General features: G+C 31.9%; 26 protein-coding genes and 1 long non-coding RNA gene across 59 annotated transcripts in view; 11 read left to right on the top strand and 16 right to left on the bottom strand.

The window, feature by feature from the left end:
* The first annotated feature begins 2,342 nt into the window (after nucleotides 1–2,342).
* On the top strand, nucleotides 2,343–19,297 carry LOC148230190 (trehalose transporter 1-like protein). Of its 3 annotated transcripts, XM_088198658.1 has the most exons (9): nucleotides 2,343–2,604; nucleotides 9,662–9,730; nucleotides 13,540–13,784; nucleotides 16,522–16,680; nucleotides 16,758–16,897; nucleotides 16,966–17,198; nucleotides 17,386–17,527; nucleotides 17,600–18,056; nucleotides 18,255–19,297. In XM_088198658.1, exons 1-9 carry the CDS (start codon nucleotides 2,597–2,599, stop codon nucleotides 18,407–18,409), a joined length of 1,608 nt encoding a protein of 535 aa, XP_088054784.1. In that variant the 5' UTR covers nucleotides 2,343–2,596; the 3' UTR covers nucleotides 18,410–19,297. The 3 variants fall into 3 exon arrangements, with proteins under 3 accessions (XP_088054784.1, XP_088054785.1, XP_088054783.1); XM_088198659.1 differs by lacking the exon at nucleotides 9,662–9,730; XM_088198657.1 differs by lacking the exons at nucleotides 2,343–2,604; nucleotides 9,662–9,730 and having other exon boundaries at nucleotides 13,347–13,784.
* Nucleotides 13,147–13,571, bottom strand: LOC148230191 (uncharacterized). The gene is made up of 2 exons (XR_015811501.1): nucleotides 13,433–13,571; nucleotides 13,147–13,348 (listed from the first exon to the last, which is right to left on the bottom strand). It is a non-coding gene; the product is annotated as an uncharacterized LOC148230191 (long non-coding RNA).
* Nucleotides 19,298–20,253: 956 nt separating the features above from the next.
* LOC148230192 (uncharacterized) lies at nucleotides 20,254–22,845 on the top strand. The gene is made up of 6 exons (XM_088198691.1): nucleotides 20,254–20,386; nucleotides 20,460–20,512; nucleotides 20,572–20,635; nucleotides 21,195–21,274; nucleotides 21,575–21,602; nucleotides 21,671–22,845. The coding sequence occupies exons 1-6, from the start codon at nucleotides 20,359–20,361 to the stop codon at nucleotides 22,789–22,791; spliced, it is 1,374 nt and encodes a 457-aa protein (XP_088054817.1). The 5' UTR covers nucleotides 20,254–20,358; the 3' UTR covers nucleotides 22,792–22,845.
* Nucleotides 22,846–25,337: 2,492 nt separating this feature from the next.
* Nucleotides 25,338–30,616, top strand: LOC148230193 (traB domain-containing protein). Its single transcript, XM_088198693.1, has 10 exons — nucleotides 25,338–25,488; nucleotides 25,728–25,994; nucleotides 26,765–26,848; nucleotides 26,916–27,061; nucleotides 27,173–27,297; nucleotides 27,365–27,491; nucleotides 27,561–27,700; nucleotides 27,768–27,919; nucleotides 29,932–30,040; nucleotides 30,108–30,616. The coding sequence occupies exons 1-10, from the start codon at nucleotides 25,395–25,397 to the stop codon at nucleotides 30,223–30,225; spliced, it is 1,362 nt and encodes a 453-aa protein (XP_088054819.1). The 5' UTR covers nucleotides 25,338–25,394; the 3' UTR covers nucleotides 30,226–30,616.
* Nucleotides 30,341–33,058, bottom strand: LOC148230194 (formylglycine-generating enzyme). The gene is made up of 3 exons (XM_088198728.1): nucleotides 32,263–33,058; nucleotides 30,995–31,154; nucleotides 30,341–30,891 (listed from the first exon to the last, which is right to left on the bottom strand). The coding sequence occupies exons 1-3, from the start codon at nucleotides 32,958–32,960 to the stop codon at nucleotides 30,748–30,750; spliced, it is 1,002 nt and encodes a 333-aa protein (XP_088054854.1). The 5' UTR covers nucleotides 32,961–33,058; the 3' UTR covers nucleotides 30,341–30,747.
* A 1,247-nt stretch (nucleotides 33,059–34,305) lies between these two features.
* Nucleotides 34,306–37,091, bottom strand: LOC148230195 (protein arginine N-methyltransferase 9-like). Its single transcript, XM_088198639.1, has 2 exons — nucleotides 36,769–37,091; nucleotides 34,306–36,624 (listed from the first exon to the last, which is right to left on the bottom strand). Exons 1-2 carry the CDS (start codon nucleotides 37,019–37,021, stop codon nucleotides 34,667–34,669), a joined length of 2,211 nt encoding a protein of 736 aa, XP_088054765.1. The 5' UTR covers nucleotides 37,022–37,091; the 3' UTR covers nucleotides 34,306–34,666.
* A 1,204-nt stretch (nucleotides 37,092–38,295) lies between these two features.
* LOC148230196 (phosducin-like protein 3) lies at nucleotides 38,296–39,611 on the top strand. The gene is made up of 6 exons (XM_088198743.1): nucleotides 38,296–38,339; nucleotides 38,530–38,608; nucleotides 38,673–38,772; nucleotides 38,849–39,050; nucleotides 39,115–39,250; nucleotides 39,321–39,611. The coding sequence occupies exons 2-6, from the start codon at nucleotides 38,544–38,546 to the stop codon at nucleotides 39,454–39,456; spliced, it is 639 nt and encodes a 212-aa protein (XP_088054869.1). The 5' UTR covers nucleotides 38,296–38,339; nucleotides 38,530–38,543; the 3' UTR covers nucleotides 39,457–39,611.
* Nucleotides 39,612–40,532: 921 nt separating this feature from the next.
* LOC148230197 (uncharacterized) lies at nucleotides 40,533–45,560 on the bottom strand. The gene is made up of 2 exons (XM_088198697.1): nucleotides 45,404–45,560; nucleotides 40,533–41,915 (listed from the first exon to the last, which is right to left on the bottom strand). Exons 1-2 carry the CDS (start codon nucleotides 45,418–45,420, stop codon nucleotides 40,724–40,726), a joined length of 1,209 nt encoding a protein of 402 aa, XP_088054823.1. The 5' UTR covers nucleotides 45,421–45,560; the 3' UTR covers nucleotides 40,533–40,723.
* A 1,519-nt stretch (nucleotides 45,561–47,079) lies between these two features.
* Nucleotides 47,080–49,087, bottom strand: LOC148230198 (uncharacterized). The gene is made up of 2 exons (XM_088198683.1): nucleotides 48,965–49,087; nucleotides 47,080–48,703 (listed from the first exon to the last, which is right to left on the bottom strand). The coding sequence occupies exon 2, from the start codon at nucleotides 48,669–48,671 to the stop codon at nucleotides 47,190–47,192; it is 1,482 nt and encodes a 493-aa protein (XP_088054809.1). The 5' UTR covers nucleotides 48,672–48,703; nucleotides 48,965–49,087; the 3' UTR covers nucleotides 47,080–47,189.
* A 647-nt stretch (nucleotides 49,088–49,734) lies between these two features.
* Nucleotides 49,735–85,617, top strand: DPCoAC (dephosphocoenzyme A carrier). 7 transcript variants are annotated; one of them, XM_088198726.1, is made up of 12 exons: nucleotides 49,735–49,866; nucleotides 50,130–50,190; nucleotides 50,256–50,424; nucleotides 52,558–52,657; nucleotides 52,858–52,937; nucleotides 53,004–53,146; nucleotides 80,604–80,744; nucleotides 81,318–81,459; nucleotides 81,525–81,713; nucleotides 83,581–83,700; nucleotides 83,774–83,919; nucleotides 84,020–84,126. In XM_088198726.1, the coding sequence occupies exons 7-12, from the start codon at nucleotides 80,660–80,662 to the stop codon at nucleotides 84,055–84,057; spliced, it is 720 nt and encodes a 239-aa protein (XP_088054852.1). In that variant the 5' UTR covers nucleotides 49,735–49,866; nucleotides 50,130–50,190; nucleotides 50,256–50,424; nucleotides 52,558–52,657; nucleotides 52,858–52,937; nucleotides 53,004–53,146; nucleotides 80,604–80,659; the 3' UTR covers nucleotides 84,058–84,126. The 7 variants fall into 7 exon arrangements, 6 of the variants coding, with proteins under 6 accessions (XP_088054852.1, XP_088054851.1, XP_088054847.1 ...); XM_088198725.1 differs by lacking the exons at nucleotides 49,735–49,866; nucleotides 50,130–50,190; nucleotides 50,256–50,424; ... (1 more) ...; nucleotides 52,858–52,937; nucleotides 84,020–84,126 and adding exons at nucleotides 84,206–84,305; nucleotides 84,505–84,588; nucleotides 84,651–85,071 and having other exon boundaries at nucleotides 53,020–53,146; XR_015811496.1 differs by lacking the exons at nucleotides 49,735–49,866; nucleotides 50,130–50,190; nucleotides 50,256–50,424; ... (1 more) ...; nucleotides 52,858–52,937; nucleotides 53,004–53,146 and adding exons at nucleotides 69,765–69,982; nucleotides 84,505–84,588; nucleotides 84,651–85,617 and having other exon boundaries at nucleotides 84,020–84,305.
* On the bottom strand, nucleotides 54,179–56,483 carry LOC148230200 (uncharacterized). The gene is made up of 2 exons (XM_088198690.1): nucleotides 56,338–56,483; nucleotides 54,179–55,806 (listed from the first exon to the last, which is right to left on the bottom strand). Exons 1-2 carry the CDS (start codon nucleotides 56,352–56,354, stop codon nucleotides 54,423–54,425), a joined length of 1,401 nt encoding a protein of 466 aa, XP_088054816.1. The 5' UTR covers nucleotides 56,355–56,483; the 3' UTR covers nucleotides 54,179–54,422.
* On the bottom strand, nucleotides 58,654–59,599 carry LOC148230201 (uncharacterized). Its single transcript, XM_088198738.1, has one exon. The coding sequence runs from the start codon at nucleotides 59,451–59,453 to the stop codon at nucleotides 58,713–58,715; it is 741 nt and encodes a 246-aa protein (XP_088054864.1). The 5' UTR covers nucleotides 59,454–59,599; the 3' UTR covers nucleotides 58,654–58,712.
* LOC148230202 (uncharacterized) lies at nucleotides 62,482–64,257 on the bottom strand. 2 transcript variants are annotated; one of them, XM_088198712.1, is made up of 3 exons: nucleotides 64,113–64,257; nucleotides 63,479–63,581; nucleotides 62,482–63,403 (listed from the first exon to the last, which is right to left on the bottom strand). In XM_088198712.1, the coding sequence occupies exons 1-3, from the start codon at nucleotides 64,127–64,129 to the stop codon at nucleotides 62,504–62,506; spliced, it is 1,020 nt and encodes a 339-aa protein (XP_088054838.1). In that variant the 5' UTR covers nucleotides 64,130–64,257; the 3' UTR covers nucleotides 62,482–62,503. The 2 variants fall into 2 exon arrangements, with proteins under 2 accessions (XP_088054838.1, XP_088054837.1); XM_088198711.1 differs by having other exon boundaries at nucleotides 62,504–63,581.
* On the bottom strand, nucleotides 65,826–76,294 carry LOC148230203 (uncharacterized). 2 transcript variants are annotated; one of them, XM_088198641.1, is made up of 3 exons: nucleotides 76,068–76,294; nucleotides 68,470–68,595; nucleotides 65,826–68,194 (listed from the first exon to the last, which is right to left on the bottom strand). In XM_088198641.1, the coding sequence occupies exon 3, from the start codon at nucleotides 68,161–68,163 to the stop codon at nucleotides 65,971–65,973; it is 2,193 nt and encodes a 730-aa protein (XP_088054767.1). In that variant the 5' UTR covers nucleotides 68,164–68,194; nucleotides 68,470–68,595; nucleotides 76,068–76,294; the 3' UTR covers nucleotides 65,826–65,970. The 2 variants fall into 2 exon arrangements, with proteins under 2 accessions (XP_088054767.1, XP_088054766.1); XM_088198640.1 differs by lacking the exon at nucleotides 76,068–76,294 and adding an exon at nucleotides 69,275–69,417.
* Nucleotides 85,618–86,964: 1,347 nt separating the features above from the next.
* Nucleotides 86,965–95,076, bottom strand: LOC148230204 (zinc finger Y-chromosomal protein 1-like). Of its 9 annotated transcripts, none has more exons than XM_088198645.1 (8): nucleotides 94,834–95,076; nucleotides 94,634–94,765; nucleotides 94,027–94,572; nucleotides 88,625–88,827; nucleotides 88,388–88,501; nucleotides 88,126–88,326; nucleotides 87,421–87,637; nucleotides 86,965–87,362 (listed from the first exon to the last, which is right to left on the bottom strand). In XM_088198645.1, the coding sequence occupies exons 1-8, from the start codon at nucleotides 94,963–94,965 to the stop codon at nucleotides 87,060–87,062; spliced, it is 1,848 nt and encodes a 615-aa protein (XP_088054771.1). In that variant the 5' UTR covers nucleotides 94,966–95,076; the 3' UTR covers nucleotides 86,965–87,059. The 9 variants fall into 9 exon arrangements, with proteins under 9 accessions (XP_088054771.1, XP_088054772.1, XP_088054776.1 ...); XM_088198646.1 differs by having other exon boundaries at nucleotides 94,471–94,572; nucleotides 94,834–95,071; XM_088198650.1 differs by having other exon boundaries at nucleotides 93,765–94,572; nucleotides 94,834–95,049.
* A 2,233-nt stretch (nucleotides 95,077–97,309) lies between these two features.
* On the bottom strand, nucleotides 97,310–117,982 carry sosie (oogenesis-related protein sosie). Its single transcript, XM_088198745.1, has 4 exons — nucleotides 117,709–117,982; nucleotides 102,491–102,631; nucleotides 97,603–97,764; nucleotides 97,310–97,532 (listed from the first exon to the last, which is right to left on the bottom strand). Exons 1-4 carry the CDS (start codon nucleotides 117,839–117,841, stop codon nucleotides 97,453–97,455), a joined length of 516 nt encoding a protein of 171 aa, XP_088054871.1. The 5' UTR covers nucleotides 117,842–117,982; the 3' UTR covers nucleotides 97,310–97,452.
* A 10,809-nt stretch (nucleotides 117,983–128,791) lies between these two features.
* Nucleotides 128,792–143,019, top strand: LOC148230206 (uncharacterized). Its single transcript, XM_088198655.1, has 12 exons — nucleotides 128,792–128,908; nucleotides 128,978–129,100; nucleotides 129,173–129,256; nucleotides 130,505–130,705; nucleotides 130,763–131,053; nucleotides 131,111–131,227; nucleotides 131,285–131,452; nucleotides 131,905–132,033; nucleotides 132,595–132,855; nucleotides 132,932–133,078; nucleotides 135,294–135,425; nucleotides 142,818–143,019. The coding sequence occupies exons 1-12, from the start codon at nucleotides 128,845–128,847 to the stop codon at nucleotides 142,910–142,912; spliced, it is 1,812 nt and encodes a 603-aa protein (XP_088054781.1). The 5' UTR covers nucleotides 128,792–128,844; the 3' UTR covers nucleotides 142,913–143,019.
* mtDNA-helicase (mitochondrial DNA helicase) lies at nucleotides 142,924–149,182 on the bottom strand. 2 transcript variants are annotated; one of them, XM_088198685.1, is made up of 9 exons: nucleotides 148,967–149,182; nucleotides 147,984–148,499; nucleotides 147,483–147,913; nucleotides 147,145–147,301; nucleotides 145,146–145,295; nucleotides 143,961–144,070; nucleotides 143,817–143,895; nucleotides 143,548–143,742; nucleotides 142,924–143,277 (listed from the first exon to the last, which is right to left on the bottom strand). In XM_088198685.1, exons 2-9 carry the CDS (start codon nucleotides 148,494–148,496, stop codon nucleotides 143,017–143,019), a joined length of 1,896 nt encoding a protein of 631 aa, XP_088054811.1. In that variant the 5' UTR covers nucleotides 148,497–148,499; nucleotides 148,967–149,182; the 3' UTR covers nucleotides 142,924–143,016. The 2 variants fall into 2 exon arrangements, with proteins under 2 accessions (XP_088054811.1, XP_088054812.1); XM_088198686.1 differs by having other exon boundaries at nucleotides 146,994–147,301; nucleotides 148,967–149,159.
* Nucleotides 149,183–151,668: 2,486 nt separating this feature from the next.
* LOC148230208 (uncharacterized) lies at nucleotides 151,669–153,309 on the bottom strand. The gene is made up of 2 exons (XM_088198710.1): nucleotides 153,038–153,309; nucleotides 151,669–152,964 (listed from the first exon to the last, which is right to left on the bottom strand). Exon 2 carries the CDS (start codon nucleotides 152,952–152,954, stop codon nucleotides 151,836–151,838), a length of 1,119 nt encoding a protein of 372 aa, XP_088054836.1. The 5' UTR covers nucleotides 152,955–152,964; nucleotides 153,038–153,309; the 3' UTR covers nucleotides 151,669–151,835.
* A 1,479-nt stretch (nucleotides 153,310–154,788) lies between these two features.
* spn-B (X-ray repair cross complementing protein spindle B) lies at nucleotides 154,789–156,252 on the top strand. The gene is made up of 5 exons (XM_088198735.1): nucleotides 154,789–154,841; nucleotides 155,020–155,142; nucleotides 155,208–155,642; nucleotides 155,702–155,802; nucleotides 155,870–156,252. Exons 2-5 carry the CDS (start codon nucleotides 155,088–155,090, stop codon nucleotides 156,176–156,178), a joined length of 900 nt encoding a protein of 299 aa, XP_088054861.1. The 5' UTR covers nucleotides 154,789–154,841; nucleotides 155,020–155,087; the 3' UTR covers nucleotides 156,179–156,252.
* A 2,375-nt stretch (nucleotides 156,253–158,627) lies between these two features.
* On the bottom strand, nucleotides 158,628–165,835 carry LOC148230210 (protein MEMO1). The gene is made up of 7 exons (XM_088198730.1): nucleotides 165,625–165,835; nucleotides 161,048–161,129; nucleotides 160,125–160,193; nucleotides 159,931–160,043; nucleotides 159,423–159,859; nucleotides 159,308–159,357; nucleotides 158,628–159,240 (listed from the first exon to the last, which is right to left on the bottom strand). The coding sequence occupies exons 1-7, from the start codon at nucleotides 165,722–165,724 to the stop codon at nucleotides 159,162–159,164; spliced, it is 930 nt and encodes a 309-aa protein (XP_088054856.1). The 5' UTR covers nucleotides 165,725–165,835; the 3' UTR covers nucleotides 158,628–159,161.
* LOC148230211 (uncharacterized) lies at nucleotides 161,221–163,393 on the bottom strand. Its single transcript, XM_088198729.1, has 2 exons — nucleotides 162,711–163,393; nucleotides 161,221–161,693 (listed from the first exon to the last, which is right to left on the bottom strand). The coding sequence occupies exons 1-2, from the start codon at nucleotides 163,253–163,255 to the stop codon at nucleotides 161,246–161,248; spliced, it is 993 nt and encodes a 330-aa protein (XP_088054855.1). The 5' UTR covers nucleotides 163,256–163,393; the 3' UTR covers nucleotides 161,221–161,245.
* A 660-nt stretch (nucleotides 165,836–166,495) lies between the features above and the next one.
* orb2 (cytoplasmic polyadenylation element-binding protein orb2) lies at nucleotides 166,496–190,539 on the top strand. Of its 10 annotated transcripts, none has more exons than XM_088198671.1 (11): nucleotides 166,496–168,174; nucleotides 174,490–174,580; nucleotides 180,687–180,737; nucleotides 184,552–184,653; nucleotides 188,577–188,702; nucleotides 188,779–188,891; nucleotides 188,963–189,173; nucleotides 189,247–189,332; nucleotides 189,412–189,513; nucleotides 189,588–189,692; nucleotides 189,769–190,539. In XM_088198671.1, exons 1-11 carry the CDS (start codon nucleotides 167,749–167,751, stop codon nucleotides 189,883–189,885), a joined length of 1,530 nt encoding a protein of 509 aa, XP_088054797.1. In that variant the 5' UTR covers nucleotides 166,496–167,748; the 3' UTR covers nucleotides 189,886–190,539. The 10 variants fall into 10 exon arrangements, with proteins under 10 accessions (XP_088054797.1, XP_088054798.1, XP_088054801.1 ...); XM_088198675.1 differs by lacking the exons at nucleotides 166,496–168,174; nucleotides 174,490–174,580 and adding exons at nucleotides 175,990–176,069; nucleotides 176,479–176,626; XM_088198672.1 differs by lacking the exon at nucleotides 184,552–184,653.
* Nucleotides 190,540–195,611: 5,072 nt separating this feature from the next.
* On the bottom strand, nucleotides 195,612–200,272 carry FeCH (ferrochelatase, mitochondrial). Its single transcript, XM_088198706.1, has 9 exons — nucleotides 199,852–200,272; nucleotides 199,572–199,779; nucleotides 199,291–199,512; nucleotides 199,115–199,216; nucleotides 198,888–199,053; nucleotides 198,656–198,820; nucleotides 196,029–196,145; nucleotides 195,836–195,963; nucleotides 195,612–195,771 (listed from the first exon to the last, which is right to left on the bottom strand). Exons 1-9 carry the CDS (start codon nucleotides 199,871–199,873, stop codon nucleotides 195,705–195,707), a joined length of 1,197 nt encoding a protein of 398 aa, XP_088054832.1. The 5' UTR covers nucleotides 199,874–200,272; the 3' UTR covers nucleotides 195,612–195,704.
* Nucleotides 200,273–201,155: 883 nt separating this feature from the next.
* Nucleotides 201,156–203,359, top strand: Galt (Galactose-1-phosphate uridylyltransferase). Of its 2 annotated transcripts, none has more exons than XM_088198716.1 (9): nucleotides 201,156–201,270; nucleotides 201,639–201,678; nucleotides 201,753–201,919; nucleotides 201,981–202,108; nucleotides 202,166–202,243; nucleotides 202,304–202,456; nucleotides 202,521–202,596; nucleotides 202,658–202,877; nucleotides 202,955–203,359. In XM_088198716.1, exons 2-9 carry the CDS (start codon nucleotides 201,657–201,659, stop codon nucleotides 203,161–203,163), a joined length of 1,053 nt encoding a protein of 350 aa, XP_088054842.1. In that variant the 5' UTR covers nucleotides 201,156–201,270; nucleotides 201,639–201,656; the 3' UTR covers nucleotides 203,164–203,359. The 2 variants fall into 2 exon arrangements, with proteins under 2 accessions (XP_088054842.1, XP_088054843.1); XM_088198717.1 differs by having other exon boundaries at nucleotides 201,644–201,678.
* Nucleotides 203,360–204,617: 1,258 nt separating this feature from the next.
* On the top strand, nucleotides 204,618–221,604 carry Orp8 (Oxysterol-binding protein-related protein 8). Of its 2 annotated transcripts, none has more exons than XM_088198635.1 (22): nucleotides 204,618–204,996; nucleotides 207,760–208,053; nucleotides 208,125–208,200; nucleotides 208,399–208,490; nucleotides 210,067–210,231; nucleotides 210,305–210,391; nucleotides 210,457–210,601; nucleotides 214,210–214,330; nucleotides 214,404–214,501; nucleotides 215,694–215,857; nucleotides 216,222–216,400; nucleotides 216,469–216,746; nucleotides 216,842–217,038; nucleotides 217,098–217,223; nucleotides 217,299–217,439; nucleotides 217,504–217,618; nucleotides 217,683–217,749; nucleotides 217,818–217,941; nucleotides 218,002–218,063; nucleotides 218,129–218,305; nucleotides 219,085–219,266; nucleotides 219,769–221,604. In XM_088198635.1, the coding sequence occupies exons 2-21, from the start codon at nucleotides 207,805–207,807 to the stop codon at nucleotides 219,257–219,259; spliced, it is 2,838 nt and encodes a 945-aa protein (XP_088054761.1). In that variant the 5' UTR covers nucleotides 204,618–204,996; nucleotides 207,760–207,804; the 3' UTR covers nucleotides 219,260–219,266; nucleotides 219,769–221,604. The 2 variants fall into 2 exon arrangements, with proteins under 2 accessions (XP_088054761.1, XP_088054759.1); XM_088198633.1 differs by having other exon boundaries at nucleotides 204,618–204,724.
* A 1,027-nt stretch (nucleotides 221,605–222,631) lies between these two features.
* Ude (Uracil-DNA degrading factor) overlaps nucleotides 222,632–225,541 on the top strand; it is a 4,223-nt gene continuing 1,313 nt past the window's right edge. The window contains exons 1-3 of one of the 3 annotated variants that reach the window (XM_088198718.1): nucleotides 222,632–222,716; nucleotides 223,271–223,438; nucleotides 225,490–225,541. The exon at nucleotides 225,490–225,541 is cut by the window's right edge and continues 260 nt beyond it. In XM_088198718.1, coding sequence (XP_088054844.1) covers nucleotides 223,285–223,438; nucleotides 225,490–225,541 — 206 coding nt within the window. In that variant the 5' untranslated portion in view covers nucleotides 222,632–222,716; nucleotides 223,271–223,284. Of the gene's footprint in view, nucleotides 222,717–223,000; nucleotides 223,096–223,177; nucleotides 223,198–223,270; nucleotides 223,439–225,489 lie in introns of those variants that run through there. The other 2 variants (XM_088198720.1, XM_088198719.1) reach the window with 2 other exon arrangements.

The following is a 225,541-nucleotide window of genomic DNA, read 5'->3' on the forward strand; positions in this document are numbered from 1 at the left end:
TCTCGCGTGATCTTGCAGTTTTATATATAGCAAAAATAAATATTTACGTCATACGTTATTAAATAGACAATATAAATTATAAATTATTCATAGACTTCATCTATAATTAAATATATGCCAGATGAGAAAATGACATGTATGTATCTCTCGGAGAATATAAATATATCTAGGAAAAATAATAATATAAGAGAGATGCAAAAACTGGTTTTACCCGCAATATTTTATTAATTAACTTAAATAAATGCATATTTTAACAATAATATAATATTTATTTTCGGATGATAGAAATATTATTATTAAAATAATAAGATAGCAAAAATTTCAGAATTGTGTCAATTACATTTTCATTAAAAACACTTTAAAGCAATACAAACAAGTTTTATTGTGTTTGTTATCAACGATAGCAATATACTTTTAGAGATCGTTGATCTTTATTGTATTGATTGGATATTGATATGTATATTAGCAATTAATATACACTCATTACTAATATAAAATCATCAATGGTTAAAGGTATCATGTTTTTAAAAAATCTTTATAAAATTTATATATCTATAAAATGGATTAAAAACATAATCGTAATAAAATATAATATATAAATGAATATATACGATTTACGTTTTGTTAGGGTTATTATATATTTTAAAACATATTAAATCGGATATTTGGATCTAATCTCAGGTATCTCATTTCACGTCTTTTATTTAATTTTTTTATAATTCTAATTCGTTTATCACAATTCATTTAATCTTGCAATCAAAATTTGTATTTATTAGTATTTATAATAATCTGAGTTTATATTTATTTATGTGATTGAGAAGATGAATTGAGATTAACGATTGTATTTTATGCATTGTAACATTTCTCGTTGAGCGACTCTAGCTTTATTTTTTAAATAAATATAAAGATAATTGGCTCTTCTAATTCGGCTTCAAGCATTACTGATCAAAGTAAAACTAAAAAAAACAATCTCGAATTTAAAATGTCTATTAAATTCAATTTGACAGTTGCGAAATGCGTCCATTTTCTGTTCAAACCCTACCCTACTCACGAAGTTTTATAACTTTCATTAGTTCAAGTCTAAAATATAAACTAAACCAACATATCTCTCAAAGGAAAATAAGCTGAAGAAGAAGTACAGACAGACGTCGCATCTCGCATATTGCTCCATAGTTAGTCTGTATTTTAAGTCGTAATATTATAATAAAAACTTGGACAAAGATAATGACGTCCCTGTTCATCATCTGCCGAGAAAAATGTATTTAAATTGAAACGTTATATAGAACAATTTTCCTAGAAATCTAATAAATAAAAAATTCTGGGTCGGTCGTATAAATGAAAAAAGGTAGCGCACTATTGCCAGAGAGAGAAACGCAACTAATGACTCTCTATTCTGGGAATCTGTCCCTATTTCTCATATGATTGGACACATAAACCATAGCTACTAAAATAAAGGATTTTTAACATAAGATTACAACCATATCACTTATGTTCTTTTTATTGACACAATTATTACAAACTTATGTGTATTACCAGTCAAAATATATTTTTACTAGCAGTTTCAGTAAATCATATTGGAATACATTTTCACCTTAGATGTACATATATACTGGATAAAATATAATTTATCTAATATTATATGCTGCTTTAAAGTGTAATTTGACAGTCAAAAAAGCAATGTAATTAACGGTATTACACTGACAGTTGTAAATGCCACTTGTTAAATCATATACGCCACCGGCAAATTTCGTTTAAAAAAATATGTGTAGGGCGAAATATTACCTGTTAAGACCAAAATATTCCGAGCTCGGTAACGAGCGTTCCCACTGCGACGGCAACGTCACGATTTTGATGCTTTTGACATCCTTGACTTCTGAGAAGTGGTTATTATTTTTTCCCCTCTTCATTCGATTCTTACTTAATTTAAGTTGTAATATTATAATAAAAATCCTGAAATGACGTCCCTGTATAAGTAGTTATTATTTTATATAATACCAGCAGGATATACCAATAGTATTAGTTGATGATTAATACCTGAAAGACCTGTGTTCGAATATCATACGAGCATATAGTGTTTCTCAGTTTTTGACATATCTGAAAAAGATGTTTGACGATATTTTTATAGATTTTCTTAATCTAACAGATGAATAATTAAAATAAAAAATATGAAATGAATTTAATATTCACATTTAAATAAATTCTTCCTCCTTTAAATCTTTGCCTGTGTTTATTGAAAATATTAAACAATAATCTATTGTTGAACCTAATATAAAAGTATTCACAAACATGCGCGGTGGTGGGAGTATAAACTATAAAAGTTTGAGATATGTCAAGAGATCATCAGTGCGACAGCGGTCGTCAACGTGTCGCACGCGAAACACACGCATAGCCTTATCGCAGTTCGTTGACAGCCGCAAAACTTTTTTAAAAGATAAGGTCACAATCAAAACCCCTATACAGTGAGTTAGACCTTTAAATTTAAGTCAAAAACAAACCTATCAGGATGCTGAGTAATAAATGATAACAGCGAAAACTAGTGATTGTGATTTAATAATAGCAATAATAATTTTAATAAACAATAGTGATACATCAAACAATGGCTGGGTAAGATTGCACTTATTATAACTTATTTTAAATTATTTTTGATAAAAGTACAGAAGGACGATTATTTTATTACAACCGAATTCTACTGTATTTAGCAAATAAGTTTGTTTAATATTATATTTCATTGATAAAAATTTTGCATGCCCTTTGCGATTGGTTGTATCGTAACAGTTTTGTTCTCATTCCCATGGAAAGGTTCATTCATATCAGTATCAATGAAATGGTTTTTTTTCACCCTCACTCACTTATGGGTCGCATCTGTGTAAATATTGCTGAATGTGTGTTATAAGTCATAAAACATCTGTACTAATTCTGTTCAATTGCAAAAAGTAATGTACGTATATAACATATAATACATATTTGATACATCAGTCTCTTGACAACAAAAATAATTATATAGTGAATTTATATATTAACTTCTGTAGTAAATTATATACACTAAAACATAAATTTACTATAAAAAACAAACATAAAACTAGGCTATAATCTAAAATATAAACATAAAATGTTAAATGTTTTATGTATTAAACACATGGATTAGAATTTTTAATAAAATGATATTAAGTAAATCATTTATCTAATTGTCTATTATATATAGAAACTAATCATTAGTCTAATGACTCAAAATCTTGAGGCAAAAATTATTATTATTGTTGTTAGTGGCTTTAATAAAAGGTCAGATGCTATTAAAAGATCTGTTTTGAATAATTATGTTATGCTTAATTGAAATTATTAGTTATATTTTATATACGTTGCAAAACATGGCTCATAATATTTCTAAAGTATTTAATTAAAATATTAATTATTTTAGTATTGTCACTATGACTGGTTAATATTCGCAATCAGAGCCTTACTGACTATGTTTCAAAAATATACTGACCATTTTGACCAAATAACTGAACTAGTGTCTATATTTATTGAATCGGTAAATTTGTTTGTTTTTTCCAAATTTAAATTAAACAGTTAATCAGTAATTATTAAAAAATAATATTTTTATATATAAATGGTAATTTGTATGTTTATTAAGCCTTTATATTTTTACACATAAATAAAAAAATAAAAATAAATCTTTATGACCAGTTAATAGCAAAAATCAGAGCCACACTGACCATTTATTTAAGAAATACTGACCGTTTATGACTAAGTTATTGCTTATTGATATTTAGACATGATTACTGTGGTATTGTCGATGTGACGGTTTAATAGCAACATTCAGAGATTATATGAACATTATAAAAATGTTACGATTTATTGGGTCAGTAATTTTATTTGATTTTGGTTAGTATTTTAATTATACGTTTAGTAGTTGCAATTATTTAATAAAATGTTTTAATTAAACTGTCATATTTTTAATAAATACTGTGATAAAAAAGGTTACAAACAAAGTATAATTAATAACTGAAAATATATTAATAATATTACTGACAGTCATATATAAAAGTATTTATTCCCCGCAGAGTGAAAATTTCTGTTTTTTTTGAACTAATGAAACACATTCATTAGTTCAAAAACACTTTTTAGATTAACTCAACGTTGAAGTAAAATACTCACCGCTTATTAAAAAGTTACTGATAATTAATAATTACTATAAATTTTAAACAAAGCTGAGCATTTTTATCTTTTACTTTAATTCATAGTAAAGCGAAAATTTCTATATTTTTAAAAATAATTAGCTTTTAAATACCCAGCAATAAAATCTTTATAAAAATATTTACCTTTTTTTTGTACAAAGTTAAAGTTCAACTATTTTTTTTTAATTTGTGTTTGATTTGGTCAGTATTTTTAATAAATGGACAATTTTTAACCTGTCGGCTGCTGTCTGTCGTGTGATTACTCTCCCTATCACATGTGTCTGGCTCTCTTAGAATCAGACCTTTTGTACCGACGATTGGGGACGTCTCCGCGACCAACGCCTTGAAAGAGTTAAATTTTCTATATGAACACATTCCAAATATGGTGTGAATATCAATGGTGCTTTTTCTAGCGCCCGATGGGCAATTCCTTGTGCAAACGATAATGCACAAAAGTGTATGAATTCTTTATATTTACGAGAGTAATAATGACGTGATAAATTAACGTGTTTTGACACATTGTTTATGCATTTCTTTATGTACAAAAGGATTGTTTTTTCTTTACATTACATTACATTACATTACAAGAGTTTACCATGATGGTTAGTTTAGTTTCAGTCTATTGAGTTATTTATCGAATTCTTTCTTGTAGATTATCCTTTGTTTAAATTACGCAATATTTTATTATTAACTCTTGTAAGTATAATTTAGTTAACATTTGCATTAACTGCGCGAGGGTATGAAGAACCACATAAATAATAAATTGTTAGTTATATTTTTTTAATTAAATATTAATAATTCATATATAATGAAATGGTTTTATAAAATTTGTAGATAAAAATAGCATATACTATTTCGAATAGTGTTATAATAGACGCTGGCGAGTTAATAACCACAATTGGAGATATACTGACCGTTCGTTAAAAAGTAACTGACCATTTAAAATTATTAACTGTATTATTTAAATGTTATTTAGTTCGTTGCCCTGAAATTATAACTATCTAAGTATATCGTAATAAGACAACTAAAAACTATTTTTAGATAATCTGACAAGAAAATAAAATATGTATATTTTTTTTGAAAACGACAGGTACATCTCTGTCGAAGCCCGACTTTTAAAAAATATAATGAATACTCGCGAATTTCTAAAAATATACATATTTTATATTATTGTATAATATCTACTGATTGTTTGATGGTATATACTCCTGTAAAGAGTATTGCAAAATGCTTAAAATTGCTTATTAAAATATGTTTTTAAAAAAGGATAATGCAATAATTGACAAAATTAATACTTTCAAATATTTATTTAATTATTGTTAATACTAATATTATAAATTAATTAATACTAATTACTTCAATTTAACAGTTTTATCCCCAAAAAAATATGATGAAATACAAACAAAAGTCGACGAAAGACTATTACATGTCAATAACCAAAACATTTGCACAAAAACATATGCATGCTTATACTTATTTTAACAACTGTCCAAATAATTATCACTAATAATGCACCGTATGACGCTTCCCAAACTTTCAAATCGAATCCATATCTAAGCTTTAATATATTATAAAAAATAAACGCAATCAAACCGCAAATAAAACACAAAAACCACAAGTACAAAAGTGTTCAATAGAATACAATAAAAATAAAATGCCCTTGAACATAGTCATAGCTTCTCGAAAGTTATCGATTCGCCACGCGATTTGCAAAAAATCATTGATCTACTTTAAAATACGTGTGAAGATCGTGGTTGTAATTTTTATTTGGTTTTATTGATATAAACACACGTGGCGCCAATCATACTAACTTTGAAGCTAGATAACGAATCAAAAGTATTTAACTATTAGCCTTATCAATTAATAAATGGGTTGTATATGGATTATGTGAATGCATGCATTAAATTAATGCTTAATTAAAAAAATATTTATTTATTAATGTGAAAATTCAGATAACATAGTAAATATATACACTATATTCTTAAAACTAAAAATCGTCGATTATATATACATATATAATATTAAACAATAGTATGTTAAGTCATTATATTGTATAATAATTATTAATGATAATATAATGTTGCAACGCCTCGAGGAAAGTATCAAAATTACTAAATAATTGCTATATTTACCAAAACTATATTAATTAACAAGAAATATATATATTATACCTTGAAAATGGACGTTTCGCAACTATCAAATTGAGTTTAGAGCAAAAAATATCCTAGAAAAGCTTATATTTCTTGATATTTTTTATTCAGAAGTTATGCATTAAAATAATCTTTCTATAGTATGCAAACGTGGTGTTTGGATTAACTCAGACTATATGTAATATTTTTTGCAAATCACCATCTTACTATTATATATATGTATGTGACGACCTTCTTGATAAAATTTGCGTATAAATGCATTGTCAATCTTACACAGCAATTCATTAAATATCCAGAGATTATTGTATTCATTCCAGGGCCAGATGTCAATTATTAATAATATTTATTTACTCAATACATCATACTTTACTATTGTATACAAAATTATATTCAAAACAGTTTAGAGATTAGTAGTTAAAACATCGACATTTTAAACATACATAAAATAATCCGGTTTTGTAGCATTTCGCGATCGTCGCGAATATTTCATTGGAAATTTCGCAAACACATCTGTTGCTATACACTCGAGATAGTTTTCCTATTCGATAATAATTTATTGTCATCCAGACACGCCCGTGGTAATTTTCCACACCACATATGTATTATGCGAATCGACCTTAATCGAAAATTGACAGTTTGTATCGGTCAAGTTCACATTTTGTGTGCAAACAAGCTACGTGCGATAGCTTAAGTAAAGTGCTTCATAATGAAGCAATACAATCGATTTTTTTTATTGTTATTAAGTTTGTTAAATTGACAGAGATAAATCGATTTTACAATGGTGTTGCGATAAAAACGAATGTTCACTATACAAATATGGAACTATTAGCTAATTGTAAGGTAAACACTACAACTATCAATGTACTTATGGTTTCCTAGCAATCATCAGATTAGAATTACTTGTATGTTTATTCATGTATTAATGATACAATAGTAAAGTTTTAGTTCAAACTCAGTTCTTATATAATTGCATTAATTATTTATTAAAATTAATTGTATTTATTGTAAAGTTTATATTGACAGCTCAACTCAATAATGCTTTGATAAAAGCACTGAACAACAATATTTTTGCCACAATGATAATATATTCAATGCATATAAAAAATACACGCTTATTCCAGCTGTATCATTTATTTTAAAATACTTATTATGCGTAGTACATTTTTAACTCTAAAATTGAGTTTCATGCTCTACACTATAAAATAATTTACTATTGTAATGATGTATAGTTTCTACTTATGTAGTTATTTTTAAGTTGTAGGCGTACACGCATGTTTGATAGATAACATTCTTTACCAAAAAGTTGTTATTAGTTAATTAATATGTTAAAATATACACTGATTGCAAAACTAGCATTCTGATATTAGTTTTTTCCCCATGTATATTTTATCATTTATACAGTTGGCATTCATTTCATTTTATTGAATCAATATACAATATTAAACTGTTGTTAACATAAAACGACACATGCTAGGAGAAAACTAATAACATATTTAAAATAAACATTTTCGTGACAAAATGATTAATGGATATGAAAATGTCAGAAAAGTAATGTATCCATCAGGCGCGTACGGTGAGATACATTCCTTTTCGCTCGCTCGCGTGTTAAGTGACGAGAGTGAGTGAGAAAAAGTGAGCGTGCGTAACGGTGACCGCGCCGGACAATCCCGCCCCGACTAAGCCGCGCAAGACAATCCCGCGCAATTTAACCCCGACATTGCCGCGACTTTTTTTAATTCTAATTATTTTGTTTTGTGAACAGCTCTATCACTAGTGATTCACTTTTTGAACAGTTAGTCATAGATTGGATGATGCTGGACAGTTACAAAATATACCGAAATGAAAATAAATCAATACAATATCATTAAAAAAAGGTTAGGTTGTTTGGTTCTACAGTGAAAGTCGGCGCGAGCGGTAGCGAGACGCCTCCCTTTTCCTATATATATATATATTTGTAATTATTAATAAATAAAAACCATGTTATAAAATGAATTTTGTTTTGACTTTGCGCGGCTATGACGGCGCGGCTTAGTCGGCGCGGGATTGTCCTGCGCGGCTTTGTCGGGGTGCCGTGCGGAACGCATGTAACGCATTATCTCTGTCTCACCGTACGCGTCTGATATCCATATATCAGGTTATTCCATTAGTCTTTGCGTTTTTTTTTTTCATTTGCAAAAATGTACAACTTTTTATAAATTTACAATAAACAATGATGCTATTTAATAACGGGATATTTTTTGTTTTGATATTTTCAACTCTAAATCAACAATGGCAGTGAAGTTAAAATAATCTCAATTAAGCTATATTATGCTTTGAGTTTCAACTCGATCATAATGCGATAATAGCAATTAAAAATATCTGTAACGCAATGGGTAGGGATGCCATCGAATTTAATAATGGCAAATGTGCATCTAAAAATTTCGTTCCGAGAATTTCGTAAGGGTGGGGTAGTCTTTATGGGTTGTTAGTGAGGATATTAGGTTTGACATCAAAGCAAATCAGAGATTAACGATACTGAAGCTAACACAAAAGCGTGTCGCCTACATCATAAAAAGTTAGGAAGGGTGTAAATTTGCAGAATATGTGCATCTCATAAATTGTCTGAGTAAAATGTCACGCAGTCAATAATTAATGTTTATAAAACAAAAGATGTATTTTTTACTGAATTTTTTTTACGCGAAGGGCGTAAACCTGCAAGGTAATACGCCTTATAGATCGTACTACCCAGTGGTAAGAATTCGTAGTGGATTTTACCGTTATAATCAAAGAAAAACCTTGATATTTTATCAAACTTGACGTGATTTTTTTGGTGATAGTTTTTCAGGGGGTTTTATTGATGTCATGACCATACAATTATGATTATAACGCATTGGAGTAATTCTTGGTCAACAATTTTCTTATTATAAAATATACAGTAATAGTTTAGGGGCACTGTGCCTTTAACAATCTCTCAATATGCAATTTAGATAAACAAGAACATCGTATATACGTAGTTTTCAAATAACGTAAGCGAATTTTTGATGACAGAGAAAGTGCAACTGTATGCTTGGATTCGAATCTCTAGAGTTGCGACGACGCATATATGATTTTGCACAAGTATGAGATTATAGAACATACGCTAATAAATAAACGATAACGCGCCAGCGTAAATGATAAATAAGACATTGTTTTCGTCGTCCCCTTATCACCACGTGCTGCGACCGTTTCGCAATCATGCATAAGCGCATGCAGCGCGCGCATGCGCACGAAAACGACTGGGGTGTATTTCTGTAACAAAAGTGCATGGGGACGGAGGGCTTTTGCCAGATTAGACTCAACGTTCGTTTCGATTGCAAGGTGTCCGGTGCCGAGCGGAAGCGGAATCCAGACCTTCACGGAATTCACGCCGCTGCTCAGCCATGAATCGTGAGTATCCAAATCGAACTAATCAAAACGACGGACGATTCGATTCATATTTACCGCCGACGTGCGAAAAACGACAGCGCCCTTTTGTTCGTGCGGAATATTGAGAAACTAAATTAAATACCATTATACACAAAGTGATTTACACGATACGGTTGTACGATCCGAAATAACGAGCTAATCAACCCCTATATGACATGACTTCATCAAATGACTAAAACATCTACAATATAGGAATAATCATTACAACAAAAATACAGACATAAACACAACGGGACTTTCCATCTACTCATGTACTGCAAATATAAGAAAATCGCTATTTGTTTTTTTGTTTTAATAATATTAAAACAATGTGTCTATGACCGTAAGACTATGGCCAAAAATACACAATATGTATCAAATTATATAAATATTATACCTCTTAATTTAGACAATCTAATAAAAATAAAAAACTTGAATGCTAAATAACATTAAATTAAACCGTTAAACTAATTAACTTCAGTGATTTTTTTATATTTTACCCATAAATTAAAAAATACTAAATTAATATCTAACTGGATGTTGCCACTGATATTGGTAATAACATTTGCTGGTGATAATACTTATTCTTTATAAATGCGACTGAATGGGTGACAGTGACAGGGTTATTAAACTCCTATCAATGATTTTAATAATTAAGGTCTCTAAAAAACTTGCAGAATATTTTTTTTTTATGTTCAGCTTATATTTAACTGGTTGTACAAGAACCCTTGTTACAAATTACTTTTAATGGATAAATATTTTATATTGCGTTAAATTGCTTAACAAAATAATCAATAAAACGACGTAAACACACTAAATATAGAAAACGTATTTAATAGCCATCGTTTATTCTACGTTTTACTGACACTATCTTGTGCTTTGTATTTCAAAATAATTACAAGTAGGTTAAAACGCTTGTTAATGTGAATCACATGAATTCAAATTATCAGTATCGTGTATATCGGAGTTTTAGAATTGATCAATTAGACGCTCTGATTTAAAAAATAAACATATTACTCATTATAACGAGCGTCCCAATAACTGAAATTATGAGCGTTGCAACTTTTTATTAAATTGTTTTGATGCTATTATTATTATAAAGCAAAAAATGATAATATAATAGCCGGCAAAAGATAAAAGCACCACGTGCTTGAACTTTGGTCACGCGTCTGAAGGTCGTCGCAGATGCATCTGTAACAGACGATGCACTTTAATTAATTGTTCCATTCGAAAAGAATAACAACAATAAATCCAAAGGTCAGGGAAATAGATTCCCATAGAAATGTATGAAATTTTTACTTGGCCCGCATCACGTGCTACTATTAAATTGTTTTATCGCCTCAAAGGGGGAGCACGACGATCATAAATCGTATTAATTTTTCGGCATGGCAACAAATACCGTTTTTTGGCCGTAACTATTACGAGCATGTAAACATTTGCGCTTGTCAAACAAACAATTTATGGCATCAATTATGAACGTAAACAAAAATATACTGTTATAAAACGCCCTTTAAGTGAAAAATGATAACGCAATGCATAATGCAAAATAATCTTAGATTATTATAAATAACTTAATATAGGAGATAGGTGTAAGCATAACAATCAAAAGATTTAAAGCAACGATTATTATCAGTAAATACTTCTGCCATTGTATTGTTAAACATAATCAATTGCTTTATAAACTATACCAAATTATGTTTCTCAGAATATGATCATATGGACACAAAAATATTTGGTTAAAACGACACCGGGAGCAATAAATATTTTAAATATTTTTCTGCAGGGGGTATATTAAAATTGTGTATACATTTTAATTTTTAAATAGAGAAACTCTCCAAATATTGCATGTCGTAAAAGCGTTTTAACTGCATTTTGTAAAATACTTGTCCAACTTTAGTAGCAGACGCAACCTATTATTTATTTTTTAATTACACGGTTAATCTGCCTATTTATTATATATAGTATGAATTTTTCCTGCACTCTGTTTTTGTCCATATAATATGTCAGAATTTGTCTTGAGATAAATTGATGAGTGAGTAAGAAAAATCAAAAAGTTTAATAAATGTTGTCAACGTAGTAATTTAGTCATTTACTTTTAGTTTTCCATCGCAACTTTCAAAATCATGGTACTGGCATATAGTATGACTTTTTTCGGTTGATCATAACGAATCTATAAATAATGCTATACAATATAATAATGAAAGAGTATACTTTCTCAAACTTATCGGTGCTTTTCTGGTGTATATAAAGCAATTTGCACAACCGCTTTCAATTATTGTGCATCACATGCCTTTAATTGTCACCAATTATTAATTTATCGAATGCACGCCGATTGATCACGACGATGGTCCATTAAAGCATCTTGTGACCGCGTGATGAAGCGAAGCCCTAAAAAAACAGTTAATGGATGTACCTTCAAAGCCGCTGCGAAATATTTCAAAACCTTATTTGATATTTTTTTAAGCCCTTGAGGTAGTTATTATCTCACTGTAAAGGGTATTTTTTAGATAAAGATATTATACCATTATTATAATTGAAACATTATTCAAATGCTATCTTTGCTATAATCCGAAAATAACTTTTGGTATACCTTTAAATGCAAGCGACAGAAAACACAAAGAACAGGTCTACGTGACATTGAACACAAATCTACATTATCGCGACGAAAAAAATACACAAATAACATCTTTGCCGTTGATTAAGAACGGAAATCGCAATCAAATAAAACCATACAGTTTCAAAACAGCTAACAAATCAATTAGGAATGTAGTTAACATTAAAGAATCGGAATTATGAATGAACAAAATAGCTAATGTTCGTAAGGGCGGATGTGGAAAATTTGCGGTTATTTTACATATTATTGTAGTCTGTAAATATGACAGTTTTCCTCAAACTTTTAAACAATGTATTTTGATTTTTTATTATTTACATTTTTTGTAGACATTAAAGAGTCAGAATTATGAATGAACAAAATAGCTAATATTCATAAGGGCGGATGTGGAAAAATTGCGGTTATTTTATATATTATTGTGGCTTACAAATATGACAGCTTTCCTCATACTTTTAAACAATGTTTCTTGATTTTTTATTATGTGCATTTTTTTTTGTAGAACACTTTACCTAAAGAAAAAACTAATTTACAAATCATACTATGAACATTATTATCAATATTTGTTAAGTCTTAAATTTTAATTAATTTATCGAAGATAAAGTATTTTTAATATATTCAATTTATTTTAATAGTCACCAAATTGTGGGCGAAAATGACATGTGGTATTTTATAGTTGTTTAATATAAAACATCAAAAAAATTCTCACTGAGCAGTTAAACGCCCCTATTTTATAATTAAAATTAAACTATCGTCCATTAATTTAATTATATATATTTTAAATACTACTTGCCTTTATATTGTATTATACATGTTTCTTCGCTTCTGCTTTTTGACGGCAAATAATTACTTTTAAGAAGCCATCTCCGTGCTTTATCACATATTCTCCGCCGATTGATAGTCTTAATGTCACATTGCCCTCTCGACACTTGGACACCATTGACGTTGTCGAAGAATATTACACAATTGATATTATCGAAAAATAAGTATACCTGTAATAAAAAAAATATTATATAAAAGGTTGTAAAATTATGGTTAAAATAACGATTAAAAAAAGATTTTTAAATACTACTTGCCTTTACTTTTATATTTTTATTCGTGCTTTATCACATACAAATTATCTCAATACTCTCTCGACACTATCGACGTGCACGCCTGACTTTTTACCTTGTTTTTCGGTTAGAAACGACACCAAAGCCCTGATGGAGGAGTCGACAACCCCCAAGATCGTCATCACCCACCCAGTGAGCGGTAAAGAGGTCAAGGGCGGCAGAGGCAAGTCTTTGCGCCAGGTCTTGGCTGCCTTCGTGGCCAACTTTGGATGCATCAACACCGGGCTGGTCTTCGGTTTCTCGGCGGTGGTCATCCCTCAACTGGAAGCAGCTGACTCGGTGATCAAGATCGACGAGGAGCAAGCCAGTTGGATCGGTGAGTGATTATTTTGTACTGAAGTTTGCAATAACGCGCAAATGCTTAATCTTTGAGTTCAAGATCGGCGACGAATCAGAGGTGTTGAATGTGTGCTAGGAAAATGTTTTAAAAGTTGAAAATAGCTCAAGAATAATATATTTGATGAGTGTGGTGCTGCATTATCATCCAAGAGAACTGACCCTTTTTAGCTAAGTTGTAATAGTTTGCTAGGATTAAAAAAATTAAGTGGTTGATAAAAGATAATCTGTTACCAAACAGTTAACATGATTTTCTTTTAGTTCAATTTCATTGCGGCTCGTATGAGATTCGAATCCGCTTCTTTCAATAGCAATACGACTTCATATCCATTGTAATATTTTATATAATTAAAAGTATAAGTTTAATAAGAATGAATAAATCCTATCCTAATGAATTACTAATACTTTGTCAAAACCCATAGGTTATTATTTATTTTTTTATAATACTTTTTTAACGACATTATTATTTAGATAAACATAATTAATAGTCTTTGTTAATAGGATGCATTATACTGACCCATAAAGATATAATAGTTTTATTAAACGTTTTACTTTTAACTTAAAGTTCTCGATTGATTTGTACAACTGGTTTTCTTGTTGTTTATTTTGTAGTCGTAATTTGTTATTTTTACCGCCATATAAAGGTGTTTGAGTCTTTGAACCCAAAAAAGAAGGGAAAAACGTGAATCGAGTCATCGTCGACGATTATCCGGTCATGTCTAAATTTAGTAAGTATTCGTTTCTGCTGCTGCCAATGCTTGTCGCCTGGGCTGCCAAATTGCATTCTTAATGCACTAAAGGTTCAAGTTCGAAACCTTGGAAACAATGCCATTTTGGGAATCACCACAAGTTTATAATATATTACAAAATTAACATCAAGTCGCGCATCGAGATTTTTTTTAAATTACCCTATAAATAAACTATTTAATAAGAACTCTTAATTTTTTTTAAATAACAACGCACTTGTAATTTTATTTTATTTTAATAAAGTTGCAACAATGTGTTAATGGCCGAAAAACTATGGCCAAAAAATGCACGAAGTTAATGAAACACTGTATTGGCCATAACATTATGACCAATACGCTAAAAATAATATTTATGAGAAAAGGTTGCGCTACACAACCAATTAAACATTTTTATTTTAAATTTTATTTACAAAATTAGCACGGCGCGACGCTCAAATACCACAAATTGTTACTACTCACTACGTTTTATGAGCTGTTTAAACCCAAACCTAACCTATGCAAATTAACCATTATACCATTATATTCGTTTAGGTTAGATTTGGCTTTGAACGCAACTGTTAAATTTGATAACTATAAAATATTTTCTTATTTATTTTCATTCCATATATTAAATTCATAAACGCACGAACGCTAATTAACTAACAGGCACGCATGCGCACAGCAGAGTAAGAAGTAACAACTGGTTGTTTTTGAGCCTCGCACCTAGCTAATTAATAAGTACCAAAAAAAATTATAAAATATTAGTAAATTTAATTGGTATAGATTTGGTATATAATAATTATGGTAATAAAAATACATTCAGAAACTTCCCCCCCCCCCCTAAAAATAATTTTATTTTTATTACAATGTATCTATTATAAATTATCTCTCCAGAGATATTATGATTAAAACACAATCTCGACATAATACATATTATAAAAACAACATTAATAAAGTAATATTATAACGTTCATTAAAAAAAGTTACTGGTTTGTAAACTAGTCCTAGTTTATATTAAAATCAAATAGGAGAAATAATTTAAGGAAAATGACCAAAACTAAACATACTAAAAATATTGTATACTTGGAATAAACGGAAATTATTCTAAATATAGTTTTTGGTTTAATATTAACGTATCATATATATATTAAACATAAAAAGTTAAATTTTGGTCGATTTTTTTAATGTTTGATAAAATTTTGGAATAGTGCGCCGTTAGCATTCTACAAGTCTCATATTCATGATGTTTACTGAATCGATTTCACACGTTTCTCTAAGGTCATACAAATGATATAACAAAAGCATTCAATGAATGAAAGTATTGAATGATTTAATCAATAATAAGATACTAACTTGAAAATAATACAGTATTATGTTAGTATCTTAACATTGTTACACAATTTTAGTCATAGGAGTATTTATAGTCATAATGCAACTTTTGATACTATTGTAAATCTTACAAATAATTTTAAGTGATAATTTGTGAGATTTACAATAATTATTAAGCGTGCTGCTTAATTATATTTGTTATGATATAATTAAAAATAACATCTCAATGAGAAATTTTAACATTGAAATGTTAAAATGTGATAAGATTAAAAAGTGAATGAATAAATGTGATTGTATTATCAACTGCTCAGGTTCAACAATTTCTGAGAGGATCCTTTGTTTTATACATGTTATTAACCTAAGTTTTTACAGTTGTAATTATTTTAAATCTTTTGAACAAACTTTTTAAAACATTACAATATTTCCTTAAAATAATTAGTTTATGATCAGTCAATAAAAAAAGCTTATCTTTAATTCATAAAGCAAAGGGTTTGGAGCTATTGCTGGACGACCTAATTTAGAATAGTTTTTCTAATAAAAATCTAATCTGGTATTAGTAAATTGCAGTATTATTTATGATTATGTATCATATTTTGACATATAAAAGTTGTCTCATAGCTTTATGTTATCTAAATCTTGACCTATTCCCTTTATACTTTACAGCGAGTTTGAGCTCTATCGGTACACCACTAGGATGCATATTAGGAGGTTATTTGATGGATCGAATCGGAAGAAGACTTACATTAATTCTGACTGAAGTACCATTAATATTAGGATGGATTATTATAGCGAGTGCTCAAAATGTCCAAATGATATATGCAGGTATCAATTGTATTATATTTTTATTAATATAAATATATATATATATAATGCGTATTAACAATTTATTATATTCCTAGGTCGTGTATTAGTTGGTTTAGGATCTGGAATGGTCGGAGCACCGGCTAGAGTCTACACGTGCGAAGTGACCCAACCTCATCTCAGAGGAATGCTGGGTGCTCTAGCTTCTGTTTGTCTATCACTAGGTGTACTCATTCAAGTAATATTACTTTGACTCTTAGTATATTTATTTAATGAATGTGATTAACACTCTATATTAATTTGCAGTATGTTTTGGGCAGCTTTTTAACTTGGCAAGTATTGTCCGGTATCAGTATTACGGTGCCAATCTTAGCTTTTATCAGTATGATTATAATGCCAGAGACCCCCAATTATCTATTGTCTCGAAACGATAACGAGAAAGCAAGGATAAGTCTGGCAAAACTGAGGGGATCAACTTTCAACGTCAATGGTGAAATTGATCAAATGATTAATTTTAAGCAGACAAATAACGTGCAACGGTATGTTCTATAACTAACGTTTAACTTAGAATTAATAATACTGAAACAATTTAGCTGCAAAGATAAAACACTTAGATTTATATGTAAAATTCGACTAAAATATTTTTTCCTGTACTTTCCTTATTCTGAATTTTCTCCATTTTTTTATAAAAAACTTTATTAATTAACAATTATATTTAATTTATAGGTTAACTAATCCAAAAGAAACAATACAAGCTCTGTTACGTCCATCATCATTGAAACCATTCGGCATCTTGTTCTTATACTTCATGATGTATCAATTCAGCGGTGTTAACACTATAACATTCTACGCTGTTGAAATATTCCAAGTAATTAATTTGTTCTATACCACTCTATTATATTATTCTAATTTCATATTACTATCTAATATATAATTTCAGGAAACAGGAACGCAGATGAACAAGTATTTGGCAACTATAATCTTAGGCATAGTCCGTCTTGTATTTACAATTGCAGCCTGCATAGCTCTACGTAAATGTGGACGAAGACCACTAACGTTCATCTCAGGCTTTGGGTGTGGTTTTACGATGCTCGGCTTAGGAACTTACCTGTACTACAAACATTGGTGGACGGCCAACAACTTACCTCTACAACACACATGGATACCTGTGACTTGCATATTCATGTACACCATGGCTTGCACTATGGGTTTCTTAGTGGTGCCGTGGGTCATGATAGGGGAAGTGTATCCTACACAAGTTCGAGGAATCTTGGGTGGAATGACCACTTGTTCAGCTCACTTATTCGTCTTCATCGTCGTTAAAACATATCCTTTCTTATCACATCACTTGGAAAGGCATGGCACGTTTTGGCTTTATGGTTGTATATCATTAATTGGTAAGTAATTTATAGTATTCTCCTTTTTCTCAATAGAATTCCCATATTTTATGCACCTTAAAACATAGTAAACTTCACCGTGGTTGATCAAGTGCTAGCTCGTCTTATTTTTATCTTTTGTAGAAGCACAATAGTAGAGTTTCCAACTTCATATTTATATATTAATATGGATTTAATTAATCTAATAATACATTTTAGGTACAATATTCTTCTATTACTGCCTACCTGAAACCAAAGGAAAGTCTTTACAAGAAATAGAAGATTACTTCAGCGGCAGAACGGGAACGTTAAACAGCAAAGAGAAGTTAAAACCAATAATATTAACCGCCGAAAAGGGCAAACTGTTGCCTTAATGTAAGACTCGCACGAAGCTCTAATCAAAGAAGTCTTCTTAATTATGGCTATGATGAACAGCAAGAGATGCTGCCACCGATTCGTTCATAAACGATTGGATATTGATATTGTCTATTCAAAACTACTAGAAGAGGTTAAGTAGAAACTCAACGGAGTTTAACAAACGATTCCTATCTTAATTATATTTATATATTATCTTTACATCTGTGATTAATACAGCTACCAAATTCAATGAATCAGTGTGCTGTTTTATATAAAATATATATTTTAGTAGTCTAATATATTTTTTATGTATGTACAACATACGTCACAAAGAGATATGATGATTAATGTATAAGTGTACTATCGATGAAAATAGTCAAAACTATTCAACAAGTATAAAAAACTTAATTAATATATAATATAATTCGCATAGTGCCTATTGTTGATGATCAACGTCACCTCATAAGAGTGATACCAATTTACTAAAACTTCACAATGTCTAATATAATAGTTGAAGTATACAATTAAACAATCATTGTTGACTTATTTTAAATTACTGTGTACAAAAATGTTCTTAGTTTTTTATTACCACTCGCTTACGTAGTGTAAATATTGTTTTATATAATTGACTCTAGGCAATGTTTCTCATAATTATTAATTTAATGCATTTATTACTTAAAATAGTTATATTTGAACTAGATGTGTGTGTAATTTATTGGTTAATGAAATGATATTGTAAATGTAAGTACATTTTCTACTCATACTACAATATAAGAATAACTATTAGTAGGATATTCATGTTTATTTATTGTATAGAAAAAATATAAATGTGTAGACACAGACAATGAATGATAAAGCTGGCTTTATATTCTTAAAATAAAATATGAATTATGATATTAGCCAAACACGTGTTTCATTTATATAATAGTATCAAAGGTGATAAAGATTTTGAAAATATCAAAAAAGGACACTAAAAATAGAAAGGCCATCTCGGAAATTTTTGTTCGAAGAGGATAAATTTCTACAGGAGTTAAATAAGGTCATTTCGGATTATTTTGTTCAAGAAGAACAAAAGGAGAACGTCTCGAGGAAATTTTTCTCTATAAATGCATAAATTAAATGTTCCAAATATTTATTTACAACAATAATATTGAAAAATCAATTTTAAAACCTTGTAATGAACATCATTTCCATATAAAGCAAAAAAAAATACTGTCGACACTCATATTGGCTGTATTGACGAATTGATATCCGATTTTGTCAGTAGAATATTTATTATTGGTACTTCGGATAATTGTTATTGAATTATAATTCTTTAATTTATAATGTAATTGTATCGCAGAGAAAAACTTAAATTGTGAACATTTTATTCGACATATTTATAAATATATTCACATAATAAGATGACGTGTACATTCGGTGTTCATCACGGTGAAGGAAAGATTAATTATTTAAAGTGAATCAAAAACAAAACTTTTATTTTAGTTAATTGTTGATTTTTTACTTTCTCGAACCCATATCGTCACAAATAATAACGATATATAAGCCTCTCCCGTTCATTTCACTATGATGTAGTCATATATGGACGACCCCATTGTGAATTTTTTTATTTGATTTATTATTACTTTAATTTTCTACCTGTAAAATAAAAATAAAAAATAGATTTTTTTCTGGAATTTAGAAAATATGTATTACTATTATTGCAAATTGTTAAGAAAAATGGGTATAAAGCCAGCGAAATTACATCATTATTAGAAAAAAGTATACTAAATAATAAAAGTGTATTTTACAGCTTAATAATTTTATTGCTTATATAATATTAATATTAAAAATAAAAAACATGTTTTATTTTATTTTATTAGTGTCTCACGTAATGGCCGCATGTATGTGGTGTTAAGACCCCAAGTTGAGTTTACCACTTAACGTCAAGGATCAGCTGGATTTATCTTCTCATCAAATCGCCAATATGTCGTTTTCATATTTAATTAAAAGCGGTATCATGAATTTAATAATGTTTTTATTTACCTAAAATATTGATTCGTATTTAATAAACACATACTTTCTTAGAACCGGATGTTGAAACTTTGGACTGTGATAATACAATCAAATGCGAAATGAAGGTAATATAAGTACCATAAAACTAAAGTCATTATTTATTTAAAATGCTTTCTTTTTTAAGTCCGAAAACTCTAAAGAAGAATATGACAGTTGTGATGAAGAAGAAGAAAATAATATTGAAATAGGTTTGATTTTTTATTGTACATATAAATACATATATTTTAATATAGTTAATATGCAAGTCCAAAGGTCAGTTATCACAGTTATTTGTACATCAAATTAAGTTGAGTTGCCACAACTAGATGAATATGTATACAATTTTTATTATTTAAATATTTTGTATTGATTTTAAAATTGTTAGATAATTATATTTTTCTGTTATATATACATTTACTTAACATAAATATAATGAGTAATGATGTATAAAATAGTAATAACTTAAAAAAATATTATAAATAGTAATCCAAGTGTTTCGTTGGTCTTTCGATGCCCTAAAAAACGACCTTACTGCAAAGGTTAAGGTTAGTCTGGGTTTTCCTAAAACCTTATATATGTACATGCTGCCACAATATTGTGTCGCCCAATTAATTTTTATCCATCTTTAGATATTTTACTTGCAGTTCTGGTAAATTTTGTATGGATAAAATTCAATTAGTAAAATGTAATTCACCCGATTATTACTAAATACGATTCGACTGTAAGCAAAGTGTTGTTAGCCAACCTTTAGATATATTATGTTTTCAGAAATTCACGACATTAAAGATGAACTTAATACACGTATTACAAATACTGATTTCCAACAGCCCAATAACTCAGTCACACAAGTAATTATACACATTATCATATACGACGCATGTTTACAAAATTCTAAAAAATTTGTTCTGCTGAATCGAAACGTACATTATTCTGTTGCATCGACTGATTAAGAAAATAATCGACCTAACATGGCAGTCGATGAAAAAAATATTTCTGCTATGGAAAAATTAGTAATGGGAAATATTCTTTTGGGAGAGTATTAAATTTACAGGCAAATTCCTATAACTTTGTAAACATTCCTTGTAGTTTGTCAATTTAAAAAAAAATATGTTACTATTCTAAAACAATTGCTATTCAACTATTTTCAGAATCAAAAAGAAGGAGATAAACATTCAAGTAATGTCTTATTTACATATTAACTTAATTATGTTTTTAATTATAAAATAACATCAATCTTATTGTAGGAGATAAAGAAAACAAAGTGAAATGTGATAACTGTGGTAAAGTATTTAGAAACAAATATGCCCTCGCAAATCACATACGAATACATAGCAGCTCTTATAACTTTGAATGTGAAAAATGCGGAAAAGCATTCAAATGGGAAATGTATCTGAAGCTGCATTTAGCCAAGCATTCCCACGTTTTTGGATGCAACGATTGTGGAAAATCTTTTCTGAAAAAAAAATACCTCAAACAACATATGAACATTCACAATTGTCCAGAAAATTATGTCAATATGAAATGTGATATTTGTGAAAAGGTATATGGAAGTAAACGTAACTTATCAATCCATATGTATACCCATAGAGATTTTAAAATATATAAATGCGATAAATGTGATAAAACATACAAAAGCCAACACTCATTCATGAAACACGTCAATCTCCATAGTGATTCCAATAGATTAAAATGCGATAAGTGTGGAGAAGAATACCACGATAAATATAAATTCCTACAACATATCAAGATTCATAAAGATTCTTATAATTTTGAATGCAAGTCGTGCGGAAAGGCGTTTAAAAATGAACATATTCTCTCACGGCACATGATTTGTCATAGTAATACAGTCTTTGAATGCGACAAATGTAAAAAATCCTTTAAAAGTAAATATTATCTTCTTCGTCACATGAACGTTCATATCGAATCTATGGAATATAAATGTGAGATTTGCCTGAAAACGTTCCAGTTGAAACAAAAACTAAGACGACATATAGGGCTTCATAATGATTCTTACAATTTTAAATGCGAGAAGTGCGGAAAGGTTTTTAAAAAGCAACAATATCTAACACGGCACATGAGAATCCACCTTGATTCTTTCTCATTTGCATGCGAAATTTGCGGAAAAGAGTATAAATTCAAATATATATTGACACGCCATATGTTTACCCATAGTGATTCTTATAGTTTCAAATGCGAAGTGTGCGGAAAAGCTTTTAAAGGGAAACACAATTTGGCGCAGCATAATGTCACTCACACTAAACAGCATTTCTACAAATGCGTAAAATGTGGTAACTCTTACAAACACAAACAATCCCTTTCAAGGCATTTGACCAATCGTTCCCAATGCGCTAAAGTAATTGTATAAAATATAAAAATTTTATGTTTATAAATATGTGTAAAATATATGAAAATTTAAATTTAAGTGTATTTTTATTTAGATATATTAGGTGTACCGGAAAAGAATGTCGTTTTTTTAATAAAACAATTTTGTGCATTTAAAGATTAGCCAGTGCAGGTCTTTTTTTATTTATTTCTGCATCTAAACGCTCTAGTTGATCACAATGCATTTGGGCGTTAATTGTCTGTCCGGGTTTTAATGTTTCAAAATAAATTATTCCCTTGCAGTCCGACAAAACAGACAAAATAACTTTTTTTGCAGTGAGCCCGGGCTTAGGGGTGGGTTTTGGTACCTGGCCCTTGGAAAGCCATTGTTTCTTGCGTCCTTGGTTTGAATACAACATCCATTTTTCGTCACCAGTTACAAGATGTTGTAGAAATGGAGTTTTGGTATTTAATTCCAATAACTCAGTGCACGCGTTTAGACGCTCACCTAGATTTTTCACTTAATTCATGAGGTATCCATTTTCCTTATTTCCACCTCTTGCTGATTTTTTTGATATGCTCTTGCACGCTTGACCATGAACATCAGAGTTGCTCCGCGAGTTCTTGAATCGTTGAAGATGGATTTTGCTGAATAAGCTCAGTTAAAACATCGCTATCCACTTTAACAGGTCGACCACTTCCAGGGTTATTTTTTAGATTAAAATTGCCGGATTTAAATTGTTTAAACCACCTCTGGCATCTACGAACATTCAAAATATCTCCCAGTAAATCACAAATATTTTTTGTTACACATGTTGCACTTTCTTTCTTCATGAAATGATAAAGCATAAAATTTCGAATAAATTTCTCATTCGGTACAAAGCTCTCTATTGTATATAGGGTTGTAATTTTTTTTGCTTAAAAGTCCCAATACACTCCATGTATACGTAGTCAGAGAAACAACACAGAACACGTTGTAAAAGTTCAACTGATGAAGCACAACTGACCACTTAAAAGCGATAACAAAAAAAACGACATTCTTTAACATTTTCTTATTAAGGTAAAAAGATTAGTTAAAACCTATAAATCATATTTATTAAAAAATTTGATATTATACATGTAGGTATTTATGACTAATTACGTAAAAAATTCACAATTCATGAAAAATGCAAATCCATTGTTTATTCATGAATTAGGCAAATTATTTATCTGCCGAATACGTAAATTAAGCAAGAATTATTTTGCTTATTTCGAGCATTAAGCAAATTTGATGTAGCGCTCTTGTGGGTTTTTCGTAATTATACCAAATGTGTTTTCATTATATAAAAATAAATCAATCATTAACTGCAGTGATGTTAATTTTATTTAGAATACAAAAAAGTCTACAACTCACGTATGTATGATTTTATTAACAGATATTTTGGACGGGTTAGGTACGAACGAGCGTTGGTCAGAACAGTGAACACCCCATAATTCGCTGCAGAGAGATATTCATATATATAACTATTTAACAGTTATATGAAAAAGTTGTAAGAATTAATAACTATTTTATTTCATTAAATTATAATATATCTGCCAATCAATACATGAACCACTATTTGTAACGGCAATACTATTCATACACTTGACGAGAACAAAAAATTTGGATCCTTTAATAAACTTGACGTTTCGCAACTTTTTTGCCCATTTCATGCTATAATTAATTTCAAAATTCGGCGTAACATACATAAATATGTATACTATAATAAATATTAAAGCAATGTTGAAATTGCAGCATGGATGTAATTTAAGGGGTTTAGGTGGGATCATTTATCCCCTTTGAATTTAGCCAGAAAAATGCATATCATTCAAGGAAATACATACTATGAATCTCAATGAAATTAAAAAATTAAAAAAACGACCAATGACTGGGCAACTTTTGCCTCTTTCGTGAAAAATTCTTAAATGCCATCCCTAATTCTAAACCAGAAATTCTCAGATTATCCTTCAAAGAAAATCTAAAAAAAAACAGTCGGCAACGGCACTATTTTATTACTTTTGACGTGGATTTTTGGCTTCTGAGAAGTGATAATTGTTTTTGCGCTCTCTTATTGGTCAAAATTCGGTTTAGATATGCTTTATTCCATTCTCACTAATTGCAAGTCATAATATTGTTTAAAATGTTGTGGGAGGGTGGGGTAGATAAAGGCATTTATTTTTCAATTAATTTGAATTTGGTCTGGAAAATGCATTGAATTTAATGAAATACTATGAAATCAAAATATTAAATAAAATACCACTGACTTACCAACTTTTACTTTTCTCTTGAAAAAAACTGAAATGCGTCCCTGCTTGAATCGAAATCGCAGCAAGCGGAGTTACGCTAAATAGACCAAGACGACACTTAAAAGCCCGACAAAGGCAATCGCTTTCACTGAATATTTTTTACAGTTAGATATATCTTTATTGTATTAAAATTATAAAAAGCTTCCAGCTTTTATAACACAAAAAATAAAAAAAAAAATTTTTCATCGAAAACGTTTTGATATGGCAATAATTTCTATACAAAAAAGTTATGTGCCGTGTTGTCAAATTTACCAGAGTGGCAACACTTTTGAGAGTGACAGTTTTCAGCAGTGGCGCATTGGCAAATTATCTGAGATAAAAATGTCTGGTCCGAGTCCTGGACACAAACCAGACCTTCCGGAAACTAGCGAATCCTCGTTCGACCTCAGCGGGAACCTCACTGACATCACAGGAGGTTAACTTTTACTCGCTTTCACAACTTTTTTTGTAACGTATGTTACTTTTTTCGACTTGAATTCAAACACCAAAACAAAATAAACTTTTTAAAACTGCTTTTAACATTACTTGTATAAGCCAAAGCGAATATTGTGCAATTTTATCGTTTGTGTCGAATATGATCAAATTTCATCATAATAAATTCACTCGGATATGACGATTCGATGACATAACCTCACTTTACTTAATAATTTACAGATAGGTCTTTTCTGATCGATCTCGCGTCGGACGCCACTCCCAAAGATTCGTTCAAGAGTATTAACAACGAAAGCGATTTGATGGACAAGGAAGAGCAATTGTTCGGCAATATAAGTAACAAATTTAATAGCACGCCTGAAAAATGCGACGATTCGACCTTTTTCATAAATAAAGAGACCGGCAAGGATCCATTATCTGATGAATACGGCAAGAGAAAACGTTCAGACAGCGACGATTCTAATAAGATTGCATGGCAAGGCACTACTGGTATGATTACACCATAATCGTTTTTCATTTTTTCTGCTACAGATACGAATTAATTCTTATGTAAAATCATAAATTGTAAAAGTATCGTTATCATAAACTTATTGACCATTTAAAACACATTAGCTTCCTTTAATATAATATTTTTAATATATGATGAGTATTAATTTTTAACAATATGTAATTATATTAAAATTATTTTGAAGTGATTTTTTAAAATTACTCAATATATAAAAAAAGTATATAGTTTTGAACAGCCATTTATGTTAAAAAAAATTATGACGCATTTTTGAGTCAACGGCTTCTAACATTAGTTTTACAAATGACGCAAATCAAGACTATGTACAATAAAAAAATATAAATAAATTTGTTTCTGCCGCATCATTTTACTAATTCAGTTTATTGAATTTGTGTAGAATTTCGCGTAAACCTGATAAAATCGACTATAAATTAAAAAATAAACTTCGTATTTGTGGCAAAAATATTGTAGCTTTATTAGTACGAGTCGGATTACAGATTCTTTATTTTTGAACACGAATACTATCTAATCTAAAATTTCCAAGACGTTCCAAGAAAAATAATCTACGATCCGACCTTTAGTTAATAGACTGGTATTGATTTAATACGTGTACATATTTAAGGCTTCTTTGCGTTGAGCTAATATCAATACAGTCACTACAATGGTTCGCAACAGAAGGCTTGGATTATTCCCTTGTATGTCCGTAATTGTGTGGTGTTTGAAACTTTTTAATTTTTATTAATTATCTTTATAGACGAATCAGTCAATTCGGCAGAGCAGAGCGATAGAGACACTTCTTCGAAAGATGAAAGTGATTTTTCCGTCGAAGGAAATGAAGGTATTATTTATGTTTTTATATTTAAATATTAAAAATATTTAAAAAAAAAATTGTATTTACTTCTTAGTTGAAAAAGTAAAAAATGATGCTAAGAAAAAGGCAAACGATGATTTTCCGTCCACCGTGAGTGTATTAAAAACGAGCAACGGCGCTATGGTCTATGTTGTTGGTACTGCCCACTTCAGCGAAGAGTCGCAAGATGATGTTTCCAAAGTAAATATAATTTATTCTAAAAAACTACTATTAGATCATTTAAGCTTAATTCGACTGAAATATAATGGTTTGCCAAAATATATTCTGTACCTAAAAAACCGTATATTTCAGGTTATAAAAAAAGTTCAACCACACATTGTCGTCGTTGAGTTATGTTCTCAAAGAATAAACATTTTAAAATTAGACGAGAAAACAATATTAGAAGCAGCCAAAAATATAGATTTTAAAAAAATCAGGTAAGACATAAATCTAGTGATGAAGTTTATTTAATATATGTTAATTAATTAATATTATCATTAATAGGATTATCATTGAACAAAACGGTCTGTTCAATAGCGTCATGTACATACTATTATTAAACATGTCTGCTCACATTACGAAACAACTGGGAATTGCGCCCGGAGGCGAATTCCGAAGAGCTCTTCAAGAGGTTAAGATAATTCTAGTTTATAATCTATAATTTATAAAAGTATTCGTTATAACATTGATAATTTAATAGGCGTGCATTATTCCCAATTGCCTCATTCATCTCGGAGATAGGCCAATACAAATAACGATGCATAGAGCGTTGTCAGCTCTATCGTGGTGGCAGACAATAAAACTAATATGGAGGCTATTGACCAACAAAGATTCTGTCAGGTAATAAAGTAACTGTTTAATCTGTGTTGTATTGATTGTTGTTATTGGTTATTTACTTACTGTATAGTAAAGAAGATGTGGAACAGTGCAAACAAGGTGGATTTTTACAAGAGATGCTAGCCGATATGGAGAATGAGTTTCCTGCACTAAAGAGAGTTTTTCTGGAAGAACGAGATATATATCTCACGCATTCACTTCAATTGGCTGCGTCTGCTAAAGGTACCTATAATTATATTTTATAATTTAATTATGAGTGGGCTAGTACGTTGATGTAAAACAGGCCTGTCAAACCCGCTGCCCACAAACGTTTTAAGTCATTCTTATCTCGTGGATATTCAACGCCCTGGACAAAAAAGGTCACCTTGAAAATTATTCGAGATGTAGAGTGAGGCTAGTTATATAATAAATTAATGAGATTCAGGGGTTCAATACGTTTTTATATAGAAAATATTGATCATATAATCTAAAAAAAAAAGAACTGTGATATATGAAAACACAAACCATGCCGTGGGTAACAAATTGTGCATTACTATAAAGGTGTTCTTTTATTTGAAAAATGCACAATATCTACACATTACAAAATATTTCATATAAAAACTATCATTTGATGCTTAATGGAATAATGATTGTCAAAACTGACATAAACAGTTTTACAATTATTTTTAAATTTGCTATACTGTCTTCAAATAAAAACGACTAAATTATCTATATTATCGTTCTCGATATTTGATGACGTATTTTTGCGTCAACGGCTTTTAACGATACTTTTCAAATGCAAAGTGTTATCACAACCATGTGCACAAATTTGTGCGTTTTGTCATATCAACTTTATGTAAAAAAAACATGTTAAACTACGTATGTACTATAACGTATTTATTTAGCGTTTAAAAAATCAATATCTAAATTCCAGAGACTCAAGACTGGTAAAAAAAAAATACGTTACAAGGAAATTTACATACACATGCAGATTTTTTCAAATCAATATATCTACAAATTCTACAGGAGTACCACATCTCACTCCCTAGTTTAATTTCGCAATTCTAAATTGCTAGGGGAGGAGTACTTTGTGACCACCGATTGACGGTCACATTTTTATTTGGAAGCGAGAAATAAAACATTTTCGCATGTCTAATCAGCCCGTTTCCACCAGCTTCCAGATAGAAATATGACTGTCAATCGGTGATCCCCTTAATATATTGTATTAGTGAAATCAGTTAGCATCAAACTATAAAATAAAAATGTATTTAAATTTTTTTTAACACTTTACGGTCAATATACGTGGTGATATTCGCACGGCATACAACCATGCAACTTTGACATTTTATTTTATATTTGCACAATGTAACAGATTGCTTTCAACTATGTACCAATAAATACAATGAAAAACTCAGCTCCAATAAAGATAAACACTTATTCTAAAATTATTTATACAGTAGACCCCCCAATAACACGATAAATTGGAGACGTGCTATTTGTGTGTGTAGTTGGGGGACTAGAAATTACTAATACAATGTCTTGCAATACAAATCAGGCGTGTGTGGTGAGATATCCTGCCATTGGCTCGCTCACACAAAGCAACGGGCATCCAAATAGCACATCTCCAATTTTCCGTGTTATTGGGGGGTCTACTGTACAATTAAAATTTTAAATATAATATTTATTTTTGTATTGTTCTGCACTTATGTGGACTTTTGGCCTTAAATCTAATTCAGAATCACTGACGTATTCTTTATTTTTTTGTCTTTAGTTGTAACAATCACAGTAAATCACTAAATAAAATAAATACAATTCAAGTCAGTAAAAAAAGAATTCTAACCTATATTACTTATTTAAATTGTCCTCATTGTTATCAATAGCAAAGTTGAACAGTCGTGTAAATATCACCGCATAAATCGACCATCAAGGGTTAAAAAAAAAATTATTGCAGAGGTCGCAAAGCTTGATATTTGTTGTTTTTATAATGAGTAAAAGTATTTCACCATCATTTTATCATAAGCTGTATCGTTTTTATTTTATTGGTACGCGATCCACAGTTTGACGTTTCTATAATAAATAATCATTACAAAACTATATTTTAATTTTTATGTTAAAACATTAACTAATTAAAAAGTTATAATTTCAAAAAAATTAAGTTTATGTTCTTATTTTCGCAAATATAATATGTCAGATGTTTTTTTTATTATGAATATTTACTACGATTACTTCATTAATTACATAAACATATTTTATAGTTGGCGATGTTCCGACTCGCGTCGTCGGAGTCGTCGGCATCGGACACGTCCAAGGAATCCTGGCGAACTGGGAAAAGGTCACCGAAAAAAACGTAGAGCCTATTTTAATGTAAGTATTGAAAGGAGTAAATATTTTGTTAAAGTTAATATTGTAATTTATCTTTATTTTAATACAGAATTCCACCAACGTCAATGTCCAGCCGAATAATTAAAGTATCGTTCAAAATAGCAACAGTCGGCTTGATCATCTACGTCGGCTACAAATTCGTACCAAAAAAATGGCTTCCAATGTGATTAACTATCAACTATTTTATCCGTCGATACAAAAAGACTTAAAAATGCCTTTTTTATTAGATTAGTAGACCTCTATAAGAATTTAATACAGCAATAAATTATATCTTAAAAATAATCCAATTATAGTAGTGCATTTATTTTTTATAACAATACAGATTTTAATATATATAATGTATACATATTTATGTGTATAATAAAATGTTTCAATTTTAATGCTTCATTATGTAATCTAATTTTAATAGGTGTTGGCCGTTACTTTAAAAATGCTGATTATTTTATTGTTAATTAACTTTAATTGTTTTTCTCAAATTATTATTGCTTTCATATAAAAATTGTGCATAAATAAAACTCTTATATATATAAGGAAATATAATTTTTTAAATTCTATTTTTATATTAAGACTTTTATTTGGATCCTCCTTATTAAGTACGATATATCGAGGATTACTCAGTCTTTGGCGAATTCAATTTGTATAATTTCAGTCTGTTATATAAGTACGAAATTATAGGGATTTTAATAAAATTATTTAGCGCTTAAGGCACATCTGAAACCCAAGTTGCCGGCTGAGCTATCTGCCGTGTTTTGCGATCTGGCTGCACATCTGTATCTGTAGCAGTAAGACTGGTGACACAGATAAGATCCGCCTTTCTTCACGCGCTCCGGGCTCTAAAAATACAAAACATTTCAGCGATGTTAGATATAAAGATTATATGTAAAATCATTAGTCACGCGAATTAATCAACTAAAAAGAAGAGAAAGGAAAACTTACGTTTTCATGGGTCCAATAATCGCTTGTCCATTCCCATACGTTTCCGGCCATGTTGTATAATCCATATTTATTCGGTGGGAATTCATCCACAGGACACGTTCCTACGTGTCCGTCTTCAGCGAGATTTTCATCTGGGAACGTGCCTTGCCAGATGTTAGTCCTGTAAGATCATTAAAACATGCTATATGAAACATACTTTATAAACATTTTTTGTAAATAAAAAAATCAACCTAAAAAACATTTAATACCTTACTATAAAAACTCATATATTCAAAATAAGTTTTAAATTTGATAATAATTAGGACATTTTGAAGTGTTTTTGATGATTCAAAAAAAGCCAATATTGATTTATAAGAGTTAATATACAATATGTGTATTATTGTCAACATACTAATTTGATGAACATACTTATTAAAATTTGCTTAAAATAAAAGTCTGTTTATTTTTTTATTTGTATCAACAATCTTTGTATTTTTTCCTATTACTCACTAATTACATGTCAATTTTCATATGAATAAAATTTATTGACGTCAATTAAAAAATATTCGAGGCACTTAAATAAACATTCCGTCAGATAGAATACACAATAACATTGTTTATAAAAATCAGTTGTGTCCATAAGATGGAAACTAAATCATCACATAGATATTTTAATAACAAGTTGTCATCAAAAATATGTTCTCGGAATCGGATATAAATAGATATTAAATTTCAGCCTACCATATGTGAAGTGAAATATACAATAAACTTAAAAGAAAATTCAGAAATTTTATATCAATAAGGTAGAATACATATATTTATAATTTGTATTTTGATTAGTGTTTTTTAATTACTAAATACCGTTGCCGGCATGCCAAAAAAAGAAAGAGTAAATACTTGTGCTAAATTATTGGGATTTAGATTTTATAGCCCAATGGTAGTACGTTTTAATATTTTATTTCAACACTTCTCCATTAATAAATTTCGTTAATTTATTTTATATATTATTCGACTTTTTTTATATCAATTTAGAGGTTCTCAATATTTTTTTATAAAATGAATATAAAATATTTGTTGTTATGTTCATTTATTTCGTACTCTAATTTATTGACATTATTTTATTTAAAAATCATTTATAGTAAATGAAATTAATTTTTTTTATAAATATTTTTCTTATTTATTATTTCTTCAGATATATAAGTATCTAGGGAATTTGAAAAGAGTGAAAGATCGAACACTCGAAGGGTTAAACCAGTCTATAATTGCTATAATTGAAGATTAAAACTTACCAGTGCTTATCCTGTGGCATCAATTTGTCGCCCCATGGAAAAAGTTTATTCTTCCTTCCGCCTCTGCAAGCCGTTTCCCATTCAGCTTCAGTCGGCAAACGTCCGCCTTCAACCTTCCAATTGCAGTAAGCCAAAGCGTCATTCCACGAAACATGCAAAACAGGGTGATTCATCCTATCTTCGATATCCGAATCTGGACCTTCTGGATGTCTCCAATTCGCTCCGGGAACCTTATACCACCACAAAGCTTGCACCGGCCTCAATCCCTCAAACTCTTTTTTCTGAGACTCGTTCAAAAACAATCCAAACACGAAACTATCCTTAAATCCTTCAGCTTCAGTTTTATAATTAGTATCGACAACAAATTTTTCAAAATCTGCATTGGACGCCTCGTATTTATCTATGTAAAAAGCTTCCAAGTTAACTTTCTTGACAGGTCCTTCCCTATCGGCAGCTATTATCGGTTGATCTGTGCCTATTTCATATTCTCCTGCTGGAATAAGAGACATTTTCGACAGCACTTTTGCGAAATCTGCGATGCTGTGAGTATTAGGGTTGAGATTTTCGTTTAAATTTGGGTCTTTCGAGCATTGTCCTTCCGCAGATCGATCGACGGAGCATCCGCAGGATTCTTCGTGTGTTTTGACATCGTTCAACATCAGCGATAGTAAAATGAAAGTTGTCAAAACGAGATGCATCTTGTCTTTGGAGATTAGACAGTAACCGGCTTATCTGTCAAAACAACTGTCAAGCGTGACAAAAATACATGTGATTTTATACTTTTTTATTTGGCCATAACAATATTTTCCCTGTTGAATGGATAAATAATTTTAAAGCACGGGGTAATACCGAACAATAATTAATTATTTTTACGATTTGTATTTAATGCATTTATACAAGTACAGAAAATTAAAGATTTGCGATAATTATTTATAAAATTTTTACTTAAAAAATAATATTGTTGATAAATATAGTTTCATGAAAAAAAAAATAAGGTTGGATTGTACATCCATGGCAACCTAGGCTCAAAGGCACTATTGACATTTATATTTTAAGTGTTGTAAATGCTAACTTTATATCTTATGCTCTTTTTTGTTCGGATTGATTCTATGAAATTTATTTTTTTGTTGACATCTAATACTTTATGTTAAAAAAATTAAAACACTGCAATATTCATTTTATGCTGTATTTTCGCAAGTTTTGTTGTAATAGTTTTCTTCGTTTATTGGTTGTAAATCGTTGGTCTGAATCCTCACAAATATTTAAAAAAATAATAAGGATTACACTCCCACCATTTTACACCAGTGATCTCAAAACTTTTTTGATCGCGTACCCTAATACAATTTTTTTCATAATTAATATTTTTGATCCAAAAACTTTTCATAAATATGTATACATGAACAATTTTTAGATTTTACTGATGTAATACAGAACAAAGATATATTACAGTTTTCTTCTGATCGATATAATTCGTCGGTATTAACAGAACTAATATATTTCCTTAGAAAAAGTATTTAAACTTGAAAATACAAAAATATATTATATATACTATCCCTAGTAATTTGGCCATCTACTGTATATATATAGGTTGATATAATTCAAGTTTCCTATCTTGGTAGAACTGTAAATCAGACAGTTGTTAATAATCACGCGTGTTCAGGTGTTAACAAGTGTCAAACGTTAGTTTGCAACAACACATTTATAAAACGGATCGCTCAACCACCGCTCAAAATTGTTTAATTGTTCTACAGATAGAATAATTGTGTACAATTTCATCGTCTTACTGAGAGAAGAATTCGCAATGTAGTGAAAGAGAGACTGGAAGCGAGTTTTTTATCATTTATTTGTGCTTCGGGAAGTATTATTTTATTATTTAACCCACTTTTGAGACTACAGCTTTATACGGCTTTCTATTTAAGTATCTGTAAAAGACATTATTCACACACGTGTCGGGAAGAAGAGAAAGAATTTGCCGAATGTCCAGAAACGCAGATTGCATTTTTTTATTGTTGTTCAAAAAAATTCTACGAAAAAACAAGTCAATTATTGTCACACAATATTTATTAAGAGATCCATCGTTATACAATATCATTTACTATCGATGATACATTATATTTTGTTGAGTAGATAAACATTTAACATCTATTAAACACTCATAAAGCTTGGGTTACTTGTTTTTTATAATAATGTTAAAAATCACACACATCATTATTTATACATCAAATTGTATATATTGTATATATTTATAAGGTTGAATTTTCTATGGTTAAAAAACACTAACTTACATACATAGTTCTGTATACATCAAATTGTATATATTATTATAGGTATCAATATATAAATTTTTTTGTCCGATAAAAAATACAACTTTGAATATATAAAATCACATTGAATCACATACAGTTTAATTACTATCCTCGTCGAGGACCATCTTGACAAACTTGTTGTTCTCGCTGAACACCAGAATGTTTACTCGGTCGCCCTCCTTAACCGAGAATGCAGGATCGATCAGGTGATAAATGATGTTGACGTGCGAATCGACCTTGTCCGTCGAGACCTCCTCGGCGTTAGAGATCAACTCTATCTTGTAATAAACTTGGATGGCGTTCACGAGTCCGTCGCGGGACACGACGGCCTGTACGATATCGGAGTCGTACGGTTTGAGACATTGCCCGAACACTACGATCTCGTCGGATAGAAACTCTTTGTCGAATTCGACAGACGGACGTACCGAGTTCTGCGTCACCTGATAGTTGTTTATGTACATCGATATATTGTATTGAGACTCTCCGCTTTTCACCTGCGACTCTTTAGATACTTTAAATAAATTATGATTATTTACCCTGTTTGTGCTGTTCAGATGATTCGAGAACAAGAGCTTGGCGCACATCTTGATTCCGAAAGGCATCGATATGCCTTTCCGTTCCAAGACTTGCATCTTCATCACCCTCGCCATGATAATGTCGGACTTCCTCAAGAATCCCAACGGTTCAATGAAGTAATTGATGACCATCTCGTACTTCTCGTTATGATCGAACTCCTCGATGAACGATATCCTATCCAGATCAATATCGTTATCTTTAGCCAACCTAGTGACGAGTTTTTCGCATTTCACGCAGCAGACTAGCTTGTGAGCGCCGCGCATCAACATCAGAAGACCGGCGATCGGAAACGGAGTGTAATCTAAAACGCTGACGGCGTCGAACGAATACAATTGAGACAGATGGATACAAGAAGCTCCGAGAGCGCCGATCAGTGAATTTACGTAATCGGTATCGTTCAGTATTCTCACGATCGCTTTAGACACCGGTACTATCTCTTCTACGTCGGATCTGTTCTCGATTAATTCCACCAAGCCTTTATACCATCTCATATCGACGCTCAACTTCTCTTTGGCTTTCTCGAAGGTATAAACTTTGGGAATGTGAAACACGGCCGTGTCCCACGCCGTACATCTGTCCGCCGATCTAGGATCGGTCGTGATCACTATATCTTCGGTCAAATTCATATCGAACCACATGATGAACGCGTCGATCTTTCCTTTCTCTAATACTTGGAAAGAAATATTTTTAGACACGCCCTTCTCCGAAACGAGCTCTTCCAATTGGGAAACATCCCTAAAGTCGACGCTCAATACCTTTTCAACGCTCGTTACGTATTTAAGATCTTTGATTATGGACAAATCTTCGGTATCGTACGGTTCTCTGATGCTCTCCAATACGTTAACGTTGAATTTCAATTGCGATAATATGTGGTGATTTTTGGAGTGAACGAACCGGTATTTTTTAGCGATGGTTTCAGATCTTATGGCACACATGTAAAGATTCGCTCTCATCGGTACCATTTTTCCGGTCGGCGTCAGCAAGCGTTTATTGGCGTCCAACAGCGATTGTAGGGCGCCTTCTCCGAAAAGACCGGCGTCGAATATTTCGGCGATCAATACGGTGAATCGCTCTCCGAACGCTTTCATGTCTATAGTTGTAGACGAGCTTCTCACGATGGCGACGTTCTCGAATTTGTTCTGTCGGAACGCTTCCCTGGCCATCCTGAACATGGGGATGCTGGAATCGCACGCCAAGACTCTACGAGCGCCCGCCTGCAGGGCGTAGACGGTCAAGAGGCCCGTTCCGCATCCTATGTCTAAAACTTGATCATCTTTCTGGACAATTTGGAATATGGCGTCTCTGTAAGACGAATTCCTCTTGACGTCATTGAGCATGCGGTAATGCCAGCGCTCCACGAGCAAGCTCTTGGCTCTGTTGAGGTCGTTCTCGACCTCTGCGTCGGTAGGATCGTTTCGTAAAGCTTTCTGGAAGAACCCGCACGCCTCTAGAGGGTAACTGGACTTCATGAGGATCCGACCTATAGAGAAAAAAACAGTATTTTATGAATATTTTCTAGATGGAAAATATATAATTTATTAGAGTAGCCCTTCTTCTAGCCATATGGTTATGAGCATTATTTAATAGTATGAAAATATTGTTGGTTATAAGAAAAGTTTTATACCTATGTGGTGGAATACGACGCAGCTGTCGGGGTAAAAGTCGGCCGCGCGCTCGAAGTAGGGAAAGATCTCGGATATGTCTCCCTCCGCTTGCAACTGGTCGGCGAAACCCTCGAACATTCTCGAGAGCATCGATTCGAAACACTTGGCGTACGAGGCCTGAACCTGGAACGCCGTGAAAAGATGCGAGATGGCATCCTTGAAGCGTCGCCTCTCGGCGCACAGCAGCCCGCGATCCAAAAGCGCCTCGGCCATCGTCAACTAATCACATACTCTACAAAACACCGTTCTATTGTCAGACGATACAAATGCGACACGACGACTCAAATCTTATGGCCAAATATTAAGAAACAAACATAATCAATATAGTTCCTAATATACAAATATTGCTTCATTCCTAATTACAGGAATATGTTACTTAGCTCGATCTTAATAAAATGCAAAATAAGGGCGAGCGACAAAAAATATATTCAATTTAACCAATTACTATTATTAGCGAGTTTAGTAACAACACAAATAATACATTGTACATAAAAGGGGAAAAAATCGTAAAATGGCAACATTTATTCTAGAACAGCTCATATCATTTTTTGAGCATTTCAGCTACTTTTTACAAACAAGTTGCCACCAAAACTAAATTGAACGTCTCTGCTTTGATTTCTTACAATACAAGTTTGAACATTTTTTAGGAACTATATGCTCGCAACCGAAAAATCTTGGTGCACATAAGCAGTTATAAGAAAAAGTTTTTATTTTGCGAGGTCGCTAAAAAAGTTTACTTACCTGGGATTTAACCACTACTCATCGCGCTAAAGACATGAAGAATTTCCTTTCAGAGAGAAAAATTGAGCAAATAATGATTCTCGCAGGAGTGATTGCCTATCTACGGACTCTTGACTCTTGCAATGAATAAGTCATTCGAAGATCATTTGTGTATGGAAATCAATGAGTGCATTTAAAATATAATTTGTGAAGTCTGACCTATAAGAGATCGTGAAGTGAGTGAAAAATTCATAAAATAAAATCACTGACAGTTGTGTTGACAATTACATTTGGAGTTGCAAGAAAATCAAGCCGGAATTCATCATTTGATGAGTTGTGACAAGGTTTCATAATACTATATGACTGCCAAGATTCAACGAGACTACTATATAAAAATCAAGACCCGGACTTCTAGCTCGGACATCGTTTTCTAGAGAAAACTAGCCGACTAAAAACACCACAGAATAAATTTTGTTTATTGTACATATATGATAAAATAAGAGATATCCTTGAAATAAGTCCTCGTGCGTATTTAAAAGTTAAAATTAAAATAAGACTCAGTATTATTTTTGCGAAAACACGACATATTTATCTAATTTAAAAGTGAAAAATATGTTAATAGTATAATAATGTATATGTTGATTTTTTAACGATTAAGATATTAGTAATTGAAAAAATAGGCTTATTAGTCATTTTGTTGAAATATCATTTATTTATAAAACATGTGTTCGTAAAGTATTGTAACGATCATGGTCGCTACGTTCGACGTTAGGTCTTTAAAAACAACATAAACAAGGCGTGCGGTTAAAAGGTTTTGACAATTTGCTATATAAATATTGTTATTTATTTATAATAAATGTTTTATTTCAGTAATAATTAGCTATTTGAGACTTAGCGATTTGTAATCTATTATATAAACAAGTTTTTACTCGTTAATATACGATTAGTCATATCCGCCCACATTTACTTTCTAAGGTTAAAACTATGTTATAAAATTTTAGAATAAGAAATCAAAATGGATCAAGTCATTCAAAACATTGCACAGACAGTCGAGAGGCAAATCGATGCCGAAATTGAAAAGTATGTATGAAAAGTTGTTTAACATAATTATTGGTAATAATGTATTGTATATGTGTTTAATTAGACTAGATCAACTGGACACGGACGATTTTGAAAAGTTGAGAGAGGCTCGTCTCGCAGAAATGAAGAAGAGAGCTCAGATGAAACAAGAATGGATGGCCAATGTAATTTGTGTTTTTTACTATTATACTTAATTTATGTCATGAACGATGTGAATGATTAGATATAATTGTATCGCAGGGTCACGGAGAATATTCAGAATTGACCGACGAGAAAGAATTTTTTGCCGTCACTAAGAAATCCACTAATATTGTTTGTCACTTTTATAAAAACGGCACTCCTCGCTGTAAAATTGTAGATATGCACTTAAAAATTCTCGCTCAAAAACACATGGAGTGTAAATTTGTGAAATTGGACGTTGAACGCTGCCCGTTTCTCACTGGTTTGTATACGTTTCGTTTTATGATTATGTATAATCCGTTTTAATACGTGTTTTGCTTTTGTAGAGCGTTTAAAGATTCGCGTTATTCCTACCATAGGACTGGTGAAAAATTCAAAAACTAAAGATTTCATCGTCGGATTCACCGAACTCGGTAACTGTGATGACTTTTCTACAGAAATGTTAGAATGGAGGATAGCGAGGTATGTATCCTATTATATACAATATAATAGAATATTATAATATTAATTAACATGAATAATTTGTTTATAGATCAGAAGCTATCGAGTACAACGGAGATTTGTTAACTCCTCCAGACGTAGCTAAGAAGCAAAAGCAGAATTATATTGCAAATAATAAAACAATTCGCAGTACCAATTATAGCGACGACGACGATGATTTGGATTGATTAATTGATTGATAAAAAAAGGCTTTTGATTAACATATTTCTATTTATAATTGGCACAATTAATTGACATTCCTCATTTAATACGAATAACATCAAATCTTACACGCAATCTTATTTTGTATTACATTTTTTAATAAATTTTACGCTTAATAAAACTTTTTATATTTTAATAAACGCGGCACACCGAACCGCCTTCCAAAAAAGAAACAAAATACAACCTATCAAAGTAAATTTTGACAAATCATCCAAATCCAAATGGTTTCATATTTCAGATTAAACGATATTACTTCAAGTATCTGCAATTAGGCCTGCCGAGAGGAGGGGGGGGGGGAGATAAGATAAGTTTCCCGGGCCTGTTCTCCTTGAAGGATAAAAAAGGTAAAAACTGACCTCAAATAATAAATCTGAACTAAACTAGTAGTTTGAGATGTATATATTGATGTATTTTAGTTATAAGTTCATTTAGCCCTTTTTTATACATACAAGAAATAAAAGGAGCGGAACATTGCCTTCAAAACCACACACTTTCTAGGAAGTACTTTGATAATAAACATTACTATTCAAAGTGACAGATTGTATTTTTTTGACGTGTTTGCAAATTATTGTTGATTTTTGAAACTAAAAAATATTAGACATGGGAGGAAATATTCAATAAATATAAATTAGTAGCAGTAAATTTAGTATTCGATCTGAATTTTCAGATCGACGAAAAAGAAGAAATAACAAAAGCATCAGCTGATGATATAAATTCACAAATATAGTTGGACAATATTCGATACCCTCTACCTTTAAAAATACAATTGGTACAGATTCACTAAAAATGGTTGATGCTTCGTCGATGATAATGCAAAGTTATGATTTTTTGCCATAAAAAAATACCACATCTTCTGATATTTGTTTTCGTTTTTGAACATTTTAAACATTTAATTTTCTACGTATTGATTCTAGTTTCATGTTATAAGAACCGGCTCTACGAACTAAAATTATTTTAGCAACCGGATCTATGGAGCCAGTGCGAACCTATCACTATCATATATCTAACGGATTGTGTATTTGAGATAAGACAAAAACTCCAAAATTTCAAACATTTATTTAATTATCAAAATACAAAACATCACATTTTCTGACACGGCATGGTAGGCAACTGTAAATGCAATTACGTCTCTATGATTGCGATTATCCCAAGTACAAAAACAGAGAGGATTTGAGCAAAGTTTCGTTAATCAATGGGTGCATCTACAGAACTGGTAGAATATATGCTTTTAGTTTAAGCGATGGTTTCGCCCGTAAAATACAGTAAATACTCCGGATAAAACGTGTCTTCTCTATACACGTTGACAGACATAGGCTCGATTTTGCCATAGTCGACAGAATTTCCTGCGGAAGCGGGCGGTTCACTTTGACATCTGTCGCAAACGATGACAGAAGATACTATCATGCACTTCCATTCACCGATGATCTGGCTCTTGTGACATTCGTGGTTCGATATCTTGCTGAACTTTACGAATCCGAACCTATGGATGTTGTCGAGGAAACTGCTCTCGGCTAGCTTTTGCGGATTTATTCTGAAAGCGCGATACAGCAACATCTGTCTCACGCCTGCTTTTCCGTGGAGCAGCTCGTGCTCCTTTTCGCGAAGCATCTTCATCGCTCTCAAGTGCGGATTGTTAATCTTTTGCACTTTATGCACCTGAAAATGCTTCTGCGCAGACTTCATGAACTGCTCTTTGACGATGTTAAACTCTAGTGAATCGCAATCGATTATCAAATGCGAAGGCGTGAGACATGTGATGGAGTAAGTCAAATTCTTTGGACTCCATATATTCATCATTACATCATCAGACGACAGATTCTTATTCAGCTCGTTTATCCTGCGTAGCATATCAAATTTTTTATCATTTAATTTATCAATTTCTTTTGATGCAGCGCTATTTTTAACATTGAACTCTTCGAGCTGCCCTGATGATACCGCTTTCATTTTTTGCAATTCATCAATCTCTCGTGATAATATATTCTTAATTTTCATAAAATCAGCGATCTCAGTGGTTAAATTGGTATAGTCGATTGTGACTGATTCTTTTTGTTTGTTTAATGCATCAATCTCTTTTAATATGTTCTCTTTTTTAAGATTGAATTCGTTCAGATTTAATCGTGCATTATTTGCGACATTTAGGTATTCAATCTGTCTTTTCATTTCGTCGATCTTTATTTGCAATTCAGTGATCTTTTTTGTGAAAATGTCTTGTTCTCGTTTAGCAAATAATACTCTGTTCTGTTTATAAATCTCGAATTTCTGTTTTTCCAAAGCTAATTCGTCATTTGTAGCATTGGCTTGATCAAGTTGTTTTTTTAGACTATGTACCTCGTGTTCTTTAACGCATAACTCTTGGCTTCTCGTCTCCAAATATTTTCTTAAATCTGTCAAGCTTTCCGTGTTTATCTGCCTGCCAGTAGGTCTTCTGTGGAATGAAAGTTCAACATATTATATAAATAAAAAATTCGGATGACTAACAAAAAAAAATGTCCTCAAAATTAAAAATACATTTGATTTTAAATTTTTATTATTATTATACATACAACATTGGACATAATAATGGGGCACCCCTTAAAATAGTGTGCAACTCTTTATGCCTCCACTACATTCTCTTGAAGTTGGGCAAGATTGGCCAAGGACGGAGAATGTAGTAAGTTACTTCGGTCGATTTCGGTTCTGCCTGCTCTAAAATCTCTCGGAAGTTATCCGAAGTTTACCAAGAACGGGGAGTGAAGTGGGAGTAATTCAGTCGACTTAGTCGGCATTTGTTCCGAGTCAAAGGGACAGAGCTATTCTTTCAAGCGCGAGCGGTGAGATACTTCCCCTTTCGCTCTCTCGCGTGTTAAGTGACGAGAGTGCGAGAGATAATATCATGGTGGTTCGCATACTGAGATAGAACGAGTACCTCGGTTCTAATTAATTTTTATTTCATTCATTATTATGATGGCGGTACAATGTAGTCACAGGAGTAAACGACCTGTTTTTAAAACTTCTTCAGTCGGAACTATGTATTTGGGACCCTAATAATAGAGGGCACAAAGATAATAAAGATCCACGATGTGCAAGAGGTAGAAATCCAATTAACAAATAAAATTCCGGTGGAGGAATTAAATTAAATTAAATGTACAGGAGCTATAGTCGGAATATAGCATTGTAGCTAAATTCTGGATCATTTGGTTTTGATTTTTTTTGTGTTCAAAACACGCAAATAGTTATATTACGCATGGTTATAGAGCAGTGACAGCTGCCGCCTGTACATCATCCCATATACTGGGAAGCGCGCGCGCGAATGAAATCCCCGAGATTGTGGAGCGCTACTCGAAGCAGGGCCGGCAGTACAGGCGATCGCCTGGGGCGCTAGATCTTGTGAGGCGCCGTGATACCAAATAAAAGCGCAATGTTTACTTGAGATTATCAAACAATATTGTTAAAGAATATAACCTGATATAAGTTTTTTTTGTATATCCTACTGTGTATTCTTTAGATTATTTCTCGCGCAAAAAATCGCGACGAAAAATTAACTACAAATTCTTAAATACCCACAATCGCAAAAAAGAGTATGGTCTGAAATATAATATTAAATTACTTTAATTTGAATTATATTTATGCGTTCATGTAATCAGTTATTAAAGTATTAATAGAGGGGGGAGGGGGGTGGCGCAAATTTAGTTTTTGCCTGGGGCGCCAAATAACCTAGGGCCGGCCCTGACTCGAAGTCGGAGATCTCGGCCGATTTCAGTTGTAGCTTCGGTTCGGACAACTTCGAGAGAGTGTAGTGGAGGCATTACAAGTGCATAGTCAGACCTAAATATTTTAACAGGTACTTTTAACCGTAATTCTGAGAACTATGCAAAGGAATTTGCCGTTTTAAATTGCTCACTTGAGTTTTACAAATAAATTGCAGGTCTAATTGCTTAGTTTTCTTCAAGTGGCTGTTATGTTCAGTTACGTGATTTCGGCCTTTATTTATCGTTCTATTTTTTTTATTTAATAATTTATTTAGAATATTATATAAACATTTAAAAAAATCCAAAAAACGCGAAATAAGTGAAGCTTAAAGAGTGAATATAACTTTATTGCAATCGCATATTGCATAAAAGTAAAAGTTAGCTATTAATATAATAAATTAATAATAAATATTATTGACTGAATATAACGGAAATTACTAAACAATTATACTGTTCACGACACGCTGTTCAATATGCTTTGAAATGGTTCAACGAATGTGGTTCTTAAAAATCAAAGGCAAGAACTGAAAGAAAACGAAAGACAACTGCCTAGGAGGAACAAATGTTGGTTTGCGAGTCCCGAAAAAAAATCGTCGAAAAATGTCTTCAAAGCTGGCTGCTGAAGTCTCTGTAAGCGGAGGGCCATCCATTTTTTCTCAGACGGTGCGTGTGTGCCAAGCACACACGCACGGATCTGCCCGTCGGACATCCGACGCATCTGTCCGTTTTAAAGGTTTTAAAGCCTTTCAGAAATAAATAAAACTCAAAGGTTAGAGTGGGCCCGAAAAGACCGAGATTGAACATTTGAAGATAATGCGATAGTCAATTAGTTCAATAAACTTTAATGTAATTTTAAATTAAAATTGGTTAATATAAAAAAAAATTTAAAAGTTAATTTATTAAAAAATTTTAAGTCAATATTTTTTTTAAATAATTATACTTTTTTGTATTTTTTTCAAGTTTTGGGACCCCTGGTGTAGTACACGTGCGTCGAAAAGTCGCAGAAGAATATCTAGCCGATTGCGTACTACCCAAAGTCAAATCCCGTGGCGGAAGCGTTATGGTCTGAGGTTGCAAGCAGGTAGCAGGGGTTGGAAACATTACGAGGGTAGTATGAATTTTAACATTTATATTTCAATGTTGGAATCCACTTTAATGGATTCATACTGAAAAATATTTTCAAACGGACCACGCTTGGTGCCATACTTCGCTAAAAAGCAGGGGTTAATTTGCGTCAAAGGGGTTGACCCTTGTAGTCTACACAGTCTACACAGTCACCAGACCTAAATCCTATAGAGCATTTATGGGCAAAATTAAAAGGAAAGGTTGCGCGACACAAAAATTGCAAATCCAAAATTGAGCTGCGAGAAAAATTGCAGATGGAATGGAGAAAATTGTTGCAAGTCCTAAGTTGACAGTATGCCAAAAAGGGTTGTAGCTGTAATTAAAGCTTAAACTAAACACTATCAGTTTTTTATTTATATTTTCACGGTTTTTTAAGAAATAGAGCTAGGGCTATATATTTATATAAATATATTTAATAACAAAAACATAAAATAATATGTTAAAAAGTGCTTCATGTTATTTTGTTGATGCAGAGGATTTTTTTAAATGTATACATGTATTTTAGTTCATTTGTTGCGTAACGAAAACTTTTTGAATTTTCGAAACATTGTTTTATTCATTAATTTATTACATATCATACGATCGACTTTCAAGCTGATAAAAATATCTGTTGATAATAATGAAAGCTAAAAACAATAGTTATTACGTAGTTAAAAATAAAAGTATTTTTTTTTAGTTGAGTCATGTGCTTTACATCATAGTTTCTTAACCGGTATTTTATGTATTTTAAAAGTATATTTCTTGTTACTGACTGGTTTAATATACTTAAATATGGTTATATCAGCATACTGTGTTGCAAAATTAATTGTTTTGAATAAAAAAATCAATTATATAAATATTTATTATTTTATTTTAATGTTGATGGTCCGCAAAACATTTTTTGATTTTTTCGGTGGTCCGTGGATGTAAAAAGGTTAAGAAACTATGCTTTACATGACTCAACAAAGAGAACCATTGACGATGTTTGGCATCTGATTTCATATGGAGACTGATAAGAATGTTAAGAGTGGTTCATATTTTGACGAACGAGATAAAAAACTATATATTAAAATGTGCATACCCTTGATCGTTGCCCATTTTTATGCAGATGTTGTGTTGTACGTTTTAAGGTCGACTACGTATCTTTTATTCGATTTCTTTGAAAATCTTATTCCGTCGATGTTGACCCAAACAGCCTCTGATTTGACTATTTCCTAAATGTGTTGCCAGCTTTCTACAAAATAAATATAAATGATGATTAAAAAATCAGCGCTTGCATTCTTCGCTATTAAATATTTGATAACTACCCAATAAGCACAGCTATCTGATTTATATAATATTATCTTTCAGATATGTACTGTCTTAAAGATCATTTTATTTTATTTAACATATATTATTTATATTTTTCAATAAAAAAATAATTTCTACTTACTTTTTTACATTTATCATTATAATAAGTAAATAAAGGTACAATTAATTATAATAAAGATGTAGATTTTTTTATAAATTGGAAATAGTTACCGTTAATTTATTGCTATTAATTACGTGATGATTATTGTTTTTGCGCCCTCTTATTGACACTTTGGCCAATACTCTTTTATCTAAAGTCCGTAGTAATATCGGTTAGGATAGCTATCATTTATGAACATATTGTAATATCCAAGTGCAGATAAGTTATGGACGATGTGCGAAATACGACGTCTGTCTATACATATTCATATTAAGACTTTTTACAACAATATTATAACTTACAATAAGTGGGAATCGAATGAAGCATATCTAAAGTGAATTTTGACCAATAAGAGAGCGCAAAAAACAATTATCCTTTCGCAGAAGTAAAAAATCCACGTCAATATTAAATGATTTTGCTCGTTACCGAGCGTTCGATTGTTGCTTTTGATGTGGATTTTTGACTTCTGAAAAGTGATAGTTGTTTTTGCACCCTTCTACTGACTAAAATTCAGTTTAAATATACTTTGACCAATACTTTCATATCAGAAGTCTATAGTGTAATATCGAAAACATAGTGTAATATCAAGGTGCAAACTATTTATGGAACAATATATGAGATGCGACGTTTATCTGTACTTCTTTCATTACTTATTTTTTCCTGAGAGTTGAGTTGGCTTAGTTTGTATTTCGGACTTGACCTAAAGAAAGTTCTAAAACTATGGTTAGTTTTAGAACTTTCATTTGGTCATGTTGGATTTGGTTAATCCGTGTAAGTTAGGTTTGGGATTGAACAGCAAATGCACGTTTTGCAACTGTCAAAGACATTTTAGATCGGCATAAATTTGTATTATCGCTTATCGGCTAAATTATACTTTCGATAGTAAAACTATATATCTACTGGTAAAAATGTACTTGGATTTCATAAGTAAAAATAAAACTTCACCGATAAATTCACTGTAACATTTATACACCGCATTAAAATAAATAATGATAAGTATATATGTAAATGTATATATTATTACGTATGGAAAAGTTGAAAACATATAATTTTTCTAGCACCTGCCAGATAAATTATATTTTCACTGGTTAAAATATACATTTACCGGTGAAAATGTATTCCGATATAATTTCACTGATATGACTGTTGATTCAAGACCGTTTTTTAGAAGAATAACCCGAGAATTTCTGGGTTAGAATCGAGGACATCATTTCATATGTATCTAACAGGTTGTGTAGTTGAGGCAGAAAAAAACTCAATAAAATATAAAAAATATTTAATAATCAAAATATAAAAATTATCACTTTTTCTCATACATTATGGTGGCCAAAGGTAAATGCAATTACGTTGCTATGTTTGCGATTATTTTAAGTACAGATAGGATTTAAAACAGAGTTTCGTTAGTCATTGAGTGCATCTAAAGAATTGGTGGAAGAATATTTGCTTTTGGTTTTGACGAAAAATACAGTATATACTCCGGATAAAACATATCTTCTCTGTACACGTTGACAGACATAGGGTTGATTTTGCCGTAATCGACAGAATTTACTATGGCAGCGGGCGGTTCACTTTGACACCTGTCGCAAACGATGACAGAAGATACTACCGTGCACTTCCAATCGCAGATGATCTGTTTGTTGCAATATTTGTAGTCAGATATCTTGCTGAACTTGACGAATCCAAACCTTTGAATGGTGTCGATGAAACTGTACTTGGCTAGCTCTCGCAGATGATTCATATTTAGGGCGCGATACAGTAGCATCTGACTCACGCCTGCTTTGCCGTGAAGCAGCTCGTGTTCCTTATCGCGAAGCATCTTCATCGCTCTCAAGTGCGGATTGTTAATCTTTTGAACTTTATGCACATGAAAATGATTCTGCGTGGACTTCATGAACTGCTTTTTGACGACGTTGAACTCTAGCGAATTGCAATCTATTATCAAATGCGAAGGCTTGAGAGATGTAATGGAGTAAGTTAAATTCTTTGGACTCCATACGTTCATTATTAGATCAGCAGACGACAGTACCTTATCCAGCCCGTTTATCTGACGTACCATATCAACTTTCTTATCATTCAACTTATCGATAACTTTTGATGCAGCACTATTTTTAACGCTAAGCTCTTCGAGCTGCTTTGATGACACCGTTTTCATTTTTTGCAACTCATCAATCTCTCCTGATAATATACCCTTCATATTTTTTAAATTCTGGAACTTAAAGCATAACTTGTTATAGTCGATTGTGTCTGTTTCTTTTTGTTTGTTTAATGCAGCAATCTCTATCGTTATGTTCTCTTTTTCGGCGATCTTAGTGCGTAAATTGTTATAGTCAATTGTGACAGATTCTTTTTGTTTGTTTAATGCATCAATCTCTTTCAATATGTTATTTTTTTCGGTGATCCTAGTGCGTAAATTGTTATAGTCGATTGTAACGGATTTTTTCTGTTTCGTTAATTCATCAATCGCTCGTAATATATTACCTTTTGTTTTCATCAATTTTGCGATCTTAGTGTATAAATTGTTATAGTTGATTGTGTCTGATTCTTTTTGTTTTTTTAATGCATCGATCTCTTTCAATATGTTCTCTTTTTTAATATTAAATTCGTTCAGATTAAATTGTGCATTATTTGTGTCATTTAAGTATTCAATCCGTTTTTGCATTTCGCTGTTCTTTGTCCGCAATTCAGTGATCTCTTTGACGAAAATATCTTGTTCTTGTTTAGCATATAATACGCTGTTCTCTTTATAATTCTCGAATTTCCTTTTTTCAAAAGCTAACTCGTCCGTAGTAGCATTGGCTTGATCAAGTAGTTTTTTTACACTAAGTAGTTCGTGGTTTTTAACGAATAACTCTTGGCGTGTCGTCTCCAAAGATTTTTCTAAGTCTGTAATCCTTTCCATTGCCTTTTTTTATCCACTCGGCAGTAGTTGTTCTGTGAAACAAAAATTCAACATATTATTGACTAATTATTTCGCCAAAATTAAAAGTAAAATAATTAAGATGGTTAGTAATAAAGAAAGACAATAACAATAGGTATTACATTATTGAATATATAAAAAGGATCAACACATGACTCAACAAATAGAAGCAGTGACGTTGTTTAGCATCTGATTTAATATGGAGAATGATAAGAATGATAAAAGAACAACATATTTTTTTGACGAACATGAGAAAAAAATTAAAATATGTATACTTATGTATGTTGCCCGTGTTGATTCAGACGTTGTGTAGTATGTTTTAAGGTCGACTAGATAACTTCCACTCGATTTGTTTGAAAATCTTAGTGCGTCGATGTTGATACGAAAAGCGTCTAATTTAATTAGATAAATATAAATAATGATAAAATTATAAGCGCTTGCATTGTTGAGAATTAAATTTTTGATAACTACCCGATAAGCACAGCTATCTTAGTTTTTAATCATCTTTCAGATATATACTATCTGGAAGATGAAAAATAGATTTATTTTATTTAAAATATATTATGTATATTTTTTAATTAAATTTATTTTTTGTACTTACCTTTTTATATTTTACATTATAATAAGTCAATAAAGATGAATAGGTTATACGTGGCTTGTTTTTGCTTATTGATATTTTAAAATAGTTGCCTTTTTTATTGCTATTAATTACAGATGATCCAATTCGAGTTTCCTATGTTGACAGCGCTGTAAATCAGACATTTGTTAATAACAATAAGTGTCAAATGTTAGTTTGTACCAAGACATTTATGAAACGGATCGCTCAACTCAACGTTCGCAGCTTTGGGCTTTTCTTTTCGTTGTGTCCAAATATCATGTGGTGAAATGTCTGGAAAAAAACCAATGGTTATGAACTAATAGTTTAGCCCTAATAGATACGAAAGCAGCCAACATAATATCACCAATTAAGAACCAATTAAGTTTTAAATTTTAAAACGTATTTATGTAGCAAACAAATGGCAGTAACTTTTTTCGCACTGGCAACACAGTTTAAAAGTCAACGTCGTGTTGTATCGTTATGAAACGCAGTGTTTATTTTCGTTATTTGACATCCACAATCGAAACGATTTGCTTTCAATTACATTACCAATGTATCGATAATGACAAAAATGAAATGGTACGTCTTAAAACAATCATTTCATTTTTAAATTAAAATTTAACTGATTTTGATTTGGCTAATGTTTTTGCTGTAATTGTAAAGTTATACATTTTTACGAATTGCTTCTGAAAAATAATTATAAACAATAAAATAAAAATTATACACAATATTAAGTAAATATGTTTGTTGTTGTCCTTGACTTTAAATTGTGTACATTGGTAATATTTTTGTCAAAACCTAATATGATCTTATTAATATAGCTAGCATTTTACATTCCATAGGACTCGATAAAATTACCATTCAAGTGCAGCTGACCAGCACCAGAATCAACTTTCAGATCAGGTGAGCGCCTTTGTCCTTTATGATACAAATACTTGTAACAAAATCATTTTTTAAATGAATTTTAGAAAGACACTGTATTCAGTTTATATTCGACACGGCGCAGAAGGAACGAGTCCTGGCACTACTTTTTTAAGGAAATTCGGCAACCACAGCCAGGATACTGCCTCACGCTACTATACAATTCGCAGCTTAAAGCTCATAGTTTGGCGTTTCCGATCTTAGGATCGAAGCAAAGTGCGTATTAATGAATATTTTTTAATTTTGATGCTTCAAAAAGGAGGAATATATAAATGGATGAATATGTTGATTAATTTTAAAACTTTTACCTGTATAGAAATTTCTCACTGTATTTGTGAAGTAAAAATTCCAAAATTTCCTTATAGTCCAGTCAAATCTAGGAATGAAAGATAGAAAGCTGAATATTTTCCTAAACCTTTGTTTTGCCGTTTTAAAGACGGACTGAAAAGTATTATAAGATCGAGTGTCCACTAGTCAAGATATCAAAGGTCAATGGTCAATACATCGGAAGCAAGATATTTGCAAAAAACGATTTTTGTGACATTTCACCTTCGATATCTTGACTAGCGGACACTCGTTCTCATGACACTTTTCAACCCAAATGTCTGTGCAAATTTTCACTTTTCTATTTTTCATGCTGAGGCTAAATACTTATTTGAATCTGCGCTATCGCCTAAAGACTCAAATTTCGATCGAATTAATTAAACTGATCTAATCAAAACACTTGTGACCCTTCAGCGACTCCTTTTGTAATGATGTTTGTCGACAGCCCAAAGATGCGAAAATAATAGCGTTTAAAATGAGCTGATAAAAATATTTGTTTTTGCCTATATCTGACGATTAAACAACTGCTGTCAATAATAATATGTTAAAATTGAAAATATAATAAGTAGATATATTTATAAATCTAATATTAAAAAATATGCAGAAACACTAATAAGTGGTTGATAAACGCTTGACAAAAGAAAAGTGAGCCTGTCCTTTTAAAAAACTCTTCAAAATATAGCATCTGTTAAAAATATCAACAGATTTAATGCAAAACGTCTGCGACAGTCCAATTATTTGGCACCTCAACGAATATTACGAACTTTCTCTAAAAGCCTTATATTGAGTCATTAAGTTTTGCTAATAAGGTACGTTCCTAATTTCAATAAACTGCGTCATTATTTTTTCAAAGCGGTCTCGTTTTTTGTCGTTCGTTCAATTATATTTTTATTATTATTGTACCTAATAAAATTGAGGCTGTGTTGTTGTGCTCTTTATTATATTTATGAATTTTTAAAGTAGATAAAATATAATTTATTAAATTATTTTTTAGAATGATGTTATTGTTTTTTAAGATTATGTGTGACACTTTCTCTATACATTATTTCGTTGACATTAAAATTGGTTAAAATTTTTGGTTACGGAGATTAATAACTTAAATTATATACTAATATTATTTTACTATAATATATAGTCAATTTTATATAAATTATTACAAATGGACCAGTGGCGTGCCGTCCATATATGCGGTCGATTCAAAACGCCACCAGCATTCACGATTGATTGACTATAAACACGAGTGAATATCACATGATCGGCTGATTCACTCGCCATCAGCCGTTCATGCTGGTGGCGTTTTGAATCTACCGCATCTATGGATGACACGCCACTGAAATGGACTTATTCCACTTTCAACAAAAACATTTTACAGTTCAACTTATTTTATTTATGTATGAGGTTGTTGTGCACAATTGACTGTGTGATTATAAATATTAAAAGAGGATCTGACTAAAACTATCAATAACTCATTTTTTTCAAAAAAATGGATCTATACCACTTTCAAAAACGCAGCTAATGTATGAGGCTAATTAGTGAAAAGTCGAAATAATTTATACAGTTACTTGTCACAAATAGCCGTAATAAATGATAAAAACAAATATAACAAAAAACTACACATGAGCGAAAATATTAATACCGCAATAAAAAAGATTGCAATAACCAAAAAATCTACATAATATAATTTAAGCCCAATTCTCTGCTTTAAATTAATTAAATTAGTATTATGCATCATAGTACACCATAATCAATCATGAAAATGTGATTAAAAAGTATTAGAATACAATGAATTTTACCATAAATCTTAAAAAATAGTCTGGTATAAAACTAGCATTGAATTTGCGATTTTTTTTATTTTTTATGCGAGCGGCTTTGACAAGTGGTAAACGGGCTTATTACGACCAATGGTTAGGTACACCCTTAAATGAGTTTATTATATGTGGGCTTACGGTTTTTAAATATATGAGAACCAAAGTCTGTCTTAAATGTGACAATGCGATTTTTTATTTTGAATTTGTGTAATTGTAGATCGCTTCGGAGAAAATCAATCTGCATGGATGAATTTACTCCTGGGCGGTATTGCTAGAATGTTAGGACAATCGTCGCATTATCCGTTGGATATTGTTAGGTAAGATATCTTATTGTTCAAATACTTTTTTAAGATATTAATTATATAATTGAGTTATCGGATTCAATATAAACATAACGTTGCATGAACATGTTCAGTATTCTTGGGGGTGGTTAGCCATAATGACTTAGTGGTGATAAATAATCATATTGTAGTTTTTTAAAAACTAAATGATGTTAATTAGATGTAATTTTATATAGGCGAAGAATGCAGACCGCTTAAAAAAACAAAGACGGGTATAATGAATACAGGATAATCATCGGAACCTTACGAAGAATATGTAGGTAATTATTTGTATAGATCGCCTCTTAATCTTTTGATCCAATCTAAATTGTTATTTTAACAGAGATGAGGGAATCAAAGGCTTGAGCATGAACTGAGTGAAGGGGCCGATCGCGGGTCAGCCTCGATAGCATCAGACAATGGTTGCGGAGCATGTGCGCCTCGTACAAGTTGACCAGTTAACGCTCACCATGGAAAGAACAATGGGTACTAATTAAATGTGATACGTCTATGAAAAATATTCTGGCCATCGTCATTCTCACAAAAACCATGACATCACAGAATTTGTACATAAAAGTACCAAAAAAAAGAGGTGGTCTCTTTTGTATGGTCGTAACAACACTAGTTTTTAAATCTTGACCTGTTTTATCACTAATGATTTCGTGCAACTTTATATATGCCATTTTAAAGCTCATGCATTTCACATTCTTTGCAATATTGGGTTCAATTCTTGCTCGTTTTGCTGAAGAAATTTTAGTTCCATCGTCAGGATCAACATATATTCAAAGATATTTTCGACGTCTGAGGCTCAGGGTCTATTTCCATAGTTGAAGTTGTTGCAATTTTTCTGCCGAGCGCCTTCGCCACTTCGTAAGCAAACACAGAACTTTTTTATTTCTCAAGGCTCTGATGCAACGGCCTCACATAGGCACACGTAACAATATCTCAATATATTATACATATATATAAATATAATACTCTTTGACGCATTGACGTTAATACTCATGCTTTTCTAAATTTTACTTGCTTAATATTATAAACAAATCGATAATATTTTGGTTATATAGATTTTTGCAGCTTAACTGCCATAGTTTAACGCTATTGAGTCGATCGATGCTTGTTTCACGAAATATATTGACATTATTTTGTAATATTTATCAAGAGAGAGCACAGTGGGTTATTGTGGAAGTTTATCTTAAGCTGTGATCGATTATATTGCCAATGAATAAATTTATATATACCGTTTGTTTGTTCTATAATTTATCGTAACTTAAGATAACAACACATCTCATTAAAAATACAAGTTTTTATACATTATTTATCGTAATAAAAATTCGTTGCTATAATTATATTATGTCTGACCAGTTTTTCGAAATAGCAGGTTTACCGAGAGGCGGAGGGGAGGGGAGTAAAGACAAATTTCCGGGGCCCGACTGGTAAAAGTCATAGCAAGAATATTTATTTATTTTATTTTTTAGATTAAATTAAGACCATCGTGGCATAACGAACGTAATAACGTGGTCGAAAACAAATTTTAAATTTATAAAACATAAAAAAAAACGTATATATACATAAATATAACAATACTTAAACATTTATTTAATTATCAAAATATAAAAAGTATCACTTTTACTCATACATCATGGTGGCCAACGCTAAATGCGTGCAAGTGCAAATTTCAATTACATAAAGAATTTAAAACAGAGTTTCATTAGTCAGTGAGTGCATCTAAGGAATTGGTGGAAGAATATTTGCTTATAGTTTAAGCGATGGTTTCGCCTGAAAAATAGAGTAAATACTCCGGATAAAACATGTCTTCTCTGTACACATTGACAGACAAGGGCTTGATTTTGCCGTAATCGACAGAAGTTCCTGTAGAAGTGGGCGGTTCACTTTGACACATGTCGCAAACGATGACAGAAGATACTACCATGCACTTCCATTCACCGATGATCTGGCACTTGTGACATTCGTGACTCGAAAACTTGCTGAACTTAATGAATCCGTACCTTTGGATGATGTCAAGGAAACTGCACTCGGCTAGCTTTCTCAGATTCATTTTGAAGGCGCGATACAGCAGCATCTGCCTCACGCCTGCTTTGCCGTGGAGTATCTCGTGCTCCTTTTCGCGAAGCATCTTCATCGCTCTCAAGTGTGGATTGTTAATCTTTTGCACTTTGTGCACCTGAAAATGCTTTTGCGTCGACTTCATGAACTGCTTTTTGACGATGTTGAACTCTATCGAATCACAATCGGTTATCAAATGCGAAGGCATGAGAGATGTGATGGAGTAAGTCAAATTCTTTGGACTCCATACGTTCATTATTAGATCAGCAGACGACTGTACCGTATCCAGCCTGTTTATCTGACGTAGCATGTCAACTTTCTTATCATTCAACTTATCGATCACTTTTGATGCAGCACTATTTTTGACTCTGAACTCTTCGAGCTGCTTTGATGACACCTTTTTCATTTTTTGCAACTCATCAATCTCTCCTGATAATATATCCTTAATTTTCTTTAAATCAGTAATCTTTAAGTATAAATTGTTGTAGTCGATTCTGTCTGATACTTTTTGTTTATTAAATGCATCAATCTCTTTCATTATGTTCTCTTTTTCAGCGATCTTAGTCCGTAAATTGTTATAGTCAATTGTGACAGATTCTTTTTGTTTGTTTAATGCATTAATCTCTCTCATTATGTTATCTTTTTCAGCGATTTTAGTACATAAATTGTTATAATCGACTGTGACTGATTCTTTTTGTTTGTTTAATGCATCAATCTCTTTCAATATGTCCTGTTTTTTAAGATTGTATTCGTTCAAATTTAATCGTGCATTATTTGTGTCATTTAGGTATTCAATCCGTCTTTGCATTTCATTGTTCTTTGTCCGCAATTCAGTGATCTCTTTGACGAAAATATCTTGTTCTTGTTTAGCATATAATACGCTGTTCTGTTTATAATTCTCGAACTTCTTTTTTTCAAAAGTTAACTCGTCCATAGTAACATTGGCTTGATCAAGTTGGTTTTTTATACTAAGTACCTCGTGGTTTTTAACGAATAACTCTTTCTGTGTCTTCTGTAAAGATTTTTCTAAATCTGTAATTCTTTCCTTTCCCATTTTTATTTCCTCGTCAGTAGGTCTTCTGTGGAACGATAATTCAAAATATTAATAACTAATTATTTCATCAAAATTAAAAGTAAATAAAAAAATCGAATGACCAACAAACTTATTTGAAAGCCAAAAAGTAAAAAAAACATATTTAATAGGAAACACATAATATGTTAATAAGTTTATGAACATGTATTTTAATTTATTTGCCGCGTAACGAAAACGTTATGGATTTTTCGAAATATTATTTTAATTATTAATTTTATATATACATAATACAAACTCGAATAAAGTTTTTAAACAATACAGTCAATTTTCAAGCTTATTACAATTCCGTAAAATAACTAACATGATAAGAATGTCTGTTAACAATAATGAAAGCCAAAAACAATAGCAACGTAGCTAAAAATAATTATTACATTATTGAATATAAAAATTATCAGCACGTGATTCTATAAAGATATATATTGACGCCATTTGGCAGCTGATTTAATATGTATACTGATAAGAATGATAGGAGAATAATATTTTGACAAACATGAAGATTTTTTAATAATATGCATACCCTTGATCGTTGCCCATTTTGATGCAGACGTCGCGTCGTATGCTTTAAGATTGACTAGATATTTCCAATCGATTTGTTTAAAAGTCTTTCTGCTTCGATATTGATACGAAAATCTTCGGATTTAACCAAGTGTTGCCAGCCTCGTAAATGATAAATATAAATAATGATTAGATTATCAGCGCTTGCAATTTGAGTATTGTTTGAAATATTGGTCAACTACCCAATAAACACAGCTATCTGACTTTTAAACATCTTTCAGATAGTATTAATAGGTTCTTATTCAGGTACACCCAGTTGGTAAACGCATTATGGTTTAACCGTCAATGATATTATTAAAGATTTACCCTGCTGTAACGCATTGTCATTTCAGTTTTTTCCAGGGGAGTAGGGTAAAAATTGGCCATTGCTAATAAAATAGTGCCGTTGCAGTGGATACGCTCAATTATCTATCATTCATATTAAGACTTTTTATAACAATATTACACCTTAAAATAAATGAGAATCGAATGAAGCACACTAAAACCGAATTTTGACCAATAGGAGAGCTCAAAAAACAATTATCACTTCTCAGAAGTCAAAAATCCACGTCAAAAGCAAAAAAATCCTGTCGACGCCGTCACAATTTTATTGCTTTTGACATGAATTTTTGCCTTCTCAAAAGTGATAATTGTTTTTGCACCCTCCTATTGACCAAAATTCGATTTAAAAATACTTTGACCAATACTCTCATATTAGAAGTCTATAGTGTAATATCGAAAGCATACATTAGTGCCAGAAAACTAAGGAGCAATATGCGAAATGCAACGTCTGTCTGTACTTCTTCCTCCGTTTATTATCCCCGAGAGTTGAGTTGGCTTAGTTTGTAATTTGGACTTGACTTGTAGAAAGTTCTAAAACTATAATAAGTTTTAGAACTTTCATTAGGCCAAGTTGGATTTGGTTAATTTGTGTAGGTTCGGTTTGGGTTTGAACAACAAATGTACGATGTATGTTTGAACAAAAAATCAATGAATTTAAAACATTTATTTAATTATCAAAATATAAAAAGTATCACTTTTTCTCATGTCATGGTGGCCAACTGTAAATACGTGCAAATGCAAATTTCAAGTACATAGAGCATGGTTTCCCAAACTATGGTCCGCGGAACACCAGTGTTCCGCGGATCCAAAATAGGTGTTCCGCGGAGCCTAAATAGATATTTCACAAAAATTTAGAGTAGATTAAAAAAACTGTTAGTCTTGCTAATACATAAAAATTGTTCATAAATCTGATAAAAAAGCTTGAAAATATGTGCTAAATATTCAACCTTGATGTGTATAAAATCTGGAGGGAAAAGTTTCTTTTAACTTTAAAATTTTATCCTATTTAAACAATATTTTTATTGTTAATTAATCACAAGATATTAGTGCTTGTTATACGAATTTTATTTATGTGACTAGATATGCTACTGGCAGTCATTGTATTTTGCATAGGCATGCACTGTTGACTAAAAAAAATTCCACAAATTTAAAAAATGTTATGAAGTAGCCGTGGAAATGATAAACTATGTAAAATCTAGACCACTTCAATCCAGATTATTTAAAATTTTGTGCGATGAAATGGGTAGTGAACATGAAACACTTTTATTACATACTGAAGTGAGATGGCTACCCAGAGGAAAAGTACTATTAAGCCTTTATGAACTTCGAAATGAATTATTAGTCTTCTTGAAAGCACAAAATAATTTGCAACAGCATTTTATAAATTTTTTAACAAATCCTTCCTGGTTGATACATCTGCATATCTGGCGGATACTTTTACAAAATGAAATGATGTTAACTTATAATTACAAGAAAAAAGTATTACAATTTTTAATATAAGAGATAAAATTGAATCTTTTGATAAAAAATTACAATTTCAGATTTTATCGGCTGAATCTAATAATTTTTATTGTTTTCCTGTCTTGGATATAAATGTTTAAATTAATTAAATTTTCAAGTAGATAAAAAGTTTTACAAGTATTTAAGGAACACCTATATTACTTGAAAATAACTCTTTCGGAATATATAGTAAGGACGATTCCTGGGTTCGGAATCCATTTTCCGTGACAGTAAAACCAGTGGGCTTAAGGGATTATGAGAATTTAGTTAATGACTCTGATTTGAAACAAAAATATCATAAATTTAATAACATTTCTTTAATAACATGTTTTATTTTATTATGTATTACCCAGCCTAAAAAATAAGCTAAGTGTTCCGCCAAAATTTTCGGATTTGCCAAGTGTTCCGTCGCTGAAAAAGTTTGGGAAACCCTGACATAGAGGATTTGAAACAGAGTTTCAAATCCTGTGCAGTGAGTGCATCTAAAGAATTGGTGGAAGAATATTTGCTTATATTTTAAGCTATGGTTTCGCCTGAAAAATACAGTAAATACTCTGGATAAAACATATCTTCTCTGTAGACGTTAAAAGACATAGCCTTGATTTTGCCGTAAACGACAGAATTTCCTACGGAAGCGGGCGGTTCACTTTGACACCTGTCGCAAACAATGACAGAAGATACTAACATGCACTTCCATTCACCGATGTACTGGCTCTTGTGACATTCGTGGTTCGATATCTTGCTGAACTTGACGAATTCGAACCTTCGTATGGTGTCGAGGAAACTGCTCTCGGCTAGCTTTCGCAGATTCATTTTGAAAGCACGATACAGCAGCATCTGCCTCATGCCAGCGTTGCCGTGGAGTATCTCGTGCTCCTTTTCGCGAAGCATCTTCATCGCTCTCAAGTGCGGATTGTTAATCTTTTGCACTTTATGCACCTGAAAATGCTTTTGCGTCGACTTCATGAACTGCTCTTTGACGATGTTGAACTCTAGCGAATCACAATCGACTATCAAATGCGAAGGCGTGAGAGATGTGATAGAGTAAGTCAAGTTCCTTGAACTCCATTCGTTCTTTACTAGATCAGCAGACAGCACTCCCTTATCCAGCGCGTTTTTCTGTTGTAGCATATCAACTTCCTTATCAATCTGTTTTGATGCAGCACTACTATTAGCTCTGAGCTCTTCGACCTGCTTTAATGACACCGCTTTCATTTTTTGCAATTCGTCAAGCTCTTGGGATAATATATCTTTCATTTTTATTAAATCGCCGATCCCAATGCGTAAATTGTTATAGTTGATTGTGTCTGATTCTTTTTGCTCGTTTAATACAGCAAGCCTTTCAATATGTTATCTTTTTCGGCGATTTTAGTGCGTGAATTGTTATAGACGATTGTGACTGATTCTTTTTGTACAGACAAAAATGATGCATTAAACAGTTAATGCATCAATCTCTTTCAATATGTTTTCTTTTTCAGCGATTTTAGTGAGTAAATTGTTATAGTCGATTGTGACTGATTCTTTTTGTTTGTTTAATGCATCAATCTCTTTCAATATGTCTTGTTTTTTAATATTGAATTCGTTCAAATTTAATCGTGCATTATTTGTGTCATTTAGGTATTCAATCCGTCTTTGCATTTCGGTGTTCTTTGACTGCAATTCAGTGATCTTTCTTGCGAAAATTTCTTGTTCTTGTTTAGCAAAGAATACGCTGTTCTGTTTATACATCTGGAATTTTCTTTTTTCCAAAGCTAATTCGTCCTTAGTAGCATTGGCTTGATCAAGTTGGTTTTTTATACTAAGTACCTCGTGGTTTTTAATGAATAACTCTTGCCGTGTCGTCTGTAAAGATTTTTCTAAATCTATAATCCTTTCCTTTCCCTTTTTTATTTGCTCGTCAGTAGGTCTTCTGTGGAACGAAAATTCAACATATTAATAACTAATTATTCCATCAAAATTAAAAGTAAATATATAAATTGGATGACCAACAAACTTATTTGAGAGCCCAAAAGTAAAAAAAAAAACATATTCAATAGGAAACACATAATATGTTAATAAGTTTATGAACATGTATTTTAATTTATTTGCCGCGTAACGAAAACGTTATGGATTTTTCGAAATATTATTTTAATTATTAATTTTATATATACATGATACATACTCGAATAAAGTTTTCAAACAATACAGTCAATTTTCAAGCTTATTACACATCCGTAAAATAACTAACATGATAAGAATGTCTGTTAACAATAATGAAAGCCAAAAACAATAGTAACGTAGCTAAAAATAATTATTACATTATTGAATATAAAAATTATCGGCACGTGATTCTATAAAGATATATTTTGACGCCTTTTGGCAGCTGATTTAATATGTATACTGATAAGAATGATAGGAGAATGATATTTTGACAAACATGAAGATTTTTTAAAAATATGCATACCCTTGATCGTTGCCCATTTTGATGCAGACGTCGCGTCGTATGCTTTAAGATTGACTAGATATTTCCAATCGATTTGTTTAAAAGTCTTTCTCCTTCGATATTGATACGAAAATCATAGGATTGCACCAAGTGTTGCCAGCCTCGTAAATGATAAATATAAATAATGATTAGATTATCAGCGCTTGCAATTTGAGTATTGTTTGAAATATTGGTCAACTACCCAATAAACACAGCTATCTGACTTTTAAACATCTTTCAGATAGTATTAATATGTTCTTATCCAGGTACACCCAGTTGGTAAACGCATTATGGTTTAACTGTCAATGTTATTATTAAAGATTTACCCTGTTGTAACGCATTGGGCATTTCAAATTTTTCCGGGGGAGAAGGGTAAAAATTGGCCATTGCTAATAAAATTGTGCCGTTGCAGTGGATACGCTCAATTATCTATCATTCATATTAAGACTTTTTATAACAATATTACACCTTTAAATAAATTAGAATCGAATGAAGCACATTAAAACCGAATTTTGACCAATAGGAGAGCTAAAAAAACAATTATCACTTCAAAAATCTACGTCAAAAGCAAAAAAATCCTGTCGACGCCGTCACAACTTTATTTGTTTTGACATGAATTTTTGCCTTCTCAAAAGTGATAATTGTTTTTGCACCCTCCTATTGACCAAAATTCGATTTAAAAATACTTTGACCAATACTCTGATATTAGAAGTCTATAGCATACTTTAGTGCCAAAAAACTAAGGAGCAATATGCGAAATGCAACGTCTGTCTGTACTTCTTCCTTCGTTTATTATCCCAGAGAGTTGAGTTGGCTTAGTTTGTATTTTGGACTTGACTTAAAGAAAGTTCTAAAACTATAATAAGTTTTAGAACTTTCATTAGGCCAAGTTGGATTTGGTTAATTTGTGTAGGTTCGGTTTAGGTTTGAACAACAAATGTACGATGTATGTTTGAACAAAAAATCAATGAATTTAAAACATTTATTAAATTATCAAAATATAAAAAGTATCACTTTTTCTCATGTCATGGTGGCCAACTGTAAATACTTGCAAATGCAAATTTCAAGTACATAGAGGATTTGAAACAGAGTTTCAAATCCTGTGCAGTGAGTGCATCTAAAGAATTGGTGGAAGAATATTTGCTTATATTTTAAGCTATGGTTTCGCCTGAAAAATACAGTAAATACTCTGGATAAAACATATCTTCTCTGTAGACGTTAAAAGACATAGCCTTGATTTTGCCGTAAACGACAGAATTTCCTACGGAAGCGGGCGGTTCACTTTGACACCTTTCGCAAACAATGACAGAAGATACTAACATGCACTTCCATTCACCGATGTACTGGCTCTTGTGACATTCGTGGTTCGATATCTTGCTGAACTTGACGAATCCGAACCTTCGTATGGTGTCGAGGAAACTGCTCTCGGCTAGCTTTCGCAGATTCATTTTGAAAGCACGATACAGCAGCATCTGCCTCACGCCAGCTTTGCTGTGGAGTATCTCGTGCTCCTTTTCGCGAAGCATCTTCATCGCTCTCAAGTGCGGATTGTTAATCTTTTGCACTTTATGCACCTGAAAATGCTTTTGCGTCGACTTCATGAACTGCTCTTTGACGATGTTGAACTCTAGCGAATCACAATCGACTATCAAATGCGAAGGCGTGAGAGATGTGATAGAGTAAGTCAAGTTCCTTGAACTCCATTCGTTCTTTACTAGATCAGCAGACAGCACTCCCTTATCCAGCGCGTTTTTCTGTTGTAGCATATCAACTTCCTTATCAATCTGTTTTGATGCAGCACTACTATTAGCTCTGAGCTCTTCGACCTGCTTTAATGACACCGCTTTCATTTTTGCAATTCGTCAAGCTCTTGTGATAATATATCTTTCATTTTTATTAAATCGCCGATCGCAATGCGTAAATTGTTATAGTCGATTGTGTCTGATTCTTTTTGCTCGTTTAATACAGCAAGCTCTTTCAATATGTTATCTTTTTCGGCGATTTTAGTGTGTGAATTGTTATAGACGATTATTTCTGATTCTTTATACTTGCTTAATGCATAAATCTCTCGTGATATAATACCCTTCATTTTAATCAAATCGGTGATCTTAGTTTGTAAATTGTTATAGTCAATTGTGTCTGATTCTTTTTGTTTGTTTAGTGCATTAATCTCTTTCAATAAGCTTTCTTTTACAGCGATCTTAGTGCGTAAATTGCTATAGTCGATTGTGACTGATTCTTTTTGTCTGTTTAATGCATCAATCTCTTCCAATATGTTTTCTTTTTCAGCGATTTTAGTGCGTAAATTGTTATAGTCGATTGTGACTGATTCTTTTTGTCTGTTTAATGCATCAATCTCTTTCAATATGTTTTCTTTTTCAGCGATTTTAGTGCGTAAATTGTTATAGTCGATTGTGACTGATTCTTTTTGTTTGTTTAATGCATCAATCTCTTTCAATATGTCTTGTTTTTTAATATTGAATTCGTTCAAATTTAATCGTGCATTATTTGTGTCATTTAGGTATTCAATCCGTCTTTGCATTTCGGTGTTCTTTGTCTGCAATTCAGTGATCTTTCTTGCGAAAATTTCTTGTTCTTGTTTAGCAAAAAATACGCTGTTCTGTTTATAAATCTGGAATTTCCTTTTTTCCAAAACTAATTCGTCCTTAGTAGCCTTGGCTTGATCAAGTTGGTTTTTTAAACTAAGTACCTCGTGGTTTTTAACGAATAACTCTTGCTGTGTCGTCTGTAAAGATTTTTCCAAAGCTAATTCGTCCTTAGTAGCCTTGGCTTGATCAATTTGATTTTTTATACAAACTACCTCGTGGTTTTTAACGAATAACTCTTGCCGTGTCGTCTGTAAAGATTTTTCTAAATCTATAATCCTTTCCTTTCCCTTTTTTATTTGCTCGTCAGTAGGTCTTCTGTGAAACGAAAATTCAACATATTAATAACTAATTATTCCATCAAAATTAAAAGTAAATATATAAATTGGATGACCAACAAACTTATTTGAGAGCCCAAAAGTAAAAAAAAAACATATTTAATAGGAAACACATAATATGTTAATAAGTTTATGAACATGTATTTTAATTTATTTGCCGCGTAACGAAAACGTTATGGATTTTTCGAAATATTATTTTAATTATTAATTTTATATATACATGATACATACTCGAATAAAGTTTTCAAACAATAGTCAATTTTCAAGCTTATTACACATCCGTAAAATAACTAACATGATAAGAATGTCTGTTAACAATAATGAAAGCCAAAAACAATAGTAACGTAGCTAAAAATAATTATTACATTATTGAATATAAAAATTATCGGCACGTGATTCTATAAAGATATATTTTGACGCCATTTGGCAGCTGATTTAATATGTATACTGATAAGAATGATAGGAGAATGATATTTTGACAAACATGAAGATTTTTTAAAAATATGCATACCCTTGATCGTTGCCCATTTTGATGCAGACGTCGCGTCGTATGCTTTAAGATTGACTAGATATTTCCAATCGATTTGTTTAAAAGTCTTTCTGCTTCGATATTGATACGAAAATCATAGGATTGCACCAAGTGTTGCCAGCCTCGTAAATGATAAATATAAATAATGATTAGATTATCAGCGCTTGTGAATTTAAGTATTGTTTGAAATAATGGAAACTACCCAATAAACACAGCTATCTGACTTTTAAACATCTTTCAGATAGTATTAATATGTTCTTATCCAGGTACACCCAGTTGGTAAACGCATTATGGTTTAACCGTCAATGTTATTATTAAAGATTTACCCTGTTGTAACGCATTGGGCATTTCAAATTTTTCCGGGGGAGTAGGCTAAAAATTGGCCATTGCTAATAAAATAGTGCCGTTGCAGTGGATACGCTCAATTATCTATCATTCATATTAAGACTTTTTTAACAATATTACACCTTAAAATAAATGAGAATCGAATGAAGCACACTAAAACCGAATTTTGACCAATAGGAGAGCTCAAAAAACAATTATCACTTCTCAGAAGTCAAAAATCCACGTCAAAAGCAAAAAAGTCCTGTCGACGCCGTCACAATTTTATTGCTTTTGACATGAATTTTTGCCTTCTCAAAAGTGATAATTGTTTTTGCGCCCTCTTATTGACCAAAATTCGATTTAAAAATACTTTGACAAATACTCTAATATTAAAAGTCTATAGTGTAATATTGAAAGCATAGTTTAGTGTCGAAAAACTATGGAGCAATATGCGAAATGCGACGTCTGTCTGTACTTCTTTCTCTGTTTATTATCCCTGAGAGTTGAGTTGGCTTAGTTTGGATTTTGTACTTGATTTAAAGATAGTTCTGAAACTATAATAAGTTTTAGAACTTTCATTAAGCCAAGTTGGATTTGGTTAATTTGTGTAGGTTGGGTTTGGGTTTGAACAACAAATGTGCGTTTCGCAACTGTCAAATTGAGTTTCATAGACATTTTAGAACAGCATAATATGTCATTAGCTCTTATCTGTTCAATTATATTTTCGCCAGTAAAAATATATATATGTATCTACCGGTGAAAATGTATTCCGATATGACATATTTTAAATAAAAGAGAATGACTGCTTTTTTAGATTTCTTTGAGGGATAACCTGAGAATTTCTGTATTAGAATCAGCGATGTTATTTCGGCTGTTTTGATCATTTTAATTTCATTAAGATTCATAATATTCAATTAAATACCCCCCAAGAATTTTTGTAGAATTGCAATTGTACAAAATCAGCACAGGTATTCAGTGCGGATGTTGGGCTCTAATGCTTACTTGCATAAAATAACACTGTAATTCGTGATTTTTTGCATCCTGGTTAGTCACAAAAGGATATGTATCATCATTGTCGTCCTCATTGCTTACTGTTTGATGCTTTGAATAAATTACTTCAACAATTGCATATACGCAGTCTGAATTTTCATCGGAACATGCTAAATTGCCATCTATTGGCAAAAAATTCTCAGAAAATTGGAGCCTCTTCATTATTTATATTTATTGTCCTAATTAAGTGGAAGTTAGTTTCTTTTTTTGATCTCTGTTCCTTGAGATTTGGCCTAAATAATCGCCTGTCTCGATAAACCAGTGGCCGAATTCAGCAGAATCGACTTATACATCAAACATATCTAATAAGTTATGTAATTGAGGCAGGACAAAAAACCAATGAATTTAAAACATTTATTTAATTATCAAAATATAATAAGTATCACTTTTTCTCATACGTCATGGTGGTCAACGGTAAGTGCAATTACGTCGCTATGTTTGCTATTATTCCTTGTACAGAGTTTCGTTAGTCAATGAGTGCATCTAAAGACTTGGTGGAAGAATACATGCTTTTAGTTTGAGCGATGGTTTTGCCAGAAAAATAGAGTAAATACTCCGGATAAAACAGGTCTTCTCTGTACACATTGACAGACATAGGCTTGATTTTGCCGTAATCGACAGAAGTTCCTGTAGAAGTGGGCGGTTCACTTTGACACATGTCGCAAACGATGACAGAAGATACTACCATGCACTTCCATTCACCGATGATCTGGCACTTGTGACATTCATGGTTCGATATCTTGCTGAACTTGATGAAGCCGTACCTTTGGATGATGTCAAGGAAACTGCACTCGGCTAGCTTTCGCGGATTCATTTTGAAGGCGCGATACAGCAGCATCTGACTCACGTCTGCATTACCGTGGAGCAGCTCGTGCTCCTTAACGCGAAGAATCTTCATCGCTCTCAAATGCGGATTGTTAATTTTTTGCACTTTATGCACCTGAAAATGGTTCTGCGTAGACTTCATGAACTGCTCTTTGACGACGTTGAACTCTAGCGAATTGCAATCGGCTATCAAATGCGAAGGCATGAGAGATGTGATGGAGTAAGTCAAATTCTTTGGACTCCATATGTTCATTATTGGATCAGCAGACAACAGTCTCTTATCCAACCTGTTTATCTGACGTAGCATATCAACTTTCTTATCATTCAACTTATCAATCTCTTCTGATGCAACACTATTTATAACTCTGAGCTCTTCAAGCTGCTTTGATGATTCCGTTTTCATTTCTTTCAATTCATCAATCTCTCCTGATAATACATCCTTAATTTTCTTTAAATCGGTAATCTTAAAGTGTAAATTGTTATAATCGATTATGTCTGATTCTTTTTGTTTGTTAAATGCATCAATCTCTTTCATTATGTTCTCTTTTTCGGCGATCTTAGTGCGTAAATTGTCATAGTCAGCTGTGACAGATTCTTTTTGTTTGTTTAATGCATCAATCTTTTTCAATATGTTCTCTTTTTCGGCGATCTTAGTGCGTAAATTGTCATAGTCAGCTGTGACAGATTCTTTTTGTTTGTTTAATGCATCAATCTCTTTCAATATGTTCTCTTTTTCGGCGATCTTTATGTTTGCTTCTCTTTGTTTACGTCTTGCCATAATTACCTCATGAAACCTATCATAGTGAAAATATTTATTGTTAATTGTAACTGCTTCTTCAAGTTTGTTAAATGGATCAATCTCTTTAATTATGTTCTCTTTTTCGGCGATCTTAGTGCGTAAATTGTCATAGACAGCTGTGACAGATTCTTTTCGTTTGTTTAATGCATCAATCTCTTTCAATATGTTCTCTTTTTCGGCGATCTTTTTGTCTGTTACTTTTTGTTTGTTTTGTGCCATAAGTATCTCAAAATAGCTATAATTTTTGGCGATTTTAGTTCGTAAATTGTTATAGTCAATTGTGACTGATTCTTTTTGTTTGTTTAATGCATCAATCTCTTGTGATATTTTATCCTTTATTCTTATCAAATCTGCGATCTTAGTTTGTAAATTGTTATAGTCAATTGTATCTGATTCTTTTTGTTTGTTTTGTGCATTAATCGTTTTCAATAAGTTTTCTTTTACAGCGATCTTAGTGCGTAAATTGTTAAAGTCGGTTGTTTCCGATTCTTTATGTTTGTTTAATGCATCAATCTCTTGTGATATTTTACCCTTTATTCTCGTCAAATCTGCGATCATAGTACGTAAATCGCGAAAGTTGATTTCGTCTGATTCTTTTTGTTTGTTTAATGCATCAATCTCTTTCAATATGTTTTCTTTTTCATCGATTTTAGTGCGTAAATTGTTATAGTCAATTGTGACTGATTCTTTTTGTTTGTTTAATGCATCAATCTCTTTCAGTATGTCTTGTTTTTTAAGATTGATTTCGTTCAGATTTAATCGTGCATTATTTGTGTCATTTAGGTATTCAATTCGTCTTTGCATTTCGTTGTTCTTTGTCCGCAATTCATTGATTTCTTTTGCGAAATTATCTTGTTCTTGTTTTTCAAATAATACGCTGTTCTGCTGATAATTCTCGAATTTCCTTTTTTCAAAAGCTAATTCGTCAATAGTAGCATTGGCTTGATCAAGTTGTTTTTTTACACTAAGTAGCTCATGGTTTTTAACTAATAACTCTTGGCGTGTCGTCAATAAAGATTTTGAAATCCATGCCATTGCCTTTTTTATCCGCTCGACAGTAGTTGTCCTGTGGAACGAAAATTCAACATATTATTTACTAATTATTTCGCCAAAATTAAAAGTAAAATAATTAACATGGGAAGAATTTCCCGGTTGGTAACAATGAAAGACAAAAACAATAGGTATTTCATTATTGAATATAGAAAAAGGATCGACACACGACTCAACAAATAGAAGCATTGACGTTGTTTGGCAGTTGATTTAATATGGAGAATGATAAGAATGATAAAAAAACAAAATATTATTTCGACGAGCATGAGAAAAAAATTAAAATGTGTATACCTAGTTCAGACGTTGTGTCGTATGTTTTAATGTCGACTAGATATCTTCCACTCGATTTGTTTGAAAATCTTACTGTGTCGATGTTGATACGAAAAGCCTCTGTTTTCACCAAGTGCTGCCAGCTTCCTACGAGATAAATATAAATAATGATTAAAATATAAGCGTTTGCATTCTTGAGTATTAAATATTTGATAACTACTTGATAAGCGCAGCTATCTTACTTTTTAATCATTTTTCAGATATGTACTATCTGGAAGATGATTAAATAGTTTTATTTTACTTAAAATATATAATGTATTTTTTTAATTTAATTTATTTTTTGTACTTTTGTACTGGCTACAACATGTTTACGAAACGCGTAACCACTGCTCAAAATTGCTTAATTGTTTTACAGAAATAACAATTCTGTTCGAACTGTGTATCGAAATTATCAGGAAGATTATGGTAAATGTTATCGTTCTATTGAGCAAATAATTCGCAACGTAGTGAAAAAATTTGAAGAGACCAGAAGCGTTGGAGATAATATTGCTGTTGTAAGTAAAAGTGTGGAATTGTCGATTCGTCGGCGTTCACAGCTTTTGGGCTTTTCTCTTATGCATATTGCATCTGGACTTGGACCTCCAACCGTATAAAGTTCAGATAATACAAGAAGAGTGTTAGAGCAGCAGGATGTTAATGCTGATTTTTCATAATGTGGAGTTGGAGTCGGAGTCAGATTCGGTGGAGCCGGAGCATTTTAAGTGGAGTCTCCTTTTTAACCCTTTCCACTCCGACCAATAATAAGTAAACAAAAGTTAGTATGCACTTAGTCAAATACCCAGCAACAGTCACCGGCCGGCTTTGTCACACGTAGACACACAATGGCGCGGCACTAATCCAACGGCTCCACAGCCTGGTTTTAGCATCCATTATTATTATACTAGTTCAGTTGGCATCACTCACACACACTCATTCGTAGTTGGACGTTAAACCCACTTCGACCAATGACTTGTTTTATTATAGTTTTTAAATCTAATCATAACATATGAATGAAGAATAAATAATATAAAGATTTTTTATTGTTGGTAATTTTGTTTAAAAGTTTAAGTGAAATTTTTGATATGTCTTCATTTCGGTACTAATTTTTGTACACAAAACCATGCAAGTACGATGTGAAAAGTTGGATACTTTCTCTTTCATCCACATATTTTCCAAAAAAATATTGAACTTGAAAATAAAATGAATTTGTAATGAAGTTTTATAAATATGAATATTTATGAGGGGGAAATTTGACAGCGATATTTTTTGGCACTGGCAACACAGTTTAAAAGTCAACATCGCAGAGCGGGTCATCGTGTCGTATTGTTATGAAACGCAGTGTTTATTTCCGGTATTGTGTGGATAGAAACGCGAATCGAAGTTAAAACTCAAGAGTGACGTTTACCATGAGATTGCTCGCCATTTTGCGACGCGACTCGAGTCACGTACGTGTTCGAATCTGACCAATTTTACATCGTACGACCAACTAAAAGTGGTAAGTCGATGTGAATTGTAAAATTACATAATTCGATTAGCAAATTTAGCACGTTACATTACTACATTTTACGCTAATGTGACTCTTTATCAGCTGGTTAACGTCGTAAGGTATCGATAATGACAAAAATAAAATATTCAAACGTGTTTTATATCCACTTTTTGCTTTGCTACATTTTATCTGAGATCGTAATTTTCAAGTGTAAACAATAGTTTTAACTTTTTTATGCGATAAGAGCGTAATTCAAAGGTCGATCGTTTGTTATTTTTGTCGTTACTTTTATCACTTCACAATATTAAAATATGTGATAGGTATTCAATTGAAATCCATGTTTATTATTTGTAGATTTGCGCTAATGCGACTTTGTTTTAATAAGCTAATTCAAACGCAATGTTGTTCAAGGTCACGTCTTATGTGTTGTGCGCACAGTATTTCCATCAATTACCATCGTTAGTTATTATATTATATGTAATAACAAAATTAATAGTTTAAACTTTGACTTACCAATTTGATATCTAAAAATATTTATAATGTTATGTATCATAATATATTGCATTTTAATATTTCAACACCAATAAATTATTTTATGACTAAAACATACCTCCAAATTAGTTTTTATTCCAATTTTTTTAAATTAAATTTTTAGTCTTTATTTTATAATCATGCAAAAAATTGTATTAATTCTCATTAGTTTATTATTATTATAATTGCTTTTTTCAATACCGATAATAATATAAAGATATTTTAATTAATTTACCGAAAAATCACTTTATTTACAAATTATTAAAACACTTAATTAATTATAAAATAAATATTTTTCAAAACATGGACGACAAATCTTTTTTCTTTCGGCACAATAAGTCTAGAAAATCATGGTCTTTGATAGATCGCTTCTCTCGACAATTTATTCCAATAAAATATATTACTCGTTATTTTTTGTCAGGTACGATTATCAGAAAGAACCGGTTCCTACATTGAACTATGTAGCTAAAAATTTAACTATCCAAATGTTTACCTTGATTGTTTTTTAAATTTAATAATAAAAAAACATTTTTTGTCAGAAATAATCAGTGTCCGGAAAGTATTTGTCCGCAAAAATCTATCCATAAAATTCGCACAAATAAATCATGTATGCAATACCTGCTTTTGTTTTCACTTCGCCAGTCATCCCTATCATAAAAAGGGGCCTATGCTAGGTACCGCTAGACTTGCCTGAGATGTATTCATTTTATATTGTTATGTCGCGACCGTGACTAAATTTTAAAAATTTTCGCCGAAATATCGTCCGGTGGGATTTTTTGCATAGGTAAGGTGAGCCTATTTTTAGGCCTTCTGGGACTAAAAGGGATAATTTTATTTTAATTTGTTATACTACCCCGATTATCACTTTAATTAAAATAATCCTATGCCTGTGGCAATATTCACTTTCAAGAAATATGGGCATCGTCTTTTTATATTTCTAAGCCATAAATATATCGTTTTCAAGAAGTAAGATGCATGAAATAAATAAAAAGTATTTCATTTTATAATACCGCTAGTACCGAAGGTAACTTTTTGTCCCGATACCGGTATTGCAATCCCTATTTTGGTTGTTTAAATATTTTGAAAATAATTAAATCAAACATCCGGACATTTCATCATAAACGTTCACATTCGTAAAATATTGTAAAATCTTTAACACAAAGAAACTTCGGTTACGCTATAAAGTCTTTTGTCACGCTAAAATTTAAAAAGTGTTTAAATTAACATAAATACAGTTTTCACTGAATATTCTCCTTAAACGAATATTCAAATACGTATATCTCTCGATTTACGCGTTACCCTTTTTACTCAGTTAATAATATTTTTTTAATACTTTTTGTTAAAAATAATATTAATCAATCACCCTTTTTGTTGATCAGGATATATTTATTGTTTGATGTTATCTCTTAAATCTGGGATAAGGAACATTTTTTTATGCTGCGAACCATTCACAAGTCATACAAAATTATCAACACAAAAATTAGCCTGCTATGTTTGGTAAAACATTTAATTTTATACAAACACATCTTCAGACTTTTGTGTAAATTACTTTGTAACTTCCCCTTATGGAGCAAAAATTTTCGCGCGACGCTGTGATGTACGCTTAGTGTACATATACAAATTAGTGATTTAAAATTTCTAAATGGAATAATAAACCACCTTCGTTCATTAAAAAATAAATTATAATATTAAGCATTTTTTATTTTCTATTTATGTTATATATTATATATGTATAATATATGTGAAATAATAATTTTAATAATAGTTATAGTCATAACAGTTGAACAAAATGTAGAGACTGCCTCAAAATGTCCAATTGTGTGGCACAAGTATAAAAAAATTCGTTTTAGATAAAATCGATTTTTTTCTATATTCACAAATTCTGATATATATTATTCATTTTACATAGTTATAATACATTATTTTAATGGCCATGTATTTACGAAATAAAAAAATATTTTTGCGACACGATTGTCCAACGGCACTATGGCAACACCGACGTCGCGGAAAATTCGAATACGTACCCGAATCGGCGAATCGACAAATCGGAGAACGTGACCAGACGAAGTTATCCGCCCATCGCCGATTTATTTATCGGCTTTGATTTATTATTTATTTCGCGACATTTTTACGCTGCGGCCCGTGCCAAGTTGAAAATCGTAAAAAAATTCGCGGCCGTTTAAAAATACCCCTTCCTATCGAAAGTTGACCTTACGCTTGTCATCTTTAGTTTGGTTCGGTACTTTGCCGCGGTAGCTCGCAGTTCATATTATAATAACTATAACAAACGTTTAATCAAATGTTTGAACAGACTGTTTGCCGACCGTGACTGAGCAAGTATTTTTTTTATGAACTTTGCGATTATATTTTTAACACATCTCATGCGGGGCCGATCGAGCGTAAGTTAATGAGTGACGCGGGCGTATTCGGGTCGCGCGAGCAATTAGTCGCGACAGCATATAAATCATTAATAACATTTTAAATCTTTACGATAAAAAAAAGAAGAAATATAAACACTCACCAAAAAGAAAACTAATTTATTTGCATTAGGTAAACTGAAAACGTTCGAAGAATATGCATAAAAAATATAAACAAGATCGAAGAATATTCATAAAAAATATAAACAAGATCGGGATTTTTTTTTTATCTTGGCCACATGTGGCAATTACGCATGTAGGATTGGGGACAGACCCGAATTATATTCGTATAATAAAGTTAACGAAAATTTAACAGATGTCACTGTAAATCATAAATATAATAATATAATTTTCGATCTCGACCTAAACACATGTAAGGGCAAGGACAGTCTCGAATTCTACTCGTAAAAAATTTTTTTTAACAAAAACTCACAGATGTCACTGTAAACCATAAATAAAAGAATATAATAAACAGAACTGTGATCACAGTCTCCCGCTACCGCGGTAAAGATTTTGGTAATTGTAATCACAGTCTCCCGCATACAACGATTGGCGGACTGAGGACTGTGATTCTCGTCTCCCGCATGAGATGTGTTAATTAAACTTACTACTCACCTTCGTAACGCTGATAGTTACGCATTACGCTCACTAGGGAATGGTTTACTCTTTGTATTCGCTGCTTCTGTCTTTCTAAAATCCGCTTAATTATTTGTAGATCTTCTAAAGTAAAGAGAGTTGCGAAAGCAATGCGAAAGAATGTTAAAAAAATATGCTAAATTTATATTAGCAAAAGCGGATCAAAGTATTCAGGCAATGATTCCAGAAGTAGACACAGATGAGACCGGTAATCGGAATATTATAGCTGTTATAATTTTAGTCGAGAATGAAAGGTATATAACATGTTATTTCAAAACAACTTTTATTTCAATAGATAAAAATCTAGATACTTGGATATGTCTAAGAGAATTTAAATAAGAGTAATATTTCATGTATAAATACTATTTTCTTAATCTTCCTAAAAAAATAACAGTTTGTTTTGCCATATTTATGGATATATTCACATAATGAGATATGTACACTTGGTGTACATCACAGTATTTTTATCATTCAGCTTATTGGAAAACTTTTTTAATTAACGAATCTGCACATTTTGTAACTGTAACAGATAATATATATAGATACACCATTCCCTAAGAATCGCGTTTATTTTTCAGTAATCTTTTAATGTGACCTCGACTTAAAATCCACAATGAAAACGAATTTACGAGCTTATGCATATATGTGTTTAATGAATAATAATTCGAATTTAAACCAAATGTTTCATTCAAACTTTGGACGCCAGATCCCAAAAAATGCCTAAGAAGTTAAATCATTAAATGAGACGCTATTCAAACCTTAAAACTGAATTTATATATTATAGATTACGTATTAAAACAAATAATTATAACGGTACAACTAGGGAGCGAAGTATTTGAGGGGCACGGGCCCTCTGATGACGCGATATTTCGAGGGCGCGCTCTGGGGGCATAGCTTTTGTGGGGTAGCTCTAGCAATTTGATATCTCTGTGCTTCCTAATCGGTAAGATTCGAGCGATTTGCGCTCGTATTGCCTTTGAGAACAAAATATGTATGACTATAAATCATCATTTATCTCAACGGCTCGCCGCGCCATTGAAATTTTGTTTTTTTGACCGTGTGACACATGTCGGCCCCCATTATAATTGATGATTTTAATCAAATACAATTTTGACATTTATTTTATTGCGAATCTTACATGATAGTCGTTACTCAATGCGTTATAACACATAATAAAAACCTACAAATTAGTGAGGCACCAGATATAAATTAGTAACATATATTATATTATTATTTATAACTAATATTACAGATATGCACGACCTAGCTCGATTTATTTTCATCTGTGAGATTAGGAAAATCTAGGAAAACCTATTCTGTGATGATCAATAGAAATTATAGTTATATAAGAATTACTAATTCCGATCTCTCAGACACGATTGAAATTGTAAAACATTAGGATTCATATAATATTTAAACCCAGTCTCTCAGGTATTTGTCACCAACTATACCTTGTGCTAGTACATACTATATATCAGGTTGTTCCATAAGTCTTATTTTTTAAGGTGTGGGTTTAATGAGTAAAAAATAAAAACATGTAATACTTTTACTAAATTATGTTGCACCCTCTCTATAATTCCTGTTTCGCGATATTTTTTAATAAATTTTCGAATAACAGAACCACTAAACCCCACTCTTCGCGTTATCTTTAGAATTGAAACCTTTTCTTCGAGATATGCTATTATTTTAGATTGTACCGTGATCGACATTTGTTTAGATCTCTCCATGATTTTGAGTTTGTCTTTACATAACCGAGGCTAACGTGCAACTGAGGATGCTTAACAAGTTAAAATATCTTGTAAATTATTACCACATATGCACTTGATCATAATAAAATACAATAGAACAAGTTTTAAGGAAAAAATACATTTTAATAATAGAATTAGTGAAATATTGCCTATGAAACTTTCAATTGGCCATAGCTGTATATGTATATTGTATAGTGTAGCATACTGCAGTAGCTACTATTTTTTATAAGAAGTATTTTTGCAGCAACCGACCTTTGCTACATTTTATAAAAAGCTATACCTTGCTAGATTTCTGTAAGAAATTCTACTAAAGATCTTTTAATTTGATTTAATGATAATTTATAATCAATATTTTACTAAGGTGCTAAAAATGCTAGGTTTTGTAATGCAACGATAAATATTGAATTATAACGCTTTAGGAACTGCAGTTTTTTCTACAGAATTCATTTGTGTGTTGCAACCTTGAACATCATTTCCACCTTTTTATGGTATTTGAAAACTTTCAAATCAGACACTGATTGCTCATAATTTGTAACCATAAATACTGTTCTGTGTTGAAATTAAATACTAAAGAGTTTTCCATTTGCTCTATATGTGAGTTTTGAAGCCAGAGTTTATTTCTATGTAATCAATTTCGGTAAAATTGAGTGTTACGCCGATTGGCCTAGACACCGACGATATGTATTAAAATAGTTATACTACATAGATACATATACTATAAAAATAAACCACAAAGTCAAAATAAGTAAAATGTAGACTTACCTCAGATGTATTCTTAGATGATAAATTCTAATTATGTTTACACTTATTTCTGTTGTTTGATATAAAAACAACAATTTTTATTAGAATGGATTTTAAAAATAGATATTTTTTTATAGAATATACCTAATAATTTGACAATTGGTTTAGACTTATTAACTACAGAATTTTTACTGAAACTTTTATTGTTGTTTTGGCATTAACGGCTTGTTAAAATTCTTAAAGATGGTCTATTTAGCAGTGGCGTACGGTGGGTGTCAATATTGGGTGTGCTATAAAAAATAAAAAAAAACGCACATTTTTTCATTTTTATTAGCCGAGGTTTTGGCATGCCTAAACTGCCTTACAGCTTTTTCCCATATATAAATAAATAAATAAACATCAAACCTAATCTAAAATATTATTATATAAAAATATCAAATTTCCAATAAACATAAAATTATAATTATTTATATATAAAATCTAATCTTCTTTCTTTAATCATAAATTTTTCTATCACGCTGTCATAAAAAGTGCTCTTCTTTTTAATGTCCATAAGGATCTCTTTTTCTATAGAAATCAAGCTAAGGCCACATAGCCTTTCTTGGCCTTGGGTACTTCGATAACAATTATTAATTCGTTTCAGAGCAGAAAATGAACGTTCTGCTGAAGCAGTACTGCTTGGAAGAGTTAATATTAGTTTGCCTAATTTATCTATTTCCTGAAAACCTGACTCAAGATTATTTGTGTTCATAAATTGTACAAGCTCATGAACAGATTTCTCTGCAAATTCAGGCAAATGATAAAGAACAGCAAGCTCATTTTTTAAACTTATATAATCAAATAATGTTCCATAGAATTGTTGCAGTTTGGTAAGTAATTCATTTGGAAATTTTCCTTTATATTGTTCATATTTTTCTTTCTCCGGAAGGTGAAAATATTCCAATTTGGACATTGAAGAAAAACGGTATTCAACTATTGTATTAAATAGTTGGCTAAACGCGTGCTTTTCTTCAACAAGCAAATCATTACTCAGTCTTGGATAATTTTCTTCCGTTACATAAGAATCCCATAATGTTTTATAATTATTTTCCTGTTCATGTCTGAGTTGTTGCAAAATGTCGGTAACTTTCTTACAGCAATATAATATGTCAAAAGATTTGGATTGTAAAATGTTGTATAACACATCAGTTTTTCCAAAAAGGTTTGAAAATATGTGGAGAAGTTTTCTTGTTTCAAAATCTTCCAAAAAGCTGAGAAAATCTCGTGCTTTTATTAGTGTCGGGGTCCCATAGTTCACAATTTTTCACGACGTCTCGAAAAAAGTCCGTAAATTCATTTCTGTATTTTTGCACTGTGTTACTTAACCGTGATGTGTAATTCCATCTTGTAGGTGTAACAGAAGGAAGTCTTCTACCTACAAACTCTTGTAAAGCATTTATTCGTTTGGAAGATTTCGAAAAGAATGCAGACAATCCATTTAAAGTTTGAAAGAATGATTTGCACACTTTTATATTGGAAAGACCTTGTTGTAATGTTAAATTCAACATATGAGCATAGCAGTGTGTAAAAATGGCCAATGGATAAACTTCGAGTACTTTGGCTTGCAAACCATTAATATGCCCACTCATTACACTCGCCCCATCATAAGTCTGTCCAACTAATTTTTCTTGAATTTGAAATTCTTCAATTATATTTACAACGTGGCAAAATAAGCCATCGGCTGTTTTATCAGAGCTAACGTCTGTAAAGCCAATAAACCGCTCGTAAACTTTACCTTCATAAACAAAACGCAAAACTGTCGAGAGCTGTGAGTTCGTCATTATATCTGAAGTTTCGTCAAGAATAATAGCGACAAAATTTGCTGAATTTACTTCTTCCTTAATATGATCTTTAATAACATCACCAATTGCTTCAATTATGTCATTCTGTATGGATGGGGAAGTACCACGAAACACCGTTGCAGTATTTAAATGAGTATCCAAAACAGAATCGTATTCTCGAAGTGCATTTAAAAATTCAAGGTAATTTCCTTTGTTTAGTGCATTACAGGACTCATCGTGGCCTCGAAAAGGTTGTTCTTGTTTTCCTAGATATACTACTGCGTCAATCATTCGTTTTAATATTTCTCTATTTTTATTAACTTGTTCATTATGTTGACTTATATTAGCTTTACGTTGAGCGTCAATCATGACTTCAATTCGTTGTTTTCCAAACATTTTGAGAGAAAAAAATGATTGAACGTGTGACTGCGCTCTTTTGTGTTTTTTCAGTGCCGTTATCAGATGACTAAGGTCAGCAAATCCACTTTTATTCCACACGCTTCTTTCTTTGGAAAACAATAAACATGGCCAACAGAACAATCTAGATCGAAGTTCGCAGCCTGTTAACCACTCAGTTCGTTCATATGATGAAAATGAAAAATGTCTTGTATATTCACATTTATTGTCTTTATGCTTCATAAATAAATTGGGAAGAGGTGGACGTGGTTTGCCAATTTTGATGATCTTCAATTTAATTTCATAACTTCTTTTTGAAAATGGATTATTCCAAATATCTTCAACAATATTCTTCATCATTATTGGGGTAAATAAAAAAATATAATCTAGAATAGAAAATTAAGTATTGATCATATGTAAATAATATAATAAACTATTTTACCCCAAAATATAAAAAATGAGTGACCTGTTATTGTGATATAATGTAATAAAAAAGCAGCGACGGACGCAAGAGTTTTTGAAGTACGTGCACCAAATTCGAGACCAATTTTACTACTGAGCGCTGCCAGCCGACAGAACGACTTCAGCCGTTAAATCTCGGAACAATTTACTTTAGTCGGCCGCCGCACTCAAGGTCGGCGCGCCACATGAGTAATACATAGCGTGTCGGTCGCGCGGAAACTTTTAGAGCGAATGACAAATACCAATGCATACTATACACTGCATATTAAAATTTTATAATTTTGCATACTACTGTATGCAAAATGATGTCGCTTTATGCCCTAAATTTTCTAAATTTCTAAATTTATATTTTAGATGGTTTTGCGGGTGTGCGCCGCACACCTAGCACACCCTGAATATACGCCCCTGCTATTTAGACTATATACATATTTGTATGTTTATACAAATTGCTTACTGCAAAAATCAGAATTTCTGGTAAATGAGTATTAATTCAATATTATAACTAATCTTGACTTTATATAAATTTACCAATGATCTTTTGATGTTAGTATTAGTATAAATATAATTGCTGAGTATATGGGACAATAGTTTTTATAGCATTCAAATAATACTAATATAACACATCTTATGTGTGTGAAGGCTCAGTTTCTAAAAAAAGAGACACTTGTTGTTTGACATATATATCAAGCTATATTTATATAGCTCTATATAAACAAGCTAAACATAGTTTGATATAAGTTTATATGCAAATAAAGACTTATATTTATGTACATATATAATACTTTATCAAACTATATTTTTATTATAAAAATATAAAATGCAAAAAATGAGTCACCATTTCGATTCATAAAATACAGTAGTAAAATTAAAACGACCATGTTTAAAATATATTACTCTCTTTAGGAAGCACTGTCATTTAATTAGTGATGGATATAGATAAATTAACGATACTCTAATCTGCCCTTATCTACTATCTAAAACAAAATTCAAATAAAATATTTTTAAATAATGGATCGTATTTTGGGGTGAGAAATTTAATACGATTGTGGTCAGAATAAATATTAGATGGTCAGAATTTATATTAAACGGTAAGAATAATTTTTTTCAGTTGGCAATAACGTATAGTGTTGTTATTGCTGTAACACTGAAGACTGGTACAACTGGTCAATCTGTCATTTGCATGTTGTTAATTCATTATCAAGGTGTTTTTGGGCCAACTTGTTTAGTTGGGCCCGCAACATTGTGAGTATTGCCGCTCTCCGCCGCCTCTCTGTCGCTATTCCCGTTTCGTTCTTCGCTTAGAATACTTTCGCGTCCAACATACAATTAAATATATTGCAGATTTATGGGGTGTTCAAAATTCTGAACAACGCTCGCTTGCACCTTACCTGTCTGTGCGAGCAAAATATTTTATAAGATATTTTCTAAATTAATAATTTACTGCCCATTTATAATAAAAAATGTTTTTTTAATGAATAATATTATTATAATGTTAATAAATATTTTTTTTTTAATTTACATAATTGTCCTATATTTTTATTCTGACCATATGCTATATTTATTCTAACCATTTAATATTTATTCTGACCCTGAATAATATAATTATGACCATTCATTATTTTAATTTTGATCATCCTAAATTTTTATTCTGACCATTAGCTATTTTTATTTTAACCATTTGATATTTATTCTGACCCTGAATAATATAATTATGACCAGGCTGTTAATAATTCTGACCGAAATTTAATTTTTATTCTGACCCAAAGTTGATTTAAATTATTTTTTCTGCTTTTTGCTGCCTTAATATTATTTGGGTGTAAGTTTATAATTCAAAATGCTATCCCCGTTTTATTAACAACATTAAAATTATTTATTTCAGATTTGAAAATGCCATTTGAAAAAATCGGCGTGAGAAAATTTTGCATCTGAGTTGTGATGATGCATCAAACGAATGTCGTACCAAACGAGGATAAGGAAAACAGTAGTAGGATTAGTAGCAAAGATGTGTCCCCAAAACAAGGTATTTATTTACTTCAATTATTTCTTGCAAATGTCTCGTTGTAATGTGACAATCGTAAGCCCAATGCGTTACAGCTGGATAAAAAAAATCAACAACTAAGCAAACTAAAATCAGTCTGTAAATCAGTGACATATTTTTTATTAATTATAAACTATTATTAATACTCGTTTTATTTAAGTTATTCATCCGCGATATTAGGAAAATCTAGAAAAACGTAAGCTGTAATGACTATAATATATATTATAATCACTAAAACGCGATAGTAATTGAAAAAAATTATTGTCTATATATGGGATAAGAACCCAGATTTTTAGGCATATGTCGCCATTTTGTACCACTGGTACTGTTCTTGAATATTATATAGTGTTGACAGTAAGCTTAAATTTGAAGTACAAAGTCTCATTGTTATCAAACTGAAGTCCCCCTCTTTTAATCATAATTTCTGACCTTGACTTTAAAGGGCCAATTGCGTTCATTGGTAATAACACTTATGTTTTTGTGTCAAAACCTAATATGATACTTGAAATATATTTATTGATTGTTTTAATATAGCTAGCATTTTACATTCCGTAGTACTCGATAAAAAGAACATTGTGTCGCAGCTGACCAGCAGCCAGATTTTGGTGACGAGTTTGATAGCAGGGGCGTGCGCCGGAGCTCTAGCGAAAACTGTTATTGCGCCACTCGACCGCACCAAAATCAACTTTCAGATCAGGTGTGCGCCTTTGTTCCTTGCGATACAATTACTCATAAGAAAATCATTTTTGAAATAAAATTTAGAAAGACACCGTATTCGGCGAATGCAGCGTATCAGTTTATATTCGACACGGCACGAAAGGAAGGAGTCCTGGCACTATGGAGAGGAAATTCGGCAACCATGGCCAGGATACTACCCTACGCTGCTATACAATTCACAGCTTACGAACAATGGAGGGGTTTGCTTGGCGTTTCTGATCCTAAACAAGCAAAGTGCGTATTAATGAATCTTTTTTATATTTTGATGCTTCAAAAAGGATGAATATATAAATTAATAAAAGGCGTTGATGGTTATATAAGCATACGAGATACGCATCTCCAAATTGTTGATTCATTTCAAAATTTTTACGTGTACAGAAATTTCTCACTGCGCAACTTAATATGTTGTACTAACCAATAGTTTTTTGAAGTAAAAATTCAAAAATTTGTTTCTTAACACATTACCGATGGAATCTGCGCTATTGCCTAAAGACGTCAAATTTTGATTGAATTAATTAAACTGATCCAATCAAAACATGTGTGACCCTTTAGCAAAATTAGCATGATGATGTATGTCAACAGCCCAAAGATGCGAAAATAAATGCATTTAAAAAGAGCTGATAAAAATATTTATTTCATTGTTTTTGCCAATAATCTGACGATTGGACAACTGTTATCTATAAAAATATGTTAAAATTGAAAATATTATAAGTACAAATGTTTACAAATCTAATATTACATTGCATATACATCATTAAAAAATATGTAGAAATGCTAATAAACACTTGGCTTTTAAAAATATGATTTATATGCTAATTGGCAATAAAGTTCTTAAAGGGAAGAGCTCCGATTTCAATGCCGAATACATATTTATATATCAAAACATCACACTTTTTTATTACCATCTTCAAAATAGCTTGAAACTATTTAAAATATGGAATCTGTTAAAAATATCAACGTATTTATTGCAAAACGTGTATTTGGCACCTCAACGAATATTACGAACTTTCTCTATAAGTCTTTTAATATTGAGCTAATAAGTTTTGCTAATAAGATACGTTGCCGATTTCAATAAACTGCATTATTAGTTTTTTCAATAAGGTCTCGTTTTTTGGATATCAATTATTATATTTATGAATTTTTAAAGTAGATAAAATAAAATGTATTAAATCATATTTAGAATTTTGTTATTGTTTTTTAAGATTATGTGTGACACGTTTCTATATACATTATTTCGTTGACATTGAAATTGGTTACAATTTTTTGTCACAGAGATTAATAACATAAATTATACATTCATATTTTGTTATATGTAGTCAATTTTATCCTAATTATTTTATGCAGTATTATTTTTATTGGCATTTAAAATTGTTAACAAAAAAAGTATGTACCGATTTTTAACCAGATTTGACCACAATGATTAATTTGATTTGAAAAAAGTGTCGCTTTTTCGTAAACGTAATTTGCTTACATTTTTAAAAATCTGTGGCGATTTCTAGTTCTGGGTGCTGTCATATGGCGTTTTATTTAATTGTCAATTTTTCTCGAGGGTTGATTCATAATGATTTGTAACGCAGTTGATTTGTAACAATTCTCTTCGATAATAATGTCGAAGTCAAGAGTTTCAAAGTTTTCCTTAAAGAACTGCCACTAAAACAATATTTGGCCGTTGTTCTTGAAACTGGTATAAGTCTGTTTATTTGAGATATTTAAGGGCGTGCGTTTGAATCAACCTAAAAATATTGGCAAACGTTAAATCAATTCGGTTTTTAAAAATATGAGAAACAGTCTGTCTTAAATGTGACAATCCCATAGATCTTTTGCTGTTCAATGAGTACATAGACATACTGACCACAATTATTATTGCTTATAGTTTAAGGGTCTCGTAATTTTTAAGTCTGTAGCGATTTTTATTTCTTGGTGCTTTCAAATCACGTTTTGTTTTAATTATGGTCTCTTTCGAGGGGTGATTCATAAAACGCCATTGTTCTAATGCGGAATGTTACCAATAAGTTATCTAAGTAATAATATATAATTTATGGCTACTGTAGTAACTCATTGGGCTTACGCCTGATCATTTTATATTATTGTTTAATTACAGAAATTCACCCGTGTTGCTGTTCATAGCCGGCTCCCTAGCCGGTATTACGTCCCAATCTTTGACTTACCCATTGGACCTGGCCAGAGCGCGAATGGCCGTCACGACGCATTTAGAATACAAGTAAAGATCTTATCGATAGTGCATAATAAAATCGGAGCATGAGATATGTCCTAATCGTGATTCACGTCGGTAGGACACTTTGGCAAGTGTTTACGAAAATTTGGCACGTGGAAGGTTGGACCACGTTCTTCAGAGGGTATTGGCCTACCGTCTTCGGCGTTATTCCGTATGCCGGCGTATCGTTCTACACTTATGACTCGTTGAAGCGCTTGTATCAAGGTGAGCCATCTCATTTTTGAACACATTCAACCAGTGTTTTATTCTATCTTATTCTGATTCATATTTTTATTTCTGGTTCACATCCACCGATATCGAATAGATTTGACACAATATAAACCTCTACATCCAGAAGACTAATTTATTTTTTAATTTAGATTAAGAGAGAGCAAAGACACTTGAAACTTGCACTATTGTAAAAAAAGAAAATAGTTATAGTCATACTTTTTACTGCACTTCCAGATTGAAGTATTGATTTAGGGTTCATTTTGAATTTGTGTAATTGTAGATCGCTTCGGAGAAAATCAATCTGCATGGGTGAATTTACTCTTGGGCGGTATTGCTGGAATGTTAGGACAATCATCGAGTTATCCATTGGATATTGTTAGGTAAGATATTTAATGTTTCAAGTGTTTTTTAGTATATTAATTATACAATTGAGTTATCGGATTTAATATAAGCATAACGTTTCATGAACATGTTCGGTATTCTTGGGGGTGGTCAGCCATAATGACTTAGTGGCGATAAATAATCATATTGTAGTTTTTTAAAAACTAATTGATGTTAATTAGATGTAATTTTATATAGGCGAAGAATGCAGACTGCTAGAAAAAACAAAGACGGATATAATGAATACAAGACGATCATCGGAACCTTACGAAGAATATATAGGTAATTATTTATATAGATCGCCCCTTAATCTTTTGATCCAATCTAAATTGTTAATTTGACAGAGATGAGGGAATCAAAGGTGGCTTTTTCAAAGGCTTGAGCATGAACTGGGTAAAGGGGCCGATCGCCGTCGGCATTAGCTTCGCCAGTCACGATAGCATCAGACAATGGTTGCGGAGCATGTGCGCCTCTTACAATTCGACCAGTTAACGCTCATCGTTGAAAGAACAAGTGGTGCTAATTAAATGTGATACGTCTATGAAGAATATTATGGCCAACGTCATTCTCACAAAAACCATGACATCACAGAATTTGTACATGAAAGTACCGAAAAAAAGGGGTGGTGTCTTTTGTACGGTCGTAACAACACTAATTTTTAAATCTTGACCTTTTTTATCACTTATGATTTTGTGCAAGTTTATATATGCCATTTTAAAGCTATTTTTAATTAATACATGTGCAATTATTGTTATATACTTTAAATGCATTTTTATTGCTATCGTTAATTGATGTGTTCTTATAAAATGTGATCAACTAGTCAATTTCTAAATTGTTAATATTATCACTTTTATTATGTTTATATACATAAGTAGCTTTTTTAGAATCATTCCACAGTCTATTTGTATATGATACTAATATTTTAGCCCTGTTAACGACTTTTTTCTATTGTATAATAAAATATTGTTAAAGTCAAATTTTCAGACAATAATAGTTCTCAATATAATATACATATATATATATATATAAATATAAATATAATACTCGTTGACGCATTGACGTTAATGCTCATGCTTTTCTAAATTTTACTCGTTTAATATTATAAACAAATCGATAATATTTTTGTTATATAGATTTTTGCAGTTTGACTGCCATAGTTTAACGCTGTTGTGTCGATCGATGCTTGTTTCACGAAATATATTGATATTATTTTGTAATATTTATCAAGAAAAAGCACAGTGGGTTATTCTGGAGGTTTATCTTATACTGTGATCGATTGTATTGCCAATGAATAAATTTATATATACCGTTTGTTTATTCTATAATTTATCACAACCTTATCTAACAACACATGCCATTAAAAATGCAAGTTTTTATACATTAACTTTATCGTAATAAAAATTATTACTACAATTATATGTCTGACCAGGCCTGCCAAAAGAGAGGTCAAATTCCAAGGGCCCGACTTTGGAAAAAATCATAGCAAGAATATATGTTAATAAAAGTAAAAACCGACCTCAAATAATGAATATGAAAACTACAGTTGTTTTAGATGTATGTATTTCAGGTATAAGTTCCTTCAGCCCTTTTTATACATACAATAAATAAAAGGAGCGGAACATTGCCTTCAAAAGTACCCACTTTCTAGCTTTACTTTACTTTCACAATAAACATTATTATTCAAAGGGACATAAGAGGAAATACTCAACGAATTTAAATTAGTAGCGGTAAATTTAGGTATTCAATCTGAAAATTCAGAACGAATACCTAAGGAAGAAGCAAAGAAAAAACGAAAAATCAACAACAGTACCAGCTGAATTATATAAATTTAATGTTTTTATAGATTGTATTATCAGTAATTTGACAACTGAATTTAATGCAGCAAAATAAATAAATAATACATTCAGTTTTATGTAGTTATTCCTAGAAGAAAATCTAGAAAAAACTCTCGAATCTATCCCGAAAATATTTCTTACAATATGTCATTTTAGTAAAATCATATCGGAATACATATATATATATATTTCACCAGTAGATATATATATATATATTTACCAGTGAAAATATAAATGATCTGGCGGGTGATAGTAAAATTATATGATTGCAACTTTTCTATATATATATATATATATATATATATATATATATATTTACATCCGATGTATAAATGTTACAGTGAATGTGTATTTTTTGGTAAAGTACAAATATATTTTCACCAGTAGATATATATTTCTACTAGTGAAAATATAATTTAATTGATAGGCACTAAAATGTCTATGAAACTCAATTTGACAGTTGCGAAACGTCCATTTGCTGTTCAAACCCAAACCTAACCTAATGAAAGTTCTAAAACTAATTATAATTTTAGAACTTTTATTAGGTCAAGTTCAAAATACAATAGTTTGTATGCATTTCGATATTACACTATGTTTTAAAAATATGATAACTATCCTTACCAATATTATTATGGACTTATAATATAAGAGGGCTGATCAAAGTATATTTAAACCGAATTTTGGTCAATAGGAGAGCGCAAAAACAATTATCACTTCTCAGAATGCAAAAATTCACGTCAAAAGCAATAAAATAGTGATTTTGAATGCAATATAAACAAACAGGTCAGCAGATTCCACATGCTCTTAGATATAAAAACAGACATTTGGAAAGATTCATTTATTGTTGATGCAAGTCATGTTTTTATAAATAGAATCTTTTTTGTGCAACTCTCAGTCCTACACTAGACATTTATTGTACTACGGATATTGCTCGGTATGTGATTGACGATTAAAATAAGAAGATTCTTCATTTTCAGCATTGTTCGTAATCATCGCCGATACGAAAGTTTTATCGTCGTTTTGATCGACGTCTTTCTTTACTTTCTTATCAGCGTCTTCGGTTTTTTCTTTCTTTTTAACATGGCGTTTAACTTTTAAATGCACAAGCCTGATGTGAGTCCTCAGCGATGACTTTTGAGAGAATTTTCGATGACACTGAGAGCACTCGAACGGCTTCTCACCAGTGTGTACCCTCAAGTGATTGACGAGGATACCTTTAGACTGAAAACAAACAAAATCTTAGCAACGAATAGGTCAAAAAGTTTATCGCATATCTTACCGTGAAGGATTTGTTGCAGCATTTGCACGTGTGCGACTTTGGTATCCGGTAACCTTGATGAGCTAGCCTCCTGTGAAAGTTCAAGCCCTGACGACTCGCGTAAGAAGAGGCACACACTTCACAGGTGAACGGCTTACGATTCAAATGTGTCGCATTCATGTGTTGAGTCAGGAGCATTTCGGAGCGAAACTTTTTATCGCATTGGTTGCATGGATATCTGAAATATCAGAATTATAATTTTTATTATGGCTATTATGATTTAAAATTGTATAGAAAAATGGATTATTAAAAAAAGGAAGAGAAATAATCTTTGTATTCTGCCTCACGGATAAATAAGTCTGAGGATTTTTTTTATTCATCGGCATGATACAAGCACGAGTTTCGATTATATATTTAAACGGATCAGAAAACACTTCGCAAAAGGACCCGGACAAAGGATACAGCAGAAAAAATCTCATTAATAATTGTTGAGGACATCTGGTCACCTTAAATTAAATGTATATTTGGCAACGTAGGTATTGAAAAATGATTTTCAAAAGTTAAATTGACAAGTCTAAATATAAATATAAAAATAGCTGTTTTTCTTTGTAGCAAAAATAGTGTTATACATTGACATCAAGTACAATTTTTTTTATAAATGAAGCTGATGATTATTAATCATGCTGACTTTATCGATAGTCTAAAAAAATACAGCAAAAAACGCACTGTAGTAAAGAAGGATCAACATGCTTAGCCGCGTTGTACAGATGATTCTTGAGTAGAGACTCCGATTTGAAGTACATATCACACTCCACGCAATAATGATGACGATTGTCCGTATGCTTCATTTTGTGATATGCTAATTTGTGGACAGTGAAAAATCTCTTATCGCATATATCGCAAGGATACTTCGGAGCCGAGTGTCTTCTGAAATGGATTATAATAATATTATAAATGCTTCGGATAGTATATAGTATTATAAAATTACAATTCGTGCTCTTTGAGGCGTTCTTTCACTCTGAAGATTTTATTGCAAGTTTCACATTTATACTCGCATTGTTTGTGCTTGTTCCTTTTGTGATTGTTTAAGGTTGATCTATTCCTATAAATGAATATAAGACTATGATACAATTTAAAGCATCATAAAAATTTATGGCTCCCCAAAATAATTATTATTTTTAGTTTTTCTAATTAAAATAATAATATAATGGGCAAATATACATACTTAAATAAAGCGTTGCATGTGAGACAAGTATAAGTTCGACCAGCGTGCATCGCCAAATGATCAGCCAGTCTTCGTTTACCGTCGACTTGTTTCCCGCAAATGTTACAGATCAATCTATCGTAATGTAAACTCAAGTGATTATTTAGATATAGTACATTACCGAAACGCACTGTACAAATAGAGCAAACGTGTGAGCCTCGTTCCTGTAATCAAATTTAATAAAATAAACATACTGTTTACAGTTTAATAGTGAAGTGTTCTGGTTATTAGATTCAAAAACATTTTTGTTTTACAATTTCCTTAAAATTATCGTTATTGCACTTTGTGTTATTTATTTATTGAAAACCTTCATGACATAATGCGACATAATGTCTAAAACTAAAAAATATAATAAAACATGAATCAGACCTCATAAATGACAGCGTATTAGGAAGCTGGATCACTACGGCCATAGGCAAATTAACAAGTGTGGATGTCAGGTTGCTTGAAGATGATTTAATTTTGACACCAAGTTATGTCACTGAGGATCATGGGGGATCAGTAGGGAAGTCATTTTAGCTTTTTTTAAGGTTAGCCAGTCGGTGGTCGTTTTTTTAATACTTCGATTTCAGTAAATGATATGCATTTTTCTGGTCACATAGCAGTGGAGTCGTCGTAGCGTTCATATTAAGATTTTTTACAACAATATTACGATTTACAATAAGTGAGAATCGAATGAAACATATCTAAACCGAATTTTGACCAATAGGAAAGCGCAAAAAACAATTATCCCTTCTCAGAAGTCAAAAATCCACGTCAAAAGCAATAAAATCGTGGCGCCGACACGTTTTTATTGCTTTTGACGTGAATTCTTAACTTCTGAGAAGTGATAATTGTTTTGGCGCTTTCCTATTGACCAAAATTCGATTTGAATTCACTTTGACCAATACTCTTATATCATATTTTTAAAACAGTGTAATATCGAAGTGCAGACTAACTATGGAGCAATATGCGAGATGTGACGTTTGTCTGTACTGCTTATTTTCCGCCGAGAGTTGGTTTAGTTGGTGTTTTGGACTTGATTTAATGAAAATTCTAAAACTATAATTACTTTTAAAACGTTCATTAGGTCAAGCTGGGTTTGGTAAATTCGGGTATTTGGGTTTGAACAGCAAATGTACGTTTCGCAACTGTCAAATTGAGTTGCATAGGACAGCATATAATATAGGGGGGGGGAGGGGGCAGCGGCCCTGGGCGACCAGAGGACGCCAAAATCGTCTTTACAAATTTGGACTTTTAATAGAATTTTTTTAAGTTACAAATCGATACTCAATCGAAACGGTCGTTCGAATAACAAACGTAAATCCAAAGTCCAAGTATAGTTAGTGAGTGCGCGTGTATAAATAAAAAATTACTGTTATCACGGCCGATCAAGTGCATCGCGCCACTGGCGCCGCAAAAAATATGGACAAATGCAAACAGTGACAACAAACAATAGAAAGAGGCCAAGAAGTCCAGAACATCTAGTCTAAACAAAAATAAACATTTACTGACTCGGAGAAGCACAAACAAAAAACAAATACATTGGACTCTAAGAAGAAAACGGAAAAAATATTAAAATCTGTACCATAGATAACTAAAATCACCACCGATCTTCGTAGCGGGGTCAAAGATATTAAACGCTTAATAACATCATTAAACTCAATAACTATCAAATATACAAGCAAGACAACCAACAGTGAAGAGGTTAAATTTCAACTAAAAACTGGTTATATTTATCACAACTATTAATGTCGTAAAGGAAAGAAAAACAGACTTTAATTCGTATCAAAAAAAAAAAAAAACAGGAGAGTAACTATAGAATAGTATTAAAAAATCTACATTCATCGTCCGACCAGGAATCTTTAAAGGACGAACTAAAATATGAACGACATTTTGTAAGAAATATCTTTAACATTTTACAAAAAACAATGTCACTGTTTTACATCGATCTGGAACTAAAACAACATAATAAAGATATATATATATATATATAAGATAAAATTTTTAATGAATATGGTTGTAAAATTTGAAGCTCCGCACGTTAAAAAATAAATACCATAATGTATGAAATGCCAAACATACGGTCACATCAAAAATTATTGTAATAAATCACCAAGGTGTGTGAAGTTTGTAGGGACGCATTTAACTGGCGAATGTCAAAGGAAAGACAAAATTAATGATGTAAAATGTGCACATTTCAATGGAAACCACGCAGCAAATTATAGAGGTCTGGTATATAAGCAACTCTAACAAAAACAGCATCCAACTTCGAACAAAATAAATACAAATAGTACTAATAGTAAATACAACAGTCAACCGAGAACAAACCAACGTATGCACAAAAAGTTAGAAATGACGTTGCGCAACCGTTGGAAATATTAGAAGAAAACAATGACTCATCCAAAATAAAAAAATGATGAAAGAGCTAATGCAACAAATGATCACCATGCTCAACTTAATAACAGTAGTTGTTTCTAAAATTGTAAAATGACCATCTTACTACATATTGGCATATGGAACGCCAACGGTTTATCACAACACACACAGGAAATATTTTTTTTCTCAGACATAGATGTCTTGCTGGTCTTCGAAACAAATTTTACGGAAAAAACTCACTTCAAAATACTTGTATACTGTGTTTATTCCACGAGACACCCAGACGGAACTGCACTCGGAGGCACAGCAGTAATAATTAAAAACAATATTCAGCATTATGAAGAAGAAAAATTTTAAGAAGAATATCTTCAAGCGACTAACGTTTAAATTCAAGATTGTAACTCATCATTGTTTTTAAAGTACAATATTAAAAAAGAAAACTATCAATATTTTTTCAGAAAACTGGGAAATAAATTTATTGTTGGAGGGAATTATATTACCAAAAATCTTCTATGAGAGTCAAGACTAAAAAACAATAAAGGAAAATGGTTGTATAAAGCGGTAGTGGAAAATAACTTGGTTGGATCTCCACAGGACAACCAACATACTGGCCAACTGATCAGAAAAAACTACCCGACTTGATTGACTTCTGCATTGTCAAAGGCATATATCTAATACAAATTCTAGCTGAATCATGTTTTGAGCTGTCATCGGATCATTCGCCGATACTAGTAAAATTACAAACGAATTTAATCAACAAACAACAAACTTCGACTTTACATAACGATAAAATTGATTGCGAATGTTCAGAGAAAGCTTTGATGAAGTAGAATAAGCGGTCTATTACCCGCACTTCACTCTCCGAAAGTTGTCCTAGTGGAAGTTCGACCGAAGTCGGTCAAGGTCGCAGTTTTTCGAATAGCGTTCGCACAGCCGGGAATTTCATACGCGTGCACGCTTCTCAACCTCGCGTATTATAACTACGTGCGTGTTTTAAACACAAAAAAAATTAAAGCCAAATGGAGAAAAAGGAGATGGTGGATGATTGCAATGCACCGGAATAGATCAATGTTAGTAAATAAGACATTTTATGTTGAATCGAGGCTTCACTGTCACTAATAAATAATAAACAGGAAACGTTCAAGTGTGCAACTAATGAATAATTTCTATTATTTTTTAAGGAAAAGTATGGAAAGTCAATTTGCTGAATTGAGATTTTATATACAATATATAGCTTAGGTCTTTCTCTTTATGATACATGCAAAATTGACTGCGGATTTTTGCGGTTTTTAACACATTGCATACCTTAAAAATGTATTATTCTTAAAAATGGGACGGGGCTTAGTCGCGAAAGTTACGACCTAAAAATTTGTTCAGAATCACCAAATATACACATATTTAAAAAAAAACGATACCGGGTATGATAAAATGCTAGTCAAATACTTTTTCTTAATATAAAACAGCAAATTTGTGACATATACAATTTTTTTTTTTTACGCTACGCGGCTAAATTTTTTTATTACGCTACGCACGGCCGTTAAACACGGAATTCCTCTTCCTCGGGCCTACAATTAAAGAAATGTTAACGTCAAATTTAAAATACAGTTTTGTAATGATTGTAATTTTTTAATAATATGGTTACCGTGGTAAAATCAGTAAACGTCAAATTGTGGATCGCGTACTAATGAAATAAAATAAAAATTTGTTTGGAATGACTAAATATATACATATTTAAAAAAACGATACCGAGTATGATAAAATGCTAGTCAAATACTTTTTCTTAATAAAAAACAGCAAATTTGTGACATATACAATTTTTTTTTTACGCTACGCGGCGAAATTCGCACGACCGTTCAACACGGAATTCCTATTCCTCGGGCCTACAATTAAAGAAATACTTTAAATAATTGTATTTTTTAGCACTTATAATATTATATATTTGACTAAGAGCACTTATGGAATCAACTAAAGTGGTGAAATAATTTTGGCCGTCCAGATCGGGCAAAAATACCAAACAGTGGCGCGATCGTGAAGACGCCCATATTAAAATTGAATCGTTCTATCTCAGTTTGCGATAAACCATCTCTATCTCTCTCTCTCGTCACGCGAGAGAGCGAAAGGGGAAGTATCTCGCCGCTCGCGCTCGAAGCGTCTTCGGGTATTACTTTCGGAAAGCGAGGGAATTTTTGGAGGCGACGAAGTCGGCCGCCTCGACCAAAATTACCCCCAGTTTACCTCCCGTTCGCGGTGACCTCGGAGAACTTGCGAGAGATTTTAGCGCGGGGACAACCGAGCTCGACCGAAGTAAGCCCGAATTTTCACATTATATTTCCCGTCCTTGGCCAACTGTCGCCTACTTTCGGAGAGTGAAGTGGAAGCATAACACTTAACAAAGACAATTCAAACTGCAGCTTGAAAAACCACACCCAATTTTAATACAAATAAAAAAATTGAAAATCAACCCGTAATATTAACAAAAAAAATAGCAGAAAAACGTAAGCTACACAAAAAGTAGCAACAATCAAGATTACCAAGCGACAAAACAAAATTTAATATAGCCGTTAAAGAACTCAAGACTCTATTAGACAACTCAAAATTACTTGAAGAACTTGTCAGCCGCAAAAAGCAACGATTACACGCTGTAGAAAGCTACGAAGAAGCTAAAGCAACCCATAACACACTCACCGTCAATTATAAACGAAAACAATAGATGGGCTAGAAGTGATAAGGAAAAGGCCGATACCTTTGCAGCTCACTTGAAGGAGGTATTCACACTATACGATTCCGCGACAGAAACTATATTAATCCTTCAAGCGAGTCCAATAATTAAGAGGTCTAAAGTAAAACAAATAAAACAAATAATATTAACAGACACAAATACAAAAAAAGTGTTGGGGTTTGAAAATTACTAAAATAATTATCGGAAAAAGGAATGAAAATTATCACAATGACAAAAATATTGTTTGAGTCTAATTATTCAAACGCTTTAAATATATTATTCCAACCTCACTATGTTTTTTCATATGATTCTTGAGCACATATTCATGCGCAAAACCAAGAACACAAATCTCACATTTGTAAAGAGCGTTTATATATTTATCACTTTTCATTCTATCCTTCCTCTCGAGCATCACATCGTCATCAGTGAGTCGTATTTCCTGCACCTGCGTTTTGTCTATTATAATTTTATTCTTCAACTTTTTAGATTTTAAATCGTCTGATTTTGCGTTGCTTTCAATAACACTTTTTCTTTTACCGACTCTCTTCTTTACGTTCTGTTTACTCTTAAGTCGCTTATTACAACTATCACTCCACGAACTATCAGAAACATTATCATCAAAATCGCTGATATCTATCTCAACTTTGACTGCACAGAAACTATTAACTTCCGTTTCGTCACATATAATTTCGGAATGAGACGATGAAACGGTAAAATTCTTTTCACTCACATCGCTGGACGGTAAAATATCAATACATAAGGTTTTGCCAATTGATAAGCTTTTAAATTTTAACAATCTTGATTGCTCAGATTTAAGTTTCAACAGATTGACCTACAATATAAATTAAAAATAATTACATATTAATATAACACATATAAAAATATTAATAGACCTGTTTTTTATTGTCGATGTATTGTTTAATTAATTCGTCAGCTTCGCAACACATGAGTTTGAAAGCTTGGAAGTTTGTTAAATGATACTCGCACTTGAAGCATATCCAATGCGGGGCTGGTCTGGTAGAAAGCTGCACATTATCATAGTAAAGAATCAATTAGAGCACTCAAATTATTAATTACTATATTAAATACTTACATCTGTGTTTGTTAAGCTCCACAACAAGTTTTCATAATTGTCTTTCGACATGGATTTGAGTTTTACGTCACTATTGACACAAACTGAACAATACTCTATACCTGAGGGTAAGGTTTTAGTATCTAAATCCATTTTTTTATTTAAAGTTTCACTTAAAAAAGAACGTACAATACAAATGAAATGTCAAATGAGCGTCTCTTGTTTGACATTTGTTATGTTTATTTTTATTTTTGGTCCTAATACAAATATTTTTGTCTATAAATTATATTTTAAAATCTGTTTCTAAGTAGTTACTATTTTAGTTACAACATTTTTTTTGCTAGATTTAAAATATAGGCTTTCCTCTTGTCTTCTAGATTAAAATGCGCGAAAATTAAAATAAATCTTTTTCATTATAATAAATTATATATCACATATATACAAAAGCATATATTTAAACTAATTGAATATTTCATATGAGACAATAGCCAGGAACGTCATTTTGGATTTTTACTGGGGGGGGGGGGGGAAGTTGATCAGTCAGAATCAGTGGTAGTTTTTTTTATTAATGTGCATTTTTATGGTCAAATTCAAGGAGGTCCCTGTTCAGAATTTAAGTCAAAAGCAATAAAATTGTGCCGTTGGCATCATAGTCAAATACTCAGTTATCTAGTGTTCATCTTAATAATTTTATAACAATAATACGACTTACAATATATAAGAATCGAATGAAGCATATCTAAACCAAATTTTGACCAATAGGAGAGCGCAAAAAACTATTGTTCCTTTTCAGAAGTCAATAATCCACGCCAAAAGCAATAAAATCGTGCTGTCGCCGTTGCAGTGGAAACGCTCGTTACAGAGCGTTCTTTCGATTTTATTGCCTTTGACTGGAATTTTCGACTTCTGAGAAGTAATAATTGTTTAGGCCAATACACTCATATCATATTTTTAACATATCAATATGCAAGCTAACTATAATGCAATATGCTAGATGTAAGCATGTCTGTACTTCTTTTTCCAATTATTTTCGAATGTTTCTTTTGTATGTTTCTTTTTGAGAATAGCTTGCATGGTTGTATGAATGGCAAAATTGTTTAATAAGTTTTATGATCGAATTATAAAGCTCAGCATATAATATTTATTCACTTCATCGAAGCACGAGTTTGTCTGCCGAGTGAACATTTATAAGCGAAATCATTGTGGCATTGTTTCGATGATTACAACACAGTTTACTTGTTTACAAACAGTATGTTTGTTTGCAGTGATTAACGTGAAACATTTTCGAAAGATTGTCGCTGTTATTATTTGTTCTTTTGTTTGTAAAGTAACTTTGTTCAATTGTCGCTTTCTACTGGGTAATTATTTAAGATCCCCATACACAATATTATGTAAATATTATTAATTAAAATTAATAATATTGAAATAATCAATACATTCAACATCTACAATAAGGGATACTCAGCTGCGCAGATACATTTTTCATAAATAATATGTTAAGATATAATAACACATACAAGTGAAAATGTATGACATTATTATTTTGTAATAAGGAAATGTTGAGAAGGATATATCTTGATAAATTATAGTGCTAAAGTTTTACTCGCACTAATCATAGAATTAGTCAGAAGTAGTGTGTGTTTTACTAAACTACTAACCTTAATTATTGTTTAATATGAAATAAAACGCAATGATGTGTGATTTTAATTTATTTATTTATTCAGATGTGAAAACTTGAGAATTTAATAGTAATTATTCAATATATTTTTAATATATACAAAATTGTAATGTATAATAATAAAACTTTGAAACATCAAACAATACTTATAATGAAAGAAGCGTCAGTTTATATAAAGTTTGTTAGTAATCTAACACGTAACTAATTAAGGCAGCATGGTCAAGGCATTTTATTTGGATGGAATTAGATGAATATATTTTTTAATTATAACTTATTCGTATAGGAATTCAAGGATTTAACATTTGTATACAAATATAATAGTTAAAAGTTGAACGATTAGATATAATAAACTCTAATATACAACGTTTACATTATATTTAATTTGTATGTAAGAATATATTAATATATAATATAATATTTTAATAACAGCAATTGATTTTAACAGCGATAAAGAAACATTTTCTATTCTATGAACATAAATAAGACGAACAATATCCAATCTTCCAGCCTTCCGCATATATTTTTTAATATAAACAATCATTCACCTTTCATACCATGATATATTTTCATAGAAGATAATATGAATTATATAACTTCTAAAGATATGACAAATTATATTTATTAATTTAATATCGTAATAACATTTGTACTTCAAGAATTAATATAATTATGCAAATCATGACGATGAACATTTAAAATATGATAGCATAAGGATAAAGTATTCAATAATATGTCTTTTATATTATTGTAATATAATTTTCGTGTAACGTGTGAAGAAATTTTCATAATAAAAATCATTCGCTCTTGCAATTTGTGTGTGATTTTTGCATATTTTTGTGATTGTTTAACAATAATATATTGAACAGACATACACACAAATAACTCATCAGAGTAAAACAAACCAGTATGATACAAATATCAGAAACATAAAATAAAAATGATCTTGAAGATTCTTGCAATATTTAGTAGGCGTTGCTCATCCAAGATGTTGCAAGAGCGGTGAGGAATATCATAAAGTAAACGGATTTGTGAATGAAGCCATCTGAAAATCAAAGTATTATTATAAGTTACAAATAAAAATTGAATAATAAGATGTAATTGTATATACTGACCACTGCAATAAAACTCTCTGTCGACAAAGCCATCTTCAACGTTGCACAGGCACATCTTGAAAGTAGCTGGTGGCTTTGCAGCTCCAGTTTTGGTGGCATTTGGTAAAGCGCATATCATTCCGTCCATGCAGTCAACACTTTGACTGCATCCATGTCTCAAACCTGCAAGAATAAATAATAATATTATTTGATTAATAATTATAAGTACAAACGCATGAATTAATATAAGAAATAGAGACTTAAACATAAACAGTAAAAATATTTACTGATTAGGTTTGAGTGAGAACTTAATACAAATAATAATAAACTCGTTTTAGTTGCAAACGTAGAAAACTAATAGTAAATACATTAAAATAACAGACATTTTTCGCGAAACGATGAGCACAGAAAGCATAAAAGGTCAAAAAGATACAGACGTTCGACGTTTTCACGCAGTAAACGGGCTCAGATCACTCTTTGTGCGACCTGTGATCCTAATACGTTTAAATATAATGACTAGGATAACCTAAATGGCATTATAGATGGAATTATAATTATATAATAATTATTAATTTACATGTCCAGACATGAGAGAAATTAAGAAATATTTTATGTATTGTATTTTATCTCAAATCGTTCGTTGTGCGAATGCGATCTTTATACAGAATGCTCCAATTCAAGATTCCCATGTTGGCAACACTGTAAGAATAGTTGTTGCTGCAAACTAACAAGTTTGCAACAACGTGTTTTGTACAGTGTAAAATATATTATATAAAAAAATATTTCTGCATATAACTATCAACTACTAAAATTTGTATCTTTGTCAATAAAATGGCTTTTTATCAACCAAATATGAAAAAAATAATTAAACCTCGACAAAATATTTTCATGAGCAAATATGCAATTATTAAATCCATAAATTTTGCTACGTGAAATCAATTATACAGCACTTAGAAAAATATTATAAAGAATTGCGCTATGCGATATAATTAGTTGTAAGTAAAATAAACTTGCGCAAAAATTCACGCTATGCGGCTAAATGTGCTTAAACTTTATTTCAAATAAAAAAATAATTGATTAACTTAAAACCTTTAAATAGTTAATTGACCTTAAATTTATTAGAATTAACAAATATTTTTAATTGCAAAGCAGACTAAATTCTTAGAATTACACATCAAAACTCTTGGAATTTCATATTTGTGACATATTTCTCAGATTTGGCTGACAATAAATTAATATCCGATCATGTTATATGTGACTCTTTAATTTCAGCCTCCTAAATTTTTATACCTGCACCACTTGGCAACTTAATTTAATGAAATATATTCCTATATTACTTTTATTTTATGTCAGTTATGATTATCCGAAATAACCTTATGAAAAAAAAGTGCATAGAAAATTATAAATCTATTCGTTTAAAACGTGGCATATTTTTTTCTGAAAACAGACTTATGTGATTGTGATTTTGATATTTATGTTATTTATTTATATAACATTATTTTAATGATTGCACATTTAATATTTATTTAAGAATATTGCATGTAGTTCCTAGTCATGGATATATCGTTTTCAAAAAATAAAATGTACAGTATTAAAAAAAAAACAGAAGTGGAATTTTTATTTTCGGTGTTTTACTTTGTAATACCGGTAGTACAGAAGGTTGATTTTAGTCCCAATACCGGTAGCGCATTCCCATAATGCAAGCATTAGGGCGCCACGTCGGCGTCACATCTCGCGTCTCTTTCTAGCATTCACTCGTCTCTTTCTAGCGTCGTCTTAGAGGCGTCTCGCTGCCGCTCGCGCCGACTTTTACTATAGAACCAAACAACCTAACCTTTTTTTAATGATATTGTATTGATTTGTTCTCATTTCGGTATATCTTGTAATTGTCCAGTATCATCCAATCTATGACTAACTGATCCCGCGATCGCAGCGGCGTATGAAGCGACGCCTGTGAGTATTTGTGGAATTGATTTCGGCGCCGGCGTGAAACGTCATCGTGACGTCACTGTGGCGCTCTAACGCGTATATTTTGGGAATTCGCATACCGGTATCAGTGCTATCGGTAAGGTAATCGCTAGTTATATATATATATAAATAATCCATTACAATTTTACCCACCTAAGAGTTATTATTATCTACACTGGTTAATTGAAACGGTCTAATTCTCTTGCACGACAATGTGCGGCAACGCAACGCACGATTGACTTTTCAAAAGTTGAATGAGTTAGTTGGAATAAAATAGTATACTTCTGTACTATATATAAAGTATGTTAATAATAATACTTAACCACGATGAATTTGTGTAAAAGAAGCTTCCTCGGTATGTTCAATATCATACAAATTCAAAGCATTACATGCAAATGTTCAACATTTTTTAATACGCCAGTACAAATTTTCAGCTAGGTATAAGCTAATCTAAATGCACGTATGCAAATTCCTTTTCAGCCCATACATCAGTTCAGGGTCTCGGGGATGATATTTGCGGTGGCAACTTTGCATTGTAAATTGGACATTACTGACGCATAACTTAAGGTTATCCGTTGCGTGCACCATTGCGCGGTGGCATGCACATGTTTGTGGAATGTGTTGGATTACAATGTTTGTGCTGTAATTGAACAACAATGCTCAAGCATCCACGTAGTATAAAAACACAAGCGGAATGGAAAACTACAGTACGTGATCAATGTCGTTTCGGTCGCCAACTTTCTTTGACCGTAATGACTTGCGCGGATTATCAGATTCATGCCTTCCGCGTGGCTTAGCAAATATTTTATGTGCATACATGAATACATTAGGATATGTTATTTAAAGTATTTCAACAGTGAATAGTAAGTTTACACAATCTAATATGAATTTAGGTTATTTGTTGGGAAGATAAATTGTTTTGTGTGTTGTTATCTGGTCTACATTTCAGCTTGGAAAGTATTAAGATGGCCTATTTTTATTCAGCTCCTTATAAAAACAGTAATGGCTGACGAATGGCACAAAAACAGTCAATCTGATTGAGAAAGCGCTGAACATTTTTTTATTTATAACAAATTTGACTATCGCGACTTTATCAGCTCATATCCAAATCACACATAAATTGTTCCAGCTCTTTATAGATATCGCCGAAAAATCGTTGCCTGGCAAGATGTAAGGAAAACGTCTTCAAGCGCTGATGTCCTGGCCGTAACAATGAAGAATAAGGAACGCAATATAATATATATATATAGAAAAGAAAATATTATTCATGTATCAAAATGAACGACTTCTAAGTAATAGAACATATATTTATTTCTGCTTGATTTATTACGCTACTGCGTAATTTTAAACTATCGTATCTTGGAAATAAAGAGGGGGGGGGGGTAGTGCAATATGTTTGTATATTGAAATTATTTTTGCATATATAATTATTATGTTAAGTATATCCGAAGCTTGTAATTTAATTTGAGATCAACGACTGGCGCCGCTCTCACCCCTCTGCCACATTTGAATACCAAAAAAGCACCGTTTCTAAAAATGCACGAACAACAGATAAAAACTGGTGAAACAATACCGAACCGCAAAAGGCAATACATTAGGTTTTCTTGTACCCGCGCTATCAGATTTTAAAATATCCGTCTGACGGTAAATTATTTTTATTGTTGGCGAAAATCCGAAATTACCGGCACGCGATAGGGGTGCGAAACAAAGAAATGTGGAACGTCGACCTTAAGTCGTGTTATTTTTTTCTTTCTAGGTTGTGTATGTAAATTCGATACGTAATAAACGAAAGGGGGAGATTTGGCGAAAAATCGCAAAGGGGGGCGAAAAGGGCGGAGAGATCGCTCAATCTCGTCCCGGGATCGAGTAATGGTCGGAAAAGTGTTTGTTATGTCACGCCACGTTGGCCGCGGAACGGCCCCACATCGGCCATGATCTCGACTGCACATAATCGGATGTACATACGCACTTTTAGACAAATTCAACTTTAATGTCGTGCGTCGAATCCTTAAATTGTATTTTATGGTATTATACACACAAACATTTTTCGAAGCTTATCTCGCTATAGGATCGCGTATGTCGAACAAAAGTCACGAAAGTGTTACATATGTGTAATTTTTCATGACTTTTTATTTGCCGAGAGAGAGAGAGAAGGAAAACTGGTGGAATATTCAAGAATTCACCATTTACATAATTATATTAAATATGAGAGCTGAGCATTTATTTTACGAAACGTGTTGCATGCAGTACACAGGATTAGATTTATGGATAACTTCTGAACATATTTGTGTTAAATATAACTATTTTTAGAGCTATAATTTCATTGTTTATTCGAGGAAGTCATGAAAACGCTACACGAGGAATTATCGATACAGTCTGATAAAATAACACTCCTGTAGTTTTTTTTTTTTTTGTGAATATATGTGGTATTAAAACTATTGTATAGGGTATATGTAACTTCTTCACATGCCATCTTCAATAACATTTTATTTTACAAATCGGTGTGGCTCAATATGTTTCAGCTACTGTGCGAAATTACAAGATATGCATTAAAAATGTTAAATAACAATAATATATATTTTAGAAAAAAAGAGAGAAATAATAACATTCAATTTAAGTATAACTATAACCTCAGACAGGCGTAATTATTTAAAACTAAATAAATGTCACCGAATTCCAGACAAAAAGGCGTATATTATGTGACGATAGTTATTATAAAAATATCTCTTGATTGTAGTCTATGATTTATAAAATATATGTCACTGATTTACAGACTGGTTTCAGTCTGGTGTCTTACTACATACTTAGTAGTTGTTGCTTTTGTTTAACATTTTTAACGCATTGTGCTAACGCCTGTCATATTACAATAAAAGATTTATGTATAAAATTATGCTATTTGCTGGTTTATTGCCTACATTAAAATTATATTTTGAAACTTTACCTTTCATCTTGCTTTCACATCTTCCGTTGAGGGGGCTGGTGTTATCTCCGCACAGGCATCTCATCTTCCCATCGTTCTGATTCTTGACACAGCTCGTGTCTTGGATACCGGCGCAGTCCACTTCCTTCGTGCATTCCCTACCTGAAATTAACATGCATCATTGTTTAAAAAAAGGTTCACGACTCAAAGAAAAACTCTTGCCACGTCAGAGCGATAATTGCGCGATTTTGACGCATGGTAGCGTGTTAAGAGATTGTTTGGTTCAAGTTTGGTACAAGTGCGAAATGGTTTACGCACAAGGGCGACCATTGGTCAATGACTACTACATTGACCGAGGGGAGTAAAGGTCGCAGGACTAGCAACATGTTATTTAGGGAAATAAGTGGTTAAATAAATTAGTTTCGGCTTCCAATTTTATGGCACTGCAAGAATGACACACCTAGATGAAAAGTTTTTCTGTAAAATAATACTATTTTTATACAATAACCACGAAGCCATGGAGCATTTGACACGATTATTAGTAGAATATTTTTATTGCTGTAAGTTGTATAGGGCACATATCTAAACCATTAATACCCAAAAAAAAATGTATTTTTAGATTAGGTATTCCTAGATTTTCCTAATCTCACGGATGAATATCGTAATGATTAGTTCAAATGATAGGCCGTACATATTAAAAATAAGCTACTTTAACTAATGCATATCATAGAAAATACTATACTTATATAAAAATAATAAGACATCTGTAAGAAATGTATTAATTTTTATGAACGTAATGTAACATCATAAAATTAACTAATTTTATTAGAATATGGCTAAAGCTATGCTAAGATATATTAAAAATTTTAAATCAGCATTTAACTATTTAATAATACTGCTTAACATTATAGTAGGGTCGCACGTCACGCAAAGAGCGTTTTGACACTAACGATTTTATTTCTAGATTGCTTGTACGCCACTTTGAACGTCCGTGTGTGATATTAGGAGCAAAATGTATTTTTTTAATTCGCTTCTCCCGGGGAATGAGTCAATGCAGCGCCGGCGCACATAGCGGGGTCGTGCGTTACTAATTATATTAAATATAAATATCTCTATATTACATTTTTAATTACCATATTGTTATAATAAGAAGTCTCCTTTATTATGTGAGACATTATCATATGGCATTATGTACCATGCGGTCCGTCAAGGCATTGATAACATCGATCTATGAGTTTATAAATAAAATAAATCTACATAAAACACTTATAATCAGTATTTAATTAAATTCTTCTATTGATACAAAATATATATTAAATTATATTAGTGTTAGTAGTTCATGATTTATCAAATGAGTTAATATTCTAAACTGAAACAATAAGTCAAAAATATTATTACTACTGACAAATGCTCCCCTGTTGTTTTAATACTTGGAACACGTAAAAATGACGTCAATTGCGTCATTTGTTGAATGTGTGTACTAACTTGAGTGCGTGTAGTACACGTGTTTATGAGCTACCCTTGTGTACGTGTACTATATTTGGAGAGGCAATATCTAAGATTTCCAATTCGATAAGCGCTCTCGTTATTTTAAAATTATGTTCGAGTCCCGCCTAATTGCACGTTTCGTGTCATTTACTAAATTAATACGGCGAAATTGGTGGGAATTATAATTTTTGGCCAAGTCGGTCATAACTTTGCGGCGCCAAGGACATAAAACATGAAATAAAGGGTTGTTTGACACTTGTGATTAAAAAATAATATATTCCAATATGTGTTCAAACATATTTAATAAAATATTAAAATCGAACGTTTATTTATAAAAATATTTTTAGTGCGTGTTTAAAGGTAGTAGTTTATCAAAATTCTAGCCCTTATTTATTGATCTCTAATCGTTATCGTAATCTATTTGTGGTCCTCTTATTTGAATGTTTGTTAAAAGTTAACCGCTTTGCAGTCGCCAATAAAGGTCTGGCTCGCTTTGGTTTTGACTTAATATATATAACTCGTAAACGGAGCAGAAGTTTGTAATTTAGTAATTCATATCAAATAGGAGTCAGAATCAATATTTCAAAAGTAGCTATATTTTGATCAAATGTTGATATTTTACCAGAGAACAGTTATATGAGTTGCTAGATTAAATCAAATAGCTTAGTAAATATTTTAATTAAGAAATAATACATAATACTTCAAATAGTATGGTTGTCTTAAAAAATAAATTAGTTTCTGTATTGGAAAAAAATTACTGATGATATATTAATTAGCAGCTTATTATAGTTGCTGCTAAATGTGGAATTTCTAGGTAGTTTACTTCAAACTGATATTTTTTTAAAGAAAATTGAGATACATTTACCCAAACTGTGTGAAATCTAAATTTAATCACTACTAAAAGTTTTCAGACTATATGGCGTAAATTTTAAGGGGAAAGGAATATTTATTTTTTAGATATTTTGAGATATAATATATGTATTTGTTCTGATAAATAGCTTAAAACAATTTTTTTAAGTTTTGAGAAAAATCTCAAATCGAGAATTTTTTTGATTTATCGAGAAATTTTGCAAAGCGTTTTTTATTATATAAAAAAAATCATATGATTTTTTAAAAATGTTTACAACCCCTGCCCTTTTTATAACCTTATATGCATACTTCTTCGAAGGTTTTAATAGAAGCCTGAGAATGACAAAAAAATATTCACTAATTTTAAACACTCGAACTCGTATTATTTTTGCTTAAGTAATAATAGAAAACACTCAGATACGAAGACTTTCTGAAAGTGTTCGTGCCAGATGTTTTAAAATATTCATTCTTTCTCGGAAGATCGAAAGTATTTGAATGAAGCATAATTTTTTTGTGATTTTTTATTAGTCTAACCGGCCGGCGGTTTTATCTTTGCTTTGGTGATCTAAGAATCCGCTCCGATAAAAAGAAATTACGCCTTGAAATCGGCAGAATGCAAAACGATTTAGGGCTGTTTTCTTTTTCGTTAATCCAAAAAGTTTTTTTTTATACTGTTTTTGTAAAGTAGCAACAGCTGTTCTTGACAATTGTCTCACGATTATTATTGACAGCAGAAGGGACTTTAAAATGTTTGTTTAAATAATTGAAAAATATAAATTCTGAGCTATGCTTGAAATTTCAACGTTTTTTTCAATTATATAATTGAAAAAACAGACATTGATGTCATTAATTAAATATTTGCAAAATCCAAAATCTTTCACAAGTCAAAAAAAGTGACTTCTTCAGTTATTCTTCAAAAGGAGATATAAATAAAATGGGGAAAGAAATTATTGTCAGATTATTTAATGGAACGACTAAGGACTCTCGCGACGCAACAATTAGAGAAATAAAAATTCCTTTCAGCCTTACAAAGAGTATTGTAAGAAAACCAACATTTTCGAAGTATTGCAGAAAGAAGTCAACATCTTTTAATCGACGGGCAAGAGAACAAATAATTTACAGTGCCTATTTGAAGTCTTATTATCGATTAAACCAACATCAACATAAAACTAAAGGATTTTTTCACGGCCGAAATTTTTTGAACAAAAAAAAGAACGGGATGTTTGATTCTACTTTAGATGGCATGTGTTTTTTAAAGGGTTATTTTATGAATGATTTGTAATAATGTATCTGCAATACTCTACTGTATAATACACATTTTATTATTATTCAAAATTTTTCGAGAATTTTTGAGAAATTTTAGAAGTGAAGTCAAGAATTCTCATTTCTCAAAAAATAAAAATCATCGAGAAATCAAAATGCTTAATCCCGAGTGAAGCCGGGTAATAAATATAGTGTAATAACGCTTTTAAAGTATAATTACATTTTTATAAGTACGCTTACCCTTGATTTACGCGGTAGATCCGTTCCGGGAAATATTGCATAAATCGAGTTATAGATTTTTTTTGTGATAAAACTATAAAATGGTATTGCCGTGTACTTTTTAACGTTTCTTTAACTTAAAAAACTCCTGAAAACGACTCAAGACACACTGCATGGGCAGAGGGAGAGGTTTCATATGTAGGTAAAGTGCAAGAAGTGGGAGTAGGCCATTACCATGCGTTTATACATCGCCGCGCTAAACCTAATCGGTTTGATTTTGAATATGTTTTTTTCTAAATCGCGTAAAACAAGTACTGGTGTTGAAAAACATAAAACGTTTCTTAAAATCGCAGTAAATTTGATAAGTAGTATTAAAGCTTTAAATTGTTAAAAGTTAATTATTATAAATAGTATATATTATATTATACTTATACTATCTGCTAAACTTATTTCGTTGTATGATTTTATTAGCAATTATTTTAGTGTGATTTTATTTTAAGCCATATTAAATACGTAGTTTGTGACGCATTGACGACGCAATTTGTTTCGCCTGACGACTTTTTTGTTTTGATAATGACGAATCAGATATTTTGCATCTATTTTGCGTTTATAATATAGTAGAGGAAAGTGGTTTGAATGTTGAACAATGCTTTTGGCAAGGATGCTATGCCCAAATCAAGGGTTTATGAATGGTACAAACACTTCCAAAAGGGTCGTAAAAACGTCGAAGATAGTAAGATACATAGGTGGCATAGAAAATCACCTATCGATGTAATGTAATAAGGACACTCCATTTAATAATTGCAAAATCACTAATAGGAATATTGCTGAATCTTGTACGGATCATGCTAAGCAATTTTAACTGATATTTTTGGCATGACTAGCAGCCAAATTTGTTTTAAAATTGTTTAATGAAGACGCTAATTATCGCTGATACAAAAACGATATTGTTATATAGGTTAAATCGTATCAATAGAAATGCACAAAGAGCGCAAACAAAAAATCACGTCAAGTTCGAACAAATGTTAAGGTTTTTCCTACTGTTTTATTTGATTTTTTTGGTATAATTTATTACAAATTATCACAACGTAGTCGTACAATCCATAAAAATGATTCACCTTGCAGTTTTATAATATTTGCGTAAAGTAATCAAAAAAGAGGATATTAAAAAAACAACGTTTTGAGACCATAAAAGTGATGCTATTACCAGCATGATAAGCCATTTGTAATCGGCGATTATAACCTGAAAGACTTGGGTTCAAATCCCATATAGACCGTAGTATTTTGATTTTTTATTGTATCTAGAAGATTAATATATAAATTAAACTTCGATCGATCATCGCAGATAAGGTTTCTTAGAATATTGTATTTGTATAAAAATAGCTGTATTTGTATAAAAATATAATACTAACAAATAGTATATTCTACAAATGTTTCACGAATTGAAAGAAACGCTGATTTAATGGTACTATATATAAAGGGCACTATTTTAAAAATGTTGTTCTTTTTTATTACACCCTGTAATAATATTTGTTCTTATTTTAGTTTAAAATCTAATAATAATATTCTTAAATGTACGAAACACGATGACCGTCATATTATTTTATATTACCATAATTATTGTTTACTAATAATATGACAAGTTTTCATTATAATTAATTAACAATCAACAAATTATAAGTTGTGAGTTGCAAAGTGCGAATTTATAAGCTCGTAGCGCAAAACAAGCGTCAACAGGTTTAGATTCAGTATGAACAATAGAACGTACCATACTTAGTATTTATATTTATTAAACTATTTAAACCAATTCAATTTATTTTAATTTTATAATCCTTAATATAATACAATATTAGTAGGTTAATGATATACAATAATAGTAATATAAATAGGCACTACTCATATCTTACTAAAAAATATCGAGTGTTTTCGTATGTTTTCATATTGAGCACAATATATCAGAAATAGTTTAATTGCTATTAGATTTAGAACTAACTATATGCTTAAGTATGGATGAACAACCTTCAAACTTCTGAAAAATGCTTTCAAACATGCACGATTTTTCCTGACCTAACGCATTTTTACTTTGAGTAGTAAATACAAATATTTATAAATCTAATTATGCTTTCGTTGTTTATAAACTAAAATACATATAATAATATATTTAACGATTATTTAACTAATTGACTAAACGATAAATAAATAAATTAATTATTATTATAGTATGTAAATGCCTTGCGAAATTGTGAATATTATAAACATGTGTATACATACATGATTTTATGTTTTAAATTGAGTTACCGGGACCTCTTATAATCGTTATGTCGAAATTAGTTGGTCTGGGCGAATGGCTATTAGCCGAAGATACCTGCAAAAACTGTAAGACCTTACTTAAACAAAACGTCTTCGGGAATCACGATCGCGTCCTCTTATGGTGCCCGTTAAAACTAGAACGTTCGCACTAGCCGACTCGCCTATGGCTGTCGCCATCGGCTCCTTAATACGATGACATTGCACATTGATCTTTTAATGACTAAAGCTGGTCCGGTTTGTATAATTTAATTTCAATATTTTATGATCTTACTTATGTTTTATTATTTTACTATCGTACAAATTGGGATAACTTTTTAGGTCACATATTTAAGGCATAAATCTGCTTTATTTAGTCACTTATATTATGAACTTCAGTCAAGACTTTCTACACAAAACGTGATCCCAGAACTACTACGTCGTTTTCGACTTGGAATAGCGAGACTAAATTTGCACTAAACAGAACTACGTCAAATAGACCAAGACGAAGTCATGTAAGCACCAAAAGTTCGACTCAATCTTCAATACGACTTTGAGACTATAAATTAATATTTTTTACCTCGTGTGTTTGATGTTTTATTGTAGAAAAATAACACGAATTTTGTAGTATGTGCATACTCAATATAATGTTTCTAATTAATTTATATTTTTATTACTGAGGTAGAATCTACACAATCAACTGTAATTCAGTCAAAATTTAGATCAAAATCAATCGCTATCTAAGTTCATTATTTCCATAAAAGCTAAAAAGTCACCTCACGAACATAAGGCGTGACCTTGTATACATTCGCGAAAGTATTATATATAATAAAATATCTTGATAAAACCACCGCACGACGAATTTTATCGCAACGATCGTTTTAGCTAGGGCTGACACTTTGTGGCCTATTAAAATAATAATAAAAATGTTCCCACCTAATACCGCCGACCATCGTGTTCGTTCTAGTTTAGTCGTTTTAAACGAAAAAAATATACAGCAAAGTGCTATTTTAAGAGATGTAGCGATAAAGCGCAATTAAGCCACCGTAACCAATTAGCTCCAATCGCACGAAACGCTCGTTCTCTTTGGTTAAAAATTACGAATAGGTTTCAAAATAGGCTTTATTACTTTATGCATGTTGCATTATTTGATCATAATATATATTAAATGTCTGGACCGGAGAAACATCAATAAAATATTAAATTGAAGACTTGTCAAGTTATTCACGCCCGACAATAATATATGGTAGTGAATCTTACATGATTGCTCGTTATAAAACGTCATTTAAACAAACAAAAATGTCATATGAGAACACCTAAGAAATATAAATAACAAAAATAGGCCCTATTGTTGAAACAACTTGCAGTTAACATATAAAAGGGTTTGAAATAACTCGGACTTTTGCATATAAATCGTTGTTGCAAAAACAAGTGCAAACTTCGACAAAAAATATTATTTTATGTATTTTAATATTTTACCATTGCTTTTTTTTGGATTTTCCTCATGCTGAAAAATTATTTATGTTTTCAAAAAATCTGATCTTAAGCAATATTATTTGTTACTTTTTACCATGATTTACCTTATTGAACAAAACGAGCTTAATAATTTTAGCCTCTAACACTAAATATAACGTATCTCAATTTTTTTAAAACTATTTTATTATATCTTTCGCCTGTTTTTCCAGACAGTTTTTCTTAGCGCGTCAGTTACGAATCTTAGGCAAAAGAACCCTTCGTGTGTTGTTTATTGATTTTTTCGTGAAACAACATAGAAACGCGAACGAAAGCCTTGGTCGGGTTAGGAAGGTTGTAATTAGCAAATTTGCGGATTGAACGCTGAAATTCTGGCCCGAGTCACGCACGGTTACACAACATGGCGTCCACGTATGGTAAGAGGAAAAAATAAAACAATTTATTTTCGACTTGGTTCGATTATTTATCGGACAGCTCGAAATTAACGAGCTATTTTTCCATGTAATATTAATAGTAAAACGATTGGGGGAAATTGGCGTCGGGGCTGAGGTTGGCAGCCCTTGCGGCGCGCATCGAATTGTCAAATTTGATTAAATTGCGCGCGTGACGCGACACATTAGTGTTGCTACATAGAATAAATTGCTCGTTACCGTATCTAAACGCGAAATAAAATAAAAATCAAATTCAGCTCGATTTGAATAAATATCAACCGTATTACATATAATTAAATATGAATTTGTAAATAGTTAAAGCAATTAAATGAAATATCATTTAATTTAATAAACCTTAAAATTTACATATATAATTGCACGCTGCTAATAAAACTGAAAATTAATATTCAGGTCTGCCGTGACGTCAATATAAAAGAAAACAATGGCGCAAGTAGCTAATTGCAACATTAAAACAAAAAGGGGAATGAAAAAATACTTTTTTTTCAAAACAAATATTAGTATTTTCATCTACAATAAATACATAAAACTTTACCCCCAATCAAATTGTAACTACACTTTGAATAACTTTTACAACTCAATTCCTTTAGAAGGGGTGCTTTTAATTGCCTCCTTTCTTGGACCGAAAATTCTGCGTAATACGTTATCCGTTTATTATTGTATTTATGTTTATTTAATACATAAACGTAGGTAAGTTTTTTCACGCGATAAGCGAAACGTGATGAAAAAGAAAACGGCTATAATTACGAATGATATAACGCAGCTCAGAGTTAGCGTTTTACCCCCTAGAACATAAAAACAATCTTATATGACGTCTCGTAATGCTAAATAATATCAAAAAATACATGGTCGAGATATTAGCTTTTATGACTGAATCTGACATTTGACATTTCACGCGCTTGCTACCAGTACTAATTAATTACCTTTTTTCTGTCTGAAGTATAAGCAATGAGAGAAATTAAATTTGTTATTTTTAAATAATTTTGATAAATTGAAAATACTACAGAATAAAAATGTATGACCTAATTAAAAATACATGTAATTTTTAATATTTTAGTAAGTCTTGACTAAGCGAATTAGTAATATTACATTTAAGTAATTATTGCTAAAATTATCTGTATTGTTTAAATTCCATCAATTTCATATTTAATATTTTTGCTGAATTTAATCAAATACTTTTATAAATCTATTTAATACAATTTTAAAATCTGCGTTATTAGTGAAAAATAAAGAGGATCTCTTCCTACATTCATTATTATATATTGATAAATAAAATTACGAAATGAACGAGAGGTTTACTTAGATCTTCCAAACCATTCATTCGAACCTGAATTTTATACATGTAAACATTGATTTGTGCTGACGATTGTTACTTTCTGGTTGGCCTTGATGAAACGCAATTTACGCCGTTTGTATATTTTATTAAATACTGAGAGGGAAAGTCCTACCGGTAGCTTGATGTGAACGCTGATCCCCTTACTAATATTATCTAACATTGTCGTCTGGAAGGGGGGGGGGCTATTACTCTTTATTTTTCATTTTTTTAATCGGGGGTCTAGATTTAATTTTGTATATGCGTCATAAACATTCTGTGAGTATAGAAGCGACAAGTCAGCGTGTAAGTCAACGTAAAAGTCAAAGTTTTCTCTACCTGACTCGAAAGAGTTTATATACCGGCCCGTGTCTCATTTTCCCCTTAAGTAGCCAAACGCTCCTTTGTCTATTTTTTAATGTTGCAGCTGCGCTTCTGAATTATATGGTCTGACTTAAGTATACGTTTATAACCCTGGTGTCTCTGTGTGCGTTTTTGTCAATCTACTTATGAACCCCATAGAAATAATTGATTAAAAACAATATTGAAAGATTTGTGTATTTACATTTATATAAAATAAATCCTCAAAATTATCACCGTTATGTTTGAGCTATATAATTAGTTTATGTAATCAATTATCCGAGGAAAATATCTTTATAATAAGTGTTTTAGTAAATATTCACTTTTTTTGTATTAATCAAATTGGTGTGTGTGTGAGGGATACTAAAAAAATGTGTTTTATCAATCACCTTCAAGTAAAATAGCTCAATCACCTTTAAGAATATAGTAATAAAATCGTAAATATTGTAAATATAATAGTAAACGTCCTAAAATTCCACATTGATAAACAAGAATTTATAATTCAAAATTTAGTCCATAAATTAAACCCAAGTGTATGTGCATGACAAACGCGCTCAAAAAAATTGGCAATATCTAGAAATCTAGAAGGTTTCAAGGGTAATCTATTTTTATATATTTTTTTCTAAACTTCACTAAAATAAATTGTGAATTGGTTTCTAATAAGATTTTTTAGTAGATATAATATATGAAAATGTTATTAATTTTAATTAATAAAATATTTAAAAAAACATATATGTATTTATTTGTTCTATCTATGTAACAATTTATGTAAAATCAATGCTCAAAATATGCACTGTTATGTCCAAATTTTCCATCTGACGTTTCCATTATCTGATGAAAAATAACTTCATAATAAGGCTTTTCCGCATTATTACTTCGTATATGTAGCATCAACAACAGTTTAGATTCGCCACCCGCCCGCTATCAAGCGATAAATCAAATTCGATAATAGGACGCAAGGGCGTGAACTATTCTATTCATAGATTAGGCATCATTATTTTTACGCGCGGTGTTATTTTCGACCAAAACAGTAGGGAATTCGGCCATATAAAATCTAAAAGTATTTTTATCAAATCTAGATCATTAGGTCATTACTGCGGTAAACACAACAGGTGTTTGTGTCACAGTATTTAATTCCGCATATGTACATTTAATTGATAAATGTCGAATTATCAGCTATACAATGATAAAAGAGATAATAATTATTCGCTCTACATATTACAATAAGTAATTAAATAAATTACTTTAATGTCGTTTATGTTTGCTTAAATTAGTCGGAATGTGGCAATTCATAATACAATACTTAATATAGCTTTAAAAAGTTAGTTTGCTATTTAACTAATCACCTTTTAGTATATAGTTACTTGATGTGAAAGAATTTCGTTGTTATCGTGATCATTTTTCATGTAATGATGACTTTCTGACTTCCGTATCAAACCATTGTTGAAAGTTTCTTTCATTGTAATAGGAGGCGGCTCGAAATAATTTATTTTCATGCCATTGCCGCATTAAGCGCTAACAACTTCAGAAGGAAAGTTTCGATGTTATTTTAATATCACGAAAATTATAGCTACATACTTTTGATAAATATGAGCGAAAATACTAATATATTTCTAAATTAAGTTTTTTTTTTCATGTAAAACGTTTATTTCAATATGATAAATAGAAATTTATTTATCAAACAAACATACGTTAAAATAAAGCGAGTGGTTTTCTATTATATTTTTACAATTGCCAAAGGCAAAAAGGCACTAGGATACATATATAAATTCGATCCTTTCATCTGAGAATTATTTTTAAAACATTTCTAATAACAAGAGGTACTCCGCTTCGATGGGATTTCAGTCAATGGAGCAATTTTTGAGGACGCTGTGAACTAGCGTATCATACAGAACGCGAATCGGCAATAAATTGTTAAGTGACTCACGCCTAATGAAATTGAACATCTAAATCTTTATCTTTACTCGAACGTCACTCACAAGTAATCGACGAAAGTATATTTGCTTAAAACACTCTAAGAGAACTTCGCTGAAAAGGGTTCTAGAAAATATAAGACACTTGGCAATGTTGAAGCTGGCCGTTTTTTGTTGTTGTGAAGACAATGAATCCAGATTTGTGTGAATTAATCAGGCCATCGGGATATATTAGATATTCTTAGTAATCAATTGCAGCGTATATGTAGTCGATAAAGAGAAGAATGAGCATTGGATCCATATGATATTCCTGAATGTGTGAAATACTCATCGGAGCGACAATTACCATAACATACATGTTATACTGACAGCGGCCACATTAATAACACGAGAAAAAGCAAACAAGACTTTTCAAGAAACTAAGGTTGATTAACTTTCGAACGACAAAATAAGTCGAAAATATACAATGAAGAAAAAAGGCTTAAGGTCCAACTGTAGAAGACTACATAGCTTCTTCCTCTCATGTATGATCGTATTAAGTATGGAAGATAGTTCGAAGTATATTTTTATATTTTATAAATCTAATCATATTAACCCAATGGTTTTAACTAATATATCTAAAACTTTGTAAGTTATATTAGAACGAAATATAAATATTTAATACTCTAACTAATACCGAGAACAATAAAATTAGTTTTAACATTTTTTTATAAGCACTACGAGATATGCGATAAAGTCAACTAAAGTAATTATTTATAAATTTATAGTAAAAGTGTTTAAAATAAAAGTTAAATTATAAAAAAGTTAAATTAAAAGTTGCATAATAAATAACAATATTTTTTTGTTAAAAGTTGTAATAAAGGTTTTCATTAAGCAACAAACTACTATGATTTTTACATAAAATTACTTTATATAGTAGTTCATTATTTATTAACAGTCCTTCTGATTAAAGTTTGTGGATTTTAAAAAAACTGGTTATTGCTATAAACTGGTAGTAATAATAAATAAACCAGTTTATGAATTTTAAGAACAAATAGCTTCGGAATATTTTTTTACGTTAATTAAACATGTCTGAATTCACTTTGATACGTTATTGAGTTTTAGAAGAATTTCATTAAGTTAAATTAAATAATTAGGAAATTATGAAAAAATATCAATATTTATTTGATATAATACAATATTATATTAGGGTTTGTGATTTTTGATTAATTTGTAAATAGAAAAATTATTATTTTAAGTGAAAAAATATTTTTACTCATGATTGCCGGTATAAACTTATTAATTATACTAAGATCAAACATTTGCGAATATTTTTTCCCCCCATTTTACATATTTCTGCTTTTAAAGAAAAACTAAAGAAATCATTTCTTATTTGACTGTAATATTTAAATAATGACATCAATGTCCAGTTTTTTCGATTAAATAATATTTTTAATTACCCGTTGAAATTTCAAGCTTAGCTCAGAATTCATATTTTTCAATTGTTTAAACAAAAAATTGAAAACCCCCTTCGGCTGGAAATAATAATCGTGAGAAAATTGTCAATAACAATATAAAAACAAAATTTTCGGATTATCGAAAATGAAAAATAGCCTTAAATCGTTTTACATTCTGCCGATTTCAATGCGTAATATATTTTTATCGGAGCCACCAAAGCAAGGATAAGTCCGCCGGCCGGTTAGAGTAATAGAAAATCACAAAAAAAATGCTGTTCATTCAAATACTTTCGATCTTCCGAGAAAGTATGAATATTTAAAAATACCTGGCACAAACACTTTCAGAAAATTTTCTTATCTGAGTGTCTTCTTTTATTACTTAAGCAAAAATAATACGAGATCGAATGTTAAAAATTAGTGAACAATTTTTTGTCATTCTCAGGTTTCTATTAAAAACTTCCAAAAAGTATGCATATGAGGTTATTAAAAGGTCAGGGGTTGTAAACATTTTTAAAAAATTCGTACGAAATTCCTTTTATATAATAAAAAATGCTTTACAAAATTTCTCGATAAATCAAAAAAATTCTCGATTTGAGATTTTTCTTTAAGCTGTTTATCAGAACAAATACATATATTATATCTCAAAATATCTAAAAAATAAATATTCCTTTCCTCACTAAATTTACGCCATAAAATCTGAAAACTTGTATCTCACTATCAATTTCAATTAAACTACCTATAAATTTCACATTTAGAAGGAAGTATAATAAGCCGCAAATTAATATATGATCAGTAACTTTTTACCAATACAGAAACTAATTTATTTTTTAAAACAAACATACTATTCGAAGTATTATGTATTATTTTTTAATTAAAATATTTACTAAGCTATTTGATTTAATCTAGCAACTCGTATAGCTGTTCTCTGGTAAAATATTAATATTTGATTAAAATATAGCTAAATATTATTTTGCTGTTTTATTTCTGATCATTTATTTACTACTGACAGTTTTTATTTGCCCGTTTAAGATTCGTACGTTCTTATATGTAAATAATAACCATGAGAATATACACTTCTAGAGCACTGGTTGTTAAAGATAAAATGCTTAAGCAAGTGATAATCTGTCAGCAATATGTCTGGTGAGGCGATATTTCATAGCGCAACTAATCAATCATGCGATATGTGGTTGTGCATTATCGTGCATGAGAATTGGACCTTTTTGATCGAGCGCAGACTAACATTATTTTATTGTAGTTAATTTCGGTTTCGCATAAAGTTTGTTATGTCCAACAAATGTTAAGACCACTTTATGTTTTAGTAAAGAAATTTTTGTATCACGTTACAGTGTGCTAGTTTATATTGCGTCAGTTCGTGCGGTACCCATTTGTCATATTTTTCATTTAGCGGTCTAGATATATTTAGTGTTACTGAAACAAAAAGCAGTTTCTGCTGCTTTACCCTCGTTTTAGATTCATACTAAAATATATAATGCAATAGTCGAATTTAAATTTAAATAATAATATAAGTGAATTTAATATTTAAATAATAGGGGTTGAAAGTGCACTTTAAAATTATATTAATATTAATACGATGAAATGACATTTTCACTACATTAAAAATATAACCGACCGAAATTATTTTCATAGCAACCTTTTTTATATATATTATTATCATTAGATATGGAAAAAATTGTGGAATTTTTACATTTGCAATTATACCTTTAAGGAGTGTAATAATCATATAACGTTTGCCGACACGTCAAACATTCAAAAAATAAACTGTTAAGGGAATTAATTAAATATTATCCTAGCAACCTATATGGTTGCAAGAAAAATATTTACGATAGCTACGATTTTTAATAAAGTTAAGATTATACTAATGTATTGTATAGTTGTTAGTTATTTAAAAAAAAATGTATATAATAATATTATTTACATACAATTAAACTATCTGTAAAATCATAAAATTACTTATGGAGGATGTTACTATGATATTTTTAAATCCTTAAAAGCCTGACATCCTTTTTTAAATAAAAAAAATACGACATTTAATTCTTAATCTATTTTGAACTGAAATTACGTAATGAATCTTGTAATTCGGATTTATATATCGTAAATTTAGAAAATTTATTAAAATAAGAGCCCCGATTGTTTCAGTTCGAAAAAATGTAAGCTTGTTTTTAAAACTTACCAGGTGGCGCCGTCGGCTTGGCAGGAACCGCGTTCTGCGGATTGGTCTTCCCGAAGGTGGTCAGCGCCTGCGAGGAGTCCCTGGCTAGGCAGACCAGCAACCAGAGGGTAGCGAACCAGGCACCCGGTGGCATGTCGCGTCCCGCAAGATAAGGCTAGGGCTTCACGAAGGTACCGGAGGTACCCTAAATAACTACCAGGAACTATCCCTTTTATCCCTTCAATCGGGTGGTGTTCCCAGTCAGCGATTCTCTCACTCGATTAGAGGACCAGTAGCGACGACCTTCCTCCGCAGAGGGTTGCTGGTGAATGGTGAGCGCGACTGGACTGGCTTGCGAAAAGCGCTGATCAATTAATCACTTTGTATCACGACACCATCGACTCCGGCACAAAGGGTACCGAAATCAGCGTTTTCTTGGGGGTGTAAGGCACGCATGTGGTCAACCTCTACTATTTGCCACAAAATAAAAAATAAATATCTACATATATATTCATATATTAAAATAAACGGCATTAAAAAAATTACACTAAGGAAAAAAAATCTTCCGGCTCTAGTTATTTTAAGTTATTATGAACGGTGATTTTTTTATTTCCCTCTCTATATATACAGAGCTTCTAAACTACTTTAAAACAAAATTGTAGAATAAATTTGTAGCGATCAGCAGAAAATTAAAAAAAAATCTTCTTTGCTAATTTATATATGAAAAACCGACAAGATTTGGATAATATCAAAGGACACTAAAAATAAAAAGTCCATCTTCGAAAAAAAATTCAATGAGGACTAATTGCTGTGAGAGCTAAAAAAGGTCATTTCAGAAATCTTACTTTATTTAGGGATGCGGCGAGAACAAAAAAAAATTCACCTCGGACATGATTGTTCGAGGAGGATGAAGAAGATAAAGAAAGACAAACATTCTTATGCTCAATCAAGGACTGCCTTACATTATTTATAATAAAATATATTTCAACAATCGTAACATTATTTATTACCTTGAATTTTTTTAGCGCAAGTTGAAATATTGAATATACATTTTTTACAAATTTTATATAGCCTTATGAAGCATGGAAGCTGTGAATTGGTTTTCAATTCTTCATTGCGTAAACTTCGGCGCGCACACTTCGAACGTTTGGAAACTGAGTGGGCAGTGAGGCATACGCCGATTTACGCAGACGCTTATGTCTACAATTATGTGATTGTCATTAACATGTTAACATTTAAGGTTATGTCATTATTATTTTTAAGTTGGTACCTAGCCAATTGACTGTCAGCTTTGGTGAAGAAAATATTTATAAAAATTATGATGCCAAATCGTCTTTGCTATTTACTTTGAGTAAATAGTTTGATATAATTATGCATTCGTCAATTAGGTTATCGATAAGACAAATTTTACATTCTGTAAATTATAACTAATTTAAAAAAAAGTCGAAATATAATAGATACAATAAATCTGATTAAGTACAAAAAAACTACCCTCAGTGAAGACCGAGTGATACTACGAATGTTCTTAAAAAATAGGCATGAAACTGCTGTGAATTTTACGAATAAGTATTTGCAACTTTATGTAGCCAAAAAAGCGTCTTTAGCGAAAATTTATTTAGAACAAATGGGGTGAACTACGTTACTCGTAAAGGTGGCGTATCCAGACACATGTGCAAAATCCAGAGAGACGCATTATATGGGGGTGCTTCTTATATTCCGCAATGGAAGGTCCACTACATCGAAGGAGCAATAAAGACAGTGGATTATAAAACTGTCTTGATTTTTTTTATTCCTTCGATGAAAAATTTCCTGATAAAATAGTAAGTAATGTTTGTTTTATCAAATTAATCAATGCAGTGAAAATAAGATTGATAATAATAATAATAATAATTTATTAAAATATATCAGAATATAAGGAAAAGTGTGCAAAAAAATTATAAAGCCATGCGATAGAATAGTCAAAATATATATATTAAGTACATAATATACCTAAACAATTTTGGTACAAATTAAAGCCGGGCAAAATTCTTCCGGAGATGAATTGATTCGGGGCGATTTTGATGCTGTGACTTGGAAGCTATGTTATTTAATTGTTAGGCAATCGAGCTGTAATTGCATGACACTGATACGAGTCTACATTTCCAAATCTACTATTTACAATGAGTTACTTAATGTAACTTTTTGAGGATGCATTGCATCTAGACTCGAACTTTGGATCATCTCCCTGAATTTTTAACACTAAGAGGTGAGATTGAGCTAAGATCATATTTAATTAAGAGAAAGCTGATTGAAATAGCTTTAAAAGTAACATAGAAAGTCAACAAATCAACGAAGATATAAATTATTTCATATTTTTTATTAAACATGTCAAAATATCATTCGTTTTTTAATTGAAATTGTATATTGCGAGAAGCATCTTAAAAGATTAAGTCAAAAGGTACGCGTCATAAATCAGAAATGATTCATATATCCACCTCATTGAGAAGATATTACTAGTGCATTCGGGTTTACGCTCAAAACGACCGTTTCTGACCTGCCTTAGCAACCAATATCAATTATTATTAAAAAAGCTTGCACCCTTCTGTAATTGGTCGTCCCACCTAAAAATGGCGGAAAACAAAATCTATCATAGATATAAATATGTACTGGAACGCGAGCAAACTTCTGCTTACAAACAATACGTCTGAGAACCACCTCTTAAATATCCACATCGGAGTTCAAGGCATCAAATCTTTAAGAGCCCTCCAACTTGAACTTCAATCAAGAGAAAATCAACTCAACTACGGAACAGCGAAGATCGCAGAAGCCGCCGCTTCTCTCTTCGCATTCAGAGACGCCTGCATCCCGCAGCCGCACCCACGGACAGCGCATTTCAATCGTTGTGCAAATGTTTTTTCTTATTCTTTTTTTCATTCGTCTGCTAGTTGTTAATTCCTTTAGATGTTAGCTAAACTGAATTAAAAAAACTCATTAGTGATCTGTGATATTTAAAGCAATGTACATTTATTATGTAATGTAATTTTATGCTGAAGTATTTGTTGTTATTACAAATACATAAATGAATTATTGATATTATTTTAAACAAAGAAATAAACTAAGTACTAGAAGTTTAACAGATATGCATAATTAGATGCAAAGATATTTAAATACACATAGATATCGTATTTAAGTGATACATTTTTGACCTAATTGCATATCTGTTCAGGTAAACGGCGTTTAAGTACCGTTTAACATGATAATATTATTTTATAAAAATATACGTTTTGTTGTCCTTGTAATAGACATAACGCGAAATTTTATTATGGGTACTGCGATTAGCATTTTGTAAATTGGTTATCGAATTCTCTAAACCTTGATTAAACACATCGGTACCAATCTTCATGTCACGCAATCGGAGCTTTTTATTTTATTATTCCCTCAATAAATGCGTTACGAGTAAATATTGACTAAACACGGTCATAAAACTTCATGTTTTAAATATAGAGTTAATAAAATAGTATATAATTCAAGAATCGTTTGTAATTTGACTAAATTGCCAAAGCTCATGAAATCCACAAGCTGTCTTTTAATCCAAAAGCACCGCTTATTTCTTTTTGCTGGATATGAAAGAAATACAGCATTAGCCGAAAGTGGTGCACACATTACTTTACACGAGCCAAAATTGTGCGGAAAAATTACCATTCGTTGCCGTCGTCGAAAATTGGATCGATAATTCCTTTCCTTACATACTCATTTGTATTAACAATTTCCTTAAAAGCATTTTGCATCATTCGGTGGAAAATCGCGGCTTCAACACTATTACATCTATTATTCGCACCTACGTATATATTTACGTACGTAAAAATAGGGTGGCCATTATTTTTAAACAATAATAATAATTAATAATAAAAAGTATTTTTTAACTGGAAATTGAAGCACAGTTTTTATGTTACGGCTTTATAATATCTCAATGTATTAATTGGATTTAATAAATTTAATGAAAACCATAAGTAGCGATAGTTTCTATACTAAAACTTAAAGAACACAATAAAGACCTATGATTTGAGACATATTTCTTTATATATACATATAAAGATTTTTGTGTGCAAATTAAAAAATTGAACAATAAAAACATTATAATTAAAGTAAAATCAATATTTTATAAAAGGCATTTTTATGATACAGCTATGCAATTAGTGATCGCTAATAGAGTGTGTAATCTATTAAATAATATAAGTAGAAATGATTTTTAGTACATATCTTAATAATTAAATTGCTTATATTGGATGTATTACGTTACAAAAAATACTATAAATATAGAACCAAAGGTAAAAATAGAAAACATATTTATTAGGGAGTGCCTCAAGGTTCTAAATTAAGACGAATATTATTTATATTATATACACATGCCATAAAGTATTTTATTTATGTTTCTAGTAAGATATATTTAAAAACGTTTTGATAGATTCTAAAACATTAAGGACCATTGAAAGAAAAAATCTGACGTGCAATACCTTTAATACAGAAAAATACGTTTCCTAAATTCAAAACAATTTAAAACAGAGATTTAATGATTTAAAAAAAAATTAAGTAGGTGTAAAATTTAAAATAAATTCATGTGTATGACTTTTATATATCAGTTTCAAGCAAATTTGCAGAACTGTATCATTTTCACAATTTAGCTCTTAAAAAATAATTTATTTCTTTGCTTTTTAATCTTCGAACAAATATTTCTGAAATTATGTTTTCAATGATAAATAATAAATAAAAGTACAAAAATCCATGAATAGATCACAATAATCAAAATCAAATTTTGTTGAACTATTTAGTGTTTTTCTTAATTAAGGCGTTTTCAATTTTACTATGAATTTATTTCATTCTGGAAATTTGAAAGCTCGTGACTATGTATGGAACATGTAGGTTTTCACAATTTACATGATGATGAAATTATATGTATACTTAGGATGAACCAACTGCATCCAGAGAATCACAAGAAGTAGCTTCTTGTTGTTTAAAACATATTCAAAATGTGACAACTAAAAAACATGTTATGGCCTGTAGCGATATGTGCATTGGCCAAAATAGAAATATAAAGTTGGCCTAAATGTGGATGAAAATTGTTCGGTCTAGAGATAGCAATATATATATATATATATATATATATATATATATATATATATATATATATATATATATATATATATATATATATATATATATATATATTGTTGACCAAAAATTATTATTATATAGACATTAATGATCGCGATTTTGGTGTTGTAAAGGTGTTCCAAAATGAACGCAAGATTTGAATTTTCCGTCATTTGTGCAGTAAATGTTGCCAGCCCTAAAAAAAAATTTGACAGCTGAGAGCTTAAGGTTAGTAAAAATGGAGCGTTACACGATACAACAGCGTGTTTTAATGAACAATATCTGAAAATTAATGAATGTTTGGCGGCCGCAATTCGAAAATTTAATACAAAATATGGTCGGAATAGTGTTTTAAGTTCGTCAACTGCGAAGAGATTAATTGAAAAATTCAGAGAGACTGGATCAGTTGGAGACGCTAAACACACTGGTCGTCCAAAAACAAGCCGTTCAAATGTCAATATCGAAGCAGTGCGTGAGAGTGTTGGTGAAAATCCCGGAACATCAATTCGGCGTCGTGGATAAGAATTGCAAAATTTAAGAAGCTCTTTACAGCGTATACTCACAAAAGGTTTGTGTCTCCATGCTTAAAAAATTCAATTAACACTAATGAGCATGCACAGTGAAGAGAGTTCGTTGAATGGATTATTGAACATCAACAAGTGGATGCTGATTTTTCGAGCAAAATCATCCTAAGCGATGAAGCACATTTTCCGCCAAACATCAACATGTAATACATTTAATTATATTTAGTATTTTTTTTTAAATATGAAGACTGTACCCAGGTACAAGAAAATTGTTAGTACAATTTAGTTCGTTAAAAAATACAGGCTTATATACAATACTTTGCTCTAATTATATAAAGGTGTACCTGTACGATGGAAAGTATTATATTTATATTTAATACTATTATGCACCATGCATTAAAACAATGGAATGTATTTATATTTAATACTATTATGCACCATGCATTAAAAAAGCATTTGTGTTGCAAAAGTTCAAGCATTTAATTTTCAATTGCGCCGTAGCAAAACTTTTCGCAATAACGCGCAAATTAAACCATAAGATTATATGTGGATTATGAAACTAGTATCGTACCCGTTGCAGAATCATAGAATAATACATAAAAGTAGTATACATTAATCATAAGTATATACATACATATTACTATATTTATTAGGTATGAAAAATATAATTTCTTACCATACACGTTAATGTTATAAATGCAATTCCTCTTTGAATGATATACAATTATTTCTTCTGACACAATTCTTGCAGCTCCATTTTATTTTTCGTTGCTTAGTTACTAGTATATTAACTTTCAATTGTTTACACATTATATTTAAAGAAATGAAAATATTAGATTTTACACACACACCAAATGATGTGATTTGAAGATTAATTAATATTGGGAGAAAATTCAGAGTACCAATCAAAACATTGCAAGTATCTTAAAGCAACTGATCCTGACCTTCATTTTTTTGTGTGTTTGTATAACGTTTTTAGTAGCTAAGCACATTTTCATGTCGCGTCTCAATTTTTCAGGTTACTTGACAGTTGTATTTTTCTGAGCATTGAAATTATATAATCATCAAGCACCTCTTAATCAATAACAGAAGGCATGGTGGATGAGATGAACCCCGTGATAGCAGAACACTGGTAGCTTATTTTAAAGGACATCTCCGAAGCATAGGTATGCATTATAATATCAATATTACGATTTAGAATAAATAAGAATCGAATAAAGCATATCTAAACCGAATTTTGCCCAGCAAGAGAACGCAAAAAACAATTAACCCTTCTCGGTAGTCAAAATCCACATCAAAAGCAATAAAACCGTGTCGTCGCCGTCGCAGTGGGAACACCCGGTAATCTAGTTTTCATATTAATGCTTTTTATACCAATATTACGACTAACAATAAGTGAAAATCGAGTGAAGCATATCTAAACCGAATTTTGACCAATAGAAGAGCGCAAAAAACAATTATCACTTCTCAGAAGTCAAAAATCCACGTCAAAAGCAATAAAATCGTGCCGTCGCCGCGCAGTAGGAACGCTCGTTACCGAGCGTTCCTACTGCGACGGCGACGACACGATTTTATTGCTTTTGACATGAATTTTTGCCTTCTGAGAAGTGATAATTGTTTTTGCGCTCTCCTATTAATCAAAATTCGGTTTTGATACACTTTGACCGATACTCCCATATCATATTTTTAAAACATAGAGTAATATCGAAGCGCAGACTAACTATGGAGCAATATGCGAGATGTGACGTTTGTATGTACTTCTTCTTCTGCTTTTTCCTCTTGAGAGTTGAATTAGTTGGTGATTTGGACTTAATAATTAGTTTTAAAACTTTCATTAGGTCAAGCTAAGTTTGGTAAAATCGTGTAGGTTAGGTTTGAGTTTGAACAGCAAATGTACGTACGTAAAAAAATATCAAATGCACTACATTCACTGGCACTGCATTTCCTCTGTAATGTGCAATTAGTACAGATCCTTGTTTCTTGTTAAAGTAGGGTCCAACATTTTTGAAACAAATTTCTTAGTAGATCTGAAGGACAACAGTCTATAGTTTTATGTGTAAGAATGTACGCATAGTCAACATTACATAGTGGCTTTGTTATATAATTTCATATGAATCAACGCGTTTTCGCCATCATCATTTTCTCAACTTGACAGTCCAATCAAGGTTGTGATTTGCCGTTTTCCTATTAGCCAAGGCTTCTTAGCGCAAATTTTCCTCTCGCCCCTCAAGGAATTCGCCACGGACAATCAATCATGGCAGGCGCCAACACTAACTAACTATACGGCAGCCATGCGTGGTAACTTGACGGCTATTTCGGTAACAAAGGAGAGAAAACGGCCGGCGTGACGTCATCGACCCCTGACCCCTGACACGAAAAGGCGATGCGTGTTGAATAATTTACAGCAAATAATTAATACTGGCAACGGGTGTATTTTTTTATTAATTTATTCGCGGGCAAGGGTCGAAGAAGGTTGCCAAAAGCCCTTCGTGATTTCCTGCCTAAGGATCGACGCAATTAAAAATTAGCTCGAATGCTAATCGAGCCTTGTGGTGGAATTTTTAAGGATTTTTTATTATGCGGTTCTATTTTAGTTTTAGTGCTCGTTAAATTACATATTTTTTAATTTTAAATAAGTGAAGCAAGTAATCAGGTTATTATATTTGTTATCCAGCACACATTTAGTAAAAGCAATATAAAATTTTTCGATACGCGACCGAATAAATCAATCAACTTTTCCATTTCACAATCAAATAAGCTGCGCAATATTTTGAAAATTAATTTTTAGCTCTGGGGATTTAAAAAAACTATAGGGGGGCTATTTATATGTATTTTTTAGGTTAATTATGGCCAATACTTGGTGGCACTCTGGTAACACTGGCGTAATGAACATTTTCTTGTGGCAACACTAGCGGGCTCGCACGCCGGTGCAGGCCCGTATCCTGTATACTTATAAAACACCATGTAACTTCAAATTTTAATAAAAATACTAGTGCAGCGGCTCAATTTGTGTCTCATTGACACCCCCCGTCACCTCCCGTCTTCAAAAAACAATATTTAATTACTCGTTACGTAGCTTAATTGACTATAAAAAAAATATAGGATTTTTTTAAATTATATTCTTTGATGCGCATCGAAATGAACGGCAGTATTTTATTTTAATAAATACTTAAGGAGCGTTGAAATACAATCTATTGAGTTCTTGGCATAGCGTACTAACTGAAGCACTTTTTAAATTACTTATGGACGGTGTCGGCAATCCATAAATGCTTGATGACATTCAGTTGCGAGCTTTGGTGTGCCCTAGAGAGTCGAGATCGCGTCCCTCGTTCTTTCTCATCGCGGCCAAGACGTCAGCGCTTGAGAACGCTTCTCTTGCACGAACCATCAAGCTTCTCAACGAGCTTCAGAACCAACAAGCTTCTCAAACACACGGATTATTTCGGAAAATCTATGAGTAGCTGGAAACATATATGTATATGGGATGGCGCTGATATATTTTAGGTGTGCACTATAATTGTTTTTTTAATCATTATTCACAAATCATTAAAAAAAAAATAATTCGTGTCAATAATCATCTATAAAAATCATCCGCATCAAATAAGCATTGCTTGAATTTTCCTTTGTATTAATTGATTGGACACATTAAAACAAGCTTTACTTGAAGAAATAATTGGAGCTAGAGCTGAAAACTAATTGAATAACGATTGACTCTCAATTTGTCTAATCTTCTACTCGGCTCACAATTTTCTCTCATAAGTTTTCTCAAAGTACTATTATAAAAAATGTGATACTAAGTTTTATCATCAAACCTTTAAGTTTTTTGTAAAAAAATCTTTCTGTTTTCACACAATACATTATTAGCACTTTAACAGTCATGATAGTTAAGGCTTGAGTCGGTCAACAGTGGAGGTCACGCTAAATCGTCACATATGAAATAAAAAATGATTCGAATAAGATGTACAAAACAATATAAAACTAAATTATCTACGCAGAGAAACAACATAATAAATATGGAGATTAATGGATATATATATATATATATATATATATATATATATATATATATATATATATATATATATATATATATATATATATATATATATATATAAAGATCATCCTATGAATACATACTTCATTGAGAGATTATAAATTTTACAGTGAATATGTATTTTTCAGTGAAGTTATATTTTCACTAATTCAGACACATTTTCACCAGTAGATATATATTTCTACTAGCGAAAATATAATTTTACTGATAAGGGCTAATATGCTGCTCTAAAATATCTATGAAACTCAATTTGACGGTTACGAAACATGCATTTGCTGTTCAAACCCAAACCTAATTATAGTTTTAGAACTTTCATTAGGTCAAGTCCAAAATACAAGCTGAACCAACTCATCTCTCAGGGAAAAATAAGCGGAAAGAAGTACAGACAGATATCGCAACTTGTATATTGCTTCATTGTCTACATTTGGATATTACACTATATTTAAAAAAATTATTGCTATTCTTACAGATATTAATACGGTCTTTTGATATGAAAGTATTGGTTTCTTTTTTTCTTTAAATAGTCAAGAGTTGTGTCATACCAAAGAATTTTGTTATATCATGCATATACTCAGATAAGGCTCACAATCAGTAGCATTTTATAATTGGTGAAGTATTTTTTTAATTTATTTTAGATCTTCTGCTGCAACATGACAGGTATTAACCCAATGCGTTACAACGGGGTAGCACAATTAGGCCTACAAGTAAGTAGTGAGACACCAGAATGAAATCAATGACATATATTTTAATAAATATAAATACTTTATACAGTTCACAATTAATAGACTATTTTATTATTCCTCAGAATGATTAGGAAAATCTTGGAAATCTTAATGTGTGATGATCAATCGGAATTAATATTATATCATATATAAATCACACCGATCTCACAGACACGATAGAAATTTAAAAACACTAGAGTCCATATGGGATTTGAACCCAAGACTTTCAGGTATTACTCACTTGTATATCGTAATGGTACGCATTATTTTATTACATATTGAGAACTATTTCTTAATATGAAGATTATCTAGTTTTTTTATTACGTTATTACTTAGTATATTGCTTATTACAGTATCACTGTAATAAAAAAAACTTTTCGATCACCCTTTAATTGATCAATCAAGATCAAACATCGTTTAAAAAATCATGCAGCCAAAATGTCACTCGATCAATACATTTTGAGCAACGCAGCAGTATTCCTTCAATAACCATAGAAAGAGCACAGTTAAATGTGTCATTCAAATCGTTCGGATTAAACAGGTGGGCTACCAGATAAGATAAGTCTACTATGTATGAAAATTTAAAAGATTACGCTTTGATTGTCTTTTTATCGATTTCAATTATTCATTAATTGTGTTCTAAAACACCTGCCTATCACAAGATAAGCATTACGTTTTAACTAGATCGTTGTATATAACGTGCTTTGTGGTTTTTGATACAATAAAAATGACTTTGACGAAAATGTTATTATACTCCCTTGTGATACTAACTCTTTCAGTGCCTATTTATGGTATAAGTGAAATATATTTTGATTCGCCTATTCATCTCGCTTATTTTACGAAATTGTGACAAATTCTAGCCAAATTAAGTTGCACCACTTGGGAAGACTGCTACGGAATCAATGGAATGGAGTGCAAAAACAATACATGTTTATGCCCAGCTGGAAAGGTACTGAATTCCAATGGAAGCAAATGCATCGAAGGTAAATTATGTTTGCTTGTTAAAAAAACTATCAGTATCAAATAGTTTTGCTTATTTTTATGTAACGTTTCAGTTGGATCGTATATTTTATCTCCTTGTGAGGAAAATATCCAATGTCAATCTCTATTCTTCGGATTTCACTGTAATAGTGATACAAGTAAGTACATACGTCTCTAAGTTTCAAAATATCTTTAGTGTTATTTTTTTAGTATAAGTTTCTGCATAATTTATTGTTTCTAATACTTTTACTTATTATTTATAATCATATATGTCGTTAGTTTAATTTTTACTGGTAATAATAATTCCAATTAACGTATGAATTCCACATTTCCGAGATTACATCGGTTTAAGAATCAATTAAGTCAATTAGATATTTTTTTACTAATAATCTGGTTCAAGTAAAAAATAGATTTACTTTATATATTCATATATAAAGTGGTAGATATTTTGTTGTTGTAAAATCGGGCCTTGATATTATTATTATATGTTATCTTTTAAAATCTTTACAAATTAATTCACTTAAAATCATATGCACAAGCGAGAAACAGTGAGAAAGCAAGAACCAGTTAAATATAATCAATTTGTCTTATAGACGTTGGCAGGCTCTAGTGAACCAGAAACGCGGTTTTTGCCAGCATTTTTCATCGGTAATTTTGCTCGCATACTCTCGACGTGACAACCACTTGCAATGATTTGCGATATAATTTGCTATGTTAATCGTGTAGAGGACTGGCAACCGTGCACTTGTTTCTCTCGCATTCCACTGTTCCTCTCGCATATGCTTGTCAATGCGACACAAAAGCAATTGTGAGCCCCTGTTACAAAAAATAGTCTTTCCACAATCGGGCAGTCTAATTAATACTGCGAGTTCGCCTCTTCCGTGACCGTGGATTAATTTATTTAGTGTCAGATATCTTTGACATTTGATATCTTGAACACAAAAATATTTGAGTCGCTGTTGTCATTAGTGTTATGCAATATTATCTTTAGCTTAAGAAGTTTTTTAAAATATGCTCTTCTTATTTACTACAAGTTCTACAAAAATATCGAAAGTAAACAAATATATTTTTGAGAATAAGTAATTTAAGAGAATAATTACATCCCGATTTACTGTAATTTAATAATGTAAATAATTATAGTGTATAATAATTATAGTCGAAAAAATAAGTAAATTAATTTTTTTATATGAGAAAAATATCACAATTTATATTTGTAAAGTGCCTTAGACCGTCGCGTTTGTGTCATTATTGACCGTTGTGCAAGAATGCCAGCGCTCAAAAATTTCTACACACAAAGATGTTTTCTGCGACAGTTAAGAGAAGCATATTTCGTGTGCATTTTTAATGATAATGTATTTATATAAATGCATGTTTGAACTATTTTTAATAAAAAATATTTTTTTTAGAAGTTTGCGATTGCCTAGAAGGTAATAGATATTTAGAAGGAAGGTGTTGGCCCACCGTTAAGTTTGGAGATGTCTGCAAAAAAAGTCAAGAATGCTACGATCGCCTGTTACCGTTGTCCATGGAGTGTATTGGTGGTAAATGTTCCTGCAAACCAGATCACTATGAAAGATTAGGTGGACAGTGCAGAAAAAAAGCCACAAGTTAGTATACATTATTTTAACAATTTGTAAGCAAGTAATGAATAACTGTTATTTCAGTTCTGAAAGCCACTTGCACCTTGGATAGCGACTGCCAAATTCCGAACAAAAACGCCGTATGCACGAATATGATATGCGCAGAAAAAAAATCACAGTCTTATGAACCTTTAATTGAAGACAATCCAAAATCAGAAGTTTGGAAGAAGAGCACTGTAAGAGCTGTTATAGAAGGCAATACTTGCAATTACGACGATGATTGTTCGGACCTAAATCATTCTGAATGCTCTGAAAACATATGCATATGTCAGAGGAATTTTTATCCTAGCAATGATAAAAAAACATGCATTGGAGGTAAGAAATATAATATTATATATTATAAAAACAGTTACTTAGTATCATAGTTTCAAGATCTCGGACAGTATGCAAAATCATGTAAAGATCTTCCCATGACTCATCTCGAAGCAAACACCTGCCTTTGCAACAACGGATTTTTTTATGATCCATATTTGAGAGAATGCATCAAACGTAAGTTTATAAAGTTGTTATATATTTTTAAATTATTTATGTCTTTGAAATTTACAGCTGCAAGAAATTTCGACGAATCCTGCGTCAACAATGATAGCTGCTACACTTTCGGAAGTTCATCTATATGCGTTAAAGATAAGAATAACGAATTTTTAAAGGTCTGCGATTGCGATCTTTCTGTGTCTTATAAAGATGAAGAATTGCTTGCTTGCACTGTAACTAGAGGTGAATTTATATTTTTTGCCTGTCTTATTGTTTTTGTATTATATTTAGAATAACATGTGTAAGTTTCATGCTGTATTATTTTAAAATTCCCGAGAATTTATTAAGCTTATATATTCTCAAAATTATAACTAGAATAATAATAAATGAATCGTGAGATTCATTCGTTCTTTAACTCAATAACTGTGAGCTGTATCATATATTGGATCCAGAAAAGACGAAGATCTACGACCGGTCGGTCGACGAGTTGTTGGTTCCTCGTCGACCGACCTTGAGAGTCAGTTGATATACTGTCTCAAGCACATGGATCACAACGCGAGAAAAGAACAACTATGTTAAAATATTAGTCTTCTTTATTTGCTTACCAGTGCATATGTTAAATATATAATTCAAACAGAACCTTCCTTTTTTAAATAGCTTCGTTCTTAATAATACCGATATCTCTATTCTTTCAGGAATCGACGAGACCTGTTCGAAATTGGATAACTGTCCTTTAAATGCATCGTGCAAGGAAGGAATATGCAAATGCGAAGAGGATTTTGTAGCGTCAATCAATAAGAATCAGTGCTTGAATAAAAACTTCAGTAAGTATAATTTTTAGATTAAAATACCATTGTGCAGGAAAATACGAATATAATTTTAGATTTTAAGATGATATTTAAAACGATAGATTGTATAAGTGAAATAATTTATATTATAAGGCTTAGTAAATTCACTATAATAGGTGTAATTAAAAAGTATTTTCAATCATATTAAATACATAATTTTGCCAACGCATTTTTCCACGCTCTTATTTTTTTCAAAATAATGAAACAAAAAAATATCAAGAAATCTTGTATTAAAAATAGTGTGACAACGCAAAAATTTTTGCATCTGGCAACACTTCCAATTGGCTTCAAGAACAACATGCATGACCACGCTCTTGCGCAAAAAGCTGTATAGCACGATATAATCATATGTCCATTTGTATACACAAGCTCCGTTGTTATCACCACGTCACATAGCATTATATAATAAAATAAACTGCAGTGAATTTATACTACTTTACACTGAACATGCTCTAAATATTGGTTTATTGATATATTTTCCATTTTAAAGTCATAAAGACAGCAGTTGCTTATTCAACTTTTTTAATATGATTCTAGATTTGAGTGAAACTTGTGAGCTGGATGAGCAATGCGGCACTAAAAATTCAATATGTCTCGACAACAAGTGCTCTTGTGCAGAATTATATTACCAAGATGAAGATATTTGCAAACCTAGCATTGGAGGTCCATGCACAACAGAAGACGATTGCGAAATACCAAATAGTAGCTGCACTAATAGTAACTCTTCGGAAACTTTGAGTTCAAATTACTGTGACTGCTTAGAAGATCTTGTTACTGCAGAAAATAAATGCTTGGAACGTCAGTTCTTTTATAAATTAGTTTCATTAGTCTTTTTGTGAGATGTTTTTCTATATTTTTTTTTATTTTTTATTAGCTGTCAAATCACTGGGTGATTTTTGTGACTCTGACGCTCATTGCTGGCAAACTTTAGGAGACAAGGATTCGGTAGCTTGTGAAGAAGGAAAATGTCAATGCACAGCAACACATCACGAGAGAAAAGACAAATGCTGGATGAAAACTAGTAAACATATTTTTCTATATAATAGTTGCTACAAATATTTACTGAGGCAAATTTTATCAGTTTTATATAATTGACGTATGATATATATTTATCAAATCTTAGCTAGATAGGTAAGTATGTAAATAAGGAGGGACTGAATTACAGTTATCAATTTGAGTCGGCCGGCCAGCTATATTTATCACTGTTTTAGCTCAAATTATTATAATAATAATATTTTAAACGCTTAGTAAGAATACGAACTGATTTTTGAAACAATTATAGCCAGTCATCTCCCTCTAGTTTCATTAAAAACACGGGTTTAGGCGAACGCATGTATACATGCGCTTCGCGCTGAGGGCCCGACAAAGCAACGCGTGTATACATGCGCGTGGCGGTGAACAGGTTAAAGGCCGAGTCGAAACTGTCTCCCGGTACAAATGTATCTAGTGCTAATCGCTTTTCTTTTTCAATGAAGCTTCTGAAATTGTGAAACAATATGTCATTGTAGAGATAACTTCAACTGTTATGATACCACCCCAACACACTGTTATGAAGCGTCTTTCATTACTGAAGAATCTGCTTAATTTGAAAATATCAAAAGAGGACACTAAAAATTAAAAAAAAAAACATTTCGGAATTTTTGTTCGATGATGGCAAATTACTATGGGACCTAAAAAAATTATCACGGATTTTTTTTTTGAGGAGGAAAAATAATTACGGGAGCTCAAAAATAAGGTCATTTTAGAAATTTTTGTTCAAGAGGACAATTTTTTTGAAGTAAACGTCTGGTCATCTAATAGCACTTAAAGACATTGCACATTAGTGATTACACTATTGCGGATCTCATATGCCCGCGCGCTTCGCGGCGTGAATGACGTTCGGACGGCGGCTGCTGTCACGTACAGCCGGCATATTTGCGCGCGATCGAAGAAAGTGCCAAATAATCGCAATTTTTAAATTGTCATATTATTACAATTACGCTACTGATAATTATAAAAGTTTGTGTGGGCACTCACCAATACAATATCATGAAAACTTTTCGGTCGTAAATATTCAATTTACGCAAAATATTTGTCGGCTTTTGCAAAATGCCATAAGGCATAAAAATGATACTTCAGAATACGAACACCACATCTGTGACTATCCTAGAATTTGTCGCCATCGATTCTAAATAAGGATTCGTTATGGTGTGACATTTATATAAACCGATCTAGGAAAATACATAAGGATATTGGAATAGATTTTTTTAACAAAATCAAGTACCACTAATTATTTTTTAATTATTTAATTTTATATGAAAAAAAATATAATAACGATATCTATTAGAAGAATATACTATCAAAAATATGATTAATCCCTTTTGGTGCCCTAAAATATTCAAAGATGTCAGTAAGAGTCTGTTGAAATCCCCGATAAGCATGTGGTATTATAACTTGACCACGTGACCACGATACAGCGCTCGTCGTGCGTGTTAACCATAGGACGCCTACGCGTATACTGAAATTGAAGTGAGTTACTCGTTCTATCTCAGTTTGCGAACCACCATATCATTATCATCTCTCTCACTCTCGTCACTTAACACGCGAGAGAACGAAAGGGGAAGTATCTCACCGCTCGCGCTCGAAAGAGTAGCTCCGACTTCGGTCCTTTTGACTCGGAAAATATGCCGACAATAACCTCGGACAACTTTCGAGAGATTTTAGAGCAGGCAGAACCGAACCGACCGAAGTAACCCACTATATTCTCCGTCCTTGGCCAACTTTGACCAACTTCCAGAGAGTGTAATGCAGGCATATTTTAATTCTTATCGTGCTTTATTCTTATTTTGGCCGTATGCTATTTTTATTCTTACCGTTTAATAGTTATCCTGAATAATATAATTATGACCAAGTTATTAATAAATTTCTGACCGAGATTTGTTTTATTCTGATCCAAATTTGATTTAAAATCTGACTATTCATTGTCTATCATATACAACGAGCTGTATTGTACGCCGTAATTAATGATTTCACTAAGTACTGCACATAATTGACCAAACTGAAAGTAGCAGTCGGCTGAAAAAGTCTAGATTGGCTAATATAAATGGCATTATTTTCACTACAGCAATATCATAAGTTTGTTGCATCTTCACTAGAGTGTTCTAACTCTTAAGGGAGCTTTATATTTATATTATACACCACTAATGGATTATGTACATATATATTTATGTGTATTAATACTTGTTTTTATAATTTAGTGCTCGGAGAACCATGCTCAATCAGTCTGCAATGCTTCACACAGGAATCACCAGAGAGGACAGTTTGCCGCCGCTCCGTCTGCAGCTGCGAATGGGGCTATGTCAGAGCTTTCGCGCCAGACGGCTGCAAAGGTGAGAAAGCGTCCAGATGCTGCCGATAAGGCGACCGTAAGGCTTTCCATGCTAGGACGTCGTTAATAATATTTTTTCGACCACGATTCTCGCCGAGATTGCCTGTGACCGAAACCTTCGGTGCAAGCACCTTTTCCTAATCGATGCACGAATGGAATTCCGTGACAAGCTGACCAGAAAAACGATCACGTGACACGCCAGTCGAACAAATAGTCATGTGTTTAAATGGAATTTTCGCGTGACGCGTCTGAAAATTCGCCATAGCGAAAATTTACACGTCCGCTGGAATGTCTTCTAGCCGCCTAGAAAAAAATATACTAATTTCGTACACCCTGCGTGTCTATCGATCCATACGGTTCTGGAAAAGCTACAAGTGAAGATTTATGAGTTTGGTGGTGTTATTAAGTAACCAGATGGGTCGAAGTGTTTTCCATTATCAGCTGTTTCTATTTAACTCCACGCAGTTATGCTATTTTGGTGTATAGCCTTTTTTAATTGCCTTTTTTATATTTAGATCTAGAAAGCTATGCATATAATCTGTATTAGGACCTGAAATTATTCGCATTTAGCTTGTTGTACATTGCAGGACATCGGTTGGTTGTGCTAGAAATTGTTTCATTAATTTTAAATTCAGTGAGACTGTCAAATCGAAGATTTCGTGGCGATAGTAAGTTTGTAATGACATTTCACTGTGTTGATTTCGGACGTACCGTTGAGCATCAGGGATAGGACTCGTCTATGTGCGTCGGCGTCTTCAGTATTCAATTTATCCTTGGGAAATCGAAAATTAAATGTGTTTTAATTTTTCTAAATATTTCACTGCAGATATTTTTAATATAATTATTTTTTAATGTGGTAATAAATCCGGTATAGTCCGGTATTTTAAACTTGTATTTATATGTATTTGCAGATTTCATCGAATATACATATATATATTAAAAATAACTTCATATATTTTACCACACGCGCGAGACGTATCGAATGACGCTTAAAAAGCTGTTTGTTTGGATTAGGTAAAGCGTATTAATTTGTGCTTACACGTGAAAAGTTATGGCATTTTCATTCTTTGATAGTTTTCTACCATGACTTTTACACCCTATAACCGAACAGTCCCCCGTAATATTTAATACACAACCAAATTTTGAAAATATTAATGTGGAGATCCGTCGCACACGGCGTGACAAGGTCGTCTGACGTCAGTGAACAGAATTATGAATTGGAAGTAGTTGTTTTTTTACCGCGAACACCGCTTCTATATATTCTTTGTTCTGTGATCTTAAAACATTCATTATGTTAGGTTTGGATCGTTAGTTAAAGAATTCTAATAAGATATTTATTGAATAAAAATAGATTCCAAAGCTGTAAATTTGCCATAGAAAATCAATGGCATCGAAACTTCTACTTTGAAGCTTTTTACTGGTAAAAATGTATTTGGACTTCACTTAAAAATACACATCAACTGTAACATATACATATGAAAAAGTTGAAATTATATAATTTTACTAGCATCTGCCAGATAAATTATATTTTTACTATTAAATACATATATCTACCGGTGAATATGTATTCTGATAATATTTCACCGAAATGACATTTTAAAAAATATTTTCGGGATGGATTCGAGACTGTTTTTTTAATTTTATTTTAGGGATAACCCGAGAATTTATACTTTGAATCAGAGACGTTATATCAGCTTTTTCAAGGGGTGGGGGCAAAGTTCGCTAATCATTTTTTTAATATTTCGATTAAATCACGATTCAGTGTTTCATTAAATGACATCAAGAGGGAGGAAATGCTCCCCCCGACCCTCCCCTCCACAAAAGACGTCTCTGCTTTTGGGTATCCTTAAATCAACAGTTCAACATATTGCTTCAATAATGCCAGATTGGTAAGAAAGGAAAACATGTTTGATACGTCACTGTACACAGCACCTCTTCTGTGTTTTCAAGTGTATCTAATACAGGAATAAAGGATTTTTCCCCAAACTATAATAATAGACAGGAGGACTAGTTGCACTAATTAATTTCTATCTGTTTCTTTATTATTTTTATCCTTTTAACAGTTTTGTAATCAACATTTTGCAAGATGGTTTTTGCTCGTTTCTCAAATTACAGTGCTATCACTGATGCCCTATCAATAATATATAACAATATATTATTGATAGGGCATCAGTGATAGCACTGTAATTCTACAGAATAGCTTTTGTTGCTTCCACCTAGTGACTGACAAATATTTAGGCACTTACTAACAGTTACTTAGTATAACTTTCTTTGCCATGAATTTCCATAATAATTGATATGAGCTTGTATGAATAGATCTAATTTTGCTACTAGTCAGTGGCGTAGCTAGGGTATGTGCCGCCCGGGGCAATCCTTAAAATTGCAGCCCCCCCCAAACATATTTTTGCAGGGTCATAAAATCAGCATTTCTTAAAATAATAAATTGATTATTGTTAAGCTCTTAAAATTCGTAAATTTACATACATTTTAGTATATTTAGGGTTAAGAACCACACTAGACGATTCCATCGCGAATATGCCGCCCCCAAGCAAGTGCCGCTCGGGGCGGCCCGCCCCCTCCGCCCCACCATAACTACGCCACTGCTACTAGTTCTAAAATACCAAAATAATTTCCGTTATTTAGAGATCCAAATTGTTGTGATTATTCACCTGGATTTTGTTAGCTTTTATGTAAATCTGGCCTTAGCTGTACTGTTTCCTTTTTTAGCAGTATTCTTCCGAATGGATTATAATCAAAACAATTCCAATGAGAGTTAAAATATCAGAGCTTTCAAGTCAGACATGAATTGTTTACTTTATATACAGATATTCTGTATGGATAGAGGTGGACATGAAACAGTCCTTACTTGCAGTATATATTACTGAAAGTGGAACCGTAAAATTCAATATTGTATTCCTAAAGTTTCGCGGGACACAAGTTGCAGATTAGTTTGTTACTTGTTTTCTCAATAATAAATCATGTAGATAAATTGTTGTTACCAATGTGATTTTCACAAAATAAAATGGACGTAGCTCAATCTACTTCTAAGCCGCATAAGCAAGTCTCTAACGTAAACGCTCTTGAAACAAAGTAACTATGTTGAATCGATCGCCCGCAAAGGTTCGCAACCCCTGTTTGTTACGAAAAAAGCGTATGTAAATCAAATCCAATATTGCGTGGTCACATTGCGTGCTACCTGTTAAATGTGTGACGTCGACATAGAGCCTACCGAGATCTGAAACAGCCCTTTGATTTCAAGGACCCGACCCTAGGCCGGGAAAGGAAAGCCCACGACAATAAATCGGCCCATTAATCGAGGTGCGTGCTCCAGCTCCGTTACAATCAGATAGCGGCCGTTTTTTAATTGGAAACCGTCTAAGACTTAGATAGCGACTCTTCCGGTCCTAGGCCGCTGATAGCGGATTCTGATGTTCCGGCCCCAGGATCGCCCTTTCCTAGGGGTCGATTGGCTCTTTCTTGTGATTTATGCGTTACCTGTGACCTTTCATGTTCCGGCGTCGGATTCCTGCAGTGCAGCACGCCAACGACTTGCCACAATTTATGTTTCAACTACCGAATCGTAAACCGTGGCTCGGAAACTGCTGAGCAATATAATAAATATGTGCTATAAAACGTCGTCGTCCTGCTTCAAAACAAAAACTATTTTCGTCACATTCGATCAAATGAAACAATCAAGTTAGGCGGATCATAATTGTTACATATACTGTAAGTTTCAGTTTTAACTCCCCATTTATTTGATGAATACACTCATCCCTCGATGTACGCGGTAGATACGTTCCAGTAAATTTCGCGTAAATCGACGCATCGAAACGTTCAAACCGTATTCACGTTTCTTAAATTTATAAAGTAAACGAACAAAATCTTCAGAGGCACGTGTGCTCTGGACACACTGCATAAGCAACGGGAGAGGTTTCAGATGTAGATCAAACATATGTGGAACCAAATATGTTTGTATTTAAGAAAATGATTTTTATTAACCGCATAAAGCGAGTACCGCGTAAAACGAGATAAGTACTTTTTTCAAAACTATGTAATGTAACAATATATCAAAACAAAAAAAAAGTACTGTTGACCTCCTTCTTTTTCCCCGCTGCCAAAAGAACATTAATTCTTAATTATTAATTTAACTTATACTTCCACTCGGAATTTTCACTGAAACAATACACGAGAGTCCACCTCGAACTCGAATTTACAGTCTAGAGAAAAACAGGCCCTTCTATTACGATCATCCAATTTAGTCCAACCAAGCAGTCGTCTTAAATCTCCACGAGTTGAGCTACATGACCAGAGACGTAATTTCAGCTTTTTCCAGTGAAATCTAGTGAAACGGTAACATGTGAGAGCCAGTGCGTTGTCGTGGTGCATAATCCAAAAGTTATTTTTTCCACAATTCTAGTCGCTAGAATTTCTAGATCATACAGTCGTATTATTCACGGAGCATCCTTACTCCTCTAGCTGTTCCAAAACATTCGTCCATTGGAGACACGGCACTACATTCCTTATTAAGCGTACAACCTGACAATAAAAAATTGTAGTGAACTGTACATTTCCAATAAGACTGTATCTTTTTTTCGATAACATAAACATACAACCACAATTCGTTACCAATTATGACGCGTTGGAGTAATTCTAAATCATCAGCGACGTCATTCAAGCTTGTTTTTTTAATTAAACAGATTTTGATCAAATTTGCCTGCTACTCATTTCTTGGCCAATATATCAGTCACAATTCTACCAATTTCTTGAGCAATTTTTCTAATAGTTATTTTCAAATTTTAATCGGTGGATGTTTGCATCCAATTTCCAATATTTGCATCATTTTCAACATAAATTATTGCTGAGTGTAACAAAATGCGCTGTTAAATACAAACTACGCATGTAATTGCCATTCACATCACAGTGGTACCAACGTGAGATTTTTCTTCTTTTTTTATTAAACGTCGTTTCTGTAATTGATACAAAAATGCTTACTGTCATAAGTATTATTCCCAATATTTGATTGACTGGTAAGATTAATGCTTCTATCATTCACAATGATGCGATATAACCGTCTATATGAATATACAACAAACCACATTTTAAATATCGAATTTGAATCATCGTAATTTTAATGTGTTATGACAACCCTATTCAAAATATTTGAAAAACCGCCATTATGCGTCAAAGTTCGACATTTGCATAATGGCGCCCTTCGGTGTTGCCACGATTAAAAATATGTTCAATTTAATTGAACAATTATTTACTGTGATAAAAATAAATTCACGTGTAGCTCGAAAAAATATAATAATAATTTATAAATGCAATTAAAATTACGAACGTATGTAATAGCGCGGCTCGGCGCACATTTTTGGTCCGCCCTGTACTAATAGCGTTATAAGGGAGTGTGTACACTTTCTTAATAAGAAAAAAATACATACATAAGCGAGTTTAAAGGTTAAGTGTGAGTGTGTATTTTTTGCCTTTGGATTAATCACGCAACCGAGGCATTAAAGGGCCCCTAAGGTTTCAGTCTAAAAATCGATAAAAAATAAAATTGATTTTTCCATCACACGAATTTTCCTCCAATCTGTTGCGTCAAGAATGAGCGACAGATCGATAGTTTCATTGCTATCTTGTACAACACACGATGATAGCATGTATCGCCCCGTACACGATTTCCATAAGCTTTATATGCAAATAAGTCCAAGTCAAACACGAAGGTATTTCTAGATTACTCGACTCAAAGGTCAAGCAGAGAGAAAGAAAAACATCTAGCTGAGAGAGCGATAATCGTATTACTGAAATTTATGGAAACATTTACAAGTGCTAGAATCATACACTATATTTAAGGTAGAAGCAAAGTTTTCACACATTAATTTATTTTAAAACTCACTTGAGAATTCTTATTATTTATTAATAATCTGAGGTAACACTTACAATGTAAACACGTGCTTCACGCTATTGAGTTAATTATTTATTACCAAATAGAAAGTATGCATGACGCAATTTTATAAAGGGACGTGAATACTTAATGAAATATTTTGTATATATGTATGTACATAATTCTTGTTTATACATAAAATGTAACTATATTGAATTTCTATCCTACATTAAATACATTTTTTTATGAATATTTCGGATGAAGTTTTCTCTACTGGTGAGAACGTTATTTAATATAATTAAATAAATAATTATACATAGATTTAACAAAAGTTTTATTTAGGCTCTCCTGTAGATATTTTGACGAGGCTACAGAACTATCATCTGAAAAATATAATTATTTTAGTATCCTTTGTAGTAAAACTATCAGCAATGTATATTAAATACAATATTGATCCCATAACGCTGCCTTGTGGAGTTCCAAATAAATATATGAAGTCATATTCTTACCCCGGTAGATAAAATAGACGAATTGTTTTTCATAAGGACTAAAATAACACATAATAATTCAATTATATAATATTTAACAGATATTAAAAATAGTATGTATATTGTAAATAAAAGCAAACACGGAGTACTCAACTCACTTTACTATTCTTCCACTTCGCTTCCGACTTGGAACAATCGTGAGCTCTGTCAAACTCGCCCTGTTAAGTATCGATCGAGACTATAGATAAAAACAGCCATTTTCCACTTCACGTCAGACCAAGTCTAGCTCATAAACTGTACAATTGTACATAATCCAAAAGTTCAACCTAATCTTTGGAGACAACTTGGTTACTGCGTAAATTAGACAAGCCTACAATAATAAACATATATATACTAATACATACTTAAGTATATATAAATGCTTAAATGAGATTATTTTTTTAGTAATTAAATATGTTATACAAAATCTTTCCTCTAGGTTTTTTTAAACAAAGCTAAAAAAATAATAGCCGCCATTTTGAAACAAGATGGCGGATTTTACGATTTTAGCTGGGATATTAGCACCATTATTTGACTTTAGCTATTAATAACAAACATTATTTTCAGAAAGTGGATTATTAATTTGATTAAATTGGAATCATGCTTGATTAACTTTAGGAAGCGTGGACGATATAAAAAATCTTGTAATGAAGTGATCAGTAGTGTATATAATATTTATACTAGTAGTGTATATTATTCTGAAAGAAGATTGTAAATAAATAAAAATTTCATTCGATAAAATAGCGTTACTACAGGTAATTCATGAAGTGATATTGAATTTTTAAAGGGTGTCGATAACGTGTAAAAGCACGTTGAACATTGAGTACAAAAACTTAGGCTTTCAAACCCACACTTATTGTTCATACTGCGAAAACATGTCGCCTGCGTATCACCTATATTACGCGAAATACTTAATCATTGTACACCTTATAATTTGCATGCTCGTGTAAAATTGCTAATATGTTTCTTTATATATTTTTTTCAGATGCCGGCACCGCCATTTTCAACCACAAAATTTCCATATTAATAATCATAGCAATACTCTCCATTGTTAGTTTTAATATATACAAATTAGAATAAAATTGTTTATATTTTTATATAATGATTTAATAATGTAAAAATGGCACTGTCATAATAAAAATATATAGTGTAATACAAAAAATAAGATTGTTCTATATTGAGATTCATTGTGATTCTTCTTTCTTTACGTTGTCTTTTCCGGGAGTTTTAGTCTTTTTAGTTCCGTAACTTAAGCTGCTCTTATCGAATTCCAAAGGCATTATTCCGAGATCTCCGCTATATCGATTCTTAGCTATTTGTAAGTATTTCTTGCCTTTGATTGCTGTCAGTCTTTTATCTTGAATAATCAGAACATTATCGGCTTCTTGAGATGCTTTAGCACTACCAAAAATTGAATTCGTCGACAAATCATCAACATCGCGTTCCTGGAATTAAAATAAAAATAGTACAATGCAGAGAATATCATCTTGGAGCATCGTCTACATCAGGCGTAGCCAACCCGCGGCCCGCCTTGAATATTTTTCCGGCCCACAAGATTGTTTACAATGTATGTTTAGTATCATTAGTATTATATTATCTATGTTTACATTTAAGAATAATAGTAAACACAATAATAATAACTCATTATGTTTTAATTTTTTACTCAAAAAAAATATCTATTTTTACTTTAAGATGGCAATATAATAAATAATAACCTTTCTTGGATGCATAACGAGAGTAACATGGCAATCTCTACGCGTAGCAAACGTCCTAAAAGCTCCAATCACAGCATCTTGCTTCCAAAATCGATCCGTATGCTTGGAGACATCATCGCCGACCCCCAACATAAATTGTACGTTATCTATGATTACGTGGGCTATATCGTGAACGTAACTCGCATGCTCCACAGCCTTAAAATATTAATAACACACATAAATTTACGCAACACATACATAATAGAGAAAAGAACACGAATTAAACTGACTTCCATAACGTCCTTGATAGTCTGCTGACCATGGAACATGAGAAAATACAAAGGTAAGTTTTGGAATATATCTGCTACCCTAAAATATACAATAATTAAATAATTTTTAATAAAAAAATAACGTTTCAATCTTATAATACATACTTATCGAATTGATCCAGATTTTCTTCGAGAGGAAATCCGGCAAGTTGCTGAAGCATCGTTCTAACGAGTCTTACGTTCCTAATTTCAAAACTTCCCCATAAAGTGTTAACCTAAATTCATGAAATTTTGTAATGAAAGTGTTATTTATTTTATGGTGTAGTTTCGGAGAAAATTTCACAGATATATATATAAGAGAGTATAGATTGTATTTGTATCCCAGTGCCTTTTTTCTAGGAGCGTTGAGATTCAATTCATTGCATTCTCGACGTTGCGTGTATTCAATAAAGCACTTTTTACAGGAAGGTGGTGTTGACAATCGATTGATGCTCGGTTATTTTTAGTCGCAGACTCTAAAGTGCCCTATAGTCACGATTCGTCATTAAAAAACTTATCTTTCCTTAAACCAGCATGAGCAATACTCGTATTAGCAAGTAGCTTTGTGACTAATATGCATGTAAGCAATAATCCGCATGACCAATCTTCCTGTGACCAATTATCACCAAACCAATATTATATATAATTATATTTCAATCAAGAATAATACCACACAGATAAAAAAAATAATTTTTTAATTGAATGAATGCAGTAAATTTAGTCTCTCTTGAACGGGGATCGGCTAACTTTTTTACGCATTACCCCAAAATACATTTGATTACACCGACATTTCCCCATTGATCTGATAGATAGAAAATCATATTGATGGCTTAAAGTTTAAATTTGCTAACTCACTTTTGGGTGAAAATGACAACAATGTCATCTTGTCCCTTTAAGTGCTCAAAAAATTACTTTCTCTAAAATCTCCAATTAAACACTACAAACTTGAGATATTGTTTTATTTTCCTATTTTCAAGTAGTCTATATGGAATTAATTTTATATTTAAAATTGTATTCTCTGTATAGATTTAATAAACTTTTCGAATTTAATAATATATTATTTTCTACCTTACAAATCAGTGGGCTAACATCGGTGTAAATAAATATATTTTAGGGTAATGGATAAAAAAAGTTAGCTGATCCCTGATCTAGATGCAAATTTGACGGTATTCCAATATTTTTTTAAGGAAAGAAAATGCATGACACAAGAATCATACGCGGGTCTGCGGCCACTAAACAATGTTCTTTTAAAACTTGTACATTTTCCACAGGCGTTAAGCCTTAGAAGTAATAAGTCATAGAATATGTTACCCCTTGAACTGCTAAATCCAGTGAATATTCGCTGCAAAAAGTAGTCTTTCCGCAACCAGTTGGTCCGGTCAATACTGTGAGTTCGCCTCTTCTGTGACCATGGATTAATTTGTTTAATATTGGATATCTTTGCCATTTGATGCCTTGAACCTATAAACAATTGAGTAACTGTTATCAATGATATTATAAGACATTTTTCTTTAAGCTCAGAAGTCTTTTAACCTGTTAACCGAGTGGGACGTATTATTATATCCCACAAAAGACAAAGTCGTAACAGACAGGATTTAATAATTGTTATGCGAGATTATTTTGATATGCCTCTTCGGGCGGGACAATGTATTTAATGTAACATGAGTCATTGTACCACATGTTTATACAGGCGGCCCTCGACTTTCGCACATAATTGGATCCTGAAAATGTGTGCGAATGTTGAATGTACGAAAGTCGAGGGAAGTAAAAAAAATTGAAATTGTGTGTATTTTAAAATATTTATTTATCAAGTAAATATAAGATGTTTAAGAGGCGTTTAAGAGACACGTTTAAGTGGGGTTTGCGGGTGTTTCCTTTGAAAAGTTATCAAGAGTTAACTGTTTTCCACTATTCTTTTTCTTTTCTTCATATGGTATTTTATAACATGCTATGTTTTTATTGATCGCCCCACGCACTTGAGATATGTGTTCTTCATTGGGATTACAATCTTCCATAATATTTAAAAATTTGTCAAGGTGCGTGAAGGCTTCATTCATATTTTTCATTGTTAAAGAGTTTTCCAAAATAAACCTGTCTTATCTACATTAAATATTTGGCTAGAGGAATATTCTACATCTTTAATAATTTTGGATAATTAGGAAATAAATTATTTTGCAGCATCTTTATCTGCATCAGCTGATTCTCCAGTAAATTTAATATTATGAAAAGAATACCTCATTTTAAAATTGTAAAACCAACCGTTACTTGCTTGAAAAACCGTGTTAAAATATTTTTTTAATCTATCCTTCCAATCTTTGTGCCAACTAAGAGCTTTTATTTGAATAATTGAAATACTCAGAGGGACATCTTTTTGATGTTGGTCACCGATCCACGATGACAAAGATTTTCCATTTCATCCATGTTTTTTTTTTTGCTGTTTTTTTGGAAACATATCATTAAAGATTGTGGAAATATATCTTTATTTTCCACAATTTTGAACGTATTCTTTAATTTTATTTTTATTTTGCAAAATTGAACATATCGTAGACCTGTTTGTATCATACGAACGTCCGATTGAAGCAAAAGGTTCACCGCTATCAGAACGTTGTATTCTATTTATGTGTTCCACTGATGTCAACAGATGCAAATGTGATAGTTCATCATGAGCGTTTTTAGTACACAATATTTTTTATTAACTATTTTTTTACACAATATATAATAAACCTAACACACAAAAAGGAACACGTGTTATAATTTCATCAGTGTCGGAATCGGATAGTGATAATGAATATGTTATCAATGTAAGTGATAATAGTGAAATTGAAGATGGCGAAAAATAAAATAATACTGGCAATATTCTAGTTTTCTGAAAATTTACCATTGAAAAAAGTGCATTGTTTCCTTTCTCTGCCCAGCCTGGAAAAATTTTCTGGCAAAAAAAAACGCTTTCGTAGAAACGCCCGATTAACAGGTTAAAATATGTTCATTCTATTTACTACTTCACCAACAAAAATAATAGAAAGTGGACAATAGGATATTGAGAATAAATCAGTTAGGATAATAACTAGTTTAAGTACATCCTGATTTACTAGAATGCGATAATTAAAACTATTATATTTTTATAAATTATGGTTTAAATAAGCAAATTAAACTGTGTACCTGAGAATACATTTCCAGGAATGAAGATCACAATTTATTCAGAGTAGGTAGCTGTGGCTGAAATCGTTGATCAGATCAGATGATCTGACACTGGAGATAGGTAGGGAGAAGTGGAATATATCGTAAGGCAAATGGTAGATGTATGTAATACCTTTTCAACGTTGCATAGATCTGAGTAGACGTCTTCTCTCAAACTTTTAAATGTAGTAATAGATTTATGCCATATAGGACGCGCAGATGAAACGATACTTTTGATGTCAAAGTCATTACGAAGTGCTTCTCTGGCCGATGGTTGCGAATCAGTGGCTCTAAAATTAATATTATCATAAATTAAACAGATACAATAAAAATATTAAACCTCGATAGAATTAATATATTTTTACAATTAAAAAATAATATACAGAAAAAAAACTAATGATACAGCGGAAATTAGTTTGAAATTCAACATATAAATCTTTGTAACAAAAAGTTATATTTTACACGAAATACCTGATTAATAAGCATCTCGTTTCGCCTAATTTTCGAGCAATCGCTCTCATGTGTCCAGTGCCGTCGGGACCAGCCCACAAAATCAATTTAGGACACTTCTCCAGCACCGGTAAGACTTCTTGCGGTAAATAATTCAAACCATACGGCAAACAAGCGACTCCCCCTGGTAATTTTTGAGCCATAACAGCTAAAGCATCGGCGATCGTGGGTACTATTATCAAAGGATGTTCTTTGGAATGCGATCGAATGCTCTTAAACCAGGATATACCACCACAGCCAAAACTCGGCTCAGTAACATCCGGAAAGCGCCCCGATTGAATATCTATGTAACCTACTATTTTATTTGATAAATTTTGAAGCGGAAAATACAAAGATTTTCCATCTAGTGATATACGAACGTTCGTCAACAATTTTAAAATATCTGGAAATACCTAAAACATTTAAAAAAAAAGGTAAATATAAATCAAATAACAGCATAAGTGAACATAAAAATCAAATTACAGGTAAATCAAACTCGATTAGAGACTGTTGTACGCGTACATCTTCCATAGTAGTCAATAAAGTTGTCTTTTCTATTAAATCGTTCCAAATAGCAGCGAATTTTTCACTTCCTTTGAAAAAAGTATCGTCTGCGATCGAGTCTATGGATGTTTTTTCAGTAATGATCTTTTCAAAAGTATCCCATCGTCCGGAATAATCACAATTTGAGCATAAAAAAAAGCCAGTCGTCTTATTGATATAAGCTTGACTCTTATTTTCGTTACTTTTCGATTCACTTTTGCATATAGGACACTTTGTTATAATACACGTGAACCCATCTTCGACTGGATATCCATTGAGTCTCAATTGTCTTCGCATATCAGCAACAGTGACAGATAAAGCTTCGTTATGATGAATAGTATGCATTTTGCTTATAGCTATCCTATTGTTTAAACTAACGTAAGGAACATTTCTTTGTAGGTTTTTTTGAAACTTGTGTCTCAAGTAAGAAATTACAGATCTAGTCACCGACATGTTCTAAAAATATTATAGAAAATAATGATACAATTCATTCATTAACATAAGGTGACCAGATTTTGAAAATATTAAAGAAGTACAATAAAAATAAAACAGTAATCTTTGAATGTTTTGTTCGAGGAGGATAAAGGACAAATTGCTGCGAAAGCTAATAATAAAAGTATGTCATTTCGGTAATTTTAAATTTTTATTCAAAGGCCATTTTAGAAGTTTTGTTTGAGTACAAATCTGCAAAAGCAAATAAAAAATAATAATTTTGAAAAAATTTCTATATCTACGAATTTTTTGATAAGAATTTGCTACGAAAGCGTAAAAAAAAAACAAAAAAAAGTTGATTTTATTTTTTTGTTCGAGGAGAAAAAAAGACAGGAAGTCAAGGGAGGTTAAAATTTTTTTAAAGAGCAATCTTTCTCAAAGGAGGGTTTCTGGTCACCTCAATTAACAGTAAAATGTGCTGAAACACTTACCTTTGTTTCAATACAACAAGCACCATTTAAATGACATTTACATAAAATCGTTTAATTTTAACAATGTAATCAAAATGTGACTATAAAATTATCATTTTATAATAATTTGGTATAATACGCGTTCTTGACAATCAAACGCAGCGCGAGAACATAACATAACCTCCAACATTTGACGTTTGTCGATGTTGCTACTACCTATCATTATTTAATCAAACTGTTATATATTTATTGTAAATGGAATTTGTTTAAATCAACGAAATGTTTTTACATTTTTTAAAAAGCTAAATATTGTGTTATTTTCATTATATTACACTAAAAATACACATAAATAACATCAGTGAAATATAATATTGGGGTAATACCGAACATCGCCATCGATAACATATACTTTCTATATTTTAAATGTTACATATTTTTATCAGGATTAACTATATTGGGAAATTGTGAAATATACACATTTAATACCGAAATTTAATAACATAACATTATAAGGTGTGTTTTAATTTGCGAGTTTTTTTTGTTTAAACATGTGTGATATTCTTTATGATCTTACTAAGGTTTTTATATCATATATGCACGACCTACCTTACTTTTAATTGCTCGTTCTATATTTGTGGATGAGATTAGGAAAACCTAAAAAATTATCATACATGGTAATCTATCAAAATTATAATTATATTTTACCGATTGAAAAAAATAGGTAATAGTCATTTACTTGTAGTCTTATACCAATGCTCTATCATATGTTAATTCAACTTCATCAGAGTAATGACTTTTAAGCAAATTTTAAAGAGAGAGTATGGATATTAGTCCATATTGCTATAATCTGAAAACAGGGCCGGTGCCCGGTGCCAATTTTACAATATTTTACATTATTTGTTCTTTATATTTACGTAAATATGACGTCATTATTTTATTTTTCCTCATTTTTAACTGTAAAAGTTTAAAAATGAAAAAAAAATCGGTTATTTTTCAATCGTCGGTTCCACTAAAAAAGTCCAAAACTTCATGATTCTGAATCATCTCAAGTTGATCTTGAGGAGGAAGGTTGAACTCAAAATGATTGGTCGGATTGCTGGTCATTAGATAAAAAAAAAAAAACGATTTTTGCTCCAAAAATGAACGGTTGAACATACACAATAGCCCGAGAATTTCTGGTTTGGAATCAGGGAGAGCGGGGTGAAAGTTGGCCCGTCATTGGTCGTTTTTTTAATATTTTGATTTAGGAAAAATTCATACTTATTTCATTAGCAGCTTCCCGTGCGATTTTTTTCTAAATTTTCGTGAAAAAAAACAATTACTTTTTATTAAATTATAATATAACACATAATCAAACTATAAAGAAAAAATCTATTTTTTTTATATGTATTACCTAATTATTTATTATTATTTTTTATACAAAAAATATTGAGAACCACTGTCAAGATAAAAAAGAAACGACTTTTTAGTTCATAAACATAAAATAATGTTGTTAGAAATGTCGCTCAGATGTAAGTGCATGCCTGAAATCAGAATTTTCTTCTAACTATATTATTTTCTTCTAACTATTATATATACGAGTTAGTACGCATATACATATGTGCGCTTTCTGTGCGAGCACCCAGGAAGCGGTCAAATGCATTTTTCTACCAAATTCAAGGGGAGGCAAGTAAAGCGAATACATTCTCGAAAAAACATCCTGAAAAATATTACGTTTTATATATGATATGAATTCTATTCCCATTTTTTTAAGTGAACGTGAAATGAATCTAATTATTACCTCAATAAGAGCTTCGTTCAAGACCATAGTTTCGACACTTTTATTTATCAAACTCGTCGGACGACCTTTGTCACTTTTTGATCCTTCAAAATACGTTGATCTGTGATTTCTCACATTTCATTTGGCCATAGAAACCAACACTAGAAAGAGGAATCGAGAAGATTTGTCAGACGAGAATTGGACAAAACTATAAACTTTTATTCAAATATATGATGTTTTACAATTTTATTTTACATTTAATCTTCAGTAATATATTTGTATTTGTTCGTTTAACTGTAGATTTAACTTGTCTAAAGTAAAGAAACAATTATGATCAATTTTGTTTAATTGTTTATGCGTTTCGTGGCATAGGAAAACCTACTTTAAATTTCATTTAAATGATACTTGAAAATAATTTTCTTTAATAAAAGCTTGGCAAGAAGTAAGTTCTGGCACCTTTTTTGTTTAAAATAAGTCCTGGATATAACTATTCACGGAAATTTTCATTTCATGAGGTGAAGGATCAATATTCGCTACAGAGCTCCTAAGCATATGATTTGCTTTTTATTGACGTCAAATATTTAATTATCTTCTCGATCGCTTAACCACTTCTCGGTCACAGAACTTTTTTAAAAATGACAAAAAACTTTTTGCACTGACTCGCCCTTTCCTATGCTGCAGTATAAAAATATCCAGCCGTTAAAAAACATTTGAAAATATTCGAACAAATTAAATTTTTAATAAAAATATGTTGTAATAATTTCTTCGAAAATTTCCTGTTTTTCAAATGAGAATTTACAAAATACAAATTTCCGAACTAGCTCGGGCATTACCAGGAAGGGGTTAAGCCAGTCTCTACTATGTTAACGGATTTCTGCGACTTCTTAAACTTTTCATAACTGACAAGAAGGAAGACTTCTTAGAGGCATAGGTACATATATTTATAAATAAATAACCAACTATAGTAAGTCAACTTATTTATATAACATCTTTTAAAAATATACAATTATCAAATAAATATTTACAACCATTTATCGATAGCTTTATTTTAAAGAAATGGGCATTTTATTAAAAATTAAATAAACATATATTCAGTCATATAAAATCTATTATGTACACAATTCACACAATCTATTGAGATATGCTGGTATTGAACTCGCTCATAAATTGATATTCTTTATTATTCATCGGAGTCATATTCACGTATTCTTTTTTTGGTTTAACGCAACCCTCAGGGTTGTGTGATCGCATGTGAAAGTTCAAATGACTGCTCTGCTTGAACCGTCTTTCGCACAGGTCGCACTCGTACGGTTCGATCTTAGTGTGAATCCTCATGTGCTGGCTCAGATGCGCCGATTGTGTGAAAGCCCTGCCGCACAACAGGCAACAGTAGGGTTTTGTATTGCTATGGATTCTCATGTGCTGATCGAGCCCCGCTTTCTGACGGAATGCTTTCGGACAGATGCTGCAAGCGTACGGTCTAATCCCGGAGTGGGTTTTCATATGTTGCGATAGACCGGCGGATTGCGAAAAGCTCTTACTGCATAAAGAACATCCGAACGGCTTGATTTTAGAATGATACTTTTTCCTGTGCGAATCTAAGTGAGCTTGCAACGCGAAAGGTTCGTTGCATACGTCGCAATTTAACTCCGGCGACAGAGCGCTCAACGGCACTTCTATATTGTCACCGTATTTGTTAGTGAATCGCTTTTCGCATATTTGGCATCTGTGGATTAAGCGCCGTCTCTTGAAATGCATATTGTTCATATGTATCGAGAAGACGCAACACTCTTCGAAGACTTCGTTGCACAAGTTGCAGACGAACGGTCCTTTGAGTTGAATCTCCAAATCGGTCGTGTTGCCTCTCTTTCCGTAAGGTTTGCGCGGCTTCGTCTCCAGTCGTCTCGTTCTAGCTCTTTTGGAATCGAAACTCTCGGAGTCGTTCTTGACGATCAGATAGCTAGTGTCTTCGCTTTTGATCGTTTGTCGATACTGCTTCTGCGCGTCGACGTTAGGAGTGCAATGCTCGTTTCTGACGTGACCGTGCAGAGCCATAGGAGAGCTGAACACTTTAGCGCAATATATACAAGTGGAGAACCTCGAACCGAAGTGTTGCTCCGTGAAATTGGACGTCAGGTCGAAAGTGCTGAAACCTTCTTGACCTAGCTTGCCGAGGGTGTTAAGCAGCGAAACTTGCTTCACGGCGAAACCTTGATCGGATAAATAGTTCGTAATGTTATGTGAATCCATGACTGAATATCTGAAATATAAAAATGTAAATATTGTAAATAAACGTAAACGACGGTAAACGAAGTGACATATAATATGTAGACCTAAAGTCGATCGTCCGTTTTTTAGCGTCGAAGAGAGCCTGCGCCCCACAATAAGCAAGCTATTGAGGGGCAAAGCCGCCGAAGCCGGCGCGACGAGCCCCCACAGCGGCCCATATGGCTGACGCGTGAGAACATTTTCGCCACGCAAATTTGACAGGCGGATATATTTCACACATAAATAGCTCGCACGCGCATGCGTCAATATGTGCACTGCTACCAATTGGCATAATCAGCTGATCGATCTGACAGCCAACAAGACGACCTGAAGCGGTAAGCAGCGACTTACTATGAATCTTAATGGCATTCAAATATTTAAAAAAATGACCACTGGCCGGCCAACTTTTGCCTCCCCCCCCCCACCCTCCTAAAAAAGTTTAAATCATGTCCAGAAATTCTCGGCTTATCCCTCAAAAAAATCTAAAAGTTTCATGTGGTTACTCCTAAAAGAAAATCTAGAAAAAAACAGTTTCGAATCTATCGCGAAAATATTTTTAAGATATGTCAATTAAGTAAAACCACATCAGAATACATTTTCACTAGTAAAAATATAATTTATCTGACAGGTGCTAGTAAAATTATATGATTTCAATATATACATTTACATACGAATCATTTATTTATACATGTTACAGTGAATGTATATTTTTCGGTAAAAATATAATTTCACTAGTGAAGTCTAGGGAAAATTAAATTTAGTTGATGGGCCTTATATGACACTTTAAAAGGTATATGAAACTCAATATTACAGATGCGAAACGTCCATTTGCTGTTTTAACCAAAATCTAACCTAATGAAAGTTTTGAAACTAATTATAGTTTTAGAACTTTCATTATGTCAAGTCCAAAATACAAACAAAGCTAACTCATCTCTGAGAGGAAAATAAGCAAAAAAAGTATAGACAGACGTCGCATCTCGCATATTGCTCCATAGTTTATCTGCACTTGGATATTACACTATGTTTTTAAAATATGATCTATCCTTACTGATATTATTATGGAATTCTGATGTCAGAGTATTGGTTATAATAAAGTATATTCAACTCGAATTTTGGGCAATAGAAGGGCGCAAAAACGATTATCACTTCTCAGAAGTCAAAAATTCGCGTCAAAAGCGATAAAATCGTGTCGAGTCATCGCACCGCATAACCGAGCGTTTTCACTGCAACGACAATGTCACGATTGTATTGCTTTTGGTGTGGATTTTGACTTCTGAGAAGGGATAATTTTTTTCTGCACTCTCATATTGATAAAAACTTGATTTAGATATGCTTAATTCGATTTTCATTTATTGTAAGTAGTAATATTGTTATAAAAAGTTTTAATACGAACGCTAGAAAACCAAGCAATCTCACCGCGGTGGCGACGGTACGATTTTATTGCTTTTGAGATGGATTTTGGACTTCTGAGAAAGGATAATTGTTTTTTGCGCTCTCATGTTAGTCAAAATTCAATTTTGATATGCTTTATTCGATTCTCACTTATTGTAAGTCGTAATATTGTAATAAAAAGCAATAATATGAACGGCGACGGCACGATTTTATTGCTTTTAACGTGAATTCTTTGAATTCTAATTAAATAGAAATATTAATAAAACGACTGGGCAATAATATTCCCCGAGGTGGGGGTGCAATTTTAATAACATATTACATACACAAAAATAATACAAATCTCCACTAATATTAGATTTGCATACAATTGTGGGAAAAAATGTCGGGAGGGAATAATTACATATAAGACAATGTTTTTTGGCTTATGGCCAAAATTAAAAGTAATGCTTGCGCGACAACTGTCAAATATGAAGAAAAGTAATGTCATTATAAATCGATTAACTCTGATTTAAATAGAATTTAAACTAAATAAGAATATGAATTTATGTTTATTTATATATGTTATCAATTTTTTTAGAGCTTTTTAAAGCACTTTATATATAAAAATGTCCAACACAATTTTAGGTTACTTTTTATTTATTGTTAATGTTTACAGGAGAAAATCAGGCAAAAGAACTTTTTCAATCTTAATACGTACTACTTAAATCATCGATTCGAGATGCGATGTTTTCAGAACAGGACGCTACTATATTGATAACACCAAACTTTTTTAAAACTGGTATTGATTCATCAATACATTATTATTAAATTGTAATTAGTTTAAAGTTCAATAAAAAATTTAAGCTCACCAATCGCTCTTAAATGAATTGGAACAATCGCCAATTACGACAGGATGTTACGGATTTGATAAAGTGTTACGCGGAGGTCTAAAACGAGGCCATCTCACTGAAATTTATGGCGAATCTGGTTGCGGAAAGACACAGATTGCTTTACAAGTTGCAAGTTACGCTTGGAACAGTGGCGCCGTTTATTTGTGTACTGAAGACGTCTTTCCGTCAAAGAGACTCCAAGATTTGTTTCAATATGTGGACACAATTCCTAAAGGAAAAGATTATAGTAAATGCGGAGACAAAATATTTGTTTTGCAATTGATCGAAATAGAAGATCTGATTGATTGTATTAAAAATAAACTGCCCAAACTCTTGCAATTGCATACCGATATTACTGTAGTGATATTAGATTCTATAGCTGCACCGTTTAGGGGAAATTATCAAGACGGTACTATATTATTTTGTAATGAGTCATAAAATAAATAATAATTATTTTTGTATTTTTAGTATCGTCTAATACGAGCCGTGCTCAATATCTTAAAGAAATAGGAATCGGATTAATTAAATGTGCAAAAGCTCATAACTTAGCAGTTCTATGCATAAATCAGGTAAATATGAAGATTGTTATTTGTTTAATGTTTTGTTATGTTTAATAATATATTTTATATTTTATAGGTTTCGGCAAATTTTAACAGTAATGAACTAAACGATACTGTTCCTTGTTTAGGATTAGCTTGGTCAAATATGGTAACTACGCGAATCAACGTAATGAAGACAAATAGACTTTGTTGTTTGAACGACTTGAATTTAGATAGATTGCATCATAAAAATGGTAAAAATAAATTATTTAAGACAACAATTAGTGATTCAATGTTAACTATAAGGCGATTGAAGATTATATTCTCACCAAATTTGCCAAATATTAGCATAGATTATGTAATAACGCCAATGGGCATAATAAGCGTGGATTTACAGTCAGTGTGAATTAATTTTTAAATTGAATATTACTTATTTTATAATTTTAATTAATAATAAAAATTAATAATTGTTGATTAATTTGTATATTTTTTATGAACTCTTTTTTAATCTTTGAGAAAATAAAGACTATATATCTCGTCACTCAGAAATTCAGACTTGTACTTACTCACATGACTTCGAAGAAGTTTTGTCAACGTTGAGCAGATAAGAGCAGTAGTTGAACAGGAAGGACGTCGAGGAATCCGCTCCCCATTTCGTTCAGGAACAATTTATGACCCTGTCAATGTACAAATAATTAATATATTAACTGCCGTGGTATTCACCGTTGCCTGGCATACAAGTATGGATTGTGCCATAGTGTGTACCAGCACCCAACATAATTTGCCTACGAAAAAAAAACTAAATACGTCGTTGATCGTTGAAAAAGTTAATTTAATCTTTTTTATAAAGTGAAATTATTTTGAATGTTGCTTAAAAGTTACTATGGTAATGACTTTGTGTATTTTAGTTTCGTAAACCTGTACTTATGATCTATGACAATAAAAAAAACTATGAAAACCTTACATGATAATATTCAATACACTGAAACAAAAAAAAACACAGGCGCTTTATAAATCAACCTGCGAGAGAAATTATCATTTAAATTATGATAATACCCAGAATAAGAAATCTTGTTGAAATCACATTTCTTCCACAGCAATATATTCGATTTCGTGCCAAAAACAATCAGTTATCATGCGTCTATAGCGCTCACCATTGACCGTTACAGTCCAACCTTCACCGTTTTAAAAAAAGTAAGGCCCAATGATGCTGCCTGACCACAATGTGTACCAAACTGTCATATTTTAGGTATGTTATAGCCTCTCGGTATGCACATGAGAATTTTCCTCGCCCCGTGTGCTGCAATTTTGTTTATTAACATACCCATAAAGGTGGAAATGTGCCTCATCAAAGAAAAAGATTTTCTTTGAAAAATCAACATCCACTTCCTGCTGCGCTAATACCCAAGCTGCGTGAATTCTTCGCTGTCCATTGTCAATGGACTACAGTTCTTGAATTATCTGTATTTTATACGGGTGTAGGTGCAACTCCAGATGCAAAATGCGCCAAAGGAAACCATAAGAAAAGTTCAAAAAAGCTGCGAACGCCGACGAATCGACACTTACAGCAGCACTATTCTCGTCTGATGATGCATAGGCCGTAAACTATCTCAGTCTCTTCAAATTTTTCGCTTCGTTGCGAATTGTTCACTCAGTAGGACGATGAAATTGAAATCTTCCCGTAAATTTCGATACACAGTTTGTACAGATTCGTTATGTCTGTAGAGCATTTGAATAATTTTAGCGCGTTGAGTGGTGATTAAGCGATCCATTTCGTGAATGTGTTGTTGCAAACTAACATTTAACACTTTGAACACACGTGATTACTAACAGCCGTCTGATTTACATTGCTACCAACACAGGAAACTCGAATTGAATTAATCTATAGTATTGATTTATATTATATATATACATATGCGTACCCATTGATTTATATTTAGGTTTATCATGGCCAAAACTTTTCGGCACTCTGGTAACACTGGCGTGACTGACATATATTCTCTTGGCGACTTCGGCGGGCTCGCACAGCCGGTCCACTCACTCATTTTAATACAAAACATATAACTATTATAAATATTCAATAAAATATTAATACAGGGGCTCAAACTGTCCAAATGCCACCTGTTAGCAAATATTTATATAAAATATAATTTAATGAGAAATAAATTAACATTGCAAAAAATATTTTATATTAATTTTATAAAAAAATAATGAGAGGCTCTGAATTGATATAAGAAAAAATACATAAAAAAATATATAAAATAAATTTACGAAATTGAATAATAAGTGTTACATTAAATTATTAAAACACACTAATGCAAAAAAGTAATAAAATAAATCAAAGCAAAGAATCACTGATTTTTTCTATAATTTAAATGCAATATAAAATAATAATATAATAAATATGAAAAATGCATACAATTAACTTACTCCCAGGTGTATACTAAATTTTTTTACAAATGTGTATAAACTAACTTACTAATGAAAGGGCATATTTCATCTAACTTGAGGACTGTTTGCAATTTTTTTATATGCATATATTTTATTATATGTATGTAGCTGGAGGGGGAGGGGTAAAAAGAGACCACCTTTCCCAGCAAGTTTTGGCATATTGAAGACATGCATTAAATTACAGATTTTTAGGAACATCAGATTTTGTATGGAAAAGGGGGGGGGAGGAATTAAGGATCGCCCCAGGCGGCTCAAACCCTAGCTACGCCTGTTTTGAGTATTGTCAGAGTTAAAGTTTACCCAAGAGGGCGAAAATCTTCCAAAATAAACCCATTCACTATTCGTCAAAGCCACTTGAACAGATTGCATTTCAAGTGGCGTCCTGACATTGAATAAAATGAGCGTTGTTTTCAAAATGCCTTTAATTCACGTAATATAAAGTTACATTTTATTTAAACCTATATTATAGTATATATAAAATAAAGGGAAAATAATTGCCAAAATATTTTTTATTCATTTAAGAGATCTATCATATATATAATAAGAAAATCATAATCTTAATCGACTAACATGAGAAAATTCTTGTTATAAACTAATCGATTCGAGAGATCTCTGTCCATTATACATAATTATTGTATACTGAATTATTGCTATTGTGTTGCACATATGCACCAGTTCAATTCGAAATAATAATAAAAATTGTGACCTTAAAGCCCAAAATGAAATTAATATGGGCTTTTATGTTTTAAACAAACAGAAAATAACAATAGCTAAAAATATTAAGTAACATTTGCGTAATAGTTCAAAATATTTCAAACAATTTGAGGTTATGTTATATAAATGCGCTAGGTTAAAATGTAAAAATATCTAAATATATAACATATATTTAAAAATCGCATCGATGCGTACAATTTGAGCTTTTGACGTTAGCGCGTCAATCAGTCGACGAGTAAGCTCGCACTTGCGTAACTAACCGAGGAGTCCTCCGTGTTGCAGCACTGTGTAGATTGCGCATATCTATAAATATACACGCACACAATCAAAACCCATATTATAATATTTTATTATAAACAAATCATAATACCTCAGGAACTTAAGTGAACATTGTCGAGATCTAGCTAAAGGTAAGCACGCCTAAAATTAAATAAAAATTGATGTTACATATATATTATCAATCATATTTATGCATACAAACATACCTGCAACAAAACGCTTATTGGATGACGTCCACATATAGTATTGCGATACTTATTCAGGTACTCGGTGAAAGCCTGCGGATTCAACGTTTCGATCAAATCCATTCCCTGTTTGTCCAAATTCTCGATACTCTTGTGTATCTGGCCGCAGCGCTTATCGTAATATGTGTAGTTAAATCGACGGCCCCAGTGGCAAAAGTCAGACGATATCACAAACAGATTCTGCGGATCGGCCAAGTACGGAGACAATATGTTTCCGTAGAGAGCCTCTTTTTCCGGCGTGAGCGAGCCGACCAGGATAGGCACGATGGTGAACTGGTTCTTGTACTCTTCCATGACTTTGGCGATGTACGGGAGATGCATCTCGATAGAGTGCTCGTCCTCGTCGGTCCTGTTGTCCATCCATTCGAACTCACCAGTGTACTCTAACTCTGTGTAGACTGTAAATAAAAAAATAGTTAGCACAGCACAGGGTTTAAAATAGCACTTTATAGCAATAATATATACATACTGTTGGTGTTGATTTTTAGGTCGTAAAGCGGAGTTTCGTATTTTTGAGCTTGCGATAAAGCACATCCGGACAGTCTGACGTGATGACTCGGTCCGAGGATAAATATACGTTTACTGTATGTGAAATATTAACATATTTAAAACGTTATGTAATATATTTTGATTGTTTTTTTTTTTGTTGTTATATAAACTTACACTACAGCAGGGCTCACTTGCCGATAAGCGAAAGCGGCGCATGCGCCACAATAAGAGTAACCAGCATGTCTGAAAAGTATATTATAAATAGTTGTAGAGACTCTTTGCTATAATAAAAAAATAATTAAAAGAGGGTGTTCGACAAGGACGCATATTATCGCCGTTGCTGTTTAAACCTTTGAGCGGTATCGCCGTATATGTATGGTGGTCGATTTTTCACTGTTATAAGGTGACTCAGATAGTTATATATTTACATATATAACTGAAGAAATAAAAAACATATGTATATAACACAATTTTAACTTGAAAACTTTTTTCTATAGAAAATAATACTAATAAATTAAAGAGTATGAAATAAATGAACACCACAAAAAATATGGAGAGCCTCTGAATTAATATAAAAAAAATCCACTAAAGCAGAATACATAAACAAATATGTAAAACAAATCAATGAAATCTAATAGTGGAAGTGTTGAAATAAATTATTTAAACATACTAATACAAAAAAGTAGTAAAATAAATCAAAGCAATAAAACTTTGAGAATCACTGATTTATTATAAAATGTAATTGACACATTAAATATCATGTGCACAAATTTCTGCCTTTCGTCATTTTAACTTGTAAGGTATTAATTGAGCCCTTCAACTAAAGATAAAAGCACTAATATCATTTTGAGTCCCTTTACGCACATTCATAAATCCCTAACTTATCTCAATAATTTTTCTAAGTTTTGCCACTAAAATTTAGCCCTGAAATGTTTTCAACCTATTTAATTTAAAAAAGTAGCTAATAAAAAGTTATTGTTAAGAAATTCCGTAAGATTGCTGAGAGAGAATAGTAAATATGCATAGAAGATAATAAAGATGAAATGACAATCTTCAGGCAACGTTAAGCTAGTAAATCATGATGTAATATTACTTACGGAGCTATCACAGCTCTAGCCGGACCGTGAGTTAAGTCGGCTTTCGAAAGCCAACTATCCAATTGCTTGGATAATTCTGGTCCTGAAAAAATCATCAATCTAATTAAAAAAACAAATGCAGGCGTACTATTATTATTTATCAGAAATAATTTAAAAAAAAATATATTTAATAATTTATTAAAAATAAATACATTACAGTTATTTATTACAATTAATAGCAGCTAAAACTAAATCTAAATTATCCAAATTCAATCTTCCTAAACTATCAGAAGTCTCCGTAATGACTTGTTCGCAAACTTTAGGCAGTAGAGAATTGATGTTTTCTATACTGCTCTTGACGTATTTCTCTTTCTTTAAGCATTCTTCCAAATTTTCGACAGCTTCCACTACAGTTTTGACTTCCGCGTCAGTTTCAGGCTCACGTTTCTTTTTAATTTCACTCAAGATATGATCGGTCTCCAAAATAGCTTTGTTCAACTCTTCAAATCTGGTGAAATTATTATAACCGGTTTCGACATTACTCAAATGCAGTCTATCGCAATACTGACGACCTTTAAATGTTAAATCTATTAATACGGGAGCAACATCTGTCTTTTCAATATCAGATTTGAACTGAGCGACGTTTTCTTCTTGTAGTTGCAATTGTCTAAAATATTTTAAAAATATAATAAAACGCATAATTATATATTGAACATATATATATATATATATATATATATATATATATATATATATATATATATATATATATATATATATATATATATATATATATATATATATATATATATATATATATATATATATATATATATATATATATATATATATATATATATATATATATATATATATATATATATATATATATATATATATATATATATATATATATATATATATATATATATATATATATATATATATATATATATATATATATATATATATATATATATATATATATATATATATATATATATATATATATATATATATATATATATATATATATATATATATATATATATATATATATATATATATATATATATATATATATATATATATATATATATATATATATATATATATATATATATATATATATATATATATATATATATATATATATATATATATATATATATATATATATATATATATATATATATATATATATATATATATATATATATATATATATATATATATATATATATATATATATATATATATATATATATATATATATATATATATATATATATATATATATATATATATATATATATATATATATATATATATATATATATATATATATATATATATATATATATATATATATATATATATATATATATATATATATATATATATATATATATATATATATATATATATATATATATATATATATATATATATATATATATATATATATATATATATATATATATATATATATATATATATATATATATATATATATATATATATATATATATATATATATATATATATATATATATATATATATATATATATATATATATATATATATATATATATATATATATATATATATATATATATATATATATATATATATATATATATATATATATATATATATATATATATATATATATATATGTACCTATATTGCTCGCTGAGAAACGACACGTCCAAAACTCTCTCGTTGGTCTTTTCCAGTAACAATTTATTCATTTCTAATCGTTTAGCCAATGATGCAAATCGAACGTCGTTCTCGAAAGCTCGCTGTTTAGAGGACTCGTCGACGAGAGCGTCCAAATACATCAATTCTAAATACTCGTTAAACTTGAAACTCTTCTGCAATTCGACACAATCGGCAGTGGGTTCTTGATTTTTCTTTACCCTCAAACTATCGTCTAAAGTAGAATTTAAAACATCCCTTGCGAGAGTTTGCCGAGCGCCTCTGCTTCGAATGGTTTCGTTCAGGCGAGTGGTGTCCAAATTAGGCTTTTTCGTGTCGATCTTGCTATTCATGGGAGTTCTTTTGGACAACAGAGCGCTCTGAACGTTCGACGGCTTTTTGAACGCAAAGCCCGGTTTGGAGGTCATAAAAGGCCTCGCCGACTTCGCGTTAGGGACTCTCTCGACGGACTCATTCGAACCGCGCCTCGAATCAGTTGATCGAGCGGAGCTCGGCGCGGCGGACATCTTGCTTTTCTGACAGTTGCTAGCGGCAACGGAGATTTTTGAACGCGAATGGCTATCGAGTGAGAACCTTTATGACGGTAGGGGAAAAGTGGACATTTTATGGCCAAAAATAACTATAATTAAAAATATTAGTATAAATAAATAAAACGAGTGAAAATGTAGGACATAACAATTATTGAAACAATAATTCACAATATATACATATTTATTATATGCTCTGTAAGAAAATTATTAGCCCTATGAAGTCCAAAGGCATTTATGTCATGCCAAAAATTCAACTCGATGATAAAATTTCCAGTATTTTATTTCGTAAGTAACCCGGGGATACTTATATTACGGTAAAAATATTTGATAATTCCTTACCATTTTACACGGAATTGTCAAATTACTAAAATTCATCGTAAATTCTGTCATTCCATCGATGGATTTCAGAAACAATTTTTGAACAGTCTGTGCCAGCCGCTAGTCGAGTGTCCGGCTATTGTGAATGACCAGTCGTTTGAATTGTTATCTATGGACCTTAATCTAAAAAGTTTTGATTTTAAATTTACGTACACATTTTCTTTAAATAAATTAAATAACGGTTTTTAACTACAGTCGACCGTGCTAATAAAGAAAATTATAGAATCAATAGTATTGACTACAAAAAATATTTTTTTACATTTATAATGTAACTGACGATGAAAACTTATTAAACAAAAAACATTTGGCTATGAATTTAAATCGTAATCATGTATGTATTGACGATGACGATGATGAACTTCAAAGAAACGTGCAATTAGGTCGATGTAGAGAGTAGCGATGACATTCTGAGACAATGACCATTTTTCTTATACATTGAGTCAGATAAAAAATTTTAAGTTTTTCGGGAGCCTATCGACTTTTTTCAATTGTTTTTCAAGCATAAATTTATTTAAAATGAATGTAGAAAAACAAAACCATACTTACTTGCGGATAATTTACTTTTCCAAAACTGATATTTAACTAATACAATTATGTCTAACATAAGAGGGCAATAAATAAGCAAGAGAGAAGTTGTAACCTATAGATGAATGAACAATAATATATTAGTATTTACGTAGAAAGACAAACAAATCGCGATGTGCACTAGGCGTGGCTAATCAAATAAATACTATTCCTATATTATGTAAAGAAAAACAGAGATTTTTTAAGACGTGATTGAAAATCATATCTTCAAAAGAAAAATTACTTCGAGAAATATAATACTATGGACAAATATAACCTAACAGCAAGTATGTAAATATGTAAGTAATTGTATATTTAGTTTTACATAAATCAAAATAATAATAAAAACAATAAATTCCGTGCAATTAAAACTGTGTTGAGAATCATTGGCGTTGTATGAATTACAATAGTGAACCATTTACTAAATATTATTTACAAGCATAAAGCGACACATTTATTCATTTGTCATTGAATTCTTGTTTATTTTATTTTCAGGTAGTGGTCCCAACACAGGGTATATCTCAAATAAGTGATATATAAATAATAAGTAAGAAGCTTAATAATTGTGATCAAATAAATTGAACCGCAGTGGATTTAATAGGAAAAAAATATTGGACTGCAAAGGGTTAAAATGATTAAATTTTATAATTTTATCATCAAGCAAAATGAAGCATAAAGAATAACAGTTAATAGATTAAAGTTTTATTGGTATCTAAAAATTTATATAATTTAGCCTAGTTAGATTTGAATTTGTCTAAATGGGATTTTCAGAAAACTTTTGGTGGGAGTGAAATGGTTTAAATCGAAAATTATTTTTTTAGTTAAAAGTGATATTTTATCAATATTAAAAGATAAATATTAAATTGACTGGATGATTAAATTTTAAAATAAAAAAATATGAACATTATAGTAATTATTTCTAATTACATTGTTTACATATTATGTAATACATTGAGGTGACGGCTATGTATAGTTATGCCGCAGCTTATTACAATAAAAGCAATAAGGCATTTTTTTATTTGCTCAAAAAATGTAACGTTATGGTCAAAAAAAAATTATAATATTTAAATTTATATAGGTGTTCACGAACGTCCGCTCGCGATTCTACGTATAAGGCGATTGTTATTCTTCGTGAACACAAAAGTATGACTAATCGCAGTCATCGATGTCATAAACCGCGATTGTTACAAACGTACACATAAAGTAAACAATAACATTTAAACTGTAAAGATAACGGGTTCGACCGAAACAAAGCGCCTTTTGTGTTTGCTGAACTATCATTTTATAGTGACATTTACTTGCACATTAACGAGATGTTTTATGATCGTTTTCGACATTTCGAAACAGTCGCCATAAGAATAGAAAGCGCGAATGAACGAAAAGTTGGATTGAGGTTATGTTACCGTTTTGAGAGTACCAGGAGCCGGCGTGCGTGGCTCTGCGCGAAGCCCTACCGCGCCACCCTGCGCCTCCGCCCCCGCTACCACCGCGAGACGTCGACATGACAGACGATCGCCGTCGACGCTCGCCCGTCGCGACTGTCACGGTGCTGCCACGCGACAAAATAAACTCACGAACACAGCTGAAGAAACAGCAAACTGTGAAAATTTTCCCATACAGTAGAATAATTTACTATTTAAAAAGTCACTGTTTTTGTATAATTAAAAAAATAATAAGGGTGTAAGCAAATGTTTATAGAAGTAAAATAACGCAATTAATTATAGAAAAGTTATATTATAGAGGGCGAGATTCTGTCTTCACAAAATATTATTGTTTTAAGAGCATGAATCATTGCGTCGAATTATTCATAAAAACGTTTTGTTTTTGTTGACTTGCATTTGGTGCTGGCATTACAGTCAGCTCAAAGTTCCCAATGTTTAACTCTCATCGGAAATAAGTTGACGTTGTTTTCTCTCACCTGTAATCTTTGCCTTTTTGAGAAGGCAGTCTTAACAAGATTCAAACGAACCAGTAAAACTAAACGTATACATTTAAACATGTTTTTAATATCAAAATTGCCGGCATAATTAACTATCAAACCAAATCAACACGACACCTTATTAACAGTTTTTTTCAACATCCTATGAAAATTCATTTAAATTTCGCTGATTTTTTTGTGGAATCTGAAGATTTTTCTTTAATTTTTTTAAGGAGAAAAATGAATTACAGTTTTTAATAAATAAATAATGAAATAAAGCAAGCTTTACACTATATATTTTTAGTAATATGGTAATTCATTGAAATTGCAAATTATGTCTGATAAATTCATTTTTATTTTTTTCAAATACGTTGTTTAAATACTTTTTTAATTTAATTTAGTAGAATTGTTGGCTAATGAACGCAGACTATTTTTGCTCTGATACTTAGCAATATATTCCCACTTGCGAATAATTTCTGTTCGGTGAAGAAATATATATATATCCATACATTGGGTAAATACAAAAAACAGAATTATATAATAATCGTTCAATTAATTTTTGGAATAATTCTCAAAAAATGCATTTAAAATGATGATTATATTTTACACTAGTAGGTAATTTAGTATAAGTGTATGTTGTAATATACATTTTTATAGATCTGCAGTTGGTGTTGTGTGTATTCGAATAATATTTATCCAATTTGACTTGCAAATGTCTTCGAGTAACTCGAATTAAGAATAATAGGTAAACACTTGTATTTGTACGTCGTCTTATTCATAGTTCTAGACTTTTTTGGTATTCTAAATGAAGATGAGCATCACGGTAGCTAATGATTGATTTATATGTATATAAATAAATTGCGTTTTGTCTAGTTTAGTTACGATAAACACCACCGAAACGCTACTACATATCTACTTTACTCAATGCACAAATAAGCAAAACAATTCTTGTCCAATTTAAGCATTCGGCAAATAATTTATCTAATTCACGAATGAACTTTTCATGAACTAAGCAAATTTTTAGTCATTTCACGTAATAAGCCATTTCACCGATTCGGTGCAACATATTCATAGATTTAAATTAAATGGTGGTTTTACATTTTCTGATACATACTATAATATGTTTTATTGTTTTTTAGCCTATTATAAAAAAACTTCCCTTAATGTTGTTCATCACTAGATAAAATGCGTCGATAATACTTTGCTCTCGTCGGGTGGCGGGGGGGGGGGGGAAATAAATTTGAATAAACGATTCGGCGGCAACTTTGTTCCCGTCGTCGGTTGTCGGTTGCCGGTTGCCGGCAACTTTATTTTTCCGCACAGCAGGCCGAAACGGGGTGGCAGTTTGAAATCGAACAAGGGAGGCGCGGCATATCGAGCGCTCGGCGATCGGGAGCGCGCAAGCGATTTCGGTCCGTGCGCAGAGGGGCGCAAGGCGGAAAGCGGAGGGGGAAAAGTCGGGCCGGGGCACGTGCGACGCCTCGCGGGGCGACGGCGCGTCAGTGCAGCGGCGGCGCTCCGACGCGCGCGTCCTCCGCGTCCCGGCCGTGCGAGACCGCTCGCGCTTCGCGGAGAGGGGGGCGGGCGGATGGCGAACGCGAGGCTCTAGATGGGAGAGTTCAAGTTCGGCGGGGCGGGCCCCGAGGACGCCGCCGACGAGGAGCCGCGTCAGCCGCAGCCGCAGCAGCAATCCCAACAGGCGCCGCACCAGACGCACCAACCGCACCAGCCGCATCAGCCGCACCAGACGCATCAGCCGCACCAGCAGTGGGAGAGCAACGGCGCCCCGCGGCGCAACGGCTCGGCGCGGCCCCCGGGGGGCGGAGGCGCGTGGGCGCCCGCGTCGGCCGGCGGCTGGACGGGGGGCGCGGGCCCAGGCTCCGGCGCTCCGTGGGCTAGAGGCCGCGGCGCCAGGGGACCCGCGCCGCAGCCGCACTCCTCGCCGCCCAAGTTCCGGCGCTCCACCTCCTACCCGGGCAAGCCGCAGGGTCAGACGCAGCCGGCGCCGTGCGACGACGACCCGCAGCAATACCAGGTAGCGACGGCGGAAAATTATCGACCGCGCGCCCTCCTATTCGGGTCACCCGGACGACCCACTTTCCCGCGATCGATCAAAGCTCTTCCGAGTCGACGCATACCCTGCACGTCCCGTACACGCTCCCCGTACTTCCCGTACTCCCCATCGTTACTTGTTTTTTAATATTTATTTGTTGTTGTTGTTTTCATTTGTTTTTTATTTTATTTTATTTATTAATAAATACACGTATTTAACATTTGTGTTTTTCTCCAACACCACTCACCCGTCCCCCGTCCCCCTCCCCTCACGCTTTATATGCATATAGTAAACGTAGCTTGCGTGTGTGTATGTGTGTGGATGTGAAATTAACGCACGACTTTCAGGGTGACTAATCTGCGATTACAGCGCCATTTGCATTTTGCAGAATGCACGCGAGCCGCGCGACGAAACGTACCGGAGCTAATTTTTAGCGCTTTTGTCTTCTTCGCAGGCGTGTCAAAGTTGAGATATGCGGAGATCTATTTCGGCGGAGACGGTCGCCGCGCTATTTGCGTCCGCGGGCTATTTCCGTTTTAGCTCCTCTCGGCGCTATCGCTAGCTCCCGTCGCACCGGCGGTGAACTCCGCAACCTTGGGCTCGTTACGGACGAATCGTCCGCGGACAGAGAGGAAGCGCGTTTCCGAGAATTAGCGACGCATTTCTATCTCCCTCTTCCGAAATCAATTCAATTATCAAATTCAAATAAATAAGTTGCCTGGTGAGTATGGCAGAGCATCCATTTGTCTAGCTGTTCGAGTAGTCCATTTAATGCATTTTTTAATGGCCGTGTGTCATTATCAACTGAAGGAGGACGCTCACATTCCCACTATAAAAAAATGCACTACGTATGTTATAATAGCATACACTGGGCAGCCAGGCCTCTTTCAGTAGTTCCGTAAGGCTCGAGAGTTTCAGCCTATTCGAGCTTTGCTTCGGTACACTGCGCGGACTGATTCTTGACCTCCTACCTAGACTGTCTTACTCAGGTAAATCAGACAGGTGCGAAACTATTGATGATCTCCGACATCACAATCCATTCGCTTAGTGAGAAAACCCGAAAGAGAACTGATCAATAATATCTGACAGTAGGCTCAGAATTAGGAGAGTCCTATTGTTTCTGCTGATTTACTACCTGTTGTGAACTCGTACAAAATATGCTCTTATTTGCATCTATTCCATATTTAATTCAATAATAATAATAAAGGACAATTTAAATGAGTAATATTATTCCATAAAACGAATTATTTGCGCGTTGCAGTTGAACAGATTAGGTGCACGCGAGCAAGGATCAAAACAGTGAACACTTCATGAATAACTGTCTGCAACGAATCATTCTCCGAAGATTTACCTTACGTTAAATGAACAAACAATTTGTTTTATGGAACAAAGTATTTATTTAAATGCACATATCTCTCAAAATAATTATCAAAACATGCACTTAAACGTACGGAACCAAAAAAACACTACAGGTACAAATTAACCACGTTTAGATAATAGTGAAATAATGTTCTTGAAATTACATTTTCATAGTTGAAATTCAAAAACTCAAATTACTTTCCTAGAAACCTAATAGATTACACATTATTTTAATGCTCAAAATCCAGTTAAATCTAGATACTCTAGAAAGGATTCGATGAAAAAGCCAAATAATGTAGTTGAATAAAATATCTTAGCTTCAGAGATTGTAAGTCATTACAACGATACATATATAAAAAATGTAAGTCATAAATGTATTTTTATAAATCAGATGTAGGTTAAATTTACAGCCCTATTTAGTCGTGCAGCGCAAACTGCCATTTCATTTATAAAAAAAAACTATTACTGCGTAGAAATTTAGAGAAAAGCGCTACCGATATTTTTTAGTCGCTCCAGTATTTTCTACATTTTCAAAAGCTTCTTATATAAAATTCATTTAAAGCAGATCATATATGTACATATTTCAAACATAGAGCAATTGGTTTAACCGCGTCTTATCATTGGAGATTTTTTAAAACTTTTTACTAAAGAAATGAACAATATGTTGGACAGTACCAAAGATAGTTTCTTTGTAAAGTGAAGTACTACTCTAATAATATGATTTGTGTATTAGTTATATGCACTGTATGCAAACTGTGCATTTTTTAAAAGAGAGTTAAATAAAAATTATTGTGAATAAACCATAATTTGGTATATTAGATAATTAGAAATTCATTTAATCATCTTTTGGCCACGCAGTTTTTTTTAAAGTAACTGATACATGAAAATATTTTTGATATTTTATTATAATTGCTTTTTTGTTTCCTCGTAATTGAAGCCCGTTTATTTTAGCCTAACGGCACCCAGGTGACCACCTGTATTGCCTGCCGTTGGGTCGTCCCTTTTTGAAATTACTTTAATAAATATTTAATTAGAAACATACATATGTAGCATTTAAATTATTATACAAAAATGTATATTGATCTTTCGATTAAAAATAGCTAGTAATAGTTCATTTAAAATTTATAGAGATATTTTTCAGCAAATGGTGAAGCAATAGAGATGCATGAGAGTGGCTAACGCTTATTTAATTTGTAAAATTAAATAATAAATATAAACTGAGATAACATTGATTTGACTACCGACTCCGTAGCTTCAGAACTGCTTAGGTTACCTATTGCAGAGAAAATTTCAATGTAGCTTTCTAAGGCATAAACGTAGGGTAGAAAAGGTTTAACTTGGGGGCCTAGCGCGCTGACAAATTCATAAGAAAGATCTATCAAAAAACTCAATGGAAAAAATCCTTTCAGGAAGCCCAATTAAACTTCTGGACGCAATTTGTGCTTAAACCAGCAATACTTATTTCCCAATATCTGCATCGACATAACTGTTTTATGCAGTATCTAATAATAATATTCTAAAACGTACGAAACACGACGCCAGACATCGATTCTTATACGATTCTTGCATGCTTATCTTATCATGATTCTAGTTCGATTCTTATGTGATTTTTAAGCCACACAAATTTTATTAATAAAATAGCGGCAAATAGAATAAATAGCCTGCAGCTCGAAGTCAGAAAATAAATACCTCTAGTCAATTATTACTTATTCAGTTTAAAAATCGTTCTATGGACTGACTAATTCATTGAAAACATAGCAACAATCGCAAATTTATTTCGATAAAAACTGAAATATACCTTTGAGATAATTTTGATACTACTGTAAGGTTTTATTGAATTCTTTACTATGAAAATCCATTTTTCTGTATCATCACGCTGCACTCAAGATTAGTGGTATATGGCTCATGAACATGATACTTGTTGTAGTTTTTAAGATAAATACATTTAAAAACTAAATCTACCTTATTTCTGAGGCCAGTGCTGGGAGAATCACAAAAAAAATAAAAGACTCCCATGAAATTATAAGTAATATCCACTAGGAAGTTATACAGCGGTCCAACGTTATTTTTTACCGATTGTAGCGGTATTGGAAGGCATTGTCTGTATATCTGCTTAGTTCGTCTGTTACAGTACTTGGATATTTACACAATCGACTCGGAGTCAAACTTAAGTAGGGAGTAGAAATTGCAGAATGTTTTTCACTAACAATTCTGTTTGAGTAAGCGCGTTATCGTGGTGTAGAACATGATGCAATCGCTGTACCTGAAGTTATTCCAAGAGATCGTTACAAAAGGTTTGATTAACTTTCTTTAGAGTTTGGATGACGGTGTGCCATTCTTTGCTTTTATTACTTTATCTAAATTTAGTTTAAATCTCTTTTTGCCGGTTACCGGGGTAAGAGGATTTCTCCTGACAAACTTTAAACCGGTTATAGGTACCAGGTTTTTTTTACAAATTTCTTATTTGCTGATAAGGCTTTCTTCAGATTTTTTCGATCCTCTTTAAAAGTTTGTGGTACCTAAAAACATATTTTACTATAGAGAGCCTTCTTTAAAAGATTCCACATTATCTTATATTATAGCGGAGTGAGAAATTTTTTATTTATAATCAACAAAGAATAATAACAAGAACCTGAAAAAACGAAGCGATTTATTTAGTCGTGCAGCAAGATTTTTTTCAAAACTTGACCTTTTATTGTAATAAAATAAGAAAAATATTGAATTAATTACGGTAATATGAAAACCCTTAATACATGTACATGTAGAGGAGTTGGAGTTCCTACTCCACAGGACTGATTTCAAGCTATATTTCACATCATTGTGTGCACAATTGTTAGAAGAAATAATAATACAACACAAATATTTGACCCGTAAAAGTGAAATTCTAAACGAATCTATAAAAACGCATTATTTAGTGTCACACATGAAGCATGTAGAATATTAAGGCCGAACTCAATAAAGTGTATTTTCATATTTCCTAATATTTTTTATCAAATTTCGATATTACATCAGATACTATATCTATATATATCAGAAGTAAAATTTAAATATAAATGTAAAGTCGCAAAAAGATTTCCGGAAAGAGGAGAACAAATCGTTACCCTTTCATAAAGAAAATGTATTACGTTATACACATACGTGTCCTGTTTCATACACGAGGGATTGGAAATATTATGGGCAGACTCGGAAAAGTTTCCTTTTATTATTAATAAATAATTTTATATTGTGCAATTAATAAATAATTTTATATTGCAAATTGCTCAAATTTTAGGGATTTAAAGGCTCAAAGTGCAACGCGTGATATACATAACATACTCCCCCGACGGCGACGATGACTAGACCTGTGCGTTTAGTTAGCCCTTAACAATTTAAAAGTTTTACTTTTCTAAATTATCTCGAAACATGTATTTGTTGAATTTTCCCCAATAACGCTTTATACGTCCAAATCTCACAACATACAGACATCAGTACCAATTAAATTGCATAATTATTGACATAACACTTGTTTGAGAAGTAATTGAATCAGAATAAAAAATGCTGAATTAGTGCTACCGACATATAATGAGCATATCTAAGAAAATATGTGAACATTACTTCTAATAGAAAACTGATTTATGAAAGAAACCTCAGCAAAACGTAGGTAGTTAGTTATAAATGGTAGTCCCCTAACTAATTACGAATATGTGTTAGTCATAACGAATATCATTTTACTTTTTAAATAATAAAAGATATACCAAGATATTCGTTATAACAATCAAAATCTATGGCAAAAATGATAGCTACTTTATTTTTACAACTAGATTATGCTGTATTATCTTGTCTTAAAATATCTCAGCTTCTATTTATATACTAAAAATTCTATGAATTCACAGTTAGATATGTATTTTTATTTATTAAAAAATATATACATATGTAATAAAAAAAATAATCATCCGCAAATCCATTGATTAACGCCCCTCAAAACTCCGAGGCTGCGCTATCTTTGTCCTGATTCGTAGCTGAAACGATAATAAGTCATTTTATGATTATTGGCTGGCAGTTGATAAATTTGCGATGATGCACCGACACCGATCGACGCAAACGGCTGCGTCCTTTGCGAAACTACGCGCTAAGGCCTAAATTCGCTTCGGGTCTCTGTTTTGTTTTTAGCTGAAAGTAGGTCATGCGCATTGTGACGTCACGCGTATGCGCCAACCACCTACAATTGGATCGACCGAGTTCAGGACGCGACGAACTAGCGTAAAAATCTGTTGCAAAATGCGGCAAACGAGAGATTATATTGTGCATAATGTAGTGACACAACCGAGGTGTAAATATTTTAAAATTTGGGAAACGGCCAGAGTTCACGGACGTGCGCTATATTATTACCGCATAGCAGGTTTCGCGAGCACGCGATCGATTATGCAGCAGAAGAACATCGCGAAAGGGGAGGGGAAAATAAATATAAATACTCGTAGTAAAAAAAATCTGAGCGCATGATAAAATTCTATCCGCAATCTCAGTGCCGTGCGTTGATTTTTACTAGCAAGGAACTGCGCGTTGAGCTTTATTTGTCGATTATGCATCACTGTGAAAGAAGATATGAAAATAAAAAATATTATTTTTGCTTCTTCTTTTAAACAATTGTAAGATTTTAAGGAGTATAGACAAACGCTAATGCAATGCGTTGATTTTATAATTTAAGAACTGCACGTTGAGCGTCGATTATTGATTGTGAAGTGGGCGTAATACCGATATCGCCATGGACGTATCGTGTGATGGTGTTATCGCTACGCCCAACATTTTTTTTATAATTAGTGTCGCATTTAAACTATAAAATAAGTAATATTTCAATACTAACGCTACAGATATAAAATAATACAAATAAAGCTCTAGCTTTTTGAATATACATAAAGTGCGTATTATGGCGTTTTAAAATATGTTTTATGTTTTTTGCAGGAGCGGAGTCCTTTAGATGGAATGAGGTCGTTAGAGCATTATTTGACTGATATAATGAGGGGAGCTGGAGATACACCGGATCACCACAAAGGTAAGCTTTTTTATTTTTTTTTAAAAATATAACGCACACACAACGACAAAAATATAGCTATAAAAAGGTCCGGAAAATAATTTTAAGGTCACCAATGTGTCGCCAAATTTATTGTCATTTATTTTATTTCAAATAAAGAGGGGAAATGCATTTGAAATGATATATAATGAAGCAACGATAAATCAAACGTAGTACTTATTTATCATAAATCAGTAAGTGCAATTAAACGAGCACTAAAAGACCGAAGCCAGAGACTAGTATGGGCTGAGCTGCACGCTTTTTTCGCTATTTATACCAAACTCTATTTTTATGTCTCACTAGAATTATGACAATTCTTAATTCAGTTAAAACATATAACATAGTATTATAACTTAATTAATACAAATTAAACCGATAAAAATGCGACCCACAAATTTAATTTTATGCGCTGTTTTTTTTTGCTCAACAATCAAAATTACAATGTCGCAAAATTTTACGTTACACACATTCATACTCTTATTGTATATAGTATTAATAAATTATATAAAAATTAGAGCTGCGTTACCAATTGAAACTCAATTTATAGTAAGTTACTAAATAATTTTTACTATGCATAGTTACTTGAGTTTTAAATGGCCAAATAAATATTAAAATTTTATTTTTTATCTTTCGTTGTAACCTGACAGGCGTAAGCCTAATGTGTTACAACGGGGTAAATCTGTACCAAGTAAGTCAATTTGACATAATATGTACTTACAAGTAAGTGACATCTACATAATTAATTAATAATTATTATGTTTATTATAATTAATAATCAATGGATGTCGCTTTGCAGTAAAAGCCGGGTTTTAACCCTTTTACCTTGTTTGACGTCTCTATGCGTCATGGCGAACAAGGCCCAGACGCATTTTTGTATTAAAAATTTAGAATCTGCTACCGCAGCTTAAAACCACAAGCTTTAATCCTTTTTATCTATGCTATTTCGACAGTAAATAAAAAAAAACATTTAAATTTTCAGTAAGAAAAATTTCAGTTTAGAGCAATTACCTAATAACTTTGCTCCAGCAAAGCCAAATAACGTTGTTTTTATATTAAATTTACAGTTTGTAAATTTAAAAAGGTCACCTTTGTACATAAACTGATTTTCATAAATATGCCTAAGTTAAATTCGCTTACTTTGCATTTTATCAACTTTAATGCTTCATCGGTATCGGGTTAATCTTAATTGTAAAAATAAATAACAGATCAGTTATTGATAAATAATTTCTTTATAATGTACACATGTTTATAAAAGTGACATCATGTTTATTGCTTCTCGGTTTATTTTATTAGCGCTCGCGCCGTGCGCATTTTTTTCGTATAGCAACACTAATCTTCCCCACTGCACGTGATAACTGCAGACCTGTTCCGGTCCAAACAAATGACATTTCAGTCAGTGACAGCCGAGCAGCTGATTCGCACGCTCGTTGCCATAGTGGCCTAAATCGATTTTTGATATTTTATCGATTTGGTATTATTTCGTAGAAAATAAATAAAACGCGATTTTTTCACATCGAACGACACGTCGATAGCGAAATTTGTCGTTAGATAATTTTTTCTCTCGACTAAACACACAAACGGAAACGCATGATTACATCGCATGTGTCGTGTCGTACATATATTATATTATCAGTGATAATAACTGAAAACGGTATCAGCGCAATACGCGCTCGCACATCGAAATGCAATAACAATAATATAATTTAGCGCAATCTTGTCGTGTCGTTTCCGCGATAAATTTAACGACGCGGAGTATTATGCGCGTTTATTGAAAAAACATAACTTATTTTTGCACCGTCGCGAATTTTCATTCCGCCCGGCGCTTTTCAAGAGATAAGAAAGTGAATCGAATTAACTCTAACGAAAGTGAACTGTTTCAGTTTGTGAATTTAATTTAGAATGAGCGGCCATAATATCCGGTGTTTTATTATATAATAGCAATCACAATGGAATTATAACCGAGAGGATTTAATGATATAATTGAAGTGCGAGTAAACATGAACGAAACGTCAAACATGAGTTTAATGGGTAAGCAATTGTGTCGTAGAAAAGAATCGATACTTTTTTTTATGGCGTTTAATAAATTTTATGCCCACGTATGCGCCAATCGATATTGTTTTTTTATTCTGTCGGTAAATACGGCGTTACCGCAAAGTCAGCACGAATTGTGTTTGCCACTGCTACTCTGGCATTCTGTAACAATATCTATAGCTAGACTTACTTGTACGTCACAATTTATACATACGTCCCTAAGTACCAATTTATAGTTTTATCCCAGAATAATTTGAGAAATGCTTTACCAAGCTTAATTGTCATTTGAAATATGTAAAATGTATAATACAATTAGCTTTCAGCTTTTCAGAGTTTATGTTGTATAAAAAATTCAATACAAAAAATATAAATGTGTAAATACTGTACAATTTGGCTGATGAGCTAGAAATAGCTCATCACTGAACGTAATCAATATTTGATGGATTGGTTGAAAATATAATGTATATAAAATATACATTTTTTATGATCATTCAAGTCGATCAATTGTAGTAAAATAGAAAAGGATAAAAAACATAAAATTTATTGAAAGAAAAAAATCGCATTTTACTTTAGAAGTGTGAAAGTCTTGTACTGTTCGACTGTATGATTGCGTCAAATAATACACAATAATATGCAGTTATAAACGAAAGGCAGTGAAATTACGCATTAAAGGTTTTAAATAAATAATTTAATTTAATTTTTAGCCTGGTTTGCCACTTATAGCAAACGACATTCTTGTGTTATATTAATAATTTAGTGCAATAGTAATTATTTAATATGTTTGACCATTTTTACAATCATGCTGGTTCCGCTGCGATTAGTAATGCCATAATTAGCTTTTGAAATGGATCAATAATGTATGCAGACACCTAGTTTAAAAATATTTCTATTTAATTCCATTATAGTACGGGTGTCCTATAATAGAATCGAATTAACCTCATTTCTATTGATATCTAGTTAAATACAATATTATACAACCATTTATAATTGTATTTAATCGACTTAAATAAACAAATAATGTCACTTTTTTGATACAATAAATATTAACCTATATTCTAGAAAACTAACTTAAAAATATAATTTTATATTAATTTCTATAAAATCACAGTATATTTTTACAGACTTCAATATTTTGTTAATATTATTGACATACTAGCTTCCCCCCCCCCCCCGAGACATTTAAAATAAATGTGCTGAATTGAAACGCATATGTATCAATAAAAGTAACTTAAAATTATATCGATCACAAACTTCTAGAACCTGATCGTATACATAGGGACATCGTCACGGAGCAATTAAAACGCTATCCAAAGATTGGAAAAATGAATTATGCTTTGTTTCTGAAATGGATAAAAATAAGCTCCTCACATATTCTAGTTTTTTCAACAATAAAAAAACAATTCATTGATAGAAAATTAGCACTGAAGGCAAAATTAAATTTTAATAGATTAAATGAATTTGAGATTATTTTAGAATCAGTTGTTACAGAGTCGGTAATATCTAAATAACGAGGTAACTGAGAGGGGGAGCAGTGCAGATACCTTTTAATCAGCACGCATAGGCACTTTGCTCCTATCCTGTACACTGTAGTGTAGATATTGTGTGTACACAATTGACATTCTCGATCGAAGCTAACGACCACGGTGCTGTTGTACTCTTGTAATATATAGCGTACGCTATAGCGCAGTATACGCGCGCGTTATCGAGCGCTCTGAACATTAAATATAGACTCCGCGGGTGGGATTTTTTCCAGGGAGAGTTCCTAGGTTCGATATTGTGCAGTGTCTTAGGATAGGAGTCGATATTTGGCGGGGAACCGCGGTTCGTCGACCCGCTAACGCCCTACTTGCGAAAAAAGTCAACGCCAGAGCCAAAACGAAAGCAAACAAATTAAGTTCGACGACAAATTGCATTAGCGTTGCGCTGCGTTGCGGCCGTAGACGACAGGGGACGAGAGGAGCTCGAGCTCGGCCTTCGCTCATATTGCGATGTTACACTCCTATCAATTATGTCAGTTACACCTACTCCAACATTTGCTTACAGCGGAGTCGTCGTTACAACACAACAGATTTGGTCACCTTTCGCGAAACACTTGGGTAAACACATAGTCGTGCTCGCTCAATTATTTAGATACTATCGTGTTTCAGCCATTTTGAAAAATGTGCGCTTTCAGCCACTATGCTCGATCGATGTACAAACTTTGGCCGTAACCCTCCAATTTCGGGCTAGGTATATTTTTATTTTCCAACAGATACACCTGTACCTTCGATGTGGCGTAACGAGCGCAATTCGATAAGATAACGATTTCGTCACTCTGTTTGCGTCTGCTTGTTTGTTTTGACAGCGCGAAATCGTGCGAATTCCGCGAATCGTATTTCACATCGAGCCAAATTAGACGAAACATATTTTAACCCTTAATGTCATTAATTCGTTTTATTACGACGTGGTTGTCGACAAATGCCATATTTGAAAAACTTTACTTTTTTGTACAGTTACTTTTTTGAAAAAATGTATGTTTTAATTCTGACCACTTCAATGATGAAAAAACGGATATTTAAAACCTAAATATTTTCATAAAAAAGGTAAAATTAAATGAATATTAACAAAACTGATTTTGACCCTGAATGTTATTTCTTTCATTTATTACTAAAGATATAAAAATTACATTTAGCTCATCTATGTCTGTAATTAATGCTCGTTTACGATCAGGAAATACTCTAATAAACAAATTTATTTGCGAGAAATAAACTTGAATAGGATAAAAATAAGTAAGCAAATTTATATAATGCAAGCTTAAAATGCAATCAACCGCACTGTGCAGTAATTTCGAAACGATCAGGCCACTTTTTATACTTAGCAGACCACTGATTGGGTTCTGATTAAAGCAACACATCGATAAAGGCCGTGAATAAGTTGACAATTTGAGATGTACGAAATTTAAAAGTATTTGTTTTTTGCGCTCTGTGCTAATATGTCTTTTTTATTTTAAATATAATTAAAGTTGTTAATATAATAGCTAATTATGTAATGTAGCAAAATATATATAAAAAAAATTTACTCAATGAATGAGTGTTTCTTTATTAAATTAATGAAACCCGATATTTTTTATTTCTACGAATTATCATATAGTATTACCCTTAAATCATCACTTTGTGTATTCAATATAATATATTTAATATGCAAATAGTGATGGTTTAATGGTAGATAGTTATAAGAAAATAAGTTCTGCCGTTATATATATATTTATTTCTTATTAAACTTTGTCATTGAGTCGACACGAACAACGTCGTTTATTAATAATAAAAGATTGAAAATATACCTGATAAGCCAGTCCTGCATATTTTTTCAAAATGGCGGCTTTTAAAAACTCCGTTGAAAAATTCTAGAGAAATATTTATAAAATCGAAACAATTTGATTTTTCTAGTTAACTTACTCTTCGGCCATTGTCGAAAGATTTTTGAAATTGGCATAGAATTGGATTTTAGTTGGTAGTAAGTATGTAAGACAATGGTTTTTGTTATAGTGAAATAATAAATTCTGGAAAAGAGACGATCTAAATTCGGGTTTTAAGGCATCTGTGTAAAGTTAATTTATGATGATTACTTAGCGAAGATAAAATATTATAAACATATCAATTTATATTAAATTTGAAATGTTGATAACTAAAACAAGATAGTTATAATAATTCATCTCGTTGTATTTTTCGCAATTGATTAGTTTGTATTTAAATTCGCAAAAAGATTTGATGCGAAATATTGTAAATTTGTCAGAGCATCGCGTACGCTTTGTGTTCAATTTGTCGATAAACAAACGGCGCGCGCTTCCGGCCGCAGCAAGCACGAAAAGCGACCATTGACATGTGCGAAGGAAATTAAAAACGGAATTAATGCACGCGTATGTATTTGTTTGGACCCGCGAATCGATAAGCGAGACTTCCGATTGTAATTAGCACGAAAAGAAAGAATAAACAAACCTGAAAGGGAAAATTTGTCGCTGTGTGTGTGTTTGCGATCGAACGTGAATCGTTTTATTTACGGGTTTGATGTTGGTTTCCAGGTTACATCAACTGCAACGCGAACCTGCAATCGCTGTCGCATCTGCAAGGAGGTGAGTGCCAGAGCGCATGCGCATGCGCGGATACGTACGGGCGCGGGCCTGTAAATGGGTCTCCTCCGGCCTGAAATATATTCGGGCGCTCGGCCGTTGACCTGCCACGTGGTGCTCGGTGCGCGCCGGGGGGAGCGCGAGGGGGCGGAGGCTTTTCCGTAATGCGATAAATGCGTACGATGCCTACGCGCCCGCTAGCTGCTGCTCTCGACGCGGACTTTTCACAGCCGCGGAGGCTTTTCAGCGTCGAGGATCGCTCGAGTTACGCAACTTTTGCGGAGCAAAATCGATAGCGCGATGCAGCGGCCGGGGCCCGTTGACCTACATAGGGCGCGGCCGCTCTATTTACTTGCGAACGACTAGTTTGTTTATTGTTTTTATTTGCAAATTTTGGCCGTAACGCGCCCAGAGCTAGCCATCTTTTTCAGTCGATGGCAGCGCCCTCTTTTCTTTGGCATTACACTGTACGATGATTTTTGCCACAAAAATATATTTTACTTTGAAAAAATACTACCTGGCTTACGAACAACTATTACGCCAGCTTGCTTGTAAAGTATAGACAGGTGAAAGAAGAGTATATAATGTTTAAATTGATACAATAATTTAAAAGCATCTGCTAAGAACGGAGTAACTTTTGGGGGTTTCAGTGTCTTGTAAATCTAATTATGATTATAACGTCTCAAAGTGACTCGTTATAGCTGTCTTCGATGTATGTTGTTGAGATTAGATACTGCACTGAAGAATTGTACCCCTGTCATTAACATTTATTTCGTGCTCCTGGAAATAGCATTCGTTATCTTGCAGCGAGACGACCGACTCGCTTCAATATATTCCGCAATATTGGAAATTAGGTCATCGATTATTGATTGATTTCATGTAAAATAGTGCATAACATGAAATAGGAAACTACTGCTGATAGACATGTTCTTTGTATGCTTTTTTCTAAAAAAATATTGCTCAAACATTCCCAGCTATATTAGAAGCACCATCAAATCCGACGGCAATAATATTATCACAACGTAAGGCAAGAGCAGGCAGCTCTCATCAATAGTAGCTGCATTAGGGTAACTATATAACTGAACACATGACGAGAGAACACACGACTATTGAACGCACAACAGCTGAACACAGCGACAATTGTACACAATCCGCAAAGTTGGAAATATAATGAATAATATAAATTATAAAGCATTCATTTGGATCATTTATCCATCATGATTGTATATTAAAAAAAAAAATTAATATTATTTCTGAGAGCAACAAACATTTATATTTAGTTTCAGTTGATCATGAAATAATGACTATATAAAATTTATTTTTATCACAAAATTACTGATATTACTATCTGTATAATAATGATTCAATATTTTTTCGAGAGTCACAAACGTTTAAACTATGTAGTCAAAAATGACTCAAATGAATGCTTTAGAATTTCTTTTTTTAATACCATTTCAAACTATTTTTGGAATGTGCTCAATCGTTGGTGTGTTCAATAATCTATGAGTTCACTTATCACTGTGTTCAACTGTCGTGCGTTCAATAGTCTGTGTTCTGTCATGTGTTCAGATATCATGGAAACCTGCAATGGTCCAATAGAAATTGTCAAAAAATTTTCCACAGAAACTTTATCTTCCAAAACTCTTAATATTATAGCTCTATTACTGACATGTCGATGTAAGTTCTCCCGAAATACATAGACAATCGCTAAAAACAAGATTGAGGCTGTACGGGGATGCTCGGAAGACATCCCGCTTGAATTTTGTTTGGTCGAAAGGCAGTACTTTTGCAGTAGTTGCATAATGTTTAGGTTTTCTTTCGATCCCATTCGGGATTTCGCTATCATATGATGCGCGAACTGACGTAAGACTGACAGTTACGATCGAGTAACAACTATTGTCGTTTTCCGTCATCACTGATCGTTTATGGAGACGGATAATGTAAATTATAGAAGAATGATGGGTGAGATATGGTAGCAGTCGGTCATGCTCCGTATACCTGAAGCTGATACGAATTCATTACGAATACTAAGCTACTCATTTAAACTGAAAATAAAAATCACGGGAGTGAGAATCAAAAGCACATCCTAGCCCCACCTCACCAAGAGAAGAAAAACAAAGGTCATTTGGGATTTTTTCCCCGAGGGAGCTAAAAAAAGGTCATCACAAAAGAGTAGGTACACGAGAAGATATCGATATTGTGTTAAATATAATCAAATGGCGCTCTCATTCGGAGTAAATGCCGCCCCCGTTTGAAGTAATTGACGCTTCTTTTGGGGCTGGCACCCCGGGTGACCACCTATAGCCCGCTCCTCGGGCTGGCCCTGACCGTTGATCTCTTTTCTTATGAAAGGCATACATCCTCACATATGCTCAGGGGCTGACCAAGGGATTGATTGAATGAATTATTGACCAGACGATTTGAATAAGGTGACCAGATTTTGAAAATATCAAAGGAGGACACTAAATAAAGGTCACCGCAGACATTTTTGTTCGTAATCAAATAAAAATGTCTTGGTGCCTTATTTTATATCCCGTTGCATCGAGAGGCATCATTGAGAGGCACCGTCGTTTTGTAATAATAGCTTCGATCGTATAAACCTCGTTTACATTAATTGCAATGAGTCATATGATTATCGTCTTATTCAAAAACTTACCTTAAATTTGACACGTACGGTTGGTTAAACAATATTTTTAGAAATATTGGCAATATTCCGAAACGTTAGTACAAATAATAATAACAAATTATACATTATTTTTATCATTTGATGGTTTATTATTTCGATAAATATGCAAATTTGCAGTGCATATATTTACATATATTTCGAGAATTAAATATTATTCAACCTGTGGCAGCAATAACTAATTTTGCCCATCATGCCATGTTTTTAATAACATTATTGTGACAGACGTCTATTAGTTTTTATATTATTTGCACCTTCTTAGTAATCATTTATAGGTTATTTTATTTCAAACCGGCGAGTTTTCATTATTACATTTGCTTCGATAGCCTTGTTTATGCGTAAAGTTATAGTTGGGATTATTTGGGAATTGGTATCTCTACTGTTATCGTTAATATTATACAGGCATCCTGTGCCGTGTCATAATGCTTAAAGGTGCTTCTCCCTTTCCGCGATGTAGTATTTATGAATTTCTCTCCAACAAATTGCGATTTACCCAACACGTACTGGACGGTTGATTCTTTGTAAATATATTTCTCATGCCTAAAAATGAACGAAATACTGTTAAAATGTACTTTGTTTTGTTTTACAAATAAAATAAATCAATTCGCCATCAGATACCGGCGTTTTTATCGATGCGATTCTTACAAGAATCTTTTTAGATTTTTAAAAAGAATACGGCGCAAAAAAAGTTGTTATGGCCAAACTATGAATTTAAAAAATCATCCCTGGTCAGTGAACTCGTCGTTAGGGCCGCCGCGGTGTCGCTTCTTTCGCGGGTCGTTCGAAGTGATTTCGCTCGATGGACGTCCTGATCTCCTCGGCCGCCTCCAAGCGGTATCCCTCGGTCCCATCCTACATCCGCGTCACCCAAGGCAGTCGAAGGCGAAGTAAGTTTCCGCGTTTCCGATTCGATCCCCGAACCGCTAGTCCCAAGCGACGACGTCGACGACCGAGCCGGCTCCCGGGGGCGGAGGCTGCGCTCCCCGTTTCAAAGGTCCGCCGCGCGAGAGGGCGCCGCGTCGTAACATTCCGAATTGTGCTTCTCACGCATTTTCCGCCTTTTCGAAAATTCGGGCAATCCGCCATTTTGGAAACACACGCCATTACGAAACTGACCTGCGTTTATTTTTTCAGTCACCTATCCGTTCTTCTTGGGACGCGATGATAAAGTAACCGGAATGGTGCCCGGAGGACCCGGTGAGGCTGCGACCGATCACGCGGCGCTGTCTTCTGCAGGTAAATTCTTCAGTCGAAAATTCGAGCCAGTGGTTCTCAAACTATTCCCAGACGGAACTAAAGTTGCACATACCGGCAACGACTGAAAGTACTATTTCTATCGAAATATATCTAAAATGCGCTTCCGTTCTATTATATCTAAATCTTGGTTTCCTCGTTCAATGATATTTTTCAACATTTTTTTTCTATGGGTTTGCATATAAATGTAAAGTATTATTTAAACTCGACATTTGACCGTAATGTGGTAAAAATAAAAAGGTAGTTAGCACATACCTTATTCTTACATCTGTTTACTGTTTACTCTTTTACGGCTCGGCATAATTTGTAAACACAATAATTATTTTCTGTCCGAACGCATAATTGTATGTGCATAAAATTATTTCATACTCATTCAAATTTGACAATACTGCAAAAGAACATGTTCAATAGAAAAATGCAATAAATCTTTCCTAGACAATAATACATTTTTTAAATGTTTTTATTTGTATTCCAAATTAATTTCTACCAAATTTTCAAACTATATTAATTGCTACGATAATATAATATAATAACAATATAATTTATTCAACGAAACATATGTAATCAAAGCTAATTTGTATATTCACGGTTTATACATAATTAAAAAAGATAAAGTAAAAAGATTCGATTGTCTCATAGAATAAACTTGAAACCAGAGAAGGCCCTTTCGACACTTACTCGTGTTGCCGGAGCTCCTAAAAACCATTGCAATTTTATATAAATGAGAATATGTATTTTTATTTTCCTCCCAAAATTCTAAAATATCTTTTTTTCTGACTAGCATTTGTACATAGTTAAAGTTATTCAATATAAATTCAATGTCCATATCTGTAGAAGTAGGAAGTCTCTACTGCCAATTATTTACTTCATCGGACATTTCAATAGAGCTATAGTCTATTTATTTTCAAGAGTCAGTGCGCAAGAACATTGTTTAACGCGTAATCAAAATGTGCTCTTAAATTTCTGCCTTGTGCTTGGTCGTTCTCAATGAAACGATTGATCTTACGGCGAACGACCAATCACAGGGCAGAAATTTAAAAGCATGTTATGATTACGCGTTAAACAAAGTTCTTGCGCACTGACTCTTGAAAATAAATAGACTATAGATGATTGTTCATTTGTGATTTCACTTTTTGTGACTGCGTGTTTGAACATGGATCAAACCGATATTTTTTCGGTTCAGCTCAGGTTTTCGTTCGTATCCTTTACCGTCGATTGATTTAACTTTTATATTTTTTTTATTTATGTAATTCCGCATGAGTAGAAAATTACTCATTCTGCGGTTACAATTCTAACCAATTAACGCTTCATATTTAATGAAGCGTCAATCGGTTAGAATTATTATTATATATTATACATATGTATGAGATGGAACCGACACTTCCTTACACTGATTTCAGTTTTTTGGGTATGATCAATTTAAAATAATTTGCTGTCAGTTATTTTTTATTGATTATGTTCTATCTTATATTTGTAAATTTATATATTATAATTAAAGACTGATGTACCTGTAATTTTTAAATAGCATATACAATTTTATTTTTATGCTACAGAGCTTTAAAAACTTAGTTTAAATGTAAAATTATACATTGATTTCGATAGTTGAATGAGTTTATTTTGTTATTATAACACATTTTATCTGATTCTGAATCAGTGTATAATTTTCATTATATACCTGATCACTTTTTTTATTATTAAATCTTCCATTGTATCATGACTGACATGAGTACAAATCATTACAATAAAGTAAACACAATCAATAACTACATACTAAGTAGTGAGACATCAGATTATATCTGTTTTATTAATTATAATTTATTATTATAGTTTACAATTGACAGATCTCACTGCAAAACCTAGCTCGATTTTTAAATTTATAATTCATGAGGTTAGGAAAATCTAGGAAAACGTAGTCTGTGATGGTCGATAAAAATAATAATTGTATTTTATTCACTTATTCTGATCCTCCTGACGTTGATTCGAATCCAAGTCTTACGGGTATTAGTTTAATTTCATTTTCTATATATTTATTTATTATATTGACTTATACCACTGATCCATTATACCAACTTGTCACAAGAAACCGTAAAAAATATGAAAAATTATCTAGCAATATAAAAAACAATATTTGGTATATAAAGCACTCTTCGAAGGAGATATACATGATAATATCAAGATTTCTATTGTTATACATACACCTAAAATAAAAAATAGTAAAAGGTTGAAGAAATGAGACCAATTAACATATTTCCTTGTATGGAAGAAGTAGTAATCAAACAATTAAAGGATCTTATTGTTTCATAACATATTCTATGTGAATGACAATCGGGGTTATGTACAAAATCATTGGAGCACTTTTCTTGGATTTTAAAAGAGCTTTCGTAACATAAGTATAATATTGAAGAAATAAGTGATTATATGTATAAGTGAAATAGTGTTAGGATGGTTATTAAAAAAAGTTATTTAAAAATGATAAAAATACAAAAAAGTAAAAATAAATTATGCTTATTCCAAAGTGAAATTAATATTTCAAGGTGTGCTACAGGGGTTCAAATTAGGACCATTGTTGTTGATAATATATATTAATGAGCTCATTAATAAAATAGAAAAATTACGACACTAATTTATGTTGTAGATAACTTAAATAATGAATTAAGCATAATAGAAAGAAAGTAATTGTAGATAAAAGAATAAATTTAAAGAAACATTGTATTACATAATCAAAAACATTGGTAGAAAAATAGATATAATATCTAGGATGAGAAATATGTTTTATATTGCCTTACTTAAATTATTGTGCAACAATATTATATATGCTTAATAATTTAGATAAGACGATGTTGCAAAAATTACAAAATGGGGCAGTGAGAGTAGTTTTAAATAAAAATAGATTTACTAATTGTAGAAGATTGAAAGATTTGAATGGAAGTTGGAAAATAATCAGTATTTTAATAAATATTTAATAAGAAATACTAATGTACATTGATTTAATACTAGAAATACTGATAATTTAAGGATAGATATGTACAAGAAAAGGGGAATATTGTACAGAGTTTAAATTTGTATAATCACAATATATAATCAGCAATAATAAAAATGTAGCAAGTTTCCTCAGTGGTATAAAAAAAACCCTTCTTGCATTAGGAGATGAATTATAATATTAAAGTTGTTTTTTTTATATTCTGTTTATGTTATATTTTATATGTATGTTTTGACTATAAACAATTAAATAAATAAGAAAAGTACTATGATAACAAAAATAATGATTATGTGAAAAGATATTGAACAATAATTATATATAAAATTTTACTTTTTAAATCTATATTTATAATCTTGATCCTAAAAATTAGTTCTAAATCATTTAAATAGTACTGTATCAGTAAAAAATAAAAATCAGTCATAAAAATTAAAAAAAAATCATGCAACTTTACTTAATTATTACGTAATACAATGTATATAATAATAAAATATTAATCCTGTTATATATACATACATTTTATTTTAAGTGTTAAACTTTTTACTGTTTTTTCAATAAATGATTCGACAATGTGTATAAAACGCGACTATCAACGTAAACTAATACAACTGATGTCATAACGAAGTATTATATTTTATTGGCAAAAAGGTATACAATTGTACAGTGTAATAGCCGTAATTATTTCGTGGCTTATTAAACGATTGAACCTTCATCTTCCCATTACATTTTGTTTATTACAAATCCTAATAAAATAACTCATTAACATTACATATAACAAGCAATATCTTTCGAGAATCATGCATTGTGTTCGAACTGTCTTGAATCGATTTTACGTTAGCGTGTACAATTGTTTTAACGCTAGCGTAATAATTAACTATTTATTGCAATGACGATAACCTTATCGTAACTCAATTTTCTATCATTTTAGGTTTATCGGTGATGGTGGGAGGTTCACCGGCGAGATCGTCTCCTACGAGCGGCGGCTCGGAACCTAGTACCGAACGATTTTCACGGAAAGTGTTCGTCGGAGGTCTGCCCCCGGATATCGACGAAGGTATTGTTTTTTTTTTATTTAGTGCCGCACAAGGCGTATTATTAGAACTAATCGATCCGTTTGATATGAATTACAGATGAGATTACTTCGTCGTTCCGGCGATTCGGCGCGCTGGTGGTCGACTGGCCCCATAAAGCCGAGAGCAAAAGTTACTTCCCGCCCAAAGGATACGCTTTCCTTTTATTTCAAGTATGATTACAATTATTTACGAATAAATAGACAACGTCGGATTGTATTAATTATGCTCGTTTTTGCGGTAGGACGAGTGTTCCGTTCAGCAATTGATGGACGCTTGTATAACAGACGAAGAGAAGCTGTATTTGTGCGTTTCTTCGCCGACGATCAAAGATAAACCGGTACAGATTCGGCCGTGGAGACTCGGAGACGCCGACTTTGTCCTCGATGCGAGCATGCCGCTCGATCCTAGGAAGACTGTATTCGTCGGCGGTGTTCCTCGTCCGCTCAAAGCCGGTGAGTATTTTTAAATAATTGAAATAGGCAGTTTTAGTGCTTACAAGATATTAATAATTAAATACAATTTCAGTCGAGTTGGCGATGATCATGGACCGTCTGTACGGAGGCGTATGTTACGCCGGAATAGATACCGATCCAGAATTGAAATATCCAAAGGTATGAAGCCATAGAGTCCCCTCCGATTCTGTCAATAGAGAATTGTGCACGTTTATAATTTATTTTAATTCTGCCATAGGGTGCCGGTCGCGTTGCGTTCAGCAATCAACAGTCATACATAGCTGCCATATCTGCCCGTTTTGTTCAACTTCAACACGGTGATATTGACAAAAGAGTAGAAGTGAGCACGCTCGACTACGAAACGGTATGCCAACTCTTTTCTCGTTTATTAATGATATTAATGTTTCATTTCAGGTTAAGCCGTACGTATTGGACGATCAAATGTGTGATGAATGTCAGGGTGCGCGTTGTTCCGGTAAATTTGCTCCGTTCTTTTGTGCAAATGTTACCTGTCTACAGGTAAGTTTTTTTTATTTGCGTACAAATAATGGAAGTTTTCAAGATTAACGGATTGATTGTTATATATAATTTTCAGTATTATTGCGAGCATTGTTGGGCGGCTATTCATTCTCGACCCGGAAGAGAGTTCCACAAACCGCTGGTCAAGGAAGGCGCGGAAAGACCGCGCGCTGTGCCCTTTCGTTGGTGTTAGCCACTCGTTAAGTTCAAACGCGACACGCGGAAACTCCAAACCGTACTGTTTATATCGAAATCGATTTGAATCGGCAACGTTTTTGACTAGGAAACCTAATTAATAATGGAATTCTTATACATATATATACCGGCTATAGGAAATTTTATAAACGGAAACTACTAGCAAATACATCGTAATTTATTACTTTTAGTGTACACTTTTATATACGTCTAGTTTTAAAGACAAGTCGATAGGTGTTTCTCTCTCGAATTTAAACTATTGAAAAAAAAGTATTATTATCGTTCACCTCTTGAGATATTTCCATTTTTTTGAATAACGTTTGTTAAAACTTAACGATAACTTTAGTTTAAGTGCGACTAAACCTTGTTTTCTTTTTATAATTTTGTGTTAACGTTTGGTGTCAAAAAGGTTTCCCAGTTCACATCGGTTGACTGTATTGAAAAATTGAATTAGTTCCTCGATCGCTTAACGAGTGCGGTGATCTTTGTGCAATAGTTCAATGAGAAGTCTTCTTAGAAGATGATTTTACGATTACACTAATTATTATTACAATTATTATATTCTTAATTGATTAAACTTTGTTACGTATGTGTAATTTAAAAGAATTGTTGATTTTAAAACATCACTAGATTTAATTGAACCAAAAAAAGAGTATAGATTTGATTACTGTTTAGCGTGATCGAATCGAAACGGTGTCGAATAAGCTGACTGACTCGTCGGTTCGCTAGAAGAAACTCGTAATAGGGAATATTTTTTTGATACCGGGATCGTAAAGTGCAAAGACGCCGGTTCGGATATGATCCGGGCCAAGACGATGAATTTTTGTGTTTTTGATTTTTGACTCGTCGAGACGGCTTTTAGTTGTTTGTTATATTTTTTTCGTCACATCCGTTGTTTGTTGCTAAGTATTACTATATAAGTTAGCGCTTTTGACGATTTTGTAAGAGCCGCTCCGTAAGCTATTGACTGTTTCAGCGCCGAGCGGCGAAATGATGAAATCATTCGATTGTAAATTATTCGTTGAAACTATATGATGTATAGGCCATTATGTGCAATAATATGTATTTAAAAATTGAGTGCGGAATGTCTGATTTTTGCAAAAACTATTTTTAAAATCGTGCGATTTTAAAAGACTTATGAATACGTTGTTCCGTGCGAGTAAGAATATGTTGTTTATTTAATTGAAAATGAATTTCTTTTATTTTTTTTTTTGTTAAATTTTGTGAATTTAATATATTTTTTAATTAGAAGGTAAAGTGTTGTGACACTGTTTTCGAACTAGACGAAAGAGTATTTAAAATGTATGTATGATACATATGTATTTTTTAAAAATTGTGCAAAACTTAGGCGAAATTGATATTCGAATCACAATCACAAACACACACGCGCGCGTTGTGATCGTATTTTTTATGTGACATAATTTTAATGATCGCATATTATTATAGTTAAAAAAAGGTAAATAATTATAAAAATGTGCAAAACGCGATTATCGGATCTGATTCATAATCACCTTTTGTAGTTTTCGGTGTTTTTTCGGGCGGATTTTTGTATTTTTATATTTTTGTATTTCGCCGTCGATCGCTCTTAGGTGTCTACTGTATATCTCTCGTATCTCAGCTCATTATAATTTAAAAAAAATATATAGTTGAAATTAACGTAGGGATAAATTAAATTATTAATTAATATTTATTATTATATATATATATGTATGTGAGATATATGTATATGTATATATGAAATATACACGTTCATATTGTAAACACTCGTGCAATCACACACGCTCGCGCTTTATTTTTTATTTCTTGAAATAATAACAGTAGCAACGTGGCATTTTAACGATTGTATAGTGTATTGTTGCCATGCGGCTGTTGCAAAATTTCAGTTTTCTTTTGCAAAATTGAGTTTGGAACTGCCGCTATTTTTTCAATTACTTGTGGTATTTTATCGTTTCATATTTATAATATTCCTTTGACGATGTATTCCTTTTTATTTTGTAATAATTGTAACCGACTATTTTGTAATATTTTAACGATATGATTTTATTTTGTGACCGTTTTGCAAAATTAGTTTTAAATTATTACATTCGTTTTTTTTTTTAATTTATGATTTCTCCTTGTCCACTGTTTATGTGTATTCGTTGTTATTAATTTCTTTTTTTTTCTTCTTATGAATATAAATAATTAAAAACAACTATATTTAAAATGTTTTGTTTTTTGTAGTTTTGTATTTTTTTAGAGATTTTTATATTAATCGTTATTATTTACGCATGTTTTTATATTACTATTATTATGATATACACACGTGTTCACATGACGCGTCCGCGTGTGGACGCGTTCCTATACATACAAACGCATCTAGTGAATTTTTGATTTTTTTTATTAGGAAAAAATATATTTTACCCATTTGATTTTTTTATATAAATATTATATAATATTTTTAATAATATATTTTACATGTTGTTTATATATATTTATTTTTTTATTATTTCTTCTTATCCGTCTCTCCTCATCCTTATTTTAACAAAGACAGTATAAACAGGGTAAATCGGAACGAACGAACGGGAATGTGTTTTTTCGTGCTTTTGTAAATAAAGTTTTGATTTTAAAAGAGACTTCCATTGAATGCCACATCAAAAATTAGTCGTCAATCCCTCACATGTGATATGTTTTTTTATTTTAAATCCGTTACTCGTGACTTAGGTAATTTTGTAAAGACTCGATAGGTAACAATTAAATAGAAAAATTGCAATAGGGTTAGTTAAATAATAAAGCGTGACTTTGACTAGTCGAATTAATGTATAATGTACACACATAAACTATGACACACCCACACATTCTCTGTAAATTAATATTTAAAAGGTTCGCATCGGCTAAGACCGCACCATGATTCTGTCACGATTCGACATAACAGCCGATGATTTGTATATACGTATATATAATATATCTCGTAAATCAATACGTCCGTCACGGAAAGAGTGTGACCGACGCGCAGTTTATTTTTTAAACGCGGTTCGTCACACTGACACGTACGAACGTTAGTAAAATTTTGTATAAATATGAAAAAATACATATTGCCGTAGGATATAAATTTAAATAAATAATTTTTTCAATGTAAAGTATTTTTTAAAAAGACTTTTTCGCTTGACACACCGCTCTTGGACGTTTTCTGTTACGGAACGGCATCGTGATTATTATTAAAAACGGAGCCGTCGCACGCACGTTTAACGTTAAACGTGAATCTGTAATATATTTATATAATAATGAATGAATAGCTCAATTATCTAAAGAGAATAATTAATGTTTATTAGTGTTTTTAATTATGACATTATTTTTTCTATATGTATATTATTAGGCTGTAATATAATGAAATTGTAACGTGTTTGAATTTAAAACCGTCGGAGGATTATTAAATAAAATGTTTATTTTGCATAATAAATGTTTAAATAACTTTCCGGGAGGACAGTTCGAGTTGTGGAGACCTTGCAAAACTTTTCATGTCGTACAGCCTAATTTACATGTTTATATATCGTGAATTGTTAGCGTGTTAAATATGGACGTCGAACGCCGAATCAAACGAGCGTTCGGCGCTTAAATGTAATGTAAAGTTTTTTCTATCGTTTTTTTAAAACGTACCCGTAGCTTCTTTCAAAAGTAAATAAATAAAAAAATGCGTTATGTGTGGAATTAAAAATTTCCTCTGAGATGTAACGTCGTTAGGTTGCTATTAGATAATCTTTGACTAACTTTTTATATTTTTATATTTCATGTTAATTAATTTTAGTGTACATTTCACACGGTTCGCGCCGGTCGACGGGTTGACACAGAACCGAGACCGTCGGCGTCATCGATCACGATCGAGTGACTTATACAATAATCGAAGCACCTGACTATTATAATTTTGATTAGTTTGCGTGACGTGTGATACGAGTAGGTGTAAATTGTCTACACGTTAGCTTTTTTCATTGATAATTTTGTCGTATGTTCAGTATTCAATCGTCTTCGACTGGGCGCGTTTTTCGTTTAGGACAAACGGTCGCATAACGAAGACTTATAAAAAGCAGGGGTGTATTGTATATACATAAAAGAAAAAAAATCGGTCCTACGAATATTTCTAAATTTTTCTATGCAATAATTTTCGTTGTCGAACGTAGATTTTAATCGATTTGTCCACCGTCGGAGGAATGTATCGCTCGATTTAGGTATATGTAGTGCTGTGACGTGAAATATAAACGTAACGAAAAAACATTCAGTATGATCTTTTCATTAACGACACGGTTTTTCTAGCGAAAAAAGATATCTTTAGTGAATTTAAAATTTAACGATTAAGTGAAATATTTATATATATATAAATATTGGCCGACGGACGAGATTTGATACGACATTTTTGGATGAATATTTAAAAAAAATTAATACGCCAATTTTTGAACAGTGTAATGTAAGCGGGTTTTTAGGGTTTTTTGGGCACTTTTATATTTGTATTCTTTGTGTAAACTTAAAGCCTTAATCGGATCGACGCGACGGTACGTTTTTTTTATACATATACGACGATGACGAGACGAGCGCGTAACACGTTTGCTAAACGTCGCAGAGCCGATGTTTATATAATACATATAAACATTTTTTATATTATTATAAATAAATAAATTTAAAGAATACTTGAAATTCGTATCAATTTTTTAGAAATTTGAATTAGATGGAAATTTAAAAAAAAAATCAAAAGAACTGCTTACCAAAAAATATTTAATGAATATTACGAGTATTCTTTGTGTAGCAAAAATGATTTTATAAGAAATATATATATATTGAACGACGAAAATTGCAAACAAAAAAATCAAATAAACGAATAAACAAAACAAGACCAATTGGCAAAAAGCGTTTTGGAAAAATAATAGAATAAATTGATATTAGTAAAATTTTTGATATTGTATCCCCACTCCCCAAATTTCTACTAGTTCTCTTTTTTACATTATTATCATTACTATTATTGTGAACGCGATGCTTATTGCAGCGCTAATTAAAAAAACAATGCTGATGAAAACATTTGTATTATAATTATATAAATAAATATATATTGAAATTATCACTCTTTTTCAATAAAAATCCTTTGGTATTTTATTTACAATGACAAAAAATCCATTCCAAGACCTCAATTTATACAAGTTCTCTGAATCGACAGAAGTGTTACTTATACTTTGAAGTATGGTGATGCACGTCTGTCACTCTAGCGAGTGTACCGGTGGACTAGAAAGTACTGAAATTGCGTAAGTTCTTAGTAAATAAGTAAGTATTGACATTAGAACTTGTTCTACAATATTGCTCAACAAGAAAATTAGGCGGTCAAATCTTAAATATGACTTTGAGAAGTTGAAGACGGAACACCTTTTTCTTAGGAGTGTCATGATACGATTCACATCAAGTTGTATGTTGCTAAAGATTTCTTTAAACTATTGAAGGGCTCCGTGACAATTAAATTACTGTCAAAGAATTTCAGTTCTGAACGTCTTCTGATGCCGTTGTCAATACGTCCACATTAGCCGACTCACCTATGGCTGATTATGTATTATTTTTTACCATTGTGAAGCATTGCGTTAGCCGCTTAGATCACGAGGTACTTAATTTAATTTAAATAAATAAATTAGAGAAGGAATATAGCCTCACCTTAATTTCATGGATTTTGGCAAAATTGTTTCATATCAAAATTGCAAAGTCTTAAAATATTATAAATTTAGCAACCATATTCCTTTTTTATTTTCCTATATGTATGTACATTTTTATATATTAATATAATCCCATTTTTAACAAAAAATAGCAGTGGATTTAATTGCAAATATTTTGGAACCAAGTTTTTGATAGATGACATCTTGGATTCACACAAAGGGGACATCTGCAAACAAAACATAATCGATTACGTCATCCAATAGTATTCTTAGTAATTTATTAAAAGTAACCTATTTGTGAACTGGTTTCCTAGTCGTATTCCAGAAGACAAATGTTTACTGGCGATGTCAGTGAGAGCTTCGATGAACAACGGATGATCATTCGGAGCTTCCGCTCTTTCGATCTGTTCAACGCCGACCTAAAAATAAAGCACCATTTTAGAATGAAAGATAATTTTTATTTAAATAATTTTTATGTAATAACCTCTTTAGCCAAATCTTTACAGTATTCAATATCTAGCTCGTGCAGAGTCTCAATGTGTTCGTTGACGAACGCAATAGGTACGAGGATTAGGTTTTTTCTTCCAAGTCTCACGTAGCCCTAATATTGAATAATTAAAAAAACTGATTATCAGGTACACAGGAAAAATTGCTATTGAGGTTTGTTTGTCTGTGGAAATTTTAGAAAAGTTCGACCGAAACAGACTTTTTACGTAATGCACCTATACTCCGATTTCTAACCTATATCATTGTGACGTTTTGATTTTGACTAATATTAAAATGATTATTTCGTAATAATATACGTAATTTTAAAATTTTTAATGACTAATTTTTAAAAATGTTTACATGTAGACTGAGCGTACATCATAGGAGTATGAAGATTATTTTGTATCACATTTATATTTATGAGATTAAGAAAAGTTAGTAAAGTTTAACACTAGATTTACGGCACCCGTCAAATTGACGGGTTTTTGATTTGTATAAGAAAGTATTTTTTCTAGGTTTTTTTTACGACTTTTTATATTTAAACAATGCAAGTATATTAACACTATTTTTATTTTTGAAAAATCTAGTCACTATATACTTATTTTGAATGACGCCCTGCAAATTGATGGGTTTATACCCATAAACCTAGCATTAACCCTTTACGTGCAGAATTAAATTTCATAAAAAGTCACGAAATGAGTCAATTATCCAATAAAAAATGAAGTTGAAGATATAATTACGATTTTTTTATTTGTATATGGTTATTCCTTTATGCATGTATATTTACCTTCAAAATTAAAAAAAAAATGAATATCTATTTTGAAAATTAAAAGTCTGCCTCCTTCTGCAAATTCCTTTCCTCTTTCTTGCATGATGAGGGCATGATATTGCACACTTGATAATTGCGTTGGTATTTTTTGTCCTCATACTTCGTCGGAAAATGCTAGCCTATCAATATTCGACTTTTCGTTGGGTCCTTTATCTTTTTTCCTCTTCTATATTATATATAATATATTCAAACATATATTGCACATGTGGAATTCATTGGAATGACAGATCTTTGACTAAAAAAAATTGGGTCACTCTCCCCAGAGCTCTTGTGATGTACAAAAAAATAACATGTGTTCTGATTCTTGGTAATAAAAGTAATTAAATGAGGGTAGAAAGCCATTGGAACATAACATCATAAAAACATCATTATACATCGTAAAAAAAATATGTGTTAAATTTGAGACAAAGACCTGCTTTATAATATTCTGATATATACGCTGCTCCTCCCACTTAAGAGATACATTTTTTCTTGACTGTGAGATATATTCGCTTCTCGCACTTACGGGACATGCGACTTGAAGCGGATTTATCTGCTACTCGCACATAATCGCAATGGTTAATCCTAGGTGATCGATCGGTATTAATTAATAAATATCATTTATTTGTAGAAAATTAAAAAATCTTATATTCACATGAGATTTGAACTCTGGCTCTCAGCAGTAGGGGTGGGGGCAGGGGGAGGCATTTGCCCCTTCCTTGAATTTGGCAAGAAAAATGCATGTGACTTAATGAAATACTATGAAATCGAATTATTAAAAAAAACGATCAATGACTGGTCAACTTTTGCTTCTGCTTCCCATGTAAAAAGCTGAAATGAGGTCCCTGATTCTAAACTGGAAATTCTCAGGTTATCCCTCAAAGGAAATCTAAAAAAAACAGTCTCAAATCTATCCCGAAAATATTTAAAAAAAAATGTTATATTTCACCGGTATATAGATATATATTTTTACCAGTGAAAAAGTAATTTATCTGGTAGGTCATTATATGATTTCAACTTTTCCATATGTAGTAATATATACGTTTACATACTTATCATTATTTATTTACGTGCAATGTATAAATGTTACAGTGAATGAGTTTTTATCACTAGTGAAGTCCAAATACATTTTCACCAATATATTAATATTTCTATTAGTGAAAATATAATTTCACTGGCATTTAAATCATATCAGAATATATTTTAACTAATAGATATATGTTTTTATTAGTGAAAACATAATTTATCTGACATATGCTAGTGAAATTATTAGGTAATTCAACTCTGCTCATCTCCAAATTCAAGGAAAGGCAAATGCCCACATGCTCCCTGAATTTACGATTTTTAATTTATTAATACTGATTGATCACCTTTGATTAAACATTCCTAGAAATAATTCGCATACTTCTGTGATGTACACTCAGTCTACGTGTAAGAAAATTTAAAAATAGGAAAATCACTAATATTATTACGAAATAATGATTATAATATTAGTCGAAGTCGAAACGACGCAATGACATAAACATACAAACATATATGATTTCACTGAAACAGTTAAGGCTCGGGCACACAGAGAGCGATCTGTCGCGGCGGGAAGCGATATCTGACCGCGGCGACAGACGATCTGGTTGTATTATGCGATGTTGCATCAGTTCTGTCAGACAGAACGCGGAGCACGAGTGTGCCCGAGCCTTTAGTGAAATTATATTCATACTAGTGAAAATATATCTTCACAGAAAAATACACATTCGATTAAATAACCAACGGTCTCATTAAGAATAAACAGAGTAACAAGAATTATATAAAGTAATTTATACCTTAATTGCATCATCAGTATATGGCTCTAACCACGGCAAAGGTCCAACTTTCGATTGCCATACTAATTGATATGGATTGTTTATTCCGGCGTCTTTTAGGGCTTGAACGACACAAAGCACAGTAGCTGCTACTTCACTGGGGTAATTATCTCCTCTTCTTACAGCCTTTGGCAATTAAATAAACATCAATATATGTCAAAAATAATTACTTAAGCATAGAAAACAATATTACCTTTAATGGCAAACTATGAGCGCTATATAAAATCACAACTTGATTCCGAACCGATTCGGGAAATTTGAGCAATTTGGCTTTGATTCGATCGGCGAATACAGCAGCGAGCAACGGATGAGTAGCCCAACGGTCGATCACGCTGAACTTCATATTCTCAGGTATTTTTCTGTTAAAAAATATAATTTATTTTACATTTATTTATGTAGAAATTAAATTGAAAATCATACTTGTTCTTGTAATGATCGTAAATAGCATTGAAGCTAGATCCAGAAGTTGCACAACTGTATTGAGGATACTGTGAAAATAGTACCACATTCTCAGCCCCGTCTCTAAAATATTGTTAGTATAATAAAAAAATAGTACTTTATGATAATGCTAATAATCTATAGCATTCGAGACATACTTTTCAACTTCTTCTAAAGTATCTCCCGTGATCGGAGTAACATATCGGAAAGCAACATATGGTTTATGGGGTGCTGTTTGAGGACTCGCCTTATCTAAGCTTTTGCAGAGTGCCTCGCCTTGCAATCGAGTCCATTTAAGAATTGGCGATCCTCCACCGATCTCTTCGTACTTTTTTTTGACTTCGTCCGTACGCCGTTGCGCAATCCACGGTCCTAATTTACTATAAACAAGCAATTATATTTTATACATAACCTCGCGTATATAATTACCGATACATACCTCTGAACTGGAAGTTGTATCATATCACGATCGGTCATGATTCCAAGTAAGAAATCGTGCACTTGATCTGTGGTCGTAGGACCACCCATGTTCATCATCACAACGGCCGTTTTAACTTTATCGGATAGCAATTTAGTCGAAGAAAAGTTTTTGACATGTTGGGCGATCGAATATATTTCAGATCTTTGATGAATTGTGTTATATGTTACTGAAAATTTTATAAATACATCAAATAAAAGATAAACGTATGTTTTTATATAGTGAATTATGAGCAACATACATATTCTTGTCATGAAGTTCATTTTTAGGTTATGTAATATATACTTTTCTTAAATAAAAATTGTTTTGATACACTTTTATGTAATAATTGCGATTTAAATGTATGTAAAACTGCTATATGTGACGATTAGCGTTCGATATTATTGAGTTGGCAGCACTACATTGCACGACACGCACACATGCTCATTCGCAGTTTGACGTTTGATGGAATGCTGCGCGCGCATCCATAATATGACATTTGTATATGCCAATAGATAAATGATGAACATGAATAAAAAATAAAGTTTTGTTATTTATTTTATCGATAATTTGCAAATTTTAAAAATGTTCATCTCTAAAATGATTAGTTCTATACACAAATTCAATAAATAATAAATCATTTTTTTTTTAAATATTATATTTCTTTATTTATTTTATTGATAATTTTCTATTAATGTAATGATAATATTTGTGAACACATCCTCATCTCTAAAGTCATTTCTAAAAACGAATTCGTCTAGATACGACTTGAATATACTTCAATTTTCTATATTTTGAGTCTTTGGATCCACGAAGTTTTGTTCGTGGATCACTACCGAGTGCTGATATATTCCCTGGTTGATCCTTTCAATGTTGGCATATGATGCCCATCCATCTGAGATAATATAGTTTCCACATAATGATAATGTGGGATCAACAAACAGTAATGCAATGCCAAACGTCAAACTTTGAATGAGTAAGTGTGTGTGCATATACGTGTAAGCTGGCTCTGGAGTGCTGCCAACTTGACAATATCGAACGCTAATCGTCACCTTAGATTAATTGTAAACGTCAAATGGAGTGATAATTAAATTTTTTTGGCCATAACAAGATAAAAATAGAGTAACAAAATAAGTAACAATAAATTAATTAAATTTGACCTAATAAAAAAATATTGTATTATTATTAAATTCGTTAAAAAGCAAATTATATATAGTTTAAATATTGCAAATACTTACATTTTATTCCTACAGTACTAAAATATTTTTTTTTTAAATATTATATTTCGATTTTGCACGAAAAAATATTAAAATTTTATTTTTGTTTCAAGCTAGGATTTTTCTTATAAAATTTCACTTTATAGCTTTGGTCCGATATCTTAAATTTAAAAAATATAAACATCATATTTCACATAGTTTTTCAGCATTCATACTTTGTATATGTCCCGTTTTTGCAAAAAATCGTTTTAGTCGTTTATCTTCTGGCAACTCCATTAATAACATTATTTACGTGTTATATAAATTATCATAACATTTATATTTGCGATAAGTAAGTAGATTACTTGTTATCGCTGCAAAATTGACAATAATAAACGCTGTTTACTGGCAACAGTACAGTCGACCCACATGTCAGTGCAATCTTCACGAACGCGCAATTGAACCACAGTTAGATAAAAACTCTGGTAATAAGTGTTGAACCATTTAAATTGTTTTAACTTTAGCTTTATCGCATTTTAGTGTTAAAAATATGCTGTTTTAGTGAATAAAACAAGTTTGACACCCACAAAGCCGATAATAAATATTGTTGCCATATATCATATTTTATTATTTTAATTTTTTTATTACACCTCTTCATATTAATAAAAATAAAGTATGTATTTTATTTAATAATTTATTTAAATATTGATTCTTAACAACTCACATTATTGATTAATTAAAAAAATATTTTACGTTTAACATAATTGGAAATATACACTTATATTATGCCTTATCATTAATTGTTTTTATAAATTTATTGCTCTTATCGATGCGCATTTGCCCTTCATTTCAGTATAGACACTCACCAGAGATGGATAAGTTCAACATTGAAGGTTAGTTAGTTAGTTATCGTATAAATTATTAAAATTTTGTTACCCTCATAAATTATTTATCTAATTTTTTGAAGCGGATCCCCACGTCAGATATAATCCACTGAAAGATGAATGGATTCTTGTTTCACCTCACAGAACTCTTAGGCCATGGATGGGGCAAACTGAATCGGAAGATACCGAAGGCGCTAAATCAGATTACAACAATCCGCTGTGTCCCGGTGCAACTAGGGGTAACGGAGAGGTAAATTATCTACTTAAATAAACTATGTATAATTAGTTTTATATTTATTTTTATTGATTAGGTCAATCCAATGTATGAATCGACATATGTGTTTGGTAATGACTTTCCAGCACTTATGAAAAATACGCCTGCCCCTCCTGAAGACATGGATCCATTATTCAGAATCGGTTCTGCTCAAGGAACTTGCCGGTAAATAATAAAACAATAGATTTATTGGTTAATTTGTGAATAATATCAATGTTTCAGAGTAATGTGCTTTCATCCTAATACTAATGTGACTATTCCAATTATGAAAGTTAACGAAATCAAATTAGTCATTGACGAGTAAGTTCACATAATATGGTAACGTGTATATAGATTTAAAATTTTATTTTTTGTATTAAGGTGGATCAATCAAGAAAAAGAGCTTGGTTCTTTATATAAATGGGTCCAGATTTTTGAAAACAAAGGTGCAGTCATGGGATGTTCCAATCCTCATCCTCATTGCCAAATTTGGGCATCGTCGTACTTACCGAACGAGCCAAAGGTTAAAGATAGGTTTGTGTTATAATAAAGCAATATAAACGAACTTTATAAACAGTATTTATGTTTCACTTTTTAGATGCCAAATGGAGTATTATCAAAAATATAAGCAATGTCTCTTGAAAGAATACGTTGAAAAGGAATTAAAAATGAAAGTTAGTGGTTTAAATCGTAATGTAAGCGAATACTTATTTATGAATTTGTATAACATTTCAGAAAAGAATCGTCGCAATAAACAGAGATTGGGTGGTTCTTGTGCCATTTTGGGCAACGTGGCCCTTTGAAAGTATGATTTTACCCGTCAATCACTATCCGAGGAGAATTCAAGATTTAACAGACGATAAGCGTGTGACTCTCGCTGTAATAATGAAATCAATAACTGCCAAATATGATAATTTGTTCAAGTGCAGTTTTCCTTACAGCATGGGATGGCACGGTAATGTTTGTTTAAAAGTTATTTTTTTAAATTGTAACCTGAAATTTAATCTGGAATGTTTATTATAATTGTATCAGGTGCTCCTACTGGTCCGACTTATGAAAAGGATGATGTTTCACATTGGTTATTCCATGGAATATATCTGCCACCATTATTGCGTTCGGCAACTATAAAAAAGTTTTATGTGGGCTATGAATTATTAGCTCAGGCTCAACGAGATTTAACACCGGAACAGGCTGCGCAACGTTTGAGAGAACAACCTGAAAAACACTATACTGAATGCTGAAAATTATTTTGAAAATATAATATTTTTTAGAATCAATGTTTTTTTAATAGGTATTTAAATACGTGCTTATTATGTTTATTAGTTGTAACATAACACATTTCAATAATATGATAAATAGGGCAAAAAATAGACATATTTTAAAATAAATATTAGATGTAGCTTGTAGTTTCATGAATATATTTTATTTTATCACTAAGCCTGAGTTTGCTTTGCTTTTTGGGGTTTAGCTAATTTGCTGATTTTTAAGATGAGAATTCACAAAATACAAATTTCCGAGTTAACTCGGGCAGGACCGGGAATAAGCTAAAGAGTATATCGCCTTGCCTAAAGCTTAAAGGATCTATCTTAAAGAACTGGAGTCCAGATGGAGTCTTCACAGTTTGAAAGCTTGAATTGCTTCGCTGTTGGGTGGGGTGAACTATCTGTTGCGTGTAGGGATACGCGTGCTTGTTAGTTCTTAGGTCTGAATCCAAAAACACGCGTGCTTGTGTAAAAGCTTTGTTGAGCTCGGCGTGGTCCGAACGCTTTGTAACGACGACCGGAGCCGACTGGTGTCAAAATTTGGGGCTTTCCCGAACGCCGTATGACGGCGTTCGCGAACGCGTACAAACGGCGAAACGGGCGTCAACACTATCTTTTTTACCTGATGTTTGAGATAGGTTGAGGCATGTGCACGTGGGCTAAATATTCTAGGAATTCTGCCCATCGCGATGGGATGCGCGAACTATTTATTTAAAATTCAGATTTAAGTTTAACATTTGTATTTTACGAATTAGCGATCGACGTACCGATCATTCCTGGTCAAACGGTTGGCGACCTTACCACAGTAAGACGGTGTTGAAAACACAGGTCGCATATGAATCTGCCAGCAACAGTTTTGTTAGTGAAAACGCAAAAACAACTTTATAATAAGCATTTTATGCTACTCCATGCTACGAATTAAAATTCTGTTCTACTATATGAAATACCTCATATACTTTATTTTACTATCGTAGATTTAACGTATAAATTAACTCGGATTACTTTCGGGACAGTCCTATGATTGTATGCAGCATGTAACAGTGTATATATTTATTTTTAATAAATATGTAATAAAAAAAAGCAATGTTCTAATTTAGATATTATTTTTAATTATCTCATTATCGGAGGCACTCCTTGGAATACTGATAGTGATTATTTTTTATGTTTAAAAAGTAAATTATTTTGTAGATTGACAAAACTGCTGACGATCGATGTTAAACTGTCCGTGTTGAAGGGCCATGGTACAATCATGTTTATTATACGATTAGCTTATAATTTAAAAATACCCATATATAATTATTTTTATAAGCGCCCGTTTTCTTGCTGCGCCCTGTAAAATTAATGGGGTATTTTTATGATAACAACGAAAACTTGAATATTTTTCGATGATAAAATATGTAATAATATAAATGCAAAGCTTATGGCCGAAAATTGTAAGATCTGGATCATTAGCGCAAGTGACGTTCGGCGCAAACATTAAATCCGGGGGGCGCGCCCCCTCGCCCCCTCGCCCTCATCTCGACGCTCGGCAGCTTTGACAGTTTGTATCAATTTCCAACGAATATTAGTAAATCGCCATTCAGACCGTTTCGATTCTCGCCGACCGAAAGATTAGACCGCAATATTGCAGCGCGATGTCCGTCCTTGATCGTTAAAAACCGGCGTCGGCGATTTCGTGACTAATCGCTCGGCTTCCGCAGTATTCGCGTAATTGCCGAGTAATTAAACCGTCTTGTGTAACGTCAAGTGGACTGCAGATAATGCACAGTCGAACTTTCATATTGGAAGCTGAAGCTGAGGAATAACAATATAGTATATAAATATTTTTAATGTTGTTCTTTAATTATATGCAGAGGAAAGTGACGTACCTTGGGAATGTCTTATTATTATATTTAACTAATATTTTGACAGTAAAAGATACTTGTGAAAACATATATGCCACAAAATGTGCAATCATTGTGAAGGTACTTTCGTAACTATGGCGAGAATCGTTCGCAACAGTTAAAATATGGCCTTACAATTTGTGCAATAAATGGATACTATGTTGTGTTGATCTCGCTGGGATGCGGAGTTTTAGACAGATGTCATTTGGAGGGGGGGGGGGAGAGTTAAAAAAAAGTCAAATATTTTTTAAAATATGTCATTACAGTGAAATAATATTGGTATACATTTTCAACAGTAGATACATATATATTTTTACCAGTGAAAATATAATGTTGGCGCTATCGCAGTGGGAACGCTCGGTAACGGCACGATTTTATTGCTATTGACGTAGATTTTTGACTTCTGAGAAGGGATAATTGTTTTTGCGCCCTCATATTGGGCGAAATTCGGTTTAGATGTCCTTTATTCGATTCTCATTTATTGTAAGTCGTAATATTGTTGTAAAAAGTCTCAATATGACCGCTCAATATAACCGCTAGATAACCAAGCATTTCCACTGAGACATTTAATAAAATACTATGAATCTTAATGAAATCGAAATATTAAAAAACTGATCACTGCCTGATCAACTTTTGCCATCCTTTGGAAAAACTGAAATGACATCCCTGGTCTTACTCTTCTCTGGCTTCAAAGTATAAGTTCCGATGCCATTGATTTTCTATGGCAACTTTACAGTTTGTATTCAACTGGGGAAAGGGGAGGAGATCAATGTATTTCATCTCCCTTTGGAGCGGAACTAGAATCTATTTTTATTTAATAAATATCCTATTAGAATTCTCTAACTATTGAGCATGTGCTTTGGTTTAGGTTGTATAAGTTGATACTATAAAGGTAATTGCTCAATAGCATTATTTAATTATATGCTGATGATTTAAAACTATTCTAATTTTTTAGAGCTAATACTGACTTCTCTATGAGATGATTCGAAAATAAGATTCTTAATTCTAAGTATACATTTATGCACAAAATTTCATTCTAAAAGATATCTTAAAATTAAATTGGTGTATTATACAATATTTTGTATTTAAAAATGATAATAAAATATGAAATATAAGATATTTCTACATATACTTGATAAATTCTGTGTATTTGCTAGTTTGTAAACATATGACGCTTTGTCTCTGATATATAAAATTAAATGTCTTTTTATGCTTATAAAATCTCTTCATTGTTCAATGTCTTACTTGAATTAACTTAAATTATGATTATCAAATTTTGCAATCGACTTTTTATCTCCAAGAATTTTATTGACATATTAATAAGTTCTTGTAAATAATGTTAATAAAATGTAGTAAAATTGATAAGAAAATTTTTAATCGACATGCTTTTGATAATTTTTATTTAAGAAGAGTTGTTTTTTTTATTATTATTTATTATTTTATTTAGATAATATAGCTAATTGTTTATACACTGAATAAATATAATCAAAACATCATAGACACGTTATATACATATTGTTGAATTATTTATTGTAAAAGCAGTAAAAAGTTTATCATCAATTAAAATATTAGTTATACTTAAATATTATGTAAAATTGCATGTTTTTACATAGTACTATTTAAATGATTTAGAGCTAATTTTTAGGATCTAGGTTATAAACATGAAATTAAAAAGTGGAGCCACATATAAAAATGACAGTCATAATGTTTAAGGTGTCATGTTTCATATAATTTAAAATAAAAATGATTTTTGAATTTTCTGTCAAAGTAAAATTAGTTATAGAAAAAGTAAAATCGATAAGAAATATTAATGATGTAGCTAAAAACAGCTTGTAATTTCAGATCTGAATCGAGCTCTTTTCTTTGTAATCAAAATGTGCAATAAAAAAATTACAGGTTAATTTAATATATTATATTAATTTAAGCAATATTTTTTAACACAGCATATGACAAACCATATTTGATAAAACTCGTTCAAAAATATATATTATTTATCAATGAAATTTTACTACGAAGAGAAAGATCAGCAAATAATAATATTATGTTTCAAGTTTGTACCAATTTAATAGATAAAGATTGAATCATAATATAAAACATATTTGAAGTTGAATTGATCATTGAATTAGGTGATTTGGATGTTTGTGAAATCAGATATATTTAATCCCGCATATTTTACTTGTTCCTGATGACATTAAAATTATTTCCGTGACATACGTATAAAAATGCTTTCTGTCACATTTGTTAATTTAAATTATTGAAATACGATTAAAACAGTTCCAAAGTATACCACTTTCCTCTTTATATATATTAATTTTAATATGTTTTTATTATAGTTTAATGATGTTATGATTATGATAATAGTTGTATTTTGATTAATGAGGGTATAATGATTGATACGTGAATCAAACTACAAAATACCAAAGCACTAGTAGCTTATTGCTTTTTAATGATTGGTTTTGCTTTTATGGTTATTAATATTTACGATTATTATTATAATAGCATAACTACACTTTTCATGTACGACAAGTTCAATGTACGACTTACGATATGAACATTTTAATTTACGACCATTTTAACTCTGAGATAATACTCAATTTGTGCGCTTGTTTGATAAGAGTGCTGTGTAGCTAATTAGTTATTTCAGAAGGGCGCAGAAGCAAAGGCGGTGCTCTCTAGTTTGAATTTTTTTTAGGTCGGATCATAATGTTATAAAACTTGTTCGGGACACGTTTGCGCCATGAGTCATTCGCCAGCTTACGAAAACAGCTCTCCAGCTGCGACCACGCCTTCCACTCCGATACTGCGGAATCTTGCCACCGAGAGGAACTCATCGTGCTCCCCGCCTCACAACAGAGAGGAGAAGTTCGCCGGGCACGTGAGCTCGAAGGATGCGCACACCCTAACGGCCGGGATCGGCATGGCTCACGAAGCTCTGATCGGTCAGACGACCAAGGACGATCTTAAGCCGAAAGTGACCGAAAGTAAAGTGAGTATCGCATTTTTTTTGTCAATTTGGAATATTATCGATGATTCAATTTGTTGTTATTTTTTTTGTAGAACATTAATAGATCACACGGCAATCTTCAAGTAATGTTGCCACCTTCATTTTCCACCACTTCAACACCGTACACTGGTAAAGTTATTATACAGATCAATGCTATAATTTTTTTAGTTCTAGATAAGCACATATAATAAAAGACATTACATAGAAAATATGGGTTATTTTTAATGTCAGTAACGCAATTTAAATTGAGCTCATAATACTCAGATAAACTAAAGTTTGATATGACTTATCATCAATGTACCATTAATATTATATCATCTTTTTTAGACGCTCAATGGCATATGTCCCAGCAGAGTCCCATGGCAGCGCCTCATTCGCCGGGAGCGTTCAGCTGCGGCACCGATGCAATGGGGGTTATGGTGAGATAACTTTTAAATTTAAATAGCTCAATGCTAATAACCATAGTTATTAGTGTATGTATCACATGGATTAGTTCCCGAGGATATTTTTAATTCCGGGAGTCAGGATTAAAAATTCGTAGAATTCTGGGATTTTCCGAGAATTGGGAATTTTAAAAATAAAAAAACACGACACTAAAAAGTCACCTCGGATATTTTTATATTTTCTCGTCCCCATTTTTGAAACGTGAATCTCGAGAGTCAATACTTATAAAAATTAAAAATTAGAAGAAAAAAGACCCACTATTGATCATTATGATTTAAAATTGCCATGAGAGAAGCATTCATCTTTTGAATCCATTCTACTCACATTAAGTAACTGTCTTAAGTGAAAAGGCAAAACACTAGAAATCAATAATTGCTTTCTGGAAATAAAAACAGTCGTCTTCCAATTTAATTTTCTCAATAGCATAATAGAGTTACTAACATTCAGGGCTATTTTGTGATGTGATTACCTATTATTTAGATTCAGAGAATTGAATAAATTAACTGGATAAATTTCAGCTTCTTTGTCCATTATATTATCAATTGAGTAAAATAAACATGCTACAACTGGTATCAACTTTTGAATTGTCCAATAAAATATATAAAAAATAATGTGGTTTTAGAAAGTGCTACTGAATAAATACTGTATTATTATAATTTGATATAAGTTTTAGTAGAAAATGTAAAAAAATCATACGGTTAGTTAATTATTCGTAGTTTTTAACTATATGAATATTGGATAAAAAATGGATGAAGTATTCGAATATTTTTCTCGGTTTTTACTGATATTAATTTGCTTAACTAATTAGTGCAAAAAATCAATTAATTGTCTGTGAAATATTATTTAATTAAAAAACAACTATTGGTTAATTAATGGTTGAACTTTTTAAATTTTGTAAAATTCAGTGAGGGCTTCAAAAGGAATATGCTTAATTTATTATTACATACTTTTTGATTAGGGACGTCATTTCATCATATTTTTTGATTAGGGACGTCATTTCATCTTTTTCAAATCATCAGAATTAAGATCTGCTGTGATTGAATTAATTCAGAAAAATTTACGGAGCATTTTAAATACGTCATTTTATCGATTTATTGTATATACAATAGCTAATAATGCTTGCAACGAATTCGATATACATAAAGATCAGATTCGTATCAGCGATTGTTTTGTGCAGATTTGCATATAAAAAAATTACCCCAATAGAATAAATAAACTGATTGAAATAAAATCTTTGCATCTTGAAACCTCACAAAAATTTATTTTTGAGATAAAAGATAATAAAAGGTGAGCCTTTCCAACATTTTGTTACGTTTAACGAACGAATTCTGCGAATTTCGGTCACAGTAGATACGTCGATAAACATTCTATTCTTAAATGGTTTTCAGAAGCATAAAAGCAAAATGTTAACAATGCCGATGGTAAAAAGACAAGTGCAAAAATTCGACACAAAAAGCATATTTTAAGCAGGTGGCATTTAAAATGTGATTTTATGCATCTCTGGCAGATTTAGAAATCATAAACCATTACTTAGCATATTCAATAATATAGACTTCAGATGCTGGAGCCAGTTTCGGAGCCGGACTGAGGCTTTCGAGGAAAGAATCTTACAAAGCTCAACGTCAGCATTACAGACGGGAAAAGAAGCGCGTGACTTCCGAACTTCTATCCTCGCTCGAGGATCCAACTGTTACGATTTTGGCCGATTGGCTCAAGGTGAGTGTTGAATCCTGAAAGTATTAAAAAGTTATTATATAAATATGTACATCGTCGTTTTTTTAATTTATAGGTTAGAGGTACTCTTAAATCTTGGACTAAATTATGGTGCGTCTTAAAACCGGGATTACTACTCATTTACAAGAATCACAAAGCGAAGGTTAGTACAGTTTTAGATTTAAAGCACGTTATGGTTATTGTGTTATTGATAAGATTGTGTTTTAGACTAGTTCATGGGTCGGTACTGTCTTATTGACGGCATGTAATGTCATCGAAAGGCCAAGTAAGAAGGACGGTTTCTGTTTTAAACTCTATCATCCATTGGAGCAGAGCATCTGGGCGCCTAGAAGACCGCACAGCGAGACAATTGGTAATTTGTGATTGTACTGTATTTTTTATAGAACAGAATAAGGAAAGGTTTTGTTTACGTTACAAAAATAAAAAGACTCAAAGTTAACGACCTACTCATTTCACTTTTATTCATTTCATTATATTAAGATTAAGATAAATTTAGTTATATGTAAAATTACATGTCTACTTCAGCTGTCATTGTTATATTTTTTTATTATTAGTCATATATGGGGTCTACTCACATTGTTAGTTTCTTGCTAGACATCTCATTGTTATCTAGGAATGGCGAGGTGTTTTATTGTGGTCTAAATGTAGCGTAGACCGCTTTGTGCGAGCTGGTCGTCTCAAGTGACCAAGGTGGATTGAATTTTTTTTCTTATATTCGACTTCATAGGACTTATAACTAACCATGTTTCAGTTTATTTTTTGGTCAATTTGCTTTAAGATAGATCCGCCTCTGTATTTAGTGTTCTTTTGGCATAAAATGTGTATTCCTTAAGGTTGTGTTTATTATTATAATAGTTATTTACTGCATTAAAGTCGATCTTTGGGGCACAAAGGCCACTGTTGAAAAACCATGGTCCTGTATGGCAATTATTTCTTAATATATTTTTTATTTATTCTGAGCTTATGGACATGACTGCCAGGTCCAGATGTAAAAAAGTTATTCTTTTGTGATGGTTCTGGTTCCTTGGACCAATTTTTCCTGATGCGTTTCATTGTTACGGCTGTTATAATTTTTAAAACTATCATTGTCATTGAATATTAATTAGTTAATTGTGTCCAGTGCTCAATGCATTGTAATGTCTGACTTCATAATTTTTTAAGAAAAAAGATTTATTAGTAAAGAAATCTAATAACTGATTCGGATATCAGTGCATAATTTTACATTAAAAACAGATAATTTAATTTTTGTGGCAAAAAAATATTGTCAAATCTCAGCAAAGTAAATGTATATAGCTATAATACATCACACGTATTGATCAGTACTGTTGTTAAAACAGGTTAATAGCTATAATCGGAGCTTTACTGACCGTTTGTTAAAAGAATTTATTATTTTTATGAAGAAGTTACTGACTATTTATAATTATGAACTGACCATACAATAACACTTAACATACAGATGATTAAAATATGCGTTATTTACAAACAAATCGTTAAGAGCCGATGACGCAAATATGCGTCATCTAATATCAATCGAGATGATACAGAAAATTTTACGTATATCGTATACTTATTTATATAACTAGCTTCAAACAATCTTAATCTTTTGCCAAACCATTTTTCTAACACTGTTCTCTGGTCGTAAATGTTTATATCTGCGTTCCAGTCTGTGCACACTCGTAAAATTGTCAAATGCCATGTGCCTATTTTGATAACCTTAGCCCCCAAATCCTGAATCGGTCCCCCAGGCCAACATATGTATTTATCAGGCTCGAAATGCCATTTTTTTTAAAACTAAATAATTATACTTCCTTTTATTTGAAATTAAAAAAAAAACAATTTAAAGTTTTTTTTTTAAAATGAAAATAGAAATTAAGACACTTAAAAAATCACATTTGGGAGTAATGGGATTAAGGATTTTCTGATAATATACAAGTTTTAAATTTAATTTAATTTAAAGCTAAAAAAGAATGTTTAAAAATAATTTAAATTTAATTAAAAGCTAAAAAATAATGTTTAAAAATAATTTTAATTTAATTAAAAGCTAAAAAATAATGATTTTGGTTAATTTTGTAAAAGCAAATAAATTTACATACAATAAAAGGCTAAATATAATGTACATGATTATTTAATATTTATTTACATTTTTATTTTTACAAATTCTTAAATTTTTATTTTTACAATTATTTTCATTTTATATATACAATTATTTACATTTCTATTAACGTAATTATTTACATTTTGATTCACACAATTATTTACATTATTATTTATAAATTATTTATACATATACTTATGTGTATGTAAATTATTTCAAAATAAATTTTCTTGATTTTTTTACGCATACTCTTCAATCACTTCGCTATAATTTCTTTTCTTGGCTATATAATTTTCAATGCACAAGATCGATAAGTCATTGGGCCATTTTTGTTTCAATTATTTCTTTGCCATGCTTTCAAAAAATTCCCTATTCTCCTGAAAGATTTATGTCGTTCAAAGAGTGACTGGAATTGTGTAAAATAATTTTTGGACAATACATATATTTATATAAATATACCCTGTATTTTTTTCTTAAAAATTGAATTTAAAAGTTTTAACGGATATTTTTCAGCGCCGAAAATTGTTTTTTAATTTTTTCAAATGAAGGATTTCTTCTATTAAAGAAGACTAATCAACAATGCTCCTATCGTTGAAATTTGGTTATTATCTAAATTTTAAATATCGAAAATTGGGAAAAACAATTTGTTTATTTTATTTGCTGCTTCAAACCATTAATAATATAATCTAACGCAGGAAAAAATATAGAAATTCTGAATAATTCTTTGCTTTTAACAACTATTCTTCCATTTTCTGTGACTGTTGGTTCTTCTAAAATATCCGAAACTGATTAATTACTTCAGTGTCGGAACGACGTTGATTTATATTCTCAATATATGTTACAATTATTAAAAATATATAAGAGAAACGAGAAAGAACAATAAAGTAAGTTTGATTTAAATAAAATTTACATTTGTGCATTTTGCAATTTAAACAAATAGCATTGCTTTCATTCCAAATTTTAATTCTACTTTATTACATAATATTTCACAATAGTGCGGAAATACACATTTATTTTTTAATTAAATTAAACTTAGTCTAACAGAATAAAAGCAGCTTTAAGTATACAATATAATACAAACTTGTGGCTCAAAACAATAAATAAGATCTTCACAAAAATGGAAATGCACATGTGTTTTTGAGATAAGCTTGAAAATATTTACGATACTTATAACAATGGCCTTGAGATTGTGATAAACGAATTCTATGAACTTCGGCCATAGCAGGTACACGGACAAGTACGAAGACGAACAAACAAAACTAATCGATCTCGTAACAAATAGTGAAAAAATAGTTTTAAAAAATCAATCGGTGCCCCGCCAGCCCCCCCCCCCCCCCGCCCTCTTATGGGGGTCATGTTGATAACCATAAAAATAAAGACGATCCTCATATTTTATCTTAAAAAAGCGATAAAAATAATTTTTTAATTAAAAAAAATCGATTTCCCGAATTTTAATGGTTGAAAACGTCTGCCCAAAAAATAATTTCATATTTGTCTTACGTTTATCGTGAAAAAAATTTGTATTTAGAGTTATAGCGATTTTACATATGAGTTTAAATATATAGTATTTTTATAAAAAGTGGTAGTCATTAACACTGATATTACTGACTGTTTTATCGTATTATAATCAAGTGTAAACATGTAATTAGAAATGATTTTTAAATATTTAGTTAAAGTGTTAAAATCGATGAATTTTACCGAAAATATAAAATAATAATTTTGACATGATATTTAAGGATTAATGATACAGTTAAAATTAGCGTGTAATTTTATTACAAATCAAGTTATCTTTGTGGCAAAAAAGTGCAAAATGGTTCTTGTCATTTAACAGCTCGTGTATTCATGAGTTTGAAATTTACTTTTAGGTGCTGTGGTCCAACCATTACCGACTTCCCACCTTATATTCCGAGCGCCATCGCAAGCAGCTGGAAAAAGTTGGCTAGACGGTTTGGAATTGGCTTTGAAGTGTTCGAACATGTTGTTGAGGTAAATTTGATAGTAATAAGTCTTTTATTATTATTCAGATTCATAATTTAACCGCAAATTTCACCTTTCATAGGTGTGGCGCTGGAGGAATCGCCAAAGTAGCCGACACCACCATAAATCACGAGACCCAATGGTCTCCCGAAGACTTGGAGAAGCATTTCCCCGAACATGGTATATTTGAATTCTTATTGTTGCAATCACTAATCAGTCTGTTAACAATCCTATCTGTTCATCCTGTAAATGCTTCACATTGACTATTGATCCGATGTAGTCACAAAATTGCTAGCGTCCATCAGTTGTGTCGATCATAGTTTAGCTTTCCTGAGTCCTCGGAAAAAGTCGATAATAAGCAACTTGGTGAGGAGCGACTCGGATATCGAACTGTGCATCATGAAGTGGAAGCAAATCATAAATACGTTCGAGAGCCTGCTTTCGGACGACGACGCTCCGTTCGAATTGAACGAAAACGAAAAGTTCAAAGACACCAGTAAAACAATCAACGATAAATCTGTGGACAGTGTAGATAAACCTGGCTGCTCCAAATGGATTCAGAATATTAATTTCATGAAGAAGAACAAAGAACCGTCGAGAGAGGATTTAAGCTCTGATTTTGCTAAGAATACTGTTTATACGTCTTCTTTGAGTTCCAAAGACAAACCCAAAGAGGGACTTTTCAAAAGTTCGACGATTACCCCTCTGCGTTTTTTTAAAAAAAAACTAGATAACCCCAGAGAAGTAAATTTTAACGATATTGACCGATTAGAGTCGCCTAAATCCGATGTCAGCAGAAAGCGTTCTTCTCCTATGATTTTATTGGAAGAGAATTTCTTGAAAATAGCCGGCGCTCTTCCAAAACGAAGATCTTCGACTCAATCCAGCGTTTTTAAAAACGATCAAAAGTCCTCCGACGACTTTAGAAAGAAGAACTTCGCTGAATCTACTCTGAAGAACATATTGAGCTTCAATAATTACGTTTCAGGCAGAAAATCAGCCGAACCACGAATCCATCACATCCGAGACGAAGATGTAGCGAAACAATCGACTTCTAAAAACTTGGAGGATTACCGCGAGCTAGCTTTATCGGTACCGGCCGTTTCTGGTCTCAACGCTGATTTGATAGATCAAAGCAAATTTTCTTTAATCAATTTCGGAAAGTTACCGTCGGCTAATATGCTCGAGAGAGAAACTCTCGCCAATATGGAGCGACAATCGTCGCAATTGATTTATTTGTCAGGAAAGATCGTCAAAGAAAAAGGTCACAATGGAATAAATATAAGTTTAGATTTAATCATTGTATAGGTTTTGTAAGCTAGAAATTGCGCTTACTTTCCTCTTGCATAGATTTCCCCGTGTTTGATTTCAGATTTGGAAGGCGTCGAGTTATCAGAGTCGGATTCGGAAGGTCACGATGGAATTGTGGAAACGCTAGCTGCGGGAATCAGCCATCACATAGAAGTGACGGCAGACAAGATTAAAGCTCGTCTTACAACAGTCTATGTTAACGAATTGAACGATGATATTGGACAAGTAAATATTATTTATGATCGTATCGTGGCAATGATTTGTTCTCGAAAAATTATCTAGGCGGATATTGAAAAGGCTTTTGACAAAGTATGCATTAAATTCTTTAAAAAAATATAATTTTTGAATCTTGATCATATAATTGCCAATATGATTTATATTTTCTGACGCTCAATAGATTTTATGACTTTGCCGTGCATATCATGGACAGCAATTCGTGTATATTTTTTTTTTTTAATGCATATGTCAAATAACACATATTTGCGTCAACGGCTCTTAACGAGTTTTTCAAATTATGCCTAATTAAGTCATCGGTCTGTAAAGTGTTAATTTTTATTTATGTTTAATATGATACAATGCATATTTTCAGTCGGGTGAAGTTGTCGAAGAACTGGCAGAAGAGAACAAGTCGCTTTTGTGGTATTTAGTCAAACAAGTGAGACCTGGTATGGATCTTTCCAAAGTCGTCTTACCAACGTTCATACTAGAGCCTCGTTCCTTTTTAGACAAACTGTCCGATTCTTTTTATCATTCAGACATATTATCAAGGTATTGAATCGTTTTTATTAACCGTAAACGCTTTATCAATTTGTATTTTTAACATTTGCCATTTTCAGTGTTTGCCATTATAACGATCCGTACGACCGAATGAAGACCATTGTTAAGTGGTATTTATCGGGCCTGTACCGAAAGCCTCGAGGACTCAAAAAGCCATATAATCCAGTGCTCGGTGAAACGTTCCGGTGCTGTTGGTTGCACGAAAAGACCGGCTCGAGGACTTATTACATAGCCGAGCAGGTTTCTCATCATCCTCCGGTGTCGGCATTTTATGTGTCTAATAGGAAAGAAGGTTTCGCTATCGAAGCGACCATTCTTGCCAAATCAAAGTTTTACGGTATGCTTATATTATAGATATGTAACAAGCAAAGAGTCACTATCTCAACAAACTAAAGTAAAAGAAGTACGTGTCTTAATTAATTTGTTGCGTAGGTAATTCGACTTCGGCGATCTTGGACGGTGCCGCCAAAATTACCCTTTTGCCACTGAACGAAGTTTACATAGCTACTTCTCCGTATGCACATTGCAAAGGTCTCCTAATGGGTACTTTGTCAATGGAGCTCGGAGGCAGAGTTATGATACATTGTCCTTCTACTTCTTATTCCGCCGATATTGAATTTAGATTAAAGGTAGCCTCATCTAGTGTATTTCAACATTATTGCTATTGATTACTATGTATTTATTTCAGCCGTTCATTGGAGGATCTGATAGTATAAATATGGTCTCAGGACGGATAAAAAAGTATAAGGATACAGTTGCAACTTTAGAAGGACACTGGGACGATAAAATTCATATAAAAGATAAACGGACGATGGTAATTTATTTTATTGTCTTGCTGTTTTCGCCACATAGAACTATATTTAATATTATGTTATTTTTATACATACAGGAAGAATCGTTGCTGATAGACGTGGCCGAACTTAAAACTAAGCGTTTAAGAAGACAGCTCATCAGCCCTGATCATCTCGGCGAATTTGAAAGTCAAAAACTCTGGTCCAGAGTATCGTTGGCGATCCAAAATGAAGATCAAGTGTGTTTTGCTATTACTTCAAAGTATTTTTGCGTTGCATATTAAATTTATTTTTTCTGTATAGGTTGCTGCCACTGAAGAGAAGACCATCATCGAAGAAGCTCAACGGGAGAGAGCCAGAGGACTCGGCGGCAAAGAATGGATGCCGCGGTACTTTAGAAAGATCATATTTGACGATCGTGAGTCACTTTTGTATTATAGAACATATTACGCTGATAACTTTATATTGCTTGTGTATTTTAGATCTTTTGCCGATTAGTCATAATGTAGAAATATCAAACTGTTGGGAGTACAACTATCCAAATTTTTCGTTAGTATTCGAAACGCGGTATTAACTTATTCGATATTGAATGTTTTAACGTGTATTTAATACTTTAGTCCTTGGGACGAACGCGTCGACGTGTTGGAGTACGAAAATGATTTTATGATAAAAACCCTGAGGCGCAAATCTTCGACGTGTTCGGTGAAATCTGAGATGCACGCTACTGCAGCACACATTGAGGTTATTAAAATCTAATATTATGTTTTAACGATCGTCTTTTTCACGGTTGTTGCTTTATAGACGGAGCATTCTGGAACCGAAAGCGATTCTACCAATTCTCATCATCGTAGAATATCACAAGGGTATTTTCCGTCTTTATTATTTTTAATAGCATGTCATGAATTTGTATTAATTTGAATATTCTCAGGCGACAATCGGTAACGTCTGCTTTGATGAGGGTGGAAGCGGAGCTGGCCGGAGTCATGAACATGGTCGGTAGGCTGGACGAGGTGCCGGAAACTCCCCTGAGACACTCAAGGACGAGAGTGCTTGATCCTGAAGAGCAACCTAACGCCGCCACTGTCTTGATGGCCGTTTTAGTACAGTGAGTATCTAGGTTTAAAGAAGTTGTACCATTTTGGACATTCCCACATAAACACGAATTAAAATTTCGTACACTCGCGCATATATGTGGGAACATATAATTTTCATTATTTCGGGTATTCTTTCAAGAACAGCGGTTCTCAACCTGGGGTTAGCAAGAAATGAACGTATATTTATAGTTTGGTGGCTTTCAATGGTTGAATATGTTTTTTTTTTTGAACGATTACCTTTGAAGAAATCGACCGGGAAGTGGTTAAATAAATATACATGTGTTGAATAATTAATATTAAATTGAGCAACATTTTATTTGTAATGTGCACTAAAATGATTGATTTGTGCATTAAATAAATAAGGTATGTCACGCTTGGTGACATACCGGGTGTTGTTGGCCGTCATTATAAGTTATAATTGTTCCATAAAACGAATTGCGCATTTATTATAAGCATTTTATAAAATATATATGAATTAAAAAAATTTAATCTGACCTAAAACGAATAATATGTGCATTAAAACTTCAGAGATCAAACGGGAACCAGTAATTTCAGGTGTATGGTCGTTGGGTACACAAATGTTAATGCACAGCTTATTTATTTTAATGCTCATATTATTTGTTTTAGTGCACACTACAAATATAATATTGCTCAATCTAATATTTTTTATTGAACATAGATATGTTTATTTATTGCTCATTTTTTATTATTGTAATGCACAAATAATTCGTTTTATGGAACAATTATTTTATATATTGTTTATTTAATAATTGAAATTAATATTTTTTAGGCAACAAGCAGTCGCAGGTGCACTCGCTCGAGTAGAGACCGCCCTTAGAGAATTAAACGAAAGACAATCAAAGAGGCGATCGCTCCTATTCTCAGATAGTTTGTCGAGAGATTTAATGTTGTTACTGCCGCTGAACATTATCGCTTATTTCATCATACGATGGTTATTTTTTTAACGTGCATGTGAGTATTATAATATATGAAGAAGTAAATAAACGATGCCCCTCAGTGTAAATTTGCAATCTATGCTTGCTTGTGAGAAATGCGTAGTTTATAAAAGATGCTATATTGAACTTGAGTTAAAATTTATTCTATTTAAATGCAGTTTTATGGGCTTCTGATAAACTGTATAGGCTTCAATAAGCTTTTGTATACTGTTTTCCCCAGAACTTACATCATAGGTGTTCAACAAATCAATGTAAGTTGTGATAGAAAAGATTATATATTTCCATACTATAAAGTGATAGTATAATCAATAAATATACAACAATTTTAGTCTAATTTTTATTTATATTTGTAGGCGAAATTCCGTAAATATATTTATATCTAGATTTTATGAATCTTGTTAAACTTTTTTAAGAAAAAATAATTATAAGTTGGCAATTATGTAGTTAGCAAATTTCAAGGCATGTCATTAGATTTTTATGTGTTGTTAATAATTAACATATTTTATTGCTCATTTCAGATAATGAATATCGCTCCGTCCAGTTTGAATGTTCTTCTGTTTTCTTTTTAAATATCTGATTAGACAAAGTCGACCAGGAATTTTGGTGCAATAGTTTAAGATATGAGAAATGCATTTTCTTTTCAAGTTTAGTGTCTGCAATTCTTGAAAATCAGTCTTTCTTATGAAAGGAAATACTGTAAAAGACTGAGAGATTGCGAGAATCGTTTTTCGATAGGTGCTTGTTGTTGATAAAAAGTTATTTTTTATTTGTAATATGGCAACACTTTCACTTTTGAATTTTTCAAATAGCTGTTTTTGAAGCGCATTTAAGTTTTATAATATCAAATCCTAAAATAATGTAATGTTATATACATAACGTTGAATAGGTTAAGTAAAATTTAAATATACTCTCATATGAAGTTTGCTCAAGTATTTAAGGTTATATAATTTTTGAATTTAAACCAAACTTAATTGAATATAAAAAAAAGTGTTGCCGTATCGTTTTTCAAAACGAGATAATGCGATTTTTACAGTATTAGTTTAAATTTGTACGTACGTTCCGAATCACTACTTATGTCCATTTATATTATTGATTAATATATTTATTAATTTATATTGATAGATGTTGTGTTATTATGTGCTGTTTTTATTTTTTATGTTTATAAACGAACGAAAAGTTCCCAATTGCTGAAAATATACAATTTAATATAGCTTATGTCGATAGAGTGCTCTTTGGGGATGTTCGGTTGTGTATATAAGTAACGGCACTCACGGTGACGGTTTATATGTTATTTATATTAATTTGGATACGTGTATTGTGTATAATTGAGCCATGTATAATAAAATGTTATATTTGTATTCCATTCGATGAACGTTTTGTGATATGTCAGTGTTTAATCGAGAGTTAGGTAGTTAAGCCGCAGACTATAATGTAGTTGAACGTGTGTAGTATCGCAAGTACAAATATCTGTCATGGGAGCAAGAGTTAATAAGTGTTGATTTTTACGACGATAGTGATGAAATATTTTTTTTATCGTAAATGAGAGGAGATAAACGAAACGTGCCATTCGATGTGTAGTGCAGTTTTAATTTTATAGACGCATTTACATTTATTATTTTGAGGTTATCGGCAACGATCGACTCTTGAGGTTACGTTTACGCAACGATCATGACAATGTTTTTAAAGTCAACGATTAGTTCAGACGTAAACTGATAAATGATCGGTAGTGGAATTGAAACAGCTCGTACTACTTTTTTATATTAATATATTACGAAACGGTGCATTTTAAAAAATAGCGCTTTATAAATAGAAGATTAATGACTGTAACGGCTCTAGACGACAAATATTCCAACATATCATGTATCGAATGTTTGTATTGTTGATTATTATTATTTTATATATAAATACTCAATAGAGATGTTTTCCAATGGCATTTTAATATTTGTGTGATTAGATTCGTGGATTGTTAAAGAATTTACCGGGAAGAATATTTTTTATATATCGTCTAGTTCTAGCTCTCTTTCTCAGTCTCTATTTATCTATTTAAAAATACTTAATAAATATATTTCAGCTGTTTTAGTAGAACTATGTTTTTCAACGATGCTAGCGAATATTTTTATATATAAATAAAGGTTGGACGTCGGATTTTTTTACAGATTTTAAACGTAAAATCGTGACGGTTAAAGTCGGCACTGGAACATCAGATCGTAGTCGCATAGAGTAAACGACATCACAATGTGTATTTATATTTTGTATTTTTCACTTTGTGCACTTGTCAATTTAGATGATAAATATACATACATACATATATAGTTTATATTATATTGAATAAAATAAATTGATTCATATTTGCATTTTATTGTTTTATTTTTATTTGTTGAATGTATCATGTTTTTTCGATTAAGTTGTATAACTACAGAAAATAAAAAATGTTGCGCCATCAGTACGCAAATGCTACATAATACAGAAATGATCCGATTTTTACGCTGCTTTTTCACATTTACCATATTTCACTTTAAGGTTTCTTCGTTAACATATTTTGGAAATACATAAACCCCCCAATAACGTGCTATTTTGATGGCTGTTACTTTATGTGTGAGCGAGCTAAAGGGAGGATATCTCACCACATGCGCCTGATTCGTATGTACGTATTGCAAAAAATTGTTGAGTATTTTCTAGTCAAATAGCACATCTCAAATTTACCGTGTTATTGGGGAGTATACTGTATATGATAGACGAAGAAAGCTGCGTAAGAATAGGATCATTTCTATACTACGTCATACATACAAATTTGTAGTAAAGTATTTTAAATTTTCTTTATTACCTAAATCAGTAGCAAACTGTAATTATACAACTTCTTAAGTCGTCGTTTAAAAACGGACTTATCAAAATAATTGCAATATACAGAAAGAATTGAAATTTAACTTCATTTATTAAACATAGAAATAGAGAAAATAAGAGAAGAGAAGAGATAAAAATCTATCAATGCATATGAATATAAAGCAAACTATAATATTTAATTATATCCTGACTTAGTTAAGTTATTACCTCAGTTTATACTATGAAATATATTTAGTCAATGCTCTTGAACTAATTTGTATTTTTAAATATTTTCACATTAATCTCACTCACTTTTATTTAGCAAAACGTTTCTATTTAGCATAGCTTAGTAGTGACATCATAATTAATAACGAATTCAGTTTTTTTCACATTTAAGTTCAGAATTCAAGAAGCCCACGATTTTAGAAAACATGATGTCACTATTTTTATAATGAATGTTAATCGCGTTGTTTCCTTCAATATATTTATACATATGATGTCATATTAATACGTGTAGACACATACACATTTATATTTTACACTTGTGTTTGTGAGGTTATAAATACACCAAGTGTATACATACAAAAAAATATATTTTTATATCCATTAGTAAAATTGATCGAACAGTTTGCAGTCGTGTTCGCAGGTATGACTTCAAATTTATTATTGTTGTTCCTAACTTGTAAACAACTCTTTGGAGGTGTTTACAAATTATGAGGATGTTTACATCCTCTTTCATTTTTAACGAAAAACCATCCACGAATCATCTCTTAAGATTACATTGACCCACATTATTATAAGCAAACGAATATTTATTCAAATGCTCCAACACATTGTTAATATTTGTTTCGTAAATTAATTGTTGAGAATCACTATTCTGCTAGCAAAGTATATTGACCCACATATTAAGTTCGAAAAGTATTCTAGTCAAATTCGAGTTTTTGTAGTGATCTAATCGATTTCGAGAGTACACCAGTGACTCTCAAAATTTGCAGTGAAGAGTCTACGAGACGCGTGTGAAAGTTGTACGTATATTTAACTAGTAGTCAACATGTTGAGAATCTGCGCGTGTTTGGGTTATATCATCGCCTAAAATGTAATGTGACATCATTCGGTTATAGAGTTTGGTATATGATTCTTATTCCAATCTCAAGCTTTGGACGAAGCGGTGTTATTTATATTTCTCGATCTTCCTTCTAGACCGCTGGGAAAAAATGGGTAAAGATGACAAGAAAGAAGATTCTGGATTCGGGTTCAAAGACAAGGCCAAAGCTCTCGAGACTATAGAGCTCTTGAAGAAGGAAACGACGTCTTATCAAGGTCTCACAGTCAGAGGTCTTCTTGGACGCGCGAAAAGGACATTGAAGCGTAAGTATCAAAATTTATCAGCAGAATACCATTTTACTTAGTTTACTGATTATAATTAATATATTTATCAATAGTCTTAAGTTTTGATTCAATTTATTATGTGATAAACATTTGAAAATGTCTGGGCGCCGATCGAATTAAACATTTCTGAGTGTTCGCGAAAAGCCCTTTTATATGAATAATGCTAACGGCTTTTTCGAATGGTGAAGAAGTTTATTTTCACCAGTTAGGCCAAAGGATAAATTGTTGCTCCATTCGGCACGCATTTTTAAACTTTTATCACTATAATTACGATAGGATATGCATAAAATGTGCATGGTTTGAAAGGACAGCGTACAACATACGTAATTGTTGCCAGTGTTGCCACTCAAATATTTTCCTTCAAACTTCGACTTGGCAAATTGTTTCGACTTTGACTATTATTGTAACGATTATCTCGTAAAAATATTCCCATTTTTTCAATTTTAAATCTCTAATTTGTACACATTTTTACATGTACACTGAGTGTACACCATCGGAGCGCGCGAATTGTTTTTGTACTGGAAAGAAACATGGACGCCATTTCAGATTTTCCCAGGAGATAAGCGGGGGGGGGGGGCGAAGTCAGTGAGCCGTTTTCATTAAGATTCACATCATTGTTCGGAAACGCTCGTACCGAGCGTTCTCACTGCAACGGCGTCGACACGATTTTATTGCTTTTGACGTGAATTATTGGCTTTTGAGAAGTGATAATAATGTTTTACGCCCTCCTATTGACTAACAGTCGGTTTGAATATACTTTGGCCAATACTTTCATATCAGAAGTCATTAGTAATTTTGGTTAGGATAGCTATCATATTTTTAAAACATAATGTAAAAACGAAGTTTAAACAAATTATGAAACAATAGATGCAGCGTATATCTGTACTTATTCTTTCGCTGGCTTACTTTGTATTTCGGACTTTGACCTAATAAAAGTTCTAAAACTGTAATTAGTTTTTGATCTTTTATTGGGTTAGGTTTGGGTTTGAACAGCAAATGGACGTTTCGCAGTTGTCAAATTGAATTTCATAGATATTTTAGAGAAACATATAATTTCACTAGCGCCTATCAGCTAAATTAGAATTTCGATAGTAGAAAAATATATCTACTGGTAAAAATGTATTTAAACTTCACTAGTGAAAATGACAGATAATGTATACAGATAATGTATAATTCTCTGGTAAAAATATGTTTCTACCAGTGAAAATGTGTTCCGATATGATTTCACTGAAATGACATTTTAAAAAATATTTTCCGGTTAGAGTCGCAGAGACACAGAGATAAGAGATGTCATTTTAGCATTTTAGCTTTTAAAGTTTTGCTTTCATTAAAATTCATAGTATTTCATTAAATGATATAAAATTTTATGGCAAAACTCAAATGGGGGGGTGGGGATGCTCCAACCTGCCCTATGAAGAGATGTAAAAAAAATCTGGAATATAAACTTACATATAAAATTATTCATTATACATGCTCAAATATAATATAATAATAATATTCCTTACCATACAAAGAACGACGACATTACACCATATGTATTAAGATTGCATGGCCCGCGGAGAGCAGTGTGAGAGAAACAATTTTATTTTTTCTCCATCCCTTGCACCTTGCGATTATTGAGAGTACATATTTTGCCTATTCGTCTCTCCCGTGGGGCGGAACCAATGTAGCAACAGAGCACATATGCAGTACCGGCGCGTATTGCGAAGGCGTGCATTAATAAAATGACGGCACTCGTGATGTTATTTTTTTGGATATATTATTCATTTAAAGCGTTCATTGAATGGTTATTATTAGAGTAAATTTCTATATAGTAGGCAAAATACTTATTTATAACTACTTACTTTTAATAATTATAACTAAAATTGGATTTTTTTTGGTGTTTATATAAATTTATATCATCTTTTTATACAAATATAAATTAAAATTAGGCGTTTCTAATAAAATTGAATCATTTTCTAATATTATATTTCTCTGTTAAAAATGTATTGTCATTGATTATTTATAATATGTATTAAATATAATTACAGTTACAAAAGACAGTGAAAAGTTGAAGAACATTTCTGAAGCCATCCAAGTGTT

This window comes from Plectrocnemia conspersa, unplaced genomic scaffold (assembly GCF_051122295.1).
Source record: "Plectrocnemia conspersa isolate PC_06_02 unplaced genomic scaffold, ASM5112229v1 ptg000011l, whole genome shotgun sequence".
Taxonomy (NCBI): Eukaryota; Metazoa; Arthropoda; class Insecta; order Trichoptera; family Polycentropodidae; genus Plectrocnemia; species Plectrocnemia conspersa.

Coding starts and splice junctions, on each gene's coding strand:
- LOC148230190 (XM_088198657.1), top strand. CDS start 13,388: ATGGTTAAAATAACGATTAAAAAAAGATTTTTAAATACTACTTGCCTT. Junction 17,199..17,385: donor CAGACAAATAACGTGCAACG/GTATGTTCTATA, acceptor TTTAATTTATAG/GTTAACTAATCCAAAAGAAA. Junction 17,528..17,599: donor ACGCTGTTGAAATATTCCAA/GTAATTAATTTG, acceptor ATATAATTTCAG/GAAACAGGAACGCAGATGAA.
- LOC148230192 (XM_088198691.1), top strand. CDS start 20,359: ATGTCGTTTTCATATTTAATTAAAAGCG. Junction 21,275..21,574: donor CCAATAACTCAGTCACACAA/GTAATTATACAC, acceptor AACTATTTTCAG/AATCAAAAAGAAGGAGATAA. Junction 21,603..21,670: donor AGAAGGAGATAAACATTCAA/GTAATGTCTTAT, acceptor ATCTTATTGTAG/GAGATAAAGAAAACAAAGTG.
- LOC148230193 (XM_088198693.1), top strand. CDS start 25,395: ATGTCTGGTCCGAGTCCTGGACACAAACCAGACCTTCCGGAAACTAGC. Junction 27,062..27,172: donor CGCAAGATGATGTTTCCAAA/GTAAATATAATT, acceptor CGTATATTTCAG/GTTATAAAAAAAGTTCAACC. Junction 30,041..30,107: donor AACGTAGAGCCTATTTTAAT/GTAAGTATTGAA, acceptor ATTTTAATACAG/AATTCCACCAACGTCAATGT.
- LOC148230194 (XM_088198728.1), bottom strand. CDS start 32,960: ATGCATCTCGTTTTGACAACTTTCATTTTACTATCGCTGATGTTGAAC. Junction 31,155..32,262: donor ATGCCACAGGATAAGCACTG/GTAAGTTTTAAT, acceptor ATGATCTTACAG/GACTAACATCTGGCAAGGCA. Junction 30,892..30,994: donor ATTATTGGACCCATGAAAAC/GTAAGTTTTCCT, acceptor TTGTATTTTTAG/AGCCCGGAGCGCGTGAAGAA.
- LOC148230195 (XM_088198639.1), bottom strand. CDS start 37,021: ATGGCCGAGGCGCTTTTGGATCGCGGGCTGCTGTGCGCCGAGAGGCGA. Junction 36,625..36,768: donor CGTCGTATTCCACCACATAG/GTATAAAACTTT, acceptor TTTTCTCTATAG/GTCGGATCCTCATGAAGTCC.
- LOC148230196 (XM_088198743.1), top strand. CDS start 38,544: ATGGATCAAGTCATTCAAAACATTGCACAGACAGTCGAGAGGCAAATC. Junction 38,773..38,848: donor AACAAGAATGGATGGCCAAT/GTAATTTGTGTT, acceptor ATTGTATCGCAG/GGTCACGGAGAATATTCAGA. Junction 39,051..39,114: donor ACGCTGCCCGTTTCTCACTG/GTTTGTATACGT, acceptor TTGCTTTTGTAG/AGCGTTTAAAGATTCGCGTT.
- LOC148230198 (XM_088198683.1), bottom strand. CDS start 48,671: ATGGAAAGGATTACAGACTTAGAAAAATCTTTGGAGACGACACGCCAA.
- LOC148230201 (XM_088198738.1), bottom strand. CDS start 59,453: ATGAAAGATATATTATCCCAAGAGCTTGACGAATTGCAAAAAATGAAA.
- LOC148230203 (XM_088198641.1), bottom strand. CDS start 68,163: ATGGCATGGATTTCAAAATCTTTATTGACGACACGCCAAGAGTTATTA.
- DPCoAC (XM_088198725.1), top strand. CDS start 80,660: ATGATGCATCAAACGAATGTCGTACCAAACGAGGATAAGGAAAACAGT. Junction 81,460..81,524: donor AAAATCAACTTTCAGATCAG/GTGTGCGCCTTT, acceptor AATAAAATTTAG/AAAGACACCGTATTCGGCGA. Junction 81,714..83,580: donor TCTGATCCTAAACAAGCAAA/GTGCGTATTAAT, acceptor GTTTAATTACAG/AAATTCACCCGTGTTGCTGT.
- LOC148230204 (XM_088198645.1), bottom strand. CDS start 94,965: ATGGATTTAGATACTAAAACCTTACCCTCAGGTATAGAGTATTGTTCA. Junction 94,766..94,833: donor GGAGCTTAACAAACACAGAT/GTAAGTATTTAA, acceptor GATAATGTGCAG/CTTTCTACCAGACCAGCCCC. Junction 88,327..88,387: donor CGCCTCAAAGAGCACGAATT/GTAATTTTATAA, acceptor AATCCATTTCAG/AAGACACTCGGCTCCGAAGT.
- sosie (XM_088198745.1), bottom strand. CDS start 117,841: ATGCCACCGGGTGCCTGGTTCGCTACCCTCTGGTTGCTGGTCTGCCTA. Junction 102,632..117,708: donor CAAGCCGACGGCGCCACCTG/GTAAGTTTTAAA, acceptor TGTTAATTTCAG/GTAGGGAATGCACGAAGGAA. Junction 97,533..97,602: donor CAGAGAGTTTTATTGCAGTG/GTCAGTATATAC, acceptor TTTGATTTTCAG/ATGGCTTCATTCACAAATCC.
- LOC148230206 (XM_088198655.1), top strand. CDS start 128,845: ATGACTTTGACGAAAATGTTATTATACTCCCTTGTGATACTAACTCTT. Junction 129,257..130,504: donor TCACTGTAATAGTGATACAA/GTAAGTACATAC, acceptor TATTTTTTTTAG/AAGTTTGCGATTGCCTAGAA. Junction 135,426..142,817: donor CGCGCCAGACGGCTGCAAAG/GTGAGAAAGCGT, acceptor TATTTTTTTCAG/ATGCCGGCACCGCCATTTTC.
- mtDNA-helicase (XM_088198685.1), bottom strand. CDS start 148,496: ATGTCGGTGACTAGATCTGTAATTTCTTACTTGAGACACAAGTTTCAA. Junction 147,914..147,983: donor TAATCGAGTTTGATTTACCT/GTAATTTGATTT, acceptor TAAATGTTTTAG/GTATTTCCAGATATTTTAAA. Junction 143,278..143,547: donor TCGTTATGCATCCAAGAAAG/GTTATTATTTAT, acceptor TTTTAATTCCAG/GAACGCGATGTTGATGATTT.
- LOC148230208 (XM_088198710.1), bottom strand. CDS start 152,954: ATGGATTCACATAACATTACGAACTATTTATCCGATCAAGGTTTCGCC.
- spn-B (XM_088198735.1), top strand. CDS start 155,088: ATGTTTTCAGAACAGGACGCTACTATATTGATAACACCAAACTTTTTT. Junction 155,143..155,207: donor ACCAAACTTTTTTAAAACTG/GTATTGATTCAT, acceptor AAAAAATTTAAG/CTCACCAATCGCTCTTAAAT. Junction 155,643..155,701: donor TAGGGGAAATTATCAAGACG/GTACTATATTAT, acceptor TTGTATTTTTAG/TATCGTCTAATACGAGCCGT.
- LOC148230211 (XM_088198729.1), bottom strand. CDS start 163,255: ATGTCCGCCGCGCCGAGCTCCGCTCGATCAACTGATTCGAGGCGCGGT. Junction 161,694..162,710: donor TTTCTCAGCGAGCAATATAG/GTACATATATAT, acceptor AAAATATTTTAG/ACAATTGCAACTACAAGAAG.
- LOC148230210 (XM_088198730.1), bottom strand. CDS start 165,724: ATGTCGACGTCTCGCGGTGGTAGCGGGGGCGGAGGCGCAGGGTGGCGC. Junction 160,044..160,124: donor CAAGTGAGCCCTGCTGTAGT/GTAAGTTTATAT, acceptor TTTCACATACAG/TAAACGTATATTTATCCTCG. Junction 159,358..159,422: donor CAATAAGCGTTTTGTTGCAG/GTATGTTTGTAT, acceptor ATTTAATTTTAG/GCGTGCTTACCTTTAGCTAG.
- orb2 (XM_088198671.1), top strand. CDS start 167,749: ATGGGAGAGTTCAAGTTCGGCGGGGCGGGCCCCGAGGACGCCGCCGAC. Junction 180,738..184,551: donor GCTGTCGCATCTGCAAGGAG/GTGAGTGCCAGA, acceptor TTATTTTTTCAG/TCACCTATCCGTTCTTCTTG. Junction 189,174..189,246: donor TCCTCGTCCGCTCAAAGCCG/GTGAGTATTTTT, acceptor ATACAATTTCAG/TCGAGTTGGCGATGATCATG.
- FeCH (XM_088198706.1), bottom strand. CDS start 199,873: ATGAACTTCATGACAAGAATAT. Junction 195,964..196,028: donor GTAAAGATTTGGCTAAAGAG/GTTATTACATAA, acceptor CTTTATTTTTAG/GTCGGCGTTGAACAGATCGA. Junction 195,772..195,835: donor GGAAACCAGTTCACAAATAG/GTTACTTTTAAT, acceptor TTTTGTTTGCAG/ATGTCCCCTTTGTGTGAATC.
- Galt (XM_088198716.1), top strand. CDS start 201,657: ATGGATAAGTTCAACATTGAAG. Junction 201,679..201,752: donor GGATAAGTTCAACATTGAAG/GTTAGTTAGTTA, acceptor AATTTTTTGAAG/CGGATCCCCACGTCAGATAT. Junction 201,920..201,980: donor CAACTAGGGGTAACGGAGAG/GTAAATTATCTA, acceptor TTTATTGATTAG/GTCAATCCAATGTATGAATC.
- Orp8 (XM_088198635.1), top strand. CDS start 207,805: ATGAGTCATTCGCCAGCTTACGAAAACAGCTCTCCAGCTGCGACCACG. Junction 217,039..217,097: donor ATATTGAATTTAGATTAAAG/GTAGCCTCATCT, acceptor TATTTATTTCAG/CCGTTCATTGGAGGATCTGA. Junction 218,306..219,084: donor TTGATGGCCGTTTTAGTACA/GTGAGTATCTAG, acceptor AATATTTTTTAG/GCAACAAGCAGTCGCAGGTG.